At 45.2% G+C, this 221740-nt stretch overlaps 1 protein-coding gene and 1 pseudogene across 8 annotated transcripts; one reads left to right on the forward strand and one right to left on the reverse strand.

Moving 5' to 3' along the window:
* Nucleotides 1-24020: 24020 nt before the first annotated feature.
* Nucleotides 24021-29295, reverse strand: LOC121677234 (annotated as a pseudogene).
* Nucleotides 29296-34239: 4944 nt separating this feature from the next.
* Rreb1 (ras responsive element binding protein 1) lies at nt 34240-214361 on the forward strand. 8 transcript variants are annotated; one of them, XM_038335485.1, is made up of 13 exons: nt 34240-34259; nt 151586-151687; nt 155988-156088; nt 157134-157346; nt 161792-161881; nt 163121-163284; nt 180590-180734; nt 181270-181406; nt 193098-193287; nt 194834-197747; nt 203420-203581; nt 208944-209747; nt 211046-214361. In XM_038335485.1, exons 4-13 carry the CDS (start codon nt 157176-157178, stop codon nt 211522-211524), a joined length of 5256 nt encoding a protein of 1751 aa, XP_038191413.1. In that variant the 5' UTR covers nt 34240-34259; nt 151586-151687; nt 155988-156088; nt 157134-157175; the 3' UTR covers nt 211525-214361. The 8 variants fall into 8 exon arrangements, with proteins under 8 accessions (XP_038191413.1, XP_038191411.1, XP_038191407.1 ...); XM_038335483.1 differs by lacking the exon at nt 34240-34259 and adding an exon at nt 89290-89519; XM_038335479.1 differs by lacking the exon at nt 34240-34259 and adding an exon at nt 89594-89813.
* Nucleotides 214362-221740: the final 7379 nt, after the last annotated feature.

Raw genomic sequence — 221740 nt, forward strand, 5'->3', positions numbered from 1 at the left:
CCAGAAGCCAGGGGTCTTGAATCAGACCAACAACTCATCGCAATGAACATTTACAAGTAAAACTGCTTGGGCAAAAGGGTCTACTGTGTGACACCCTGCAGCTCCCAATGCCACTAAGACTTAGGAAGGGGTGATGGAGAGGTGGGAAGACAAAGGATGGAGAGAAGACATGGAAGGACAGGGAAATGAGTGGGATGGGGCTGCACGAAGCGAAATTCCCAAAGAATCAATAAAAAAAGTGTAAAAAAAATAATAAAGTATTTGCAATGCCTGAACTCTTTTTTTTTCCCCAGTATGAGAAAAAAAAATGTGAAGGTCGACAGATTGGATCGCAGAGCCTTTGTGTGCCAGTTGTTTGTTTTGTGTTGTGTTTTTGAACAAGAGTCTGGCAACGTAACCCAGGTTGACCTTGAATTCTTTACCCTCCCTCCTCTGCCTCTGAGTGTTAGGATTAGAATATTGTGCACCAACAACTAGCTTAATATGGACCATGCGTGGCGCTGTACAGACATTTATCTGGAAGAATCCTGTGGTGACCTGGGCTCAAGGTCAACCATGAGACAGAGCTAGTAGCTGACCACTGTTCATGTCAGTCAGGTCCTCCCAGTGACTATCAGGAGTGAGGCCAGAATGAAGGCACTTAGGATAAAGTAAACCGGGGGTCTAGGAAAAGGGGATAGTAACAGTCCTTTGATTTTTGAAATGTAGCAAGGAGTAGCAGACCCATGAGGGCATCATGTACATACGACGGTTCCCCCAAGTTCTGCGACATCCCGGCCCCCCCCCCCCCAATCATTTCTGCAAGGAACACAGTAGGAGGGGCTTATCACTTGGAGGTTTGGGATACTGGGCAGTGGTGGGCAGTCATTTGTTGTTGAATACAACAAGATGTTTCTGAACCCTCCCTGTCATGGAGAAGATAACCCATTGATTCGCAAGTCCCTCTTTAAAAAAAAATGTTTCTTTTTATTTTACATGCATTGGGGTTTTTTGTTTGTTTGTTTGTTTTTGTTGTTGTTGTTTGTTTTGTTTTTGTTTTGCCTACATGTATATCTGTATGAGGGTGCCAGATTCCCTGGAACTGGAGTTATAGACAGTTGTGAACCACAACACGGGTGCTGGGAATTGAACTTGGGTCCTCTGGAAAGGCAGTCAGTGCTCTTAACCACTGAGCCATCTCTCCAGTCCTCAAGTCTCTTATATAAAAACAGCAAATACTTCATAGAACTAACACGAAACCTACATACCCTCCCGCATATTTTAGATCATCTCTGGGTGATTTATTCTACCTAAAACAATAGGAATGCCATTTAAGTAAGTGTTACAGTGACTGCATAGGGAATGAGGGCAAGAACAAAGCCTGTGATGTATGTGGTGGAGAAAATCTATCACATCACAGCATAGCACACAGCTACACAGGCACACTGCCCAGACCCTGAGGATGACTGCACTGCATTGTGCCATGACATTCATGCATGTTGATAAGTGTGTTACAGGCTAGGGATGTAGCTCAGTTGGTAGGAGGTTTCCTTTGCATCTGTGAGACCCTGGGCTTGATCTCCAGCACCATTTAATGAGAGAGAGAGAGAGAGAGAGAGAGAGAGAGAGAGAGAGAGAGAGAGAGAGAGAGAGAGAGAGAGAGAGAGAGAGAGAGACTATAGACCAGGAGAATAGCTCGGACAGTTAACAAGTCCTGGGAGTTGTGGGCTAGCCCTAGAACCTATGTAAAAGCAAACAACAAGAAACTGGGCATGCTAATGTGTACCTGTAATCCCAGCACTGGGGAGGCAGAGAGAGGAAGATCCTTGGGCTCCAGCCAGCTTCCCCTAGTGAGTTCCAGGCCAGCAAAATTCCTTGTCTCAAAAAAAAGGAGCGGGGAGGGGAAACAGGTGGATGGTGCCTGAGGAAAATGACATCCAAGGCTGTTCTCTGGTTTCAACACACACACAAATATGCACACTTTCGTGCATGCACATACATGTGCACACACATGAACACATGCATGCACACACATCATGCATGTAAAAATACGTATTGCAGTGTAACAAGTTAATCTTGTCTGGTTTTCTATCACAAAGCTCCCTTTAGCCACAGACTTTCCCCTTGCTTTTGCAACAACCTGAATTCCAGCCTCGGAGGCTACACCTAGGGATCTGGTTTGAACAAGGGTGTGTGTGGCTTAGAATCCAATTTGAGAGGTTGGGGGAGGAGCAAGATTTGGAAGGTCATAAATGAGGGAGGTGACGTCGCTAAGTCAGCTTTGTTTCATTTCTTTTCCATGCGCTGGATTGAAGTGTATTTGTCCTCAGCCATAAGAATCAGCTCTTTTCAGGTCCATTAATTAAATCACACCTCAGTCTCCACACCGGGCTCTAAAGACACAGTGGGACTTGTGCTTACCAGGCAGGAAGGCTGAGGCTTGGCGGTATTCATTCTTAGAAAGTACTTGCCACTTGCATCCAGGAATTTGACTTTTTTCAAGTTTTCGTACTGATTTCGCCCAGATCAGTTTAGTGTAGAAGCTGCTTTTGACCGGACTGTTTTTTGCAGACGGCTATTAGTGAGCAACTGTATTGTTCTAGCTCACCCATACGATGTTCACGGAAAGCACACTGATAAACATCAGCCAGGCCTGGATGTCACCCTCCCTCCCCGAGGGCAAATCTTCAGAGCAGTCTGTACCTGCTGGCTGGTCCTCGCAGGGACACAGTGATGGCATAGCTCTTTTGGAAAGTTTGCAGGCTTGTTGACCAAAGAATCTCAGAAATGAGGCAACCAGGGGCATAGGTTGTGACTGTCGCTTTGGAAGGATAGAGTTCCCTGCTTCTGCCACAAAGCAGGCCAAGGAAGGAACCTTGCTCGCTTCCCTAAGAGTTCCAGGGACAGGAGATTCTTCTCTCACTATAGTTGCCACTTCTTCCTTCCTTATTTAGTCGATAGCCGGCAGACATTGGTTGCAGATCTCCAATAGGCAAGGAACTCTGCAACACTCTTGGGAGATAGCAACTACTTTTCCTGAGCCTCCAAGCTCATGGGACAGGGGCAGTTATTCACAAAGATGGGTACAAGCCGACATCGAAGGGGCTGAACTCGAGAGGCCCACATTCTGCACAGGAGAGCAGACCCTAAATGTAGTATAGCTAGGGGTAAGCACTCACTGCCAGGGAAGATTACCTGAAAGAAAAGGCTCCAGCACCTATAACCATAAACTGATTAACAGCAGTCACCAGGTCCCAGCACATTTCTAAGTGCTAAGACAGACAGTAGACTAGCCATACAAGTCTTATTCCTTGGTTCCCGTTTCAGAAAGAAGAGGCCCACTTACATGCACAGTGTAGCAGAGGGTGAACAGGAGGCCAGGGAGAACTGAAGAGGTGATGGGTTAATTGAGAAGTTAATGATAACTTGGGAGGAAGTGCTTTGAAGCAGACAACGATTCTGCGTACCATACCAAGGTTCTCATGGGATACTCCAAACCCTGTAGCTTTATCCTGCAGGTTGTAGAGGGAGCAGGGTGGGACTGTGTGCTCACCCATTGGCTTTTGGATTGTGGTAGTAGTGAAGCAATGGAGTCCCTACATTTCAGGAGCCCAGCATACAGACGGAGCATAGTTTCTCTTTAAAGATTCAAAATATATCCTGAGTTTCAGTGCTCTTAAAATGTATTAACAGTTGTTTATTTGTTGTTGGTTGGTTGGTTGGTTGGTTGCTTGGTTAGTTGGTCAGTTAGTTGGTTTTTGGTTTTTTGAGGCAGGGTTTCTCTGATTAGCACTGGCTGTCCTGGAACTCGCTCTGTAAACCAGGCTGGCCTCAAACTCACAGAGATCTGCCTGCCTCTGCCTCCTAAATCCTTGGATTAAAGTCAGGCACCACCACCCCCATCTCTGCATTCTTACACAAATCCCTGTGGGTCCCATATGTTGCCACACCATGCTAGTTGTGAGGTGGCTCCAAACACTTGCATCTGTAGTCTCAGTTTGTAAAATAAGAGAAAGCACAATCTCATAAGACTCAAAAAGTAACTAACAAGGAAAGTGTGGGGCTCAGACCTGGCAGTGTGAGCTATTGCGCTGCTGCTAGTCACACAACCCATCCCCCACCTCTTTCCTCCAACCCCTCCTTCCTTGGGCTTCTGTGGCTTTGCACTAGACTGACTCTCTTTCTTTGACAGTTCCATTTCAGGTTACTTTACAGCTTTCTCTTCTTCCTCTCACTTCCTGGAAGTCCCTCAGTATGCTCAGAAACCCATCCATGTGCCGGACACCAGCTAGCACCTCAATGTCGACTAGCCTTGAACCTATCTCCAAGGGCCAATCTCCTCCCCTCCACAGGACCTCAGCCGCTCTCTCAGCCTTGCTGCTCCTTCCCCACGTCACAGCAGCCTCTCAGACCCTCCTTGCCATCTTCCCCAAACCTGTTCCTTTTCCAGAAGCGCTCTTTGACAGCAGCTCCCCCCCTCCCCATCCCCCTCCACCCCACCCCCACCCCCACTCCATGCATGCTAAAGACTCTCCTCCTCTCTTTAGTGCCCCACACCTAGGGAATCAGCAAAGCCCAGCCTGATGCCTCCTCAGCAACTCCAAAATCACCATCTCCTTCTTCCCTCACCACCCCCACATCTTATTATGGTCACTGTAGCTATGGCAACCTCCTCCCAAGGATCTCCTTGCCTCTGGTATGTGTCTCTTATCACTACTTCCCTCAGCTCAAGTCCCACACACCATGGTAAACTGACCTAGTGCAGGGCTCATCATTAAGAAAAGCTATTTTCCCCACCTAGCACCCCACCAAGGCTCCTTCTGTATCTGCGGGGTCCTCAGTTCTCCTCTTGGCCAGCCTAATCCCTTCTTCCGAACTCCACATTCTTGCCTGTCATCTGCACCCCAGATCCTCCTCTCATTCACACTCACCCCTCCCCTATACACACTAAGTTCTAATTCCCATTATCGTAATCAAGGGTCGACGCCAAAGGCAAAGGGATTCCCACCAGGGCTGGGAAGTAAATGTGCCCATAAAACATAAGCAGGAATCACACGGCACGCCTGAGAAAACCAGCCGTCAGTGGCAAACACCAAACTCAAGGCACTGGCCCTGGGGAAGTAAGCACTACAGGAAAGAGGAGAGTGTTAAATCAAGTATAATTAGTGTCTCAGGAGAGAGGTGTGCGAGGAGGCTAAACCCGTGACTGACTGACTGACTGCTCCAAAGAAGACACCAGAGCGCTGGGAAATTGAACACATAATTGCTCAATGAGAACTCGGCTGACGGAACCAGTCACAGAAGGTTGCTCTGAAGGGTGAGTCAAATAGATGGAAGGATGGACTGATTTGTCCAAAGTAAAGGTCAAAGGTTAAGAGATTTGATGTGAGGGTTACTGAGTAAGGAGGGGAGTGATGAGATGACCCAGCAGGTAAAGGCACTTGTCACCAAGAAGAACAATGTGAGTCTGAGGGCGGAGACCCACAAGAAGGAAGGAATGAACTGACTTCTGAAAGCTGTCCTTTGCCCCCCCCACACACACCATGGCATCGTGACACGCATTCAAATGCATACATAAATAAAGTCTTTTATGTTAAAAGAAAAGAAAACACTTATTTTTTTTTTTTTTGAGACAGGGTTTCTCTGTGTAGCTTTGGAGCCTTTCCTGGCACTAGCTCTTTGTAGTCCAGGCTGGCCTTGAACCCACAGAGATCCGCCTGCCTCTGCCTCCCAAGTGCTGGGATTAAGGGTGTGCACCATCACCGCCTGGCCAAAAAAAAAAAAAAAAAATACAATTTTTTTTAAAAGAAAGTAAGGGACATGGGGGCATGAGCTGTGGATCAGAGCCATGCAGCCATACAACTTAGGATCTGGTAAGGCTCAGAAAAGAAATATGTTTTACAAGAAAAATTCAAGCCTTTTTCTTTTTTTTTAAGCTAAAGTGGTTTTAAGATTAGTAAATAATGTGAAAAAATATTGAAGAACCCGTAGTAAGTAGCTGTCATTTCCATTATTGGAAAATTTTATTTCATATTATATATATATATATATATATATATATATATATATGAAATAATTTACCACCATTTCTTCCTTCCTCCACTCCTTTAGAGACAAGATCTCACCGTGGAGCCCTGGTTGGCTTTGAACTCTCTCTCTCTCTCTCTCTCTCTCTCTCTCTCTCTCTCTCTTTCTCTCTCTCTCTCGAAACACACACAGCCTTTCAACTCCCAGCACACATCCTCTCATCACGTGGAACCCTCTCTCCACAGGCTCAGTGCCTGCGCTGTTTGCAGGCTATGCGTGATTCCTCTCGGAAGGCCCTCCAGCACACACCCAGGGCAGAGCTCAGCAAACAAAAGCTGAGTGGCAGAAAGCTCAAGCAGGCACCCTCTCTCTCTCCCACACCCACACTGCCTCTAGGGTGTGTGTGTGTGTGTGTGTGTGTGTGTGTGTGTGTCCTGATCAAGGGTGTCCCTGGGCAGAAGAAGGGTTCTTCCAGCAGCTGGTCTGATTGGCAGCTGCTGGAGGCAGGCCCCCTGCAGTTGCCAGGAGGGAGGAAGAAGAAAGCCCAAGTGGGCAGCGATAACAGGAAGTGGAATCGGTCTCACAGAAGTACAGGGTAAGGAACAGAGTGTCTCGCCAGGCAGGAGAAGCCCCGAGGGGCCCCAAGAGTAGCCCCTGTTCATAGTGAGCAGGATCTGAAAAGCGGCTTTGAGAACCTTACATTGTGCTCACCTAGGCACCGGCCACATCCCGACCCACCCTCAACTGTCTGCGTCCTCTCTGTCTACAATGCCCACATACCTAAAAGGGAAGCTTTGGGGGAAGAGCACCAAGTCCAATCAGGAACTTTGTGTTCCCCAGATAATCTGGAGGAGGAGCCCAAAATGACTGGAGTGGAAGCCAAGGTCAATGCCACAGGGCTGAGTGTCCTCTCCCTAGGGTTAAACTGCAAGATTGAAAGTTCACAGCAAGAAAGGGCAGAGCAAGAAGTCAGCCAAGCCGGCTGCTCAGAGTAAACCTGAGGTTCAGGAGAGTGCTGGAGTTGGGAGGCATGAGTTGGCACTTAGGCTCAGGGAGGTAGGTAGCTGCCACTAGAGACCTCTGCCATTCTGAGCATCCATGCCTCCCACAGGCCATCCCTCACCCCTCACTGTCATTCTCCTGCCTCTTACCATCAAGCTGGGCCATAAGAAACTGCCAACAGTCCATTGTGTTTGTCCTTAAAAAAACGGTGATTTCGTGTGGTCCAATAAAATGCTTCAGCAGAATTTTTTGTTTTTTATTTTATTTTTTGGTTTTTCGAGACAGGGTTTCTCTGTAGCTTTGGAGCCTGTCCTGGAACGAGCTCTTGTAGACCAGGCAGGCCTCGAACTCACAGAGATCCGCCTGCCTCTGCCTCCCAAGTGCTGGGATTGGATTAAAGGCGTGCGCCACCACCACCCACCGCCGGGCAGGTTTGTGTATTCTTTACCCATTTCTTTGACGGCTATGATGAAAGAAATACGAACCACAGAGAATGGTGGCTCTGTGCGTTTGTTTTCGCCTTGCCAAATAATTCACCAGTAGTGTCTTAGAAAGTTCCTCTACAGCCCTTAAGTAAAAATTAGTTTGCAAAATCTTTCATTGCTAAAACACCCTCTCTGTAGTCGGAGCACAATAACTAAACACAGAAAGAAAAACAAGCAACACCAAAAGCAAACCATGGGTTTGACTAATCCCTTCTGGTGCTACTCACTAGCGGACTCACCAGGACAGTCTCAAAAGGAACATATTGTTGATCTCATTTCAAAAAAATTAAGAAATTCTTATAGAGTTTTGAGGCTTTGTATGTTTGCTTTTTGAGACAGGGTGTCTCTCCATAGCCTCGGCTGTCTGTGACTCACTCTGTATGTAGATCAGGCTGGCCTCGAACTCAGAGCTCCACCTGGCCCTGCCTCCCCAGTGCTGTGATTAAAATGTGTGCCCCACACCTGCTGTTATAGAGCAATTTTAATAGCAACTTTTAAAAGAAAATCTGCAACCATGCAACAGGCACGCGGGTGTCTGAAGTAGGAAGATTAAAAATTTAAGGCCAGCCTAGTTGTTATAGCAAGATCCTGTCTCAAAAAGAAGGGAGCCAGGCATGGTGGTACGGCCTTTAATCAGCATTCAGGGGGCAGAAGCAGGCAGAACACTAAGATCAAGGCTAGCCTGGTCTACATAGTGAGTCCCAGGACAGCCAGGCTAAACAGAGAAACTCTGTCTTGGGGGGTGGGGGGTGGGAGGAAGGAAGGACTGAGGCTATAACCCAATGGATAAAAGGCTCACTGTGGAACAAAAGGACCTGAGCTGGAAGTCCCCCAAACTACATAAAGCTGGCTGTAGTAGTGTGTGTCTGTCATCTTAGTCCTATGGAGAAATGGCAGGTGGGTACATGGTCACCTTGACTGGTATACACAGCAGTGAACAGAGAGACTGTTTCAAACAAGGTAGAAAGCAAAGACCAACACACACACAAGCACACGTATATACTCACAAGATCAAGGGTTAAACATGCACACATAAGCACACACCAAAGAAAAATAAAAAGAGGAAAAGGAGGGAAGGAAGGAAAGAGAAAGGAGGCAAGAGAGGGATGTGGGAGGAGAGAAGAGACAAGATGGAGAGGAGAGGATGGGGAAGAGAGCAGAGAGGCAGGAGAAAAGAAGGGAGAGGATGAAGGGAAGGGAAAATAAAAGGGGTGACAGGAAGGAGAAAGGAGGAGAGGGGAGGGAAGAGGGAAAATTGGGGAACTAGAAAGCCTAGAGGCCCAGAAATCCATAAAATATCACACAGCTAGTATTGTAAATAGTAGCAATCCAATTCAAGTCCACATGGTTCTAGACCCACCCTAGTATCCCAACCCCACCACAAAGTAGGGTTTTTTTTTTTTTTTTTTTGTAAAACATTTTGTTCATGCTGAAGGCCATGCAAAAATTAAATGTGTCCATGGCAGACAAGTATACAAACAACAGCATACGAAGAAGCTGAGAAGCAGCAATGTCCTGTTAGGGATCCCATTAGTGCCCAGCTTGGTAACACCCACCCTTAATCCTGGCCCTTAAAAGGCAAAGGCTAGAAGCTCTTTCAAAGCCAACTTGGTCTACCCAGTGAGTTCCAAGCCAGACAGGGCTACATGGTGAGACCCTGTCTGAAAAAAAAAATCTGGTTTTATACAAGTGTAGCATTCTGCATCCCTGCCTCCCCACCCTGTGGGCAGCCTTTTCAGTGTCTTCATAGCCTTCTGTGACTTGCAAGACATTTTGACTTCATATACTTTATATATTTTAACTTTTTTTCTTTTTATTTTCTTTAATTTTTTTGCATTGCTTAGGCATCTATCACAGCACATAGACTATTGTTAAAAAGCAGGAGAAAAATCATTTCTTTCTGATGCATGATTCACTCACATCTGTATCATAATATCCACTGCTTCACATTTGATCGAAGGATCCTAGTTCCAAAATTTTGCACAAGCTGGGCGGTGGTGGTGCACACTTTTAATCCCAGCCCTTGGGAAGCTGAGGCAGGTGATCTCTGTGAGTTTGAGACCAGTCTGCTCTACAGAGTGAGTTCCAGGCCAGCCAAGGCTACATAGAGAAACCTTGTCTTGAAAAACAAAAAACAAAATTTTGCACAATTTTCCTTGTCGGGCTTTGAACCTCAGCTAGGACCATAGGCTAGTCCTGCATCTTTTCTTCTACAACATAGTTGAGATATTCGTTGTTATGTCGATGAGCTTAATTATTTTTTTTAATTTTTCTCTTTAGACGCATTGGTCTTTGTCCTGCATGTCTGTGTGAGGGAATTGGAACCACTGGAACCTGAATTACAGACAGCTGTGAGCTGCCACATGGAGGCTGGGAATTGAACCCAGGTCCCCTGGAAGAGCAGTCAATGCTCTCAACCACTGAGCCCTCTCTCCACCCCCAGATCTCCTCCACTGCCCTGGTCTGCAAAGGATGCGCTGCTGCAGAAAAAATGGGATAGGATATAAAAGGGCAAACACCATCCAACGCAGAGCAGGAAATCCATAGATGAGACCTTTTCAGTTTGTAAGCTCTTGATATCAGTGCTGTTCTCACTAGTCCTTTTTTTTCTTTTTTTATTGATTCTATTGAGCTCTACATTTTTCTCTCTTCCCCTCCCTACCCCTTCCCTCCCCTTCAATCCTCTTCCATGATCCCCACACTCCCAATTTACTCAGGAAATCTTTTCTTTTTCTACTTCTCATGTAGATTAGATCTATGTATGTCTCTCTTAGGGTCCTCTTTGTTGTCTAGGTTCTCTGGGGTTGTGAAGTGTAGGCTGGTTTTTCTTTGCTTTGTGTCTAAAAGCCACTTATGAGTGAGTACATATGATATTTGTCTTTCTGGGTCTGAATTACCTCATTAAATATGATGTTTTCTAGATCCATCCATTTGCCAGCAAATTTCAAGATGTCGTTATTTTTTTCTGCTGTGTAGTACTCCATTGTGCAAATGTACCACATTTTCCTATCCTTCCTTCAGTCAAGGGGCATTTTGATTGTTTCCAGTTCTGGCTATGACAAACAATGCTGCTATGAACATAGTTGAGCACATGTCCTTGTGGTATGATTGAACATCCTGTTCTTTCGAGTCTTATGTCAACTCAACACAAGCCAGAGGCATTAGAGGAGGGGGAGCCTCACCTTAGAAAATGCCTGTATCAGATTGACCTATGGGTAAGCCTGTGGTTCATTTTCTTGATTAGTGATTAATATGGGAGGATCCAGTTCACTGTGGGCAGTGCCATGCTGCACTGGTAGCCCCAGGGGCTATTAGAAAGCCACGGGAAGCAAGGCAGCAAGCAGGACTCCTCCAAGCTTCTGCTTCAGCTCCTGCCTCAGGTTCCCTTCCTCCCTGAGTTCCTGTGCTGACCGCCTTTTAGGATGGGCTGGTAACTAAAATAAATCCTTTCCTCAGAAAGTTGCTTCTAGTCAAATAGAAACCCTAAGGTAAGTAAGTGTCTTCTGGTAAGGAGAGCCAAAGCATATGTAAATGTCCAAGAGGGTACTTAGGACTGTGTTCGTGCTTGATCAGACATTTCCTGGGCTATAGGTTTGAGACACTAGGTTACACTATTCTCTTATAATCCATTGTCCACTTAGATGCAAGACCCAGGATTTACAGAAAAGAAAGTAAGACAAAAACTAAGATCACACAACTGAACGATTCTACAGAATTTTCAAAATAAGAACCCCTCCTTAAATCAGATATGGTGCAGGCGCCCTTAATACCAGCACTCGAGAGTCTGAGACCGGAGGATCAGGAGTTCAAGGCTCATCTGGCTATAAAGCAAGATCCTGTCTCAAAAAACAAACTAAACAAACAACCCAGAAAACCCTTACTGACAGCCAATTCAGGTTCCACCCCCCTGCACTTGCTGGACACCAAGAGGGGTGCACCAAAGTATCATGGCTGGCCCTAGGCCACCTTCGAGAAAGAAGGGCCACCATTGTATAACAACATAGAAGAGATGGAAAAGAACACCTCCACAATTAAAAAGTAAAAACACGACCATGGTCCCACCCTCCTTTCAGAATCCCCAGACTTCCTCAGTCAAATCCACTGAATCAGGATGTGATGACTCATCTCCACAGTCAACTTGCCTGGATTTGGAATCACCTAGGAAACAGACTCCTGGATGCGACCATCAGAGGGGCTTCTGGGGAGGTTTAACTGAGGAGAGAAGACCCAAGCAGTGAGATCTCGGGGGGTTGAAACCCTAGACTGGATGGAAAGGGAAGAAGAGAAAGAAAACTGAGTAGCACCATTTGTGGCTCTTCGCTCTTCGTCACAATGGCTGCAGTGTGACCAACTACCTCATAACCCAAAAATCCTTGCTTTCCCACCATGACAGACCCTCCCCCTTCTCAAACTGTGAGTGGAAATACAACCTCCTCTAGGGAATGGAGACCTGGCTCAGCAGTTAAGAGCACTTGCTGCTCTAGCAGAAGACCTGGGTTTGTTGTCGGGCCCCCATGAGGTTGCTCACAATAATCTGCAGCTCTAGTTCTAGAGGGTCCTGTGTCCTCTTCCGGCCTCAGGCACACACACACTCCCACACACATACATATAAATAGAAAATTTTCAGTAAGTCCTCCCTGCCCTTCCACACACACAATAAAAGATCTCAATCAACCATCTGTGACTCCAGCTCCAGGAAATTCTATTTTGTGGACATCAGGCATGCACACAGTACATACACACACACATAATATGTAGACAAACACCATACATGTAAAAATAAAAACTTAAAAAAAATCCTTTTAAAAATGCTTCTTTTCAAGCCGGGCGGTGGTAGCACATGTCTTTAACCCCAGCACTCAGGAGGCAGAGGCAGGCAGATCTCTGTGAGTTCAAGGCCAGCCTGGTCTACAAGAGTTAATTCCAGGACAGGCTCCAAAGCTACATCTTGAAAAACCAAAAAAAAAGAAAGAAAGAAAGAAAGAAAGAAAGAAAGAAAGAAAGAAAGAAAGAAAGAAAGAAAGAAAGCAAGCAGACTAAACAAGCCATCGGGTGCAAACCAGTAAGCAGTACCCCTCCATGGCCTCTACATCAGCGCCTGCCCCATGTTCCTGCCCTGTTTGAGTTCCTGTCCTGGCTTCCTTCAATGATGGATTATGATGTAGGAGTATAAGTGAAATAAGCACTTTTCTCTCCAGCTTTGGTCATGATCTTTCATTGCAGCAATAGAAATCTAAACTGAGACCCTTGCCAAGTGGATTTTCAAGCAAACATCTGGAGAAGCTTATGTAGCTTCTCAGTAGCTGAGGCCTCTTGTCAAGAGCCATGTGACTGGCCATTTTGGAGGAAGGCCCTTTAGCTCTTGGATTACAGCAGCCCTGGCTGATACCTTGTCTCTAACCTTCTGAAGCAAACACCTAGCCAACCTGCTCCTGAAATAGTGACTCACAAAAAACTCTGACAGAATGTAAATTTGTTGTCTGGAGTCAGTAAGTTTCAGCATAAATGTTTATGCTGTCAGAGTAGACATCTAAAGAGCAAATAGTTTAACATCGGCCCCTGCCTTCTTATTTGCAATGCTCCAGGATACAGTGGTAGAGAAGACAGTTCTGCTCTTGCCTTTGCAGAGAGCAGGCTACAGGCAAAACCAAGGCAAGCAGAAGGAAGCTAGGACACCATGCTGTGATTGGAATCAGAAGCATCTCCTACAGGCATATGTTTTAAACTCTCCATCACCAACTCCTGGTTAAAAGCCACAGACCCCATAGGAGGTAGGGCCTGGCTGGCAGAAATAGGTCAGTAACTGTCTCCAGATCACCCCCTTTTTGGCTCCACCCATTTTTGAGCTTTTCTTTTTTTTCTTACAGGTTCAGTCCTCCTACCTGGGCCAAGGCCAACCCACAGAGAGCCCTTTAGATATGTTAGACCCTGTGCCAACTCTTGGGACTTCACCACTGGTACCACCTCTCCAGGCTCAAGCGGGCACCTACCCTGCAACTGGAACCTGGTTTTCCAAGACATTCCAATAAAGGGCATAACTGCTCTCCTGTCTTGCTCATTCACTCTTGCCTCTACTGTACAGCCAGGGCACTTCTCCATTCCATTCTTCCTGGCAGTTATTCACCCTTCCCATGACTAGTCCTATTCATAGGACTGGTGATAACTATCTATTTTTCTCCTAGCAACCTGCCTTCTTAACTTCCTCAAGGACCAGATACCTGAGGTCTCTAGGATGACAGCTAACCTAACGCTTTTTCACCCATACCTCCCACTGAGTGTGAGGTCACCAACTCCCAACTCCCCCTACCCCACCATCCATTACCATCAGGAAACAGCCAAACTTGAACCTGTGCCCATATATACCCAAAAAAGTTGGGATGTTTGGAATCTCCACCTGGAAGGGCTGTTCCAAACTCTGCCCTCAGCACACCAAGCAGCACCTCCCTGGAGCTGCCTCATTCCAGACTCCATACCTGAGGAAACTGGCCATCGGTGGCTCCTCCCCCAGAGATGCCCAGTACCACACCGACTGTTTAGGACCCAGCCTATAGATCTGCCACATGGTTCATAGATCTGCCATGTGTGCTCTGGTGTTCTCTTGTCCTGTCTTCCCAAGATCCACCTGTAAGTGCTCTGCTTTGCATTGCCCTGTTTATTAAATCTGGATTTATTAATTCTGTTTGATTTGGCTTATTGCATGAGCCGCAGAGGAACCCAGCAACCAGGATGTAATACCCAGTAGTCAGTAAGGGCAGGTCTTAGAAGAGTTCATTGTTCCAGCTTAGCATCTGCTTCCTGTCTATTAGCATGTGAGGGGTCTCTACCAATGGGAATCTCCACCACATGAATTCTGCCTTGTTTTCTCTTCCATGATAGACAGAACCACCTGAAACCGCGATCCAAACCTTTCCACGCTAAAGTTGTTCTATCAGGTATTTTTGTCAAATCAGTGAGAAAAGCCGGGAGAAGGAAGGTGGCATTGGTTGTTTGAGAAGAATGAACAGATTAACCAGAAATAATAAGTGTTATTTAAAAGATAAGAAAAAATGACCAGGTGAAAGGAGTCTGGTACATAGTAAAAACTATAAAGGTGCAATGTAGCATGTGCAATTGGAGAATTGTCAATATGAAGAAAAAGATAGCAAGCACCTGGGGCCAGGTCATTTAGGGTCTTACAAGGCAAACTTAAGTGTTAACTCCTACCTAAGAACAACAACAAAAAAATAAATAAATAAATAAATAAATAAAAATAAATAAATAAATAAAAAATAAATAAAAAAAAAAAAGAACAACAACAAGCACCGAGGTCACATCCTGAGAATTGTGTGGATTATCAGAAGCAGGACTTCACACAGGAAAGCAACAAACTAAGCGATGGAAGGGGGAAATCAAAAGATCCAAGTCTCAGCACTTGGGAGGCAGAGGTAGGTGGAGCTTATGAGTTCAAGGCCAACCTGGTAAACAAGAGCTAGCTCCAGGACAGGCTCTAAAGCTAAAGAGAAACCCTGTCTAGAAAAACAAAACAAAACAAAAACAACAACAATAAAATAATCCAAGTCTCCCAGCACTTGGGAGGCAGAGGCAGGCAGACTTCTGTGAGGTCAGGACAGCCTGGTCTACAGAGCTAGTTCAAGGACAGCCAGGGGTGCATAGAGAAACCCTGTCTCAAGAAACAATAACAACAGGAAAAGACCCAAGTCACAAGCCAGATATGGTAGCTTATACCTGTATGCCTAGCACTCCAGAGGATGGCTACAGAGATACTGTCTCAAAAACAAACAAACAGATACAATCAGTTTTGAAATAGAGTTTACAGAAATAGCTGTCATGGAGAAAGAGAGCAGGAAGAATCAAAGACGATGACAAGGCCCCTGGCTTGGGCATACAGATGGCTACTGATGGAAACCCTTCACAGGCGAGAAGACAAGATGATGTAGGGTAAACAGGGTATGTCACATAATGGATCTTACTTATTTATGGCCTTCTGAAACAAGTAGCCTAGGCTGTTCCCAAACTCATGACCCTCTTGCCTCATTCTCCTGAGTGGTAAGATTACAGGCGTGCGCGGCCATATTCGATTAGGTATTGATATCTGAATCATTTGAGCTGAAGTTGCTGTAAGCTTATGTTCCGTAAGTGAAATGAAAAATGGAGTCTAAAGACAGACATGGGGAAATCATTTCCAGCGCACGGAGCTCCCGTTTGAATGACACTGAACGAGATCTCTGCGAATGAACATGTCCTGGGACTAGAGAACACATATGTCCTTGGAGAATACCAACCATGAAGAAACAAGCAAGCACCACTCAAGAGGTATGAAGAAAACTAGAGAACCAGGGTTGGAGAGATGACTCAGTAGTTAAGAGCATGTACTGCTCTTCTGTTGGGAACAGTGAGACCCCAGATCCTGACTTTCTTGTAATCCCCTGATCTGAGTGCCTACAGCTGCTCTGAGCACGAGACCTTCAGGAGTTCCTGATGGCAGGAGAGTGGTTTCTGGTGGGTTTGGCTGGGGCGTGGCTATCTCTATATAATCTGCCCCTGAACACAATAAAGGGGGCATTCTTGGGAAATTCAAGGATGACCCGTGTCGCTGTCTCTCTGTCTGTGTGTGTCTGTGTATTTTAACCTCCAGCCCCTTGCCCGAAGCTCGGTAACTGGGTAAAAGCACATCGAACACAGACATGGGGGCACGGTGTGAGGTACTCTTCCAGACAACCTGACTGGGCCTCCATGTCAGGTAGTCCATAATCACCTGTGACTCCAGCTCCAGGGAGGCCTGACACCTCTGGCCTCCACAAACACCTTCACCTTCGTGCATATAGCCCTCCACATCCACATAACAAAAATTAACATTAAAAAAAAACTAGGAGATTAAGAGAACGGGTTCATTCAAAAGATGACAGCAGTAAATGATGCTGAGAATTCAAATAAAAATAACTATGACATGTCCTTTGAATGTAGCAACAGGGACATTGCCCAAGACTTTGGCAAGCATGTCAATCTTTGGGATGTTCACTTGGAGCTGACAGGGCCATCTTAATAGACTTAGATATATTAGAATATTCCCCTTTATGAGTAGAAACTCAGTCACTGATGTCACCCCCATGAACACCCCAATCCCTTTCTAAGAAGATGTACCTTACTGAATTAGCAGAATGACCCAATGCCTTCCTGAAGTGCATCAGAGAACTCACTTATTCAGCCCAGAGCCAAGGTCACCTGAAAAATAATAAGAATCTATCTCTGAAGGCTAAGGAAGCAAAACAGGCTTCATCAACATCTAAGCACAACTAGCTCTGCCCAACGTCCTTCTAGAAGAGAAGAAACAAATTCTTTTCAGGGAAACAGGGGAGGACTTATTTCTAGGGCTTTTGCTAGCACAGGCAGATGCCATCCAAAGGGCCTTTCTCTGAACTGCAGAGCCAGGATGTCCAAGTTTGAAACCAACTGACCCACTGCACTCCCTTCACCTCCTCGTGTCTCCATCCGTTCGTCTGTTAAAATAAGTGAAAATATAAATTGCCACAAGCGATGGATAAAAACCATACCAAATTCCCTAGTGCTTGGCACATAGGAAGATAGGGAATATTGTTAGACGATATTATACTGTGAACATTATGATATAGTTATCATCAGAAATCTTTCTCTTTTCCCGGCCACGTGTGAGCCTGCTAGTCCCGAGGCCTCCCCATCACCACCTGCACACACCCTGCTCTTGGCAACCGCTAAGAGACACTATTCTTGCTACACACATAAGATCTAGTAGACTTTCTGGCACACCAATCATGCTTTGGGATGAGCTAGTAAAGGTCCAAGGGTATCTACCAAAATGCATTTATCAAAGCAAAAAGATATTGCTTCCAGGAATGAAAACTATCACATATGGGGAGGCAGGAAAAGCTGGTAAGTAGGAAGTAGAGAGCCTGAAGTTTGCACAGTGCTCTGTCTAAAGGCCTGAGATCCATCCGCTTGATATTAGTACGCCCAGTCACAGAGCAGCCTGACCGCACAGCAGGGGGAATAGATAGCAGCCCTGTGGGTTGCTGGCTTTTTATCCTTTCAGGGGAACTCCCTTTACAGGCAACAGAAGCGAGAGGGCAGTTTGAAAAGAATGCATATCTCTTGCAAACGCCAGAGACCGCCTTTCCACCACTCGCTCCATCAGTCTGAGGCTAGAGGTGGTGAAGGTTCTGGGGACCGATGACAATGTTGGAACGCCAAAAACAAAACAACAAAAACCGGACATAATCCAGCAAAACCCAACAAATTACATGACATTTCAAACCCAGCAGGAGACAAAACACAAACCCCCCCAAAGAGGAAGTGAAGGGTTCACTCTAGCCAAACAATGAAGTCAACACTTTGAAAAGGGGGGGGGGGGGACCTAGCACAAAAGGGCAACCTAAACACCTTAAACAGCACAGAGAGCTGTGACCAAAAAGTCTGTGGCTACCACTTCTCTGCCATGCAACTGTCTCTGGGACACAGATTTGTAAGCTGTCAATTTCAGGGATGAGCAAAGAGAAATTAAAAGCTCCTGTCTTCTAGAAGCAAAACTTAACAGGAATGATATAATGAAATCATCAGGTTAAGGAAGGGAGCCGGAGGCCACTGCCAGGGAATGGACAGTCAGGAAGATGACCTGAGGGGCCTCAGATGGTTTTTATTCCAACCTATGCTGGGCAATGACCATAAAGATATATTCCATGTAATGAAGCCTTGTAAGTTGCGCTGAAAAAATCATAAATGTGAGTTAGGTATTCCCTGTGCCTCTAGGGGTTTCCGTTCTCATCCTCCATGTTTTGCTGAGAAACTGAGGTACAAAGAAACGAAGGAAATGGCCTGAAGCATGGCAGTGTGAGTCAGCAGCCTCATCAGGAAGCTGGGGCTGTGCCTCCTCACTTCCTGGTTTCCTCTATAAATATTAGTGTACATCGCCTTCCTCTCAGACGAGGGTCAGCGGTGGCAGCTGTGCAGCTTCGAGAGGCAGCTTTCCAGCAGGGAAGGCACAGATTTGAACTGTACTAGGGTGGGGCAAGATACCCTGACGTGGGTCAGCAGAAACCGGACTATCTCCCCAGATGGGTCTTTCCTCTTCCTAAGCCTGGAAAATCCATCTAGCCTGATGCTCTAACATCCTCTCGTAAAGGCGTGTCCTCGCAGCTCCCCACCCATCTCCCAGGCTCTCGGGACGGGGGCTGGGGGAGAGGGGGGAGCGTGGATGCGCAAATTAGCAGTGTTGTTTGTCCCCAAAGTTCCAGAATTCAATTGTGCTCCAGTGCGTGCCAAAAGCTCTCAGAGTGTGCCGTGCATTGTAATAAAGCTGGTACGTGCTCTAGCAAAGAACTTTGTTCTGTTTAACGCCCCCCACCCCCCGGAACATTTGTTTGGTCACCCGTCCCTCTACCGCAAAATAAGGGAAAGAAAGGAAAGAAAAGGCTACGCACTGCTTGTTTGGTACTTCCAAAGCATGAGTGGAAGTTTAACTAACTTCAAGGAAAAGCACGAGAACACTACACCCCAAACTGTTTGAGGACTTTCTACTTTTCAATGCACCGGAGCTGGACTCCAGAGCAAAGGGCAGCAGCGATCATTCTAGAGGTTATGTCATAGATGGTGTAATATTACCTTCTGCCCACTGGGATCTTATCAGCCCTCTGTTCCTGGTCTATTTTGAGACCCTTCCGAGCCCGCTACCTGGGACATGGGGTAGTGTTAATAAACCAACGACCAGCTGACAAGAGGTGAACCAGCCTCATCTGGAAAAGAACGATAGGCCAAAACATCTCTAGGCAGCTGATTTTATGCTTCAGAACACGGCTTCTTTGCCATGAAACTTAGAGGTACGCTGTACCTGTAGAGGTACGCTGTACATGTAGAGGTGCGCTATACACGTAGAAGTACGCTGTACACGTAGAGGTACGCTGTACACGTAGAGGTATGCTAACATTTAGAGGTGTTTTGTAAAGGTGTACCTGGAACCCAAATCAGCTAAGCAAGTGAGCAAAACATAGATGCATTCTGTTACTTAAATCTCTTTGTTATTTAAGAAGATAAACTATTAAAAAAGAATTTCAGTCAGGTGATGGTAGCACACACCTTTAAGCTCAGGAAGCAGAGGCTACACAGAGAAACCAAACAAAACAAAAAAGACTTCCTTAGCTAGGTGTGGTGCTGCTGCCTTTAATTCCGGCACTTGGAAGGCAGAAGACACAGGAGCATCTCTACGATTTCCAAGCCCACCTGGTCTACCTAGTGAGTTCCAGGACAGCCAGGACTACACAGAGACTGCCTCTCAAAAACAAACAAACAAAAAACAAAACAACAACAAAAATCTCTTAGCATAATGTGGCACACAACTTTAATCCTAGAACTCAGGAGGCAGGCAATTTTCTATGAGTTCAAGGCCAGCTTTGTCTATACAGTTCTAGGACAGCCAGGGTTACACAGTTCAAAAAAGCAAAAAACAAAACAAAACAAAACAAAAAAACAAAAAAACAAAAAAAAAAAAACAAAAAAAAACCTCTTCTTGAAGCAAAGCCCTGAGCCTGCATCCGCATCCTAGACTGTTAGTCAAGTCCACAATGTGATTAAGTCTTCCTTCATGACCGTGGTCCAATACACTGACTTCTCTCTTCCTGCAGACAGGTAGTCAGCTGTCAGTCTAATTGTCCTCCTACAGTATTTTTAGCTATTCACAAAAACCGTGCCGCTTCCCAGTCTAAGAGTAGCAGCTTTAAGAAGCGTTGCTTTGGTCCTCTGCCTGGCCCTCACACCAGTGCTGGCTGCCTGGGATGCTCCCTGCTGCTCCCTGCTGCTTCTCGTGGCTTACTCACACCCAAGACTGGAATCCCTTGTTTCTCACCTCCACACTCCCTTCCCTCCAACCTCCTGAACTCGAATGGCTTCCTCCCATTTCTCCGTCGAGTTAAGTGTAGACAGGGGCAGAGCTCTTGGAAGATCAGAGGATCTTATTGCCCGCACGTGGTTTTGTCTTCCTCAGCTTTTCAGAGTCCAGGTGGTTGGAGAGAGCAGTCTTTGGGGATTTAAAGTGATTGGTTAGACTTTGTCTCCACCCATTTCAAAATCATTGGTACAGAGCTTCTTATCCAGGATTTAGCCAGAATGCCTGACGCCTCAGGGGCCGGAGTGGTACACTTAGAAAACAACCAATTAAGATCATCAGCACCTGGTAACATGATTTGGGATCCTGAAAAGATGGTAGGAGCTGAGAGATGAGTTCCCATCAAAGCGTGTAAGACGGGCCAAGCTGCTGAGCCAGAAGGATGCCCTACTTTTTTTAGCTACCATACATATGAAGCAGTAAGCTCTTCCAGCTTCCACATGGGGCTTGCTGACTTGATAGCTATTGTGTGCAATAGCCTTTAAATTGTCTGTGTAGACAACAGTGAACAAATGTCCCTCCTATGGGAAAGTCACAGGCTCATTTGCTTTTCTTCTTTTTTTTTAAGACACTAAGGGCTAAATAAATAAGTCTTTCAAAGTCTCTCCTGCTCCATGACCATTCCTAGCTGTGAAAAGGCCAGAATAATTAGGTTAAGTCACTTCCAGCCCAATGCCATCTGTGCATCAAATTCAAGGATGAGCTGGTAGCGGTTAAGCCACTTACACGCCTTCTAGTCCCTGGGAAGCATAAGCAAGAAGTAATGAGTGACAGGGAGCTAAGAAAACAGCTGTCAGTATCTGGCTTCAGTTTATTTCAACCCTTGCCTTTCCAAAGATAAGAACAAGTGGGTACCTAAGGTGGGAGACCTGAGCTGGCCAGGAGACCCCTCTCTGTGCTGTGTAAGGTTGTGAAGTCACAGACCCGTGTTCAGATTCTAGTTCTGCCACTCACTGGCCACGGAACATTAGATGAACCAGTTAGCCTCTGAACGTCACATCTCTTTATCTGGACAATGGAAAAACAACAATATTTGCCTTGAAGATTGGTGAAGATAACCATAAAATGCCCAGTGTGGAGTAAGAGCTTGGCAAGGATCAAATAATTATTAGGAGATGAGTAAAACTGAGAGAGTTTGCTAGTAAACAATCCTCTTCGTATTAGTGCCGCCTCCGGCTCAGGATTTGGGAGCCCAGCCTTTCCACTGACTGGATCCTCACTCAACAAGAATGCCATCTGTTTGCCGGCTTGCTGCAATATTCCAAGAGTAAAGTTCCTTCAGAAAGTACCCCGCTGAAGAGAGAATTATAAAGAGTAAGCAGAAAATCGAGGGCAAAAGCGTTTCTGGAACAAGAACCTTCCGAGGCCCTCTGAACAGCCTCTGGGGGTCTCACAAGAACACCACAATTTAAGTGTCTGTTACTGTTCATTGTTGCAGCAGACATCTGTATCTTGGTATTTCCAGTCTGACGGTGCCTGTGGATTAAGCAGATTTTTTCTGGTGTTGGATATTAAAGTGAATGCAGTCATGCCTTGGCATTCCAAGGCGACTGATTCTCAAGCTCCCTGCAGATAGCCAAAGCCTCAGATGCTCATTGCTTCTATAAAATGACTATGTATTTGCATAGAATATGGTATATATGTCTATATGTATACAAATCATCTTTAGATTGCTCACAACACTTAAAATAATGTGAATGTGGGCAGTGGTAGTTCACACCTTTAATCCCAGCATCTAGGAGGCAGAGACAGGTGGGTGGATCTCTGAGTTCGAGGCCAGTTTGGTCTATAGAGTGAGTTTCCAGGACAGCCAGGACTACACAGAGAAACTCTGTTTAGAAAACAAGACAAAATAAAATACAAAAACAAGAACTCACCAAGTGATGCATTACTTTGGGTTATTTCTTTGCAGGGTGGTGGTGGCTCATACCTTTAATCCCAGCACTCAGAAGGTAGAGGCAGGTGGATCTCTCTGAGTTTAAGACAGAGTGAGTTCCAGGACAGCCAGGGCTACACACACACACACACACACACACACACACACACACACACCAAAACCTTGTCTCAAAAAACTAAGAACGAAAAACAAACCAAATAAATAAATGTCAATAGTTTTTATACTATGATGTTTGGGTACTAGTAACAAAATTTATCACAAGTTCAAAAGACAACCTTTAAAGTATTTTCTCTCTCCCAGCATGTTTATGTGTTTTTATCATACACTTGGGTGCTTCCTACATATGTGTATGTATACCATGCACATTTCTGGTACTGCAGAGGTCAGAAGAGGGCACCAGACACCCAGGAACTGGGGTTAGAACACGTGAGCTGCTGTGTGGGTGCTGGGAATTGAACCCGGGGCCTGTGCAAAAGCAGCAAGTGTTCCTAACTGCTAAGCCATCTCTCTAGCCCCTAATATATTTTCTATTTGCAGTTAAATATACAGACATGGAATCCATGCATATAGAGGGTGAATTGAATGTAAGTATGAAGAAGGGGTAAAGAAGGGAGGCCCAGAGCTTCCAAAATAGTTCTGACACATATCAATGGTCCCTGACATCATTTCATCCTTGTGTCGTTATTGTAGGTCAGATGCTGTGTGCCTGTCCCCATAAATCCCCATGTGTTGAAAGTGCTCTAGTTCATGGTGCTTTGGGAAGGTTGTGGAACCTTCAGGAAATGGGGCCTAGGAGGAAGGAATTAGGATACTGTGGGCACACCTTTAAGGAGATATTGGGAGCCAGTTTTAGTTATTTTCCTCAATGCTGTTAGTACAGCTAACAAACTATCTGGCCAAAGTCACTTAAGGACAGAAATGTTGGTGTGATTTTGGATCACGGTGTGAGGACGCAGTCCATCATGGTAGGGAAGGTGTGGAGATGGAGCAACTCTACCGTGACCGCAGGGATGAGAGAAAACAGGTCACGTGGAGTCCCAGTCAGGAGGCAGAGAAAGATGAATGCCGTTGCTGGACTCACTTGTCCACTGTGTCTTCATTGTGGGACCCAATCCAAGGGGCGTTGTCACCATTTAAGATAGATCTTCCCTCCTCAGCTGATCCTCTCTGGAAGTGGCTTCCTAGACACATCTAGAGGTGTGTCTCCTAGGTGCTTCCAAATCCAGTCAACTTGGCAATCGAGACTAATTATAACAGACTCTAACCCCTCTCCATACCTCTTCTCTCTGTGTGTCTCAGCCTCCAGGATGTGAATGGGCCTCTACTACTGTCTCCTGATGTGTCTCACCATGGGCCAAAGCAATACAGACAGACAGACACACACACACACACACACACACACACACTTACTGAAGCCTTGACCCCGAAACAAACCTTTTCTCTATTTTTTCCCCAGTTTGCCAAGCTGTGACTGTTTATTAACTAGCCAGATTATAAAAATGCCATGTGTGACACCTTAGTTAATTTGTCTAATGAACCTGTTAGTCAGCCTGACAGTGGTGGTGCACATCTTTAATCCCAGCACTCGGAAGCAGAGGCAGGCAGATCTCTGTGAGTTCAAGGCCAGCCAGGTTTACAGAGCTAGTTCTAGAACAAGCTCCAAAGCTACAGAGAAGCCCTGTCTCAAAATACAAAACAAAACAATAACAACAAAACTGTTAGTTTAGTCTTCCCTATTGCCAGCATCTCTCCTATCCACAAAATGAGCTGTCCTTCTCCTCATTCCACTAGTGGAAAAGATAACGAGGAGACCACAGGAAGTTATTTGGTTCCTTGAAGCATTTCCAACTGTATAGGTCTTGTGAATCAGATCCTCCACGGAAACGATGCCATGTTTACCAAGAGATGGAGCAATCAAGGGATTATCTGTCAAGGAAGTTCGCTTCTTACTGATTTCGCCATAGCCGTGCTTGTAGATGACTTGAGGTTGGGTTAGCTTGGGGTACCCCCATGCAATGTATGGTTCCACAATCAGCATGTCAGATGAAGCCTTGTCAAGCTTGACAGAGGGACCATGGAAGACCTGATAGAGACAGGAAAGCGGCACTACCTTACAGACTTTAGTGCCTGCACCATTGATACCTCAGATTCTGATGACGAACATCAGTTTGGGTTCTGCAAGCACCTAGCTGTTTCCAGCTTCCCTCGCCATCCAAGTAATCAGTCGTGTACACCTGCCTGTATTCCTTGTGATGGTGCTTTGCCTTCTTGTAGCTTAGCTTCCTTCTTGCCTTTTGTAGCGTCTTCAGTGCAGACTTCTGCAGGAGCTTCTCCTTCAATTCCTCCAAATCCCTCTGCTTTTTCCTAAGGATTTCTGGCACAGCAGGAGTCCTCCCCCCCCCCCCCAACCTCCCCTTACAGCCTCCATGTTCCAGTGGGGGAAAAAAGAGCTTTCCTCTTTGAATTTATTTGCTTGTTTGTTTGTTTAACTATTTATTTACTTGTTTTTGTGTGTTTCCCGTCCCCTCTCCCCCCCACCCCCCCCAAACAAGGTTTCTCTGTATAACATACTGGCTGTCCTGGAACTTGCTTTGTAGATCACCTTTTCTCTTTTTCAATAATTAATTGTCTTGGATATTTTGTCACGATGATGGAAAAGTGACCGGCTCAGCAATACACTGATATAAGCAAACAAAAGCATTGTGCTACATGAACTGAAGTTACACAAGAAGGGAGGGGAGGAGAAGGGGGAGCAAGGTTAAGGGGGAATAACAGGACAGAGTTTGCTTTACCACATTTAGGAAGAGCTTCTCCACCAGAAGTGGTCTTCTTTTTTCTGCCCCTCCATATACAAGATAATAGTTGAACTTCGAGGCTTTTGTTTGTCTATCATGTTCCCCCTCCACCCCACCCCACCCCACCACTAGCTGTCCTGAGCTCACTTTGTAGACCAGGCTGGCCTCAAATTCACAGAGACCCACCTGCCTCTGTCTCCTGAGTGCTGGAATTGAAGAAAGGCACGCCCCACTACACTTGGTTTAGTTTTGTTTTTTGTTTTGTTTTGTTTTGTTATTTTAATTTAAAAGATATGTGAGAATGATAAAGCTAGGAGGCTGAGGTGTACACCTTTAATCCCAGTCAGGCAGATCTCTTGAGTTCAAGGCCAGCCTGGTCTTCAGAGTTCCAGGACAGGCTCCAATGCAACACAGACAAACCCTGTCTTGAAAAACAAAAACAAAAAATAATAAGAAAGCAAGTGTGGTGATGTATTTGTATAACCCTGGCATTTAGAACCCCAGCATTTGAGAAGGGAGGTAGGAGGATTAGAAGTTCATGGTCATCTTCAGCTACATAAAGCGTTCTGGGCTAGCCTGGGCTACATGAGACCCATATTGAGTGTTAATTTGACAGAATTTAGATTCCCTTAGGGGATAAACCTCTAGGCACCCCTGTAAGAAATTATCTAGGTTAGGTTAATGAAGTCAGAGAGACCATCTTAACTATGGGTTGTAGTGTTCTATGGGCTGCAGTCCAGTTCTGAATCCAAAGGAGAAAATGAGACCAGTGTCTCCGTCTACTTCCTTACTGCTGGTGCAATGTGACCAACTTCCTGAAGCTCCCACTGCCATCCCTTGGCACACTCTGATGTATTGTAACCTGGAACTGCAAGCTACAATAAACCAGGCCTGGGGGTGGAGAGATGGCTCAGTTAAGAGCACTGGCTACTCTTCGAGAGGACCTGGGTTCAATCCCCAGCAACCATCTGGTAGCTCAGAGCTGTCTGTAACCCCAGTTCCAGGGGATCTGACCCTCTCACAGCACTTATAACAAACAAATAATCTAAATATCTAAAAATAAAAGGCAGCTCTTCCTCAAGTTGCTTCTTGTCAGGTATTCTGTGACAATGAGAAGAGTAATGTAAGTCACCATTTCTAACACAGAAAGAAAACGACTATACATACACATTTAGGAACATATCTAAATGAATGTGTTAGTGACAGAGACATCCACTTGGATACAACGCCTTTCTAGAGCAATACTGTTACTCTTGGGTGAGTAACACACATAAGACTCTGCAGACACTACAGTCCCCTGCAAGAGTGTTCAGTCACTAAGAGGAAACCACAGACTTGGAGCACAGACATATTGTCTCAGTTAGGGTTGCTATTGATATGATGAAACCCCATAACCAAAAGTAACTTGGGGAGCAAAGGACTAAAGTCACCCACGGTTCCATATCAAAAGCAGTTCATCATCAAAACCAGTGAGCACTGGAACCTGGAAGTAGGAGCTGACACAGAGGCTGGGGAGGAAGGCTGCTTATTGGTTTGCTAATCATGGCTTGCCCAGCCTGCTTTCTCAGAGAACCCAGGACCACCAGCCCAAGGATAGCATCACCTACCATGGTCTGGACCCTTCGACATCGATCATTAGTTAAGAAAATGCCCCACAGTGGGATGTTATAGAGGCATTTTCTCTCAATTGAGGTTCCCTCCTTTCAGATGACTCTAGCTTCTGTCAAGTTGACATAAAACTAGCCAGGACACACATGAAAGCAGAAAGAGATGCTTGCACATCTTTATTGTGTTTTTCGGTGATTTAAACCAAGTAGGATTAAATGCTTTTCCCTTTGGTGATAGCCTGTGCTTGTAGCTCCAGCTGTTCAGGAGATTGAAGCAAGCGGATTGTTGGAGTTCAGGAGTTTAAGACCAAGCTGAGCAATATAAGCAGCCTTCATCTAATACTAATAATAAATATTTTTTTTTCTTTTTTTTTTCATGGTTTATTTTTTTTATATTTAAAAATTTCCATCTCCTTCCCTCCTCCTCCCCCCTCCCTCCCCTCCTCCTCCCCCTTCCCTCCCCTCCTTCTCCCCCTTCCCTCCCCTCCCCTCCACCCATACCTCCCCTCCCTCCTTCTCAAGGCCAAGGAGCCATCAGGGTTCCCCACTCTATGCTTAATAATAAATATTTTAATTAAAAAAACTTTCCCCTGAGCTTCTGAGTTCATGAAGTTGGTCTCCTGCACTTTACTTCTTTTCTGAGTGTTTGAAAGTTCCACCCCGGTTCCAGTTTTTCAGCTCTCTATAATATATCACCAAATATTTATTGAATGATAGTGATCTTGCTTATAACTGCTATGGTATCTATACCTTAAATTAACTGCACTTATTGTGTTGTCTTTGTGATATTTTGATGATTTCCAGATGCATATATATCACATAAATAGAAAGAGGGTGGAGATACAGCAAAGCCATTCAAAATAGAACCAGACACTCAGCTACCCCATGTGTTTTAAATATATTACCCATACAATTAAGAACACAGTATTATAAACCAACTCTATAAATCTTAGGATAAAACCAGTAACATAGCAACTCTTCTTAGCCACAAAGAGGCCCTGAATAATACAGATTCCAGGGTGATGCTCTTTGGATACTCCTGATATTCCATAGCATCCAAAATAAACAACAGCATGTTCCTTTCTGTGCAAAATGAAGGGGAACACTTCTTCTTTCATATATATATATTTGTCCATCTCATTTTGGAAAATTTTAGAGACTTTTTTTTGAACATGACTTTTAAAATACGAAATAGAGCTTGGATGTAATGACACACACCTTCAATCCTAGCACTCCAGAGGCAGAGGCAGGCATCTTGATATCCTCAAGTTTAAGGTTAACCTGGTCCTCACAGCAAGTTCCAGGATGGGCACAGCTATGTATATTTCATTTATGTACATCTCACATACACACACACACACACACATACCAAGGACTAGATTATTTTAGTGACAACACAGCATTCCAATGCAAATACTTTACTGTTTAAGACATTAGAATTGTGTTTTAGCCAGGTGTGTGGTAGCACGATGCCTTTAATCTCAGCACTTGGGAGGCAGAGGCAGGTGAATCTCTGTGAGTTCGAGACCAACCTAGTCTACAAAGAGAGTTTCAGGACAGCTAGGGCTGTTACACAGAGAAATCCTGTCTTGAAAAACCAAAACAAAGCAAGCAAGCAAACAAACAAAAAACAAAAACAAAAACAAACTGTGCTTTAAATATAATCACAAACTTACCAACTCTGAAATCAATAATTCCTTTATGTTCTCAATACATAGTCAGTATTCCCTGTCTTTAAAAACAATCAGATGTGTCTTTTCTTCCATTTTTCTTTTTCTTTTTTTTTTTTTTTTTTTTTTTTTTTTTTTTTTGGTTTTTCGAGACAGGGTTTCTCTGTGGCTTTGGAGCCTGTCCTGGAACTAGCTCTTGTAGACCAGGCTGGTCTCGAACTCACAGAGATCCGCCTGCCTCTGCCTCCCGAGTGCTGGGATTAAAGGCGTGCGCCACCACCGCTCGGCTCCATTTTTCTGAGTGTGTGTGTGTTATATGCAGTATTATAAGTGTGTTATATGAAGTATGTGCGTGTTATATGTCATGTATGTGGGCACTCTTGTGCACATGAGCAAACAGGGACATGTATGTACAGGTACACATGGAGAGCAGCAGTCCATGTTGGATGTCTGTTCAGTCTCTCTCCACCTTATATTTTGAGACAGGATCCCTCACTGATGGCTGGAGCAGCTGGCCAATAAGCTCCAGGAATCCACCTGTCTCTGTTTCACCCCTCAGTGTTGGGGTTACAGATGCATAATGCACACTCACTGGACCCAGCTTTGTTGATTTGTTCTGATTTTGTGACAGCGTCTCACTCTGTAGCCCTGACTGGCCTGGAACTAACTCACAGAGACTGGCCTGTCTCTGCCTGCAGTGTTGCCTGTCCGGATTCCATGTGCTGGTGGCCCAGTTTCACAGCAAAAACTTTATTAACCAAGCCATGGTTCGCCCCCCGCCCCCCGCCCCCACCTCCTTTATTGAAACAGCAACTCACTTTGTATTTCAGGCTCTCCTGAAGCTCAGCATGTACACTAGAGCCGCCTAGAACTTGTAGCCACCGTCTTGCTTCTGCCTCCTGAGTGCTAGGATTACAGGCCTGCATCACCTTCCCCAGTTTCTATCCTCAGTTGTTAAGGACAGTAGCTGTTTTATTGCTTTTTTTTTCTCTTTGTTAAACTTTTTAAAGATTTATTTTATGAGAATGAGTATTTTTGCTTATGCAGATGCATGTGAACCACGTGCCCAAGGAGGCCAGGAACAGACTTCAGATCCCCTGGAACTAGAATTAGACAGTTGGGAGCTGCCTTGTGGCTGTTTTTAAGGAACGCACAGATCTGACATCCTTTGCAGTTCCTCTTAGAAATATTTCCTTAAATAAACGTTTAGTCATGTTATATTTTATCATAAATTCAACAATCCCGGCCAGCCATCGCTGAGATGGGTCCACATTGCTCAGCAGTGAAAACAGGACCCCAAGGAGTCTTTCCCCATGCCCTCTTTCCAACACAGCTGCTGAGAACTGAGATGGAGCGGCAGGTTGGGATCTTTATCCCGATCCTAACTAATCATTATTTAACTCTGCAGAGTAACTCTGAGCAAATTCTTCTTCCATGTGTCTGTGCTGAGGCTGGAGAAAGAACAAGTTAGCCCAAACAACCTCAAAATTTCCTCTGGTTCTTAAGATTCAACGTGTTTGATTTAATTTTAATTCTTTTTTTTTTTTTAAGTCAGTCTTCTATATGGTAGTGCTCTGCCTCAGTAAATTCAACCAAGGTGGAACAGAAAAGGGCAAAAAGCTAACACAGCCTTACTAAATATGCAGAGACTGTTTTTCTTGTCCTTGTTTTCTAAACAATACTACGGAACAGATTGTATCAGGTGACTGAAAGTACATAAGAAAAGACTGGGTGGAGCTCCACCAGCAGACTGCTCACCTGACACAGGGGATGCCCTGGGTTTGATCCCCCGCCTGCATAAATGGGGAGTGGTGACACCAGAACCTTCTAGACACAGGAGGATCAGAACTTCAACGTCATCCTGCCCTGCAGAGTTGAAAGTAAGTCTGGATTACATGAGACCCTATCTTGAAATAAACAAGCCAAAACAAACAAACAAACAAACAAACAAAGCATATAGAAATATGTACCTAGGAACTGTGCCGATAGTACACTATTTTTTATGTGGATTTGGGGGTATTCAAAGAGAGAGGGCTGGGACCAATCCTCTTTAGGTACTGAGGAATAGATGCAGAGGCAACTGACTGATTATACTATATATCATGGTGTTATTTGAAAAATAAAAAAATTAGACAGCAGATTATTTGCAATCATAACCCAGCCAAATCTCAACTTTCCTTCCCTTGAATAAATAGTTAGCCATCCCAAGCCTCACTGTCTCTCTAAATTGCAATTACTTGTTATGAACACAATCTTTCCTACTGGACACAAACTTTTAAAGGTTTTCTCATATCTGTCTTTGTAATATCAAAATTCAGTTCCACATCTGGAGACTGGTAGGTACTCAGCATATGCCTGCTACAAAAATAAATGGGGGGGGTCCATAATCTGAGACTACAGATTGTTCCTTCTACCTTACAGGAGTAAATGAGTTGATGTATGTAAATGCAGACTTTCATAATTAAATAAATTTCATAATTAAAACATAAAATATTATTTGCACCTAAAAACATTCCAAGTAGGCCAAGCCTTGCTTCTAATGTTTGGCAAGGGTTGAGTGGTAGGTATTTTTCTTTCCTACTCTCAATTTCATGTCTCTCTCTCTCCCCCCTTCTCCCTTCCCCCTTCATAACCCCCTGAATAAATATTCAACCTCACTCTGCATATCGTGTCTATCCATGTCTCTGTCTCCCGCCCGCCCTCCATGTGTCTCCCTGCCTGTAACCAGCCACTGCTCGGGGACCAGCAGCAGTCTCTGCCTGGGACTGGCTGCTCCCAGGGCCCGCTGTCTGCCGCCACATGGCCCGCTACCACCATTTGGGACCTAAAGCATTTCTGCTGCCTACTGCCACTGGGGATCTTGAAGCGTTGTTTTTTTTTTTTTTTAATTATTAAAGCAACAGGTGCTCCTAACCTCTAAGACAACTCTTCAGCCCTCTCCCATTTTAAACAGGCAATAAAATAAATAAAGCATCTTTGAAGCCGGGCGGTGGTGGCGCACGCCTTTAATCCCAGCACTCGGGAGGCAGAGGCAGGTGGATCTTTGTGAGTTCGAGGCCAGCCTGGTCTACAAGAGCTAGTTCCAGGACAGGTTCCAAAGCCACAGAGAAACCCTGTCTCGAAAAACCAAAAAAAAAAAAAAGCATCTTTGAGGCCTGGGCCATGCTTGTCTAGCTTGTTTACAAAACTTGCTTTTTCTTTTTCTGGCTTTTCAAGACAGATTTCTTTTCTATAGCTTTGGAGCCTGTCCTGGAACTCACTTTGTAGACCAGGCTGGCCTTAAACTCACAGAGATCTTCCTGTCTCTGCCTCCCAAGTGCTGGGCTTAAAGGTGTGTGCTGCCACTGCCCAGAAATGCACCACCACTGCCCAGCAATTTGCAATAGATTTACTGGAAACCAAATCTAAGTAACTCACAGCCATCTGTAATTAGGAGCTTAGTGCCGGTCTTTTTACTTGAATTCAGAAGCTCAAACTCGAGGCTTGATGTATGCTAGGCAAGCATTGTGCCACCAATCTGCACTCTCAGTTCAATAAGCCAAATTTAAGTAAAAGTTTTTTTCTCTCCTTTCCCAAGTCAAAATAAGGCAGGAGGCAGTGTAGCATTGATTATATATTTGAAATACACGAAATTCCTGACCTTCCATAAATATTCACAGCTCTTAACAACACTGATGGAAGCGGAATGGGAACAGTTCCTTGAGTGTTTCTTCAAAAGCTCGTTTCCTTCCTACTTCTTTTATGCAATGACACTAAATTTATTTTTAAATAATTCCTGATGGTGTCATTTTGAAACACAAACAATTTCCCTTCATTATGTTCAAGTCTCGCAGAAGCCCTGAATCAGCAGTTCCTAAAGAGACCTGTTAGTCCTAAGTAACAACACACGAGCGTGCACACATTTATCCATGCACACAGACACATGCACACACGTGCACATGTTCATGAACACGTGCACATGCACAAACACAACCTCGCATGCGCAAACACAAGCAAACAGAGACCTTTCTTTTTATTTTAAAACGTGCATGTTATAATCTCTTCTGGGTGACATGAGGCCCCTTCCTGCATGGAACACTGACAGGTCTTGTGATAAAGCTGGTGTAGTTACTGTAAAACAAATAAACTGGATTTAAACTGTTTAGCTCAGCGTTTATCAAACTTCCTTATTTTATGGACCACTAAGAAGGAACACCAGTGAAACTAAAACTTAATGCCAGGATGTCAGCAGACAGAAGACATCAGAGATGCTCAAGTTAAACCTAAGATGTTAAAACTAGCACATCTGGAATGGATAAAACGTGGTACAAAGGATCTCAGACACCACCCACCCTGCCAGAATAACTTATGGCCATACTGAGGATCTTCGGGACAACGCTGGGGGACCAGGCTCCGGCTCTAGGCTTTCGAAATTATTTTGGGGGCGGGAGGGGGGAGGGGGAAGAGTGTAAGTATTTCCTAAACTGAGAAGAATAAGAACAAACATATGGGAGGGCGGGGAGATACTAGTCACCTTCTCACAGTGGAAAATGAATTGGCCTTGCCGAGTTAAAGAGTAATTTCCAGGTACACATCAGAAGGAACTGTCCAGCTGGCCTCAGTGAGCATGCAAATCTCTTTAAATTAAGATGGCATGTAATTAAACCATTCAGCTTGTTGACAGGCCTCTCCACGAAGGCAGTTTACTTTCACTTGAAATGACCCTTTTGCTTCCGAAGATCCCCACACCCAGAGTGACTCAACTTCATAACACCACCATTAAGATCTCTAGCTTTATGGGCAATAGGCTGAGGCGTGAAGCATCAGTTACTCTATAGTGAGTCAGAACAAGTCTGTGAGTGGAGGGGAGGAGGCTTGGAGGCCAAGTTGGCTTCCAGGGCCTGGGTGTGGCTGATAACTCCGGCTCTTAGCGCGCCTTTGCTTGAGTGTGTGGAATTGGTCCAAAGCCTTCAGTTTACACCCTTCTTCCACCTGGCTGGACCATCCCACCCCCACCAGGGGCTGCCTACCCTGGGGGCCTGACTTTAAGGACTTTGGGTACCATCTCAAGTTAGCCCAGAATTCTCTGCACCCTCAGTGTAGGCCCTTCAGACGCTTTTGATTTCATCTTCCTGGACGCGTCCCCAGGGTTTTTCCAAGCTGTCTGGACTGATGGGACTAGAGGGTGCCTCGTGTTGTCCTCTGAGCCCAGAACAAGTATCAGGTGAACGATGACCTCCGGGTCGGTCACCTTCACAGGAGCCTCCGCCCCACAGACCGGTCTACACCGCCACCTTCTTAGCCTCTAGAAGAGGTGGGCGAGGAGGGCGGTAGAGATGCGGTCGAGTTGAGAAGAACTTGTGCAAGCTGGGCCACGCTTACCCCAAGCTGCATCCGACTGCAAGATGCTGGCTGCAGGGGACCGCCTTGCGCGGCCCTCTCCCTAGTTAGCCACCCGGCAGTTTCCATGGCTCCGGCGCCATCCTCCCGCCCCCTTCCTCGCGCGGAGCCCAGCAGCAGTCGCCTGGTGGGCAGATGAGGGATCGTGCGTTCTTCTCATGGCCTCGGTGCGTGTAGGTGCGCCCCGTAACGTAACTCAGGCGAACTTTTGTCATCTCCCTCGCCCCTTTCTCAGTCGTCCGCACTCCCGATCTGTCCCCTACCCTGCCTGGCAACGCGCGGCCCCCGGCCGGGCCTGGTGACGCGGGGGAGGGGCGCGCGGCACAGGCAAAGTTGCTGAGTTGCGGTGCACGCTCCAAAGTTGCAGCTGCAACGACTGCTTCCCGCCCCCTTCCTGGACTCCGCCGCCCGGAACGCACACCCACTGGTCACCGCCCGCTACCTGCCCTCTCCCTTGCGGCCCCGACCGGGACTTGGCAGCAACCCCGCCCCGCACCCACAAGAAGCCCAGGTTTCCAGCGCTGTCGGGCTGGGGGCGGGCGGCGGGCTCACTCCACCTCCGCGTTCCGCCCGGGGGAGAGGGAGTGGGGGCCAAGGTCCCCTCCACACGCGGGCCCCTGAGCCCTGCCGAGGGAGGGAAGCTGGTTTGCAAACAGGAGTCTTTGCCTGGAGGGGCGCGAGCGGAGGGGGGTGGGGGAAGAGTCTCGGCCTGGGGCTGAAGTTGCCAACAGGTGCTCACGAGCTCATGTGACCCGGAGGAAGTACTACACGCGAGAGTGGCCGTGTGTGTGTGTGTGTGTGTGTGTGTGTGTGTGTGTGTGTGTGTGTGTGTGTGGTGCGGGGAGGGGGCTTTCTCAGGGTCCCCAGCAGTGCCAGACACCCGGTGCACCGGCCTGCGGTGGTCCAGGTTCTGCTCGCGGATGACTCCGAGCACTGCGAGCACTGGCGCCCTCGCGGCCAGCCGGGGAGTAGGAGGAAGAGGAGGGGGAGGGAAGGGACGCGAAAGTGGGTCAGGAATGTGACTGGACGCACCCCCCTCCTCTGGCCGCCCGAGACAGCCAGCTCCAACCTTGGAAAGAGAGTTATTTGCTGTTGTGGCTCCGCAACATTGTAGGTGGACAGATACCAGGGGATCCAGAGGGATGTGTTTCTCTGTGACCCATTGGGAAGAAAAATTTAGTTGCCTCAGTAACCGGGTTCGGCTTGGATGCGATGATGCACTGAACGTTGTTGGTGAAAAAGGAGCCGGCAGTTGCGCTTAGGGGACCAGAATAGAAAGCTGAGGAGGCTTTGTTGTGTTTTGTGTTTGTTTGCTTGTTTACCATCTCAAAGGACATCAATTTACCACAGTTCTTAACAGTGGCTGACTAAGGAGACACAAAAGTTTGAAGTTGATACCCTAGAATTGGAAGGAACAGGGGACAGTCACAGTTTGGTATTTAGGGAAGGCATAAGAAACAACCATTAAAAGCCCTTTATTAAAAGGAGAAGGGCAGAGGTGGTCCAGGCCTCTCAAAGCAGAGGAAGCTGTTGAGTTCCTTCCTGGGTGCTGGAGCAACACACAGCTTGAAGGAGGAATTGAGATTTGAAAGTGATGGCCTTTTGGATTGAAGGCAGAGGAGACAAGAAAAGAAAAAGGAAAGGCGGAGGGGCAAGATGGGGCTGCAAAAGAGAGGCTTAGTGTTATGTTAATTGAGTTTGTTACTCAAACTTTTCTTGAACACTTCCTGGTTTCTGTCCCATTTGCCTTCCATCTGTTGGACCAGTCACAAGGTATAGGGACAGGACTGAGGAACCCATGAGTTGAGAAATCCGAAGTACCCGGTGTTTTCACTCAGAGGTCAACAGGATGCTTGTTTCAGTCATCCTCAGAGTTAGGTAACCAGACTTAGGAATTAATGTAAAGTTCTATTTATTTCCAAAGAAGTCACCTTGGGTCAAGATGAATCTTGCTTTGAAAAAGTATATGTTTCAAGGAGTCAACCCCTGGGAAACTAGGTTGTGTCTGATGACACCTGCCTGGGAAGTGAAGGAGGACCAGGAATCATCCTTGGCTGTATAGCCACTTTTGAGGCCACCTTGTCTCAAGGAGCTAAAACAAACAACTGGCAAAATGAACTTATTATAAATTGAATCATATTATAAATATGTAAAAGGAGGTTGATTATTTTGTTGTAAGACTTTTGTACAGAATTAATCTACAAAAAAAAAAGAGAGAAAGATTATTTTTTTAAAAACTGGGTGTGGGTTTAAAAGCCCTGGTTGGCCTGAAGCTTTCTTTGTAGACCAGGTTAGCTTGTGACTTGCAGTAATCTTTTGCCTCTGCCATCTACGTGCTGGGATTATGGTTTTTCCAACACCACGCCCAGCTCTGATGTTCATTTACATTGATGCTGGACATGGAACCCAGGACCTTGCAGATCCTAAGCACAGCCCATCACTCAGCCATCCTTCCGGCCCAAATTATTGTTCTCTTGGGCCTAGATGACCCTGGCCATTGTCGCAGGAGAGAATGGCAATCACGATAGTTACTGGAATAACTGACCTCTGTTCAAGTAAAGGATTATAGATTTTTTAAGTTGTATTTTATGCATATGAGTGTGTTTGTCTACATGTGTGCCTGGTGCCTGAAGAAGTCAGAAGAAGGTGGCAGGTGTTCTGGAACTGGGGTAGGGAGGTGGCTGTGAGTTATCAGGTGGTTATACAAGAACTGAACGTGGGTCTTCTGAAGAGTAGTGAGTGCTCTGGACTGTTTTGTCTCTCCAGTCCAGTGGACTCTGAAATCTTCATTTCAGTTAGAAAATACTGTTATTTTCACTTAGGGTGTCTGCATAAGCTATGGAAAAACTTTATTTAGAATTACACATGGCAGACACTTATACCAAAAAAAAAAAAAAAAGTTTTCTGGAAACTTGAAGGAAGTTAGCAAACAGAATGATTTTCTACTCAAGAGGTAGTTTGCCTTTGAAAGTTTGGTTCACAGCAGAATAGTTCTCATAAAAACCAATAGGAACTTTAAGCAAAATGTAGCTATAAATGTCCTTTTCCCATCTAGCCTTTCTCCAAATATCACCCCGGAATTCATAATTCTTCCATATAAGATGATCTACTGTTAGTTACAAGCCAGATTTAGAACAGAAGTTAAATTGAGGAATAAATATATGTCCAAAAAAAGAGTTAGTGCCAGGCGGTGGTGGCACACACCTTTAATCCCAGCACTCAGGAGGCAGAGACAGGTGGGTCTTCGAGTTCAAGGCCAGCCTGGTCTACAGAGTGAGTTCCAGGACAGCCAGGCTACACAGAGGACACCTGTCTCGAAAAAGAAAAACCATCAATGCAAAGTTGGGATATGACTCAGTGATAGAGTGCTCCACTGGAATGGGGGAGGCCCTAGGTTTGTTCTCCATTATTAGAGAAAATTTATTTTTTTAAAGAAGTTGTCACCAGAACACACCTTTAATCCCAGCTCTTAGGGAACAGAGGCAGGCAAATTTGAGTTTGAGACCAGCTTGTTCTACATAGCAAGTTCCTGGCCAGCCAAAACTACACAGTGTACACAGGGAGACAGCTGTCCTGAGGTGGAGGAGAAGTTACCTATTCATTATATCAGATTTTCACATGTGTTACTGGTGTGTTAGGAGCCATCTACTCACTGACAGTGCCAAAATGTTTTCTTAAATGAGCATGTATTTGAACATATGATCTACCTACATCATGTATGTACAGAACTGTGTTAAGCCATGTGAGAATTATAAACAAGTGGATGGTCAAATGGGTGTTCAAATAAAAAGTCAATCCAATAAGGTCTCGTTGAGGGTGACAGTGAGGTAACAAATGTGTCCAGGAATTAAAGTACCAGTAAGCCGGCAGTGGTGGCACACCCCTTTAATCCCAGCATTCAGGAGGCAGAGACAGGCAGATCTCTGTGAGTTCGAGGCCAGACCAGTCTCCAGAGCGAGTTCCAGGATAGGCTCCAAAGCTACACAGAGAAAGCCTATCTTGAAAAACCAAAAAGAAACAAAAAGAAAAGAAAATGAAGAAAGAAAGAAAGAAAGAAAGAAAGAAAGAAAGAAAGAAAGAAAGAAAGAAAAGCATCATTAAACAAAACAAGAGGAAACGGTGGGCTCATATACAGAAGTCAGTAGCTGAGAGGTAAAGTGAGAGATTTAAATGTTTTTCTTCTGGCTTCTCTTCCTCTAAAATGCTGACAGTGAACTTGCACATTATGTCTGTATAAAAAGAAAAATTGGCTGTTTTTTAAGGGTAGTGTTACCGCCAGCCAGTGTGTAAATGATTACCAGTGGGGGCCGGACAAAAACTGTCCCTCAATTCCAGCATGGCTAGAGAGCTCAGCAGGCTAGGCTGGTGGGGCTGTAAAATGCCTAGCACCAAGCTCATCTTGTCGGAGGTGACCGGGAAGGGAGAGGACAAAGCACACACCTGAGCTCAGGCCTGGGTGTTCTAGGGTGCTGGGAATGTTCTGGTATGGTGGCTGACAGGTGGCAGCCATCAGGAAGTAGTTCCGAGGAAAGTCTTAAGACTTGAATTGGGCCTTAATGATGGATGTGATTTTTATAGCCAGAAAGAAGGGCGGTTCTGCTTAAGCCTGTGAGCCAAGAGGCCGGAAGTTGTAGAGCACAGGCCCGGAATCTGAATTGACCAGCTTTGCTGGAAGAGATGCATTGGGTATAAAAGTTGTCATTTCAGTGATAAGATTAGAGACAGACCAATCAGGGACAAGGAATAGCTCGCTGAGCTCGGTATTGAGACTTTATCTGCAGATAATGGGGAATTATGGGAAAACTTTAAGCCGGGAAAATACAGACGTTACCTCATTTTGTGATTGGTAGATATTGTTATCTATTGAGAATTTGCCCAACCCCAGGTCAGACAAACCATTTTTCCAATAGCTCAAATGATTGTTAGCAGTTTTTAGCAATAAAATAAGATGTACAACCAGGTGGTGGTGGCATATGCCATTAATCCCAGTACTTGGGAGGCAAAGGCAGATGGATCTCTATGAGTTCAAGGCCAGCCTGGTCTACAGAGTGAGTTCCAGGACATTTAGGGCTACAAAGAGAAACCTTGTCTAAAAAAAAAAAAAAAAAAAAAAACCCAAAACCAAAATAATCAAAATATGTTCATCATTTTATTTGACATAATGTTGCATAGTTAATAGACTCCAGCACAATTAAACATAACCCGAATATGCTGAGGGAAACCCACAAAATTCAGTTTTTCTTCTGTTCACTTCATTGCAGTGGTCTGGATAGGACCCTGCCACATCACGACCAAGGTAGGTTGTATGAAATCAAAGTTAGATTTGGAGGTCAGCCTTGGGGTCAGGTTATCGTGAGAGTTTAAGGAACACTATTGCAGGGACCCAAGAGGACAATGAGAATAACTTTTGTCAAGGGAAATGGGAGTGGGGATGTAACTCAGTAGTGGTGTACTTGCCTAGTATACGCAAGGCCCTAACATGACCAAAAAATAATAATTTGTGTAAAGGTAAAATGGAGGTTGGCTGGAGAGGTGGTTCATTGGTTAAGAGAGCTTGCTGCTATCAGAGAGCCTGGGTATGGTTTCAGCACTCATGTTGGGCAATTTACAACTGTGTATGATTTCAGCTCCGGGGGATCTGACAGCCTCCTCTGGCCTCCACAGTCACCCCCATACACACGCATGCACATATACACACATAAATAATAAAATTTAAATATTAAAAAAGAAAACGACAATATTGTATAGAATATGTAAGGGCAGGACTCAGAGGTTAAGGTAACGGATGATGTAGATCTAGACACTCTGAGCGGTAGGAAGATCCGCACAGGAAGCCTGTGTTCCAAACAAACTGCGAAGCTCATTTGGAGAAACCTGTGTTCAAGGTCATGTCAGAACCTGGGTTTAAGTGATTTAGGGGAATGGGTGAGTCATGGGTGTGTGCCTCACGCACTGGAAGTGATGGTGGGTCCCAGGTGTGACTGAGCACCTGAGTTAGAACCAGCTGGCCAAAGCCAAGTTTAGTGAGCATTCTCTGTTAAAAACGTACCTCTGTGCAATTTGGAAAATCTCCCTCCTCGTAGACCACAAATTAGTCATTTCTGGGGCTTTCTGGAGAGCCCAAACGATGGCTCAGCACTGTTCTAACCAGAGTGCTTTAGCTCAGTGGCTCCTGACCTGCCTCATCAGATTAAGGCACCCCACCCTTAGGCACGGCATCAAATCCTCCTGGGGTCAGTAGACCATTCTTTAATAAGCCCTTTAGAACATCCTGGTGCAGATATTCTGGGATAACATTTTGGCTTCACCAGTTTATGGTCCAGCTTGAGACACCCCCAGGCCTCCTGTGGCTCTCCTAAGGAGACCAAGAAGGTTCTAGTTTTCCACACGTTCTTGTCAAACCTGTCCTCTGTTTGCGGATTGGAGGGACAGCCCTTCACAGGCAGGACTCAAAGTTGTTTTTATCCCGGTGACCTGGTGTCTTCCAAATTTAGCCGTGGTCTGGAAGAGAGGATGGATGCCTCAAGTCCTCTGCCCGACGGGGTTGGAAGGAGGTGGCGTTTCTGAGCCCTGTGTGGTGGGGGAGTGACTCAAACTGTGTTCATGGAAGCCTGTGGAGCTGATGCAATAACCCAGCTTGGGCAGACCACTTCCTGTACCTTTGGATTCACAGACCTAGGGTGTGGCGATTGGCAGTCTTAGGAGTACTCTGGCTGATGTCTCAAGGCAGCTCTGTCATTCTAAGGTGAGGTGAGGCGAGCCACGGGCTGTAAACCCACAAGGTCCCACAGGGTCTACTAACTTAAACACAGACACATCCTCAGAAATTTGGACTTAGATTCTAAATGGCTGTGGCCATGGATGCAAGAAATACCCACCTGCATGTGTATCTTATTGTCACGAAAGACATGTGTGCTTCCTTGAACACCAGGCAGACATTTTGTCACAGCCAACTTTCAGTCAGTCCATATTATTTGTCCAGCCACAAACTGATCGTTGATTCTCCATGTTGTGTATAAGGTATAAGAAGAGCTGCTCGTGTGTCTACAGCATGACTTGCCGTAGGAATGAGCAGACAAAAACTCGTGTTTAAGATTGACAGCAAAGATGGTGACAGAAATTTCACCCCACACTCCACCCTGTTCTGTGTATGTAGGGGTTTGCTGTGTGCACACGAGGGCTGGAACTTGTGGAGGCTAGAGGTATCCGGTCCCCTGGAGCTAGAGGTACAGATGGTTATGAATCAAGTCGAACTCTGGTCCTCTGGGAGAGCAGTCCACACTCCTAACCACGAATCCATCCCTGCAGCCCGAGAGTCCATGCTAAAATGTTATTTTCACAATTACTTACTGTTTCCCCGTAGCCATTCGTAATGCCCACGAAGCAGATTTGAAGGCCATCACTCCAGCGGGTCAGCTTCAGTTCCAAAGTTTGGGGTTTGTGTTTTTCCAAAGGAGAAATGCCCTCCACCAGCTGTGGCATCTGGGGACATGTATAGTTTATTTCATGGCTGTCCACTTGAAAGTACTGCTGGACTTTTGAAACACGTGGAATAAGCTGATTTTACTCAAAACTGCTTTTTGCTTATCGGCCTTAAAAAAGATGTGTTAAAACCCGTTTGGCAGCTTTTTTAATATGACGTGTTAGAAGTCCTAGAGAAGAGAACTTTGAAACAGTATCAATGTTGGAACTAAAGCAGAACACTTTTAAACAGTATTTCTGATGTTCAAGCCTCTGAATTAGGAGAACTCTCTTTGCAGGAAAGTCAAGGTTTCTTGATAAGACTGGATTATCAATATGTTTTTAAAAAATTGATAGCATCCAAATCATGTAATGTAGAGTTTAATCAAGGACTTGGGAAATGGCTGATGGGGAGGAATACCTGCAGATTCAAATCCTTATCCACCTAGTCCCCTCTGTTTCCAAGTATAGCACAGATATAGTAGCATCTATTTCTAAATCCTTCTACTATGATAGTGTAGAAATACAGGACTTCAGATGATATTCATTCCTTTGCCGTCTCAGCCTGAAATGGTCTCTTGAATTTCTGATCCTCCTGCCTCTAGCTCCTAAGTGCTAGGATCACAGATGTGAACCACCACACTGGGGATTGAACCCATGGCTTCCTGCATGGTAGACAAACACTTTACCAGCTGAGCTATGTAAGGACATAGGCATAAGCAGCCAAAGACTGCTCCTTAAATGACTGATTTCAGAGTCTCTTATTTATTTTGTTTTTTTTGTGGGGCTAGGTCTAAAACCCTGGACCTCAGAGATGCTAGGTAGTCACACTATCTATGTAGCTGGTGGTATGCGTTGACCATTTCACACTGCATTTCTAGGATGTTTGTCTTTCTCAGTGCACGATAGTTGTGGGTTTCAACAAGACTGCTGGAGGAAAGGGGCAATCAATTCATATTGTCAAATTGCAGATCCCTAAAAATGCTGAGTTGAGACTGTCTTGAGAGTGGAACATTATCTTAAGGTTAGCTTTTGTTTTAAATCCAAAGTGGTTGGTTGGTTTCTCGTTGAACTAGAGAAGTACTCCAACTTTTAAACCCCAAAGTGCAGCCGGGCAGTGGTGGCGCACGCCTTTAATCCCAGCACTCAGGAGGCAGGTGTAGGCGGATCTCTGTGAGTTCGAGGCCAGCCTGGTCTACAAAGCAAGTTCCAGGACAGCCAGAGCAAGTTATACAAAGAAACCCTGCCTAGGAAAAACAAAAAACAAACAAACAAAAAAACCTGTAGCCTTTCACACAAAAGGCTGTTTGTCACAGTGAAATTGTGAAACCTTCGGAGAGGTGGAGACCTTGTGCGACAGAAGTGCATGGTCTCAGCACTGCCCCCACCCCCCGCCCTTTGCTTTGCCCGTCCCGTGCTGCTCAGCAGAACTGCTGCAGACTCCTGAAATGTCAGCTTAGCCCTCAGACTCCGTGTGTCTCACTTTTGATTTCTTTGGTCCTCAGCCAGCCTCATATTTGACACTCTGGGCATGGGCAGCGTTGGTGCCACTTGGTCTTGAGCTGCTAATCTTTTTATTGTTTCCTGTCATTTTGTCCCGTGATTGATGCTCTCCAGCCTGGGGCAGGGGAGTGATGAAAATGACTTTGAAAATAGTTTTGGAAAGGAATAAGTTAAGTTAGGTCTTGGTCTTACTTGAGAACAGAGAAAGACTGAAAAGAGCACACAGTATGTTTTAGAAGGCTACAAGGGCTCTGGCATGAAGGGAGCAAACACGCTCCTGAGTGCCTTGCAGAAGGGGAAGGGGGCTTTTTCTGGTGTTTTATCATGGTTGTATAATTCAGATCTCCAGTTCTGTGGTGGGATGGACAATAAGACCTCCTAGGATCTCTGTTCAGGTCTATGGGAAGGTTACTGAAAAGGGTCCTTTTCTCTTCAAGTTAAAAATAACATGAGTTTTGAATCGTAGCCTTAAAAAAATCTTCCCACTATGCCCCCTACCGCATAGTCCACTCATGAGGGCCGGCTCTGACTTGTAACATGCAAGAGAGACTCTAGGATGTGAGAAGAAAACAGAACATCAACTTGTGGATTTTGCCTTTCCCTCTGTAGAGAATTGGGTTTTTCGAGATAAACTATTCTACTGTGATCTTGTAGCATAAACTACAACTCTTTGTAGCATTAAGTCTGTTGTTGTAGCCAATTAAAGCACAGAAGCCAGTGACATGTGCTGCATTCATGTGCTTGTAAGTAGCAATCCTGTCTGCTATGAACATTGTCTAGTCACTCCCAAACAAAACTCCTGTGTTTGTTAAGTGTTAACTCTTTATCATATCTTGCCCAAGACCCTCATAACTTCTGGTCTACTTGCTCTTCCCCGTGCACCTTCTGGATATTTCTCAGCAGTGGACCCTAGCTGTACTTTTCCTTTCGAGTCTTGCTTTTTCATTTAGCATACTTTTTTCGAGATTCCTCTCTGCTGTAGCCGGGATCAGTCCTTCCTTCTTTTTCTAATGGCTGAATGGTATCCTCCCATCCATGCATAGCACACTTTGTTCAGTCTCCACCTTTCCTACGGTCTCTGTGATCACTCAGTTTCGCAGTGAAAACAGGTTTATGTGTTGTGTGTGGCCCTTAGCTGATTTGAATGACGCTGCTAGAAATACTGGCTTGCAGGCATCCGTGGGATTGTTGAGTCATATAGTAAATTTCTTTAAATTTTGGGGGAGCTACCAAGCTGTTGTCCACTGTGGTTGCATTTTACATTCCTTCTAGTAATGCACAGGTTTTTTTTTTTTTAATATCTTTGCTAGTATTTGTTATTTTCCATTTTTCAAAATCTAAACATCCAGGCTAGGTGGTGGTACATACCTTTAACCCCAGCACTCAAGAGACAGAAGCAGACAGATAGATCTCTATGAGTTCAAACCAGCTCAGCCTTGGCTCTATGATAAGACCCCGCCTCAAACAAATTCTCACCACCCAATTGAAATTAAAGTGGGATCTCATTGAGATTTTGATTTCTCTGATGATATCAACCATGTTTCTGGTTTTTGTTTTGTTTTGTTTTCTCCCAATACTAGGGCTTGAGCCCAGGGCCTTGTACATGCTAATCACACACTCTACCATCTGAGCTACATGCCCATCTCTTCTTTTCATGCTCTTATTTTCTCTGATGATTATGATGATGATGATAATGATGATGTCTGTGTGTGGTGTGTGTGCATGTGTGTGCAGGCAAGCGTGCAGGTGTGAATGTGCAAACCAGAAGACAATTTTACCTGCTGAGCCACCTCACCAACCTTATTTCTTATTAGTCATTGGTATAAGTTCCTTCAAATAATGTCTATTAAATTCCTTGCGTTGCTTAATTCTGCATATTTTATAACATATCTTATAGCATATAGATAAAGATATGGGGATACTTGGCTATATGCAAATGTTTTTTAAAGATAGAAGGATCCAATTTGTTAGGAAACCCTGATTACGGTCAATAATGATCCACTTTATTCCTTAAAGCCTGACATTAACAAAAGACTGTTTATTTATTTGCCTGAGATCTCATTTGTTTGGGTCCCAAATGGCCCAGGCTGACCTCAAATCCATTATGCAGCAGAGGCTGAACTTCTGATCCTCCTGCCTCCACCGTCAGAGTGCTGGAATTACCGCAACACCTGAAAGAAGGAAACATTGATGAAAATCCTTGGCCAACTATTATGAGTGTGCTGGGGCCTCCCATATGAAATTAATCCCTGGGTCCCACAGCTGTCTTTTATGATGTTTCCTTTTCAATTAAGTCCTAGTGGGGAATAATCCCGGCCCTTGGAAGACTGAGACAGGAGGATTGCCATAAGAGGCTGACCTAGGCTACATATCAAGTACCTGACCATACAGGGCCACATAGCAAGATTCTGTCTCAGAGAAAGAGAATGGGAGAAAGGGGAATCCACTTAAATGTGTTTCAAGTTAGAGATTTGCCTTGCGCTTGGTGCAACTGTATGATGAATCAGTGCATTTCATGGTGTTTATGATTTATTTGTTTGCTTGTTTGTTTGTTGAGACAGGGTTTCAGTATGTAGTTCTGGCTATCCCGGAAGTAGCTCTGCTAGATTTATAAGTGCCAGGCTGGCCTCGAACTCACAGTGATCCACTTGTTTTTGCCTCTCAAATCCTGGGGTTAAAGGTCACCAGCCTGGCACTTATGAATCTAATTAAGAAATGCCATTTGGGACTGGGGAAATGACTCAGTGGACAGAACGATTGCTACTCATGCAGGAGAACTCAAGTTTGGATCTCCAGCACCTACATTTAAAAAAAAAAATCTGAACATGGCATCCTGTAACCCCTACACTAGGAAGTACAGACATGCCGGTGCTGAGGGCTTGCTGGCCAGGAAGACCAGGAACAGGGAGCCCCAGGTTCAGTAAGAGACCTTGTCTCAAATATAAGGTGGAGCATGATAGGGGAAATACAGCTGATGTTGACCCGTGGCCTCCACACACATGCACACACACACTATACAACATATGACACGTCATACATGAGGACAAGAACTCACAACTCTCGAGACACAGACCTGGCTCTAAAACTGCCATTCCCAGTTAGTACAACGATGTCATTTGTGAAACTCCTCTGTCTCTGGGAAGGATGGAGCTGATCTAGTCAAGGACCCAGTCAGAACATTTCAGGCGTGGGTTTGAGCTGTTAACCACTTGACCTTCCTGTTGCTGTTTTATCCTCTGAGAGTAAACTTTGTGAAGTTGCCCTAAAACGCCAGCTTCTATCAAGGTGTGACATCACCCTCCTGGTAATCCTGATGTGTTTCTTGGAAAGTGACCACGCAAACAGGCGTTTTCCAAATAAAACATTTGTTTCAGTAAACAGGTATTTTACCTAGTCACTCAAGTGGAGAATTTTAAAACCAGTGTTTGCTTTTGCCAGCAAACATTTTGGTTCAATCTATGCAGTTTAACAAGTGAGGGAGACTTAAGCGGCTCCTAGAAAAACCAATGCTGGGCTGTCAGCAGCTACCTATTTGCTGTCAGAGAGTCACTTTCTGGAGCAACAACCAGTGCTTTCTGGAGAGTTCTATACTTGATTGCAATCAAGATGGAAAGTCTCCAGTGTGTGCACACCCTTACTCCCAGCACTCAGGAGGCAGAAGCAAGAAGAGGGCCAACCAGAATGGTCTACAGAGCCAGTTCCAGGCCAGGCAAGGCTACATAATGAGACCCTGACTCCCACCTCTCTTTCCTTCCCCACCTCCCCAACACACACAAAAACTTAGGCTTTATGCTTTTAGGTTTGGGAAGGACTTCTAATTATTTTCTTATGTCAAAAGATGAGTAGAAAGGAATTACTAAGTTGGAAGTTGATTTGGGGCTGGGGCTTTGGGCTCAGTGGTAAAGTAGCTTGCCTGGAATGTATGAGGCCCTAGGTCCCATCCCTAGCACTGAAAAATAAAAATACTTCTATATTTAAGTTTGATAATCTATGATTTAAATATATGTCCCCTTAAGTGACTTTGTGACCATTTAGCTTGATATAAATCAGAATTCTACACAGCTATGAATTCTGCATCCAGGGAATCAATATACTCTGGAAAGACAGAAGCAAAAACAAGCCAGTTGCTTGTTTACTAAACATGTATGGTCCTATTTTTCCTTTGTCATTATTGCCTAAAACACTCAAAAATATCTCATCTACTTACATGACATGTATTTTATAGCTGCTATTATATATGAGCCATCTAGAGAGTTGACTACAAGTATCTGGAAACACATGCCTAGATTCTGTGCAGAGAACCCGAACCCTAACTCTTTGAACAAATGAAGAGTTGGCTTTTAGCTTTTTACTTAAAATTTTTATTCCAGTCTTTTATTTATTTTCTATTAATTATGTGCACGTGAATGTGGGTGACTGAGTGTGCAGGTAGGAGGACAGCTTCCGAGAATCTGTTCTCCTACCACATAGGATTAGACTCCCGTCATCAGGTTTGATGGCAAGCACTTTAAGTCACTGAGCCATCTTGTCAGCCCTCTTTTTAAGTTAAATTTGCAAATTGTCCAGCACTCTCATGAATCCCGGAATCTGGGTTGGCTTCCAACTCTCCATGTCACATAAGCTAAGTTTGAACCTCCCATCTTCCAGCCTCTGTCTACCTTCCAGGGTCTGGGATGATTATAAACCTCAACCACTGTGTCTGGTTGATCAGATTGATATTGGTTTCTTTCTTTTCTTTTCTTTTATTTCTTTTTTTTTTTAAACAGATTTTCTCTGTAGCTTTGGAGTCTGTCCTGGAACTCACTCTGTAGACCAAGCTGGCCTCTAACTCACACAGATCCACAAACCTCTGCCTCCTGAGTGCTGGGATTAAAGGCATACACCACCACTACCTGACGACTTCTTCTTCTTCTTCTTCTTCTTCTTCTTCTTCTTCTTCTTCTTCTTCTTCTTCTTCTTCTTCTTCTTCTTCTTCTTCTTCTTCTTCTTCTTCTTCTTCTTCTTCTTCTATGAGATGGGAGATTTCACTTTGTAACCCAGGCTGTCCTCAAACTCAAGATCCTCCTGCTTCTAGTTCCTGAGTGCTAGGATTACAGGGACTGGACACCACGTCTGGCCAAACTACTTCTGCTACTTGTTTGTCTTAGTCAGGGATGTGGTGAGACTCAGCCATGCCGGGGGTACCCGTAGCTGTGATTTTGCCACTCATTGCTTGTAGCCCTCAGAGTCCCACAATGTCTTTTCCCACTTCACTATCGACAGACATTTGAACTGTTCTATATTTTGACTCTTATGCAAAAGGCTACCAATTCCTGTTTTAGTTAGGGTTACTATTGCTGTGATGAAACACTATCGTAACCCAAAGCCACTCAGGGAGGAAATGGTTTGTTTTGCTTACACTTCCAGATCATAGTCCATCATTGAAGGAAGTCAGGGCAGGACAGGGCTGGAATCTGGAAGCAGGAGCTGAGGCAGAGGCCACAGAGGGGTGCTGCTTACTGGCTTGCTCTCCATGCCTTGCTCAGCTTGCTTTTTATAGAACCCAGGACCACAAGCCCAGAGATGACACCACCCGCAATGGTCTGTGCCCTCTCCTGTAAGTCACTAATTAATAAAATGCCCTACAGCCAGATTTTATGGAGCATTTTTTTGTTTGTCTGTTTGTTTTGTTTTTTTGAGACAGGGTTTTTCTGTGTAACTTTGGAGCCTGTCCTGGAACTTGCTCTGTAGACCAGGCTGGCCTCAAACTCACAGAGATCCTCCTGCCTCGGCCTGCTGAGTGCTGGGATTAAAGGCATGCACCACCACTGCCTAGCTGGAGCATTTCTTAATTGGGGTCCCTTACTTTCAGATGACTCTAGCTTGTGTCAAGTTGGCATAAGACTATCCAGCTCAAAGCCCTTCTTCTAAATATCTCTCCTCACTGTGTGCAAATGTTTCTCTAGGATGTATATGGAAGGTGGCTTCTTGTGTCAGGGGATACTTGTTTGTTGTTTGGCTGGTTGGTTTGGTTTTTCAAGACAGGGTTTCTCTATGTAGCCCTGGACATCCTGGACCTCACTCGTAGACCAGCCTGTCCTTGAACTCAGAGATTCGCCTGTCTCTACCTCCCAAGTGTTGGGACTAAAGGCATGTACCACCACTGCCTGGCAAGGAGACTTGTAATTTTAACTTTGCACTATTAATTACAAAGTTTTCCAAAGTAAATATTCCAGTTTCTATCACTAGCAGTGAAGTGGGCTATTTGTCTGATTTTACTGAGTTATAATTGACATGCAATTATGTATGTGTGTATTCTCTTATTTTTTTAAATTATGTTTATAAGTTTGTGGGTATGTGCACAGTAGAGGCAGAGATCTTTTTTAATTTAATTTTATTTATTAGTAGTATTATGTGAGCATGGGTGTGCCACAGCAGTTTGTAGGTCAGAAGTCTGCTTTCACGAGTTCTTGCCACTCTTCCAGGGATTGAACTCAAGTTGCCAGACTTGCATGGCAAGCCTTTTATGCAGTGAACCATTTGCTTGCCCCATAGTTATCTTTTTAAAAACTTTCCTGGGGCTGGAGGGATGGTTCAGTGGTAAAGAGCACGGGCTGCTTTTCCAGAGGACCCAGGTTCAGTTCTTAGCACCCACATAACCCTCTGTGGCTCTAGTTCGAGGGGATCTGGTTCCTTCTTCTGGCTCTGTGGGACCCAAACATATTTGTGGTCCACAAAAGTAGATGTAGAAAAACACCCATAAAGGTTAAAATATAATTAATTGATTAATTAATTAATTAAAAGCTTTGCTGAATGGGAATTTATTACTCTGCATCTTCACCAAGATTTAATATTGGCAGACTTTTTACTCTTTGCCCACATAGTGAGAACTAAATGGCACTCCTATTGTTGTTTTAATTATCTTCCTAAATACTAATTAGTAGTTATTGGCCATTTTGACTTCTTTTTTTCCTGAGTATTTATTCAAACTGGTTCTCTATTTTCTTTTCTTTTTTTTTTTTTTTTTGTTTTTTGGGGTTTTTTTTGTTTTGTTTTGTTTTGTTTTGTTTTTGACCCAAGGTTTCTCTGTAGCTTTGGTGCCTGTCCTGGAACTAGCTCTTGTAGACCAAGCTGGCCTCGAACTCACAGAGCTCTGCCTGCCTCTGCCTCCTGAGTGCTGGGATTAAAGGCGTACGCTGCCACCACCCAAAAAGATCCTGTCTTAAACAAACTAACAGAAATGATTCCCTATTCCTGAAGCTAAACATGATGTTACTCTCCTGTATTCTTTATTAGCTCCCCCCATTCATATTTTGTTCCCGTATTTCACTCATGTGGATCTGACTTTAGGAGTGTTGACTTTTGTGAATGGTCTCCATCTTCAGTGTTTGTCCTGGTGGATGTTGGGAATGCTGTGAGGTGTCATTCGTTTCACACAGTCTGGAACTGTAGCTGCCACACGTGTCGGCCCTGCCCTGCCCCTCTATGTGCTCTCTAGTCTATTCAGTGATGGCCATGTCAGCTCTTGGTGCTGCAATGAACTGTCACAGATTTCCGGTGACTCCTGCCACTCAGGAGGGTAGATTCCTACAACTAGTTATTTTCCGAAGATGTCTTAGTGTTCTTGGCTTGCTGCCTTTCTCTATAAATTGTAGAAACTGTTTTAATTTCCTAGCAGAAGTTTTAAGACTCTTTATTGGGACTATATGAATCCATAGAGCAATCGGTTAGGAAAAAAAAATATGTTTACTATATATATATATATATATATATATATATATATATATATATATATATATATATATGTTTACTATAGTCAGGCACATCAAAAGGACCGTGCAGAGACATTGGTGTCAGACTCCTGGGTACTGACCCTACACCAAGTCTCATTGACCGTGTGATTCTAAAGAATTTACTTCATCTTGGTGTGCCTCTGCTCTCCCACCTGTAAAATGGGGATGCTGGGCAGGGAGATACAGGCCAGTGGTAGAATATATATTTCCCATGCATGAGGCCCGGGGTTTGGTACCCAGCAGCAAAAAGAAAAAGTAAACTATGAATCATAGCAAAGGAGAAACTGTCTTATATCAGCTGATTAGAAGCAAACATAGCTACCTTTCTGAGAGCAACTGAAAGACTTAAGTGAGTCACTGGGCAGTGGTGGTGCCCACCTTTAAATCCAGCACTCGGGAGGCAGAGGCAGGCAGATCTCTGTGAGTTCGAGGTCAGCCTGGTCTTCGGAGTGAGTTCCAGGACAGGCACCAAAGCTACACAGAGAAACCTTGTCTGGGGGGGGGGGGGGGAGGATTTAAGTGAGTAAATGTGTAGTATATGCTATGTCCAAAGAACGAGGAACACAGAATCTTAAATGTTTTAGCACTGATTCTGCCTGTTCACACATAGCTTCCTTAACGTCTAAGAAAGTTTGATCATTTTCCTTGTCAATCTGTATCTAGGGACTGGAAGGATGACTGGGCAGTTACTGTCCTTCTAGAGCAGTGGTCTCAACCTTCCTAAGGCTGTGACCCTCTAACATAGTTCCTCATGTTGCGGTGGACCCCTCCCCACCATAAAATTATTTTTGTTGCTACTTCTTAACTGTAATTTTGCTGCTGTTACGAGTCATAATGTAAATGTCTGTGTCTTTCAATCGCCTTAGGTAAGCCCTGTGAAAGGGTCATTCAACCTCTAAAGGGGTCGCGACCCACAGGCTGAGAACCACTGTTCCGGAGAAACTGAGTTCAAATTCCACCACCCATGTTGGGCAATTCACAACTACCTGTAAGCTTCTGGGGATCCATCTCCTCACTCTGGACTTTAAGGGCACCTTCATACACAAGACACATGCACACAGAGGGACATATAAATATATAAAAACATTTTAATAAAAAACAAAACTCTCTAAAATACATATTTTATATTCCTATCTATCTCAACATGAATAGGGCACATTAGCCCATGTATGTGGAATATATTACTTGGTATTAGTATATAACATATATATATGTGTGTATATATATCGTGTATTTACATATATTATATACATACATATACATACTTTTGCTGCATCAAATGGTATATCAAGCATCCCGGTGTGTATGATGTTTTTGAAGCTACTTAGTCTATTTTATGAGTTGAGTGTGATCATATTTGGTTAATGCTAGTCAGATGTCATGTTCCATAAGTCACTGCTTAGAACGGACAAGAAGCATGGACAGTGTGACAACTCATTGGTCACCACTCTGCTCTGATAGGGCTGAACGCTGTTTCTGTTTCACCCATTTGACGTTTTACCCAATTCAAATCTTCGTAGGCAATTGATTTTTGTTGTTGAAGTTTATCCAAAAAATTGGCAGTCTGCTTCATTTTCTTTTTCCTGCTATCTTAGGCTGTTTTTAGTCTCTAACTTCTTTCTCACTGGTAGCATTAAGATGTTGCAGAATTTACTGCAGGGCCACCCACAGAGTGCCTGGGATGTTCTAAGAGTCTGTGTTTTCCAATACTCTGTGTTTTCCTGAATTTGGTATCAGAGGTGCCATCCCATTGGAGATTAAAGTCACTTTGTATGCTGACTAGCATCCAGCATAAGTCCAGACCCCTTAGGTAAGAAATGTCATTCTTTGTCCATTCCTATCCCTTTCACAGAAGTGTCTATGGAGCTATTTTTTTAAATATATGCTCAATCAAAAAAAAAGTATATACAAAAGATCTTAGCGGTATTATCCACAAAGAAACTCAAGTAGCCGTTAGTTGGTGGGAAGATAAATAAAATATTGTACACCTCTACAATGGAATACTATTTAACAGTAAAACGGGGTGAAATCCTGATACATGCTACAACATAGATGGGCCTTTCAGAGCATCATACTAAGCCAGACAGAAGACTGCATATTATAACTCTGGGATGGTAAATTAGAGCATCAAAATTAAATGGAAGAATTCATAGAGAAGCAGAAAGGGAAGGAAAGCATACATCCGTCCGCCTTGCCTCATGCCTCCCTCTAGTTTCAGTTCTTCGGCATAGGCTCCGTCACGTGGCTCTGACTCACGTGGGAGGCTCAGACGAAAGCTGCCAGGCTGCGTGTGATTTCACTTTGTTGCATGACAAAGAGACTCAAACTGAAACCAGTGAAAAAACCAATGTGTTCTTAATGGTTTTTACCCAAACCATAAATCCCGCCCTTGGAGAGAAGGGGAATCACCCAAGAGTTGGCCCAGGTCCTTCAATATGCTCTAGAACGGTATCTCTCAAACTCTGTTCTCTCTTAATATTTGTCACTTTGCCGATCACCCGCTCACACTGACCGAGTGTGGCACCTCACTCCAGGAATTCACCTAAAACACTATGTCCCGAACCTGTTCTCAACCAAGGGAGCTCAACAGTGTGAAAGGCAGAGAAATTCCAGCCTCTGGAAAGGTTCCCGGGCATACTGTCCATCAAGCAGAGCTTGCTACAAATGATGAAGGTGGTCCGGCTGGGGTTCCATGGGTCACTACTTACCACTTAATGGAAAATGTCATCAGATGGAGAACTAGGGTGCTGATGCTCATTTAGTGATGTGGTAGGTGAGCACCTCATGTTTGAATAGAATATTGTCTACTATTAGAGAACTATTGTCCGGAAGGGCAGGCGGCAGCACAGAGATGTTTGGTAGCACACCCGATATCTCACCTTTGATGCAGGGTTTGTCATGGTCTTTGTGAACCTCTTTGTTAATTATAACATAAGCTGGTTTTCAGCAAAAGTGAACAGTAGAGTCTAATTCTTTTTGTTTGGAGTTGTTTGTGTTGCTGGGGATTGAACCCAGCCCCTCCTGCATGCTAGGCAAGGGTTCTGCCACTCAGCTGCATCCCTAAAGGGTTTGCTTGGATCATAGCGGTAGCTTAAGAGTTCTGCTAGATGCTTTATAAATTATTCATCGCTTTGGAAAATCCTTACCAAGTGTTTAGAGTACTTAGGGCTTGGAATAGGTATGTCACCAAAGAAAGGGGTGCATAAAAGCTGTCAGCATAGCCGACAAACCAGAAACTTCTCTACCTGTGACTGGACATAGATTAGAGGATTTCAGAGGCTTGGAAAACTCCTAGGCTTTATTGTTACAAGGTATTGCCTTATACTGAGCTGTGTGCTAAGCAGTTTAAGTAGTTTTTTTTACAAACTCTTTTTTGTCAAATTCTATTAATAATGCATTTCACGGGAAACTAAACCTAGAGACATAACTCCTAGTCATATGACATGACTCCTATAACAGGAAGATGACCCTCTTTTTTTGTTTGTTTTTGTTTTTTTGAGACAGGGTTTCTCTGTGTATCTCTGGCTGTCCTGGAACTCACTTTGTAGACCAAGCTAGCCTCAAACTCAGAGATCCACCTGCCTCTGCCTCTCTGAGTGCTGGGATTAAAGGCGTGTGCCACCGCCACCTGGCAAAGATGACCCTCATTTATGGGTGTGCCATTTGCTTACCCGTGTCTAACGGACAAAGAGAAAATGCAGCCCGGCTCTTAGCTCAGCAGGTAAAGGAGCTTTTTGCACCAGCCTGCTAACATGAGTTAGATTCGTGGAACCCACAAGGTGGAGAGAGAGAACTGACTCTTGTAAGTTGTCCTCTGAATGGAATATGTGTGCTGTGGTATGCACATGCCCACCCCCATCTTTCAACACACGCTTGCACGTGTGCGCACACACACGTGGAAAAATTTTAAAAGAGAAAATATGGGAACTGTGGAGAGATGGTTCAGCAGTGTAGAGCACTTGTTGCTCTTGCAGAAGACCTGGGTTCAGTTCACAGAATCCATATAATAGTTGACAGTCATCCATAACCCCAATTCTAGGGGACTTGACACTCACTTCTGACTTCTGTGGGCACCAGGAAGGCATGTGGTGCACAGGCAAAAGACCAATATACATAAAATAAAATGAATCTCTTTTTAAAAGATGATTTCTAAAAGAGAGAGAGAGGATGTAGCCAAAAGTTAAAAGAGGAGCTGGGTGCTGGTGGCATACACTTTTAGTTCCAGCTCTCAGGGAGGCAGAGGCAGGCAGATCTCGGTGAGTTTGAGACCAGCCTGGTCTACAAAGCGAGTTCCAGGACAGCCAGGAGTTAGAAAAGCAGAAGGTGTATACTGCCATGGTGGTGGTGGTGATGGTGATGGTGGTGGTAGCGAGTTTGCCACAGAATCTTGCTATGTAGCCTACTCCCCTGTCACTCACTGTGCCTCTCAGACACTTACAATCCTGTTGCCTCAGCTCCCAAGTACAGGGAGTACAGGCCTGGTCTACCAGCTATGATTATTATTTTTAGACCTAGTCTTGCCAAGGCCTTGCATACAGAAGCATAGGTTCTAACCCATGCTGTCTCTCTCTCTGACTTAGTTTTTAGAAAATGGACGCTTAAATGGAAGAGATATAATAAAGAATCCACTAATTAAATGTACTAATTCATAAAAATTAATCACATATGTGTGTCTGTGTGTGTGTATCATAAGTGTAGAGTTCCCCAAGTTCTCACAAAATAAACACACCTCTTCAAGTTTTTAACTAACATAGACCTGATTTCAAGTTCTGGCCCTAGCTTTTCCCCCCTGATAAATAGCTCTAGGAAAAGGATTTAACCTTTGAGGGCCTCGGTTTTCTCCCCTGCCCTACAGGGAAGAAATAATTGTCTTTCACAGGTATTTGTAATGAAAAGTGATATCTTCATTTCCCAGACATTCTTTTCTCTAATCCCAGGGGCCCTTCTTCTCACAGACACCCCTACGGTGCATTAGATGTGCAGCTGAATGTTCGTATTGATTAGGAACCATCTGGAAAAATGGTTAATAACATGAACTAGAGAAAACAAATGAGCTGGCTATGTAATCTCAACACTCTAGAAGCCGAGGCAGGAGAATTGCCAGGAGTTAGAAGCTAGCCTGGACTACACAGTGAGATCTTGGGGTTAGAGGAGAACAGAGCAGTACCTGCTCCCTACTTTCATGTTTGAACCATTTACTTCGGAGATTCCTTTGAAAGCTGGTTTGAGTAAAATAGATTAGCTGGCTGTGATTACCATTAGGAGTCTGAGGCAAGATGATCATGAGTTCAGGCCATCCTGGACTTTAGTGAGGTTTTGTGTGTGTGTGTGTGTGTGTGTGTGTGTGTGTGTGTGTGTGTGTATATATATATATATACACATATGTATGCGGTAAAAAAAATAAATGGGCTGAAGAGATAGCTCAGTGGTTTAGAGCACTTGCTCTTGCAGAGGACCTAGGTTCAATTCCAAGCACCCACCACTCAGTGGCTCACAACGATCTGTAACTCCAGTTCCAGGGGACCTGGTGCCCTCTTCCAGTCCCTTCTCACACCAAGCATGCATGTAATACACAGACATACATACAGACCAAACACTCATATAAATAAAATAAAATCTAGAAAAATTAAAACAATAAAGTAGTAGATTAAAGGTGAAATCTACTTAATCGTATATACTTCCCTTCATCCTTAAAAGGAACAACAGAAAAATACACAGTACAACAGTATTTAAAATATATAAATACATAACAAAAGAGAAAGAACAAATATATGAATATATGTTTGGGGTTGGAGTGTAGGTCAGTGGTAGAGTATACATACTTAGCATGTTTGGGGCTCTGTATTCCAACCGTGGAACCAAAAACTTAATTAGTTAAATCAATCAGTAAGTGGGCAGATGGCGTAAGGTGGATTGAAACATCATAAGATCTAGCTTGTCCTAGAAGCTTGGTGGTGTCCTAGTTCCTGAGCCCCTTTCTCTACTTTGCTCTGACTAAATCTACCCCCCCTTAGCCTCCCACCTATGAATCTATAATAAACTTCATTCTAAAAACAAAACAAAACAAAAATCTCTTTCTTGTTTGCTAGATGTGGTCTGTGGAATTGATTTTGAATGTCTTGCTAGCACTCAAAGCAACTAGCCGAAGCCATTTGCCATCCAGTTCAGAGGACCCAGGAAACTGAAAAGACACCACTTGTGCAGGACAAACCCAGCTTTTTTTTTTTGCTTGATCCTACCTCTTCCTGCTGTGGGTTTTCATAAGGACAACTTGATAGGAAGCAGTAAGGGACCCCGTGATAGAGAAAACCTGATTTGTTGTGATGGACCTTGTGGTACCAACAAAACAACACAACACTAATGCCTCACTTTATAAAAAATAGTTTGAAAAATAGCCATAACATCTCCTACATTTTCTTCTCCAATATTGTTTTAATCCAAGGGAAATGAGTTTGGACTGCTTATACCAACCTGGAATAGCGAGCGTCATCTGTGAACTCCTGCCAAACCATGGCCTGGGAAATGGGGCTTCTGGGTTTAGGCCCCGTGGGGAAAGAACAATTTAACACTAGTTTCACAGACGACCTTGTGGAGGAGGAAGAAGGTTTTCAGCAGGTGCTTTGACAGAGTCAGCTCATGAGGTATAGACCAGTTTGAAAGACGATGCAGGGTGTGCCATAAAAGACCTCTGAACTTGACTCTGAGGGTCTGAAAATTACATTTATAACTCATTGGTACTCCCTCCCACCAGTGAGTGAGGAGCAAGGTTGAGGGTAGAGCAAGGCAGTCAGTTTTCTTGTATGGGAGACTGTGCACACAGCTGAACATGCGCACTACATACCCTTGATGTTGGCTTAGCCAGAATATTTAGATGATTCAAGAGGCAAATTAGAAAAATAGAACTCAGCTGGGTGGTGGTGGTACACGCTTTTAATCCCAGCACTCGGGAGGCAGAGGCAGGTAGATCTCTGTGAGTTTGAGGCCAGCCTGGTCTACAAGAGCTAGTACCAGGACAGGCTCCAAAAGCTACAGAGAAACCCTGTCTCGAAAAAAAAAAAAAAAAAAAAAAAAAAAAAAAAAAAAAAAAAAAAAGAAATAAAAAGAAAAATAGAACTCAGGATGTTTTTTGTTTTGTTTTGTTTGAGACAGAGTCTCCTCTGTTGCCCTGGCTAGCCTTGAATTCACTCTGCAGACTAGGCAGGCCTTGAACTCGCAGAGATCAGCCTATCTCTACCTCCAGAGTGCTGGGACTAAATGTGTTTGCCACTGTGCCTGGCAAATGATGGCCTCTCACTATCGTTCTTGATGACAGAGCTGTTCTGGAAGACAGGCTTGGGGATTCCTCGGGAATCTCTGATATCTTTTCAGGGGTACATGGAGTCAACACTATTTTCATAACAACATTAAAATGTGATCTTGTTTTATTCCCGTTTGTTCCCTCTGGCTTCCCCAGAGGATGCATGATGTGTGGGATTGCAACAGACTGAGCAGAGAACCCAGTGACCTTCCATTAAGTCAGCTACTCAGAGATTTGCAAAAAAAAAAAAAAAAAAAAAAAAAAAAATTAAATAAAGCAGTGACAGTCTTCTCATTAACTTTTTTTGGTGAGAAAAGTTATTTTTGTAAAATATGGTATTTACATTAACACCTGGCTAGTTTTTTTATTATTTTAACTGAATTAAAATTTTTGTATTTCCTTTTGTTTTGTTTTGTTTTGTTTTGTTTTATTGAGACAAGGTTTCTCTGTGTAACTTTGGAGCCTATCCTGGAACTTGCTCTGTAGACCAGGCTGGCCTCAAACTCACAGAGTTTGCCTCTGCCTCCCAAGTGCTGGGACTAAAGGCGTGCATGTGCTACCACCGCCTGGCAAGTTTTTATATTCCTAAGCTTTGCTTTTAAATATATAAAGTACCTTTTGGGATAACATACAGGAGCTATTTGGGGCCCTTGATAATTCTAAATGTTCAAACTAGTCTTGAGCTAAAATATCTGAGAATCCCTGTGCCAGGCATGTGCCTCCCATAGACTTTGTTGGTCTGGTACACTAATGATAATATACAAAACAAGAGCTAGGTATATAGCCTGGTGGTGGGGTACTTACCAACACTCCCAAGGTGCTGGGTTTGCACTCAGCACTGCAGAAGAGCAAAACTCGAACCGAAATAGTCCACAGCACACAGGATGGCTGTGACTCTGGAGAAGTGCTGTCCTCACTAACCCAGCCCAGACCTGCAGACGTGTTCCCAACAGCTAAACACCTCTGCTTTCCTGCCGACATAGTCATCTGATGGGCATTCATCTAGCACTAGGATTAATTACATAGTTTACTAAAGGAGAGAAGCCTCCTGCCCTTGTGGAACTTCTAACAAAATTTGCACTAAGAAATCAGGACCATCCGGTCCTTCTTTGTTTGTTTGTTTTTTCAAGGTAGGGTTTCTCTATGTGACAGCTCTGGCTGTCCTGGAACCTGCTTTGTAGACCAGGCTGTCCTCAAACTTACAGAGATTCTCTGCCTCTGCCTCCCAAGTGCTGGGATCACAGGTGTGCGCCACCACCAGCTGGCTCGGCCTGTCTGTTTTATTTGGATCAACACATATAGCTGATATCTGTGTCTGTGGAACTGGTAGGATAAGACTGTCTGAGAGAATGAGCCCCATTCCTCACAGTGGGCCAGGCCCTGGGAAGACTGTCCTGTGTAGACTGAGACTGTTCATGTGTTTCCCAGCCGCCCAGACCCGAATAATCACACAGAAACTATATTAATTACAACTCTGTTTGACCAATAGCTTAGGCATATTTCTAGCTAACTTTTACATCTTAAATTAACCCATTTCTATTAATCTGTGCATCACCATGAGGCTGTGGCCTACCAGCAAGATTCTGACTGGCAGCTACTGTCTTTCTCCCGCAGCTACTTGGCGTCTCCCTGACTCCGCCTACTTTCTCTCTATATCTCTGTTCGGATTTCCCGCCTGGCTTTACTCAACTAAGTCACTGGCCGAAATAGTTTCTTTAACAGTCAATGGTAATAAAACATCTTCAAAGCTTACAGAGGAGAATCCCATATCAGTCCTGTGTGCATTATTTATTTAGCATCCCAACCCCATAATAGAAGTGGACATATGTCTTCACAGGTAAAGGCTTGGAAAGAGGTAGAGATAGAGACTTTGAGTTGTCAGCTAATAGGGGACAGAACGAAGGGCTAGGTGTGCAACAATGGGAGAGTACTTGCCTAGGATGTGTGAGGCCCCTTCTTTCACCCACAATGCAGTGGGAGCCAGAGTTGGTGCATTATTATAGCATATTTATTCAGGCAGTCTGTTGGACTCCCCATGTACTGGTCTCCACATCCTTGTTAGGGACAGCATTGCCCAGGTGGTGCGCATGCATCACAATGCCTATCTTCAACCGTGTTCTCACACAGACCGGAGAGCAATGGTGAAGAAACCCTGCCCCTTCCAGGTGGGGAAACTCGCACTGCAGGTGAATCCAAGTGGCATTATCAGAAAGGCGCTGTCTAAGCTGGAGGCAGGAAAAGGTGTAGCCAGCTAACCAAGAGAAGCACCCAGAGGGCCACTGACAAGTGTAATGCTAGGGTCCAGGAAACCCTCACAGGAAGGCCTGCCTTCTGCGTCCTCTTTATCTCCAGAGCGAGTTCACATGTTAAATCACTTCTTTCTTCGCCAGAGCGATTGTATTAAGTGTCTGCTAGAGGTGACCTTCCTGGATCTGTAACTGATCTTATTTCTTTCCTTTTTGATTTTTTTAGTGGTTTTTTTTTTGTTTTTTTTTTTTGTTTTGTTTTTTTTTTGATACAGGGTTTCTCTAGGTAGCCCTGGCTATCCTGGAATTTGCTCTGTAGGCCAAGCTGGCCTCCAACTCACAGAGATCAGCCTATCTCTGCCTTCTGAGTGCTAGTGTTAAAGGCCTGAGTCGCCACACCTGGTTTATTTATTTTCTTGAAACAGGGTCGCACTCTAGTCTCAAATTGGCCTGGAGTTCGTTGTGTAGCACAGGCTGGCCTCAGCAACCCTCCTGCCTCTGCCTGGAGTTCATTGTGTAGCACAGGCTAGCCTGCCTTAGCCTCCCAAGGACAAAGATCACAATAGGGATCCACCAAGCCAGGCTTTTTTGGTTTTTCAAGACAGGGTTTCCCTGTAGCTTTGGAGCTTGTCCTGGAACTAGCTCTTGTAGACCAGGCTGGCCTCGAACTCACAGAGATCTGCCTGCCTCTGCCTCCCAAGTGCTGGGATTAAAGGCATGCGCCACCAGCGCCCAGTTCAGGCTTGTAATTCATTTGGATTCAAAACCAGTAAGTTTGTTCACTCAGGGCTTCTGAGCACTGCCACAACGGTTTTTTTCCCCTCCTCCCACAGGAGCCTCTGATTTGTCTTTTTACCGTCTCCCTTCCCTCTGCCACCCTCCTGGAGAACTTTCTCCATTCGTGACCAAAAGACACAGTGACTTATATTCAGGTCCCAGTGTGGTGACCGCTTTGTGTGTTAACCCTAAAAACAAGTGATATTTGCAACCAAAACCTATGTGGTCTGGACTCTTTCTGTGTCTTCCAGAAGTCTAAGGAATTTAGGGTAAATCCTGAACGGAGAGCTCATACGTGCACACGAGGGTCACTGGGTGTGGAATCAAGGCCTCCTCTTGCCTGAGTTTTGGGAAGCGTCCTCTCCAGCTGGTATCATTCTGTCATTTGTCACACTGACGACAGGTGCAGTGGAGACAGCCCAAGATGATGACTGTAGAAACATCAGAAAAGGGCCATTCCTCAGACTTCAGAGTTCCATGCGTTCAGTCTTCCCCATTTCCTCTGGATGGTCATCTGAGCAGTTAGCTCCCTGGTAGAATGTGTACTTAGTGTGTGTGAGACTGTGGGTTTAATCCCTAGAGTTCATTTCTGACCCCCCCCCCGCTTCACCTTCCCCAGAAAGACAAGTTCCTGGACCAGTCTTGGTGGTACAAGCTACTCAGAAGTCCAAAGCCAAGTTGAAAGCCAGCCTGAGTTACTCAATTTGAGTTCAAGGCCAACTTGGCAATTTAGTTAAGACTGTGTCTCAAAAATTATATATAATAATTAACAGGGCTGGGGATGTGGTTCAGTGGCAGCATACTTGCCTTCCATGCTTGGGGCCCTCAGTTCAAGGCCCAGGACCATAATGAAAGAGACAAAGACACTCTTCCCACTCTACGTGGTTCACCAACCAAGTCCTCACTAGGAACACGTGATGCTCAGTGCATCTTCTTCCCAGTGACTTCTCTTCCGAGAGTTAAGTGGCTCTGGCAGTCTCCGCGGCAGATCTGTTGCTCAGCTTATCAACTTCCCACCGACCTTTGTCCTGTTGACTTGGTAAAGTTTGGGTGCACTGAAGGAGCTGGCAGAAAAACAATACATCCCTGTTCAAGCCATCCTCCCTTTGCTCCCGTGGTCCCTTTCCCGTTTTCTCCACCACTGTTTAAATAAGACTCTTTCCCCACTATTCCTGAATCTGATGCCCTGGAGAATACTTGTAAAAAGCCAGGTACTGGCAGGCGAGTATGTTTGTAATCGGCAAGAGGACATGGCAAATTGGTCCCTTTTGACCATCTAGGTTAATTGATGTTGGCTTTTCCCTTATATTTCGAATGCTGGCAGCCTGTTTTCTTGACGTCTTCAAGACCAGGCTCACACAGAAAGAGTGGTATTCGGCTGGCTGGTGTAGTCCAAGGTCATCTGAACAAGATGGTTATACTCGGTGGATTGTTTTCATAATTACTGTTTCAAATAGGGACCATGTAGAGAGGAGGACCTTTTTGCTGGTTTCTGGACATTGGCACTGTGTTCACAGTTTATACAAGGTGATAAGAGCCGGGACTTTAGTGACACAGGCTAACTCTGTGACCTTGGTGACTTAATCTCTCTAAACCTCCTTTCCATAAGTGGGGCATCCTGTCTTCCTCAAAGGGTGATTGCAACGGTTAAATAAGATCATGTAGGCTAATCACTTGGCTCAAATTTAAGCCAGGGCTTTTAGTACACATGCACATTTATTCCTAATCAACTTCCTGATCCAAATCTGTGGATGGTGGTGCCTGTGTGTGTGTGTGTGTGTGTGTGTGTTTGTGTGGGCGTGTGGGTGTGTGTGTGTGTGGTGAGGGGGCAGGAGGACCTCATTGTTTAGCATGTGGTGGTCCACATGCCTGTAATCCCAGCATGTGGAAGCCCAAAACAAGACGATCATAGGTTCCAGGCCATCCTAGGTTACATAGCCAGATTTGCAGGGAAGGAGATCCTCGATGGTAAAGCACTTGCCTAGCTTGCAGAAGGCCCTAATTTAAATGTCCAACACTAGCAGTACCGCTTGAGATGGATGGGAAATAGCAAGGGAAACAGAAGCTAGGCCTCAAGCAATGTGGTACTCCTGGAGAATTCCCAGGAGGCCCAAGACAGACCAAGGCCCCCAAAGAGATACAAGCACAGGAGGCTTGGCGGGTGGTTTGCACCCCCTTGTTGGCCCCGAGGGGGCTTCAGCTTCTCTCCCTGACCTTTGAAACGCTTGCACAGGATGCAACCAAAACCTAAAGTACTTGGCAGAGTTCAGGGACTCTGTCCCAATGCTGCACCTCCTCTGACCAAGAAGGCGAGTCACTGCCAGCACAGAGCCACACGGCCTTGTCAAGTCACTTTCTGACCCAGGCTGGTGTCCGTGAACGCTTTCGGATTCAACACAGTGAGAAGACTACTCAGCTCTGAACTCTGTGGTCAGGAGTTTAGTCTAAGTCTTTTCTCGCCTTGCCATCTGAAGGAGCTTCAAGTGACGTCAGTTCTCGCAATACTGAGCTCCCCGTAAACGTGTTAGGCTCATCTCACCCTGGAAACTCTCTCCGCATTGGAGACCATCCCTCTGCCTCTGAGTTATATATATGCCCAGTCCTTGTCCTTGGTCCTTCTCCATCCAGGCAACAGCACCTCTGTCAGGCTGAACGCCTGGGACATGGTCCCTAAATTCGCCTGCACTTCTCAGACTCTGGCCTGGTTGGTTGTTTTTTTGTTTTTGTTTTTGTTGTTGTTGTTGTTGTTGTTGTTGTTGTTGTAGTTTTTAGACCTTGCTGCACACAGCCACACCCATGGTTGCTCAAAATTTTCAGCTTACTTTCCAGCATCTTTTACAGCCTTGAGGAGGGAGACACGGCTGCCCCTCAGCTCCCACGGCCGGCCACACCTGCTCGGCTTCCCCGTGGGGGTCTGAGACTGAGAACCGAACCATCAGCAACCTTTCGCTTTCGGTGTGCCTCTTCCTGAATGAGTCGGGACACCCATTTTCCCCCCAGCTTCTCTCTCTCCTCTCAAGGGACACATCTAACAGAATGCTTGGGGTTGGGTGGGGAAGTGACCTCTGTGTGTTTCTCTAGGCGTCAAAACCATTTTGGTTTAAATTAAATGCCTTCCACAGAATTTGTTTTTAAGAAGACTGGAGCGGTTCATTAGAAAGTGAAAGTAGCTGCTAATCCTTTTTAAATGTGAACTAGCAAGTCATTTCACACACACGCACACACGCACGCACACGCGCGCTCGCACACACACACACCGGAAACTAAGTACAAATGAGCAAAGACTTGGATCTTGTCATCTTTTCATTGCCCTCCTTTTGCCCAGGATAAAGATGTCATAGCTGCCCTTACAATGCACACTCCTGCTAAACTCCTTAGGTAGGAGAAATAATTGGCTTTTCCTTGAGGGAAGGGTAGTCACAGAGTGTGCCTGAGCCAGTCTCCCGCAAATCCCCTGGGTACTGAATAAGAAAGTCTGTCTAGCTTCCAGTCTGCGACTCTTCTCGCTTTCCTTTGAACAAGGCCAACCCATTGCTCTTTTTCAGCCCAGCTCTGGCACTGAAAAAAAATCCAGTAGGTGGCCAGAGACTAAAGGGAGCTTCGGAGAGCCAGAGAATCTGGTTTTAAAAAGAAAGCTCGTTCGCGTGTTTGTGAAGCAGAGGATACTTGAAGAGTTGAGTGGTGCTTTCGCACACCAGCTTAAGGACAGGTGACTTCTTTAGGTGGGTCACCAGTGGAAATGTTCCACCGTAGCTAAACGACGTTCTCAAAATAACCCCTGCAACGGGAGCCCCTGCTACCGGAGCAAGGGTTCAGATCAGAACTCGCCAGCCTCCCCGTTACCCTTTAGCTGTGACTTGGTGCCATCCTGTACACCTCACAGCAAAGCCCCTGGAGTGTGTTCCCTGACACATGGAAGAAGGCTGTCCACATCACAGGAGCCAAACCCCAGGAGCTCGGCCGGCTGAGAACTTTGCCCTTGTAAACTGCTCTGGTAAAGGACTCTAAGGCAGGAGCCTGCGATAAGGAAATTGCTCCGCATTGTTTTATGGTTCCAGAATTCACCCAGTTTCCTGTAGTGTCCCATGTTCTTCTCTTTGAATTGTAGAAGCCTAAGAAGCCAGCATAACCCTGCTCCCACCCGCTGGAACATCCCATTCACCCCGTCTCAGGGATATGTTCTGTCACTGGGGTATTCTGAGGGACAGTCTGCATCTCTGAGGGAAATATCTACGGGATCTGGCATGGCTCCAGCATTCACATGGAAGTGGTTTTGTTTGATTTTTTTTTTATTGGGGTGAGGTATGAATTACTGTAACTTTTACCAGCCTAACTATTTTTAAGTGTGGAGGCCGTGGCATGAAGTACACTCACACCATTGTGTAACCGTTACCACCGTCCGGCTCCACAGTCCTGCTCAGCTTCCCAAACTGAAACTGTCCCGAAACAATAACAACTTCCAATTTCTCCTAACCCCTGGCAACTTCCATTCTACTTCCCCTTACTAGGAGTCTTCCTGCTCTAGGTACCTTATGTAGGTAGAACAGGACAGTAGTCATTACTGGTTATTTCACCTAGCAGAATGTCCTCAAGGCTTATGAACTGTGTGTCTTGGTCCCTGCCTGTCCTTTGTATATGTGTGCATGCGTGTGTACACACACACATGCATAGTGCTAGTAACAAATGCAGAACCTTGTGCTTGCTAAGCAAGTGCTCCTCCCCTGAGCTACATCCCCAGAAATCTCCTTACTATCTAAAGCTAAGCAGTATCCCAGGGATGGAGAGATGGCTCAGCAGTTAAGAACACTGTCTGCTCTTCCTGTGGACCCAGGTTCAATTCTGAGTGCCCACATGGCAGCTCACAACCATCTGTAACTCCAGCTCCAGCAGAGCTGACACTCTCTTCTGGTTTCCACTGGCACCAGGCATGCAAACGGTGTACAAACATACAGGCAAAGCCAAACACCCGTACACATAAGGTAGAACTAAATAACTTTTAGTGGTACATGTTTTAATCCTGAAACTCAGGAGGGAGGGGCAGACCTGATCAACAGGGACTACAAGGTGGTGGTGGTGCACGCCTTTAATCTCAGCACTTGGGAAGCAGAGGCAGGCAGATCTCTTGCGAGTTCAAGGCCAACCTGGTCTACAAGAGCTAGTTCCAGGACTAGCTAGGACTGTTACACAAAGAAGCCCTGTCTTTAAAAATAAAAATAAAAAAATAGGTATTCTATTACCTGGGCAGTGTTGGCACATACCTTTAATCCCAGCACTTGGGAGGCGGGGGTAGGCAGATCTCTGAGTTAGAGGTCTTCAAAGTGAGCTCCAGGACAGCCAGGGCTACACAGATACACAGAGGAGTGCTGTCTCAAAAAAAAAACAAAACAAACAAAAGTGTCCTATCGCATGCATTTCCAGCCCTTTCGTCCTCATTTCCATCTCTTGGCTACTGTGCGTAGTGCGGTCGTCAGCGTAAACACACCAATACCTCTCAACACCCCGTTTTCAGGTCTTCAGGGTATATACCCAGAAATGTCATTACTAAATCATATGCCAGGTCTATTTTTAGCTTTTCAAGGAACTGCCAGACTTTTTCCATTCTGACCAGTGCAGACGGGCAGCAGTTTTCCCACACCTTCAACACACGATTTCCTGATTGTTTGGACAGTAGGTATCCGAAAGGTGTCAACCTCAGTGTCGTTTGGCTTTTCTTGCCTAGTTTTTATTCTTAATTATAGATTTATCGAAGTTTTTCTAAATTTTTGGTTCATTTGTTTATTATGGTGTGTGTATATGTGTGTGTGTGAATGTGCATGCGTGTGTTTGTGTAAGTGTGCATGTATGTGTGGAGAGTGTGTGTATGTGTGTAAGTGTGCATGTGTGTGTGGAATGTGTGTATGTGTGTGCGTGTGCGTGTGCGTGTGTGTGTGTGTGTGTGTGTAGATCAAAGGACAACTTCAAAAGTTGGTTTTCTCGTCCTAGTATGAATCACATAGCTCACGTTCCTGGGATTGAACTCAAGATGTCAGTCTTGGCAGCAAACCCTTTTACCAGCTGAGCTGTCTTGCCAGCGTGCTTTATAGTAGTTTAATGTCTAGTAGCTCTTCTTTCTGCAGTTCTTTAGTAATGTCGTTTTGTTGACTTTTGTCCTTGTTCTGTTCTGTTTTGTTTTGTTTTTTAACTACACCTCTCAGGTTGGCCTTAAAACTTTTTATGCCAAGTAATTTATTTATTTCTATGTGTGTGTGGGTGGAGGACAGAGGACAACTTGCAGGAGTTGGGTCTCGTATGGATTCTGGGAAGCAAACGCAGGTCATTAGATTTGATGGTAAGTGCCTTACCCATTGAGCCGTCCTCGCTGGTTCTACCAAACTGGCCTTGAACTCCCGGTTCTCTTGCCTCAGTCTCCCAACAGTGGGACTACAGGCATGGACTGCAGGCATGGACTACAGGCGTGGACTATAGGTATGGACTACAGGCGTGGACTACAGGCATGGACTACAGGCATGAACTACAGGCATGAACTATAGGTATGGACTATAGGTTTGGACTACAGGCATGGACTACAGGTAGTATGGACTACAGGCATGGACTACAGGCATGGACTACAGGCATGGACTACAGGTATGAACTACAGGCATGAACTATAGGTATGGACTATAGGTTTAGACTACAGGCATGGACTTCAGGCATGGACTACAGGTATGGACTGTCGTGCCGGGCGCTTTACCAAAATCTTAGTTGCTATTTTCATTTGTTTCCTTCAGAAATTTTGTTTTATACATTTGAAGTTGTGATTGGAGTTGCATTCGTCATATAAATTTAGGATGCATGTTAAAGACATGAGGGAGCGCACCTTTAATCCCAGCACTTTGAAGGCAGAGGCATATGGATCTCTTGAGTTCAAGGCCAGTCTGTTCTACAGAATGAGTTCCAGGACAGCCAAGGCTATGAAGAGACACCTTTTCTTGAAAAAACAAAAAACAAAACAAATCATATTTTGGTAGTCATTGGTTTCATAATGAAAATATATTATGTAGATGTGTATACTAGAGAATATTATAATTGTCCACACTCTTCCTTCCTTTCTTCCTTCCTTTCTTTTCTTTTTCTTTTTTTCTTTTTGTGGTATTTTGAGATAGAATCTCTCTATATTGGCCTGTTTGTCCTGCAACTCACTATTTAGACCAGACTGGCCTCAAACTCATAGAGATCTGCCTGCCTCTGCCTCCCAAGTGCTGGGATTAAAAGTATGTGCCACCACACCTGGCTAGTTGTCTACTTCCTAAAGCAAAGCAATACTATATTATGAAGAATATAGTCTTTGCAAACAAACAAATACATATATGGACATATATGTATGTACATACACACACAAATATTTATTGATGATAATAATAGGGTCTTGCTCTGTGCCTTGAGTAGTCTAGAACTTAACAATCCTCTACCCCAGTCTTCCAAGTACTTACATCACAAGTGTGCACTCCCAGGTCCCATGAGAGCTGGGTTTAAATCTCATGCCTGCTACTGACCAGATGCATGACCCTAGGGAAATGTGAGTGCACTGTTTGTGGCTATTACTCCAATAAATTGTGGCTAATACTATTAGAGTTCTCTCTAATTCATATTCATTAACCTCAGTGTGTCTTCTAGTCACACAATGATATGACTGACAATTAATGGTAATGTTAACTCTTTCTTCCCAGTATTCATATCTCTTAAATCTGATTCATGTTTTATTGAATTAGCAAGAAAAGACATCAGTGCAGTGCTATGTGGTTATGTTGATTCAGTCTTGTAGGGGTATTCTGCTTGGGAGAGGAGTGCTGTAACTGTTCATTGTTAAGTCAAATACCACTGGTTGTACTTTGGATACTGTATGTTAGAACAATAAGTATTTCAGTTATTGTTAAGTGTTTTAAAATGGAAATCAGTTATTTGGGGAGATTTATCCAAGCTAGATATTATATTTATCCAAGTTACAATGTTAATGTATCCAAAAGAAAGAATAAAAATAAAAAATTTATCTTGTCTTTTTTCTCTCCCTCTCTCTCTTTCCCTCCTTCTTTCTTTCCTTCCTTCCTTCCTCCCTCCCCCTTCCCTTCCTTTCCCCTTCTTTCCTTCTCTCCTTCCTTCTTTCATTCCTTCTTTCTTTCTTTTTTTTTTTTTTTTTTTTTTTTTTTTTTTTTTTTTTTTTTTTTTTTTTTTTTGGTTTTTCGAGACAGGGTTTCTCTGTAGCTTTGGAGCCTGTCCTGGAACTAGCTCTTGTAGACCAGGCTGGTCTCGAACTCACAGAGATCCGCCTGCCTCTGCCTCCCGAGTGCTGGGATTAAAGGCGTGCGCCACCACCGCCCGGCTCATTCCTTCTTTCTTTCTTCCTTCCTTCCTTCTTTTCTTTTTAGATAGGGTCTCTCTGTGGCCCTGACCAGCTTTGAAATCACAGAGATCTGCCTTCCTCTGCCTCCCAAATGCTAGAATAAAAGGCATACCATACCACACCCTGTCCAGAGCCCATCCTATCTTGAAACAGATTAATTTTTCCTCCAAAAATACCCTCGGTATGGAGTCTTTATGAGCCTTCCAATAGATTTGAATACAGGAATGCAGTCAGTTCACTTACAGGAGGCATTTTCCTTCCTTTGGTTCTGTGAACAGTTTCTTTATATGGTAGAAATCTGTATCTTAGTTCATATATAATTTGAGTTCACAACACATTTTTATCGATTCCAATTATATAACGAAACTTAGAACATTTGATCATGAATCATGGGGGTTAAAGTCAGTCTTTTTAAGTACTTATTTCCTTTCTGTGTGTACACATACATACATGCCATAGCATCTGTGTGGCAGTTGGAGGACACCTTGCAGGAGTCAATTCTTTCCTATCATGTGACTTCTAGGCATCAAACTTGGGTTGTCAGGTTTGGGAGTGAGCACTCTCATCCACAGAGCTATCTCATTGGTCATAATTCTATATTCTTAAACTAGATTGTATTCTTCTGATTTAGGATCACTGACATTTTCATGACAATTTTTTTCTTGATATGAAAGAAATTTTTTCTTAATTTCGATTTGTTGTTGTTTATTTCTGTTGCTTTTCCTTGAGACAGGGTCTTACTTGGTAGTCTAGGCTATGCTGGAACTCATTTTGTTGCTTAGACTGGTCTTTAACTTGTGGCAATCCTGGTTCTGATAATAGAGAAAATGAACCAACTCCCACAGGTTGTCCTCCCACCTCAACATATACACACCATGGCAAATATACATGCTCACACACGCATATACACACAATACATAAATATGTAAATGTAATTTTAAAAATTAAGGAATATAATCTTTAAACTTCCAAGCTTCTAGTCACAGTAATTGAAAATATAATTTCTACAATAATGTATACTATATCCTGTTTTCTGAGCTTTGCTAAAGCTAGAGGTTAAACTTTTCAAATAGGTTTTACTCGTTTGATGGGGGAAGAATCTTACTGTGCTTTATTATTCTTGATAGCGAATCATCACAAACTGTTTACTAAAGATTTCTATGTCTTCTCCTGTCAATTCTTTCTTTCTGTCCTTTGTGTACTTTGAAGTCTTGAAGTGTCCATTTCATTGATGCAGAACATCATAATTAAGAGAAAAGGCTTGGAGACAGAGGCAGATGGATCTCTCTGAGTTCTAGGTCATCCTGGTCCACATAGGGAATGCCAGGACAACCACAACTCTGTAGTTAGACTTTGGAACTGATGGCTGGGTGTTGTGTTCTCTACCTCTAATCCCAGCAGAGGCCGAGGCAGAAGGATCTCTGTGAGTCGCAGCTCATCCAGAGCTACAGTGTGACCCTGACTCACAACAAAGAGTGGAATTTAGATTGATCCCCTTCAGATCTCTGTTTTGCTATTTATTTACTAGCTATGCCTTGAGTATGTCACTTCTTAACTACTTAGTATGTACATTTAAAAGTGGAGCTAATTAGGGGGTTGAAGATGGCTTAGAGGGTAAGAGTGGGTCCTGCTCCCACAGAGGACAGAGCTTTGTCCCACAGAATACTGGGCACAGCAATAACAATAAAGCCAACCATCAAATCACTAAAGTAATTTCATTCTGACACTTTAAAATGTTCTGTCATCTACGGTACAGAAGGAAGGGTTTAGGCAGCAGGTCAGAGGACTTGGATTCCAATTCAGCCTTCACCAGCTTTTAAATTGGGTATATTATTCACTGTTAACCAAAAGCTCTCTTTTAAAATGATTGTGAAAAAAATCCACATTTGGACCAGCAAGATGGGTCAGTGGATAACAACACTTGCCTGTACACTTGACAACCTGAGGTCAGTTCCCAGAATGCACAGAGGAGGGAGAGGAACAACTCCTGAAAGTTGTCCTCTAAACTCTACACGAATGCTGTGGCACACACGTATAAGCATTCACATGCACACACACACACACACATACACACACAGAGAGAGACAGACAGACAGACAGACAGACAGACGCTAATAATAATAATAAATAAAGCACAGGGGCTGGAGAGATGGCTCAACAGTTAGGCACACTGGCTGCTCTCTCAGAGGATCTGGGTTCAGTTCCCAGCACCCACATGGCAGCTCACAACTGTCTGTAACTCCATTCCCAGGGAATCTGACACCTTTACACCAAACGCACATAAGATAAAGTTACATACATATTTTTAAAAATTAATAAACATAAACTTTAAAAAATTGTAAAATCGCTAGCACTCAAGAGTTCAAGGCCAGCCTGGTCTACAAGAGCTAGTTCCAGAACAGACTCCAAAGATACAGAGAAATCTTGTCTTGGAAAAAAAAAAAATTGTAAAATCAAAACTTACTCCAAATTCACCTGAAATGAGACCAAGTTGACCAAGTAGTCTTCAGATTTGTATGCTTCTATAATATAAGACAATGTTTCAATCACTCCAAAACTTTTATGACATGGAGCTGGAGATGGTTCAGTGGTTAAGAGCAAATACTGCTATTCCAGATGACTCAGCTTGAGTTCTCAGCACCCACATAAGGTTGATCAAACTCTAGCTCCAGATACCTACCTTCTGACCTTCAAAGGCATCTGTACTCAACCCCTCCTCTCTCTCTCACACACACACACACACATACACACACACACATACACACACACACATACACACACACACATACACACACACATATTCACACACGCATACATATACACAATACAAATAATTTTTAAAATAAAATAATAAAATTTTAAAATTACATTTGCAAAAATTTATAACTCATTTTCATTATAATGGTTTTATCATCTTATCTATAGTGGTATAATATAACTTCAATAATATCCGAGATTATGAGACATTTATTTATTTTTGTTTATTTTAAGACAGGGTCTTCTGTAGAACAGGCTGGCCTCACACTCAAGACATTCACTTGCTTCTGCTTCTGTAGCTTCTAGGACTAAGGGCATGCCTGACCTGACCAAGAACTTTGTTTTCTAAGTACCTTAAACACATATGCCCACATATACATCCAGTTATTTACTTCTACTTGTACAGGATCGTTAATATGTGGCAGTTTAGGAACAGTGATCTACCGGTAGCACTATTCTGTTTTAAAGAAGGAATTGCATAGGGAATTTGAGTGAATTAAGGTGTGTATGTTTGGCTGTGGAATGTAGTTATTAAGTGTCTGATTTTAAGGGCTAGAAATGTGACTTCCTTGATAGAGTAAGTGCCTAGTCTGCTGAGAGCCCTGGGTTTAATCCCTGCACCACATAAAACCAAAACCGGGCGTGGTGGGACATACTTGTAAATCCTAGCCCTGGGGAGGTGGAAAGGAGGGTCAGAAGTTTAAAGTTGTCTTTGGATACATAGTGACTTTGAGCCCAGTCCTAGCTACAGGAGACTGCTTCAGAAAAGGAAGTAAAAGAAGACTCTCATTTAAACATGTACAAGAGCTGCAGTTCACTGAGAACCTGCCGTGGGCCAGGTACTTTACTTGAATGCTTTCTGCACATCCTCTCCTTTAATCCTCCGAGCTGTGAGTAGCTGCAGCTCTTCTAAGCAAAGGAACCAGCTGCACTCCAGGTGGACGCCTGTCCTAGCATCCTAGGCAGTCAGTATCAGAACCAGGGCAGCCCCACACATGCTCTCCCCTCTGCAGCCTACCCGTGTGCTTTTCATTTTGTCCAATAAAATACAATTTCTAAGAAATTGCAGAGGGAGGGAAGACCTTTACCCTAAATCTGAATTTTGAAAATACCATATGTATGAAGTTGTCTTATTTGTTGTTGTTTCTCAAGATGGGGGTCTCTCTGTGTAGCTCTGGCTGTCCTGGAACTTGCTCTGTAGACCAGGCTGGCCTCCAGCTCACAGATATCAGCCTGCCCCTGACTCCTGCGTGCTGGCATTAAAGGTGAGCATCACTATTCTACAGTTTAGACATATATTATAAAGAGAAATTATGGAAGGGATTCGAAGTGAAGAGGGTCACGTGTTTTACAGTCGGCTACCAGTCCTATCCATCACAATTCTCTTAATAATCGCATCAGATCCTTGACTTTAAAGATTCTTACTAGTGCAGGGTGTGGTGGCATACACCTTTAATCCCAGCACTAGGGAGGCAGAGGTATAGTCAGATCTCTATGTGATATAGACGGGAACCTGGTCTCCATACTGAATTCCAGGACAGCCAGGGCTATTTAAAGAGACCTTGTCTCAATCAGTTAATTAATTAAAATGAAGACAGTTACTTGGGCTTGTGAGATGGCTCAATGGGTAAAGGCACTTAAAACCAAGCCCAGAAGCCTGAGTTTCATACTTGGGATCCACAGTGTGGAAGGAGAAAACCAGTTCCTTCAAATTGTGTTAATCTCACCAGGCGAGAAAAAGACCACTATCACATTTCTGAGCTAAGTTTGGAGAGAGCTTTATTAAATACTGGTTAGAATGATAGACACTTGCCAGGTCCATATCCAGGATTCTTAGAGTATGGTGGTGAATCACATTAGTCAGAGGTTTATAAAGGCAAAACCTACAAGGCTATGTGCTTCCCACCTTCGTCCAATCAGGGTCAAGCATACATCCTGATTACATCCTGCCTTCATACCTCCTGCCTACACGTGATCAAGCATAACCTATGCAGTTGGGGCAATCACGCTTGTTTATTTTACGTGAACAACAGCCCCCAGCTTTCCAGGAGGTCATCTGTCCTGGGGCAAGTGGGGCTTACAGGTTAGAGGTATTTTGTTTTATAGATCTCTTAAGCGCCATAATTTAAACTTAAAATACAACCATTACAGTTGTCCTCTGACCTCACACATAGAGGCAAGTTTGTGAGTAAATAAAACACAATTAAAATTTTAAAATTAAGATAGTTACTTCCAGAGTCAGAACTGTAGCTTAGTTGGCTGAGTTCTTACTTGCCTAGCGTGCACGGAGTCCTGGGTTCTGTCCTTAGCACAGAAAACGGGAAAATAACAGAGGTAATTACTTCATGTAATGGGTTTAATGCATTTTCTTTTTATAACAAAAATCATGACATGTCAATTGTAAAAAAATATAGATATAAAATAGAGACAACCAGAATGAACAAAAAGTAACCCCTTATAATCCCATTACTCAGAAATAAGAACCGCTAAAATTGCCAGTGTCCGTGGCCTTTCTCTTTTCCTCGGGAGGGTTGAGACTGGATCTCACTATATAACTCTGGCTGTCCTGGAACTCAAAATGTAGACCAACCTGGTCCTGAACTCACAGAGATCTGCCTGCCTCTGAGCGCTGCCATCAAAGGCGCGTGCCACCACATCTGACTTCCACTTTGCTGTTACTTAAACAGAATTGATTATATATTTATTGTCAGTTTTTTCCCACTTAAAAATATATGCATTCAGGAGGCAGAGGCAGACAGAACTCTGTGAGTTTGAGGCCAGCCTGGTCTACAGAGAGAGTTCCAGGATAAGCTACACAGAGAAACCCTGTCTTGAAAAGAAAAAAAAAAAAAGAGTAAGGGATGAAGAAATGGCTCACCAGCTAGGAACACTTGTTGCTCTTGTAAAGGACCCCAGTTCAATTCCTGGTATCCACATGGTGGTTCATTACTGTCTGTGATTCCAATTTCAGGAGAAACTCTTCTGACCTTCTCAGACACCAAATAGTATGCACAGATATACATGCAGACTAAATACCCATATAAAGTAAATAAATAAAATTATAAAAATAAATCTAAAACACACATAGAGGAGCTATAATGCTTGCATGCATGTATAAATACACACACACATAGATGCATAGCTTAAGACAGTTAAGTCATTTCTTGAGGTCCCTGCTTGGTTTCTAGATGGGCTTCTCCCCATGTCTTTACGTTTTCTTCTGTACTCTTTCCTATCTCAATCTCTTCTTGAACTTTTTACAGAAGCAGGGATGGCATCCAGGGCTTTGCACATGCAAGCAAGGACTCTACTACTGGTCTATATCCTCAGCCCTAATCAAATTAGAGCCCACTAATGTGTCCTTATTTTTCTTTAATAACCTCTTTAAAGGATGAGTCTCCAAATGTATCACATTTAGAGACTGGGGGTGGGTGCTTTGATGTGTGAATCTGAGCAGGAGTTCACCCTTAGCAATTATATACTGGCCTTCTCTTAAGATTCGAAATGTTTTTTGTTTTTTTTTTTCTGGATTTGGTGACAGAGGGGTTTTGTAATCCAGATGTTTTGGAGACTGAGGCAGGAACATTACAAATTCAGGGTCTGCTTAGACTACAAAATGAGTTCAAGGCCAGTTTAGGTAATGTAGTGAGATCCCATCTGAAAATAAAAAAGTTTTTTTTTAAAAAAAAAGTTAAATAAATAAAAAGTAAAAAAAAAAAAAGCTGGGGTTAGAGGTCATTGGTAGACTATTATTCTATTGTGCTCGAGGTTCTGGTTCAGTCTCCAGACTTTTAACTGTTTTGTTGTTGTTGTCGTTGTTGTTGTTGTTGTTTCTTTGCTACACTAGGGTTTTACAATGGAGGACTTCTTGCATTTTAGGCAAGTCCTCGCCACCTCTGAGCTGTAGCTCCCTGCAGTGGTTTTCTAGTTTTGTTTTGTTTTTGTTGTGGTGCTGTGGATAGAAATCATGGCCTCACAAGCTGGATGGTGCTCTGCTGCCAGTCTGCTGGATTTATCTTAAGAGACCCCCCTGAGGAAATATAGGTTTGGATTTGTTTGTTTGCTTGGTTGTTTTTTCTGAGACAGGGTTTCTCTGTGTAGTCCTAGCAGCCCCGGAACTTGCTGTGTGGACCAGGATGGCCAAGAACTTGAACTCTGCGCCACTGTTGCCCAGTGGAGATATGATTTTTAAAGTTTTGCTTAGGTTTTTTTTTTTTTTTTTTTTTTGTCTTTTTAGATGGCATTTGTTGTTTTTTTTTTTTTTTTTTTTTTTGGTTTTTCAAGACAGGGTTTCCCTGTGGTTTCTAGAGCCTGTCCTGGAACTAGCTCTTGTAGACCAGGCTGGCCTCGAACTCAGAGATCCGCCTGCCTCTGCCTCCCGAGTGCTGGGATTAAAGGCGTGCGCCACCACCGCCCGGCGGCATTTGTTGTTTTAAACATAACAAGCCTTCAGGCCCTAAGAGCCACTGAATGGGTTCTCAGTCTCCTGCTGTGTGTAGAACATAGACCTGCAGCACATCCATCGATAGCTTCCTCAGTGGATGAAAAAATGGATGCCAAGTATCTTCAGCCATGCAAAGACTTTATTTTTGCTTCATGCCATTCTCCATCCTTTAAAGGCTCTTGCTGGGATGTCACGTTTAGCTTATGTGGGAGAGTGCTGCCTAACGTACATGAGTCCTCCACTCAATCCCCTCCATCGCTGAAAGCAGGCACGGTGGCACGTGACTTGTAATCTCCGTCCTGGGGAAGCTGAGGCACATTCCAGGCCAGCCTGGGCTACAGAGAGGACTTTCCCCTGATAAACAGAAAGACGCCCCTGTGTTCTGAGGCGGGCACACGATAAGGTGGTGACACAGCCAAGGCCACCACATCCACCTACTAGAAGTCAGACTCATTCTGATACCATGGGTTTCACTGTGCAGCAACACTCAAGCTCCAGAAGGTGTTTCTGTTTCCTACGAGAGGGAAGTCTTTACCCCGAGGGGATTCATATAGGGCTCCTTTCAATGCTGATACCTGGACAGGGTTTTTCATAGCCATTTGGCAGTGTGACTTTCCTGTGACATCTCCAGCATGTCTCACAACTGAAAACTCTCAGTCTGACCCTTTGACTGGGGAACATGAGAATCCATTCTGTGAGTAGGATGACCAGGCCATCTGGGTGGAACCATTACAATAGTCAAGGGCTGTCTGTCTGTAGTAGGAAAGTGGTCCTGCCCTTTAACAGCATCCTTTGAAGCTGAGGCTAAAGCTTCTTGTTTTAATTCTGACCACCATTTAGTTGAAGTTGTAAAGACACACACTCATGACTGGGAATGTAGCTCTGTGGTAAGGCACTGACTAGGGAATATAAGGTCCCGGGGTCAAACCCTAGCATTGGGAAAACCCAAAAAGGATAGATGTGCACACTGCTCACTGAGGAAGTATGTGCTTTATTTACCTGTACCTTGCCTTGTAAATGAAGAGCTCCGCCCTACAAAGAAATGTGGACTTTTAAGTGCAAGTCTTCTGGACTAAGAAAGATTTTCATTTGATAAGGAGGGCAAGGCTTTTGTTTGTTTGTTGTTCATCTTGTCGGAATGGCTGACCTGTTCAGAGTCCTGAAAAGGAGAAGGACTGAAAACTTGTGGGAAGCGGGGAACTTGCATTATGGAGGGAGGATGGGCTCAGAAGAGTTGTGTAACATCTCATGAAATCTTGTATATTCATATCTCTGAAACATTTGTCATGTAGACGCGTACTAACACGTCTGTCTAAAGCCCACCAGGTTGGTGGGAAATGTCACTCGGTGGTAGAGCCCTTGCCTGGCACGGGTGAGGCACTGGGCTCCCTCGTCAGTGCTGCCCTGCAAGTAAGAGCACGGCAGCTGAGAACGGGGAAGTAAACTTGGCTGCAGACAGCAAAAGGAGTCGGTTCTCCTGCTTACTTTTGACACATTTCTAACAACCTTGGTTATCCAGTTTCCTAACCGCTGCAGATTAGAGCAGATCAATTCAAAGGGGAAGAGCAGGTTGCTATTGGCAGGCACACAGAGTTCAGAAAGAAGTGACAAGGGTCAGCCAGATAGTGAGGAGGAGAAGCAACAAAAAGCAGACAAGTGCTTCAGCTGGAAGGGACTGTGGCGGCCTGGGGAGTGCTGGTGAACAGCTATGGGACACGCCTAAGGACAAACAGTTTCTTCAGGATGGGACCACCTGCAGCCTGTGCTAAAATGCTGTTTACAAAACACTGGCACGGGCCTGGGAGTATAGCTCAGGACTCACATATGCCTGGTGAACCCTTGACACCAAACAACAGAGGCAGCAGAAGCTATTGAATGATAGTTGTTAGCATAGACATTTTTTGATCATATCAATTTGTTCGTGTATTAGTTTTCTGGTGTTTTAGAAAACAAAGCAGGGGCTGGCGAGATGGCTCAGTGGTTAAGAGCACAGACTGCTCTTCCAGAGGACCCGGGGTCAATTCCCAGCACCCACATGGCAGCTCTCAGCTGTCTGTAACTCCAGTTCCAGAGAATCTGACATTGTTATACCAGTGCACATGAAATAAAGTTAAATAAGGTTTTTTTGAAAGAAAGAAAGAAAGAAAGAAGGAAAGAAAGAAAGAAAGAAAGAAAAAGAAAACAAAGCAAAGCCATACACAGTGCATTTCAGAGGGGGACAAAAAGTGATTTCTACTTAAAATGATAACTCTTCAACTACCAGAAACAATGTATTCCTCAAATCATCTGTGTAGCTAGAGGAATGATGGACTAGTTGAGGAATAACCTTTGCTTAGAGTAATAACCATGCATTAAAGTATTCTCAGCAGCCCACTCCTACCTTCTTTCCTCCTCCTTTTTTCTCTTTTTTTGAGACAGAGTCTCATTGTGTAGCTCAGGCTGGCCTGGAATTCATATGTAGACCAGGCTGGTCTGAGGCTCCCAAAGATCCACCTTCCTCTACCTCGTTAGTGCCATCTCTGCCAGCTGCTTTCTACTCCTTGTCTGCGACTCTTTAAGGGAATGTTATTAAGGAAATGTTGAAACTGCAAAGGACATCTCAGACCTGGCCAACCTTCTGCTGCATTTGCTACTCCTAGGCAAACCCTTTCTCCAACCACTTACCCCTCTCCAGCTCCCCTTACCCTCCTCCACCAGGTTGGTTCCAACTCTGTACACTTTGCCACATATAGCATGTCAAGAGTATGCAAATCCTATGGGGCGGTGGTGGTACGTGGATCTCTGTGAGTTCGAGGCCAGCCTAGTCTACAGAGTGAGTTCCAGGGGGAATAAAAGAGTATGCAAATCCCTTCTTTCATGGAGCCTCTCACTCAGAAATCAGTTCCTAGACAGACGGTGGTGGTGCACTCCTTTAATCCCAGCATTCTGGAAGCAAAGACAGGTGGATCTCTTTGAGTTCCAGGCCAAACTGCTCTACAGAGTAAGTTCCAGGACGGCGAGGGCCGTCTACTGGGATCAGAGGTGTGTGCCACCACCACCCAGCTCAAACTGGGTAATTTATAACAAATGTAAAGAGCGGTTTATCTGGCTCCTGGCTCTAGAAGTCCAAGCACATGGCCCAGGCATCTGCTCAGCATTTGGTGAGGCCCCTCTTGCTGCATCATAACACATTGAGGGGGTGGGGTGGCAGCATCCCATAGGACACAGTAAACAAGCCAGCTCCCTTAAACCCACTGTAATACAGGAGGACCTTGGATTTTGTACTCTCCTGCCTCTGCGTCCCGAGTGCTAGGATTACAGATTGTGCCAACACAGAGCTTCATGAATCCTAGGCAAGAATTCTACCAACTGAGCTATATCCCTTGTCCCTTTTTTCTCTGCCCTCCATTTTATTTAAACAAAGCTATAATCCAGCCAGGCATGGTAGTGCTCCTCTGTTATTCTAGCACGAAAGAAGCAGAGGCAGGAGTACTGCAGGCCAGAGGCCAGCCTAAGCTGCACAGTTTTTATCTCAGGAAAACAAAACAAATATCCATGACCTCCATCCTTACCTCCATGACCTCCTATAATCCTATTTGCTTCCAAAGGCTCCATCTCCAAGATCTATAAACCTATCAACATTGCACTTTGGAGATTAAGTTTTAGCATACATTTGGGAGGAGACAAATCACTAGATCACAGCATCCTCTGTGACTTGAGAAGTCCACCTTCTTGTCTCCTTCCTGTGTCATTAATCTCACCCGTGAGATTGGATCAGGACCCACCATAATGTTTCCATTTTATACCAGTAATCTCTTCAAAGATCGAATACAGTTTCTTTCTGAGGCATTTCAAGTTAAGGCTTGGAAGTAAATGTGAGGGGACATGGTTGAGCTCACTGTCCTTTCTCTGATATTTACACATTCCCCTCCTCATCTGAGTGCTACTGCACATAGCCCCCACCATAGCCTAAGCAGCTATTTTATACTTTTCATCTCAACCCCAACCCCTCCATCATTTTCTGTCTATCTCCATGATTGATCTGTGTCTGGTTCGTTTCTTTTTTTCTAAATCTTACTTACTTTACTTACTTTTCATTCATTCATTCATTCATTCATTCATTCATTCATTTTTTTAAGACAGGGTTTCTCTGTAGCTTTGGTACCTGTCCTGGAACTCACTCTGTAGACCAGGCTGGCCTCGAACTCACAGATCCACCTGTCTCTGCCTCCCAAGTGCTGGGAGTTAAGGCGTGTGCTACCACCACCTAGCCTTCCTTCACTTTATGTGTAGGAATATTTTCCCTACATGCATGTATGTGCAGCACATTTATGCCTGGTACTAGCAGAGGTCAGAACAGGGTGTCAGATCCCTTGGAACTGGTTACAGATGGATGTGAGCCGTCATGGTGATATACTAGGAATCAAACCCAGGTCCTCTGGAAGAGCATCTTAACACAGTGCTCTTTACTGTTGAGCTATCTCTCTGTTCCCTGTGGCTCTGGTTCTGCTTCGTATCTGCTCCAGTTCCTCAACTCCATCTCACCAGCATCCCTCCTTGGGTTCTTCTTCCCAGTGAACCCCATGCCTGGTTCCTGCTTGACCCCATCTTGCTTGCTCTCCTAGCTCTCTGAGCTAGCTAGGCCCGCTTTCTTTGTCTTCACTCCCTATGGAAGAGCAGCCAGTGCTCTTAACCTCTGAGCCAGATCTCCAGCCCCCAAGAGGGCCCTCTTGTCACCCCGCTTCCTTCTGGCATGAAGGCCTTGGAGGGAAACTCAAGGGTTATGACTAAGGTTTGTGTTAGTCTCAGCCTGTGCCTCTTTCATGGTCTTCTGTACTGGTGTTTTGTGCATTCAAGGCCATTGGTTACTAGCTCTCAACTTGCTCCCTTTCCCCCACCAATATGTCTTCTGTGTCCCTCCAGTTCATCCGATTTATCACTGTGGGGCTAGAGAGATGGCTTGGTGGTTAAGAGCCCTTGTTTTTGCAGAGGACCCACATTCAAACCCCAGAACTCAAGTGGTAGCTCCCAGCCATCTGTAACTGCAGCTCCATCGGATCGGATGCCCTCTCTGACTTCCGCAGGCACCAGGCACAATGTCCTGTCATTGCTTCTCAGCCTTAGGGCTAAATCATCCCAAGGCTGATCTCGGGACATTTTCTTCTCTGTCCCAGACACAGGTATGTGCTCCTTCCTTCCAAAGCTGTCGCTTTCTGCTTCTGATAGCTGTGTTCCCTCCCTTTCTGGTGTAAATTTCTTTTCTTTGGACATCAGTTATCTGAGAGACTTATCCATGCCATACCTCTTTCACACTGATCCTCCTGGAGAGCTGAGCTCTTCCACCATGGCACTATCAACACTTGAGGCCAGGGAATTCTCCCCCGTGGGGCCTGTCCTGTGCACAGCAATAGACTAAGCAGCATGCCTGGCCTCTATTGATTAAGGGCCTAAAGTACCTTTCTTCCCATTTGTGATAGGCCAGGATGCGGAGATGTTGCTGAACACCCCTTGTAGAGCAGAACTGCCTGTTTTAAAACATTGGTGTGAATGTTTAGGAATGTGGATTCTAGGCTGCTGCTGGTGGTGGTACAAGCCTTTAATCCCAATGCTTGGGAAATGGAAGCAGAGGCAGGAGAGTCTCTGAGTTCAAGGCCAGCATGGTCTACAGAGTGAGTTCCAGGACAGAGAAACCCTGTCTCGAAAAACAAAACAACAATAAAAGAATGTGGGTTCTGCCCAGGTGCTGTCTCTAGTCTCTCTGCAGGTGTATCGAAATCCATATGTCCAGTTAAGGCCTCAGCATTATCTGCACATATAGAATACAATACTTGCAGGACAGAAAGAGCTTTGTACCCCATGCTATGTGAGAGAACGACAATTATAAACAAAGCTGCTCAGCATCTTACCTTTCTGATTAAATTCTCTTTTTAAAGACAGGGTCTCACTGTGTAGCTTTGACTGGCCTGGAACTTGCTGTGTAAACCAGGCTGGCCTCAAACTCACATAGATCTATCCACCTGCCTCTGCTTTAAGTGCTTGAATTAAAGGTATTGTGTAGCATGTCTACCTACCCTTCCTCTTCCCCATCCCCAGTAAAATTCTTGTTAACTGCACACACGGTAACAACTCTTCTGTACAACTCCAGTCAATTGTATTTTATTGAGATTATTCAAAACAACCAAAAAAGGCTTTTTAAGAGAATCAGTAATCGATTTCCATTCAAAGTTGGCTGACAATGGTGGTAGTGAGGAAGGAAGGCCCCCTGGGGTTGGATGTGTGATGGCATCGCAGTTCTCTTACCAGTTCTTTGATACTGGGCACTCAAGGAATGTCCCAGCCTCAGCTGTAGAATGGGCACAGTCATGGCACCTACCTGACCAGTGTGTGGAGGGGCTGAAGCGAGATCTTAGCTAGAAGCTCACCCTTGGACCAGCGCCCACCCAGCACAGCCAGTGTCCAGTAAGCGGTAGCTGCTATCTTCACTGTGCCCCTTTCCTTTCTCTTCCTTCTCAGTTGAGCTCACAGCCTTCACTTCCTCTTCTTCTTTAACCCCTTACTTCCTAGGCCTCCTTGCTTTCCGTGCTCTCATCGGCCTGGTTTCACAGAGCTTGCCTCCCTCCCCCCTCCCCCATCACTAGCCTTGATGGCTCTGTTTTAGAGTTGGCCACCTCTTCGCTTAAAAGCCGCCACTTCCTCGGCTGATCTGCTTCAGAGGAAAACGAGAGGGCCCCCCTGTCACTCCCACTTCCTTCTCCTCCTAATTGCAAGCATTTCCCTGGGTTTAGCCTGTTGACCTCTTATTGTCCATTGTCTCTTCAGACCTTTAAGCTGAACCCAGTTCCCCCTGATCTTCCTTGCATCTTCTCCCCAAAATTCATGGCACTAGTGAGCTGGCTCCCCATCTCTGTAAGTCACAATCAAGGGACCAAAACTAACAGATTCTATCTCCTCCCCCTTTCCTCCAGTCCTTTTCATTCCTGCTGTATTCCTGCACTGACATTGGCCAGGCTAACATGGCTTAGTGACCTTTCTTGTTTTATACCATACTTTTTGATTAATGTTCTATAGCTTCTTTCACTTTCTTTCTCCCATAGTCAGTTGCTCAGTTTCTTTTCATTTCATGGCCCGTTTTTTTCCCCTTTCTTGAGACAGGGTTTCACTATATATCCCTCCCTTGAATTCACAATCCTGTTGCTGAGTTCTAGGATTCTAGGCATGTGCCACCATGCCCAGCTTGTGACCTAATGTCTTAAATCAGTTTTCTCCCCTCTACCTCAGCAGCAGCACCCGGATTTTTACTCTTTCTGAAATGAACTCTTCGACTAACTTTTAATGAGTACTCCTGTCTCTTTTTGTCATCTTCCAGACCATTCTCCACAGCACCATGAAGGAAGCTGGCTGCCCTCCTCTGCGAGCTCCTTCCTGGATGAAGTCCAAGTTTGCTTAGAGGTTTGCAGAAGCCCCCTGGCCGCTGCTCCAGCCCCATCTCTCGCTGCCTCCCCCTCCACCCTCCCCAGCTGCTGTCACTGAAGGAGGTGTTTGCAGTTCAGGAGACTGACCTTGCGGTGTGCCTCTGTGCCCTTGCGCTGGCTGCTCCCAGACTTCTCTGTCTGGTGTGCGCTACCTCCTCCTCTCTGCCTGGGAGACACCTACACGTCTCATGAGACTCTCAGCAGGCTGTGTCACCTCATCCAGGCAGCCTTCTCCAGTGTCCACATCCTTTCTACAGAGGCATAGCCCCCTTTCCCCTTCATTTCCACCTCAAGTCTTTGTGTTAGGTACTCAGCTACCTTCTACCTCAAATAGACTCCCACCTCCAGACTTTCTTATTTTTATTATTCTCTTGTTTTACCTCAGGTTTTAGCTTGGTCCTGATTTCTTTACTTCCACTTCCCAACCTCTCCACCACTACAATATGTTTTCTGACAGCTTTTTCTCTAAGAGAGTCTCTCTGCTCTCTGCGTTGGGTACTCAAGATGTTTCATGGGTGATACAGAAAAGTTTTGTGTCATCTCACATATTTAACTATGTCCCAGCACCTGTCAACTCCTGCTCATCTTTTAATACATCCATCCTAAAACCTTTACCAATTTTAGGAAAAGGCCCATAATTTGCTACAATACTACTTTGATTGTTTGTTTGTTTTGAGACAGGGTTTCTGTGTGTTGCTTTGGAGCCAGTCCTGGAACTAGCTCTTGTAGACCAGGCTGGACTTGAACTCTGAGATCCATCTGCCTCTGCCTTTTAAGTGCTGGGATTAGAGGTGTGTGCCACTACCGCCCAGCTTACAATACTGTTTTTATGTCTACTGGTTTTGCTATATAAAATATATGTTTTATACTCTCTCTATATGGCTTCATTTGATTGCCCTTTTGGTGCTAATTTTGGCTCGTGTGTGTGTGTGTGTGTGTGTGTGTGTGTGTTCTGGGCATGCTGGTACCCTCAGAAAGCAGAAGAGGGTATCAGATCTCTGGAGCTAGATTTATAGACAGTTATGAGCTACCTGATGTAGGCACTGGGAACTGAAATCAGGTCTTCTGGAAGAGCAGCAAGTGCTCTTAAACCCTAGGCCACGTCTCAATCCTCACATTTTAGTTGTTTTAAGATAGGGTCTATATAGATAGCCCTGGCTAGCTTGGAAATTGTAGTAATACTCCTGCCTCTGTCTTTCCAGTAATGGGATTAAAAATGTACACCACCAGCCGGGCGGTGGTGGCGCACGCCTTTAATCCCAGCACTCGGGAGGCAGAGGCAGGCGGATCTCTGTGAGTTCGAGGCCAGCCTGGTCTACAAGAGCTAGTTCCAGGACAGGCTCTAAAAAAAAAAAAAAAAAAAAAAAAAGCTGCAGAGAAACCCTGTCTCGAAAAACCAAAAAAAAAAAAAAAAAAAAAAAAAAAATGTACACCACCATGACTGGCCAAATTTATCAGTTTTATTCCCAATTTTTAATCTCTTAACTTGCTGGTGCTTCTCTGTAGCTAACTTCCATTTATTGTGTGTGTGTGTGTGTGTGTTTACATATGTGCAGGCATGGGTGCATGTACTTTGGTACACAGGTGGAAGCCAGAGGATAATATTTTGGTGTGGGTTCTCTCCTTCCACTGTGGGAATTTGACAGATTGAATTTAGGTCACCAGGCTGGCCAGCAAATGACTTTACCTGCGGACCTATCTCAACAACCTTCAAATTCTATTTACTTTTTTAAAAAAAAAATTTTAACTTTATTTTATGTGCGTTGGTGTGAAGGGGTCGGATCCCCTGAAACTGGAATTACAGACAGTTGTGAGCTTCCATGTGGATGCTGGGAATTGAACCACCAAGTCATCTCACCAGCCCCCTCTGTTTACTTTTTAAGTTCTTATGACTGATGCTGCAATGAACATCTGAGACTGAACGCATATGTCATTTTTAGTATAAGACTTAGGAGCAGAATTGCTGGCTCACATGGTCACTATGTGGTGTTTTTTGTTGTTGTTGTTGTTTTTGTTTTTTGTTTGTTTTTTGTTTCTCAAGACAGGGTTTCTCTGTAGCTTTGGAATCTGTCCTGAAACTAGCTCTTGTAGACCAGGTTGGCCTCAAACTCACAGAGATCCGCCTGCCTCTGCCTCCCAAGTGCTGAGATTAAAGGCACTCGCCACCACCGCCTGGCCACTATGTGTGTTTTAAAGGACTGCCAAGTTATATTTCAAAATGGCTGCACCATTTCCCATCCCTCCAACATCCTTGCCAGCATTTACTTATCGGCCTTTTGGTGAGTGCCATTTTAGTGGCTGTAAAGCAGCATCTCATTGTGGTTTGATAACATGATTCTTCTTTACTTATTGGGTGTTTGGTAAATATTTATTGTATAAATGATATCAACATTTGAACAAATCTTTAAACAGGTAATTCCAAGTTTATTAATGAGGGTGGTATAGGGCTATTAGAATCTAATTATTTTTGTTTTGTTTTTCTGTGTAACAGCCCTGGCAATCCTGAAACTCTCCCTATAGACCATGCTGGCCTTGATTGAACTCAAAGAGATCTGCCTGCCTCTGCCTTCTGAGTGTTAGGATTAAAGGTGTGTGCCCCCATGGCTGGCTAGAATCCAATTCTTTTTAGTACCCTATTGTGTTTTATTTTGGCGTGAGACAGGGTTTTTTTGTTTGTTTTATTATTTATTTATTTATTTATTTATGTTTTTCGAGACAGGGTTTCTCTGTGTAGCTTTGTGCTTGTCCTGGAATTAGCTCTTGTAGACCAGGCTGGCTTCGAACTCACAGAGATCCACCTTTCTCTGCCTCACAAATGCTGGGATTAAAGGCGTGCACCACCATTGCTGGGCCCCGAGACAGGGTCTTATGCTATAATTATAGCCAAGGCTGACCTGGAACTCATGGCAATTCTCTGCAGTGTTGGGATTACAGACATGAGCCACCACGCCTCATTAGAATAAAAAAAAAAATTCAAGGTGACTTTTTTGTTGCAAGGATTATCCACATGGTATAAAAATGGTGATTTGTCATGAGAATCCATGGAACTTTGGACATTTGAAAGTATTTTATAGCATAAACTAACTGCAAGTAAAACTCCAACTTTGAAATTGCTGCTGTTTGTGACCTAGCACAACAGCAAGTAGGAATTGAAGGCAGAAGGACGGTGAGTTTGAGGTTGATCTACAAGGAAAGAGCCAGAGTCAAACAAAATACATCAAAACAAACGACAAAACCCCTGTGTCTCTCAAGAGACAAGAAATAGGGTAGCATTATCAGAGTGCCCATCCTTAATCCCCTTTGTTTTAACAGGTTGTAAATTGGAACCACAACACTAATTTCTATAATGACCATACGAACTATTCTATTTATTTAAAAGCCAGCCTCCTCTGCAGACCAGTCCTCAAAACAACTTTTGAAAATAACACTCTAGCTGGGCGGTGGTAGCGCACGCCTGTCTTTAATCCAAGTACTCGGGAGGCAGAGGCAGGCAGATCTCTGTGAGTTCAAGGCCAGCCTGGTTTATAAGAGCTAGTTCCAGGACTGGCTCCAAAGCAACACAGAGAAACCCTGTCTCAAGAGGTTTAGAGAGTGGAGCCAGGTGAGTGTAATGGCGCACGCTTTTAATCTCAGCACTTGGAAGGCAGAGGTAGGTGTATCTGTGAGTTTGAGGCCAACCTGGTCTACAAAGTGAATTCCAGAACAGCCAGAGCTACATAATGAGACTGTCTCCAAAACCAAAACAAAAAAAAAATTGGAATTGCTAAGACTGGCAGAGCACTTGCCTAGCATGAGACCATGCTAGCACTTCATAAATGGGGTATGATGGTACTAGGAACCACAAGTTCAAGATTATCCTCAGTTAGCGAGTACAATGCTGGCCTGAAGACCTTGTCAAAAAAAAAAAAAAAAAAAGAAAAAAATATGCTACTGCTACAATTTCACCGGCTAGAGTTTTGCTCAGTAAACAGTAGACTCTGGGAAATACAACAGGTTCTGAAAACTTACTTTTAATGACTGGAAGTCAAAGAAACAGCCAGCTGAATCAGTTCCCCTCCCTGTCGTGCTTTAGCCTACTTAACTCAAGTTAGGGGTAATGGTCCAACTGCTTTTCTTTGGTTCTAGAGAGATCTATCTTGGCCAGGCTTCATTTTGTTCATTCTATCCCCAGACAGACACTTCTGTCTGTAGTTCCCCCCCCCCCCCCCCCCCCCCCACTAGAGAACATTTGAAGGAAGACTTCAAATTAAAGTCTATAATGGGCTTTACAACTCTAGGGTGCTGGAGCATTCCAAGAGGAGCCCATGGGGTGGAGTCAGGGCAAAGGTCATACTAAATAGCCTGTAGCCAGCTTTCTGCATGTATAACATCAACTAAGTGGTCCCAAATGCATAACTCTATAGTCCTGTTTTTTTTTTTTCTGTGCTTTTTATCTTCAAAATTTTGGGGTGTGTGTGTGTGTAAAGGTAACTATCATTCTTATCTTTCTGAAGATGTATTCCAAGGCCGAGAACAAGCCCCCTTTGGAACCTAAGTAGAAACTGTCTTACTAGTTGGAAACATGTCAGCTGCTTTATGGAGGAAGCACAGCTGAGGCCTGGCTTCTCTGGATTCTGTGATAACTCGGGCCAAGGCAGTGTGGTGGCTTCAGGAGCCCCAGGGATGGAGAGAGGCTCGCAGGAGAACCCGTGCTTTTCAGAGTTGAAACAGGAGCCCTCTGAGAGAAAGAGTTAGTTCATGTGGCTTCCCTGACGCCTTGAAGGGAGACGTGGATGACACAGCACCAGCCATGCCTCGCAGGGTGGGGACAAGGTGGAGGTAGACGCCATCCTTAGGCCCCTCTCCGGCTGTCAGCCTCCGCCGGAGCATCATTTGTAGGAAGTGAGAAGGCAAAGTGACAAAAGTTTAGGACCCTTGCGTTTGTTAGAAGAGAAGCAAGTTCCAAAGCGCTCCGCTGGTGGGAAGGACCAACTTGGGAGAGAAACTGTAAGAGGTTGGGGGCGGGGTGAAGCGCCTGCTCTTTAATCTCCGGCCCCATCCTCTACTCGCCCCACCTGGATGCAGGGCGAGGACCGCGTACTTCAGAAGGAACTGTGCAGGTTGGGGCCCCGCTTTCAGATTCAGGGGAGCGGAGACGGATCTGGGGGCCCACCGTCACCACAGTACCCTCTCTCGGGCCTCCCGGACGTCCCCCCAAGCTTCTCTCCGTATCTCTGCCTCTCCCCTGACTCTGTTAAAATAGTGAAACAAACCGTGTTGTAGAGTGATGGAAAGCCGCGGGCTGAGAGCCACTGGCTGTGAGGGGCTGGAGAGGAGGGGGGGCGCGGTGGCCGGAGATAGTGGCCACCAGTGAGTGCTGGGTGGATCGGAATTGCGCTCAGCTGCAGCCGCTGAGACCCTTCCCCTCGGGCGGCCGGCCCGCCCCTGGCCCCGGGCGTCTAGGAGGGCGTGGGGGCAAACTTGGATCTGCTGTTGGTGTGTGGTGGGGACTCCACCTCCATCCATCCTGAGATAGTGGCAACTGCGGTTGCCTACCTTAAATTGGGGCGGGGGTGACGACTGGGACAGCCGGGTACCGCGGTCCTACCGACTCCCCCAGCTCAAGCCACCGCGGCCGCTGCGGCAGCTCTGTAACACGTCCCCAGGAGACTCGCAGGAGCAACACGTGATGTGTCTACTTATCAGGGTGAGAGGGGGAGAGCGAGTCTCCGTGCGTGCGGGCGAGGAAGCGGGGCGGGGGGCCGAGGCGGGGGCCGAGAAGACGGCTGGGGCAACGGGGTCGCCAGCTCCTCGCCCACCTCCCTCCCTATGGGAGAAGAGGAGGAGGGGAAGTGACTGCGGAGTTGATGAACTTTGCACATCCCAGAAACGCCATTTTGATTCCTTTTCCGGACAAGTTTGCATCTCTCCTCGTTCTCTCCCCCGAAGCCCACCGGTCCCTACCGCATCATGCCTGGGGAGCCCAGCACCCTGCCGGGCCGTAAGTACACATCCCGAGTCCCCGCTTGCGGCACTCGGGTGGCTGCGAGATGACCCGGGCACTGCCGGAGCGACCTTTTAAAGAACTTTTTGGGGATGGGGAGGGTGAAGTGTGCAAAGCGCGGTGTACTTCTGAAACTCAGCGTTTGGCAGAAAGGACCCGCGCGCCCCACGCCGCGCAGCATGCGCTCGGTTGGGGGTGCGGGGTAAGGGCGGCTGGGATGAGCTGGGCAGCCCTCTCCCCTCGGGCTGCGCGCCCGGCCGCTCCTCCTCCTCCTCCTCCCCTTCCTCCGCTTCTTTCCCCTTCCCGAGCTGCCGGCTCTGCCAACCAGCTCCCTGCGCGAGCCGCCGCAGCGCCCCGCCAGCAGGACCTGATGCGCATCCATATTAGCCGTCCGAGCGCAGGAATCCGGCCCGACCCGCGTCGCCGAGTTTATTTTTAACCAGTACCGCCGGGACTCGGATGGTGCGCGCACCACGGGCCAGAAACATCTTCCCAGCGCTGCTCTCCATCTTCCGCCCTCTCTCCCCCGACATCCTCCCCCCCCATGTGGGAGGGGAAACTTTTCTCCTACATACTTTCTAGTCTCTCTCGGGTCGGGAAAGCACGGAGATGACGGAGCCTACCAGCCGCCGCAAGGTATCCCGGGGGTGCCCACCCGGGGTGCAAGCACGGGGGCTGCGCGTTCGGGGCTGCTCAGTGGGAGCATCCGCCGCGCCCTGCTCTGCGGACTTTGATCCTCCCGGGCGGACGGCGCCGACCGGGAGGGGCGGCAGGCAGCCCCGCGCCCTCCTCGGGCTCCCGGCTGGCGGCGGGGCTGCGGGCGACCACCGTCGCTGGGGAGGAGGGGAGGCGGCGACCCGGGCCGGGCCGACACGTATTGTTGGTGACTCTGAGGCTGACTGGGTACGAGCTTTGGGGGAGCCCCCAGCGTGGGGCGAGCCTGCATCGCGGAGGGGGGGCTCGCGCCCGGCGCCGTCACGAGCACAGGAAGGAGGCCGGGAGCATCCGAGGCGGGGCCGGCGCCCGCCCCCACCGCCCAGCTGTGGAGCGCGCTAGGAAACTTTTGTCCGCCACCCGCTGGACCAATTTTTTCTGGAGTTCTGGGGCTTCGCTTTCTCCTCACACCCCGGCCTGCACCGCCGAGCGAGGAGAGTGGGGGAAGCCGGTGACTGTGGTGGGGTGTGGGGGGGGAAACCGACGGCGACGAGAGGCAGCCCCCCCCCTCATCAGGCCCAGCTCCCCGCTCTCCCACCCCGTTCGCGGTCTCTTAGGAAACTGCGACCTTAATGGTTGCTAAGGAGCAGGGGAGGTCCTTCCCGTCGCCGTCCCCCTCCCTGGGAGGCGGTGTGTTTTCTGTACAGGGCCAGGGTCGCGTCGAGGATGTGACCTGCTCTCCGGCCCCGGGTGAGTGCGGGGCGCAGCGACGGTGCCCTCGGGCAGCCGGCCGAGGTCTAGGGGCTTGGGGACCCCACTGGGCTCGGGCTCGGCCACTTGACAGGCGCCGCGTGCAGCTTGCGTCCCTCGTCCTCGGTGCATCCGTGATGGGTTATAAAAGAGGAGGAAAGTTATTTCTCCTTGCTCAGCAGATTTGCCCTCCCTCGCTCCTTACTGGTTAAGAGATAGAACGTGAGCCCAGATCCGGACGAGCAGTTCACATTCCATTACGAAATTCTACACGGCTTCAGAGCCAGCAGCAGCACACATTAGGGGCACTTCGGAGGGGATTTTCTTCTTTGGGGGATGCTGGTAGAGGTGGTGGTGGAGGTCGATACAGGGGTGAATAAAAAATAGCCTTTTGGGGATGTTGAAAACCTTGCCTTCAGGTTTTCACCCCTCGGTCTTGTTTTAGAGTTTAGAGCTAAGCATATCCCTGTTAAAGCTTATGGGAAGGAAGTTTGTCTGTTGGATGCTGGAAGTTGGCGAAGTATTTCTGCAAATGATTCCTGCAAAGGCTGACCTACTGCTTGTGCATCCCCTGGTTGTGAGATTTCTTCTTGAGATAATATGGTGGTCTGTGTCTGAGTGTGAGTGTATTGTGCAATAGTTAATTGGAGTGGAAGGCGGAGAGATGAGTACAGCCAAGAAAAGGATGTGTTGCTGTTTTTTCACATCCTCTGAGTTTGATACTTTCTTGAGTAGGCAGGTATAGTTTCCAAGAGAATTTAACCCGGAAGTCTGAGTTGGAAGCTAAAGTCTTGGTTTAAATTCACAGGAACATTCTGTGTGAGCTTAAAGAAGCCATAGTTTTTATGGAAAGAGTTCAGTGTACTCTTCAGACTTTATGTGAAAGGGTGGACTCGTTTTAGATCTTTGGAGTTGGTTTTTGTTTTGTTTTTACCTCTATCCATTGGGGTATGTACTGATGGGTCTTGCTTTGATGTATTTGGTTACACTGATGAATTAAACATTTGAATGGCTCTAATCAAGTTTTAAATGTGTGAAAAAAATTCCTTCCCCAATTTTTACAAAAGAAAGAGGAGTACTTTGATTTAATTGTGTCCCCTTCTTCATTTCGGGTTAGTTTAACTGCACTGTCCCCATCTTAAAGTTTTTTTTTTGTTTTGTTTTGTTTTTTTAAAGTAAGCTAGTTGTCTTTTCAGGGTGTTTGGTTTTTAAGAAAGGCTTAACTCCTAAGAAATGCTGCTGATGCTCAGTGGTACACAGGATACTATTCTCCCCGTTTCCCTGGATACCACTTTATTTTTCATCTGAAACTCAGACAGTACTCTTACGGGGATGTGATGGGAGCATTTGTCTGACTCAACTGGTACAGGTGTTCATCCATTCCTAACCATTTTACATCATCGGACAAGTGACCTTGGATGGAAGGGGCTTTTATCGTAGATTTCTTCAGGCAGAACTATCAACCTGAAGGGAGCTTATTTGCATCCAGTAGGGGTACTTGAGTGTGGACAGGAGGAAAGTAAAACCTGAGTGCCTTCGTCCTCATCTGATCAACAGCTGTTTATTGGTGATCTGCCCTAAGCCAGGCACTAACAGCTGTTAGCAGACTTCTGTTTTTCACTTGGCTGTTTTGAACTGCTGTGTTGGTTCACTTCCTAGGTCAGTTGGGAAGTCTTTCTCGCTATTGTGTGCTCACTTGCTAACACCACTTAGCAGCTTCAGCTAAGTACATTTCCTGGTTAATGAAGTTGAAAAATTCTATCCTCTTAGGGTTTTGCATGGCATAGTTAATATAAACTTTTTACAGAAATTGGCTAAACAGGCCCTCTAGAAGTAGTGAGAAGTGGGTCCTTTGATGTTTCTATTCATTATCCTTCTGAAAGTAGGTGGTGCTTAGAAGGTCATAGGATAAGGGTTGCTAAGCAGCTAAACAGAGGATGCTAAAATTAACCAAAGCTTTTTTGAAAGGGAGTCCTTCCCTGTTTTACATTATTTACTAGGTTTAATTAATTTCTGAATCCTACATGTTTTTGACCTAAGAAGGTAGGAGGCTAAAGTTGGTTTTTGTTTTGTTATTTAAATAACTTTTGTTAAGTGTCTTTAATTGGAGTTTAGTACTCTCTGACCCAGTGCTGTGCTATCAAATGGCAGCTTGTCTGGGATGACTTTCTTGTCTTTTAAAAGGTTGAACTTCCTCGTTGTTATGTGTGTGTAACTTCACCCGCTTTCGCATTAATAACAGATTTTTATGTTTGTTTTGGAAATTCTACATAGTCCACAAAGGTGATGTTTTACCTTTGTATTTTTACTAAACGTATTTGCATTCAAAAGATAGAGGTGCAATATAGTATCAATAGTAACTGTAGTGTGGTCCCTCCTGATGAGGAGGCAATAGCTCGCTTTCCTCCCAGATTAGTTGTGGATGTGGCTGTTTCTGGCCCATGTTACCCTACTTCTCTGGCTCTGTTTATTCAATCCAGCTCATAGGTAACCCCTTTAAAAACAATTATTCTAGGTTTAGAATGTATTTGGAGGGACTGAGCAGATGTTAGAAGGCAAAAAGTATTGTGGTTTGCATTTTGTCTTAAGTGTATTTCAGGGTTCTTGAAGTTTTCATGGAGATGAAAGATGCAAGTAGGCTTGAAATAGTGGCTGGAAGCTATCACTTTTGTTGAGAGGCAGGCCTGCTGCGAAGTCAGAAGCTTCCCTGCCTCAAGGTTATAAGTGTCTTTTTGACCTATCAAACAGGCCGAGTTGACGAGTTTTCCCGCTTCTTTTCTCTCAATTTTTAGGTTTAGACTGCAGTTCTTGAGTAGAAACAATCTCGCCTCTCTCTCAAGTGCAGGGGTCAGAGAATGCTTGCCATGCCCAGGGGTAGAGGATAATAAGTCAGTGGTAAGAGGTGTACCATCTGAACCCAGAGGGAGGCATGCGATGTGCTTTCTGAAATGCATCGCTTACTTTTAATTTCCCCCACTCCCACATGGCAAGCCGACCAAGGAAAGGAAACCTGTCTGCTGGTGTTTTCTTTACTGCAGAGGCCAAAGAATGAGGAAGGTGGGGAGGAGCCTTTCCTAGTTAGCAGTTAGTCTTCTCGAGCTGTGTCGTCAGCCCAGCTTTTCTCAAGGTCTCTCTTGTCCACGTTCCTCGGGTGCCCAACGTGGTCTGAAGGGCAGCCGAGCATGCCTGGAGAGTTCACCCTGCTTGTTGGCAGCTGAATTGGGGGCGGGCGGGCGGGTTGGGGAGGCGGGGACAGGGAGCTCCGATCCTGCATCCTGCTTTGATGGACCAGCAGGCTGCAGGTTAGCCGTCCTGCCCATCGGGGAGCAGTGACTGCTGGTGAATAGGTGCTTCAGACAAAGCAGTGGGAGAGGGTGGAGACTGTTTGTTCTGTGTGATTCAGGCAACTAATGCTGAGAGAATTTGAAAACCTCCGTAAAGGGCCGGGGCCCTGGGGACTGACTGGCTGCTACTCCAGCGATTCACCTGAGGGCTCCTTGAGGGCGGTGAACTCACCGGGTGGGGGGGGAGGGAGGGAGGGAGGAAGGGGGAGAGAGAGAGAGAGAGCTAGAGAGCGAGTGAGAGAGAGATAGAGACGAGAGAGAGAGAGAGAGAGGAGAGAGAGAGAGAGATGAATGAAAACCCCCACTGTTTTGTCAGGACAGCCAGACTGAAGATGAAAAAGTCTCAGTGGGGGTAATTAGATAAAGCTTTTAAATGCTCTATTTGTTTTTCCCCTGAGCTAGCTCGGTATTTCATCCCTTCACCCCCTTTTCCAAGACTGGGGAAGGATTGTTTCTAAAGTGTTTGATAGGCTGGTCATTGAATTACTTTTGCATTTCCCTTTTTTTTTTCGGGGGGGGGGGGTGTAGTTTCTGAGACTAAGTTTCAGCCTCCTTTTGAGAAGACATTTAGCAATAATCCTAAATTTGAACTCAGAACAGCACAGATTTACAGCTAGGTTCATCCTGACCTCTTGACTCCCCACTGCTGGCTGGAAGCAGCCTGGCCTCAGAGGACTTAGCAGTTCACAGATACTGTAGAATTCTCTCTGTGGTGATGTTTTTAAAATAAGGGCAGACCCTTTTGGAAGCAATTCTCTGCTTGAATTTGAAGGTGTAAGGAAATACAAACAAACAAACAAACACAAAATGCTGTTGGCAGCATCGCAGCTGCTGAATGGGATTATACACATCTTTTCATTAGCTTTTCTACCCCAGGGCATTGTTGGAAGGGTGAAATTAATGTTCCAGAAAGTCAAAATCTATATATGGAAGAAAGTGGTGTATTTTTGAGCTCAAGACGTTTTGTGGGTATCCACTCCAGACTTCCTTTCCAGATTTTTTTTACAATCCCTTTACCCGTTGACTGAATTTACCTAGTAGTTTCTCTTGGGGGGGGCAACCAACATAATCAGTTTTTGCTTCCAGGGTGAGGAGCAGACACAACTAGCAGATTCTTGTTAATGGGGTTCACTTAAGAGCTTTAAGAAAGTCAGGTGACAACAACCTTAGGACTTACTCATGGAAGGAATGGCTGTCAGCCTCTTGGTTGTAGCCCTGTCTGGGCATATTTTACTGTGATCACTCCCCAACCCCATTGCGAAGGGGGTTCCGTCAGGCTATAAGGACCAGAAACCCAGATGCTATACATCTCCTGCAATGCAGGTGCAGGGCAGCCTCTCTCCACTCTCGTGCAATGGAGACTTGACATCCAGAAAAAAAGTCTACTTCCCCAGCATACTTCCTATGCTGCTGAGCCCTGTGGTTCGATCCCTGGTACTACCAAGCAAAAGAGGGGGTGGTACAGTAGTCGTGTCCCAAGGAGACTGAATGTGCACTCCGTCTTGTCATGCGTCTTGTGGGGAGATGCACAATTCAATGGACTCGGTAAGCTCTTTATTGCCTGCCTGGAAGGGAGCTCGGCTGGCAGGTTCAAAGTTTCACAGACAGTTTGAGGGTGGGGAGATGTTGAGTGGTGATGAATATACTTGGAAACCCTGTGAGAACTTATTTTACTACAGGTTCTAGAACAGCCTCGATTCACTGACAGGAGGCTGCTCTTGTCCATAGCTCAGCGTTCCCATCACTCTTCAGCTGCTCTTCTGTCGGGTTCCGTCATTTTGTAAGTTATGTGGAATATAGCTTTTTTTTTTTTTTTAAATGTTTGAACTAGCCCTTACTTGCTCAGTGCTTTTGGGCACTCACAGTCTCTCTTCATTTTGTTTCTCAAATTTTTGTAAAATTCTTCCATAATTATCTATCTATCTGAGCCCAGTCTTTGATCCAGACATCTCTTGGCAAGATAGGCTAGGGAGGAAAGAAGGAAAGGGCACAGAGATGGAGGTAGGGGCACAGCTACTGCAGGTTCTTGGGACTCCACAGGGAAACGCCTAGCGGTCAGGAGAGAGTTACACATACCACTTGCTTTACCCTTACCGGGGCCCTCCTCGGCTACCACCTTAAGCTTCTCACACTGGCACCAGGCAAGGCCTGGAGGGCTGGAGTAAAAGAGGCAGTGTTTTGAGTGGGAAGGGCTGTGATGCTCTGGCCTCCCAGTCATGTTGTGTGCATCTGGACCATAGCTTTTATCTCTCACACCAGTGGACCAGCTGTGCCGAGAGCACACAGTGCCGCAGCTCCGCAGCCACCTTTCAGCCCCTTGCATAAAAGAGGTAAGGGACTGTCGCCTCCAGTGTTTGGGTGTGTTCCTGCCCTCCTCTCTCACCTCTGAACGGGCAACTCCCAGCTCTTTCTTTTTACAACTTTGCCCAAGCTGGAACCTTCGGGCACCTCGCCCTACAGGTCCTTGTAAAAATGAAAGTCGTCTCCCTCCCTTCAGGGATCTAAAGTATACCGTGTTTTCAGGCGGCCAGGCCAGGCTGTCCGCCTCACTGTCTTCAGCGACTGTCCCCACATTGGGCAGAACCCCTCGCGGTGTCGCAAATGTCTCTAAAGTTAATTTCCTGTCGCCAGTTCCTCCCTTCTGTAGTTTACCGTGCATTGTCCACAGTGTGGTGTATACTGTCCACTTGAAAACGGCTAGCCCTTGGCTGCTTGTGTCTCCAGGAAGAAATCCAAGGGCCTTCACATGGCCCACAGGACCTCCAGCAACTGCCTCCACATGCAGTCTCTAGCTCTTGCCAGCCCCCCTTCACCACTGCCATTCTGAGAAACTTCTCTATGCTTTCAAATAGGCTGGGGTTCTTCCTGCCGTGTGTCCAACTCTTCCCCCCCCCCCCCAACCCTGTCTTCTGGCGACTATTTTGTCCTTCGTACAGAATAGCCCCACCCCCAACGTTTTCCCACCTCAGGAACGTTTTTCTTTCCCCCATCCCTAGTATCTATAGCCTGGCGATTGCTTAGTTGGTGCTCATGCGTTAGTGTGTGCTGAGTTCTGATACAAAAACCAATCGGTTTTGGAGAAGAGCCACCTGTAATCTGGAGCGTAGGCCTGAATAGTGCCACAGACGTACACTTTTTTTTTTTTTGCACTCCCATCATGCCAAGGTTTTAGTTCTAGGTGCACATTGGGTGGGAAAGTCTTGAGTTTCTAAAATCCAAAATAAAAGTTGGCTCAGTTTCATCAAAAGAAAAAAAAGTGTTTTTTGAATGCTTGGTTGCTCTAAAAGCTGTCACACTGGGGCCTTTACTAATTATACCACTTTTCATGGCTCTTGGTTTGAAGTTTACATTAAATAGGAGAGATGGGCACCCAGATCAAAGACGAGATCATTTCAGAGCTCCAACAAGTGGGCCCATTTTCTCTGCTTAGTTAAGAGTTTTGCTTCATTAGTGGTATGAGTTAATAGGAGTGTTGGTCTGTGTATAATTCAACTTCTTTTCCTCCCATTACTCCTTGGACTTAAAACAAAACACCAAGCCAGAAATATACAGGATATGGATCTTCCTTCATTCCTCCTTCATTTGTATGTGTCTGCATCCATGCACTTGGTAGATATTGCTTGGAGGTCAGAGGAATGAAGGCTTGCCATTGTTTTAGGGGCTCTCCTTTATGCTGACTGAAACGGCTATGACATAAAATACTACTGAATACACAGCAGCATCTCAGTCTTTAAGAAGACACACACTTTGTATAGAAACGATGATGCTGGGAAACTGGAGTGGGGGTTTCAAAACATCGCCGGATGGCTCAGCTTGTCGAGCACTTGCTTGCATCCAGGGAGCCCTAGATTCGATACCCAGAACTCAGAAAATGGAGACAGAAGGATTAGAAGTTCAAGGTCATCCTCAGCTATAGTTAGTTTGTGGCAAGCTTGGAGTGCATGATACCCTGCCTGGTTCAAGAAAAAAACATTGTGATATAAAACCATGCACATGGGTTTCCTTGCTAAATGATCGTGCGCGCGCGCGCGCACACACACACGAGAAAGAGAGAGAGAACAGAAGTTTATAGAATCCTTTCTAAGGATGAAGTTATTAATGCTGTTGAATGCGTGCAAGGACATGGTTGTTCCTCAGTAACACACACACACACACTTTTAGTCTTAAATGCCTACCTGCTAGGTCAAACTGAGATTTTGCAGATGCAGTCAGCTGTGATAACTTTCAATTTTAACTGAGTTCCTGATGGAGAAAGTAAAAAATTTTGATATCTGAGAAAAGGGTCTCTCTATGTAGCCCTGGAACTTTCTGTGTAGACCAGGCTGGTCTCAAACTCACAGAGGTCTACCTGCTTCTACCTAGGAGTCCTGGGATAAAAAATAAAATTTGTTTGTTTTGAGAGAGAGGGCTTCTCTCTGTGTATCCCCTGACTGCCCCAGACTGGTCTCAACTCGGATATCCACTCCATACGTTATCACTACCCCAACATAGAAAGTAAAAATATTGAAAAGGCCGTTTCCTTTTACCTGTAGTAAACATCTCAAAGCAGTTCCCGTAGAATGGTTGGTTAAATCTGTGTATCTGGCTAAACACTTGAAGTTTTAAATCAAGTATAGTTTTGCCTTTGTGTTTGTGCTGGGTATTGAATTTAGGGCATTGTACATGCTAGGCAAGTACCTCTGTCTCTGGGCTATAGCCTTACCCTGAAATTTATTTATATACAAAATAGTATATACACATATAATAGCTTTTTGAGGCAATGAGGCAGGATTTCACTGTGTAATTCAGGCTGGTTCCGAGTTAACTTAAATTTGAATACAGGGACACCACACCTAAATACCAAGTATAATTTAAAGGATGCGCAATTTTCACTTTGAATTGGATCTTTATGGGTTGACTGCATTGTTGGTGATGAGCACAGAGCCTTGTAGATGCTTGAGAAATGTTCTGATGCTAAGGTATACCATTGGCACCTTGGTTTGTATCTAGATTATAAAAATTAAATTTCACTGAGCGGTGTTCAAGAGCTTTAAACTTCCCATCCCTCTTTCAAGACTGCTTATCAGGGCTGGGCGTGGTAGCACACACCTGTAATCCCATTGCTTGGGGAGGTAGAAGCAGGAGGATCTCCATGAGTATGAGGCCAGGCTGGTGTACACAGAGAGGCCCCATCTCAAAAACACAACAAAAAGCCCAACTGAATTTTGTATCAGGCAAAATTCAGTTTCTTTTGAAACAGGTATTTTTCCATCACTTTTATGAAACCCATGGTATTTTTTATGTTTCCATAATATGCATACATTTATTTACGTTGAAGATATTAATGATCGCCAAGGCTTTAGTTAGGGAGAGAAGACACTGTTAGCCTCTCAGAGAACACATTACCTACAGAGAGGCAGGGTCAGCAACGTGTCATTGATGTCTGTGCCGTGAGTTACCTTTGACAGGGAGGTAGGGTCAGTGGAGGATTCTGGGAGACAGGTCAGAAAAAGCATCCTATGGAAGAGAAACATTTGTACGCGACTTGAAAGACAAAGAATGCGGGGCACTTCAGAGAACAACTTGCTCAAAGGCCCTGGATTGGAAAGAGGGGGATGTCTCTAAGGAAGGAGGAAAAGGCCAGAGCATGAGGGCTGCCTGAAAGAGTAGCCAAGTTGGAAATGGCTAGAGCAAATCGCGCCTGAGGGGCTTAAGAGTCAGGAGAAGCTGTAAAACCCTTTACGCCCAGGGAGTGGCATTTTGAAATTAGCCTTTGAAAGCCACGCCTACCCACAGGAGAGAACAGACTGGAGGAAGCTTCTGTTTCTCCTTGGTCTGCAAGATCATTAGAAAACTAGTTTTCTGAAAACTCTCGTTGGCCTGGAGTTCGTGCGGGTGTAGAAGTGGGGGGAGCTTACGTGGATTTGATGCAACATAAAGGTAGGATGGTCACTGGGAAGCCTACACAGCTGGGTGGCTTCTGTCCCTGGCATCTCCAATTTTCTGAGCTTGGAAGGTGGGCCTAAGTAAAATTGACGAATGAAGTTTTATGTTTTATTTATCTTTTACAAACTCATTGGCCTTTTTTTTTTTTACATTTTTCTCGTACTGTTTATTGGTAAAAATAATGTACCAGCATAGATGAAGTATGAAAAGTCATAATAATGAGAGTGGGGGATGTTAGGTAGGGTTAATTTTTGCTTGTTTATTTTCGAGATGGGGTTTCTCTGTAACAGTCCTAGCTGTCCTGGAACTAGCTCTTGTAGACCAGGCTGGCCTACGAACTCCGCCTGCCTCTGCCACCTGAGTGCTAGGATTAAAGGCGTGCGCTGCCACTGCCAACTATGCTAGGTAGGTTCTTAGTGGGATCAATTGAGTGGCTTTCTTCTTTCTTCTGCCTCCTCTTTTTAGTTCCCTGATTTTTCAAGGGAACAGGAAATTTGTTGTCCGTGGCCGGAGCTTTTGAATTGTATTCAGGTGAGATGTATTATTGTTGTTTTAAATTGCATTTATATGTGAAACACGAGCCTTCTGGCTATAGTGCCTGTGTGAAGGCCAAAGGGCAATTTGGGAATCAGTTCTCTCTGGAAATAGTGTGAATCCCATGGATTGAACTCAGGTTGTCAGGCTTGGTGGCAAGTGCCTTTCCCCACTGAGCCGTCTCCCCCAGCCCTGCACACTGAAGTCTTAAGATTGCTGAGTTTTCATCCATTCTAGTTTTACTACGTTTGGATTATGAGCAAAGGAAGGACTCACGGGAAGAGGTTTCAGGTAAGACTCCCAAGCTAGGAGTCTTCAGAATTGCTCAGATCAGGGCTCTTTTCATGACCTGGTTTTCCAACTTAGTTCTTCATTAGAGGTACATGAAGACCCAGTGGGCACTCGATGCCCTCACTGTCTTTGATAGTTGAATCAATATTTTATTTGACAATCAACTTGTGTATCTACTGTGTGTATACTCGGCTCTTCCTCAGATCTGTGGGTGCCAAAGACAAAGATTGATCCTCAGAATGCCATGAGGAGGAAGGAGGACCTTGTCGCTGAAGAGTGGTTGTCTGTCTGGTATCAGCAGGCTTAGCATCCACCACCCAGGGATTGTTCAGGTCGCTACTGTGCTAGCTTTCCTCCCTAGCTGACAGAAATCTTTTTGGAACCAGGCAGAGTGTTTTCCGCTGAGTTGGTACACACTAGAGGCTGGCAGGCAGGCATGTTCCCTGTGCTCTTGCCACAGAGAGAAGCACGGCAATCTGACTCTCAGAAGGTTCCATGGGATTCTGGGGCTAAACAAGCAACAAGTAGCCAACCATGTCCTAGTGAGGACTCTTGCTCTTCCTGGGGGCTAGGGTGTACTCGTCTGTACCCTTGTGCCAGAGTAGGGCCCCACTGTTAGATGGCCTAACAGGGAAGGCTCATCCACGTTCAGATTTGGATAGTGCTTTTCTGAGGCCATTCAAATGTTCGTTAAAACCTCAAGTCCCACTAAACCCCATTTTTAGTCATGGTCATGAACATCCCATAGAACCCCCCGGCAGCTCTGGTCCCATACTAGGGAGTACATGGTTTTCTGTCTCTTGCTTGGGATCCTGTAAGTTTTTACATCACTGGTCCATAATAGATCATGGTACAACTGAAACCACATTTTTCTTCGGGTCTGTGTTTGTTAAAGAACCGAATGGAGGTTGTGGGGGAGGCCAAAGACCCTTCCCCTGCCTTGCTATTTTTTTAAAAAAATAAGGGCATGAGTTTGACCTCCCACTATTACAGATTATGCAGCTTTAAAAAACTGAAAATAGCCCCCTGTGCAGGCTGAGGCTCAGGGCCAAGCCATAACCTAACCAGGTGGAGACAGGGAGGGTCAAGAGTTCAAAGGTCACCCCCCCTACAAGGCCGGTCTGGGCTGCACACTACCTTGTTTCCAAACAACAATAGCTTAGGAGAGGCCTGGCAGGGGGGAAAAAAACCCTGGGCTTAAAATCATAAATTTTGAAAATTTAAAATTTGAAAATTTAGGTTCTTAAGGTACTATGTAAACGTTGAGGGACCTTCATCTCACTAGTGGCCTTAACGTGTGTGTGGTTTGTTGTCTAACTTGACTGTAGACGCCACTCACTAGATGATTCTTATAATGATTATCTACAGTTGCTGTCAATAGTTCATTCAGAATTCCAATTTTGGGTGACAAACATATGAACCCACTTTTGGACAGTCCACCCATAAGCCACTTATTTTGGGGCACTAACCATGTCTTAGGTATGCCATGTCTTCTGTCCAGATACCTGAGGCTGCCTGTTGTCTAAAGATGAGGTGAGCTAGGCCTAGTTAGGGTAGAGATAGCACTTATGGGATTTCCTTACGATGCTGACGCAGGAAATCTAAAGCAGGAGTGTGAGGAGAAAGCTTGACAAGAGACATAAAGATTATGAATCCACGTGAATATTGAGACTGAAATAGATGAGGTGAATGCTTTAAATTCCAGCAAGCTTTAAACCAGAAGTTCCTCGTGATGTGACCTGAGGTGTCTCTGTCCGTTTAGTGAACCCAAAGCCACTGTTATCTTACCTGAATGTGGTACTGGAATATCTGCAAGCCTGGCAGGTGGTGGTTACGTGAATACCAGAATTCAGAGGAAGGCAGATCTCTAAGTTCACAGGTCAGCCTGGTCTACAGTAGGAATTCCTAGCCAGCCAGGGTAAAGACTTGTTCTACTTTTTTTTTGAGACGGGTTAGCTCTGTAGCGTTCTGAGCCTGTCCTGGAATTAGCTCTTGTAGACCAGGCTGGTCTCGAACTCACAGAGATCCGCCTGCCTCGTGCCTCCTGAGTGCTGGGATGTAAAGGCGTGCGCCACCATCGCCTGTTGACCTTCTTTTCCTCAGAAAAGTGATGTTGAAGTACAGGGCACACTTTGGTACTGGTGTGGAATCATGAGTGGGGATGGGCACCCCTCTTGCTTGAATTTGTGGTGCTGTGGGATGGAAAAATGTTCGTACCAGGTAAGCCCTCTGCCACTAGCCACATCTCTAGCCCTTGTTTCTCACGCGTGCGCGGGTGTGTGTGTGTCTGTCTCTCTATCTGTTTTTAAGTTAGGGTTTCTCTGTCAAACAGTCCTGGGACTATCCTGGAACTCACTTTATAGACCAGGCTGACGGTGAACTCACAGAGATCTTCTGCCTCTGCCCCAGTGCTGGGATTAAAGTCATGTTCCCCCCCTGTCTGTCTGGCTTTTTTTCTTCTATTTTAAGTGAGGCAAAAAAGCAGACTTATTTAGAAGTCATAAAAAAAAAAACTCATTTGAAATCGTTGTTTACCGTGGTTCGAAGGCAGGAGACCTGTTTTAATTCAGCCTTAATTTTAACATAGCACACCTTAGCATATGTGTAATAGTTTGTTTCAAACATTGGAAATTACAAGCAGTGTTCTGATGGCTTTGTATAAATTTTGGCAGATTCTTTTTTAAAACAACTTTTTTTTTTTTTTTTTTTTGGAGACAGGATCTCATGTCCTTGAAGTCAGGTTTTTCCTGCCTCTGCTTCTAGAGTGCCAAGATTGAAGGTGTGTAGTCACACCTAGCAGAAATTTTAGTTCTTGTTTTATTTTCTGAGTCATATCATTTCATTGCTTTTTCAATGAAAATTGGCAAGAAAGTATTTTTAGTTTTCAAAATAGTCATAGTAAGTTGATTAAAATAGAGTTTTGAGATGCTAAGTCATTTTCCTTCGCAGCAGTAAATTAAAATGATGAAAAACACTAGTAAATAAACACGGACAGACACCAGTACAACACTTTTTGTTTTGGGAGTGATTCGTGGTGCAGCTGTGGGTGAATGATAGTGTTTTCTGCATTGTGACTGTCACCGGAGAGTCGATGGTTCGTAATCACATGACCGTATCATTTTGTTTCCAAGGGAATGCTACATGTATGTTGGAGAGGTTGGGGCAGTGGTTAGCGCTGCTCAGGTTTTTGATATTCAAAAGCACTTTCAAAGGATAATGGGTAATGAAGCAGCGGCAGGATGATGAGGTGGCTCATGTAAGATGCTGTCTATAAGCCTGAGTTTGATTCCTGGGAGAGCGTGGGTGGCAGGAGAGGACTGACTCCTGCACGTTGTCTTGGCCTTCACACATAAACTGTGGCCTGTTGCTCACCCGACGTATACGCATACTCATGCAACCCAATAAATCGGTAAGATGGTAATGTTAAAAGCTAAGGGTTCACCTGATTGTTTGTTCTGGAAGCGCTGTTTGTGCTGGCTTGTCTCAGGAAGTCTGATAGTTGCTATAGTATAGTGTGTCCTCGTTTTGCTGGCAGAAGATTGAATACAGGAAAGCAGGCTTTTTGGGGGGTGGGGAGTGCTCTGTACCTCCTGATCCTTCTGCCTTCTGCCTCAAGAGTTCTAGGGTATATCCCCACACCCAACTAGAATTCTAGTCTTAAACGGGAGAGACTAGCACACGGTATTCGTACCGTAAATGAATCGGTCTAGAGTTGCTGGAGAAGTTCCACAGACAGCGTTTGAGTTCCAGGCCACCGTTAGTAAAAACATCATTGCCGAGGCTCACCTGCATGTGCTCTTAGCCAGGTATAGCATACGTGAGAAAGTGATTACACTTCAATTTCACCCTTTTGGTGGTGTTAGTCTGTTGTGCAAAGATAACTCTAGGCCTTGAGCAGGAGCACTATCATTGCTCACATGTGTACGAGACATACTAGTTACCGTTGTCCCCACATTCCCCACATGCCGTCATTTCCTTCATGGCTCACAGTACATGGACCCAGTGATGTAGGTGCAATTATTATCTCCATGAGTCAGATAAGGAATTTAAGACCTGGAGAGGCAGTGTGTAGTATATTCAGACAAGCGGAGTGGACAAAAAGGATTTGGCCACCGCTCTGCAAAAACTGCTTCTCATTAAAGTATCTGAGCGCCATATAAGAATTCCTTGAAAATTTTCTTTATATAGAACCCCTCCCTATGATGCGTATCAAAGGAACTGATGAACACGTGTGTTTGTGACAGGGTTTCTGATTTCTAGAAACATCTCATCCCTGAAATGGCACATTCTGCCTGGACGTTGGAGACTCCAGACCAGCTAGATGGAGTGAGCCAGCCACCCTGCTCTCTCTGCGGTGGTCAGAAGGGGGGGACGTTGGAGACTCCTAGAGTGCCCAGCTTCTACAGATAGTCAGCAACAAGCAGCTGTCACCTTGGGTGCTGTTAGAAAGGAGGTGTAGGGGAGACACTGAAAACAAAACACGGGGCCCCAGCTGTGAGAAGAACCTGGGAGGGGGCATAGCTAGAGAGATGTTCACCAGGGCCTGTGGGAAAGGTGACCTCAGAGAATAAGAATAGGTGGTATTTCATATATAGTAGGGAGGGAAGAGGCTATCATCCTGAACCTTTTCCATGGACACCCATGTTGATGTTATGGACAGCTCGGAGGTCTGTTTCAAGTAAGATGTGTATGAGCCCCTTTTGATGAGACGACCAACTTAATGCTCGCTTTGGATTTCTGCAGGAAAAACCAGTCCACTGCTTTTTGCTTGTAGATCACTTTGTTGTTTGTTTGTTTTGTTTTGATTGAGGGTAGAGTTCCCAGATAAAGTCCTGGCTTTCCGGGAACTGACTCAGTAGACTAGACTGGCCTTGAATTCGGAGATCCACCTGCCTCTTCTTCCCAAGTGCTGAATTGAGCTAAAAGCATAAAGCATGAACCACCAAGCCAGGTTCTACAATCCTTTGTTATTTTTCTTTTGTTCTTTCTTTCTGGTTTTTCGAGACAGGGTTTCTCTGTGTAGCCCTGACTGTCCTGGAATTCTGTAGACCAGGCTGTTTCAAACTTAAAATGTCTGCCCTCTGCCTCCCTAGTGCTGGGACTAAGAGAATTTGGTCTGGACTGGTATTGTGATCCTCAGAGTTCAGTGACCCATCTGTGGTGTGAGTAGTTACAACTGAATTGATTTCACAGTATCTTCATGTTTGCCTAGATCAGATGATATAGCTTCAGTTCCTTTGATTTTTCTTGTTCTTTGATTTCGAACCTTGGCAGTCCAGGCTTGACCTGTAATTCTTGATCCTCCACCTCAGTCCCCTAAGTGCTGGAATCAGAGCATGGACCACCTTGTTGAGCTGTTTTGCTTCATAAGCTGGAGGCATGGATTGGAGGATGGAGAACAACATCCGCATCTTCCCGCAGTGTTTGGGGGGGTGGGGCTCACCTTAGGTGCTTTGTTTCTCTACAGGGGACCTGAGCAGATTGTTGAACTAAACTGGGTCTGAATTGGTGTGGGCCCTCTGAGCTTTGCTTTCTGCGTCTGGCGGGTCCTGTGAAGGAGGACTGTTTTGAAAGAACAGAATTTTAGTTTTAGGGGCCACCAGCTCAGTTATCACTGGCCTGCCTGTGTGCTCGATTATTATAATTGTTTTGTTCATGGCAGTTTGATAATTTCAGCGGAAGTCCATTGAGAAGCAAGTGGGGAGAAATTTGTGCTCTTTATTTTCTCACTGTTGGGCCGTCTCGACAGTGTGTTTATGTTGGTTACCCTGCTTGACACCTAGACCAGGGCTCTGGGGAAGGCAAAGGCTTACCCATATGGTATGGTTCCTGGCGTAAGCTTCCACAACACTTGGCAACTGGGCAAGACCATGTGGCAGAGATGCAAGCGGGAAGTGGCTGGGGAAAGAGAAGTGAGGCCTCGCTGTGAAGGGTTTGCCATGTGGAGAAGGAGGTGGGGAAGGAAAAACAAGATGCACTTCTCGGCTGACAGAGCCTTGCACACACGAAGCAGGAAAATGTGACGCTGAGCTGGGGACAGAGTGAGACAGTTGGGAGGAGGACTGGGAGGGTAGCGTTTGGGGCACTGTGTTGATGGAGAGGTGAGAGACACTGACTGGTACTTGGGTTTTGCAGGCTGCCATAGACCTCAGTTGCTTTCCAGTAAGTCGTGGTGAGAGCAGCCTGTGCTTTGGAGAATGCCGTGTAACCCTACACAGATAATCTCATCGTGGACTCTGGGGAGAAGGGGTCGAAAGACCCTCCCTTGGGATCACATATCAGATACCCTGCGTATCGGGTGTTACATTATGATTCGCACAGGAGCGAAATTTCAACCAAATAATTTTCTGGTTTGGGGTCACCACAACCTGAGGAACTGTGTTAATTAAAGCACGAGGAAGGTTGAGAACCACTGTCTTACAGTAAAATTACCCAGAGAGGTGGCACCATGTTCATTCAGCTAATTGCAGTACAAAGTGGAAATTTGGTATCTTCTTTTAGGTGACTGGGCTGGCCTGCAGCTCACTGTGTTTCTAGACTAGCATGGACCTTGCACTGAGCCTCCTGCCCGCCGCGCCTCCTGTGTCCTGGGATTGCAGGGGTATATACAACCATTATAGGCCCAGCTTGGTGTCCTCTGTCATAGATTTCCATTTCCAGGCTGGGGAGTGTCTTGCCAACGACTGTTAAGCGATAACTGATGGTAGTGGGGTGTTTGCCCTGGGTTTGATTCCCTTGCCCTGCATAGGTTTTTGAAAATATCATTAGAAAGGTGGGAAAATCTATTTGCAGCAGATAGAATTGAATCAGACACTGTTTAATCTTTATTTTATTTTGCTAATTGGCACTTATTAAGTTCATTAGAGAGCAGAAGTCTTTAAAAGGACAGAGAACTCACACCCCCCCCCCCAAAAAAAAAGAGAAGCAAAGGAGGGGGAATACTAGGAGCATTTAGTGTATTGTGATACATTGTATGTCAGTCCCCATGGATAGAGTGAAGGCAGCTAGGAGTAAGTGAACAGGGGCTGGATATTCACACCTTGATACAGGAGCAGAAAGCTTTTAGGGGGCTAAAAAAAGCCTCTGGTAGAAACAAGCCCCTCAGGTTCCTTCAGGGCCCGCTCCAGCCTCCTTCACTGTATGCAAATGAGGCAGCCAGGGAAGGGGGCCCTGCCCAGGGGTTTCAAGTGTCCTGGTGGGTGTGAAAGATGTCGATAGCAGGCTCCTCAACATTTAGTGGCTTAATTATTACTGTAGACACAGTCTTCCTAGGACTCTGAAAACTCCAGAGTCCTCTGTCCTCTGGGGAGGAAATGCTAATTTTTTTATAGGCCTGCTTTACACATTTCAAAGCCTGTGCACAACAGACTAAAGGAGCCAGCTCCCAGGAGGGGGGGGCAAAGTGTGTGGGGTCTCTGTAAATTTAATGGGTCAGACGGCATGCAGACCTCAGTCAGGCAATGGCAGACCTTCAAGTGACCCAGGCGGTGGTGGCACACGTCGTTAACCCTAGCATTTGGGAGGCAGGGCAGGCAGATCTCTGTGGGTTCAAGGCCAGCCTATTAGTCTACAAGAGCTAGTTCCAGGACACCTCCAAAGCTACAGAGAAACCCTGTCTCAAAAAAAAAAAAAAAAAACCAACTGATGAATATACTTTATGATTTTCCACATTGTTGTCAATCTTTTATTGCTTAGTGTCGCTTTAACAGTGGAGCTACAAGTGTGCAGGAGGAAGTGCGGTCCTCCTAAGCTGAAGCAGGGTTTGGGGGAACCAGGATAGGGGGAGGCACCTGAAGTGCTGTCCGCTCAACGTTCCTTTTGTATGTGACCAGTGAGGCGAGGTGCCTGGGTAGGGTACCATTTGTGACCCATGTGCAGTGTTCATCACTGTCTGCAGGATGTAGCTGCTTTTCTCTCTCACCTTTCATTTAACAGAAAATCATGCTTTTAGGTTTATGTGTATGACTGGCTTGACTACATACATGTGTGTATAGTATAATGCGTGCCTGGTGCAAGTGAAGGTCCAAAGTTAACTCATATTCTGGAACTGAAGTTAAGAGACTGGTGTGAGCTGCCACATGCGTGCATTCAGCTCTCAACCGCTGAGCCAACTCTCCAGCCCCGTTGTGTCTTCCTTCTAAGGAGGAAAACTTCCCAGCACTCGGGAGGGCAGAGGCAGGCGGATCTCTGTGAGTTCGAGACCAGCCTGGTCTACAAGAGCTAGTTCCAGGACAGGCTCTAAAGCTGCAGAGAAACCCTGTCTCGAAAAACAAAAAAAAAAAAATAAAAATAAAAAAAATAAGGAGGAAAACTGGGGGGTTGGAGACATTCGTGTTTCTAACATCACACAGCGAATGTAGTTTTCCAGGAAGCTTTACGGCCTCTTTTTGATAGTCTTAGGATAATTTTTTTCCACATCTTTTCTGATGTTTTTGTTGTTTTGGCCTGGGTCTGAACTCAGAGTCTCACATACTAGGTGTGCCCTCTTCTGATGAGTTACACCCCCGGCCATTTTGTTATTTTTCACTGTGGATGATTTCTCTACACCTTGGTCCCTGGAGCATCCTACTGCTTCACTCAGTTCATGTGTCTTGATGATTGAGCATTGCATACGATTTGATTGCCTTTACCTCCAGTTAAAATAGCCTTAATTGAGCAGCTGTAGTATTTAGAGTATTTGGGTTTGGTTTTGGCAGGTAAAACATGGTGGGTTTTTTGTTTTGTTTTTTTTTTTTTTTTTGCCTTCGGGGAGTTTTATGTTGTGAAAGGAATCCACAGTGGCGTATGGCCCCGAGCCAAGTTCCCATGGGAAGGCCAGAGTTTCGGGGAGGCTCTCTGGACTGGGTCTGCACTTCCAGGAAAAGCACAAGCAGGGGCTGAGGTCCCAGCAGAGAGGGGCAGGCTGGTTTGGAAGTCCGGGGTATAATTTGCTGGTGAAGACGATGTAACTGGAAGATAACAGGTTTATGGGCTACTTAGAGCCCCCGGACAGGTAAGGCAGAAGGTGATCTTTCCAGCTCCTAGTTACAGGAATCCTAGGATCCGAGCGAGTAGGGACAGTTTGCCCTGCTGGGGCCTTGGCATGTCTTCAAGAAGGAGAATGGGTTGAACATTGGTGCTTTGGTGTACCACCATTGACCCAAGCAGAGAATACATCCCAGGGCAATCTGGTACGGGGATGCACTAAGCTGAGTGCTTAAGATTTGTTAATTGCTCTCTGAGCCACTGCACTGATGTACATACGCACAAGGAAATCTTTCTTTCCTTTCCGCGTGGACTTGCTGAAAAGCTGAATCACGTTCTCTGGCTCCCTACTGGACTTCATAGCTCCCGATTTCGGGTGAGCCACACCCTTTGCAAGGAGGGAGGAAGGTGGCTCGGTAGCAGGCAGCCGGGTTCTAGTTAGGCCTCTACCTGGAATCTTGGGCTCTTTTCTCTTTGGTCTGGGAAGCTCTTTTAGGGTGTGTTGTGTTTATAATGTTGGCACTTGAGCCTCGGGTATCGGTAGGAAAACTTTTACACACCTAGGTGGAGAGAGCTGCCCGTCGGTCAGACAGCAGATCTTACTGTGGGCATGCCCAGGGTCTCAGTGTGCTGGCTCATGGTACCTGAGCCATCTCTCCTTTCTTTCTTCATCCTGGCTTTGGGGCTTCCTGGCTTCTGTCTCAGTCTACAAGGAGAAAAGGGACCCCAGGGCTTCCTAACATGCCCTCCGCAGGGCAGGGCAGGGCAAGTCTGGATTTATGGCTTTTTCCTGATAATAAGCCCAGATCATTTTGATCCTCTACAGCTAACTGGCCTTCCTCTAGAAACCTGCAAAGCAGTGGTAAATCCCTTTGCACTGCATTGCTTTGCGCCCCTCGGCCTCTGGTAAAGCTGGAAGTGCCTGACAGAGAGGCAGCCAGAGCCAGGGGCCCACATAATCCACACGCTCTGGACGTCACCCCGGGTGACTCAGATTCAGTTGCGTTTGCCATTTCACAAACCACCTGCATCTGATCTCCCTCCGGGCAAACTCTCTGCCTGGCGCCTGGTACTAGGAGCATAGTGCTCTTCCAGGGATGCTTTTCCCAGCTTCTTTTTTTTTTTTTTAAAGAAGCAGGTGTCGTGAGTGTTGACTGGCCCTGTGCCTTTTCCCTGCTGCCCTCCTAACAGCTCTGGCAAGTGTGTATACTTACTGTTTCAGAGATGGGAAGGATAGGAGCTGAGGTGGGCTGGCCCCAGTCGTCATCATGGGGACATATCTTTGCATTCACCTAATGAGGTCATTGTTGCTTCCATTTACACATAAAGAAGTGTGGGTATGCTTGGAGAGATGTGGCTAATTTGTCTAAGGTCACTCCAACTAGTAAGTCAAAATGAACAAAATTCAAATCCAGGCCAGGGTCCCACAGTACCCTTAATTCTTGCTCCTTTGCAGCCACCCCCCCCCCCCAAGACAGGGTTTCTCTGTGTAGCTTTGAAGCCTGCCCTAGAACTACTGTGTAGACCAGGCTGGCCTCGAAACTCACAGAAGGGCTGCCTCCGGGAGCACTGGGATAGAGGCATGCACCAACAACACCTGGCTGCTCCTTTGCAGTTTATTAAAATAGTTTTCTCCTTTGTGACTGACATAGCCTATTACTTCCATTGGGTTCATTTTTTATTTGTTGGATCGCTCTCCCCCATTGTAAAAGGCAGAAGAAAAACCGAAGAAATGTATATCAAGTGTCCAGTAAGTATCAGTCCATTTATTTATTTTTCCTAAAAGGGGGTGAACCAGGTTTCTTTATCCAGGAGTATTTTGCTCCATGAGGCCTTTTGGTCCTTTTAAAACTTGGTTGTTCTTGTTGCGCACCAATTGCTGGTGCACCACTGGGTGCTCAGTCAGTGGTCACTGAAGACAGGATGGCTAAAGCGGGGGTTACTCTACCTATTTGACAGGTGTAGACACGAGGCGGGATTTGGGTGTGCAGCGCTCGCATCTTGCTCAGAAAGGGCCTTTGCGTTTCACACTGCAGGGTTTTGTTTTTGTTTATAAGCGGCAGATCCTTTTTACCCATGTTAAGGGAGAGTAATCAGATCTATGCCGTGGGATTACAGACCATGACATAAAACCCCATAAATACCCAATTCCAGCACCATATAAACAGTGGGGAAACTGAGCTGTATTTGTTGTTTGGCATGTGTCTTCGTTTTGGGCAGGACTACCGCACACATTAGCGCAGCTGGAAAAGTGCGAGTCAGTGGAACACCCGGAAGCGATTTTTTTAAATCGAACATCCCTGCCTCTGCTTTCTTTCTTTTCAAGTCAAGTAGGTAGTAAAATTGGCGAAGTCAGTTCAACTGTACTTGGGTGAGTAGTGAGGAAGGTCAGGATTTGGTTAGTCTCTTCTGATCTTTGTTTATAACAACCATTGTGCTTAAACCCGTACCTTGGTTCGCTTGCTCTCCGTACTCCTTAACCAGCAGGTGAGGAAAACGAGGCCCGCTGTGCTGTCCAGGTGTGGACCGTTGGTCAGATTTCCTTAGGCATCAGCGTGCCCTGTCTAGCCAGGAGGCCCAGGGGTTTGTCTTTGTTGGTTTTCCTGAACACTCATGTGGAGCTACGGTTGCTCGGATTATGGTGTTAGCAAGTAGTTTGTCAATAAATCTGCCAGCAGCTGATAAGTCAGAATCACACTATGGTTGTAAAAATGTTTGTACTCATGGTAGATAATGAGGCATTTGAAGAAAAAGTGATTTGGCATCTGTTTAAGATAAGAATTACGAAGAAAATAGCCCTAAGGACTTAAAAAAATCATTTTCCTGTAATATTTATTTTTATTTTATGCATATAAGGGTTGTGCTTAAGTATGTTTACATCACACGGATGCTTAGCGCGAAGGGAGGTCAGAAGAGGGAATTGGATTCCCTGGAACTGGAGTCATGCGTTGTTGGAAGCTACCATGTGGGTACCGAGAACTAAACCTGTGTCCTCTGTAAGAGCAAGTGCTCTTTACTGCTGAACCACCTCTCTAACCTTTGTTGGACTTTTAAAATTATTTTCCCACATAAGATACATTGTCACCGGGGAAAATGAATGAAAAGATTAATATGAGCGGAAAAGAAAGTAGGAGTATGCCTACAAATCTGAAAACACCATTACTGATAGTATATGTCTTAGATGCCCTATGGTGATGGTGGGGGTGTCTCATGCAGGCCAGGCTGGTCTTAGTCTCTCAGAATTGCAGGCACGCACCACCATGCAGGTGGGTGTGCGCTGTGCCAAAGATAGAATCCAGGGCTTCATGTATGCTAGGCAAGCACTCTTGCCGGTGAGCACATCTCCAGCTGTGCAGGACTTTTTTCTTGGGCGAACACAGTACGGAGGTATGATTCATTTGTGGACAAGAAACTTCATTTTTATACACCTCCTTATGTTGTACTATATCTTTTCAAATTTAAAAATATATGACAAGTCTTTCTGACATAGTCAACGTGGCATAATAGTCACATTGTTTTGACGTGACATCATCTGGAGGGCCAGGTCATAGGCAAATATTTAAATTAGTTTCCACTCCCTAAGTTCTCATTAAGGGGAGGAGAGATGTTTTCTCGTTTATTTATTTTTAAAGATTTGTTTATTTTATGTGCATTGATGTTTTGGCTGTCTGTGTGAGGGTGTTGAACTGGAGTTACAGACAGCTGTTAGCTGCCAGGTGGGTGCTGGGAATTGAACCTACATCCTCTGGAAGACCAGCCAGTGCTCTTAACCCCTCCGACCCCCATGTTTTCTCTTTTAAATGAAGTCAGTCTAGGATTCAGTTTTTTTTTTGAACACCATCAGAAATTGGTTTAACTTGATGTAAGAAAAATACTAACTGATAAAAGTATTTGTTTTTGTGGAGCTGTGTGATCTTTCGTCGTAGTAATCTGGAACAAGCTGAAGTCAACAGTGGACAAACAAATTGAGTAGTTCAAGAAGTCCCTCCGTAGGGCCAGACTCCCAAGCTGGAGTTGTAGCAAGGCCCTGGGCTTGCTTTCCAACTGAAAACAAAACAAAAATCTTTTTAAAATTTGGAATAAAGAATTGTTAGGGGAGTAAGAAAGAGGGGGCCAGGCTCCTTGTTTGGGGTCTTTGAAATGGGGGTTTCACATCTAGCAGCAAAGTTCCTTTTTGCTTAACTAGGTAGTACTATGGATAGGACATGTCATTTACCAGTGGTTGTGGTGTCTGTTATCAATATTTTGTTTTACCAATCGTGTCATCATATTTGGACAGTTTTTCATAATCTTCAAATTACAGGACTGTTGTTTCTATTCCTAATATGTATGTATGTGTATACACACATGTATTTGCAAGGCTAGGCCTTGAACCTCCAGTCTTATACTTACAGTAGGCTGTCACTAAGTCACACCCCCCACCTTATGGATTGCTCTCTTTTTAAATTAACATGTAATTTTCATACATGTTTGATTCCTCTCTCTAAATCTCTTAACGTAAAAAGATAAACCACAATTCTAGGTAGCTATGGTATGCACTCTGTGATCCCAGTGAGAGGCAGGAGGAGGACCTGACTGAGCCGTAGGGGCAGCCTGACCTATAAGTGGATAGGTTAGCGTCAAAAAAGGCAAAATTGGCTGGGAATGTGGCTTGTGCCTTTAATCCTAGCACTCAGGAGGCAGTGGCCAGCTGTGAGGCCAGCCTGGTCTACATAGAGAGTTCTCTAGGCTAGAGGGTTATATTAGAGAGAACCCATCTTAAATCTGCAAGACCAAGTGTGACTTTATATTTTTAGAATATGTTGGAAACCGTAATGTCAAAAAAGGGCCATAATAGCATTTTAGTGGCATTTATTATCATTAAATTATAGCAGAGTCTTCATGTACTCAGAAAGGAACGGTACTTACATGTAAGTGTACTTGGCTGGTAGATAACTTGCCAAGAGATAATTGACTGGGTTTCCTTGAAACAGCTCCCCAGAGGCTCCTGCCTCAGACAGTTCCTGTGTGTGAATCACTCTAAGGTCTGCTGTCCAGGAAAATAACTCTTAGGTCAGTTCTGAACTGTAAATGGAATCCCTTGCTGTAGTCCAGGGAAATGGCTGCGGAGTCGTTATGGAGTTGCTATGGAGTTAGGCTGTTCTTCGGCACCTTAGGAAGATATGTGTTTCGGTCCCACTGGCCCATCAGTAGGGATGCCTTTCCTCCAGCATTTCCAGTGCAAACCCTTTGACCAGACATTCATTTTAGAGCAAAAAAAAATTGAGTTAGGGAAGGGAGTTTCAATCTGCCAGATTGTCCCAGCTTTCCTGCCTACCTCTTGCTGTGATTCCCTTAAAAGACCCTTTTCTGTTAGCATGAGCACCCAGTTTCAACTGGGTTTAGTCTTAGTTTGTTTTAAATCTCTGAAATGGGAAGACTATGTTTCTTGTAATGTATTCCTAGTTGACAAAAATGATGCCTCTAGGCAGTTTGTTTTTGTTGTTTTTCTTAGCAGAGCCTTCAGAGAAACTTTGGGAGGAGGAGGAGGTATTGTCTTCTCATATAAAGGAAAAGGGCCATAAATCTAGGGAAACTCTAAACATGAAAGTGGCTTTAAGGTGGAGCAACAGCAAAGAGACCATCCCGTAGAAGGAGAACTTCCTCAGAAACCTTATCTCCATTTCCTCTGCTTGTGTTTTCCTCATTTTAAAACGGGATGCCTCTTGTCATCACCAGGGACAACAGAGTTACTGCACCGTTGAACTCGCCACGGTGCAGGCAGAGGCGGCAAGCATCTCATTGAAATGGGCCTTGTTATCTGTAGGAAGACCTTTCCACCATTCCCCGTTTTTCTAAGAGCCTGGGCTAGAAGCAGGTATTCTGTTTACATTTTAGGCGGGCCTGTGTGTGCTCCAAAAACATTTAACGTGTCTCTGTTTCAAGCCTTTCCAAGTAGCTCACGGAACTTTAGGCGGCTGCTTAGCAAAGAGGAGCAGACAGTGAGTGCCTATCAATTGACCCCTGAGAAAGCACAGGGGTCTTGAAGCCAGTCTCCCTAATCCGTGTGTAACTGCAATGCAGGCAGGGCTAATTTGAGGCAGTAGGTCTTGTGAGGGAGATGGCAGGTGACCAGACAGTCAGCCAGGCCTTAGTTGAAGAACTTGTGGCCATCCGTGCTGTGTACCTTTGCTTGGTAAACTCAGCTGCGAGGCAGGCTCCTTTGCCGTGACCCAGAGGGCCGTGGTTACTTTGGTACACAGTGACCTCACGAAGGTCTCAGGGGGGAAACTCTCGAAACAGAGTGTAAGAATTCCAAGCCATTTTACCAGCTTGATTCTGGCCGAGGTTTGAGGTGGAGGGTTGCCTTTATAGATGTTAGTGATTAGAATTTTTTTTTAAAAAGATAGAAATGAGTTTGTAATGGAAATCTTAGGGTTTTTTACTTTGTTTTGAAGTCTTAAACAATTGCCTCAGAATATTTCACCTTTAGTAGCTTACTTGGGTATTAAGTGGTATGGAAATAATTAGAAATAAACACTTCTCTATGTGATAAAAGCTATTTGAGAAAAGGGGTTAATAAAAATATGTATATATGTAAAAAAACAGCCTAGGAGTACATATGTAATTTTTTTTCTGAGTAGACCTACCTTCTTGAAGGTGATTTTTTTTTTTTAGGTGTAACAGACCATAAAGTAAATAACATTCTCCAAAGACATAAGTCTACAAACAAAGCTTAAATATCTTTATTTAAAATGGATTAAGTTCTGAAGCCTAATGCTTTTTAAGTGTTGTCTTATCAGGTGACTTACAAAAGTGTGTCCACTAATCATATGTGTTGCCCTCAGAATTTCATTAAGAAGCATGCACTGGCTCATAGATTCTTCCATGCAGGCTGCGGCGGCAGTGAAAACAGAAACGGGGGGTACAAATACTGGAGGAGGGTAGAAAGATGAGGTCGTCGCACACTGGCTGCCCTCCCTACCCTTCCTTTCCCAACTCTGCCCCTTGCCAGGCTCTTGCAGAAGGGTGGAGGAAGCTCTGCTCTTCGGGTCATCATCCTGGATCCGGGATGGGAGTGGCTGAGCACTGAGTCCTTCTTCAAGAGCCCAAAGCTGACTCTTTATAGGCTGTCAGAGGTGGGCAGTCCTGTCCTCGGGGCCTCTCCCAGAAAGGCCTGGGAGGAGCAGGGGAGGAACAGGGAGAATGTTCTGCTCCCCTGGACTCTTCTTCCTCCCCACCGCTGAGGTGCAGGGAGGAGGTAGTAGGGAGTTGGAATCCAGGGAGCAGGGCTGAAGGCTTGTCCACTGCCGTTGTCCGCACTGGCCAGGCTGCTTGCGGCCCAGAGGTTGCTTAGCTTTGGTCTTGTCCTCTTCATATTGGGGTGTTCTGGAAATGCATCTGATGAGTTTACAGTGGACTCACACGAGTAGCGCACACACATACATGTTTAGATATGTCGGATAGAGAGGCAAATAAAACCAAGAAGCCAAATGTTGAGGGTTTTGTTGTTTTTCTAAAGAATTGAAACTGGCTTTTCTGGCCCAACGGTGGAGTGGAGTGGCTTGCTCAAATTACTCCAGGTAGTCGTTGTTTAGGTCACTGAGATGACTCGGAAAGCTGCAGTGTTGAAGTGAGGCTTGGAAGGTTCCCCTGGTGCTTTGCTGGAAGAAGAGGATGGGAGAAGTCATTTGGCCCTGGCCTGACTCCTCCTCTTCCTCTCCCGGCCCGGAGCTGCAGCCCACAGTGTTCAGAGCGGCTGCCCTGGTGCTTCATTGCTGTGGCCGGATTTTCAAGTATTTTCAGTTTTCAGTATCATCATTCATCACATCCAGGTTCCTTTTCGTTGTCAAGGGCACCCGGTCTAACGGTTAAGCCCCCCCCCTTTCAGTGTGCCTCCTCACTGTGCCAGCCGGGGGAGGTTGATAATGTTAACTGATGTCCTGTCACTGTGAAAAAGCATCTTTTAATTAGACTGCACACACACACACACACACGCACACGCACGCACACACCCGTCTGATGTGCAGTTTTACTCAAGGATGTTAAAGACCCAAATCTTTGAGGGGGAAGAAATGGAATGAAGAAAGACTGGCACTTTATCCTGTTTAAAGCTGCGTGTTGGTTAATTAGGCATTTGTGCCTTAGTCTCGAGGTGTAGAAAATGCCAGTAACTGTGGTATTCAACGGACAACCAAACTGTTGTCCAAATACTTCAGTTAGACTTAGGCTTCTTTCTTAATTGGTGGAAGGAAAACCCACCAGAAAAAGGAGGAAACGGCGACTTTCTTTGGACATTTAAGTTCTTCATGCTGAAGGATCTGAAGAACACACGTGTGTTTCTTTTTAATTAAGTGCCCATTTGTGCTTTTTCAAAACAGTAGCTGTCCGAATCCCTCGAGATCTTGAGCTGCTCAAAATGCTGCATTGCTGTAAAGCTTCAGGAAATGAAAGTTTGGTACTTGTCACCCAAGGTCAAAAAGTAGCTTTTGCTGTCTGAAGTCCATATAGATACATGTATTTCTTTGCTGCTATTTTTAAAAATTGTTCTGGAAATTGAGGGGTTTGGGTTTTTTGTTTTAGTTTTCTTTCTTTCTTTTTTTAGATTTTCCAGTTACCAGAAATTCATAAGCTAGTTAAGGTGCCAGGCAATATACAAATGAATATGGTGGTGTACTAGAAGAATAACGTGATGCCTTGGTAGGAATAATTAGATGAAACATGCTTTTGCTTTTTTCCTGCAACTTCCTTGCTTTCTGGAGAGTGATCATCAGTAACAAGAATGAGCTTTATGTTTGTTTTTTTTTTATATATATATAAATCTAAACAGTTCCAAGTGTAAGTTTTTTTTTTTTTTTTTTTTTTTTTTAAACTTTGTGTGTGATGTCTCGCCAAAGGCTCTCATGTTAGAGCACACCTCAGCGTTAGTAATGAACTACTCTCTGGTGCACTGAATGAATTTAATATGTTAATACTCCTGTAAGGCCCAGAATTGCTTGGCTGCCCCTTGCCCTGCCTGCCTGGTACTGGCTGAAAAGGTACCATTGTTTGTTCTGCAAACACTGGGTGATGTTTGTTTCCAAGGTGACTGATTCTATTGGTGCTCTTTATGCAAGGGGGATGGGAAAGAGAAAGTTAGCTTTAAACACCTGAGAGCATCCTAATTGTGACAAAGTCTATGTATGTTGGATGTGTAGAGGTTGAAATTTTATGTTAACTGAGGTTATTTGAAAAAAAAGGATAAAATAGAAATGAGAAATACAGAGTGAGTTACTAACAAGTTCTGCTATATAATTCACTATGTAGTAAATGTATAAAGAGATGTTAAGAATCATATCTACTTAGGCTGAAGTAAACTGTTTACATTGGAAAATTAAAGAGCTAAGGGAAAGATTTTAGACGATAATTGTGAGAAATACTAACCTTTTTTCTCTGAGTTATGTATTTACAAAGACTACTCAGATAAATACTTGGCAGCATAATTAAAATTGGTCACTGATAAAGTATATGGGCCTTCAAAAAATGACAACATGAAATATAAATTTGCTTCAGTTTTGAATTTTATGAAATTGTGTTTTCTGACAGCTAGAAAGGTCATTGATGTGTGTTTCTTCCAGAAAACTTCTACAGGCGACAAAATAGATCAAAAAGCATCTTTTCATGGGTGATATATGTCGACATAACTCGTTAAACTTGGGACATTGAGAATTTTTAGGTTCCAACTAGAGAAGAATATCCTCACCCCCACCCCCTTGCAATACATGGATGCCGTTAACAGAACTTTGCCTTTTTCACTCCTATCGGGCCCAGTACAGTTCATGCGCAGGTTTCAGTAAACATTAACTACTTTTATCAGGGCTTGCAGTGTACTGAATGGTTAGTAAAGAGAGTGGACTGCAAGAGACAGATGAAAATGAGAGTCCAAGGTCAGGTGGCTGTTGAATTTTTTTTTTAATTATTGAGAATTGAAGGGAAAAGCAAGTCTTTATGAGGCCTACCATTTTATGTGTGGAGGCTAACACAGATTTGTCCAGATGCCGTGATTGGCAAGGCCAGCTGACTTTAGAGACTTACGAAAAAGCATCCTTCAAGGATAAAAGGTTCCTGAGGCCTCAGCGAAGAAATGGAGTAACACTTATGTCACAGGGATTTCCCTTACTCTTTTCTAAAAGATGCTTCGTGTTGGCTGTCTGATCTCCATTTGTATTTCTAGAGTTAGCCCAGTAACTCGTAAACCAAAGTGCTAGAATTCATATTGCCAAATATAGAATAAACAGGCAAGTTTCACATATCATGTAATATTCCAGAACTTTGGCTGTCATTTGGGTTTTTTTTTTTTTTTTTTTTCCCCCCTAGCGAAAATGGGAAAATTTCAACGCGGATAACTAAGCCGTCGTCTTCCTGTCCCTTTGACCCGGGGGTTTTAAGGCGCTCACAGCCGTCGCCCGCCCTTTTGCCCGGCGGCCTGTTGGGTCTGGGAATGCTCCGACGACTGTGGCGGCGACCTCGAGGTGAATGTTGGAGGAACTTAAAGCCCTCGGTGTAAGCCTTAAAAGTGCGTGGGCGCCCTCAGGCCCAGGTCTGTCCTCGTCAGGACCTGATCAGCACGCCGGGTGACCGGCGGGGCATCGGCTCGCACTGGGGAAGGGCATGAGACGGGCAGCCATTACGAAGGCGTGCAGGGCGCGGACGGGTGGCACGGTGTGAGGGATGAGGCGCCCTAGCCGCCGAGCCCGGCCCTCTAGGGCCTATGGTGACCTCCTCGGCTGAGGAGCTGGCCGTGCTTGTCCAGGCTCCTCGGGACCTGCACGACGCCCGCCCGCCTCACCTCAGCTCGAGTGCTGGGCACCCTGCGAGCGGGCCACGGAGCTGTCAGTCAGGCCAGCGGCGTCGCCGATTGGCTGACGCGCCGGCTGGGGGCAGGGCCGGGCGCTGGCATCCCTCATGGGACCTTGAAGCTCTGCTCTCAGCCTCTCAGGATCTCTCTCCTGAGGCTCTCATCTCACCGCAGCCCTGACGGGGTGCAGCAGCTGAGTGGCAACCGAAGGTCCTCCGAGCTGGTTGCGCCACGACGCCTTCCAAAGAATTCTCTCAGGGAGAGCTTAGAAAATGTGGGCGCTCTGAGCAAGACCCTCTTCCTCCTTCAGGGTAGTTTGAGGGCTTCTAGCTCGTGGCCACGTTTACAGTTTCGGAAGTTTTCCGAGGCCTGCGCTGGTCTGCTCGCAGAATGTATCCCCCCGCCCCTCAGCAAGTCCCCGTAAGGCTCTGGGGTTTCCCCCACGATGGCTGATGGCTGGAGGGTGGTTGGTGCTGGGCCCGTCAGCCGCTGCAGAGCTGGACCCGCAGGAGGCCCCCGTGGAGCAGGAAGTCAGGGACTTCCACGTGGGGACAGCAGCAGAGTGGCAGCAGCCAGGTGGCCGAGTGTGCGAGTGGAGCCTTAGCGCGGCCTTTCTGAATTCCTGGGTGGGGGTGGGGAGGGGAGCGTTTCTAAAATGACGCTCATTCGGAGAACAGAGGAAGAGGCCCAGAAGAGTGCCGAGCCAGGCCTAGGGCTTTGCATTCTTCGTGGGGAGCCCCCCCCCCCATGCTCCAGTCCCTCTTCTGAAAGTGGGGCGCCCTTGTCTTCTTTGAATGCTGTTTCAAGTTTCTCTTCTCGGGACCAGTTAGGAAAAAATGAGGCTGCTTAGCTGCGGTGAGGTTTCTTGGTGTTCTGAACTTGGGCATCACCGAAGGGGATACCGTTGCTACTGCTTCTGTCGGGCAAAGGTTGCTTGCCACGGAGCCCGGAGCCGGCTTGCTGAGTATGCGCTGTCTTACTTAGTCTAATCCACAGGGTCAGTCTCGAAGCTTCCTGACTGGGTGCTCTAGTAGCCTTACCATCCTGCAACTCTGAAAAGAGCTGAGCCAGGGTTGTAGCCTCGGATAAGTGGCCCTCCCGTATAGTGCGCAGTAGGAGACTAAAGATTTGCCTCCTTTGCTAGCATAGGCTAAGGCTAGGACCAGGTAATTTGGTGCGTTTGTGTCAAAAACTTCTGATGTGAAAAACCCTGTCTCGAAAAACCCAAACGCTTCTGATGAGGTGGGCATGGTGGCATACGCCTTTATTCCAAGCATCTCTGTGAGTTTAAGGTAGCCAGAGCTACATACCCCCCCCCCCACACACACACAATCTGATGAGTCAAATAGATGGTTTTTTGTTTGTGTGTGTGGTTTTTTGTTTTGTTTTTAAACGTGCGTTGACACTCATGTGGGTCATAGGAGAGTTTCCAAGAGTCCATTCTCAGTGGTTCCTGGGATTGAGTTTGTAATGGACACCTTTACCCTCAGGGCCAATCTCACAAATCCAGCAACTAGGTTTTTTTTTTTTTTTTTTTTTTTTAAGACCAATGAAAGGAGAATTGGTAATTATCCAAATTATCCTAGCTGTTCCCTTGCTGCAAAGCTGAGTTGGCTATTAAACAGGGTGGTGTGGCACCTGTGCTAGAACCACCATGGCCTTCAGCACTGGCAGGTGTAAATGCCACTAATTAATTTTTTAAGAACTTGGAGCTCCAACAGAATTATCAGGGATGCTGAGTAGCAGGTACCAGATGTTTCTTTTGTTAAAGCCGTGGAGACGTAGTGTCTCAGGCAATCAGGCTATGGACGTTTAATCGCCTAGTCTGATGTTATGGGGCTTGGAGTATTGACTATTTTCTTTGAGGGGAGAAGAGGGTGTGGATTCTGGTTCCTAATGTGTCTTTCCCTCTCCCAGGGTTATCTTAGGTGGAGATGTTGGCTCAATTATCATTAGGCCCAGGTCCTGGTAGAAGAGGGTTAAATAGTACTGGGGGCCTCTTTATCTGAACCGTTTTTGCCACAGCTGAAGTTGTCCGCCTGTGTCTCTAACTGAATTCAGTCCTTTTTCACTGGGGGACAACAGTACAGTCAGCAGCTCATCGTGTCAAGCAGGCTTTACAAGCCTCTGAACAGCTTTGCCTTTTTGCAGTTCATGAATGCACCATTTGTTGTTTGGAGCACAACTGTTAGATACAACTGGTCTTGCAGCCCACTCTGCTTGTGACCAGTGAGCATCAGCAGAGATGGATTCCTCCCCCAACCCTTGCTTTTTTTTTTTTTTTTTGTTTTTGTTTTTGCAGGGACCAAGTTTTTACTTTAAATCCTATTTTTTCACACTAGAATTTCTATGACCCAATTTATATTTTTCAAATGTGTAATTTTCAGAAAAAGGGTTTTAGTTTGCTAAGAGTGGTCTGAGATTTCTGAGTAGATATTTTAGTTGGTTAAAGAAAGATTTATTTGGGGGGGCTTTTGCACAGATGCTTTTTGTAAGTCAAAAACTTCATTGTGACTTTGAGGCTGAATTTTCAATTGACGTTAGAAAGTTCTTTGTACATTATCTCATCAAATACTGAATTTAAGATTAATTTATAAATGCTTTCATAGAAAATATAAGCATGAAGTAATGGGTTTAACCACTTTACAATGATATATATATATCAAAACATTATGTGTGTGTGTGTGTGTGTGTGTGTGTGTATATATATATATATATATATATATATATATAAATAAATAAAATAAATACAGCCCCCCACCCCCCAGGGCTAAGACTCAACCCAGAGTCTTTGTTATGCTAGGCAGTTACTACCACTGAGGTGTATGTCCAGCTTGGCAAGTTTTGTCAATCACACCATAATAAAGCTTATTAATTAAAAAATAATTTAAGTTAAACTGTAATATGGTATTCTCAAGTGTTTCTAGAATACTTCTGGATTACTTGATCATTCTTAAAGCGGGACTCTAATGCTCGCGTTAGGATTTTCACTTGTTTCCGCTCACACGCACGTTTTGATTGGCTGCGGCAGCTGTTTACATTGAAATTATTCCTCCTTTATAGTTTAATGTACTCCCGCTGGGGAGCATTAGCATCCCTTTCTGCTGTGCTTTTCATGTCGACAGTGATTGCTCCAACCGCTGTTGGATCTTGGGTGGGCCAAGATGAATTTCTTTTAGAAGCATCCTATAACAACTGATTCCACGTGCGTTGATAACCGAGGGCTTCTAAAATGATACTGTCAGGTTGCTGCAAATGAAGAAGCTTTGTGTAGTTGAATCTTTGATTTGTTTGTTTGGTTTGGTTTGTTTTTGAAACCAGGGTCTTTACCAGGCCTTGGCTGGCCTGGGCTTGCTTTGTAGACTAGGTTAACCTTGAACTCAGATCCACTTGCCTCTACCCCTGTTCTGGGACTAAAGGCGTGTGCCACCCACCACACCCTGCTGTGTAGTTAAATCTTAAGGGTAAATTCATATTTTTTTCTTTCTTTCTTTTTTTGCATGTCTTACTATGCAGCCCAGGCTGACATCCATCTGTTTTTCAGAGACGTTATAAAGACACTGGATTATATTTGTGTTTTTGTTGAAAATTGGCATAAGCAAACACATAGAGGAAGAAAGTAGAGTCTGGTGTGAGCTCTTTCTCAAGTCACTGTTCTTCTGTGAAGATGTCTCCTAAGAAGCCGATTGGGTGGTGAGGCAAACTCATGGTTAAGGGTTCTCAACTGTAGCCTTCTCGGCCCTTTCCTTAACATTTAAAGCATGTTCTACATACGCAGCGTCCCATGTTTCCGTGCTTGGTTTTGATCTGTGCGTTTAAAATGCATGAAGTTGCAGATAGTTCTCCCTTTACAGTAGTTTGTGTGTGTTTAATTATGTGTGTCGTTTGAAATGGCAATGAAAACACCACCAGGAATTACCAGCAGGTAGAAACTGCTTTTCCTATGTCAGAACAGCCCGGGTGGCTTAGTGGATGCTTCTGTTGCTAAGCAGGTAGGTTTCTGGTCTGGAGGCTACCCATTAACCCTGTGAGTGCCTAACGGCAAGCCGTAAAGATAAAGAAAATTAGCCTGTTTTCTCCAGCATCGTGCTTTGTCTGAGAGCTTGGAAAGTGGACATAGAGAAGCTTAAACATGATTGTCACATTCGGAGGGGAAGGAGGGGAACTGGGAAGATGGTGAGGACTACCGGCTTAGGAGTTTTCACTGGGATGAAGGCTCTGTCTATTAGCTGATAGGAAGGGTCTCAGCAATATGATCAAAATTATGGGTTGGATTGCATTGAGGAATGGGTGTAGCTCTTCTCTTCGGTGGTTTTCTCTGTTAGCCTGCCTTTAATTGCCCACAGGGCTGTGAGGAGAGGAAGAAGAAAGAAAGGGGTGGCTGTTTGCATCCCTTTGCCAGAAAGGAGTTAGTTAACAGAACATACCACAGAACAGGTTGGGCAAGACTGTTAAAGTCAGTGATGAAGCCTGCCTCCCCCCTCTTCTCCTCTTCCTCTCTCCTCTTCTGCCTTCTCCTTGCTTTGTCACATTCAGGACTTTAAAACATCTTTGGGTTCTGGCCTACACCCCCTACTCCCCCCCCCCCCGCGCCAATTCACAGTCTGGCTTCCCCTCTCCTAATCAGAACACTTGATGTGAATAAAATACTTTGTGCAGATGAGGAGCTTGTCTGCGACAGGCAGGCTGCGTGGCCAGCTGTTTCTCGAGCAGCCGATGGTGCCCTCTGTCATGTAACATAGGCCCTATTCAGCAGCAGCATTCTTGAGTATGCATTTATGCCTCTGTGGGACTGGAGTGCACAACTTGGGAGGGAGGGGGAATGTGGAGCAGGATGAAGAAGGAAGTGTGTGCATTCGCACAGACTTGGAGCAGTGAGCCACTCAAATGCCACTAAGTCAGGAGACAGTGCTGTTTGAAATGTGTGCATTTAACTCTGACTTCTGGGGTGTCTGGGGGGCCTAGGATGCAGGAGAACTGGGTTCGTTGCAGGCTGGTCCGTGTCTGATATAAGTTCTACGTGGTGTTTGCATCCATTCATCCCATCAACATACCATATATAGTCATGTTTGAGCTCACTATAACATCACAGGGGAAGCACTCCTGATGCACAGTTCCTTTCTTGCTCAGAAGCAGGCTCACAGAGGCTATTTCTGGTCTGTTGTGGCCTCCTGTCTTTAGGGATGGGGAGAAGAGGCTCTTGCTTTCCATATTTACACGGTTTCTAATGTTTCTGATTCTTGTTTGCTTGGCACTCTGAAAGTTAAACGAGTTTTACTGCTAAAGGAAGAAAGACGGATCCTCTGAGTGCATCAGTTTTAGACTCAAAGTCTGTTATTCTTACTGTCTTTAGCATCACATACGTTTTGTTTTATGGTCCCTGGTCTCCCACTGTTCTGAGTGCATCTTTTGATGGTGTTAGGGTGAGCCATACCCTGAAACTTGTATTTATTGGTGGCTACGGAGAAGTTTTCCTTCTGTTTCTTTTTCAGCCTTCCCGGAACTGACCGGATTATTTCCCACGTGTCACCTTAAGATGTTCAGGTCAGGTCATGTAGCCTCTGTGGAACTGGTGGCAGCATTCAAACTGGGTCAGCTGAGTCGATGAGGTGGCAATGAGAAAAGAAGAACAGCAGTCGCTTTGCCCCTTACCTTAAATACTGTATTTTAGCTTGGAGTGAGCATCAGGGCATTTCCATCCATCCCCCAGCCCCTGCACACCTTATCCCTCCATGCCTTGAAGTGTGCTCTTTTCAGGATATGTGAACTCAAGGGAAAAGACAGTTTGCCAAGCTGGGACTTGGAATACTGTTAAAGTGACAAGATGGGCACTTTCGGTTTTGTTTTCTTTCATTAGTTAGCCTCATCAGAGTGAATTTATATGTGACTTTGTGGCAAGTTAATTGTTCCATTCTTCCCCTTTGTGTCTGTCAAGCCTCACCGAGAAGTTCTAAATGCAGTAGAACCAAGTTATCATTTTTATAACTTCATTTCCTTAATTTACATAATTGTGTTTTTTTCCAAGTAGTGCAGGTTGGCTAATAAGTTTAAGTTTCTTCAAAAGCATCAATAAGTTCAAATTGAAAAACAAAAAAGCGCTGGGCACTCCAGAGGCAGGTAGAGCTCTGTGAGTTTAAAGCCCGAATGATGTACATAGAGAGACGTTGTCTCAAAAACAAAAACAAAAAACAAACAAATGTCTAAAGAGGTGGCTCAGTAGTCAAGAGCACTGGCCACACTGAGAGGACCCAGATTTGATTCACGCCACCAGCGTGGCAGCTCAGAACGGTCTGTACCACCAGCTCCAGGAGATCTGGCCCCCTCTTCTGTCTTCTTTGTATTCTGCATGTATGTGGTACACAGAGATACACCAAGAGAAAACAAAACGGACCAAAAAAATCAAAGTACCTTCAAGTAATCTACATTTGTTTCTAGATTATTATGAGCATAATTGCTAATTATTACTAGTAGTTTCTAAATATTACATAATGTTTAGAAAAATGACACTTGAGTACTTCCAGATGGCCTGCTATCACCATGGAGACAGTAGTCAGTTGGTTAGTATGTAGTTGTCTCCTGTGTACGGCATCACTTATGTGGAGGTCACGTATTTGGCACTTCAGGTCCAGAATGAGTGAGAGCTAGTGGGGTGAATAGCATATGGGGGCGATTTTATATAATATATAAAAAATAAAGTTTTAAAAAGCCATGCAAGTTAAATCCCAGCAATAACACATTTAACCTTGATTTGTGTGGTATGCTAGCATTATTTTGTTGGGTGCCACTTTTTTAATTAAAAATTTATTTTACATATCTGATTGCTTTGCTTGAAAGTATGTCTGCACCATATGCCTGTCTGATGCCCATGGAGGTCAGAAAAGGGCATCAGATCTTCAGTAGCAGACAGTTATAGAGTTACGGACAGTTGTGAGACACAGTATAGGTGATGGGAATAAAACCCAGCTCCTCTGTTAGAACAAGTGCTTTTAACTGTTGAGACATCTGTCCGGTCCTAACTGTTGAGACATCTGTCCGGTCCTAAGATGCCATTGTTTTTGTTTTTAAAACTTTTTCTGTTTTAAAGAAAGTAGATACCTCCACACCAGAAAAGTCCTAGGTACCCTGAAAGACACTAGAGAAGAGATCTTGGACTGTGATATAAGATTTATTGTATTATTGTATAGATATGTGTGGCTATTTGCATGTAACTGCAGGTGCCTGAAGAGGGCATCAGATGCCCAATGTGGATGCTGGGAACCAAAGTCAAGTCCTTTGCAAGAGCAGCAGACCTTCTTAAATGAGTCATCTCTAGTCTGATTGTGTGTGTGTGTGTGTGTGTGTGTGTGTGTGTGTGTGTGTGTGTGTGTTGTGGTTTTGTTGTTGTTTGTTTGTTTTTTAAGAATCAGGGCCCTTCGTTGTAGCCCAGGCTGGCTTTAAACTAACTACTGTTCTTTTGCTTCAGCCTTCTTTGTGCTGGGATAGTTCTGTAGACTTGTCATCATGCCCAGAAGGACTATATCTGATAATCACTTGTGGATACGTTAGCTTTCAATATATTAACTTTCTTTAAGACTTTTTCCGTACATTTAAATTTTCTGTAGTACATTACTTACACTGTAAGGATAGTATGAACTTCTTTTTCAGATAAGCTCTTGGTGTTTTTTTTAATATGCAAAATTATTTCTTTGAAAATTTAGTTAGTTAAAATTGAGTCTAGCCAGTATCTAGGGAAACTTTGATTGACTCCAGATTGCCACACTAAAGGTGGAAAGGATTCTCTTACATTGTAATCATTTTCTCACAGTGTCAGGAAACTGAAAACCACATTTGAATTACATATAAGAAATAGGAATTAATTGTCTATATGTTAGCTGCCCAGAGTAGCTAGAAAGGTAATTAAAAGCCAGGACTTCCCAAGAAGCAAGTTTGGGAGCAGTCCCTCTGAAGTGGGGATAGCACAAGGATATGTACAGAAGAGTGTTGCTGAGAGGTTGGAATAGTTTGTCTTTGAAATTTGTGGCAACTGGAAGAAGCGACCTGTAGCAGGTTGTGAAGGCTGCTCCATTTGTCATCTCCGCTGGTAGGTGGAGTCTCAGGGACACTGTTAGCAAAGTGGTAGAACTGGAGGTGCGGGTAGGGAAGTGTCCAGGCATGGAATGGAATAGCCTCTGGCTGCCTGGAGAGCAGCCCTGTGAATCACAGGTATAGAGAGCTTTGTTCCGTTGGAGCTGATGGGTAGAGAGCAGGAAAGTGCATGCTCCCAGTTCATCCTCTGATGTCCCTGCAGAATTCTGAAGACATCACAGCTGTTGCTGGGCTGTTAATTGCCCTTCAGCCTGTCATGTCCACTATTATAAGCTCTTTCCCCTTATAAATACTATAAATATGTTTAAATAGATATACTACCAATCAGCTTTAAAGTTGGTTAAAATTGCTCTTATAGATATCAAGTTAGTTATGAGGAAACCCAAGGAGAAAAATTTGATCAATTGATTTAAGGTTGTTGGACGATTAAGATGCTACTTGATTGCTGGTCTTATCCTGGATTTGGAGATTTCAAGGAAAAGTGGACAATGCCAGCTTTTGTTCAGGGATTTCAGCAGTCACGTGATCTGTATAGCCAGTTCCAGGAGTAGAAAATGCTGGCACTCTCTGTGCCTCTGTCCACGCAGAGGAGGAACTGCAAAATGGAAAAGATGTTCTGCCTTGGGAATCGTTGAGCTGAGAGCTGAGTTTGGTTCCTGGCTTTAATTTTATAGGAATATTGACACATCCCAAGGCCATGGCATGAATGGGCTACAATATTTGGGTGTAAGTTGAAGCTTAAGGAGAGGTAACAGCAGGGAGACCAGAAGAGGCACTCACTTCCAGTCCCCTGTGGCAGCACCTAGGAGAAGCTGGCTCAACCAGGTTGGGCCAGGGCAAAGGGTTCTTCTTGATAAACTATCTCAAATAATTTATAGATATAGATATGATACTGCAAACCTCTGAGCATAAGTAAATGGGGGTTTGGGTTTATAAAATCCCAGGAATTTACTTACAGCTAGATTCTCCTGTGATGGGCATGTGTGTAGAAGGAGCTGCAGGCAGGCCTGCTTTTCGTCCCACCTAGCTCCACATGGCTAGCTTTACACCTAAAATAACAACACACAAACTGTATTCATTTAAACACTGCCTGGCCCATTAGTTTCAGCCTCTTATTGGCTAATTCTTGCTTTAACTCATATTTAGTAGTCTGTGTAGCACCACAAGGTGGTGGCTTACCGGGAAAGATCCTAGCCTGCCTCTGTCTCGGAGAGTCATGGTGACTGCCTGAGGCGGCTGCCTCACTGCCTTCTTCCTCCCAGCATTCTGTTCTGTTTACTCTGCCTACCTAATTTTCTGTCCTATCAAAGGGCCAAGGCAGTTTCTTTATTAACCAATGAAAGTAACACATAGACAGATGACCCTCCTCCATCACATGTACGTAGGAGAAATAAAGTGATCAAGTTAGACCACAAGAGCCATGTAGTATTGCTTTATATGGTTTTGTTTTTCAACGTTGGATCCCCATATCTCTTCACAGATGAGCATTCAAGGACTCTGGTTGGATGAAACAGTGTGAATATTAAAAAGTCACTTGGCTGATTAATAAAATATTTAGGAATTTTGTGGGAAAGTCATTCATAAGATGTGATGCTGTTTCCTTTAGTCAATATAATAAGATTTTGTTCTAATGGCATACAATTCCTGCTTTTTTTTTAAAGGTTTAGGAAAATGTGCCATATTATTTCCTTATGAAAAGTGAAGAAGCGATCCTGCTTTAGGACTCAGATGAAAATTTTGTTGTTGTTTTGCTTTTTGAGACAGGGCTTCCCAGTAGGCTATGGAGCCTGTTCTGGAAGTCACTCCATAGACCAGGCTAGACTCAAGCTCAGAGACCTCTGCCTTCCGAGTCCTGGGATTAAAGGTGTGTGCCACCAGTGCTCGACTCGGTTGAAGATTTTTGATCTTCTTAATACAGGTAGAATGACACTTTGCAGGGAGTGGTAGGGTAAGCTAGGTTTTCAGGGCTGGTAATGCAGTATAGCGGTAGAGAGCTTGCCTAACAATGATCCAGCATGGATCTGTTACATGAGGATGGGCGTTTGGAGAGGGCATTTTGCTGTGTCACCCAGGTTAGTTCCAAACTCAGTGGCTCAGTCTTCCTGCTTCAGTCTTCTCAGTAGCTAAGACTGCGGGCACACACCACTGCATCCTACCTAGATTTTCTTCTTTTTTAAAAATTAATTTAATTAATTACTTTTATGTATGAGTACCCTGTCTGTATGCCTGCATGCCAGAAGAGGGCATCACATCCCATTATAGATGGTTGTGAGCCACTATATGGATGCTGGGAATTGAACTCAGAACCTCTGGAAGAGCAGCCAGTGCTCTTAACGGCTGTGCCATCTCTCCAGCTCCTTTATTTTTAATTCTGATTTTTCAGCTGAGTTTAATGTAAGACTAAATGTATCACATGAGTGTTGACCTTTTTTAGGGGGGAGCTACAGAAAAGTACCTAAAAAGATGGAATGTGACACCCAGAGAATGTGTTCAAGGGAGCTTGACACAACAAGTTTCCTTCATCTCAGATGTTGAATTTCAACAGTGCTAAGAGGGGAACAGGAAGCCCTCCTTAAGAAAAAGTTTTGAAAGCGTGTGCGTGTCTGTCTGTCCTTTTATTCTGTGTAGAATGATGGTATATTCTAGGAGGAATTCTTCCTCCTTTGAAATGAGTTGTAGACTAGGGTCCCCATGGATAGCCTTCCAGGGAATTGCTGTTCTGGCTCAGTACACTGGAAGGTCATGTGTGATTCTGTTCTTGTTATTTCAATTGTGTGTATTTCATTGTCTAGTTTAAACCTGGCATTGCACATGCATGCCTCTAACCATAGTACTTTGGGAAACAGATTTTTCAGGCCATCATGGGCAACTTAGTGATATTCTGCCCTATCTTTAGAAAGAAGGGATTTTCCTTTTCTTTTTGGGCAAAATAAGTTATCAGTCTACACACAAATAAAACAGAAGCTTTGTGCTCTTAGTCTTAGTCTGTCTCAGAGAAGCAGAGAGAGAGAGAGAGTCAAAGGGTTCCAGTAAAGAGAGGGAAGTACACAGTCACCCTTCTGCCTACAGGCAGTAACTTTCAAGATCCTTTACCAAGAATGCTAAGATTTAGTAATCTCTAGATTATTTATATCTAATACAGTTCTTACGTGACTTCATTAATGATTTGGTATAGTATAGCAGTCAGCACATAGCAGGTCCCAGTTTTGCTTTAGAAACTTCTGAATTTGGGGATGTGGGAAGATAGCATTACAGGAGCCATAGGTAGAGAAGGCCTCCTGTAACGCTTCGTCTAACTGAACTCTTGTTCCAAATCCTCCAGTGTTTACTTGTCACTTTGGAAATGTGTGTTAGCATATTTAGCTTTCTCTTTGACAGTTGTTTCGTGAGCATATTGCAGTGAGAAATTTTTATAATTAACTAGAAAAAGACCTCAAGAGGGAAAACATAAAAACATTATTGCAGATAGAAGTTAATGAGATAGGGTAGACATCCTGGCTGATTTTTAAGAATAGGCTACTCCTCCTCATGTACATGAGTGTTTAATAGATTGGATATGATGTGGGTATTTGTGTCATAGAGATGATAGGTATTGATTGTTTGTCAGTTGGTAGGTTAGTTAAGGCAGGCAGGATTTCAGGTTGTAGCCCTGGCTGGCCTGGAACTCACTGAGATTCACTTGTTTCTGCATTCTGAGTGCTGGGATTAAAAGTGCGTGCGACCATGTCACTGATAGACATTGGTTTATTTAAGCTATATTGAATGAGGTATCAAACATTTAACTCATGCCTTTACTTGTTGAAGAGTTACAGCATTAGTCTAGCTCCACCCCATGTTGGCGATTCGAGGATTCTGGCTGCAGTGGTAATGTGGCCATGTTGGTATTATACATGCTCACAGGTGGCAGCAAGACAAGCCAGCAGGTCTTATGGGCATCTTTAGAAAGCTCCAGCCTGTAGTGATAGGCATATGTGTTCACAGCCCGCTGGCCCTAACTAGCAATGTGACTCGCCTGAATGCAAAGGTGAATCACCTACTTTGTCTCTTTATCCTTTCAGTCTCCTGACTCCGAACATAAATAAAAGAAGACAGGGCCTAGAGCCTAAACACGAGCTAACTGTTCACTTTCCAGTGATTCTCAAAATGTGGTTCCCCACATAAGCAGCATAAAAAGTGTCATCTGGGAACCTGTTGGTACCAAAGATTAAGCTTCTCTTAGGTTTCATCAGAAGCTGGAAAGCTGGCATGTTCCCTTGTAGAGTGTTTGCTTTTATGTGCCAGGCCCTCGGTTCTTTGATTGATAATTCACACCATTAGCAAAAGAAGAAACTGCAGTGGGGCCCTGCAAAGGCATTTTACTGAGTTCTTAGTAAAGATTAAGAATGACTTACTTTAAGTTTTAGCACCAGTTGGATTTATGATTGAGGAATTAAGCCTAATGTACTGATAAGTGCTTACTAGTGTGAATGCCCAGGAAATATATGAATCACAAATATGATAACAGCAAGTGGGGGGGTTGTACTATGTGTCTCTGTCCCTAACTCACTCCTCTTGCCCTCAGCAACCATATCATGTAGCTATTGTTACTGTCTTCATCTTTTAGCTAAGGCACAGAGGGCGGCATCACAAGGTCAGAATGTTAAGTGGTAGATGTGGGACTTGAACCCCGGCTCAGAGAATGGCTCTTGAGTCTGCTCCATAACCACACTGTATGCGCTTGCTGATCTGTAGGATGACAGTTTGCCGGCCCTATCGTAATCTTTTACTTTTTCTTGAATGGAGGCAGGAAGTGTGGTGTGACAGTGACAGTTCACATTTTAAGTTAAGCCCCCGTACCACGAGCTTCATTCGTTGGTGGTTTACGTGTGTGGTGGGCTACTGACAGTGTTGGCTAATCGTGGAGATGCATAGCTGAGCTACAGTTGCTCAGTCATTTAAAACTGAACAATAAACAGAATAAGGTTGTTAGGGGTAGAACCAAAGCATTAGTGGGAAGTGGTTTCTCAGAGTGAGGTAGTTCAGTCACATTACAAGAACATTTTCTTCAGTTAACTTATGTGCAATCTTCTGGCTTAGGAGGTGGGAGGCCCCATTCTCATCGCCTTCCCTTTTGAGTCTTCTCTGGCCTTTCATCTCTCTGAGATGCCTGTGCGAAGCTGGATTCCATCAAACAGTTTAAAGGTTTCTCTTGTGTCTGCTGTGTTAATAGAGAAAATGTGGTTTTCCTTCCAAGAGATGGGGTAAAATGATTCTCGGCTTTCCTCTTGAAGGCTCGTGGAAGGGGTTACATGGAGGGGATCTAATTATTAGCATTTTAGCCGATGCTTCCAAATGACATTAAGAACTGCTTATTTCCTTACATCCTTTAAATTTTGTGACAGGGGCTGGAGAGATTGTTGAGCATTTAAGAGCACTGGCTGCTCTTCCAGAGTACCTGGATCGGATTCCCAGAATCCTACATGGTAGCTCATGACCTTCTGAAATTCCAGTCATAGGAATTTCCTAGATCCAATGCCTCTTCTGGCCTCCTCAGACACATACATTATACGTAGACATGCAGACCCATAGTATATGTGTATAGATTTTATATTATAATATATGATACACAATATGGTATATGTATATGTTATATATATTATAATGTATATACCATATATATATTATAAAATAAATACATCTTTAAATAAATAAAATGTGATGATGTCAATTTTCTTCGGGGCAGGTGTGATATCTTGCTGTCAGGTGTCCTTTGCTGGCCCATGCATTTTCTCACTTGCTCTGTCCCTTGTACTCATCAGGCTGCAGTTGAGATGGTTCCTTGGCAGCGCTACGGGGACAGTGTCCTGGCTTTGACTCTCTCTAGGTGGAGGGTAAAGATAGCCTTGCCTCTTTCAGGTTTCATGTTGTTTGGGAACAACTGCTGTGCTCTGTATGGTCTGAACATAATATTCCATTCTCAAATTGCTGAAATTTTTAGTTTTCTTCAAACTATTGCTCAGCCAAGGTTTTAATATTCAGACTGAAGTCTAGGGTTTTCCTGTGAGAAACAGTTGCTCGTCTAGTAATTGAACAGAGATGGGAATAGCAGAGATACAGGGGAGGAGCGCCTTCCATCTACTTCCTTCTCCTTCACCAATTTAAATGGTTTGGTTTAGTTAAGTACTCCAACGATGGTGTATATAATTGACGGAAATCTTGAGTCAAATCTAAACTAATCTAAAACTCAATGCACACTGATTTGATGGACTCACTGATTTGATTTGATGTCCAGATGTAACTGAACCTGTGAGAACTGCCAGATCACAGTGCCCTTGGTGGCCCATGTATTCAATTCTAGCACTTGATGAGGCCTAGGCAGGCAGATCTCTTGAGTTTCAGGCCAGCCAAGACTACATAGTGGGACCCCGTCTTGTGTGAGCCCTCAGCCTGCGTTTACACTGAGCGGTATCTCTGTTAGAGCGGCAAAGTTCAGTCCAGAAAGGAAATGTGAAAAGTATTTGGGTTGAGAATTTGGAAGGTGTTTTCTCTGGGAGACCTGGTATCTTTGGTATTTGTATGTGGGAATCTACAAGTTCATATTTAGGAGAACAGGTTCATGACTGGATTGGGTGTCAGCTGGAAGAAAAGTAACAGGCTTACCTCTCTACTGGAATATAAGGTGCAGTGTTTAAAATAATGCATATTTCTTTTTCCTCTGCCACCCTTCAGGAGTGGGAAGCACAAGGATGCCATAGACTCCCTGAGTAGGAGAAGGGCCTCTCAGAAGTGCCATTTCACTGTCCTTGGGCCATTTGATGTGGGGGCCAGGGATGAGGGGCTAGGGGTGTGGTGTTTTTTGAGACAGGGTTTTACTTTGTAGCTCTGTCAGAGCTGTAACTCACAAAGTAGCCCAAGTGCTGCTGGGATTATAGATTATAGACATGTCTGGGATGTGCATATGTGAGGGTATGTATATAAGTAGATTTGTATTCCCTGTTTGACAGAGGATGACCTTGAAGCTTCTCCATCTTGCTTACATCTTGTACCAGTTCAGGACCAATGGAGAACACCTTGAGGTCATGTGCCTGTAAAGACTTAAGCTAAGGGCTCCCCTCTGTTGAACTTCATCCTCCTTGGCTGTTGGGCTGGTGGTAGAGGGTGGGGGTGGAGGGAGTCTGTTTATCTCTGACAGCCACAGGCCTGTCTCCTGCCTGATCTCTGGGTTTTTTTTTTTTGTTGTTGTTCATTAAACTATGGCTTGCCACATTTTCTTCTTCTGACCCACAGCTAGGACCAACTAACTACCTGTTTTCTGGAGATGACCAGTCCAACCAAATCTTTGATTCTTGTGTGCTAAAGATTAAGACCCCCCAGCAAAGATTTCACTCTGCCATATGCGGATGAAAGGGCTCTCTCTGTCCACTGGTCTTTATGCTTGGGGGGAGGGGGGAGTTGCTGTCGTCTCTTCAGTTTCCTATTTCAAGCTCTATTAAATAGTAGTAAGCTACTATTTTACACTGCCACCACCTTCTGGGCAGGCCTCTCTCTATTGCATCACAACAGAGTCTAACAGAATTTAGCCTAACTCTTGTCAACCATCTGAAACTTTTTTCTTGGTCACCATTCTAGTGCCTCAGGCCCCTCACCTGTGGCTGTTCTCGCTTCTCTTGCCTGCCTGCCTGCCTGCCTTTCTTTGAAAGTTGTTCTGGTTTACCTTCTCCATTCCCTTTGTTCCCCTTTCTAGTCAGTCACCCCTCCCCCAGTCTCCTTGTTCAAACAAGTTTTCTGAACTCTTACATCATCTTCTCAGACTACTCTAGCCTATACCCCTCACTACTCCAAACCCACCTTTCCCAGTTCCCCATAATTTGCCCCCCCCTATAATCATCCCTTGCCCTTCAGCAGCACCTGGTGCTTGAGTATCAGCTTCCCCATCAGGCTTTCCACTCCCATACCCTTCCCCGAGTACACACCTGTCTGCTTCTGATAGACCTAATGGTCTGCCACCTTTTGCCTCTTTCTCTCCTCTGGGTGCTAAGTTTGTGAGTAGTCCCCCTCTCTTGACCTAGTAGTGGGTTTTGTCTGTGTAGTTGTGGGTGGGTGGGTAGGGGTGGCATTTTTATCATAAATTTTTTATCAGCTATAGTGGTACATTCCTTTAATTCCAGTACTAGAGGGCCAGAGGCATGTGGCTCACAATGAGTTCAAAGCTAACCTGACCTAAGTAGTGAGTTCCAAGTTAGGACTCCACACTGGGACCCTATCTCAAAATACATATATACAAATACATAAATATAAACAATATTTGAGGCCTTAGAAGTATTTTATTTCCACATCTTTGGAAGCGAGCATGCAGGCCCTGTTTGTTGTTCTCAAGGTACCTTGTGAAGGGGCTTGTGAAACGGGGTCTCACTGTCTAGCCCTGCCTGGAACTTGTCAAGTCTGGCACTTGTAAACCAGGTTGGCCTTAATCTCACAGAGATCAGCCTGCCTCTGCATCCAAGATTGTGTGGTATGCTTGTAATATATATGCTTTATATTGTAATAGGTTAAAAAATAACTTTTCATTTTCTTAGGGACATATGCTGGATCATATTTTTATTTGTATACCCATGATAGTCATAACTTATAGTAGATGTGTGATTAACAAATCAGCCTTTTCTGAACTCAAGGCAGTGGCCAATTGAAAACCTGAATAGGTATCAATGGTGTGGTTGTGCATATTTTAGTTTTCTAAAGTCTACAAAATGGAGCACATCCATTTGCCAGGTTTAATTCCTTTGAGTACTCCTGGGGTTACTTCCTGCAGGTAGTGGTGTTTGGTTGTATAACGAACAAGGAGGATATCTCCTTTTAATTTCCTTGACTTCTTGCCATGTAATAGGAAAGTCATTTTTTAAACCTTTCCTATTGACATGATGTGTGTGTGTGTGTGTGTGTGTGTGTTTGAGAAATTCTGAGGCCTTCAGCACATTTCCAATCAATAATTGATCAATTTCTGCATTACTTTGTTCTAGATGACCTGGCAGACCCATATGGGATCAGATATGTGTTTATGTATATAGGATACAGTCTATTCCTTATTATATCTTGAACCTGAATGAATAAAGTCAATTCTGTAACATCTGGTATTAAGTTCAGCAGTTTCAATATGAAAAACAACTCTTTCTGTATGTTGTAAATCGGTAACTATGTTGAGGTTTTTAAAAATCTCTTAGTATCATGAATCTAACATATAGTTCTGACTTTTGGACAGAATCATAAGGGCTTTGTTCCACTTTACTTAAAACTTCTGATTATAACCTGCCCTTCCTGAGGCATCTGTATAGAATGTAGGAGAGGGGACACACACACACACACACACACACACACACACACAGCAAAGCAAAGCAAAGCAAAACAGTATTGCTATGTAACATAGCCCAGGCTGACATGGAACTCACTATGTATCTGTCCTAGACTGGCCTTGAACTTGGGTTCCTGCTGTCTCAGCACATGTCTCTATGTCTCAATGTACATTTCAAATTCTCATTCTATTTATTTAACTTAACTTTTTTTATCTTTTTAACTTTTAACTTCTATGTTTGTATATGTATGTTGTTTTGAGACAGTGTCTCTTTATGTATCCCTGCTCTCCTTGATCTTGCTTTGTAGACCAAGCTGGCCTTGAACTCAGAGATCCACCTGCCTCTGTCTTCCTTGAGTGCTGGGATTAAAGATGAACATCATCATGCCTGTTGTTTTTATTTGTCTAAGAAATTTTAGTTTTATGTGTCTGAGTGTTTTGCCTGTATGTGCTCCTCATATGTGCTGTTGTTCTCAGAGGCCAGAGAAGGATGTTGGATCCCCTAGAACTCAGTTATCAATGGTTGTGAGGCACTAAGTGGGTTCTAGGAACCGAACCTGAATTCCACTGCCAGAGTAGCAAGTGCTTCTAACAGCTGAGCCATCTCTTTAGCCCCTACATAGGACTACTTTTAAAAGCTGCTTCTCTCTACCATGTGGGTCCTGGGAATCAAACTCAGGTTTTCAGGCTTGGTGGCAAGTACCTTTACCCACTGAGCCCTGCTCACTAGCCTCTGCTATAATTTTAAATGGTACACAGTTAGTTAGCAAGGTATTATGTTCATTTTAGACTAGCTTCATCAATGCTTAAATGTACCAACTTGTTAACTTGCTTTTTATGGTTGATTTTTGTTTTTGCAGACCTGAAGCTTAAGCCCAGGGCCTCAGGCATGCTTGGCCAGCACTCTTAGCAGTCTTAGCCCTCCTCCTCTATTCCCAAACTGCATTTAAAAGAGACCCAGATTTATAAGCATTTTCCCAGTGTTTTGGCCCCTTTTCTTTGTTTGAGGCAGGACCCAGTTTGATCAGGATCTGTGGAGATGAGGAAGGTGGGGATGACTCATTTGCCTGCTTAGGAGATGCCCCTGTCTTGCTGCTTTTGTGGGCTGTTTCCCTCTATACTGAAGCTCATAAATAGTAAGCAAAGTAAGTCTGCGAGCTACCTCCCCCTCCCATGCCTACAGGGAAGACCATACTAGACTATTTTTATTCCTGCCTTGGGGCTTAAAAACAAAGGACTACAATGTAGTAACCCAAGAATACTAGAGAAAAGCACCACAGATCTGCCCTATCCAGTGCTGTAGCCTCTGGTCATGGCTAGCCATTTAAAGCAGACTCACATAAAACTTTTAAAAGTCGGACAGCAGCTTAGCAGACTAAGGAGCCTCTTGCCAAGCCTGAGGACCTGGGACTTTCTTAATTCTGCAGTCCCATAGTCACATTCCACTGTGTGGCCCACACTCCCTCCTGCAGGAGGAATTTCCCTCAACTGCTAACTGCTTTGTCATCCACTGTGTTACCTAAGGCAGGCAGCCCAGGGGCATTCTGAACATTGCCACAGGGCCTCCTCAGGTCTCCCTTTGTGGTGCTTCCCGCCCCCTCTCCACCAGGACCTCTTCCTGTCTGTCCTTTAAACTGTCATAGTTCCCTCCTAACTGGGGTTATGTGCCTCAAGTCGAAAGCTTTTTAAAGTATGGATATGATTAGAGGGAAAAAAATCAGTGGGTTTCCACAGTGGCAGGCTAAAGTTCATCCCTTCCCAGATGGAACCTTGACCTCAGAGTCATTCTGCCAGCCTCATCTTTGCCATTTCCCCTACTCCACTCTCCCTCCTTTCTCACAACGTGCTGTATGCGCTGAGGACTCCCAGAGGAGTTTATTTTCATGGGTCAGAAACAAAGCAAAAGGTTTGTAGTTAGATGGGGGTGGTGGTGGTGGAATAGCGGTGGTTAATTCCTTTTACCAAGTAAGGGCCTGAGAAAACAATCTCAGTCACTTGATGTCCTTACCTTAAAAGCAAAGATGATTAAATAAATAAATACAGACTAACCATGGGCTTGAGCATCTCACTAGAGAAGGATGAAGAAAATGGTCTTCTTAGAAACCATGCTTTCTCCACACTGTGTTCTCGTTGCTAACATTTGCCCCAAAGCTGGGTCCTTTCTTCAAGTTAAGGCTTGCCTTTGCCCTACTGCCCTCATGTTCTGCACCTCCTGCCTCTGGTGAGCCCCACAGCTTTAAAGCAGTTGGCTCATGGTCCGCTTTCCCCTGGGTTGTAATTTCACTCTGTGTCTGCTCTGTCTTCCCGGCCTGTTAGCCAGGCGCTTGTTCACTTCCTTCAACTTCTGATACCTGGAGCCTCAGTGGTCCCTACTGCCTGCACATGGCGGGCTCAGGTTCTCTTCCCACCCAAAGCATAGAGCAGTGAGTGCATCTTCAGTAACTTTCACTGACTTGTGTGATTGCCACTCTAATCTGCTATAAATTTGGGTTAGAACTAGTAACACATTATTTCAACATAAGATAGAACTAGAATTGCTAGCATATCTTATGTCCCAAACTCTCTTTTCATGCAAAATAAGCCTTGGCTAGAGGCTCCAAAAATGTCATTACCACAATTAGTAGTCACCTATAGGAGAATTGTAAAAGGATTTTTTTTTTTATCTCAACCAGGTCAGAGAATTAGGGAACTATAGGAAGTAAAGAGGTGGCCCATTTAGGATTGTTTTAGTTTTTATTTTTACATTTCTGTGAAAAGGCAGCCAGTTGTATAGTCTGTCAAACCTTTGGTTCGGTTTTCATTTATTTTTGTATTTAAAGAGAGAGAAAATGGTGTGTGTGTGTGTGTGTGTGTGTGTGTGTGTGTGTGTGTGTGTGTGTATGATACACACATGTATCATAGTGGTGTATGGAGATCAGAGATCACCCTAAGGGAATCCATTTTCTTTCTCTATGATTTAGGTGCCAGGGATGCAACTCAGGTCAGGTTTGGTGGCCTTGAAGGCTGAGCCATCTTGCCTGCCCATTATTTGGTTTTCTGAGAGTGCTAGAATTAATAGACATGTGCCACCATATCAACTATAGTTTTTGTTTTCTTTAAAAAATATTGTGAGAAGAAGCTTCTGACATCCCTGTGGAAGTTTGTGCTTACAGCTGTTTGTGTTTGTTTTTCTCTCCAGAATTGTAATGGAACATCTTTAAGAGCTTTGAAGTTTATCTCAGGTGTATTCAATGAGTACTGTCGACACCATTGTTTGCAAGTTTTCTGGGTCTTTTTGTTTTTTGGTTTGTTTGTACAGGGTGTTCCTGACTTCACAGCTGTGGGTAGTTAAGGGTGTTGAAGCAGTTTGCTGGTGGGGTGAACCATCTAGCTGACTCTTGTTCTTTCATGGCCTCTGACTGGGATGGAGGCCACGTGGATGACAATTCCAGGCTGTGAGTAGAATCGCATAGCTCTGTGCAGTCCCCGTTAAAGAAATGCTGTCTGTGTTCTGGAGTGTTGGCATATGAAGTGGTGCTGGAGACTCAACTTGTATAGTCTAGTTTGTCACTTGTCTCCCCCCCCATTCTTTTGCCCCTGGCCTGACTTAACCATCCTTACTGCCTGTCTCATCTTCCAATGAGCTCTCTTGTCTATGAAACTGTGAGAAAGTAAAGGTGTTTAGACAAGAAAATGGCCCTTATTCTTTGATTATAGAGAGACTCTTCATACCCCCAGAAAGGTGACGGTTAGCATCTTGATTTTTATCATTTTCTAAACCAGTTATCTTCATGTTCACTGACTGAATGCTAAGAAAAATGGAACACTTCCCTCATGGTGGGTAGTAGCCGATGTGCTCCGGGGAATCAGTGCATACATAAGTATGAAACACAGCTTTAACAGCCTTCTTGACTGATGCACAGAGAAGCGATTTTTGCTGATGATCTGAGTGCTTTGGGGACTGAATCACAGAACACCCAAGCACCCAGACAGTTGAGTGTGTAGGACTGGGTGGGCTGATTGACAAGGGATCCAGTGCACTATTGATCACTGAGGGTGCACACAAGCATGTGCTCTTGGTTCCAGTGGTTAAAGAATAGTAAAGTAGCAAATACGGCTTACTGTAAGAATCGTAGTGTATGTGGATGGAAATAGTGACTTAGACCCGTAATCTCAATGCCAAAAGGCTGAGGCATGAGGCTCATGAATTCAGGAACAACTGGGTTAGATCCTTTTATTTAAAAAAAAAAAATAGATAATCTGTGCTTTATCCTAGCTATTGTTACAGTTTGTACATCTTGATGAAGATAGTTATTGTGTTTGTTGTAAGTGACCACAGAAAGCATGTTCTTTTCTTGGCCCTGTCAGGCCTCTCCCACATAAAGGCTCAGGCAGGTGAGACAGCTTAGCGGGTAAGGACATCTGCCACCAAGCCTAATGGCCCGAGTTTTATCCCTAGGACCCATATAGCGTAAGGAGATGTCCACACATGTGCCATGGGTATATCTGCAGCATATGCACACACAAAATAAGTTGAACATGTAAAAACAATTTTAAGTGTGCTCCTCCGTTGCATCGCAAGTTGTTGCTGAAGTGGATGGTAGGCAGGTGTTGCTTAGGCATTGCAACAGGCAGGAGAGGCAAGTGTTTGGAACAAGTCAAACAGGCTAGCTACAGGAAGTCCAGCCTTTGGCTTTGAGTGGTCAGTAGAAGATAAAGTATGGACTGTTAGAGGTTTGGCCCCTCCTATCACTGGGAGGCAAACTGTGAAAGGAAGATAAAGAGTAGGGATGTTCTTTTTGAACATTCAGAGAGTGCCTTTATCACATGCTTGCTTTATGGTGATACTTAAAAGGATTCTGCTTGAGATGCAGTACTCTGTTCCATAGATGTGAAAGCAATTCCTTGTGTTTTGATTGAGAATGTGTAAATCACCTCATACTTTGTAAATGGACATTAGCTTGGTAATCCAAATCTGCATACTAGGAAGATTCCTTATGCTCAGGTATCTGTCTCTTGGATTTGTCCATCCATCCAGCCATGTCCCAGATGCCTGGGACCCTGCTAAGTCTGGGGACAGGACATCCCTTTCCTTCAGCTGTGCGTTCAGTGTTGGCCTAGTGGTTACCTAGATATGAGAGGGAGTTCAAGAAAGGGACCTGTCTCTCTGGGATTATCTTCCCCTTTTGTTTCTTTGTGTAGTTTGTAACACTTGGTGAGAATTCAGTTCTTTGTAAAGGAGCTGTCTGTTTAGGGTGGGGTTTGGAAGATGTGAACCAACATTTTGTGCATGTTCAGGAAGCCTGTGCATTCAGCACCTGGTAGGAGATCAACCTAAAGCAAACGAACCTACGTGCCTTTGTGACACAGGCTTCTTTCAGAGTCCGTCAGGAGTGGAGAGCAGCCTTTCACAGCAGCAAGAACAAAACCTAATCCCGCATGCCCCACCCCTGGCAGTACAGTTGCCATGACCTAATCACACTCCCAGTGGTCAAGGCCAGGGCAGTGAGGACCAGAGCCTCAGACTTCCATCGATACTGCATTAACCTTCCCAAGCCTGGACATATGCTGGACTGGACTTGCCTGCTGGTACTCAGATTATGCCACGATTTCCTGACATAGGGTCTCTTAGGAGGACCATATCTAGCACCGTAATAGTCACATTTGTTTTGTGTGTGTATGTGTGTTTTTTGGTTTGTACTTTGTATAAACACTTATCAACCACTTATATTTTAGAGTATGTTTGCTTTCACACATGCAGTATTGAATTCTTTTTCTTAGAGGCAAAATTGGGGAGATGGGGGAGGGAAGACCATCTGTTTACTCACAGAGGGCAGCCTATCAAGTCCCTGGGAGCTAGGGCACATCACTTCCCTGGGACAGTCATTCTCAGCTGACAGTTGGTAATGTCTGATTACCCACTGTGAAATTTTGACCACAGCTGACCACTTTTCCAGTGGTCAAATGAAAGATGTGAATCTACCTTCCAGTGTCTTCTAGAAGCAGCCAGGGGTAGAGCAACTCACACATTTTTATCTTCCACAAAATTAGTTTGATTTTCCTAGGAGAGTCTCCTTGTAACTGGAATGGATAGCCTCTTCTGATCTGAGATACCTCCTGCCCTGGGGTTCTTAGCCTGCACTGGGATCCTCCTCAGGGGAGAGCAGAGACTCTTGATGCTGCTGTGCCCTTTCGCTAGCACATCAGAAAGGCCAGCCTGAGACCTCGGGACTCATGAAAAAGTTGCAGGATATTGCCCAAAACTCTGCAAACTGCTACTGAACTTTATCCCAGCTTTCCTGCAAGCTGTAAGTGTAACAGGATACGAAGTTGTATCTCAGAGTCTTGCCCAGAACAGTTGGATCCTGCAGTCCAGTAGCCTGAGTGGGCCGGGCAAGTTACTGTTTGGAAGAGAAGAGCTGTGTTGGGGAATACAAGGAGGAAGCTGCCGTGGCCTTGTCCTCACGGGTGCCAGGAGTGTGTTTAGCAAATGTGGAGCTGAGCAGGATTTGTTTCGGCAGCGCACATAGCCGGATGGACTTTTATTTCCTGCTTGTCGTGCAGCATGGCGAGAGTCAACAGCTGTTCTGCCCTTTGCTGTCAGTGGGATTGTTTCTGTGATAAGCCAATTTACTCATTTTTAATTGTCTCACTTGTGGGCTGAGATGGGATTTGTTTGTTTGTTTTTAAAACAAAGACCATCAAATTGGGCTGCTGTCAGAATTTTGCCAATCTAATAAGGGAAGTTGGAGGCAACCTGAGGTGGATTTAACACTGGGGTGAGGGGAGACTGGGAATGCTCAGTGAAGAAGCAATAATATCAGTAGCTCAGACTATGGGGTGCTATATTGTTTCCCATGTATTTTAATAAGTTTACTTCACTCTCAGACAGGAGAACTGAGGCCTCAGAAATATATAACCTGTCAGTGGGAAGAATCATATAGTCTGGTCAGACTGATAACTTTTTAATTTTTTTTTTTTTTTTTTTTTTGGTTTTTCGAGACAGGGTTTCTCTGTGGCTTTGGAGCCTGTCCTGGAACTAGCTCTTGTAGACCAGGCTGGTCTGAACTCACAGAGATCTGCCTGCCTCTGCCTCCCGATAAAATTATTTTTATTAATATTGTTATGTCTTGTTGGTTACTCATTCTATTTGGATATACCCAGAAGAAACAAGCTCATGGCCTTACTGAGCCTCATTCTATCCAACAGCTATTCTCTTTCAAAGCCCTGGCTTTCAAAGGCTGGCAAAATGGCCCAGCAAGTAAAAGGGCCTGCCACCAAGAATGGAAACCTGAGTTCAGTTCTAGGAACTCATGATGGAAGAAGGAGAGCCAACTCATACATGTTGACCTCAGACCTCTACAGACTAGTAATTGCATGGTTTTGTTTGTTTTGTTTTTAAGCACAAACCAGAACAAGCCAGTAAGCAGCATTCTTCCATCTAGACAGATGAGGCAAGAAGCCTCAGTTCTTGCTTTTAGTTTCCTGCCCTGATTTCTTTCAGTGAAGAACTGTTACCCACAATCATTAGATGAAATAGACACTGCCACCAACAAACAAGTGGCAGCACTGTCTGCTGCCATTCCTCATTCTTGTCCTGGTGGACCTATGGGATGCATGTATCCTTTCTAGTCCAGCAGCATTTGCAGCCAGCTCTGCAAATTCTCAGCCTCTCCAGCTCCCATTATATCTTGTTTTTCTGCTACCTTGGTTTCCCAGTATTTTAAATTGCTTGTTTCCTTCTACTGTAGAGTTTTTCTGTGATCTTTTGTGGCGTCTTGATAAGTACAAAACTCTTGGAGTCACAAAATCCCAGGCTGGGGTTCTGTCCCCATCCCATAAGAGTAGTGTAGCATCCATCCACCAGATAACTTAGTCGTTGCTGTGCAGGTTTTGGAGAAGGATGACTTCCTATAAACTGCTTACTGCATTTCTGGCATAGAGTTTATGTCTCACGAAATACTCCCAATTCTCTAGAACTAGCATACTTGAATACAAACAGGCTTCTGGTATACTCTTTAAGTTGAATCCTGTTTTCTGCGACTTATAGCCTTTTCTTTTCCACTTTTAAGTTCTACAATCTCGGCATATTATAGAGGCCCTACCCCAGCCTTTCCTGTACCTGTTTTTACCTGATAAGCCAGAATTCCTCTAGAGGTGGGGTAGGGGAGGAGTCAAGCTTAGTCCCCACTCTAAACCAGGTGACTATGTACAGCAGGTAGGTAAGGACATTTGTCTCTCTGGAAGGCATTCCTTGTACGGGTGCAGACCACTTTGACTTGTTACCCCCTTTTCCTCAGCTGTTGGTAGAGAATGGTACAGGCTTCTTCTGCTAAGCTGGACAAGAAAGTGATGAAATACCAGGGCCTAGATGCCAAGCAGAAAAACTAATTGTTTAGGAAAAGTCTGGCCTGCCTGGCGAAGGGGCCAGGGACTTGTTCTTCTCACAGCCTGGTGCCAAGGGCCACCCGTGTTCCCCTCCCAGGGGAGGAGGGTGCTGGGTGACAAATGGCTACCAGGTGGCAGCTGCGTTTTGGCCTTGTGAATTTGGCAGTTGTTAGATCCTGCCTGTAAGATGTGTTCTGTAGAGAGAAGAGTTGCAAAGAGTCCGCTTCTTCACCATGCTGTGTATTTACAAGAAAGGGTGTGATCAGGGAAGGTGCTACCTGTCTCCTTCTTCTGAAGAAGCAAAGAGATGCTGGGAGAAGACGGGCTACTGTGATGACAGTGGTTTCATTTTTATGGTGCTAGGGATAGAACCCAGGTCCTCATGGATGCTAAACATGCACCAGCAGAGGAGTGTTCTCCATTCACTCTTCCTCCATCCTAACTCCTCCCGGAGCCAGAACAGGCACACCTCAGTAGGTCCTGAGCTAAATGCTAAGGCTGTAGGAGGCAATGATCACGCTCTCTAACGCTTCTTCTCTCTTCCGCTCCACCCTTTGTTGCACATTTCTTCTTGTCTAGGAGGGGCAGAGGAAAGGGCAAAGGGAAGTTGTCCAGGTCCACAGAAATTCTGGACAAAGTGCTCGAGTATCAAATAAACTGAATTTCCAAGGAGTAGCATAGACTTGAAAAACACCATGTGCTGACTACCCATGCATGCATTGCAGTTCTGTCCTAATTCTGTCTGAAGCTTGTATCCAGTATGCTTTTTCTCCTTCTCCAGAGGAACCTAGAAACAAGGCCCTGTGTAGATGGTTTCCTTTCCCTTTTCTTTCTTACTTAGTTGTGCTATAGGAAGTAAACTCAGTGTTGGAAGTGGATTCTTAGTTTCTGCTTCAGTGCTTTGGTGTTTGTCCAGGATTTGGATGGGCCAGTGGATCTCAGAAAGGTTGTTGATTTCAATTCCTGGGGGTTTTGACCTTGTTGACCTTCATGAGCTAGTTCGAGGGTTAAATAGAGTCCTCTGGAGAACTGTGAGGACAGGCTGCTGGGCCTTCCCCCAGAGGTGTGAGTTTGAGGTAGAGCCCAAGAATCAAGGAGCTGGGCTGGAGAGATGGCTCAGAGGTTAAGAGCATTGCCTGCTCTTCCAAAGGTCCTGAGTTCAATTCCCAGCAACCACATGGTGGCTCACAACCATCTGTAATGGGGTCTGGTGCCCTCTTCTTGCCTGAAGGAATACACACAGACAGAATATTGTATACATAATAAATAAATAAATATTTAAAAAAAAAAAAAAGAATCAAGGAGCTGTCATGCACATTTAGGAGTGGTAGCCATGGTACTGGTGGGTGACAGCTTGACCTAAAGCACAGAGAGCTTCTGAGTGACTGCTTAAAGAGTGAGCACTTCCTGTAGGCTTCAGGAAGGAAGTAGAGAAGATCCTGCATCTTTCTTTCCTCCCTGGGTGGCCCTCTCACCCGGTACTTTTACACTTGTCTCTTAAACTTGGTACAGTCTCTGTCTCTTAGCAACCCATCTTTACTCAGGAGGAAGCACTGCAGAGTTGGCTGCAGAACCTCACTTTGCTCAGTTGATCAGGGGTTGGGTGCTGTTACATGATGCCTTAGCCTTCATTTTACTCAAGCCTGTGCTGACAGGGCAGGGCCTGGCGACTTTTGCAGGTTGTCACCCTATCCAAGGCATAGCCTAGCCCCAAGCCTAGAAACACATCAACTTCCTGGAATTTAGAGAGCCACCGCCCCAACTCTCTCAACCTTCAGGGCCATCCTGGTTAGTATGTGTATAGGTTTGTATTGGGCTTGGGGCTGGGCAGGCTTAGTCTTGGTGGTATAGCTAGTCAGGTTAGATTCTGTCCCCAGCTCAGCCCACCCTTTACATGTTTTTTGTAGTTTGTCAAGTGCTTCAATCAATTTCATATCTGAATTTCTACTCTTGTATCTTGTACTTGGTATCTTGTTCTGGATTGGCCCGAACTGGTCAGGTCAGCTCTCTCGTCATACATCCCTCACAAACTATCCCACATGTATTTATGGCCATTATAGGGACTCACAACCTATTTGTTGACATTATAGGGACTCAGGCTATAGCCTTTTCAGTCAAGTATTACAAAAGCCAAGGCCCCTTGCCGTCATCCTAGGCATCTCAACTTACTCTATATTTCCTGAGAGCCTAAGGACAGATTTTAGATTTCATCTTCAGAAGATGGGATGCCACCCTTTACTTCTAAACCATCCTTGCTTTTTATCTTTGATCTCTCTGTTGCTATCTCCCTGGACCTAGAGACAGGTTCCTTAATCTTCTCTTTCTGGCTTTGCTTAGCATTGTCCCTTATCTGGGGGGTGGGAGGTAGGGCTGGTTTTCCCCACCACTCCTCCTCCCAGAGGCTTCTGCCTTCTCTAAGATATCCTGCCTCTTTGAATTGCACAAGCCTTCTGGGAAGCAAAATCCAGATAGTCGGCATCCCAGACCTGCCCTCAAATGCTGTATGTAGCCAGTCAGTCCTTTTTTCTTCTTGCCATAACCGCCCCCCATTTTTTTTCCTGAAGTGGTAGTAGTGGAGGTAAGGGGTATCTAGAAGTTCCTGTTAAAAACTGCCTTGTATTTTTCCATCCTCGAGCTTTATGACTCCCTTAGACCTAGTGGAACTCAAAACAAACAGGGAGGTGGCTCTTGTTATTCGGCTAAATTGTTCGGCATTCTCAGCATCCAAATCATTTACTTCCAAGGTCAGAGGATGCAGTTTTGAGAATCTAGTCTCAGCTTCACCCTTGGTTTGAGTGGATCCATGCCTTGGTTCTTTGTGTTTCTGGGGAAGCCACTTGGGCTGGCTTGCTTTTTTAGTTTCTAATGGAGAAACAGAAGTGGATCTACATTTTAATACTATTTTTCAGTTCTGTAAATGTGTAATTCCATACTCTCTGATTAGGGAGCATGCTTGCTTTAGTTCACTTGTTGGAAGACCTTGACAGTTTATCAGAGGGAGATTCTGCTTCTTTCTAGACTCTTGGCTATTATACTATATCTGTCATTACATTAAAAAAATGTGTGTGTGTATACACTCTTAACCTTTTCAGTGGTGGGAATTGAACCTTGAGCCTCATCGTGTCTACACTAGACAAATACTCTACATGGGAGTTACATCCAGAACAAATGAATACAATCAGGGAAAAATTGATGAATTGATTCTCTCTCTCTCTCTCTCTCTCTCTCTCTCTCTCTCTCTCTCTCTCTCTCTCTCTCATACACACACACACACACAGTGGCACAGAAGGAAGAGATGATGCCAGGCCAATACTTTACCACTGAGCTATGTAATCCAACTTCTTTTCTTTAAGATGAGTCACAAAACAAGAAACAAAGATCCTTCCCCTTCTAGCCCTGGATAGGAGTCTTCATTATCATAATAATGGAACATAATGTCAAGTGTATGTGTATTTCTGTGGAAGGATTTGTAAGAGAATAGCATAAAAAAGATGGCTAATGGAGTCACTGAAATGTAAACAGAAAATCTGCTGGGGGAATCATAGTGTCAAAAACTTGAGGAACTGCTTGTGACAGCCAAGGGTGATGAAGTGTTCTCATCCACACAGACCAGTCCTGCTGAGGGTGCTTGGGAGCTGTGTGTGGATGGCTCCAAGTAAGATGGGAGGTGATAGCTATATAGAGATGATAGCTGTATGACACACTTGTGCAGCTTGTTTCCAGATGCCCTGAAAGAGGATAAAGTGAGAAAATGTGCCAGACAACTGCATCTTGGCATTCTTGATAATTATGGGATTTTTTTCCCCCTCTCTGTGGTGCGGGAAAGTAGAGTGCCTGTGCGTGCTAAGCAGGTGCTGGCCACTGAGCTATGCCCTAGTTTTTATTCTGCTTAAGTTTGCACTCTGCTTCAGCTGAGCGATGCTGTGTTGAGAGCAAGAGGCGAGTGTGTTGTAGCCCATTGTTGTGCAGGCACAACAATCAGATTGGTTCTTTCGGGGCCTGTGGAACCCCAGAGCAGACTTTCTTCTATTCCTGAAGGCAATGTATAGAGGTGTTTTCTGAATTTCTGTAGAAAGAGAAGGCCATGCATTTGGTCCTGTTTGAAATGTGTTAAGCAACACCCCCACATTTGCATACTTGCAGTCATCTCTGCTTTAAGGCACTGTAAGTTTCATATTTTTTGTTTTCTTCAGCTCTCTTTCCTCTCCTGTTTCCATTACCACCAAGTGCTGTCTCTCTCTCTCTCTCTCTCTCTCTCTCTCTCTCTCTCTCATCTGTGTTGGAGGATCAACTGTACCTATTCAGCCATTTTTGTCTTTCTTTGTGGTCCTGGGATGAAACCCAGGATCTCACACATGCTAAGCAGGTACTCTGTCATTGAGCTGTACTCCTATCCAAGACTATTACCATGCCGCTAGGATGCTCAAAGCTCCACCTAGAGCCAGCAGTCTAAGCATTCTCCTGTGTCGTTGTCCTCAGAATGTAGGATGCACTTTGGGTAGAGGTAATGGGGGTCCTGGCTGTGGAAGGCGCACGCATTTTCAGCAGCGCTTGAGTGGATTCTGGTGGAATCAGCTAACAGTTTGCTTGCAGTTGCAGATAGGGGATTTTAATTGTCCCCATCATCGTGATATCTAGTAGAGGAAACGATACAGAGGCAGAATTATTCCTTCTTTTAAACCCTTCTAATGTTGCCCTATTGTATTTTTTTCAGGTTATTCCAACTCTGTGTTCTAGAAGGGGTGGCTTTGAGGTGTGACCCTGCTCACATTTGGGCCCAGTCCGTGTCAGCTCCTCAGCAGAAAGAAGAAAACAGGTCAGTTACTGTTTATAGGCCTCCTTGAGTCACAATAAAGACCGATCTTCTGTTCTCGCTCTCTCTCTCCTAGCCTTGCCTTGAATTGTTCTGTTTCTTCTCCAAATCCATCTGTCCTGTCTTATCCTAGCTTCCTCCCCCCCCCCCCCCCCAGTACCTTACCCATGCTCTCTTTCCCAAAGTGTAGGGTAAAATAAGATTAAAATTGTAACTGCAACTTGCTGCTTCTTCTTGACCAGTTGAGTCTCTGGTGTGGGATGAGGATTCTCAAGATGCCTGGGGTTTACATCACAGGAAGCAAAACTTCAGACACTCCTTCTTTTTTCTCATTCCTCCTTTCCTCCCCATTCCCAGATCCATGATGATGTCTGTTGGTCAGTCACGTCTTTGAGTAGTTTGGGAACTTCCATCTGGAGTCCTATCTTCTCTGATTCCAGTTGGAGGTTTTTGTATTAGAATAGGCCAGCGATTTTTTCACCTTAAAGTTTTAAAGTGTGTATGTTGGAGGGTGGGGTCAGAGGACAACCTGCGAGTGTCAGTTCATTTCTTTTGCAGTGTAGATTTTGGGGATTGAACTCAAATTGTCAAGCTTGGCAGCAGGCATAGAGTCATCTTGGAAGATTTATCATTTTTATTTTTGTTTTAAGTCTTAAATGATCTCAGATGTAGCACATGGGAGAAGAAATTGTGCGGGAAAGAGAATGAAAATTCTCTAGGTCTATAACTATTAGGTTAAAAAAAAAAAAAACAAGCAAGCAACCAAAGACACTGTAAATGGATCTTTAAACCATCTTTTTAGGCCAGTAGATAGGAGGATCCTTTCTGACAGCTCAACCCCACATGGTGGGGGGATTTCAGCCTCTCAGACACAGGCTTCTCTCTGTGACCTGGAGCCTGTGTTAAGGCATGGCATTAGGATCCTCTGCAAGGCATGGGATATCGGGGGTGGTGGTGGGAGGAATCATTACACCTGTGGGGACTAGACTGGGTGAGGGAATCAAAGGGAAAACTTGTCTTTCCAGACATAAGTATCAGCAGGTTTAAATGTTTCCAGTATTGCTGGGTGGTTACATAGGATCAACTAGAATTAGCCAACTTTTCTGGTTAAATTATCCTGTACCTATTCTGTAATGTAAAGATGAATGTTGTTCTTTTACCCCTAAGGCAGAGCAATTAGTGACATGTTTTATACCCATCTTTTCCTTTTGCACTGTTTCATGATCCCAAAGGAAAATGCTGTGCCAGACTCAATCAAGAATAAACTGGCGTGAATTCGTACCCTAGCTCTGAGGAAAGCGTGTTGGTGCTTCTGAAATACCCTCTCAGGGTGGATTCAGACTCCTTCCCTTTTGCTAACTGCATTCTCATCAGAAATTAGAGGTTCCTTTTAAAAACATACTGCTGTTTACTTAACATTTCAAATACACGTAAATGAAGTAAACAAAGGGGTTCTTAGTGCCACCCGTTACACTTTATCCCCAAGGAGGAAATAACTGTAGCCTATGTCTTCCTGCCAAGACACTGGGAAACAGGTTTGCAAGGCTTTTCTTCTTTCCAGCTAGGAAAATGTGCATTCTTACTGGATGGACAGCCTGTATTTGAAAGAATCCATCTTTGATTCTTATGCCTGTTGGTAGTTTGCCTCTGTCCAGTGAATATGTTTTGTCAGTTCCTACTGAGCTAGGCATGGTGGAATACGATCCTAATATGGGGCTGGGCATGGTAGATAGATCACAACCCTAATGCAGGACTGGGCATAGTGGTGCACACCTTTAGCACTGAAACATAAGCTTGCTTCCCCATCTTACCTGCTGCTTATACTTGCTGCTGCTTACTGTTCCTATCAACTCAAGGATTTCTCAGGTGGTAGTAGGAAACATCGTCACAAAAGAACAGTCAAGTGAGAAAGACCTCACACCAGGCTCTACTCCTGTATATTTTCATATGGTAGTTTTAAACAGAAATACAAATGTAATCCAGGGTTTGCATAACTTCTTTGAAAGACAGATAAATTAATCCTAGCACTCTTAAGTTCAAGTCATTGTGAATCTCTGTGAGTTAGAGGCCAGCCTGGTCTACAAAAAGAGTTTTAGGACAACCAGGACTAGATGGAGAGACCTTGTCTAAATACCAACAAAAGGATGGGCTGTATAGATAGACCCTGTCTCAGAGAGAGAGAGAGAGAGAGAAGGAAAGAGTAGTGGCAAAATCAAAGGTCATCATCTAAACTTGGTAATAATTGGTAGATAGATTCATTTTCTCTTTACTGAAATAATAGAAATGTATTGACGATTTCTAGTCAACAATCTTAAACTTTCTGTACATTAAAAATACAGAGGAGCCAGGAGGTAGTGGCACACACCTTTAATCACAGAACGAGGGAGGCAGAGTCAGGTGGATCTTTGAGTGTTCGAGGCCAGCCTAGTCTACAAGAGCTAGTTCTGGGACAGGCCCCAAAGCTACAAAAAGCCCTGTCTCTCAAAAAGCAAAAACAAACAAAAAATACAGAGAATACTTAAAAGAGAGAGGTGACTTCATTTATGAACCAAATACACATTCATACTTGCTGATTAATTACAGCAGGAACTGGTGACATTTGTTAGCAATCTCTTTAAAAAGAAGTATGTGTGTTCACTCTTCTATATATGCACTCTTGTCTTTATGTTCCCTAAAGAAAGAAAAAAAAAACACCCAAGCACTATGAATTTTTAATAACTTTAAGTGGTCTGTTAGCGTGAGGGAAACTTCATGAAAAGACAGCAGTTCAGGTTTGAGGTTTGTTTCTTACCTTGGTGAGGCAGAGTAGGTCTGCTCACGCCTCCTGCTTCTCCTCCTCCTCAGCAGATCTCAGTAACCTTCTAAAAGGCCCCGCCTCCAAAGACCATTCATTAGCCTATGAATTTGAGAATTAAGTTTCTAAGGCAAACATTTGAGGGAACACTTGTTCCTCACAAAATGTGGAGACACATTTTGTCTTTTGAGGGGAGGTTCTGGTGATTGAATCCAAAAGTACCATATAGGCCTAAAATGTTCCCTACTACTGAGTGTCTCCCTTATTTTATCTTTCGACATTCAAAGTTGGGGCAGAAGTTTTAGCTTGATACTACTTAGCTGGTAGAAACTTTACAGAATACCGTCCCCAGGCCTCTCCTGCTCTGCGGCTGTAAGTGCTGTTTTGGTTGGGACCCACTGTTACATCCCCTTTAAAGTTGAAGGAGGGAATCACAAACTTACTGTTTTATCCCAAGCACCTGCTTGGAAACTGAGGTGATAGCCTTGATCTTAGGTTCCTGCTTCATTGGGATAGCAACAGTTATTGCTAACAGGGAATAGTGATACTCAACCTGTGGGTCGCCACCCCCTTGTGAGGTCAAATGATCCTTTCACCAAGGTCACATCAGATATTTACCTTATGATTCAGAACAGTAGCAAAATTATAGCTATGAGTAGCAGCGAAATAATTTTATGCTTATGAGTCACTGCAATGTGAGGAACTGTGTTAAAAAGTTGAAGAAGCATGAAGAAAGTTGAGAACCACTAGATCTAGAATATTTTGCCAGATAAAAACGAGAAGAACATATCACCTATGTTCTTATAGTTCAGGAATGAAGTCAGTTCTGATATGGTTTGGACTAGGAATTTTCTTTTGGTCATTCATTTCCTATTACCCAGGTGTCTTCTAGCTGTGACCTAGTATTGTCTACACTCTGAGCTCTTAGGAAATGATGTGGATCAGGTGGAGATCTGTGAAGAAATGGGGTACAGTATAAAAGAAAATTTGGAGTGAAATAGGTGAGAAAGTAAAATACTGGAAAAATTCCTTGGCCTTTGAGAGTATAGGAGGCAGCTCAGTAGGGGGACATTAGGTTGAAAACCCACGCCATACAGTTTTATAAGAAAAACTCTCCAGTTTAATCTCAGCGCTCAGGAGGCAGAGGAAGACAAATCTCTGAGTTTGAGGCCAGCCTGGTCTACAGAGCGAGTTCTAGGACAGCCAGGGCTATACTGAGAAAGATAGAAAAGACTGAGACAGAATTGTCTCTCCTTTGTGAGTATAGTGATGTGAGGTCACAGCTAATCAGTGCTTCTACATTTTTCTCACTAAGCAAAAACACTGAATCTATTTTTTTCCCTTTTTTGAGATGGAGTCTCTTATGTAGCCCAGGCTAGCACCGAGCTCAGAATCTCGTACCTCTGCTTTCTGTGTCTGGGGTCACAAGCATGTACCATTTACTCCCAGCCAGTACTGAGTCATTTTCCTTGATGAATTAACTAATTCAGTGTCCTGTTTCTTTTCCAGTGTAAAGGGGTGACACCAAGAGAAGAAAAGAAGAGAATCGTTTCCGACTTATGTGGATGACAGCTGTAACCAAGAAGTGTCCTTTGTGACAGAAAATGGAGGTAATTAGAGGGGCAGCGTTTCTCTCCATCTTCTCAATTGTATGCTACTTACATTTTTTAAGAAACAGGATTTTCAACCTTAGTTTTAAATTTGGTTATAATTCTTGCAGGGTTGGCTTCTAGAATTCATACTTTCACACACCTTTAAATCCATGAAGCCATATAGCCACGAAGTTAGAGGAAACCTGAAGTGTCTTATAAACTAGTTCTTAAGTCTAGAACATTTCAATAGTAGCAAGTACAGGGTGGAATGTGTTAGCCAAACACAGCTCTGTGTCCTCGTGTCAAACTCTGCTCACAAAGACTAGGAAAATCATGGACTAGGAAGATGGCTCACTGGATGAACTACTTGCCCTGTTAGTGTGAGAATTAAAGTCTGAATCCCCAACACCCACATTAAAAAGCCAGGTGTATGTGGTGCATGCCCACCCACCGCCAGCCCCAGCCTCATAATCCCAGTACTTAGGAGGCAGAGACAGGGTTCTTGGACAGGTGGGATAGACTGGCTAAATCACAAGTTCTGGGTTCTGCAGGATGTACTTCCTCGGTACATAAAGCAGACAGCTATCTGGGAAACCATGAATTTGTACACATGTACCCACTTTAATGCAAACACAAAACACACCACACAAAACACATGAGGTTAAAAAAGAAGAAAAAAGAAAAGGTAAAGCTGCAGATAGTTTGAATTCTATTGGTGGCCTACACTTAGAAAGGAAACAGGTTGCATCCGTAGAAGAAAGCTCTATCTTGGAACTGGGTGTGGTATCTCATACCTGTAATCTCAGTACTTGAGAGCCTGAAGCAGGAGGATCAGGGAGTTCTGAGTCATCTTGGCTACAGAGTGAGTTTGGACAGCCCAGGCTACATAGCAAGCTCTTGTCTCAAAAAACAACAAAAATCATGTTGAGCTCTATTCTGGGTAGGGGTTGAACTAGGAAAAGGATATTGGGGCTCTATCTCTATTGCCCTTGCTTTGATTAGTACCACATGATTGTGACAAGCCTAAACTCAGATGAGAACATCAGTCGTATCTGTTTTTCAGTTCTGTAGCAGAGACTTCTTAGTGGTATAAAACCCCGTCCCGATGACGTCAAATTCACCCATTGGTTTAGAAGGCTCAGACCTGTCTTCCGTCAACACCATGATGTCAGCAGTAATGAGCGTAGCAAATGTCACTGAGAATGGTGGGAGCCCCCAGGGCATCAAGTCCCCCATGAAGCCTCCAGGACCAAATCGGATTGGCAGAAGGAACCAGGTAAGGGTCTGTGGGTTGGGTGGTAGCAGCCCGTGGCTTTTAGGGGAGAATTCCCAAGCTGCCTAAGAGGAAACCCTGGACAGATTGTTAATTGAAGATATAGCCAAAGGCTTCCATCATTTTTCAGGAATAGATTTTTCATGACTTATGTCCTTGCATGGAGGAAATTTCTCTCGTGGCATCTCTCAGGGAAAGCACCGTTATCCCTTTAAACATAAACAAGCTTATGTTAAGAGTGAACTTGACTGCCCCTGCTGTGGTATTGTGGCTTTTCTTTTCACACAGCTGATTAATTAGTAGTGCCTTCATTTTTTTTTTCTTCTTTTTCCCAAATATCTTCAGATTAGGTGGCAAACACATTCCTGTTTGCTCAGGGTTCAGCTCTCTAGTTTTAGAGACCTACAGTTATGGCTTCAGAGAATCCTGTTTAAGATCCATCAGACGGAAAAGGGTTGTGCACCTTTCATAGCTGTGCAAAGTCCCGAGTTCAGTCTGTTTAATCCTCATGAGTTTTCAGTGGTCACAGGGTCGGGAGCGGTTGGAAAGAGTAGCTGCATGAACTGAAGTCGGGAGGAATGCTGTTAGAAAAGCCTGTCTCCTCTATTAGCATCAAGGTCTTTTCAGTTAATGAACAGAAAGTTGTTCCTGATAGCAACGTTTACAACACGGAAAATAAGGAGGCAGAGGGCAGAGAATTCTCAGTCTGTCTCTGAAACCACGTAGTGTTTCTTGTGGTATAGTAGTCACACTCAAAGATTGATGGGGACATGGCAATCTTCTCAGCTTCTCTGGGAGCGAGGATGGACAAGAGAACTCGTTGGAGCTTCTGCGAACTAATGGCTTCTTATACAGACTTCTCTGAGCACACCCATGATGGATTTTTGACAGATTCTCATGTTTTTAGTACAATGTGCCCTCTAGGAAGTGATAGCAGCCCCAGGTTTCCTAAGTGTGTAAGTATGCATGTGTCCATTCCTTGCCTACAGCCTGAGGACTCAGCAGCGCTCAGGGATGTTTTAGGTTTTGGAGCACTGATAACGCTCTCTCTTTCTCTCTTTTCCCTTGCCTTCGTGTGCCTCTCTTCCTGTGGGTGCCTGAGAAAAACGCTCAGCCTGAGTACAGATGGAGCACTAGTCCTGGGAAGAAAAGGTTTATTTCCACTCACACATGGCTGTCTGTCCATCTCTCCATCAGTCTCTCTGTCTATCAACTCATTTACAACAGATCCAGCTTCTATTTCTGCTTAGCTGCTGTGCCAGGTGTCAAACATTCAAAGACGACTAAGCAATGAGAGGTCATTGTCTTACTCATCCTTCTCTACTCTACCAAAAGTGAATGGAAGACAGGGAAGAGCCTTTCCTTAAATAGCATAGCGCAGCGTAGCTGCCCAAAGTCCAGTCGCTCAGAGACAGTTAGGGCTCTGAAGACACCCACCATTCCTTCCATCTCTGGATACTGAGGTTGTTTCCTGGGATAGAGGAAGTCAAACGTGCTGTGTAACTGGGCCACTTGTCATCCACTTTTTTTCTCCTTCAGGGATGTGATGATACGCTGGCTTAGTTTTTGGAAGGGAGGCTCAGGCCAGAGGTAACCTACTAAATACACCCAATTTCAGAAAACAAAACATAATTGGTAGACAGCTCAGGGAGTGAGGAAGTGCTTTTACCTGACAACTTCACAGGGAGAGAGGAAGGAGGGCGCCTTGGGAAAGGTTGCATCCACATGACCGTAGCATTCCAGGAGAGATTAGCCCCAGCCGGATGCTGACAAGGGTGCCAGATTGTTTCATTATGGGCTGGTTAGTTATCACATTAGCTGCTAATTTTATCTCCCAGCTCAGGAAGTGTGTTTCTTTCACCAGCGTGAGTAATAATGACTGGGCTCAGCCGTCTCTAGTGGGCCTTTTCCACCATCACACTGCTCTTTCACTATTCTCTTCAACTTTAAAAGTCAGAACATCTGATGCCACAGACACCTCAGGTTTTGTGAACGTGTATTATGGCCTGCACAGCAGCGTTGCCAGCTTTAGGCTTGGCAGAGGTTAATGATCAACCCTAGAGTCAATATCAGTCAGCTCCGTGTGCCTCCACACAATGTGCCTGGTGTCTACTTCAAGGTGACCACAGATGGTTTTATTAAAATATGTCTCCTCAAGTGATTGGCCACTTGGAGGCCCAGGTTTTTTTTTTTTTTTTTTTTGAGACAAGGTCCCACTGTGTTGCGCAGACTGACATGAGCTTGTGGGCTTGAACAGTTCCCCCGCCGAAGTCATCCTCGGGACTAAAGGAAAGGGAGGAGCCACTGTGTCTGCCTGGGTTTAGGCTTTCTTAAATATGCATATAGTACATTTAATACACAAGTTTACACTTTACAGTATAAAAAGTCTACATAGTTTTTTTCAGTCTGATGACTTAACATAAATACCTCAGAATTTGACTTTTTCCTAAAGTTTTGACCTGGCTGTGAGGTATCTTCTTCTTATGCCTCGGAGAGAACAAGAAGTGTATGGATAACTGGGCAAAACCAGATTTTTAAAATTTATTTATATATTTACTTACTTATTTGTCTATTCGTCTCCGGGATCTTCAATTTAGGATTTGAAAGTGAACTAGGCTTGCCTGACCTAGTTTTCCCACCCGCTTCCACCAGTCAGAAAAAAGTTTAGAATAAGAAAGAAGGTAGCCGCAAGCAAGACATCATCACACGTTCATTTCACCCATCTGGTTTGTGGTGCTGTTTGTTACTTTTATTTTCATCACCTCTCATCAACAACCAGAAGGATGTTGCTTTTCTGTGTGGTGGGGTCAGACTTTCTATAGTATCGTTACTTAGGGTAACGGGCCATCGAGCAGCTAGTCTGAGTGTTAAGTTGGTGTCGATTTCTAATTCTTGTCCTTCTGTACTCTAAAGCTTCCTTTTCCAGATAATAAGTGGCTATCTCTTAGTGATTGTGGAAAGAAAAACCCCAAACCTGATGTTGCTATAAATTCACTAATCAGTATGTGCTCAATAATTGGTGTTAACAGTAAAAAAGCAGAAACTCATCCAAATGAGTGCAAGTGAAAAACATCTACTCAAAGCTGTCCAAGACCAGAATAGGATGTGGAGGTTGACCAGGGTGTCCTGCCACTCTTCTTCTCTTGCCTCTCACCTCATTTAGCACTAGTATCTTCCCCCCAAGTGAGTTCTTGCGGCTGGACTTGCCATAGTATGAGCTCAGGATCTGCGATTTCTCCATGGACATGCTCATGATCTCCTGATGAGCAAGTGCATCAGTGTCTTCTGGGGAGATTGGGAGACAAATGGATCTCCGGTATTCCCCAGCCCTGGGCCAGGGTATTGAGAGTCTAGAAATTGATATTACCCAGAGCTTCCAGATGACCTTGCTGTTTATGGAAGCCCGGTGGTGGCCATATTTGCACATTCTAATTCCTGAGAGCTGCCCAGGCGTGTGTAGAGTTAATTTTAGGAAGATAGATAGGGAACCATGATGCCTGAGCTCTGTGCGGGTAAGAAAGTCATACTGGGCCTTCCCTGTGATTTCCCACGAATGATTTAGAAGGAAGGACTTATAACAAAGGGTCAGTGAAAGAAGTTAGCCTTTTCCTTAGAAAGATAAGACTATTGCTTGAAGGAAGCTTGACCTATATGTTTTGAGGGAAAATAAAATGAGCCACCTAACCAAACAGTAAGCTGAGTGTTTGTCACTTCTGGTGGAAGTCTTCGGTCTGGGTTATCCTGCTGACTAGTGTGGACAGGTTCAGAACTCTCCTTGTTCTTTATTTACAGACACTGCCAAGATGCTAACTTTCTGGGCAGAGCCTTGTTATTCCCGTTGAGTATTATTGGCGGGGCACTGAGAAATCCTTCCACGGGTAGGATGGAGTTTTCTGATAAGGACTTCATAACCTCTCTTTAGTTCCAGAGGGGCCTTGAGACCTTGTCATCTTAGCACAGGCAAGGTGGAGGCAAGAGAATCAAGAGTTAAAGGAAGCCTGGGCTATTTAAGGACTTAGAGACCAACTTGGGCTACATGAGACAGTAACAAACACAAAAAACAAAGAAAATAGTACCCGTAGCTTGGGTATGAGTTGGGAGAAATATACCCTGTCCTAACTCAGCTGTAGGTGGCATGGTGTTTTTCAGTCACTGGGGTCAGTGAAGTGATGTGTGATAGACCGCTAATAAACACTGAGAACCTCTGTGCTGAGCACTGTGGCACTGCCTGCTCTTTGTCCACGAATTAAATCTTAGCACAGGGAGGCCAATGCTAGTTTTTTTCATTCTTAAGCAAGGAAACTGAGGACAGATGGGCGAGTGACCTGCACAGTACCTGGACAGGCTCCAATCTAATGATTGCAGCTGCTTAGACATGGGCTTATTACAAAACAGAAGGTGCCAGTTTACTGTGGTTGGAAATCCATGCTCTGTTTTAATCTCTTTAGGAGACGAAAGAGGAGAAATCTTCCTACAGCTGTCCCCTGTGTGAAAAGGTTTGCTCTACCCAGCACCAGCTGACCATGCACATCCGTCAGGTTCGCCACTGGTTTTGTATTTTGTTTTAAATTATTCTCATGAATTGAATTGTCTAGTAAATGTAAGCTATGTCTAAAATTTAAGTGTTTTAGCATTCTTGGGGTCATTATGAAATTTTTTTTGCATAGTCATGTTTCTATATGACAGAGACTAAGAATGCTTTTCAAAGAACATACAGTTAACTGATCACATATATTGACACCGTGTTTCTTATTATTTGTAATGGTATGAACTAAATCTCTTATGATAAAAAATTATAGTTGTTAAGTCCCCCCCACACACAACCTTCACACTTTTTCTGGTTCTGTATATGTGTGCAGAGGAAGGAGAACTGACATGTAGTCCTAGTCTATGCTGCTTTGAACTCAGACTGTATCCTTGGTTATCCTAGAACTATTAGCAACCTTCTACTTCAGCCTTAGTGCTGGGATATATCACCACACCTGCCTTTTTCCTCCCTTAGTATTTTTTAACAGGGTCATGCTATGTAATTAAGCTGACTGAAGCCCCTAGTCCTCCTGCCTCAGCTTCATCCTGAGTGCTGGAACACAAATGTGTATCTTTGTCCTCGTTGCTGCTCTGTATTTGATATAAGCGTGCTTCATGCAGCTGAGGATTTCCTAGACGTGGGATCTTTTCCCCCTTTACAATAGGATGTATCCTTATCCCCCTCATGCCATTGCCAGCTCATGACAGACTGCTGGTGAAGAGAGAACAGTGGGAAATGATGGTGGAAAATCATAAAAGGCTGCTAAATAGTAGTGGCACCGAGTGATTAAAGAAACATGGATTTGGATAGAAATGTTTCTTACCATATATCAGAACCCCAAACGACCTCATAAAGGTTTCTGTTCTCTAACCAACCTAAGTCGTCAAACTGGAACAAGGTTTGTGGTCTCCCAGTGTGAAAATCCTGTTTATTTCACATATTGGCTGTATAGTTAAGATTCCTTCCACCCAGAGGAATTAATATATGTGTTTATTTAACCCACAGACCTGCAAAGACTAACTGTCTCAGTTTTGCACTACAACTAATTTTCAAAACTAGAACACGGGAGTGGAAGATAATCTAACAAAATAATTATATGCGCATGTCCCTAATGCCTTGGGCTCCTTAGAAGACACTTCAAAAGAAATGGGGGGAAGAGTTGAGAGACTTGACTGGTTTTTATAGAGCCCAGATCTGTATTTCTAGTGCCGTCTTCTCAAGTGACCATTGCACTGATTGCTTTCTGCAGCACAACACGGACACTGGAGGAGCTGACCACTCATGCAGCATCTGTGGGAAGTCACTGAGCTCTGCCAGCTCCCTGGATCGTCACATGCTGGTGCACTCGGGCGAAAGGCCTTACAAGTGTACTGTGTGTGGTCAGTCTTTCACCACCAATGGGAACATGCACAGGTAGGTGAGGTGTCCCTTGCTTGGGTGGCTGACTACACCAGTGAGCCATTAGTAGACTTGCCTAAAAACGTCAGAGTTTTGTTTTGAATTCCCTGTTCCCCATAGAGAAAAATCTGAGATCATTTTAATTGCCTGTTTAAAGTATCTCACGGTATCAGAGGTATTGGCTAGGCTAGACCTTTGGCCCTTGGGTTCTTTGGCGTGGAACAGTGTTATTTCCCCTTGCCGCTTGGAGTTTTTCTTTTAAGAGCCAGAGGTGGGTAGCTTATTGTATACAAAGTACCCTTTTAAACATCATGTATGCAGCCTTTTACTGTGAACAATATCTTCATGTGCCTACCAGATCTCATAAAGGCTTTCCTTTATGAGAAAAAAAAATACTATGAAGCCTTTGAATAGTTAAGTGGCCTGGTTCTGAGGCTTCAGAAAGATGATAAAATGGGGGTTGTGGGGGGAAGTAAGTGGGGACTATCTGATAAATACCAGGAAATGACTTCCTGGAATGATGCTCAGTCAAGGATGAGAGAGAATAGAGGTGGATGTATTAAAATGTTGAGAGATGGGGCGCTGGAGATATACTTTACAGAGTGGTACAATGTTTCAGTCGAGCAGAGACAGCTTCTAAGTGCTCTCTGTTTTGGTGAGACATCACTCTGTAGACCAGACTGGCCTCAAACTCAGAGATCCACTTGCCTCTGCCTCCCCACAGCTGCTCCTGAGTGTTAGGATTAAAGGCGTGTGCCACCACTGCCCAGCTCTTTTAAAATACTAACATTATTGGAATGGAGTTATGAGAAGAGACTCAAAATATATCAAATTCTCATGGAGTCAGTGACACCAGAATCCAATTCTCTTTGGGTGTTTGTAATTTTCTGTTCTTTATCTCTTTGGACAAATTGTTGTTGTTTGATAGTGGGCATTGAATCCAGTCTACTTAATTGAATTAGGATGAGGATTCGAAAGTATCAGTTTAGCAAATAGCTTCAGGCACATGGTAAGCACTCAATTTATCTGTTATTATGTGGTATCTACGTCATTCTTCAGTAATTTACAGCCACTCTTGTCAAAAATTCATAAATGTAAGGATCTGCTCCTGTCTGCTCCATTGGTCTATATACCTAGCCTAAGGCCATTATCACAGTATGATGATGAGTCTGCAATAAGGGAGTTCGAGTCTTTCAACCAAACTCCGTTCCCAAAAACAAATTTTTTTAAGTTGCCTTCTGAGCCCACTGTTAAAGTCATGCCTGGTTCAAACTTGTTCTGATTAATCTGACTCATTTGCATTTCTGTCTGGATAATTCAGTTTTGCTTATTTTCTTGTTTTGAGGAGTACAAAGGCCCCTGATATGCTTGTCAAGTAGTTTTTTTACTGAGCTACACCTCATCCCTATGTGGAATTTAGGAACTGAGGTCAGTTCTTCAGAAAGGATAGACTGTAGGGATACATTCAGTCTGTTAATCAATTTTGCTGTATTGCCATCTTTTGGTTTTTTTGTTTGTTTTGTTTTCTTCAGAACCAGGGATCGAACCCGAGTGGGCCTAGGGAAGCAATCCACCACTGGACTACATCGCAGCCTTGTTGCGCTCTTAACAAGCTCGTGTCTTTCCATCCAGGGACATAGGCTGCTTTCCCACTCATTCGGTCTATCTGAATGTTTTTCAGCAGTGTCTCAGGATTCTCAGATTATTGATTTTATTCTTTGTTAGATGTATTCCTCTTTTATTCCTTACGATGGTATTAAGTAGGATTGTTTTCCGTTCAATAACAGAAGTTTATACATTGATCTTGTTTCCTGGTGATCACTCTAGGCTTCTTTCTTTGTTCCTGAGAATTATTTAGTAGATTCCTTATGATTTTCTGCTCCCAAGATCATGGCATTTGCAATAGAGATGGCTTTGTTCTTTTTCCTTTCTGGATGTCGCTCATTTTCTGCCTTATCTCTTGGAGTGCACCAGACTTTCAGTATAGTGCTAAATGAAAGTAAAGCATGTAGACATTTTTGTCTTTTTATTCATTTTTAGGAAGAAAGCATCATCCCCTCCCTACTAACTGTGATTTTAGTGAAATTTAACATCTGAAGGAAGTTCATCTCTAGTCCAAGTTTGGATTATTTTTTTCATAGTGAAAGAATGCTAGATTTTGTTAATAAATTTTGCCTGCATCTGTGTTTATTTTCTTTGTTCTTGTTTTTGTCTATCTTGTCCTGTCCTGTGGACTACAGATGTGTCTCCCAGATTTATCCCCATTACTGATTTGAGTTCATCATACTATGTTTATTTTGTCTTTTCTGTCAAAGCTTGTAAGGGGTGGGTTAAAAGAATGTGTGATATCTTGCTAATCAATCAGAAAGTCATAATCACCTTCATTTGTTGGCAAAGTTGGACTTTCAAAAAAACATTATAAAAATGTGAATACATTTACAAAAATGTGTCAGAGTGAGTTAGATTTATTTGCCTTGATGGATTCATTCCAGAATCTGAGACTTCTGTGATCTCTGCTAACCGCATACCTGTGCTGCATTAATTAGGAGCCAAAACTTCCCTGGGATGTATGTAGGAATTTAAACAGTAGTGAAACCTGAGGTTCTGATGACCATGGATGGAAGGAAACAATCGACTGAGAATTTGGTCCATTTCCCTGCTGTTGCTTCCTGAGGGTTTTTTTTTTTTTTTTTTTTTTTTGGTACCCACCAGGGTTGAGTAGCACCCAGGAGCGGGGTTTCCAGGTTTTTGACACTGAGCCAGACAGCCAGAGGACCTACACAGTCAGTGACTTCCCTGGCACCTGTGAGTCCCCATCTGAGTATCCCAGTTCCATCTTGGTTTTACTTTTTGTTTTGTTTTGGGTTTTTGTTTGTTTGTTTGTTTGGGGGGGGTTGTTTAGGGTTTTTTGTTTGTTTGGGTTTTTTTGGGTTTTTTTTTTTTTTTTGCTTTAAGACAGGATCTGATCTGGCTATGTCATCAAAGCCTGCGTCATTCATTTCACCTGATTTCCAAGTTATATGTGCCACCATACTGACCTATATTTCTGGCTGGCCATAAGCAGTCTCCCTTGACCTAGTGGCCATATGATCTGTTTCTCCCTTGGGGGGGGGCACAAATTGCATATAATCTCTGATGTAGCCTGATTTCCCTTGGAATGGTTTTCTATATTTCTGTTTCTTTTAATCTCACATATAACTCATTTCATATACTTAGCAAACTTTTTAAATGTAGATTTCCATTTCTTTAAGGACTTAATTCCATGAGAAGGCAGGACACAATGTCAGTGAGGACCCTTGCTTCACTTTCTGCTCTGAAGGCTGTCTGTGTGATGTGCCTCCGTGTGTACACCGTTCTTGCAAATGAACTCTGATCTTCCACTGGTTGCCTTGTGCGATAGGTCTAGTCTCCATTCCAGAGATAGCACACAAATCTGTTATGGACAGTCACATCGACAGTTGCATTACACAGCCCAGAAAGCTTATACTTCTTATCCCTTAATTAAATACATTTACATGATATTTTGTTTTGTGTATGAATGTGTGTGTGTGCACTCACTCACTCACTCATTCACTGAAGTACGTTTCCCAGGGCTCTATACAACCATCCTGCTCAGCCTCCCAGTTCTAATACTACATGTGCATTCTAGAACGCCCAAGATAATGTGCTATCTTAAAACTAAAGATAGATAGTGCCGAGAAATTTTGAGAAAGTTTAGGTAAGAGACTTTTTTTAAAGAATGTATTGTCATATATGGTTCCTGTCCTACAGTTCTCGTGTTTTTGAAGTTTGGAAATATATGTGTGGGGTGTGGAGACACGCTATTTATTCGCATTTTTTATATGTTTTTACATGAGCAAGTGGAGGCCAGAGATTGTCAGGTACATTCATCTCATTGAACCTGGAGTTCATCAATTCAGCTAGGCCGTTTGGCCAGCCAGTGAGCTTCAGAGATCTGCCTGCCTCTGCCTCCTCAGCACTGGTACTGCAGGTGTGTGTTGCAGCGCTTGGCTTTTTCTGTGGACGTTGGGGATCCAAACTCAGGTCCTGAGTCTTGTCTAGTCGACATGTTGTCAACTGAAACTTCTTCCCAGCCCCCTAAAAACTCCTTATCTAAAAACCGTAGCTTAGTTTGTGAGCAGAATAATAGAGTTCCATCAGCACAGAAAATAATTCACAGAAACATAACTGTGGTCCAACCACTAACTTTCCCAAACTCTTTTATCAGTTCTCATGTTGAAATTCTGTATTAAACAGTGTGTGCCTTCCAAAGCAAATTTAAGAAACTAAGCCAGAACACACCCTCCAGGTGAGGTTAATAGAGGAAAAAGAGCATCAAGCTCTTCAGTTTGCAAAAGTTGTTCCAGAAAGTCTTAAGTTGTGGAGCCATGACGAAAGAGAAAATGGAACAGACCTTGTTTGAAATGAGTATTCTTCAAGAAAAACAAACCAAACAAAAAAACAGATCCCTGCAGACCATAATTGTTTTTGCAAATCAGGAAACTCAATTCCACTTTGCTCATTTCCCAGACTTTAAACTATAGAGTTGTAGATGTTTATTAGACTTAAAAACATGCTGACCTTGGCAGGTGTTCTCGTGGCAGCCTTTTCCTTCCCTACGTGAAGAGCAGCGACGTGTTCTCATCTTGACTGTCAGAGAAAGGTGGAAAGAGCTGGGCGGTGGTGGCGCACACCTTTAATCCCCACACTATGGGGGCAGAGGCAGGCGGATCTCTGTGAGTTTGAGGCCAGCCTGGTCAACGAAGCAAGTTCCAAGACAGGATCCATAGCTGCACAAAGAAACCCTGTCTTGAAAAGAAAAAAAAAAAAAGGAAAGGAAAGAAAGAAAATCCGAAAAGAAAGGCAACATGACCAAGTGCTTTCCCATGGACTTTATTGCCTGACCCTGAGGATGCTACTGGATAGCATGCCGTCTTCAGGAACAGAGGCTTATGTGTTCCTGTTATACTTGAAGGAAGTTTTAGCTGCACAGAAATGTGACCTACTCCATGATAAATGAGACCACAGAGACTCCGGAGTTAGCATGCTCTTCTGCAACGCTTGAGCTAAGCCTGCTGTTGGCATGCACAGCTAAACTCGGCAGTCTGGAACAGGTGGTCAGCACAAAACAAGACAAGCAGCAGAGGTGTGGCAGTGTCTCCAAGGGACTAGTCATTTCTTTGCCCTCTGTCCCCACCACAAGGAAGAGTCCTGTTAGATTCTCTTATTGAGTTTCCGAGGATTCTGAGTAATGAATCCTGATACTTGCTGCTTCTCACGTGAGGAGGTGACGATGCAGAGGTTCAACCAGTCCCCCCCAAAAATGTCTCTTATTTACCTGTTCATTCTGCCACCATGTTCCTTTGTGGGAAGAAGGCATCAATGAGAAATTAGTTCCAGGAGAAAAACCTGTGGTGCAATCCTAGCCTCTGCCTGTTCTTATTTGTTTATTTGATTTAGGGTCTTGCTATGCCACCCAGGCCTAGTTATCCTCCTGCCCCTATCCCCCCCACCCCCTGCCCAAGTAGCTGGAACTGTAGACATCTGGGCTTGAGATAGTTCTAAAGAAAAGAAGAAAAACTTTTTTTTCAGCACCAGAGGCTAAGTTGAAATGATCTCAGAGTTGCACAAAACACCAGATGAAAGATCGTACATAAATGTCCTGTTATCTTGCATGCAACGCTGTAACTGAGATTACCAAAAACATCATGTATGTGGGGTTTTAGTTGTATATACACAACAGAAGATTAGCAGCACTGAATATATGCAAATGCACACACATCATACACACACATGTTGAGTATTTAATGAGTGGTAGTTTTACGGTGATAGTATTAAGTATTATCAACAGATCTAATATTTGATATTAAAATAAACATAACTCTGATACAGTTTAGAGGACATTCTTTAAGGGCTGAAACTTTTAATGGGGGGGGACCAAAACCTTTATATGTATTAGCCCCTGCTCACTCCCCTTAATATCCTTTGCATCCTCTTGAGTGTGCAAGTGATTCAGTGGCCTGGTGTTTCTCCTGGATAATGAGCATGAACATTGTAAATCTGTTCATCACAGGAAAATTCTTAAGTTACCAATTTTCCCTAATTACATTATTAAGCTTCCAATAACTAGCTTTCTTACTTGATTATTTTTATAGCTTTCTTGTTTGATCATCTTTAAACATTTTTTAGCCTTTGCTGACATCTCAGTAGCCAGGTTTGGGACCCGGGTGCTTTGATATAGGTGACATTTCCTGGACTGCTTTTGCAGCCTTTGATCAATCTTCCCGTTCTGACTTTCTAGGAAAGGGATCTCCATGGAATGGCCAGAGGAGTCTCCCAGGGTCTGTCCTAGGATTCAGAGCTAGGCCTACAGTTTGTGTTAAGTGCTTGACAACTTGTCCCAATGCCCTTTTTCTTAAGAGATTTAGTCCAACATTCTGTTAGGCACACAGATTTACAAACAGAATAAAATAGTCTGTGCCCTTTAAAAATGGAGCAACACGATGCATTCTAAAAACCCAAGTCTGGTGACAGTGTTTTGCAGAGAAGCTGTGGGCCAGATGCCTGTCTTCATTTTTAAATTGTGCAAATCTTCTTATCTTTTCTGCTTGTTCTGTGATATTTTCATATTTAGAGTGGGGTGTGGACTTGCACCGAGCTATTAGATGATATTCTGTGGCTCTTTTCAGGGCTTTGACTTTGCATTTGAGAAATCTGCAAGTAGTAGAGCACTGCTGTTATTCTCTGAGAAAGAGTAGGCGGAAGTGACCTCGCTTCATTTTGTTATTCAAATAAGATAAAATGCATGAGAAGACATCAGAGCAGAAAGTTAGCTGATGTTGATTGAATCTCTTGAGTAGCTGTTTGAAAATTGCATTTTTTTTCTTTCGCTTTGGATTTTTCTTCTCTAATATACTTTTAAAGTGTCACTACACTTTTATTTTTGAGTGAATAATTTCAAAGTGTACTTGTGGCTGGTGCTTTTTTTTTTTTTTCTTTCCGAATGACCAGTTGGAGTTCAGTTAGGTTGAAGGGAGGGAAAGAGCTCATAAAACTGTCCGCTCACAGGGTGTGTTAAACAGCAGTCAGGCCTTCGTCTCAGAGCCACTTCTCAAATTCACGATCTGGTTCATAATCCTTTATAATTTGTCTGGCTGGATGCTAATATTTTTAACAGCCTTATGTTGTAGCAGTAGGAATGTTTATCTATTCATCTTCTTTTGGTGCTGAAGTAAGTACCAAAGTTGTCTCTTGAATTCAGGCGGTGTGATGTTTTTGACCTATTTTGTTGAAATATTCCAAAAGCTTAGTCATACCAGGTGAAACTAGTGGATCGCATCAAAACCCAGAGCATCATGCTTGCCCGTACTCGAACAGCCCAGTAGTTAGGAGAGCCGAGAACTAGGTCACAGCAGACAAGGGGGAAATGTGCTGGGAGTAGGGTGAGAAGTGTATCGTAGTCTCTTCTGCTGTGCGTTTGGCCTGATGTTCCAAGGATTCGGCACAAACTGTGGGTGTGTATAACAAGAAATTAGCAACATGGAGGAGTGTTCTGGTTTCCACCACTCGCTCACAGATGGAGTCCTGCAAGGGTGCTGGCTGCATTTCTAGGGCAGCACTTCCCTGGGCTTTAGACCTCACATTTTTCCACCTTTGTTTAAATATCCAACCTGTCCAACCTGTTTGGGCTGTGCAAGCTGGTGCTAGCAAACATTGAAACGTGCCCACTCATCAACGTTTCTCTGATTTGTTAAGAAAGGCAACATCTACACCCTTTACCCCCTTAGATGAGGAAATGAACAAGAAGCACAGAACCCTGTGCCGTGTGTCTGGCATGGAATCAGCATCTCTCCTGGAGCCTGTGTGCACCCATGAACTGCTCTTTACTCCATCCGGGGTTCTAGCATCCTCCATGGGGAGCTCATTGGCCTTCAGTGGAGATTTTGTTTTCTCAGATCAGACTGTTTCATAATGGGCTCAGAGAGTGTCAGCAGGTCTTTCTTATGTTCCGGGCTTATGTAACCCAGCTCACTCAGAGGGCTGCACCAGCTCTACAGGTGAGAAAACTGTGGGCCAAGATTATAAGCTACTCTTCTGAGGCCCTCTCCCTCCTCAGCTTGCTTAATTACAACAACCGTTTGCGATTCTTCCCTTAAAGCACGGCATTTGATGGAAAGCAGAGGCCACCTGTGCCCTGCATCAGTCCCGTATAAGGCAGCTGTAAATGCTGCCGGCCTGCAGAACAAGCCCCAGTGGTCTGGGCAGGTGATGATGCTCAATTGTCATCTTCCCTGATCCAGATTCCCCTCCTTTCCTATTTGTTTTTACTGGCTCTTAAATGATACAAGATGTCTCTGGCAGTGGAGACTTCTCTTCATCACCATGCTCTTTTCTCTCTTTTCCCACGATACTCTCCTCCATTGGGCATGAGGTGACCACCTTGAAGGGACCAACCTAAATGTTTCTTGTTCCCCTTCTGGAAGGGTTGGGGAGTTGCAAAATTGATTCATTGTTGGCTTACTATGAAAGTGGTTGTCTTTTCCTCCTCCACAAAAGGAAGGTTCTGCCATCTTTCAGAGACCTAAGAAGAACCTCCTGCCAGGCTAAAGTGACATGTGCTCAGTGACTTGAGCATTCCATTCTACCATGAAGCATAGGTTTGGGCTTGGTTTGACACTGTTATTTTAGCCCGTGCCGCAGACAGGCTTTCTCTGTGGTGAATCTGGCAATGACTTCCCACAGAGGTAATGGCTCAAAGCCAGTGAGGCCACTTTGAGAGTGGTGACTTCATTTGGGGCCCCATCACCTACGACTGTCATTTTCAGGACAATCTGCCTGTGGGTGTGTACTTTGGACTTCGGTTGTAATGGTAAAGTTAAGGAAAATGAGGCAGTTTAGCCTGGGGAAGAAACTGCCATGAAATAATTAGGGACTGTTAGCTGGAAATGCTTCCTTCCAGTCTGTCTGCACTCACACAGCGGAGATCCCAGCTAGTGATTTCAGTTCTGTGTGCACAAAAGTTCTGTTTGACTGCCAGAAACAGGTCAGCTCATGTGACCTCTGGTGTCTTTGTTTTTCAAGAATAAGTAATGTTTGTTAGGGGTTTTTTTTTTTTTTTTTTTTTGAGGGAAGGTTGATTGTCACTTTTCTCTGTACTGCCAGCCCCCAGATAATGACACAGAGACTTATTATTAATTATGAAAGCTTAGGTTTGTTCTCAACTAGCTCTTATAACTTTTAACCTGCTTTCTATTAATCTACATTCTGTCACGTAGCTCCCCTGTTCTGTACGTGTCTGGCTCCCTCTGTGTCCTTTCATGTAATATTCTAACCCTGACTTTCTTACTCTCCCCGGAAATCCCACCTAGTCTCTCCTGCTTAGCTATTGGCCTGTCAGCTCTTTATTAAACCAGTCAGGTGCCTTAGGCAGGTGAGGCAAAACAGATGTTTGTTTGTTTGTTTGTTTGTTTGTTTGTTTGTTTGTTTCTCTCTCCTGGCTTTGTAGACCAGGCTGGCCTTGAATGCATAGAGATCCACCTGCCTCTGCCTACTGAGTGCTGTGATCAAAGGCAGGCCTCACCACCGCCCAGCTAACATGGCCATATCTTTATGCAATGTAAACAAATATCCCACAACAGTTTGTGACCTAGGCTGGCCGTAAAACTCCTGGCCTCAGCCTCCCTGATAGCTAGATCAATAAGCATTGATCCCAACTGAACAAGTATTTTATAGACAAATGTATGTACATATAATCTATACAAAATGTAGTAACTGAGAAATTTCTTTAGGAAACAAGTGCAGGCAAAGGAGAAAAGGGGTATGTGGAGTTAAAGGCCTGGCCGTTAGGAAGATGTCTAAAGATTGGAGCGATGGGCCTGACTGCCTGCCTACCCCCTTCTACTGGGTGTGAGTCAAAGAGAGCAAGAGGGAGCTAGCTATAGCAGCCACTAACAGAACCCTGTTTCTAAGGAGACAGATGATGGCCAGAGGATGCCATCCACTTAAAGAAGAAGGAAAAAGAGAAGAATGTAAGGTCCTCTTTATGTCCCCAAAGGACACTAGCTCTTGAGGGCCAAAACTGCGGCTCTTTTTATCAGTGAGAAGCCTTTATACCAGGATGGGTCTTACACAGGACAAAGACAGAACAGATGGGAATTGACTTTTCCCAACTCTGGAAGGTACTTGATACAGGAGACCGGAAATAGTGGTCCAACCATCAGGCCTGGGACTCTCGGTTTAGGATTAGAGAGAGGACCTGGGCTGGCAAAATAGTGCCCAGAGCATTTGTTAATGAGGAGTGTGGAAGTGGTGTGTGCCTTCTCTGAAATAAGCTTCCCTAACTCACCTGAGTAAAATTAACCTATTCCTTTAATCTGGCACCCTCAGAATGTGCTCTGCTTTGCTGACATGTTATTATGTGACATGTTATCACATGAGTATTGTGGAGAAAGTAAAGCTCAGGAAATGTGATTGTGGAGATGTTGTCTCAACACATGCCTCCTCTACACATGCAGGGGAAGTAGGGATAAACTTCAATATTAGGACTAAGGGCTGGAGTTGCACTTTGTTATGGCCTTCATTGGGCCCCATTGTCCTATGAGAGGACATGGAATCTAACTGGATAGTGGTGGAGTAGATACACTGTGTGTAGGGCATTTGACCCATGCAGATTGGAAGCATAGCCAAGACATTCCAATGGAGAGCCTGCAGGCAGAAGGTTTTTGCCTCATATCCTGCTGACCTCTAGACTTATCTGAGAATGCACAGCTGCTCACATACCATCAAATCTTCCTCCACACCTTGGCACAGCTGGTGTGACCTACCTTCTTGACAACCATTGAATATGAACAACACTTTCTAGTAAGAAGGTGCCATTGTCCTAACGGGTGGGGCACACTAAGACTGTCTTGCCAGTCCTCTTCATCAGCTGTCTTATACTGCCTTCATGCTCCACCCCCTTTTCAGAACTTGACTGACATTGCAAGCATCCGTCTCAGCATTCTACCCTAAACTCCTTTGCGAGGTATTTGTTACACAAACAAACCCAGATCTTTGCAGAGACATGCTTTCCTCCCGCCAGAAATGTAGGTTGTAGAGCTGTGATGCTTCTCAGATTTCTTCACTCCCTCTTGGCTTATCACAAGGCACTGTGTGAAAGGCAAGAAAAGCTAGCACCAGGTAGATGGGGATGTATCTATACCCAGGTTTCCAGAAACCTGTTTGAACCAGTCACCTTCAGTAATGTAGAGCTGGCAATGTCGAGTGTAGTGTTGGGGTGACCTTTCTTTTCAACCTCTCCACTAATACATTTATGAGGAAATTGCAATTGGAACTCTAACACGCACTGGAAATATCTAGATCTCTCCTGAGCACTACCCTTCCGATGTAAAGTAGATATGGGAGATTTAATGAATGCCCTAACCTGGGTCAATCCTTAGTTTGGGTCCCATTTAAAAGTATTCAAAAGAATTTTAAGAATATTGCATACCCAATTTCCTTTAAGAATTTATACCTGGTGTATTGGAAGATGGGTATGTGAGAGGGTCCACATCCTGGTCTGATGTGTCACTAAATCTGAAGACTGTAAAGAATTTGAGTAGGCACCACTTGTATCCTTCATTCTCACCCTCAAGACCTGTGAAAACCCAGGTATGTGGGCCCTGCCTCAGCCTCGAGTCTGTAGGTCTAGGAGGCAAGACTTTGTAGTTGTAAGAAGCATCCCGGTGATATTGATCTGAGGTCCATGCATTAGAAATTAGTATCTAATACCCAGATTGCATCCCTACTCCAAGGCCACTGCAGTCAACAGATTCTCCTTTTCTCTAAACTACTGCTTGCTGCGCAGACTAAAAGAGCCAACAGTTGATCACATACCAAAATCTGAAATATCAGCAGAAAATTCCTGTATTTGAAAATAGAGAAGAAAAGGGTGCATTTTAGGGACTGAGCTGTAATCCATCTTCCTTGAGTTAATTCTTGTACAAACTGTAGAAAGTACGGTTAACAATGATATCATCAGTATTCTTATGAATAGTTCACCTCACTAAATGATCTGCTTATGACCAGAAGGTTTAGCTCATTGACAGAGTGCTTGCCTAGCATACTCTGGGTTTTATTTTCCTGCATTGTAATCAATCAATAAAATGAACCTCAAATTTTATAAAAAAAAAAAATTACATTTATAGGAGAAAGTCTTTTTTGTGTATTAGTGTTCTACTTACATGTTTTTTTTATTTGTACCATATATGTACTGGGTGCCCTTGGAAGCAAGAAGGACGTGCTGAAACTGAAGGTACTAATAATGGTCATGAGTAACCATATAGGTGTTGGGAACTGAACCTGGGCCCTACAAGAGCAATAAGTGGTTTTAACCATTGAGCCATTTCTCCAGCCTCCAATAAAGGAGGAAGGTTTAAGTTGAAAAATTAGTGATCACCCTCAAATTCAAAGTAGCTGTTAAAAAAAAATATTCATTTAGGGTCCATAAGATGGTTCAGAGGCTAAAGGTTCTTGTCACCATATCTGATGACCTGAGGTCCATTGCCAGGACCCACGTGGTAGAGAGAGCTGACTTTGAAAGTTGTCCTCTGACCTCTGCTCCAATACCACACACATGGCCACACAGAATAGATAAATAAATGTCTAAAACTGAGTTTCCCAAATGCCTGCATTGTCTTCGTGCATCGCTGTAAAAGCCCTCCAGGTGTTGGAAATGACAGATGAATATGAGAGAACTGATGCCATATTCAAAACCTAGCGACATCCAAGGCCTTATCCAAACCTGTAGACAGTGCAGTAAAAAGAATTGTACTAGGCTTTGGTGGAGAAGATTTCTGGTTCTAGAAATGTTAACAAAATTGCCAGGTTTTTTTGGCAGTGTGGCAGGCTTACCACTGTTAATAAATCACATGTCCAAAGGAAAAGTTTAGAATTTTTTGCAACAACAGAAGTATACTTTGGCTATACATTAACCTTTCTGGAGGAGAGGCACTATTTTGAGGTAGTTAATTAGTTCTAATAACAGGGGAAAAATTAACCTGTATCTTCAGCATTCATTTTTGACACACTTGCCATTAAAATCTAATGTTGCCATTAAAATTGGCAGCGCAGTAGTCAACCATTGGATGTCGAGTGTGCTCACTCTGTCGTGTTGTGAAACTTGAAGACAGGTGTCACAGTGATGATCTGACTAAAATGGCTTCTGCATATGCTTTGTTCTTCATTTGTCCATTCCCTGCTGTGACAGACACTCATTTGTTTCTTCATCAATCTAACCACATTGTATGTATTTCTTGTCAGTTTGCTGTGTGCCTTGGAAGCTGATGCAGAGACCAAGACAGAACAGGCTCTTACAGTAGTAGAAAACTCACTTTTGGTTGAAAACCGAGGATCAAATTGAGTACATGTTATTATTGTTTTCTGCTGTGGGTTATGAAGGAATCAAAACCGGGTAGTAGGCTTGAACATCTGCAGAGGTAACATGTGGAATCATAAGGCCTCATAGGAGGAATTGCATGATACAAAACCTGGATAGCTGAAGCCAGACCCAGGAAGCCCTGGAGCCCACTTCCTAGGCAGAGGATGTAGGAAATACCTAGGTATCAAGACAGGAGCTTACTAAGAACCATTAGGAGTTCTGAGAACTTTAAGCAGAGGGTGTATGATACCATCTGTTTTAGAAGCTGCCCTGGTGCTGTGTAGAGAATGAACAGCAGGAAGGAAGAACAAGAGGAAAGATGGCGTAGCTAGCGCACAATAGTTCTGAGATAGTACTGAGACTGTAGTCTCTGATGCAACTATCTCAATTATAAGACAGCTTGTCCAGGAACAGTGCATTCTCCCACCCCCACAATTGTTCTGTGTGTGTGTGTGTGTGTGTGTGTGTGTGTGACTTCAGCATGTGTGCTGTCACACCTGCACATGCACACTCACATATACACACACTTGCAACCACATACAAAAACTGTTAAGTACGGTTAGGGTCATGGATACTACTTATTTAAAATTTGTGATACGCGGCTACTTTTCAGAAAGATGATCGCCAGTTTTCACTTCTACTAACACTACATCATAAGCCGTCTTTGTCACTCTGGAAATGAAAAGATATCCTTTAAATTGCTCAAGGGAAGAAAAGGGAATGCTTTATTATGGTCTTGGCTGAAGGAATCCTAATCATCTTAGCTCACAGCAAACTTAGTGGGAATCGGAATGTGCCAGGTAAACTCACTTGCTCAGCAGAAGCAAATCAGGCTATTTTTCTGTCGTCTTTGGTGGTCACTGTGAGTCAGAGTCATATTCTCTGTACAGGTTCATTTAGATTTGTACTTGCTGGATCCAGTGTGGTGCTGATGCTGATTAGGACATACTCTGAGATCAGTTAGTGACCTGTATTCTTTTTCAGCCTCTTACGCGGTGGGGGGGGGGGGGGACGGGACAGCGGTGTTTTAATTATGAAGAGAGAGCTCGGAAAAATGAAATGCTATAATCCCCCTGAAAAGCTCTACTGTGGGAAATAGTGTAAACTATCACTTTGTCACCTCTGATGACAAACAGACACTTAAAAGCAAGAAAGGAATTTCAGCTTGGGATGGCAAAGGCAGAGTTTTACAGTGAGAACGGTTGGTGAATGTTGAGAAATCCCTGTGTCTGGAAGCATACAAGTGAAACTGGAGGATGTATGTGCTCTGCTCTGCTTGGATGGAGAGAGACTCCATGTGCAGAGGGGGCAGCTGGATACCATCTCAGTGAGCTTGGTGCTCATTGGTCTTCACTGATTTGGGGTACATGGAAATTAGATAAAATCTAGGGAGAAAACAGACTTTGGTATTTTATGCGTAGGAGTTGTATCTTGCCCGCCAATCCTTGCGACCATGGCCCTACCCTGAAAGGAAGAGGCCATTACTGGCTCATTGAGATGGCTCACCAGTGTCCTCCGAGCCTTTGGAAGGACGCGTTCAGCTGGAGTTGTCATCCCTGCCTCTGGAGGCTAGGGAAGCAGAACCCAGTGGAGACTTGGCTAGAACTCTCTGGCTGTTGACTGACTTGAGACCATGAGTCACCCTGCCACTATTGTCATCATGAGGCTAGAAGAAAATATTGGGAACTCCCCATGCTGTGGCCAGCAACCAGAGGTTTCACTGTCGCAGGAAACTATACTTGAGTTTTTGAATCTAGTGTCCGAGCAGGAATGTGAAAGAAGTAGAACGGGTTGCTTTGTCCAGCGTCTGCGTGCCGCAGAGCTCCTACTCCGGCCTGCCGCCTTCGCTCAGTGTCCTTAACACTCGTTCCGCAGTGACTGAGACTGGAGTTAGGTTGTATTCTGTGCCTGACCTCTGGGACCCTCACCCTCCTCTGTCTCCTGGTGTAATTTGCCAAGAGTTTGATATCTGCTCTTCTCACTTGTGCCACAAGAGACCAATAAGGAAGTGGCCAGGTTCGGGTTATGCTGCTGAGTTTGCAGCAGGTGATCCAGAACAAAGGCCTGAAGTGGCCTTTGGAGGCTGTCTTGTTTGTAGGTAGAGCATGGTGTGAGGCTGGTTATACTGCAGCTCATTCTGGCTGGAGGGCTGTGTAAAGGACAGTCATCTAGATAATGTTCTCACGGGACCCTCACTAAACACTGGTTCCAGACCCTCCTTCCTGTCTGCTATGAAAACAATTTCTCTCATAAATCCCAAGGGTGAAATAATACAGCATTGCCTTATATATCCATGTGTGTTTTGTACCATGATTGAGACTATGCAGCCTGAAATGGGCCTGTGTTTACTACAGCTATCATTCTCTAGTTTCTAGTATTTTTACCATTTTAGGGATAGGAAGGAATATTCATTTAGCTAATTTAATTAAAATTTATCAAAAAGACTAGATTGATACTAATTGATATCCCTTACAATTTAATTTTTTTCCAAATCTTAGGTTTTTTTTTTTTTTCAAAACTTGTGGTGAATCATGGAACAAATGTCACAAAGAAACTTACCAACTTGCCATTTCCACCTATAAATGTCAACTTGAAAAAAGATGGGTTAGCCAGGCCTAATGGTGCAAAAGCCCAGCATAGTGTGCATGTTTATAACTTCAAGACTAGCCTATTCTATGTACACAGTGAAGTCCAGGCCAGCTGTAGCTGCATAGTTGGACCCTGTCTCAAAAACAGCAAACAAAAACAAAGACATGTCTCCTTGACTCACCATCACTTTGGTACTTAGAGCAGAGGTATTTATGTCTATTAACTAAATAATTTCTTAGGACTAAATAATAAAGCATCCTTCCCTCAGAGTCTAAGCAAGGGATTATGTGGCCATAGCTTGATCATCTGTGATTCTTGCCTATTTTCTCCCGCTAGATGCTTAGCTCCTTCTGCTCTGCCAACACTGATTTCCACAAAAGAACGGAGGTTTGACTTGAGCCCTCTTTTCTCAAGGCCTGTGTTCTCTGTCCTCAAAAGCCAGGCCACCTCTTCAGTAGATTCAGCTTGGCTGATGACTGTAGCATCTGTAGTCTAGACAGGAGGTTCTGATTCTAGAGAACAACTATGAGGCAGAAAGAACGATCCCATGGTACTCCGTAGCATCATCTGCCACACCCATGTTGGAAAGAGGACTCCGTTGCTGTTGGGACTGATTGTAAGAAACAGCATCCCCCAACTATCTCAAATCTTTGGTTTGGTCAGCCTCCACATGTGGCCTGCCACAGAGGTACAAACTGCCTAAACCTTTTCATTCTCAGCCTGTCTTCTTTCAAGAAGTCATCCGAGGAACATGAGCTAGGCTGCTTTTCAGGGTAGGGGACAACACATGAGAAATGCTCTTTTCCCACTCTTAAAAACTTATTGGAACTGGGCCTGATGGTGCTGGCGTATAATCCTAGCTACTTTAGCGACTGAAGCAGAAGGATCACAAATTGATTATGGACTGCAGAGTGAAAGACAAGCCAGAGACAGTGAGTTCTGACTCAAAAAGAAAAGAATTAAAGCAGATATGGATAGAGTTCCATTGTAGATAGAGCACTTGCCTGGCGTGCACGAGTCCCTAGATTCAACCTCATCACTGTGAAAATGAACTATGAAAACAAATTCTTGTCATCTGGGTAGAAATGATGCCCTTAACCGATAAAGTTTAGGAGTGTGATGTTCAGTGAGAGAACACTTGCCTCGTGTGTACAAGGGAGTGGTTCAATCCCCAGCACTTGAAAATAATAGTGATAACTGATGAGAGACTTCAAGTACCCTGCTTTTTATGTACACTATTTAAAAAGAGAAAAGAAATACTGTGGGTCTGGTGGTGGTGTTCGCCAAATCACATTTTCTGTGTCTTCTTTCTAGACATATGAAGATTCACGAGAAGGACACCAGCAGTACGACAGCTGCGACCCCTCCATCCCCGCTGAAGCGTCGGCGGTTGTCCTCCAAAAGGAAACTGAGTCACGATGCCGAGTCAGAGAGAGAAGACCAGGCACCAGCTAAGAAGGTCCTTTGAGTTTATAGCACAAATGTGCTCCATCGTGTGGCTTTGCTCAGAAATATCTAATCTTCATTATCACAGTGTAGAGACGTGGTTGACATCCATTCTGGGCTATTTTGTTATGTTTGTCAGGATTTCTCTGTGTAGCCTTGGCTGTCTTGGAATTTACTCAAGGCGCCTATATGTGCTTTCTCTTTAGAAGCCTCAGGTAGAGCATGAATGAAATGAGTTTCCAAAGTTGTTCCCATGCTCTTTACGTCACCTATGATGCTGCCCTCACATTTATTCCTAATCCCTTGCAGATAGTCCATGGTCCATAAGTACTTGTTGATTAGATGAGGGGCTGAGGAATGGGTAGGTGAATTGGGTGAATGTATGGAGGTGGTGTTGACTGAGTAGAGTGGATGGGTAGTCAGTCAGACCTTGTTAGTGAGTGAAGAACATACTTTTTAGAGCTTGCTAGACTAATGTTAGACTCTTCGAAAGCAAAGCTTTGTGAGAGACCACGTTGGTGACGCCGCCACTCTGCTTTTTTCCTAAGATGGTGGGAGACGGGCAGTCGGGTGATCTGGAGAAGATGACTGACGAAGTCTTTCACTGCCCGGTGTGCTTCAAGGAGTTTGTTTGCAAGTACGGGCTAGAGACCCACATGGAGACCCACTCAGAGAACCCACTAAGGTAGGGGAAACGAGAATCAGTTGGTGGCTTGGGAAATTACATGTTACTGTTTCTTCCGGCATATGACACTCTTATTTCTTGTCACTCCAAACTGGGCTCTAGCAGCTAAGCTTATATATGGGGATTCGGGGAAGGCACTTAAGGAACACATGGTATGTAGAAAAGGTTTGGTTGAAGATTGTGAGGAGGCATGGCTGTAGGCATGGGCTGTGCTCACTTTGCTCCTTTGTTCTTACTGAGGTCCCTTGAGTAACCACGGAGTCTCCAGGCATTGGAGAATCTCCTATCACAGGGTACTTTTGTGTAACAGACATCCTTTCTTTGCAAAATGTGTTGCAACCAAGTTGATTGCTTGCTGTACGTGGATAAGTGGTCTAGACAGGGACAGCCCATGCATTTCATGTTTCCAGCACGGTGTTGACATGTACCAGGTGCTCAGAAGTGCTCTAATGAGCTGGACCCATAGTGCAGAAATCTGAAGCATTGTGGGTAAGAGAGTTCTTGACATGCAAGGGGAAAGCAGTTATGTGGTGCTTGTTCTGCTCTAGCCTCTTTGTTACATCTCAGCAACCATGTTTCTGGTCCTCAGCTTCAAGGGCCAAAAGTATGGGTGGTGGTATAATTTCCATCAGTGTTGGAGAGGGGAACACTGCTCTGTCTTTGTCTAACTTCTGTCAGCACCCCCCCTTCAAATCCTTCTTCTAGGTGAACAAATAGGTTCTGAAATTTTTCCCACAGCATTGCTGACGTTTGTACGTTCTATGTATATGTTCCATCTGTTTTAAATTAAACTGTAGAAGAACAAAGAGCTACATGGGAGCTTCTGCTCAAGCATATAGCTCAAGGTTCCCCGAGGGCAGGCCCCCATGTTGTCACAGTTTTGGAAGACATCTTGGGAGTACAGGATTTGGGTATCTGCTAAAATTCCCAGTTTTACGGCAGTTTTCATTGGAGTGGGAGGAAGAGCTTTTAGAGAGGTTAAGGTGTGAAGCAATGAAATGCTGTCAAGTGCCTGGATGGAACTTGCCAATCTAAGACAGCAACTAATGGACTGGCCAGTGTCTAGTGGGGTTCTCTCTCCGTCCTCTGTGAAAAGAGGTCCCTCTCCAGAAAGGCCTGTCTCTGTTCACATGTGGCTCCCATCAGCTGCATCTATATCTGTATCTGTTTCCCCATTCACATTGAAGTAGGGCTAGATCAGTAATGCCTCTTTGGTGTTTTCTTCCCGTCCTCTCTAAATATGTCTCTGGACTCTGATCTAGATTCTGATCTACGAAGAAATAGCTGTCAATGAGTACTGGTTCTAAGAACCTCAGAAATTTTTTTTTTTTTTTTTTTTTTTTTTTGAGACAAGATCTCTCTACATATCCTCAGCTGTCCCGGAACTCACCACGTAGACTAGGCTGTCCTGAACACTGAAATCTGCCTGTCTTTGCCCCAAGAGTGCTAGGATTAAAGGTGTGCACTACCATGCCTGGCAAGGAACTTAACTCCCTAGTTTCCTTGCCCACAGTGTCTCCTGAATGTGGAGCTGTGGTGTGAAGAGTGAGCACGGCCATGACACGTCTCACCGTGAGATTGGTGCGGAGATAGCACATGGACCTTGGTTCCTCCAGCTGGAGATTGCTGCCAGGTAGCCACGCATTCAGTGCCCTCGTGTATATTTTAGTTCACTTCATATTTTATTTTGTGATTAGGTACTGTTTGGGGACAAGCTACTTTTACCTTCCTTGAAAATTCCATCATACAGGGAAATAGCCTGGCTCTCATGAGTGATTTCTAGGCAACATGCATCTGCACAGCATGGTGTAGCTGCGATGAGACAAGACCAAGTGTCCTTTTGTAAAACGCTGGTCTGGAGAGCCTTCTTCCTCAGAGCAACTGGAGGTGGGAACCACATTAGACATAAATCAATCCGTGAGCAGAATCATCTTGGTCATGGTGCACAGATGGGCTGTGAACTCGAAGCTCTGTAGTCTTTTTTTGTTACCAAAACAGGTTTCCTCACCTACTTAATGATGACATCATGTGGTGAGGGGGTCAAAAGAAGCTTCTTAGCATTGGATGGGCTTAGCTCCTTCAGGCAGCTTTTCATTCCACTAGCCCCCCAGCAGCTCGCCATTGGTAGCTTCTGAGAAGGGTGGCTTCGTGGCTTGTGTGTCTGGTGAGCAGACCAGCTCCAGCTTCACGGCTCTATCTAGTAACTACTGTGAAGCCGGGTAGGGCTGGCTTTTTAAAACCGAAAGGAGTTGATTATAGAACATAGTTAATTCCTCTTTTCTCGTCTCTACTCAGCTTCCACATAATAGCCTACTATCAGAGGAAGCCTTGGGGCCAGGCCTGGTCCAGTAGGGGCCTAGCTGGGGTGGTGCATTATGACAGTAGCTGATAGGAGAGACTGCATGTTAACCCAGAACTAAAATAGACACCAACTCCATTTTCAAATCCCAAAGGCTACCACCACCGTGCTACCAGTTTAGATCCAGAGTCTGTAACTTAAAACAGCTGTTGGTTTCTTTCTTCTGCCCTTGCCTGACTCCCTCCCCTGTTACCAGAGTTGGCAAGGTGCCCGTGTTCCTTAATAAAGTGTTGGCAATCCAAGCTTGTATATATGCTGAGTCTTTCTCCTCCACTCTGCTGTGTTTCAAAATAATGAAATTCTGGCATCAAACAAAAGGAAGATACAAAGTCCCTGGATAGAGTCTCGTTCTTAAGAATTGGGTGTTACTTATGATGCCTTCTATCTTTTAGCTCCTGGGTAAGGGTAATAGGGCAGGGAAGAAGGCTGAATAGAGCATGCTGTGCAGTGGCGTTCAGATAAGAACTGTGGTAAAGGACAGTACAGCGAGCAGGTGGGTGCCGAGGGGAGACTGTGGTGCTGAATGCCTTGCTTTGTTGTTAGAGGTGCAGCAGAGTGACAGGCTGCACTGCTAGGAACGTAGTGAGCGGGAGCCATGTGCGGACGCATGCTGCTCAGCAGAACGGTGTGACCCGTGTGTCATGTGCAATCTTCTGGCTATGGAAAGTGCTGTGAGTGACACGTTCTTACTCTTCACTGTCCTGTGTCTGTTCAGTCACTGAAATCTGTCTGTGCGTCTGTGCAGTCGCAGCCCCTCTTAATGGAGAGCAGCCCCCTGCCTGGGGCCGATGAGCCCGCAGAGCAGGTTAAAGACAAGCCAGGACGCAGTGAAGCCTTCCCCAAGGGTGGTCTGTGCAGCTGGGTAGTCACCATGTTGGTGAAGGAGCTGCCAAAAGCAAACTTGGCCCAAGTTATTGTATAATCTTAGGTGGCTTCTTGATTAAAGGGGATTGGGTAATAAGTAATTTTAACATTATTTCAGTTAAAATATATCCAACAAAGGACCGAGTCCTCATTGTGACAGTGCAATGCATTTGACCAGTCTTGAGAAAAACGGGGATGTTTGAGGTGGGGCACGGAGGCTGATGGGAGAAGAGGGAGGAGGGCCAACAAAGACACTGTGGCGAAGAGTTTTGGATGTGACATTGGAGTTGTAGCACTCTTAATTCCTTCCAGGTTATGGCCATCATTATGGTCACATTATTGATCTTGGGGTAATTTATAGTTTATGGCAGTGCCCTCAGATCAGTCAGGGTATGGGAAGCAAGAGGGGTCTTTGGCAGACACCCAGGGCTCTAAAGGGAAGCTGATCACTACCCTCACCAGAGTAAGCTGCAGGCCAGCCAAGCCCTTGCTGGGGATCCTGGCTATGGGGCCACTTAGTGAGACATACTGGGACGTTCTTATCTCTGTTTCATGATTGTTTTAAGGAATATTCAGCTCCCTTCACTGTACACCTACTACCGGCAGAGAGACCCTGAGGCTCTTGGTGTGTCATTGGCCCCATGTTCTCAGCATGGTTAGCACAGGGCAAAGGTGAATAGAATATTAGAGTCTTCTATTAAGACTCCAGGGGTCCAAGGATTAGCGAAGTGAGGTCAGAGGCCTGTAAGGGCCTGGTGGTTAGAAGTGTCTTAGTTACAACTTCTTCACCACCCAAGAATAGAGCAAAGCCCAGGTTTACCTGGCCTCAGAGCCTTCCGTCTCCTCTGGGTCCTTAGTCTACTCCCTGCTTCATGTCATACTGGCTTCGTTGAACCAGCCTAGCTGGGTCTGTGGTAGACAGGCACGGGTCTGTCACAGCCCATCACTGCTGCTCACGACAACTGGGAGAGATTACTGCAGCTGTGGATGTCAGTTCTCTGCCCCAGGATGGGCCAGGAAGGGTGGGCTGAGGGAAGAGGAATGTCTGGGTGGGGTGGGGCTCTAGACAAGGGATTGCTTGCACTTATTCCTTTTGGCCTCTGGAGACAGAGCAGGAAAAATGAAGCATGAAATCCTTTTTAAAAAAGGAATGCCAGTCTCCATCAAAACTCTGTAATGAGCAAGGAGTTGGATCGCAGGGAATCTGGCTGGCTGAGAGTCACCCCAGCAGGTATTTCTTAGGCTCTGTTTACTGCAGGGAGTGGGGAGTTAATCAGTGTCAGGAAAAGTGCCTGTGCATTGAGGATGTGACATGATTCAAGAAGGAACTAGGACATCTGCAAATGACTGTCCTCTGAGCAAGCAGGGTTACAGACAAACGTGGTCCCAACCTGCTGCCTGCTGCCTCTGACCTCAGGCAAGTAGAGGCTCAGTTTCCTCATCTGGAAAATAGATATGATGGTTTGTGAAGATGTGGGAAAATGATCTAGGCCTGGAACTGCAACAAATACTAAATGAGTTTTTCACTTAGAATGTGTTGTTTCTTAGAGGGTTTTTATTTATTTTGTGTGCGTACGTGTTTGTGCGGCAATGTGCTTTCGTATGTGGGATAACCGATATCACACCCAGCTTTTATGTAGGTGCTTGGTGGGGCGGGTGTCCTCATGTTTGAGCAGCCAGCACTTTTCTGAGCTGTCTTCCCCAGCCCACGTGTGTCCTTCTTAGTATTTTAAGCCCTCCAGCATAATAGTTAACGATTTGATGTGGTCTTTCTTGACTATCCCTATCCCAGTGACACGGAGGAGTCAAATTCTAGGACTTCTCCCAAGTACTGTGGACTTGACAGCATAAAAGCATTTGTCCTTTGCTCCTTACTGCCATAAAGAGTCATTTTTATCTAGTTTTGCTTTTGTAAACGCTGAGCCACTATTTAAGTGGGGTTTGAGTCCTGCATCCTGGGAGTATTGTAACCCTTATAGACTGTCAAATAGGCAGATTTAGAAGCTTGAAAGACCTTGATGCCGACGAATAAGAGAGCCATACATCATTTTTTTTGTACCATGGTGGAGAAACCTGCACATGTTTTGTTTTGTTTTGTTTTTAAGTTCCTTAGTTTGAAATTTGCCACTATGTTCTTTTAAAAATATCTTTTGGGTAGTTATTTTTTTTTAAGTTAGCCCTTTCTTTATGCTTAAGAAGAGGGAGGGTGTCTATTCCTCTGCTACCCTAATTTTCTTTTGTTTATGTTTTTGAGACAGGATCTCTCTATATAACCCTGACTGTGCTGAAGCTGGCTATGTAGACCAAACTGGCCCTGGACGTGCAGAGATCCACTTGCCTCTGTCTCAGGAATGCTGGGGTTAAAGGTGTGGGCCACTCTGCCCAACTTAATTTCTTTTCGGGATTTATTTTCTTTTCAGTTACGTGTGTGCACATGAGTGTGAGTGCCTACAGAAGCCGAGGGTGTTGACTCCCTTGCAACTGAACTTAAAGGTGGTTGTGGGCTGCCTAGCATGGGTGCTAGGAACCAAACTTGATTCCATCTCCTAACCCCTGAGACATTCTGCAGCCCTCTTTGTATTTAGAGGGAGGCATTGTTTTTTGTTGTTTGCTTTGGGTGTGTTACTGTTTTGTTTTGAGATAGGATCTTGCTATATAGCCCAGACTGAGTGCTACTGTGAACAGGCAGGCAAACTAACACCCAGACCCCACTGCCCAGAATTGTACTTGTGGGCCTGGCCAAGAGTGGAGAGGCTATAGGGGACCAGGACCGGCTTACCTCTTTAGGTTACTTTTTGAAACGTTTCTGCTCAGGGTTTCCATCTTTGCTCTAGAACATTAAGGTCACTAGATGAATAAAATATTACTGTTGCAGATACTGGAGGAAGCACACCCGAATATCGCTTAGTTACAAAGTTAACAAAGAAAAGACATCTGGTTCATTTTTTTTTTTTTAACTATTTTAAGCTATATCATTGAGTCCCTGCAGTGGATATGCACACCATAATAAATCCCACTGCATTTCTACCTTAGCTTCACTGTTTGTCTAAGAAGAAATAAATGAAAGAAGAATGCCTTCTTTCATTGCATCCTTCTCCCCCTTCTTACAGGGATGCTTGTCATCAAAGGAATAGATAGCTCAGTTCCCTTCCTAATTCGGCCTGTGGCACACAGCAGTTAGCAACTTCACTGGAGATGGCTTCTCAAAGCTGGCCTTGAATTCCTGATCCTCCTTCCTTCACATCCCAAGTGCTCAGGATTATAAGTGTGCATCACCATACACAGCTTCAGTGCTTTTTAAATCTTTCATTGAACTTTTCCTTCAAGACAACATTGTTTATTTCATTATGGAGTCTTTTAAGAACTGAAAGGACAAAATCCTCAGCTCGTGTTTCCTTAACCTGGATGATTGGCAGGCTACTCATTGCTGTGGTGACTGGAGCTGGTTGAGTGCTGGCTGGCAGGGTTCAGTCTTTCATCGCTTGATGGCTTGAGGTTGCAGTACAGAAAAGTTCCTGTGGAGCCAGGTGTATTGGCAATAAAATCTTTCCAACCTGGCAAAAGTCACAGCTAGAATGTGATGGCCTTTGCTTGTTGATACTTGAAGGAGAAAGGATGGGGACTATGGATATAGGGGTTCAGAACTTTGCTTCCCTATGACTGGGGATTGGGCCAGTTCTGTGGCAGTGCCTCCTTGACAGCTAAAGAACACTTATCTAAGCACATACTGTGGGTTCTCTGTGATCCTAATTTTCCTGCACCTCCCCAACTTCAGCAGGTACAATCAAAACTTTGCTCAATTATCCTGGCCTGCTGCTGGGAGGAGTTTCCGGTCCTTGGGACCTCCACCTACAGACCCTCCTATCTGTGCTTCACACCTACCCCGAGCCCAGCAGTGATAGGACAAGTGGTACTCAGGGAAGCTGGGAGAGGAGAGATAAGCTGCAGGCAGCTCTCTCCTCTGTTCCAACGTCTCAGCTCCTTTCTCCTCCCACCACTCTCCCCATGGAGGTAGGACCCCAGACTCAGTGACTGGGAAAAAAGTTGGACTCTGTCCTAACATGTCAGATTCAAAATTCTCGTTATCTTAGCTATGGTGGCTAATGTGGTGCTAATTAAGGTACTTTCTAAGTGAAGTTCTGCCTTGGGATGCAGAAAGCTGTTTCTGTGAGCACCGGACTTTGACAGTATATTGAGCATGCCCATAGAAAAGTCAAGCAAATTTCTGCTTTTGTATCACCTGTGTGTATCTCTCCTTAAACTGTCCCATGGTAATTTATCTACCACCACCTCCCCCAACCCCCCAGAGTAACCTATTTCAATAGGATTTTGAAACGACAGGGTTTTTTTTTTTTTATGAGTTCTTATAGATTAAAAAAAAAAGATTCACTTTCCCCTGAATATATTTATTTTACTGCGAGCAAAGTTGGTTTCCATTTGGAAAAGCTGCCCTCTGTTTGAAACAGAGATAGCCAGAAAATCAAAAGACAGCCAGTCTGGTGTATAAAAGTTCTCTCTGGCACGTCGTCAGGATCTGTTGCAAAATGAAATTTCTCCTACAGCCCTCCCCTCACTATGACTCTTGAGTGTTTCTGCTTCATCTAAATCTTTCGCAATCGTTGTCTTTATGTGTTCCTGGCCTGACTGAGATATTTTACAAACCCAGGTTGAGGATGACAGAGTCCTGGGGACCACCCAGCCAATGGCTGTAGCCTTAATGAAGAGTGATAAATACAAGTCAGGTTTGTCAATACCCTGAGAGTAAGACCAGCTGCAGGCTCCGCCTACTGCCACAGGCTCCTTTGATTTACTGTGACCTCCCCTGTCCTTCAGGCACTTAGAAACAACGTTGCAAAGCCTTGCTTCCTGGTCTGGGGAGGGCTGTTTTAAACCCACTGATAAAGGCCTTACTTTTCTAGGTGACGGGTTTTCCTCCCTAGCTTTATTTAAAGTATATCAACAGGTGCAGAGTATGAGGCAAAGATTTTCTGAATGTCCCATTTATTTATAACTAATTTTGCGACTGTTACAAATCATAATGTAAATATCTGATATGCAACCCCAAAGGGGTTGCAAACCACCACTCTTATCCTTTTCAAGGGAAGCCAAGGTCGCAGCTACTTGGTATTGCAGGGATCCTTTAAAAAAGAAAATCCAGCCTGGCCAGGTATTGGTGCAGGCCTTTAATCCCAACATTTGGGAGGCAGAGGTAGGCGGATCTTTGTGGGTTCCAGGCCATCCTGGTCTACTGAGTGAGTTCCAGGACAGCTGGTTCTACACAGAAAGATCCTGTCTCGGGAGGGAGGGGGATTCCATACTTGGGAGACAAAGGAGGCAGATCCCATGAGTTTGAGACAAGCCTCGCCTACATAGAGACCTCTAGGCCACCCAGGACTACATACATGAGACTCTTAAGAAAAAGAAGGAAGACTTTCAAAATGTGAAATAGGGGTGCTTAGGCTGAATTCCTGTGAATGAAGATCTTAGACTGATCTACACCTGAGGTTCCAGGTGTTCTCTCAGCTGTGGCCCCAGGGCAGGCAGACTAGGAGGGCAGATGGTTAAGAACGGAGGGTGGACCAGAGAGAGCACTTGTTTTACATGAATCTTTCTCCAGATTAAACCTGCTTGCTGGGGAGGAGTGGTGTGTGCGTGCATGTGTGTGTACACTGCAGCTTTGCTTCCAGGGGAGCAAAGTTCCTTTCCATCAACCAAAATCTATATATAACCTTTGTTTCGTTGAAAGCCTATGTGTTGAATATGTATTATTGTTTCATTAGCATTGACCTCAACAACCAATGCCTCTGTGATCCATGCCCCTCAAATGCGTGTGGTCTTCTGTAAGGCACCGCATAACTTCCTGTGCTTAAGACACGAGACAATTCTTCAGAACCACACCTAGCGACCATTCTTTACCATATCCCCAACCGAAAGCGTCAGAACAGAAGAAACATGGCGCGAAATAACATGAGTATTCTTTCTAAGAGCCGAACTGGCAAGCAACGTGTGATTTCCTATCTCAGTGGGGAATATTAGATACAAGCGCAGAACCCCTAAATAGTAAGGATCATTGCTATTATCTTATTTATATGTATATATTATATCTCAAACATAATATTTGAGGTGTATATGTTATTTTGTGAGACCCTTTTTAGCCTGATAAACAAGCCCTTCTGCTAAATATAAGCTTGCTGACTTCACACTAGACGTGTGCTGAACGAAGTCTCCTACTCCCAGCAGTGACTGACTGTATCTTCTGTAATCAGGATAAAATGAGCCTAGATCTATGGGTAGGTCCTCGATATCTAGGATAGTGCCTTGCTAGTCAATATTAACTAGTCAATATTAACTTAAAATTCTACCAGCACTGTATAAAAGTAGTAAATTACACCATAAGAAGAATGAGATAATTAGTTCTTCAAGATGGCAAGTCTCCTACTATGCTGCCCTCCTCGTTTTCCACCTTCCAGGGAAGGCACAGTGTCATGTCTGTCTTAATCATGTCCTTGAACTATCTCTGGTTCACAGAAACCAACACAGTGTCATAGGCTTGAACCAGAGCCTTGGAGCTGTAGGGCAGGATGAGCAATGGACAAAGTACTACTCTCTATTCCCTGTGCCCTCCCGACCTCTTCTAGAAGCTCTCGTAGTCTCTTAAGTGTGCAAGCAGGAAAACATTAAAAGGAGCCCTTTCACATTACATGTGCCAGGGGGAGTCAGGGTTAGTTTCTGTCAGTGGAGTCCCTGCCCCATACTCAGCAGCTGCTGGGGATCATTTTTGAGACTCAGAAGTGTTAAAACCTCACCTCACTCTTACTTGTTCCTTGAGGTAAAGTAGTTCCCCTTCTTACACACGTGTAGAAGGAGCATTTAAAGCATAGACAAAAACTTAGCAGCAATTTCGTAATAACAGACATATGGTTAGAGGTCGGTTTGTCTAGTTCTGATATTTCTCTTATCTTTTTAACCAGAATAGTGTGAGAAGGTGAGCTGGCCACCATGTTCAGTTGACTTGAACCTAGAAGGTCTAAAAGCCAGAGTCCCATACATATCCAGAGGTTTTTCCCAACCTCTGAGGTCAGGATCACGTGTCTGCTCTCAGAACTCGAACCTGTTTCAGCTGAAAATAAAGTTTTCCCTGGCTTCAAGTGCAGTGTCTGCGATGCTTTTCCTACTGAAGTGTCCCTAACCTGCCACTTAGCCCTCTTTGTACTGTGGCACAGGGTGGATCCTGAAGTATAAAGTCTCCCCCCAGACTCCACACCAGGGGAACCCATGGCTGAAGCCTTCCCAATCCTCACTTGTGCTCCGGGTTGTCTGCGCCCAGCACTTCACGACCACAGCTGTCGGAAGCTCAGTAGACTCCCCTCAAAGGGAGCATTGCGTTTCCAGTAGCTGATGGGAATGTGTTATTCTAAATCTTGCTTAGGGGATGTTCCCAGATTACCAGGGGAGCGGCAAGAGGTGCAGCTGCTAGGGAGTGATGAACAGGGCTGCACAAACTCTTTCGGCATTTTAGCAGCATGAGCTCAGTGGCAATGTGGGTGATTTCATTGTCTCTCTTTGCAGAAAAGAATGAGCAACAAAGAAAGCTTCCACTAACAAGTGTGCAGTGTAAATGGGAGCAAGTTGCTTTGCCTCTGTAAAAACATGGTAACAAGACCCGCCCCCTTAGAGGATTTATGAGAAAGATGTGACTATACAAATAAATGGAACATTCTACCATCATGCAGATGTGCACATCTGCCCTGCCCCACACCAATGAGCTCTGTGTGAATGGGAATTTTGAGTTTCCATTTAACTAGCCACATGGACTCCCGTGATTATAGTGAGTACAGACTGGGAGTTGCTTATAATACTGTGTTATAGCATCTGAAATTTCTCACTCAGTGAAGCTCTAGAGATCATGGTACCCACTATCCTGTTGGCCTCCTGTCCACTTCCCAGGTAAGGCTTTTGCACTTACTGTGAGCTCAGCATATGGTTATTTTTCAGATAATAGTGGTGATGCTACCAATATAATTAGTTTATCCCTGTTAAATACCGGGAGTACTGTGTGATTTCGCTAGAGCTGTGTAGACATGTGGTATTGGTTTTGAAAAGGGGTCTTGCCTTTGTGTCTCTTAAGTGCCATGTACCACCATGCTCAGCAGCATAGGCTTTTGATTTTGAGACAAAGTCCTCACTTGGGTGACTTCAGGAACTCCCAGCTGTCTTTTCTTTGTGCACAGACATTGGATGATAGTGTCATACATAAATCTTGTACAACCTGCAAAGATTTGATATCCAGAGTTATTAAAAATGTATCTTTACAAAACAAAAGGAGAGAGAGAAATTTTGAGTGTTACCACTAGCAATTATGCCTTATTTTATTCCACTAAAAATGAAGCAGCAAAGCATACAGTGAAGCTTCCAGACCCGCGGAGACTCTGTGCTGCCTCTTCATGGTTGTCATTCCCTTCTTCTAGATGTGACATTTGCTGTGTGACCTTCCGCAAACATCGAGGACAGCTGCGTCACAATGCGCTTGTCCACAAGCAACTTCCCCGGGATGCCATGGGAAGACCTTTTATCCAGAACAACCCTTTGATTCCTGCTGGCTTCCATGATTTAGGATTCACTGACTTCTCCTGTAGGAAGTTTCCTCGAATCTCTCAGGTATGCTGATGGACCCATGCGGCCTACTGCTCCCAATACATTCTGTGCAGCTGTGCTGGGTGGGGTGGTAGTGTTTTCTCTGATGTCATTTCGCTAAAGCCCAGTCTGGCCCAGTCTGGCCTCCTTGGGTTTCTTGGGCTGAGAGGGATCAATGGTCTTTTATTTATTTATTTTTGTGAGGGTCCAAGTGCCTTTTGCCCAGTCTTCAGGCTTTGAGATTTAAAGTTGGATACTCGCCACCTTATCAATTGCTCACCACCCCCGTTGCAGTTGTTAGTGCCTGCTTTACAGCTAGATATTTATTAGCAGTGTCTATTAAAATGCACTGACCTTTTTGGGTGCGTGTGTGCACATGCATGGGTGTGCATGTGTGTGTTGATATCTACTGTGTGTTTCTGGAGGCCAGAAGAGAGCCCTGGGTCCCCTGAAGCTGATTGTAAGTGGGCGTTAGCCATCCGTGGGTGCTGGGAACCGAACTCAGGTCCTCTGGAAAAGCAGTAAGCATTCTTAACTACCGAGCTGTTTTTCCCAGCTCCTTGGATCATTACAGATTCAAACAAACCCATGAGCCAATTTGTTCCTTTCCTATATGGAAACTTTTTTGTAATTTTTGTCATGTATGAAATTGAGACAGGAAGTATCCACATAGAAGTGACACATATGTACATGCATGACTCTCCCTGGTGATTTATGTCCCCTCTCCCACAGTCACACAAACAGTCAATTCTCATCATTTTGTGAAGAATCACCCTGGTTTGTCCTCCCAGCTAGTCTGGCACTACACAAGCTGGCCATCCTCCTGCCTCAGTCTGCCAGGTTCTGGCTTTCTGCTTTCCAGTGTAAGCATTCTCCCTTTTTTAAAGGCTTAATTAAAGCTCCCTCGTGATATTATTTCACTATACTTTTAGTATATCCCTTGTGGTGGTGTCCTTAATCAAACAAGCGTCATTCTTTCGGGCTTGTCCATCCTTTCGGAACCTACCTTGCTTCGAGGCAGACACAAACCATTACAACAGGGTTTTGATGGGGATGGTGAACCACACACAGCTTTAAGTCTAGAGCCTGCAGAGAGGGCAAAGGCACCAGTGAGCTAGATCCACAGAAAGCTCAACCTAAGATCATCCATCCTTCTCAACCCAAGGAGGAGAGACTGGGCCTGACCGGATTTTAGTGAGAGAAAGGACATTCGTGAAAATAACAAAACACACACACACACACACACACACAACATTGCAATAAGACAGTGCTATCTAGAAAGCTGACACTTGTGAACTGTGCAGTGGGGTGACAAAAGAAAACTACCTTTTAGTGTATCCGGCTAGGTTCACCACTCTGTGTTGGACTGCATCGGTAGCTGTCCATGGCCAGACTCCCGCTCGCTGTTTGTCGGTTTCCTAGTTCAGTCTCAGGCTCACACTGAGAAAGGTCGGATCTGTGTTGACGGAATGGACTGCTGTTACACAGTAGACACTTCTCACGTCTCCGTCAGGATCGCTTTTAAAGCCTCACCTTTTCTCCCTTGCTTTTGCTGGTGGGTTTCACTTAGGCCTGGTGTGAAACAAACCTGCGGAGGTGCATCAGCGAGCAGCACCGGTTCGTCTGCGACACTTGCGACAAGGCCTTCCCCATGCTGTCTTCACTCGTCCTGCACAGGCAGACCCACATCCCTGTTGATCAGGGCCAGGAGAAGCTCCAGACCAAGACCCTGGCCGATGATACCGTGGACCAGAAGGTCTTCCTGGCCTTGCTGGGCCTGCAGCACACCAAAGACATCAGGCCTGCACCTGAGGAGCCCCTGCCGGACGACAGCCAAGCCATGCAGCTCCAGACACTCAGGTGTCAGCTACCTCAGGACCCTGGCTGCACCAGTGTGCTAAATCTGTCCCCTTTTGAAGCTGCATCTTTAGGTGGTTCTCTGACAGTCCTCCCAGCTACGAAGGAGGGCATGAAACATCTATCCCTGCAGCCCTTCCAAAAGGGCTTCATCATCCAGCCGGACAGTGGTATCGTGGTTAAACCTATTTCTGGAGAGTCAGCCATTGAGTTAGCAGATATCCAACAGATTCTAAAGATGGCAGCTTCAGCTCCTCCACAAATCAGTCTTCCGCCACTTTCCAAGGCTCCTGCCACCCCCCTTCAGGCAATTTTCAAGCACATGCCTCCTTTGAAGCCAAAGCCCTTGGTCACACCCCGGACAGTGGTAGCCACCTCTACACCCCCACCTCTCATCAATGCGCAGCAGGCGTCCCCGGGCTGTATCAGCCCCAGCCTTCCTCCACAGTCCCTGAAGTTCCTCAAGGGCACAGTTGAGGCAGCCTCCAATGCTCATCTGCTCCAGTCCAAGTCTGGGGTCCAGCCAAACACCACCACACAGCTCTTCCTGCAGCAGCCTGGAGTGGAGTTGCCAGGCCAACCTGAGATGAAGACACAGCTGGAACAGGACAGCATCATCGAGGCCCTGCTGCCCCTCAACATGGAGGCGAAGATCAAGCAGGAGATAACGGAGGGTGACCTCAAAGCCATCATGACAGGCCCCAGTGGCAAAAAGACCCCCGCCATGCGCAAGGTGCTCTACCCCTGCCGCTTTTGTAACCAAGTGTTTGCTTTCTCTGGAGTTCTGCGTGCCCATGTTCGCTCCCACCTGGGCATCTCACCCTACCAGTGCAACATCTGCGACTATATTGCTGCAGACAAAGCTGCTCTTATCCGCCACCTTCGCACACACAGCGGGGAACGGCCTTATATCTGCAAGATCTGCCACTACCCATTCACAGTCAAAGCCAACTGTGAGCGCCACCTGCGCAAGAAGCACCTCAAGGCCACCCGGAAGGACATCGAAAAGAACATAGAATATGTGAGCAGCAGTGCAGCGGAGCTGGTGGACGCCTTCTGCTCCCCAGAGACGGTGTGCCGGCTGTGTGGTGAGGATCTAAAGCATTACCGCGCACTGCGCATCCACATGCGTACACACTGCAGCCGAGGCCTGGGTGCATGCCACAAAGGCCGCAAGCCCTTCGAGTGCAAGGAATGCAATGCCACCTTTGCGGCCAAGCGCAACTGCGTCCATCACATCCTCAAGCAACACCTTCATGTGCCTGAACATGACATCGAGAGCTACGTGCTTGCCACAAATGGCAGCCTTGGCCCCACAGACACACCCACAGAGGCCTCTGCCGGAGGAGAAGAGGGCAACTGCATTGCCTTCGACGAGTGCAAGCCCCTCGCCACTTTCCTGGAGCCCCAGAATGGCTTTCTTCACACGAGCCCCACCCAGCCCCTGCCTTCCCACATCTCTGTCAAGTTGGAGCCAGCCAGCAGCTTTGCAATGGACTTCAACGAGCCCCTTGACTTTTCACAGAAGGGCCTGGCACTGGTCCAAGTGAAGCAGGAAAATGTGTCCTCCTTGCTGAACTCTTCCTCCTCTGCCCTCTATGACTGCTCCATGGAGCCCATTGATCTCTCCATCCCCAAGAGCATAAAGAAAGGAGACAAGGATACAGTTGTTCCCAGCGACGCCAAGAAACCAGAACCAGAATCTGGGAAAGCTGAGCAGCTCTCTCCCTGCCCACCACCCTGCCCTACCTTGTCAGTGACGGCAGAACCCAGAGGGAGCTTGGAAAACCCTGCAGGCACTGTGGTGGCCGTTACCGCAGCTGCCAACCTGGAAGCCCACACGCAGCCCCTCCAGGGCTCCGTGCAGCTGGCCGTCCCCATCTATTCCTCAGCTCTCATAAGCAATCCTGCCCTCCTGGGCAACTCCACCCTGTTGAACAACACAGCCTTGCTTCGGCCCTTACGGCCAAAGCCTCCGCTGCTCTTGCCAAAGCCCCCCGTGACGGAGGAGCTGCCTCCGCTGGCCTCCATCGCCCAGATCATCTCCTCTGTGTCCTCGGCTCCCGCTCTGCTGAAAACGAAGGTGGCCGACCCTGGGCCGTCGGTCACCAGCAGCACTGTGGCCACAGACAGCTTAGGAAGCTCCATCTCCAAAGCCGTCCCCACCCCCACCGACACCACAAGCCCTAAAGAATCCAGCGACCCACCTGCTGCAGCCAGCAGCCCAGAGGAAGCCTTGCCTACTGAACAAGGGCCATCTGGCTTATCCAGGAAGAGGGGAAGGAAAAGGGGAATGAGAAACCGGCCCCTCACCGGCAGCAGTGGTGTGGACCTGGACTCCAGTGGGGAGTTTGCTAGCATCGAGAAGATGCTAGCCACCACAGATACTAACAAGTTCAGCCCGTTTCTGCAGACTGCAGAGGATGACACTCAGGAGGAGGTGTCTGGAGCCCCTGCAGACCACCATGGGCCCAGTGATGAGGAGCAGGGTAGCCCTGCCGAAGACAGGCTGCTGAGAACAAAACGGAACTCCTATGCCAACTGCCTGCAGAAGATCAACTGTCCTCACTGTCCCCGGGTCTTCCCTTGGGCCAGCTCCCTCCAGAGACACATGCTTACACACACTGGTAAGGCCCCCAGGGCTCACCAGTTGGTGAGTCTTGAAAAGAGAGACTGAGGGGGAGGGGGAGGCCTAAAGTCTAGGGCCCTTTTCTCATGCTCCATTCTTCTGTGTCTCAGAAGCCACAGGCTGTTGGTTTGCATTTAATCTGTGCCCATGGTCTGAGCCAGCAAGGTTATGGGTAAACAAGTGGATCAGACAGAGGTGACAGTGGCCATAGGCTCTCTCACTTCCCTCTCTACATCCCTTGCCTGACAAGTGTCAAGATTTTCTACTAAGTTAAGTATAGAGGCAATCCAGAGAAGTGAGACTTTGCATTAATAATGGTTCTGGAGATGTAATTAGCTTAGTGCTTTGACACGAGAAATCCCATCCTGGTGTCTCCAGTGCCACTTTTTCATTTCATTCTAATGCTCTAAATGACAGAGCTAAATTACCAAAATGATATCCCAGAAACATTTTTCAGATGTTAGTTTCTAGAAGTTGAAGTTTAGAAGTCTTAAATACAGAATATTTTATGCCAGGTATTTAGCATTTTAGTAATTTTCATATCTAATAATTTCTGAGTATTATCACAGGATTTGTATCTTTGATCATTTCGGCTTTGTACATTGAGTTAAGGTCCTTACCCTTTTGGAGTATACAATTCAAATATTAATAGGTAAGACTGAAAAATCAAATTATTCTTACTTTATGTGTAGTACAGGATTGCTAGACAAAAGCTCATCAGCAAAATTTGAATTTTAGACCAACAAGTAATTTTTGTAGTGTTAGAGACAGACAAAAGCATTACTTGTTCATTTGAATGAAGTTCAAATTTAACTGGACAGCTTGTCATTGTCCTTACAAACTCTAGGGAATCAAGGTCCTTAGGAAGTTTCCAACAGTGCTGTGAAGGGCAGATGTTTAAAAAGTGGGTGTGAGCTGCATTCTGTGTCTTTGGGGGCGGTCTGGACCTTGTGGTTTCCCCAAGCCCCTCTCAGGTGAATGAGAGCTCTCCCAGCAAACTGACAGCCTTCCTAGAAACTAAAGCATCCATGAATTTTTCAATTTGTGCTGGTGTCAGTACATACCAGAGACACATCCGCACTTGAGAGTCCAGTGCTTATGGTTGCCTGGGTTTTGATTGCCAGGATCCCATCTCTGCTGGTTTAGGAGCTTCTGAACATGTTCAATTTCCAGGACCCACATGGTAGATGTTAAGAACCAACTCCCACAAGTTGTTCTCTGGCGTCTACATATATGTCATGGCATGTGCAAGCTTACACTGAGAGAGAGAGAGAGAGAGAGAGAGAGAGAGAGAGAGAGAGAGAGAGAGAGAGAGAGAGAGAGAGAGGAGAGAGAGAGAGAGAATAAAACTACTTTTTGAATAAATTCCAGCCAACAGCATTGAGAAAAACCCAGTTTCAGCTATAGTTAATCATGAGAGATACTTCCTTCCATCCTGTCATCTGATCTGTGGGATTATCCTAGCATCTAATACTTTGTCTCGACACATTTCTCCAGTTTACCCGTTCCCTACAGTGGAGCAAGGAGGCTAAATGTCCAAACAGGGGCCAGCCAGCACAAACATGGCTTTAGCTCTTTACCCTGCTTAGGTTCCAGGAACTGTATCTGAGGAGGAAGCTGTCATCTTTCATGCCCTCTTGTGTGGTTACTACACACTCAGTTTCCTCCCTCCTCCAACTCTCTACAAGCTTGTGCTTCACTGTTCTTTCTCTGAATATGTTACACCTCATGAGACAGCGATGCCCTGTTTCTGCCAGTTTCCCTCTTGAGCATCTCATCCTGTGTCTTCAGGCCACAGGAGGACAGAGTGCCAGCAAACAACCAGTCCCTTTCAGCCTCTGTTCTCATCTCTTCCTCCTTCCCTTTGCTCTGGTTCCTTGTTCCACAGTGACGGGTCAGGATGGTGCAATATCCGAGAACCCCCTCCAGCTGTAACATCTGGGATTCCCTAGCTCACTCACTTTCTCATGGGTGCTTTGAGCTCCTCTGCCAGCTCTGGGCTCTTCCCCCTCACCTCCTACCCATTGCTAATAGGTCATAAGGAGATGGCCTCACAGTGTAGAAAGCGACTGGAACCAGTTGTACTGAGATGCCTTTTACAAAGGTTTATTTTAATTTCTGTTGGTGTGTTTGTTTGTATAACTGCACATACTGTGCAGGTACCTGCAGAGCCTAAAGAGGGTGCTGGATCCCCTGGAGCCAAAGTTACAGGTGCTTGGGGACCAACAGATGTCGGTGCTCAGAACTGACTCGGGTCTTCTTCAGGACCAATAAGCCGTCTCTCCAGCCCAAGTTCTTACTTTACCACTTTTGCTTAAGTGGTAGTTTTGACTACAAAAGAAGAAAGATGTCTTGACCCTGAGAGTAGAGCTGGCGGAAGGTTCAGGGAGGTTTGCGCTTCTGCAGCCTGTCACCACAAACACTCCGTCTGAGTCACAGGCTAGAGCCAACCTTGATTCTCTTCAGAGAACATTTGCAGCTCATCTCATCCGTCCTTTAGGTCTTGACAAACAAGGTCCCGTTGTCCTCTGCAAACTCTTGTTCCTTCTGCCTGGCTTTGTTCCCAGTGCCCTTCAGATAATGCCTCTCTCTTCCTTCTCTGACTGCTCTGCATGGATGAACATTGGCTGACTGGCTTCAGTGCTCACATTGGGGTGGAGGACATACAGGCCCTGGGTACAAAAGTAATTCCGTATGGTTAGAGCTGTTCTCACATACACACACACACACACACACACACACACACACACACACACCAACCAATAGTAATGATAATAATATAGAACAGTTACCAATGGTCATTTAAATCATGTGATGTGGCTGAAGTCCTCTGATGTCTTTTAGATCTACTATAATATGCTAAAAAGGCTCACCATTTTTGCATTTCTGCACGGAATACTGCTATTTTGAAAATAAGGGTTTTTTTTTACAGTGAACATGTAAGCTTTAAATAACTGCATTACTTGTCGGTTTGAGGCTTTTCCTATGATCTAAAGCTTGGTACTACCAAACTGTCTTCATCATGGAATATAGCCTGTCTGTCCAAACCACCTATAAAGGAAAAGTGTGTAAAAACAAAAAGTAAATCATGTAAGAGATAGAAACCTACCCTTTCCTTTGAAATCAACAATTCCAGCATAGTGGAGCCCGGAGAGATGGCTGAGTAGTTAAGACCAGAGTTTAGATCCAGCAGCCATGTAATATATTGGGCATCTTACAAATGTTTGTAACCCCATCTCCAGGATATGCCACACCTCCTTTGGCTTCCCACACGTGCACATGTACTCAGACACACAGAGACACAAATAAAAAATCAGCAAATCCCAGTATAGTAGCGCCTGACCTTTTCCTCTTTTTTTTAAAGCTCCACTGTCCCCTTTTTGGTGCTGGTTCTTGAACCAGTGCTTCACTGTGCTGCATAGCTCGGGCTCTGCCACTAGTTCTGCCCCTTCGTTTCTCCTTTGCCTTGGTTCTCTTCTTCCCCATCTGGCCAAACCTGAAAAAGCTGCCATCTTGCTTTTTGACAAAGAAATAGTAAAGGAAATTTTAAAATATTGTGTTCAATTATTAATGAAAAGCAAAACAGTCACCTGAAAAATGCACAGCAGTGATGTTTCTACAGCTAGTTACTTTATGCCTTTTTTTTTCTTTTTAAATGAAGGTGTTGTCTATATTTTTAGCAGAAAGCTCCTGTAGACCCCTATCATGGAACTCACCAAGCAATTGGTGGGTTCTCGGCTATTGTGCAAGGGTCCCTTGTTGGTACATTCTAATGTGCACTTGACAAGATTTTAATGTGGCCTTCCAAGGTATCTAAGTATGCTTAGATTGATGCAAACATTTATGTCTGTCTCATTACCCCCAACCCCATACTCCTTTTGTGTCTACTCCATGGACTAGACATTGCCGGGATAGGGGTCTTTTTCTGCTTGCTTGGCTGGTTTCGTGGGGTGGATGTTGCTGCTGCTGCTGCTCTTCGGTGCTGAAGTTCAAGCCCAGAGTCTCACAAGTGCCAGACAAGAGCTGTGCCCTTGAGCTCCATCCCTGGCCCGTCTGACAGTGCAGACGGCTCCAAAGGTGGTCTGTGAGCCCTGTGCTCTCAGGAGGGAATAAATGCCCCTTGTCTTCAGTTATTCCTGATAGCAGTCCTGGGTGCACTGACACAGGCATTCTGGGCCTCCCTGTCCCTGGAAAACAAGAAGCTCTTCTAGCTCTTCCCAGCAGCAAGCCCCGGTGGCCTCTGCCATGTCCACCTTCCACCTTGCACACTGCACTAGCCTAAGCTTTGCCAGTATTAAAATATTAGTCTAAAGGGAAGGTCCCCGGTTTGTGTTTCCAGGGAGCTGTGCCAAGTGACTCTTCCTGTCAGTTATTGAAGGTTGCCTCCAGGTTCAAGGTTCTAAGATAGCAGCACCAGGCAGCAGCTCCACGGTTTTAGTACGTGACACCTTGTCCCAGTGGAGTCCAGAAACTGGGGCCTGGAATCTGCAGCTAGAGCAGGGGCTCGGTGGAGGCACACGTGACACTGACACTGAGCAGTCCATCATCCCCTTTTCTCTCCTAAAGCTCAGGGTGCTGCCCTCTTCTCTCCCCCTTCCCATTCCTGTTTCCCTGCCTTTCCTCTCCCACCCTTTCTTTTCCCCTTTTCCCTTTTTTCTTTCCCTCCTTTCTTCCTTTCTCTATTCTTTCCACCCTCTTCCCTCTTTACCTCCTCAACTTTTCCCATTCCCCTGTCCTACTTTCTCGTGCATACATACTCCTTGCCCTTTCCTCTCCACGTCAGTTCACACAAACTCAGGACAAACCACAGGGAAGCTTCCAGTGCATTTTGAAACACAAATGTTTACAGTGCAGGCGAGATCAAATAAATGAGGGGGATAAGCAGGCCAAAGCAGAAACCTCTAAGAGGGAACAAGGGTCTCTCCTCCCAACATGTCCACCCTATTTGTTCATGGCGCTGGCGTAGGGTCTGGGCCCGACGCTGGCTTAGCTTTCCTTGTGCTTCTGTAGAGCAGAACATGTAGCTCAATCTAGACGTAGCCATGTGCTGGTAAGAAAGAGCAAGAAAACCTGGGAACCATGGATGGGTCCTCCTGTCATTTTCCACTAGGGCCTAGGTAGAGGTCACTGCAGAATTTCCTCTGTGGGAGCCACAATAAGAAGGGGGAGACCTCCACACTGGGTGGAGGACTCACTCTGACTTCTCAGGATGGGCCCTGCAGGTTGCCAGGAGTTTGTGATCCCCCTTGGGGAGGCTCGAGCCTGCTTCCCTGTCCCAGCTCTCTCTTCACCTTCAGTATTGCCTGCCAGGCTGGAAGGGGATGGTTTTTGTCTGGTTTATGGGTATTGCTTGCCATGCCTTAAGGTCCTTGTGGCGGTGTTAACACTTTTTTACTGTCTTACTGAAACACGTGTATCTTGGTTTCATGGTTAACTTTCTTCTAGCCACTTGAAGACAGCTTCCGTTACATGAAGGCTAATGGAAAATGATTATTTTAGTTGTCGTCTGCTTTTGATTGTGTTTTAAGTGTGTTTCTCTTATTTTCTTAAAATGAAAGGGTGGAGGGGTGAACAGATGCCAGCAGTCCAAGGAGAGTAGATCAAAAGCAACTTTGCTTTTTCATTGCAGTAGAAAGTCAGATAAATACATATTTTTTTTTCCTGCTTCAGGTCAGAAACCCTTCCCCTGTCAAAAATGCGATGCCTTCTTTTCTACCAAATCTAACTGTGAACGCCACCAGTTGCGCAAACACGGAGTTACCACCTGCTCCCTGAGAAGAAACGGGCTTATTCCCCCCAAAGAGGGTGATGTTGGATCCCATGATAGCACAGGTAGAGCCTCCAGGTGATGGAGAACCAGAGAGAGGGCGCTCCCCAGAGCTCGGCTAAAGCTGTGTGAACTGGAGACCTGCACTGTGCAGTCTCCACATAGGGGGCCTTGTGCCCGACTCCTGCCTAAGCTGACTGACACCCAGGCCTGTGGAGCTGGGGACATAGTGTCAGTGCCTTGGACACATTGGAAATGCTAAGCGGGAGAACCAGCACCTTCCTTCCAGAAATTGCCATTGTTCTGATCCTGGAAGGCGGGATATCCTCATGTTGTATACTTTCAGCTCCTGATGTACATCCCTGAAGGAAATGTACAGCTCTGAAGTTTGGGGGACCCAGCCTCTGCAGCCTTCTTAAGCAGCTCTTGTCCAGTAGACTCAGTACTGCAGGAACTGTGACCCCCAAGCTCTTAGATGGGGAGGGGTTCTTGGTGGGGCAAGGCAAGGTGTTTCTTTTCGATAATTCTTTCCCAGTATAAACCTGTCCTTGTTTGAACAAGCACTCTGCATGTCCTTTCTTTAATCATAACTTTGCTTGACCTGGATCCGGGTATTATTCTCCTGTGCTGATTTGTGCTTCCTCCCTCCGACCCCTACAGAGTAATTAACACTGCCCCATTCCTGTTATGCCACCCTCACCCCTTCGGCTTCTATATTTACTCATGTCCTCTCTTCAATACATTCCATAATCTGACTACTCAAGTATGCTACCTCCTAACCCCCAAAACACACCATATAAAACCAAGCTGCTGCAGGCCACCTAGTCCGCCCAGGTAGGGGTGAGGGCATTGCAGATGCGGGTTCAGCTCTGTGGGTGTTGAAAGCTGGCATTTGCTCCTTGCTTGAATCTAAGCCACAGGTGTGTTTATCTAGGGTTACGGTTGTGTCTTGTTTCTTTTCTTCCTGAGATTTGGGTGGGATAGAGGGCCATGTAGTTTGGGTGGCACCCCAGCCCTGGGAGTCAGCGTGGACAGAGTGACAGTCATTAATCCAAACCCTGACTTCCTTGTCCTTCCCTCAGTGATGACACATCACAGTGGACTGGATTTCAAAGAGAGCTGATCCCAGTGGGGAAGTCTGCTCTATCTCCCCGTCCCACACCTTCACTCAGACTTTAAAAGCAATGGAATGCCTTTGGCTTGCTGGGTCCTTCTACCCGGGTAGACCCTCTAAGGGCAAGAAGGGTCCAGCTGCTTCACTGGCTTTCCCCCACCCCTGACTTCATTTCCACATAATTCTCCAAGATCTTTGAGTAAAGAAAGTTATCCTGCCATGGCTGACTCCCTGTGAGCCAAGCCCAGTCTCAGACTCCAGGAAGCCCAAGGCACTGCAGCATCTGTCTTTGCCGCAGACTGTACAGTTAATGTTTAACCGTCATTGCCACAGTACCTATTAGACTGGAACGTTTTCTTACAGTCTGTTTTACAGAACTGTCCTGTGATTCTTCCCTAACCAGTTCAAGGGGGAAGGCAGCTGACACAGGGGTTGCTTCTAGGAGGGAAGTCTCTGCATCCAGCTCATAGTGGAGGATGTTCACAGGAACGCCTCTGCTTACAGCAGAGATCAGTCAGAATTTATGGTTTGAGCTTACTTAGCTTTGGCACCAAGTGTTAGCCTGTGGTGTATTTACTTTTTAAGTTTACAGTTGCAGGTTTTCTTTTTCCAAGGCCCTGCCCCAGAAGTTATATAGATTTTCTTAAAGGGACAAAGCCTCTGAGGAAGGAAGTCACTGAGAGTTGTGAAACTATCAAAGGGATAAGTGTCTGTTTAAGCTCTAGACACAGCTTATGACTGGAGAGAGCAAATTTAGGAGGGAGAGAGGCAGAATAGGAGACAGGTGTTAAACAGGTTTCCTTTAAAAATTCTTTTCTGGTTTTGACCTTGGAGACAGGATAGCTCAGGTTGTCCTCAAACTCGAGGATGACCTTGAATTTTTGGTCCTGCTGCTCCTAGCTCTGGAGTGCTTCCCAAGTCCATCAGCTTGGGTAGGCAGGTGTTCTAACACCTGAACCACATCCTCAACCCCGGAACAGACTCTGTTTTAAAAAGACAGGAAATGACAAGGATGTTCCTGAAGTTTTTGAGGTTTGGTTTATATGTGCATAGATTGAATTCTTTTAAATAGCTGAACATGTTTTATGATGTCAGTGTGACTTTTCCAACCACATGAGATCTTCCGTGAAAATGCACCCCAGATTTCTCCCACACCCAGGGCTAAAAATACTGTGGTGGGGGACAGTTTCCCCTTCGAGGGCTGTATTAAATACTCAGTTTTAAATTGAAACTCTTCCCTCTGCTGGGCAGATGTGGCCTACTCTGCCCTTGAGGAATCTTCTTGGTTCTCAGTGATGCATGAAGTAGACATCACATTGGTAGTGCCTGGGCACGACCTTTTTAACTATTCCGTAATGGAAGGCACTCTTACCAACCCTGAAGTCCTGTTGTCCACACACACCTGGTACCCAAAAGTGCTCCCCATGCCTGAACACATCAGGCAAAGTGCAGGCAAAACTGTCCATCACTATAGGTCAGTTGCATCTGTCGCATTAGCTGAGTGACATTGCATTTCTAGGACTGGAGATGACCAGCAGAATCTGCTGCCCTGTAGGAGGAACTGGGCACTCACTGTCCATTAGGGTTCCTTCTGCTTCCCCCAGCAATTTTCTTTAAGTGTCACGGACACTAAGAGGAGACTGATGGGACAGAAACATTGTGCTCTTTTAAGGCTGCCTTGCCCATAGGAAGTGGGGAGCTCAGCCGCCTACATTTGAGGAGAAGCCATAGTAGGACTCGGCCTTTCCAGTCACCTCCTCACTCGCCATCTGTGAGTCTATTGTTCCCAATCGGGTCACAGACTACCACTCCCCCTAGTGGAAGTTTGGAGTGCAACCAAGCCACTTCTCAATCGTTAGCTTAATTGTACATAGAATTTATCCGCCCTCAGAACTGGATCATGGGGCATCTTAGTGCTAGTACTCGAATTTGGTTTCAGAATTCATTTTTACTTTTATAAATGGGTTTTGGGTTTGGGGTATGTTGTTTTTGTGTGTCTTTTTATTTTTTAATTTTTTATTTATTTTTGAGACACAGTTTCTCTGTGAATTCCTGGCTGTCCTGGAACTCGCTCTGTAGACCAGGCTGACCTCCAACTCAGAGATCTGCCTCTGCCTTCTGAGTGCTGGAATTAAAGGCGTGTGCCACCACCACCACCCAGCATATTTTTATAAGTTTATCATTTTAAATACATTCAAACAGCCTATGTACTGAGTGCATGCTACTCTGGGCCGAAGATGGGAGAAGCCCAAGTTCAAGACCAGCCTAGGATACATAGCAACCTCCTGTTTCAAAAAAGAAAGAAATCATGGTTTGCCCCCAAAAAAAAAATTAATAATAATAATAATAATAATAATAATAATAGGAGCAGCCTAGGGTATACTAGAAAAAAGTAGAATGACTCTTTCCAAAAAGTGCTTGACACACAAGCATGAGGACCTAAGTTCAGTCCCCAGCATCCATTAAAAAACAAACCTGTAGTGGTGGCTTGTGCCTAAAATCCCTGAACTGTGACAGCAACAGACAAGATGAAAGAGGACCCTTGGAGCTTGCTGGCCAGTCAGTCTGGCCAATTAACAAGCTTCAGATTAGTCTCAAAAAAAAATAAAATAGAGATGGGGGAAGACAGCAGACATTGACCTCTGGTTTCCAAACACGTGTGCACAAAAACCCATGCGTGTACACACAAAGCGAGCAATCTAATGTATCCTATGCTTTTGTTGCAGAGTTTAAACCAAGCCCATCCCATAGATGCTCTCTGTAACTTCAGAAAATGAGCATAGGTGTTTAAGTATAGCCTTAAGTACTTAAGTGTACATCTCTCAGGATTGCTGTTTCTTGTCACAAGTTATCTTCATGCCATGATTACTGGTTTAATTCTGAAGTCTCCTGAGACACCCAGACAGTAACCTCTACCAAGCACAGTAAGAATGAAACCGATGAATTGACACAGACGGAGACTTGGTCGCAGCTGTGAAGTATACATCCCATGTCAGGGGCAAGCCACCAGGCCCGCCTTGATGGCACATGATGGAGCTTGTGACACCGGGAAGGAATGATAGGCATATGGTGGTCTTCTACCACAGCAAGAGTCTCGACTGCCTCAAGCACTGATCAGAGGTGTGTCTATCAGGGGTACACCTTCTCTATGTGCTGTAAAATCCCAAGTTTCCACTTGGGGTTCAGAGGAAACACTGAAAATCTACAGTAATAAATTGGACTTTAAGTCCACAGCTCAACAGTAGTTCTCAGCCAGGTTCCATTGTGCTGTTAGAACCATTACGTCCTTATTAAACCCTAGAAGAGAAAAGGTTATGTTCCTGATATTGTTCAGTGTGGTTAATTTTTTTTTTTGTATCTTTCTGTTTATTTTTCTTTTTTTTTCTTTTTTTTTGTTTTGTTTTGGGGTGTTTTTGTTTTTTGGTTTTTTTGTTGTTGTTTGTTTTGATACCATCTCATAGTTCAGGCTGGCCTTGAACTCACTGTGAGAAGCCCAACCTGGCCTCCAGCTCTTGTCTACCTGCTTTAGGCTCTGAAGAGTGCAGGTCTGCACTAATGTGCCTGGCTTTGGTGTGTGATGTTGTCACGGACTTCCTGTGTCTGGTTTTGCTGTGGGAGGTAGACATCACCGTGTACAGGAGATCCACCCTCTAGGTCCCTGTCGTCATGCTCACCCACACTCTCACAGCCCCTCAGAGCCACCTGCCATCCCTCCCCGAATGCTTGTGCCCAGGTTTGTGTTGAAGGTCCTCCGCATGCATTGTTCACAGGTGCGGTGCGTTGTTCCTCTGCTCTGGCCTCTACCTGGTGATGTGCCTGTGGACCATGTAAACAGAACCCACATGTGGGTCGTTTTCTGTGAAACTCCTTGAGGACCACGTTTGGAAGATGGGGAGGGGGTCGTTTTTGTGTGTGTTGCATGTTCGTAAAAGCTCTTTGCACTGGAAAGATAACCTTTATAACTTGGCTTCTTCAACCTCCCTAGTGCTGCGAGTTTCTGGAATGCACACCCTCTCCTGTCTGCACTGCCTGAGTCACTACACCTTCCTTGGGGTGGGGGGGGGGAACAGCTGAATGAACGTGGGTGTGACAGTGGAGGTAGGTCAGGAGTTCCGAGGCACAAGAACCCATCTGTTTAACTGGGAGTGTGAAGGCTAGCTTGGTCCTTTACAACTCCCGGTTCAAAAAGTCCTCACTATGTTTAGTATCCAGGCTGCCAGGGTGGGTCCAGCCAAGTCCCAGTAAAGCCCTTGAAAAGGGCATCTCAGTATCACCTCATCTGAACCCCTTCCCTCTTTTGCTTGCTTACACAGACAGCCAGTCAGACACAGACGCATTGACTACCCCTGGTGAGGTGCTGGACCTCACAGCCCGGGATAAAGAGCTGCCACCATCAGAGGGAGCCGTGGAGCTCAGCCCAGCTACACAGGACCTCCAGGTGAAAGAGGCCAAAACAGAGGCAGCCCCTCCTGAGAACGAGGAAGAAAAGGGGACAGAGGAGAACCCAGAGCCAGAGGAAGAATGTGGCGTGGAAGAAAGCACCAGGGATGCAGATGCCCCGGAGGAAGACACAGCCAGCAACCAGAGCTTGGATCTTGACTTTGCCAGCAAGCTGATGGACTTTAAGCTGGCAGAGAGTGAGGCAGGCACTGTGGACAGCCAAGGCACAGCCCAGCAGGACCAGAAGCATACCTGCAATACCTGTGGAAAGAACTTCAAGTTTCTGGGCACCCTGAGCCGCCACAGGAAGGCACACAGCTGCCAGGAGCCCAAGGAGGAGAAGGAGGCACCTGAGCTGGAGAATGAGAGTGCTGGCAGAGCAGCCGAGGGGCCCTCGTCTTCCCCTGAGCCTGAGGAGAAGCCTGCTGAGTCCCCAGCAATAGACCCAAGCCCAGGGACCAGGGAGGCCTCCGTGGAGAAACAGAATGAAGAAACAGAGGGCCCCTCTGACGGGGAAGGCACAGCCGAGAAGAGGAGTGGCGGTGACAAGAGACCAAAGACAGACTCCCCCAGAAGCATGGCCAGTAAGGCGGACAAGAGGAAGAAGGTTTGCAGTGTATGCAACAAGCGCTTCTGGTCCCTGCAGGACCTCACCCGGCACATGAGGTCACACACAGGTATGAGAGACCAAACCCAAGTCAATTCCAGGGCTCATTTGAGAAAACTGGCTAGGTTTGGTTGTCCTTTGAGCTGGGAAAACCAGGGCAGGTGAGGGGGCCTTCTGCAGCAAGCAGTACATTGGAAAGCACTCTTCCTCGGCCACTCAGTTCTAGTCTTGGCCTCTATAGATAGGGTGGCTGCCCTGTCCACAGACTTCTAGAACAAGAACAGTGGGCATATGTCAGCCAGATGCTAAGGAGGACACAGGGGGGTATATATGCCAGGGAAGTCAGGTGCTGGCTTGGCCTATGTTGTGATGACCCCGTGTGTCCCATGTGTCGTCTGTTATTAGGTAGGTGGGGACTTGTTCCTTGTGGGGCTCAGCCTGCCACCTGGGGGCTAGAGCTGCAATGACCACAGAAGTTCCTGTTATTTTGATGGGTAGGGGGGAGACCTGGATAGAACCATGAAGCTGAAAGATAGAAGCATCCCTCCAAAGAGAGCACCCCAACCCATCGTCCATATCTCATTTCATGCCCCCCCCCCCACACACACACACAAGCAGCCTTGGCCCTACATGGGACCTTGTTCTGGCCAGAGATGTTCTCAGCTGTGGCAACTTGGTATGTAAGCTATGGGGAAAAGCCCAGCTACGCCTCCTTGTGCCATGATTGAGGGGATTGTTGCTGGCCATGCAGTGCCTGGGCAAGAACCATTCAGTCCTCCTACAGGACTCCTTGCTTCTGGGATTCTTTTAAGATCGGTATGTGGAAGACTTAGTTGAGAGGAACAGGGGAAAGAATGTGACTCCTAGTCTTACCAGTTGTGGCAAATAAGAGGGCTCTCCCTAGGGCTGGTCAGATGGTTTAGCGGTTAAGATCACTGGCTATTCTTCCAGAGGACCTGGGTTCAGTTCCCAGCACCCACATGGCCGCTCACAGCTGTCTGTAACTCCAGTTTCAGGGAATTTGACACCTTATGCACATAACATAAAGTTAGGCTGGGTAGTGGTGGCACACGCCTTTAATCCCAACACTTGGGAGGCAGGGGCAAATCTCTTGAGTTCAAGGCCAGCCTTGTCTACAGAGCAAGGTCCAGGACAGGCTCCAGAGCTATAAAGAAACCGTGTCTCAAAAAACGAAAACAAAACAAAAAGTTAAATAAATTATTTTAGAAAAAGAAAAGATGGCTCTCCCTAAGCAGCAAGGCTTATTTATTTAGTTCTGGATGCTGCTGCATTCATGTAGAGCAAGGAGCTAGGAACCAGTGGCCTTTGTGTTAATGGACATCTCATTTTCCTTCTCTCGTTGCTCAGGAGAAAGGCCATATAAGTGTCAGACCTGTGAGCGAACCTTCACCTTAAAGCACAGCCTAGTTCGACACCAGCGGATCCACCAGAAAGCCAGGCACAGCAAGCACCATGGGAAGGACAGCGACAAGGATGAGCGGGCTGAGGAGGACAGTGAGGATGAGTCCACCCACAGTGCTAACAACGCTGTCTCCGAGAGTGAGGCCGACTCAGCTCCCAGTACCAGCAACCATGTGGCCATCACCAGGAGCCGGAAAGAGAACCCGGCCAGTTCGGGGAAGGATTGTAGCCAGGAGGAGAAGACTGCCGTAGAACAGGCAGCTGAGCCTAGCCACAGCACACCCAAGGAGCAGGTGTCTCCAGGTGAAACAGACTCCGAGAACCCCGCAGCCCTTGTGCAAGACTTACTGGAGCTGTGTGCCAAGAGGCCTGCCCCAATCCTGGCGGCCACCGACAGTGCCTCACAGCTCCTGGGGATGGAATGACAGCTTGCCCTGTCCCCATCAGCACACAGATAAAGCTAGCAGAGCCTCCCGAATATAGATTTCACAAGATTTTTCTCGGTGTCCTCCAGCTGTCTGGAGAGAGGAAAGAGACAGGCAGTGCGGCCAACCAGCTCGTGCCATAGCCTTACCCAGTGTGCATGCTCCCGGCCCCAGTACGCCTGCTCCAGTGCCTTAACTACTTATGGGTTCTCCCATGTCACTGTGGGTATGACACGCCCCCCATGGCGTTTTAACAAAACGTATTTTAATGAATTGTTGGGAGTATCTCTTCATTTAAGCATTAACATTACCTTTTTGTGTTGGTATGTTTGAGCTTGTTTCTGTGAACCTGTGATAGTACTGTTTGTTCTGTGAGCTGGAAACAGAAGAAGAAAGCCTAACCCTTGGATCCCCGTAGCCAATAACTGGAAGAAAATGATGTGAATTTCATGTACATGACCAGAGGGAAGAGGGTGCGAGGCTGATTTCTAAGCTAGACCTTTTGTCTCTGGGTCACCTGGTGGAGGAGCCATGAGCTGGTCTTTGTTAGTGGATGTGGTTGGTGCAGAGTTCCAGTGTGGCGTGAGCCAAAGCCAGGAAAGAGTCTAGCTTCAACCTCACGTGTCTCCACTCTCTCCGTGTTAGAAATGGTTACTGTTCAAATTCTTAATTTACAGAGAAGAATGGCCTCCTCAGCAGCGTAACCTATGGAGGACATACCTGGATGTCATTGATTTTTCCCTTCTCCCCATTCAGTATGTTATTAATATTATTATATTATTATTATTAGTTCATCAGTTTGCTGGGCTCTGCATTCAGCAGAAACAAATGGGCAATATTTGCCCTGGGAGACCCGCACTGCCGCCTGGTCCCCGCACAATGTGTGCCTGAAGCTTTGTTGGCACACCAGTGATGGCTCTTCTACTGTATGCAGACAAGCCTTACTTCAGTGGCTGTAGAAGCCAGCAGGGGCCAGGAGTGGGCTTCCGAGCATGGCTGAGGAGTGGCTCAGAGGGAAAAGGATGCATGTGTGGTGGGAAGCAGGCATCCCAGATGCCAGGCCATGCCTGGGGCACCTCAGAGACAGCTGGCAAGGCCTCCCAGTCTTCCTGCTGAGCCGTGTCCAAGCCTTCCCCCTGCTGTGCTACTGTCTTTGAAAAGCAATGAGATACTACTGCTGGTGATGATGATCTGAACTGCGCGTGCGCGCGAGCCAGGGTTAGACTAGAGGGCTGTCTTCCTGCACCTTCAGTGTGGGGCTGCTGGGAGAGAGCAGCGCTTCCTGATTGGTCAATCTCCCGGTGCACAAAGGCCGGGTTCCCTTTGTTCCTGAGTGTTCTCCGTAGGCAGTAGACTTCCTTCATCAGCAAAAAGGAACCGCTCCTACTGTAGCTGACCTCTGTTCAGCAAGCACCCTGTCCTGTAGCTGAGACCCGAGGATGCCTGAGCCACACTGCTACTAGAGCCCCTGGCCTTGCCCCTTGCCTGCAGAGCCTCAAGACTTCTCTCAGGGAGGTCTACCTCTGCTCCTCTTCTTCCCCTCACCCAGTGGCTCCCTGTGTTCCTCTGTCCCTGAGACATGCGTACCCTTCTGTCCACCAGTCTCTAGTGGCTAAAATCCAACCACCCCGACTTTAATGGAAGATAGATATTCTAGAGATAATGAAAAAGCAATATATTTGCATATGAAAAGTGTTGAGATATATATGATTTTTAACTGTATTAGGGATGTATGAACCAGTTTAAAATTGAGATTTTATTTACTGTAGAGAGAAATCAGAACCCAGTGGCCCCATGGTCTTTTAAGTTAAAGCCAGCTCCTGCATCCCTTGGTTATTTTTTATTATAATTATGATTGTTAGCTTCATTGTTGTTGTTTGGGGTTTCTTGTGTTTTGTTTCTCTATGCAACTCTCCACACTAAACTCATCATCTTGTGGAGAGAAGCCGTGACTGAACTCTACGCTGCGGTAAGATGTAGCAGGGATTGGCTCCCAGCAGCAGCCATAGCCGGGGCTGCAGCTCGCAATAATCACTATTGATTTAAAGCTTTATTTAGTCTGATCTATTCCTTCATAGTCAATAAGGTCTTGCCACATTTTATTAGTGAGGTTGAGAGATGTATTATTTGTCTGTTGTCCTGCCCGCCTTCCTCCCCCCATATTAAACTGTGAAATTTGTGATTTGTTTAAACGCTGGGTGAATCATAGTTTAGTTTGCATGTCCAGCTAATTTGTTTCTATACATTTTGTTTGATTCTCTTTCTCCTCAGGGCTTTTACAAATATATATATATTATATATGTATATATATATATGGATCGTCTGAAAAAAATTTGAGGTGCAAATTTTTTCTTGGTTTTGTTGTTTGTTTTGTTTTTTTTTGTTTTGTTTTTCTCTTTAATGGACACAACGCTGAGACTCAATCACTACATAAGATACCTGGCTGTGAAAACAAGACAAAGGGCCCCGTGGGGCTGTTTCCCAAGCAGCTCCTCGGACGCCTCCCTGAGTCAGATGCCGATTTCAGACAGATCATCCTCCGTGCGTCTCTTTCTCCTCTCTTTCCTCGAGAAGTTGATCCTGATGATTTCAGCCCATGCATTAAACAGGAAACAATAATACCTGTAGAATTCATATTTTTCTAAAGGGAACTTAAAAACTGCTGCTACATGTTATGTACAAAACTGGTTTATGCCACATGAACAGAATCACAAGTTTGGTTTTGGTACTTTTTGTTTCTCTTTGTACTCAGTTGTATAGAACTTCCAGATTCAGAATGAAAAGAAAGCTGTTCTGTATCAAACCATCTAAGCAATAAATGTTATATTTAAAAAGTGGCACATGACCAACCTGTGAGTTCTTCCAATCCTTTCTCTAAACCTGCAGCCCACTCTGGGCCGGTCTAAGTGGCCAGCCCCGTGGAGCTGTCAAGGGTTGATGCCCACCAGTGATGATGCCCTAAGAAGCCTGGGTACCCAGGCAACATCTTTAAAAGACGGTTGGGGCTGGAGATGACCCAGTCAGGAAAGTGCCTGACACAAAAGAGTTGAGGACCTGGGTTCAGATCCCCGGGTCCCTCTGCCAACACAGAGTGGCGGGCGGTGGGGGGGTGCATGCAAAGACAGACAGATCCCTGGAACTCCCTGGGCAGCTAATCCTGCCAGATTGGTTATCTTGGGCTCACTGAGAGGTGCTGCTTCAAATAAAGGTGGCGGGCTAGCACAGTGGCTCAGCGGGTAAAGGAACCCACAAAGCCAACAGCCTCTGACTGATCCTTAGGACCCACCTGGCAGAAAGACAAAGGATTCCCAGACAAAATCACAGACTGGAGCAAAACATGAATGTGGACCGGGGATGTCAGCAGCTACGGTGAAATTTTGTAACGAGGCCAGATGGGGACACCTGAAAGGCAGCAGAGATAGCTGGAGCTGGGGTGGCCCACACAGCCGGGCTGTTTCCTATGCTCCAGTAACTCCTAAGGAGAATGGCTGGCCTTTAAGGGACTGAGTTGGCAAAACATAGAGCAGTGTTTCTCAACCTGTTGGTCTCAGCCCTTCTGGGAGTTCAAATGACAAGGGTCGCCTAAGACCATCAGTAAACACATACTTATGATTTATATCAGTGGCAAAATTAGTTATGAAGTAGCAACGAAGTTTTATGGTTGGGGGTGTCACCACATGAGCTGTTTTAAAGGGTGGTGGCGTTAGGAGTTCTGGTAAGCTAAAATCTTAGTGCTGCAGATTTTAGTGAGCCTAGCAATAGAAGAGCAGGCCTGGGGCTTGGAGACAGCTGGTCAAACCCATGTGTTTGTGAAGAGCCCTGTACCCTCTCCCTGGGGAGTAGCCTTCAGTAGGCAACCCCTGCTGGGCAGTGATGGTGCATGCCTTTAATCCCAGCACTCAGGAACCTGGTCTACAGAATGAGTTCTAGGATAGTCAGGGCCATTACAGAGAAACCCTAGCTTGAAAGGGGGGGGGGGGGGAAGGCAACTCCATTAGAAACTGATTTGTGGGAAACTAATTTTAGGGTGTGATATAAAGTCATTGGCCGGATCACAGCATGGCTGGAGGAATGGGGTCCCTAAACCTCAGGCTCCTCTGTTCTGAACAGCTGGCTTTGATAAGATACCAAGGATCCTAACATATCCACAGTGCTAGCTAGATGGCTCAGCAGTTAAGATTCTGGTGATGGTCACACACAAGCAGCTTACCCGCACAGCCTCCAGCCTCTCCAGCTGGGTAGAAGGGTGCTGCCAACCACTGAGTGATGTCTAAGGCACCTGTGAGCATGGGCTCGGTGGCCAGGTGCATTGGACGGCAGCTGGTACTCTGTTTGCTTTCTATTGCTGTGGCAGACACCAAAAGCAACTTGGGGAGGGTTAAGGGTCTGTTTCTTCTTAGAACTCTGAAGTCACAGTCCACTGTGAAGGGAAGTCAGGGCAGGAAGACCGTGGAAGGATGTTCCTTGCTGTCTTGCTCCCCCTGATTTGCTCAGTCTGCTTTTTTATACACCCAGGACCAGGTGCCTAGGGATGGCACTGCCCACAGTGGGCTGGACTATCACATCAGTCACATAAATCAAGAACATGCCCTAACAAGCCTTTTAAGCACAGTACTCAAGCAGAGGCATAAAGTCTACATAAAGACCCTGTCTCAACACTAACAAGAGAAGAACGACCTACACTGAGTACTAGGGGTCTCTGAGTTGTTATTTCTCCCCCAGGATCCAGTCACCCTTGCCTATGCACTTACTCCTTATACCCCCGCCCCCTGGCAGCCACTGCCTGGCAGTCTCTGGCTGGGACACTAAGAGAATCATACAGAAGAAACCTGATTTCTTTGCAACTTAAGTTCTAACAGGGAAACTGACGGTAAAGGAAGTAGATGAGAGAGATAAAGAAGATGTGAGTCTAGGGGGAAGAAGGAACCAGGAAGAGACAGGGACGGCCAGCCCTGAGGAAGTCACCCGTGCAGTTGTCTGCAGAGGGCACAGAGGAAGGCCTGTGGGCCACAAGCCCTACAGGAAGCCGGCCAGAGAGACAAGAAGAATGAACCAGGTGTGGAGCTTACAGTAGACTGGAGTAGGTGGGTGGGATTCTGGTTTCATGTTGACTCTGGAGTGACAAAGATGGCCACAGGAAAACCACCAAAATGAGGTGGCAATCATGCCTTCTCATAGGAGTATGAGAAGAGGTGGGTTTTTTGTTTGTTTTTAAGACTGTTCCTCACTATGTATCCCTGGCTAACCTGAAACTCACTGTGTAGACCAGGCTGGCCTCAAACTCAAGCGATCTGCCTGTCTGCCTCCTGAGTGCTAGGATTAAAGCCATGTGTAGGCACACCTGATGAAGAGACAGGGCTGAGAATTTCAGGAGCATCCCCAGGAGGCTTCTAGATGCTAAACCAGATCCAGTGTGAGCGCTACAAGGCAGTCAAGGAAAGGCACGCTTAGCTATGACTTGCTCTAGGGGCCAGGAGTTAGCTTTGAAGAGAGGTTTCCCCTGACAAATTATCTTGGCAGGAAATGCGTTGCACCTAAGAGCCCATTTCCAGGAAATGGCTGAGGGATGGGGGAGACTTGCTGCTCTTCTAGGCTGAGTCCCACAGAACCCCAGCCTCCAGCCCTACAGTGACCCTTGGGTTTGGCATGCAGCTCACAATGCCTGTCTGCACTGTATGTGTTACCGTACAGTTTGCGAGCTTCGGGCAAGGGGCTGGAGGTTGAAACACACAAAGGCTCACACAGACAGACACAGAGAGACAGAGACACGGACCTCTAGTCACTGGTAAGAAGTTCTTTATTCAACAGCACCATGGAGGCTTATAGACCCAACAGTCAAGTGGGCCAACAGGTGAAAACCTTATCCTCTGATCCTCAAGGCCAAGGCAACACGTGCTCATGAAGCAGAGCTGGTAAACAACTTTGGCACAGCTTTCAGTAACTCAAATCCGAAGGAAAGTAAAGATCTCTAGCAGAGAAGAGCAGCTGGAGGCCAGGACTCCAAATGGTTCCAACCCTGGCCCACCACCCTCATGCCCATCCTTTCCCTATATCCAGACTACTGCCAAGTCAGCGGGCCACCTGTCCTGAAGACCCACAAACCCACAGAGATTTCAGAAACTGTTCCCTGAGAACATAGTGAGCCAGGCAGCACAGTAAGGCCTGTGGGACCGTCCTGAGCAGAAGAGAAAGCCTTAGATCTGAGGTCCAGACATCAGCCCTGGGTGAGTCAGCCTGAGAAAGATTTCTTTTGTCTCTGTTGCTGTACCATAATGGTTACCAAAAGCACAAGGGGGAAAGGTAAGGTTTTATTTGACTTATACTTCCAAATCACAGTCCATCCCTAGAGGGACCTCAGAACAGGAACCCAGACAGGAACTTTAAGAAAACAAGGAAGTAGACTGCTTTCTGACTTGCTCTAAAGGTCATGCTTAGGTTAAAGCATGATTAGTAAAACTCAGAGAAAGAAATCGGGGTTCAACCTGACGATCCGAAAAGCAAAGCAGCCAGCCACTGGCTTTTACTTCAACCTCAGTCCGAAATGGTGATCCTGCCTCCAGGAATCTCAGAATGAGACTGTTTGAGAGCTGTTTCCTGCCATTTTATAATCCTCTCTAGGGCCAGGATTAAAGGCGTGCACCACCCGGTTTCTGTGGCAGTTAGTGTGGGTGGCTGGTCTATAAGGCTGGCCAGTGTGGCTGTTTTACTTTCCCGATCCCCAGGCAAGCTTTATTTATAAAACACAAGTGAAATGTCTCTACATTAGGTAGCTTTCTTGTGCAATCCAGGCCCACCTGCCAAGGGAATGGTGCCACCCACAGTGGGCTGGGTCCTCCTGTATCAGTGGTCAATCAAGACAAGTCCCCACAGACATGTCCCCAGGTCAGTCTGGTCTGGGCAATCAATCCCTCGCATGAAACCCTGCTCCCTTCTCAGGGGACTTAGATGTGTAAAGTTGACAGTTCAGATAGCTAGTACAATGACCATGATGTTTAGCTAGACATGTACGACCGCCCAAAGACACCACCTTCACTTTGATGGGCATTGCCCAGGATGTTGATGAGTGCACAAAAGGAGCCGGCCATGAGCACCAAGTCCACCGTAGCAGCCATCTGTGCTCACCACCCACGCTTGGTCCTCAGTAATTTTGAAATAAGAGTGGTGTCACACGGCCTTTAATCCCAGCACTCGGGAGGCAGAGGCAGGCGGATCTCTGTGAGTTCGAGGCCAGCCTGGTCTACAAGAGCTAGTTCCAGGACAGGCTCTAAAACTACAGGGAAACCCTATCTCGAAAAACAAAACAAAACAAAACAAAAGAAAGAAAGAAAGAAAGAAAGAAAGAAAGAAAGAAAGAAAGAAAGAAAGAAAGAAAGAATAAAGAAAAGAAAAAAAGAGGTGGAAGAGTATAAAATCAGGATGTGGATTTAAAGTGAGACTCTGAGCCACACCCCTGCCTCAGTTGTTGGTAGACCTAGCCTCAGCATCATCACACAAGCCTCCCTGGAGTCTCATCCGGGCTTTGTATTAGTTGCTTTTCTGTCTCTGTGGTAAAACACCGTGACCGCAATTTGGGGAAAATTTGATTTGGATTTATGGTCCCAGAAGGGAAAGAGTCCCTCGTGGTGGAGGAGTATGGCTGCATGCAGCAGAGAACTCACATCCTGGACCACGGGATTGAAGCGGAGCAGGGAAACTGCAAGAAAGGAGGGGTCTCAAGATCGTAAAGCTGCTCCCAGTGACCAACTTCCTCCTGCAAGGCCACGCCTCCTAAACCTCCCCACCCTGCCAGAGCCTATGGGGACCATTCTTATTCCAGCCGCTATAGGTTTCCTGACATTTACCATGCCCAGCAGATGCTTGCCAGCCTCACTTGGTACCAATACACAGGCCTCAAAGCGACTGGGGCCTCTCCCTTGCCGTGACCAACTCCCGAGGAGGCCGGGAAGCAGGAAGAACGACTGGGTTTATTTTAAACCTATAATTGAAGGCTGCGTGTTAAAAACAAACAACGTCCTCTAAGCCTGGGGTGCCAAAGCCAGTGTCCTAAATAAGGAACAAGCAGTCACTCCTTTCCCGTTTTGCTTTCAGAGGAAGAAAGTTGAAGCCAAGTGGGGAAGTGGCCTGCCAGCCTCTGGCTGTGGGCTGTCCTGAGTCTTGCCTGCCTCCCGTAGGAATTGACACACTCGTGACGTGTAGGGCTCTGTAGTGACGGTTCACGCCTGCTATGTTGGGATGAAATATCCACAAATGTGTCTTTTCCCTCCGGGCAGGAGACTCAGGGGACAGCACACACACAGACGCTCTAAAACAATTCCCTTGTTGGAAAATCCATTTTAGACCTGCTGATCCAGGGTTTCGGGAAAGGGAACCTAGCCATGAAATTCTCATGGTTCTGGAGCTTGGGAAAGTCTGCAAGCCACAGCTCTGGATGCTGAAACGGTCCAGGACTCTGCTAGCAAGATATCTCTCTGTATCCATAGGGATTATCTCCAGGATCCCAACATTGGAAAATGATCAAGGCTTCTCCATAAAATGGCATCACAGGGGTTAGAAAGATGCTCAGTAGTTAAAAGCACTTTTACAGATGCAGGGGTCAATTCGCAGCATCCACATGGTGGCTCACAACCATCTGTAAGTCTAGCTCCAGAGGATGAGATATCATCATCTCAAATCCTCGTCTGGTCTCCAAAGGCACCAAGCATGCATGTGATACGCAGACATATATACAGGCAAAACACCCATCTACCTATTAGTGCCACTAATTATTATTCTTTAAATGGCTTCATGTGTGCATAGAACTTGTGCACATCTTCCCATAATTTCTTTTCTATGTGTCTAATGTGTATGCACACATGTGTGAACATGACATGGTATACATGTGGAGAGGTCAACTTGCAAGAGTAGGCTTTTTTCTTTTCTCATCAGGCTAGGCAGAGAAATCTGGTGGGCAGCAGGTCCTATTACCTGCTGAGAATACAAAGTAACTGCTGTGGGCGCTGCTGTTTAGTACATTGTTTAAGGACTAATGACAAGAAAGAAAACAGTTCTACCATATCTTTAACACAGACAAGAATTCCAAACATTTGCTTTCCTATCTGCCTCTGGTTACACAGAGATTCGGGATGGGTACCTACAGTCGCCTCTCAGACACAAGGTAAAGCAGATTCAATGAAGACCTTTGACTTTGGGGCATCCCTTTGGTTGGAATGGCTCTCCGAGATCTGGGGACAATGCCAGCTCTTCCACATTGTCTCTTCCCCAGCCTGTCCAGGTATTCTGTGTGTCAGCACAGTGGGCTCACCCCACCTCAGGATCAGCTTCCAGTCCCTCTGGGGAGAACTCCCAAGCAGTTGTGACTGGGCTCGACCTTAGTCCTCAATCTGGGAGCAAAAGCCTCCAAAATACTCTCATGGTTCTCCCACCTGCCTGGAACTTTGGGCCATCCTGCTCCTGACACCCACCTGCTTTTCAGTCAGAGCTGGAGATGGAACATGTGAGACTTTGTCAAAACCAGTGGGGAAAGGATTTCCCCTCCCTAAGTGTGTGTTTTCTGGAGTCCTAGTTTTCAGTCAGACACAGTCTCAGCTGAGGCAGGAGGATGGCTTCAGTCCACAAGTTTCAGACCTCCTGTGCAACCCAGCAATACTTCCATCTAAAAACAAAGCAGAAACCACAGTTCTGATTTTCTTAATTTGCTAAGGTCACGTGCCATGGTGATGCTGTGGGCAAGTGCCCACACAGGACTGGATTGCTCACTTTTGGAATCAACGTGGAATCCGATCCCAACCCTCCATAGCTACATCCACACTCAGGCCATCACCTGAAGGTGGGGTAGGAGGTTGTTGGCATGCAAGGTTGGGGTCACGAGCAGTCCCGAATCTGCTCAGAAAGCTGGGACCACATAGCGCTGGAGTCGCAAGCTCTATGAGTACACCCCATTGTGCAGAATCCGTTTGTTTCAGAGAGAACCCAGTGAGAATTTCAAGATGGTGCCTCCAAGCACAGGCTACTGCCCAGCCCAGGGCTCTTAGGGCAGCTGTGAGGGTCACACTGCATGAAGCTGGCTCTGTCATCGGCCCAGAGCACTCCTTCCAAGAACCTTTAGCATTGTCTGGTCTCCCTGCTGATAAAGCAACAGGCATCTGTCCCTGAGGCCCTCACCCACCCACACCCAGAAAGCATTTTCTTCCATTCCATGCTGATAACTGTGGCCCTG

This window comes from Arvicola amphibius, chromosome 6, assembly GCF_903992535.2.
Source record: "Arvicola amphibius chromosome 6, mArvAmp1.2, whole genome shotgun sequence".
Classification (NCBI taxonomy): domain Eukaryota; kingdom Metazoa; phylum Chordata; class Mammalia; order Rodentia; family Cricetidae; genus Arvicola; species Arvicola amphibius.

Coding starts and splice junctions, on each gene's coding strand:
- Rreb1 (XM_038335485.1), top strand. CDS start 157,176: ATGACGTCAAATTCACCCATTGGTTTAGAAGGCTCAGACCTGTCTTCC. Junction 157,347..161,791: donor GGATTGGCAGAAGGAACCAG/GTAAGGGTCTGT, acceptor TAATCTCTTTAG/GAGACGAAAGAGGAGAAATC. Junction 181,407..193,097: donor CACTCAGAGAACCCACTAAG/GTAGGGGAAACG, acceptor CCCTTCTTCTAG/ATGTGACATTTGCTGTGTGA.